Source organism: Wyeomyia smithii, chromosome 3, assembly GCF_029784165.1.
Source record: "Wyeomyia smithii strain HCP4-BCI-WySm-NY-G18 chromosome 3, ASM2978416v1, whole genome shotgun sequence".
Lineage (NCBI taxonomy): Eukaryota > Metazoa > Arthropoda > Insecta > Diptera > Culicidae > Wyeomyia > Wyeomyia smithii.
The window spans coordinates 44,835,296-45,123,653 of record NC_073696.1 but is presented as its reverse complement, the minus strand read 5'-3'; the positions used below and the strand labels follow the sequence as shown (position 1 = coordinate 45,123,653).

Genomic DNA, 288,358 nt, shown 5'->3' with positions numbered 1-288,358 from the left:
TGGATGGACCCCGATTTATAGTTGCTATATCATTTGTGCACTGGGGAGGTTTTATAAACGATGATAGGTGCACCAAATTTTATTCAATCTTGTTTGCGGACGTTTCGTATTTTTCTAATATCTACTGTGTTTTTCCCCAAAACAATATTTAATCACGCTACAATCATGTTGGTACTCTCAAAAAAAAAAAATACCAAAGTTAAGGAATAAAATGCATTTTTTTCGGTTAACCAAGATAACAGCAAGCTTTCGTGCAAATCCAGGAAGCTGTAGTTAAAATAACGTTTCCTGCATTTTGAGCCTTACCAGATCCCACAAAATATTTTTGAAACAATCTTTACTCGTTTTGTAAATCATAAATTGTTTTGAATCTGGGATTGCTCTGACTCCAAACATTTGTATATTATCCATCGGTTAAGTGCACTGCAATGGCAGTGCAGATATTCTGTGATTTTGCTTTCGAATCCACAGAGTCCAATTGTCCAGCTGGCTCTTGAGATGATATTTGCTAGGATTGTAACCAATAAATATATTAGGCTTATCTTTTACCTTTGTTATACTAAACAAAGGTTATAAAATCGGTCGAAAAACGCAAAATAGATCCATGATCCGGAGGGCCGAATCGTATATACCATTCGACTCAGCTCGACGAACTGAGCAATGTCTGTTCGTGTGTATGTGTGTGTATGTGTGTATGTTTGTGTGTATGTATGTTGTCTGTATGTATGTGCTGCAAAATACAAAACGAAAGCTACTGTGCTCCACCAGAATGCTACCGAGTGGATTTTTAATTACTGGCTTAGATTTTAAAATATTGATCAAAGAGTATTTTTTATATAAGAAATTTAACTTTTAAGGCAAAATTAATGGCATGGAGAGCCATGTGTTGTATACCAATTTAATCAGATCGACGAATTGAACAGTTTTTGTATGTTTGTGTATGTGTGCCTGTACGTATGTATGTGTAAATATGTTGTTTATATGTGTAGTATATCAAAATCAACCCAAAAAAGAAAAATAACAAAAAAAAACTCTCTTTACAGAACTCTTTGATGTTCGCATGCTCAAATGAAAGCCCCAGAGATCTTTGAAAATCATACCGAGTGCGATCTTTTATTGGTTGCTTGAACTTTAGAGTTTTAACCAAAGTATACTTTAGACATGGGATATTTCACTTTTTGGATAATTTTTCTCTCTCACTACTTTTTTCTCTTCTCTATCCCTCTTTTTTCGTATCGCTATTTATTTCTCAAAGGAAATCAACAATCATGGACAACTTTTCATAATCTTTACACTCTTCGTAGTGCGTCTTAACTGGTGTAAATAAATTACCCTTAAGCTTTTTCTTGGAAATTTGAACCAGATTTCAGAAGAAACTGCAATGCTTACTTAGCTCCTTTTCTTCTGAAGCTCCCGTCCTCACTTTTTATAAAATATATACTAAATTGTACGTTGAACCAAGATTTGCGAAGAGTAAGAAACATTTACAGCTTTCGGGAGCCAAGCATTGTAGCGAAATCTGATCCCACAGTGTGCACATGTAACATATTGAAAAGCTTTACCAAAGATGTATAACTTTACCAAAGATGTATAGACCTATTTACGTACGAATGTGTTAGTGCCACCCGTTGAGAAAAACACAAATAAATCGCTGTTTTGTTTGCAATGCTAAGTTTTGAACAGCTGGAAAATTTTTCAGTTGAATACCTATTTTATGTTTGAAATTTGTGACCAGGAATCTAAAGAAGTTGGTGAACGTAATCGGCAAAATTAGGAAAAAGTGTTGAAGCAACTCTACATGGCTATACACGTTTATTAATGTGCGCAGGTGAAAAGTCACTTATCTCTATGAATGATACAATAAGCTCATGTAAGATATAAATATTGCTTTCTAATTTAAGACTAAGTGCAAACAGAGTATTCATGTTATTCCACTTCTCGTTATCGCAGCAAGATTTAAAAAAGGATTTATTTCGGATTTTTTCATACAGCCTAGGCCTTCGAAAACAATAATGTTCTCGTCTACACTCTGAAAATCCAAAATTTTCAAAGATCGTGGAGAACCTTCATTTTCAGATAATGCATTTGAGATAGAATTAAATTGACAACTTTTTGCTATATTTTTTTCCTGTATAATTCTAAACTATATTTCGAGAGCAGGTTTGTAAAAGTTTCAATTCGTAAAAAAAACTAGATGCTGATTCAAAAATCTAGGTCCTGCGATTTCTGAAAATAAAGCGAATGAGTAGAACCGCATTAAACTAACATACATGTTTGCTGTTCTAGTATGAAATCAGCATCATTGTTATCTATTACTGTTTCCCCACGTTCTATTGTCTCAAAAAAAATTCAGTTACTTCTAGCCAGCATTTAAAAATTGGTTTGTGATCGAAAAAATAAGACTCATGTACTCCAGTGATAACATTCATATTATTTTCAAAAACCACGTCAAGCTTTAATTCAATGATCGTCTTTGGTTAACTCTCTGAAAACTATCTTTCAAATTCATTTCATTCATAATTGAAATTGGACTTACGATGGTATACGATTTGTAAGTGACTGGCCAAATATGTATAGAGTAATAGTTAGTATAACAAAGGTTTTTGCGCCACTAGATGGATTAATTTTTTTTTACCTTTTTTAAGAAAGAATTTGAAAGAAAACGCTCAACCTGCAAGTCATGTGAATGTGTAAAATTCGCGAAAATAGAACTTGAAAAGAACATGCAGCAGAAGTTTTAGTGGAGGATAGACATGTCATTTGTTGATACAAAGCAGTTTTTCTCTGTTTAGGAGATAAAAGTGTTACAAGTAATTTCGGCTGTCATGAATCACGGTTAGATATGTGAAGTCTCGTTAGAAAAGCTATCATATTGTTGTATACCAACCGCACGACCCCAGAAATACAGTTATACCTCGATAGAAGGCAACCTCGATATAACGTAACGTTTTACCTCGGAATGAAATGAAATTCCATTGTGGAAGCTTCATCAACCCTCTATTGCTTAAGTTATTTTTTCAGACGGATCTCGGTATAATCACTATGAATCTTTATCAACATTTGATAAGAATCTACTAAAGCTTTCTAGAGGTTTACCTGAAGTGTGTCTAAAAGCGGCACTGGGCACTAGAGGGTTAATTAATGTATGCATGTATGTATTTTTGTAAGTATGTATGAGATTGAATGTATGCATACTAGGGTGGGGCAAAGTGATCGATTTTCCAAAACCAAGTTTTTATTGTTTAGGTTGCAAAATGCGTTCATCTAGCGTTTGATAGCCATTTACTGTCTTGGATTTCCATTCTTGAGCTCTACCTGCAGTGCACTTGAGGATACTCAGCAGTATGGCAGTGTAGCTCTGGGTCAATAATACTTGCCTAGTGAAGAATATCGGATTTTTCATTGCATTTTATTCTGCAATGACACAAAAGGTATAGGTTAACAATAGTCTTTTTGCCAGCTGTCTCCATAAAAAGATGCACTCTTATACCAACTTGTTGATATATGAAAAGGCTTCAGTTACTTTACGTGATACTGAACAAAAAGTGGAAAATGATAACCAGAAAAAATATCAATTAATCAAATAACCTATCCTTTTTTTAACAATTCGCCTATTCACACCAAATCTAGCCAAAGAATGACTATAAAAAAAACCAACGCCCGACAATGAAAAAGGAGATTTCTTCCCACTAAAAAAGGGAAACGGTACGGCAACAATTACTGAATGCGACAGAGTGTGTAGCACACAAGAAACAAAAACCATCAAATTTATATTCCGACAGCGTGACTGGGAATTCGATGGTCATAAAAAGACGGGCAAGAAACAGTGGGTATCCGGGAATCCCAACATAAAACATAACTGTTACACGCACAAACCGAAAAGCGATGATGATCATCCCGCGATGAAGATGATGACTACTACCAACTCTGCGTGTTCCCGCCGAAAGCAGCAACCTCATCCTATTGGCTCGGAAAGGTAAGGTACTGCAGCAGCCAAGGTGAAGCTACTTTCTGCGTTGGATTCGAATACGTGCGCTTCCGGGTGGAGGAAAGAAAATACGACCCATCAGGGAACGAGCAAATCGTACCATATCGCAGCCAGTGAAAACGGGATGCTGCACTAGCGTACTACCTTCAGTGGGCTGCTCGGTGAATGGCTCAACGAAATCCGTACGATAGAAGGTAGGTACTGCACATACAGAAAGCCAAAGCTGTGAACTAGCGAAACGATAGAAACACAACCAGCCAGGAAATCAGTACAGCCGAAGTGTTTAACTTTGAATTTACGACACTTTTGGGCCATCCCAAAGGGGGCATGAAATCAATGCGTGCGTTCACACGTGGCGAATCGAAAGGATTTTCGTCCTGGATATATTGGAAAACTCTTACAGCTTGAAAACTGGAGAAAATGTAGCGGATAGCGTCTGAACGGTTGATTTTTGAAGCGTACACCTGGTCGAAATTGATAAAACTTGACTGTGTCGCATCATATCCTAGCAATCAAAGCCAAAATTTGAAACATTTCTGCTGACCCAATTTTTATTAAGGGCAAACCGTGACAGTACGGTTCCAGTCCAGCTCCAATGGAAACAGATGCCATCGCATCATTTCGCATTCCGACTGGGAATGAAGTAATAAAAGGCAAAGACAATTGCACTCATTTGGATTTCTTCGCTCACTTTTCGACTGCCTCCGCTTTTTTGGCTTGTCTTTATTGCGGCTGGTAGGATTTTCACTTGTTCTCCCCAGTAAATTCATTTCAGGAGCGTTAATAGGAGGAATTTGAAAAATTGATTCAACCGTAGCGGCATCCCTGCTACAACACTGACAAATCTCAAGCCACCCTTCAATCTGAACTCTCATTCTCGGAGCTTCAGCAGGCGGTAAAGTCTGAAGCAGTAAAGGCGAAGAAAATCTCCACTCTAAATGTGTGCCAAATCCTCCCTACTGCAGGGAAAGTAAACCCAAGAAGTGACTCCTCCAGAGCCGTTTTTGTAAATCCATGCCAGTGCTACAGTCGAGCACCGATAACCGTTGCCAGGGTGGCATTTCATCACATCATTACCTTCGTTTAATGCTAATACCTTTGAAGCTTTTCCGGGGATTTGGAGCCGTTAAGGAAGAATTTATCCCTGGAGGCAGCGAGAAGTTGATGTGCGTTGGCAACAACAAAATAATCGAAATGCCTCACTCTCGCCAAGAAGTGAAACTTGAATTGGTTCGCGCAATCTTTCTATAAATAATGCTATGACGTCTGCGATTTCAACGATAGCAACCTCCTGCTGTTGCCATTGTTTTTATTCTTTTCTCTAATGAGTAAAAAATAATAACAAGTTCCGTAATCATAATGCTCGTATAGCTGTAACCAAAAGAAGACAATTATTTCAAGGATTACCTCTCCAACTGCCAACGAGAACGGCAAGAAAATCTATTTTTATTTAATAACAATATAAACAACCCAGCCATATATAATATGTCTTCGCTTCCGCCATATGATCCTTCGGTGAGCAGAGGAAGCCTTCGTCTGGCTCTGTGATAAAACATTTGCTCCTTCCACCCCACAACACTGTTTATTGCAGTCTCAGCTAGTGCTGGACTAACATTGTTGCTTCAGCCAGGATGCAGCGTTGACAATAAATAATACACGATATTAACCTTTTATCATTAGAAGCGCGCCATCGTCGTTCCACTCCGATGCAGTCCAGTTCGGGGCTTATAGGATTGCTGCAGCAGCACTGACATGCTGGCTGCCTAGCTACGGCAAAGTAACACTTTAATGAACTTAACCTGGGCGACGTGGCGTGAACAGGACGAGATTTATGCTTCATTTTGCGCTACATGCAGGCGAAGGATAGCGGTTAGATGGAAGTTAATTTTCACCGGCGTTCGGTTTACTTTGGTAAATTTGCTGTTAGTATTTTCTTCGGTTTCGGAATGGCGGCAACGAATGTTGTTGACTAAACTAATTTTCGATTGCAGTCAGCCTGTTAGTCTTTGCGAGTTTTTGGAAGATTTTTTTAACTAATCCAAGTAACAAAACAAAACATATATCTGCCAAAATTCAAAATGCTTCAAACCTAAAGATAAAGAAAACGAATTTTGAAATTCGCACAATAAATATAAGTCTTTACACAAAAATTAAATATCTCAAGTCACAATTTAAAAGTGGTCAATCTAAAATTACAAATCTGCCATGATAAATTAGAAATCACTAATCATAAAAATATGAATCAAAAATAAATAAAATTACAAATCAAAATCCCAGAATTTGATATATCTAAAATCCAATATCTAATACTTAAAATCTAATATTCAATACCCAATATCTTATACCCAATATTTAATATCCAACATGTGCAGTTCGACGGAAAATCGTCCCAAAATTTGTTGAATTTCGTTTTAGTTTTCGTCTAAAGTACACATGACTTTTGACGTGAACTACGTCTTACTGCACTATATCGGGATACATTCTACGGAAACTGTAACCAAGATGTAACGTCGGAATGAAGTATTTCAAATGTTAATCACCTGATTATTGTAATTAATCAATAAAAATGTTGATGAAATTATGAACAATTTTGTGATATTTTAGTTATCATTATTACTTCATTCTTGTAACCGTTTCGGTTAGAAACCGTTGGAGATAACTACTAAAGTTACCACAGGGGGCATAGGAATATCGCACGGCCGTAACACCTAGATTTAGAAAAGCGATGCTATAACCATAACCGATGAAACCCTAAGCAGTGGCGAAGGTCAGCAGATCATCAAGCACATCCGATATTGGCGAGCTATCGTCAGCCATTGCAAATTGATCGCTCGAGAAGACCAGTTAAGTTCAGTGAAGTTGAAAACCCAGAAAAGCCTTGAAAGGGCTAGTGTTAGAGCACGTGAACCTCAAAGAATAAATGAGGATAGTGAATCAGGTAAGCCTTTCTAGCTCCGTATAACCATAGACGGAAGGTTGAGCTAATATTAATTATAAGCGAATAATTGGGCCTTTTGTGTTCAAATCAGGACCCAGAATTTTGAATATCACTTCGTCGCAGGGCCACGTGCAAGCCCTCCGAGCGATCGATCACAAGCTACGCCATCTTCACCATCAACACCAAGCGTAGACAGTACGTCAGTCAGCGAAGGCATTTGAACGCGGACCGATAAGCGAGACGAGCGAACGAGCCGTGGGACGGCGAAGGTTCGCTGAATTCCCCAATGGTTGCGGCCTGGGAGGAGGAGAGTTGCGGAATCAGCCAGTAGACAGCGGTATCGTCGGCGTGACGGCATAGGTTGCCGGGCTACAGAGCAGCCAGCATCGGTAGCACAGTTCTTCCGAGAGATTGTATGTAATAAGCATGTGATTAGACCTATGATAAAAATGTATGTACTTAGATTCAGTTAAGTGTTCCACGTGATATAGGAGAGTCAGGTTAAACTCCCCCCTTTTCCGTGAATATCCAATGCATGTGAAACCCAACTGCTATTTTCGTCCTATCGGCCGACCCTGAGAACCTTGGATAAACTTGGAGGAGGTGTTCGAAAGAAATAGAGAGACATTGCTCACCTGGTTGAGTAGCCGAGGTGACATTCTTCAGCAGTGAGAATTGACGGAAAGCTTCAAGTCCGAAATTTCTATGAACAATTTACCAAACACAAGCAAGCACGCTCAATATTTCCTAGCTGGTCTCGAGGTACGATGCTGGCCTAACAAGCCAGTCATCGTAGGTTCGATTCTCGGCTCGGGAGAGACTGTTAGTGTCAGTAGGATCGTAGCGCTAGCCCCGCAATTGTCCTGTACCCTAAACAGAGGGCTGCGAAGTCTGTGTATAAATGAACAGAAGGTCGAGTTCCGAATCGGAATGTAGCACCTAAGGCTTTATGCAAGCACACTTGTCACAGACTCCATGAGTAGACACCAACCGCCTGCTGTGATGTTCTCTATATCAGTGTCAAAAAAATTGACAGAATATTCCCGTTCCAATAGGTCACTTAATGTTTGCTTCCCTGAACCTAGACTATTTTGATGTCTCAAAGGCAAAGTTTTTTTCGGTTTGTAACAATATCATTTATCAGACAACTCAGCTATTAGAATGCTATTAAAACTGATGTCGCCGTCTAGCAGTGCAGCAAAACTCGATTTCCCTTTGTGTGCAGCTAAGCCAAGTGAAAACTACATTGCCGCTGTCAATTGTCACTGCCGCTATCGCGTAGATACCGTGTTGCAACCTGGCAGATTATCAAATTGCCGTTTGAATTGCCTTCTTCTTTTTGTGTCGTATAAAGGCAAATATCAAAAGGTGCCGCACACTCAGTAGCGCAACTACAATGTTGCGTGTTGCATATTGTAGGTACATATTGCAGTTGTGCGGCCGGGGGACAACAAAATTCTGAACGTATCGGTAGAGGTAATTAGCAGGGGGTGCAGTGCACTCTCAGGCACGCAACAGTATATCACGACGTTTGTTGTTGACCACTAATGTTTAATCGAATGATTCAGTTTTGAAGCAATCACAAACTCGCTTTCTGTAGCTGCAACGGATGTTCGCAAGCCCCTTACATGAGGGTAAAAATAGTAACAGTGAGATATTGCGAAAGATTTTATTACAATAATTAAAATGTCTTGTCAATATTAAACTAATTGAAAGTTGTGTTAAAAATTAAGCACATTCAACCAATCACAAGCTTGCTTCCCCTTTGCTCGCTGATGGCTGCTTGCTGGCCTACTATAATATAGTGAATGCACGAATGTCAACCGCTCATTTCGGCTTGGCAATCGTGACGAGTAGATGACATTTGAACCGCAACCGTAACGGTTTTCATATCAATGATGTAAAAAAATAATAAAAACTTCTTTCCAAATTCTTTAAATTTGAAGCTCCATTGAGTTGCTACATTGTTCAGATGACATTCGTTGTTTGTTTTTAAAATGTACACTCGTTTTTTATATCTATTTGATCGAGATGTATTCATTAAAAGCCCGAGCTGTACTGACGACTAAATATTTCCAGATAAATGAATTTAATTCAGTATGGCAACCCAAGTGGCATCCCGCGGATGCGGTATAGAAAAAAACCAATTTCATTTTATCTTGATATTAGTAAATGCGGTGTTTCGCCAGCTACACTAAAGACGGCAGCTTCGTTGCGATACTAGACATCCACAGGACTAGTAAGGCAGCATGCCGAAATCAAAATACTACGAACAATCAAGAAATGAATACGGACCAGACCAATCTGCAACGACCTAGGCGACGAAATAAGAACGACGATTGGAAGCTCGGTACATGGAACTGTGGATCGCTGAACACCCCGGATGGCGAACGGATTCTGCTGGATCAGCTAGAACCCCGCCACTTCGATATCGTTGCGCTCCAGAAGCTTTGCCAGAAAGGAAAGAAGGTACGGAGAATTTGTGGCCGCAGGACACAGAACTACCAGAGTGGCGGCACAACCAATGAGCTGGGTACCGGCTTTATAGGGCTGGGCAGGATGCAGAGTCGTGTGATCAAGAGGCAGGCGATCAGCGACAGGTTGTGTTTGTTGAGAATAAAAGGCACTGCCCTCACGAAGAAAGACCCGATGTAGAAAAAGAAGTATTCTACGTACAGTTGGAGAAACTCTACTGCTCGCGTAGAGACATCAAGATAGTCATCGGGGACATGCACGCTCAGATCGGTAGGGAAGACATATACAAGCCGGTGATCTGCCCGCAAAGCCTGCACACCGTGACAAACGACAACGGCCAGTGATGCGTCAAATTCGCAGTTTCCCGAAAGGACATCCACAAAACCACCTGGAGATCAACCCACCAAACCAAATTTACCATGTTTTCAACGACGGCCGGTGGAAGCAACCTTCCATAACCCTATATGTAATTGAACAACACTAGGCAAACATCAATCGCTGAGGCTAATATTGTTCATCATTCAAGCCCGCTTTATTTCGGAAGGTAACAGACAGATGACTTTCAAATCGGGCATCTTATTCGTTTTTTGGCATCAAGGTTGCATATTCAATTTTGGAGTGTCATTCCCATTCAATTGGTCGCGTGCCGATAATTCGCTCCACAAGTATAATTTTGAAATATGATGTACGACAAACTTGTTAAGTAATGCAACAAGTTTGTCAAAGAAAGCAGTGCTCTATCTCTTATGCCTAAAGTGTGAGAGCCAATATTCAGTGAGCCATTCAGCCAATATTCGCGGTGAATATCATAATATTCACCGCGAATATTGGCTGAATATTGCGCTGAATATGGGCTTTCACACTTCAGGTTTAAGAGCTATAGCATTGCACTATTCGACAAACTTGTAGTACTACTTATGGACTACAAGTTTGTCATACATTGTTTCTCAAAACTGCACTTGTAGAACGAGCTATCGGCAAGCGGCGAAAAACCACCCCAAAATTGAATATGCAACCTTGTTTGGCATCTTATAACTGTTTAAGAGCAGAGGACAGCTATGCTCATAACGACGTGGCAGAGGACAGCTATGCTATGCTCAAAACGACGTGCAGAGATTCCATAGAACTGTCAACAGAGTCAAAAGCAGGAATTTCCCTGTGCCGGTCATGTGTAATGACAAGGACGGCAACCTGCTTACTGATAAACCGACGGTTGCAGCCAGGTGGAAGGAGCATTTTCAGGCGCTATTGAACGGTGAGGAGCCGGATGAGCAGAGCAGGAACAGGATGACGATTATGAGTGACGAACAAGCTGTGGAGCCACCAACACAGGAGGAGGTGAAAAAGGCGATTAGTGAGCTGAAAAACGGCAAGGCCGCTGGGAAGGACGGTATCCCGGCCGAACTTCTAAAAGCGGGAAGCGAGCGGCTGTACTATGCGATCCTCCAGATAATACTAAGGATCCGGGTGGATGAACAAATGCCGAACGACTGGTTGGCCTATCTATAAGAAGGGCCATCGATTGGATTGTGGCAACTATCGAGGGATAACGTTGCTCAACTCCGCATATAAAGTGCTCTCCCGTATCCTGTTCTTCAGATTGAAACCGCTAACGGAATCCTTTGTTGGCGAATACCAGGCTGGTTTTCGACAAGGGCGTTCCACGACGGATCAAATTTTCACCCTGCGACAGATCCTCGATTAGTTCCGGGAGTACAACTTATCGACTCACCATCTGTTTGTGGACTTCAGGGCGGCATACGACTCAGTGAAAAGAAACGAGCTGTGGCAGATCATGCTGGAACACGGTTTCCCTACGAAACTAATAAAGCTGAGTCGTATGACACTGGAGGGATCAAAATCGTGCGTGCGGATAGCTGGCGAGACATCAGCCGCGTTCGTAACGTTGGATAGATTGAAGCAGGGGGATGCGCTCTCCAACCTACTGTTTAACATCGCTCTTGAGGGTGCAGTACGAAGAGCAAATGTCGAAGGAAACGGTACGATCACCACGAAATCTCACATGCTTCTTGGTTCTGCGGACGACATCGATATCATCGGTATCAACCGTAAGGCCGTGGAGGAGGCCTTCGTACTTTTTTAAAGGGAAGCAGCGAGATTGGAGCTTGTTATTAACTCTGCCAAAACGAAGTACATGGTAGCTGGCAGAGAGCGTGGGAGTCCCCGTGGTGTTGGTGCTGAGGTGGAGATAGATGGGGAACGATTTGAAGTGGTTGACGAATTCGTTTATCTTGGTACGCTTGTGACATGTGACAACGATATGAGCCGTGAAGTGAAACGACGAGTTGCAGCTGCGAACAGGGCTTTCTACGGACTGCGTAACCAGCTAAGGTCCCGTAGTTTGCAAACTCGCACAAAACTAGCGCTGTATAGGACGCTGATACTCCCGGTGGCCCTTTACGGACATGAAGCATGGACACTGAAGGAAGCTGATCGACGAGTGCTCGGAGTTTTTGAGCGTAAAGTTCTGCGATCGATACTTGGCGGTAAATTGGAAGGTGGAATGTGGCGCAGACGCATGAAACACGAGTTGTACCAGGTATACAAACGTGCTGATATAGTGAAGGTAATACAGCGGGGCAGGCTTCAGTGGGCTGGACACGTAGCCAGGATGCCTGACGAGAGAGCCGCCAAAACTATCTTCAGTAGAGAACCAGGAAGAGGCCGTCGACTCCATGGTAGGCCTCGCACGCGGTGGATGTGCGCGGTGGAAGAAGATGCACGATCTGCTGGTGTACGGGGAGACTGGAGAACGGCTGCCCAAGACAAAAGAAGCTGGACATCTCTAATTCGTTCGGCCCTAGACCGGTGAACGGTCCGTTAGCCAACAAAGTAAAGTAAAGTAAGTAACTGTTTAAGATTATTTTCAGATTCTGTATACTGATTAAGTATTTAAATTGACCAGGATTTAATGCAATGAACGTCACATTGTCATATTTACTGCGTATGAAAAAAAATCATCAATGCAAAACAAATAATTATTCTTCGTAAACAGGATGCTGCACATAAATATATCATATTCCTACGTCACTCATGCGGCCGTGTCTTGGACACCACCCTCCTACTATCACAGGTATTTGGACTATTCTGAATAGAGCGTTATGGGTCAGATTTCGTGAAACAGATCACTAAAAATCGCGATGTCTAATTTTTTCAAATAAGTATTAAAAACTTCAAGAGTTTCACTCGGGAAGTTGATTTTCCAATTTTTGTTAAATTTGAGTTAATTTACAAGTTGTTATTGTCATTTGAAATTAAGGTCAAAATTGTTTTCAAATAGACATAGCTTTAAAAATATTGCATCGAATTTGATGAAATTTTCACAGCAGATGCATCCTAAGTTGCAGTTTACGAAAATATTTTTTTTTGGAGAAAAAAATATTTTTTCAATACTAACTATTTAAAACAATATGTTGAAAATCTATGTTCTGGGGCACTGAAAAATCTGAAAAAATATCACAAGTATTTTTGACGAAATTTCGAAACTGCCCTGAAAATTTCGCGGTTGTGATATTTTTTATCAAAAGATATGGGCCTTCAAAGTTGGTGCCAAGCGCATTTTCACGCGAGAAGCGAGTGAGCAGTACTACTATTGACAATCCCAGTTTCAGTTATATGCAAAAATTCTGTAAGGTTTGTAAAATTTGTTTAATAGAAATGGTTTTTAGTCGTAAAATAGTCAAAATATGCTTAGTCTGTTACCCAACTTAATGATGAAGACAGTATATTTTATGCCCCTTACAACTCGCAAGTTTAACTACACATTTTACTAAAAAAAAATGCAAAATTTAGTTAGGGGCCAACCGTACAGAACGCATCAGCGGGTTAAGATCGCCCGTGCTATTACTTTTAGCCATTAAGGTGGACTTTTTGGTATGAGAAGTGAAGAAAACTTGGTTTAAAAGCATTTCTCGCTTGAAAAATGCGTTGCGGCACCAACTTTGAAGGCCCATATCTTTTGATCAAAAAATACCACCACCGCGAAATTTACAGGACAGTTTCGAAATTTTGTCAAAAATACTTGTGATATTTTTCAGATTTTTCAGTGCCCCAGAACATAGATTTTCAACATATTGTTTTAAATAGTTAGTATTGAAAAAATATTTTTTTCTTCAAAAAACATATTTTCGTAAACTACAACTCAGGGTGCATCTGCTGTGAAAATTTCATCAAACTCGATGCAATATTTTTATAGCTATGTCTATTTAAAAACAATTTTGACCTTAATTTCAAATGACAATAACAACTTGTAAATTTACTCAAATTCAATAAAAATTGTAAAATCAACTTCCCGAGTGAAACTCTTGAAGTTTTTAATACTTTTATAAAAAAATTAGACATCGCGATTTTTAGTGATCCGTTTCACGAATTCTGACCCTTATTTACAAAAAGATTTATGTTTTAGTAGGTCGAATTTGCGAAAAATTATATCTCAACAACATTGTCCTTTACTAAAATGTCTATGAACGAGTTGTTAAACATTGATTTCTCGACTTGAAAATTAAAAACAAATTATTAGTTATTTTTTATTAGGGAATATATTCATGTTTTTGGTATGTTAATTATACATTTTGAAAAAAAGAGAGTGTATAGTCACTGCTCACTGCTTGCACTTTTTTGTGCTGTGTTTCTACCGCTCGCAAAGAAAAACTATTAAACTTGCTGCTTACACCACAGCTGAGCAAAACAAGAAGTATACCGCGGTGTGCACTGCTGAGATAAATTCGATAGCTTTAGAAGAGCAAACACGCGTGACGGGTCGCTGGAGTTTTTTTTAGTTCTGACATGCAAAGCAAAAAACGCAATCTACCTTCTTATCTAGATGCTCCCCTCATTTGATATATGCTTAAGAGATACATAACAAAAGCACCGCAGTTAGCTCTGTTGTGCAGTTATTGTGCGTAATGTCCTTTCGTGTGAGAAAGCACCCACCAGTTTATTATCTTTCCGAAGAGAAATTTCAGATTACGCCACGGTGTTTTTTGCAAACTACTCAGATACACACGATTCGCTGCTCTCTTCAAGCAAGGGCGTCGTTTTGCACATAAGTGTGATAGTAGTTGTTTTTGCATTAAAAGATATTCTACTACACGCTAGTGATTCTGTGAGGAGAAATGACAAGCCTGGATGTTGTATATGAAATATGAAAAATAATGTGGTCGGGTGTGTGTATGGGTGTGGGTATGTGGGTGTGGATATGTGGGTGTGGGTATGTGGATTAGGGTGGGGAATCGTTATATGGAAAAAAACGAAACTTGATACCAGAAAGCCAGAACCAAGTTTTTTTTTGTTCTATTTGGAGCCCCAAACCCAAATTTATCGGAAGTCGATTGGTTAAGTCTCCGCTTGGCACATTGCATTTCAAATTAATTTGGAGATTTGTATGGAAAATCCAACATTTTTGCATTTTCCTCTCTAAAGATCTCAAAGTGGCTCAAACCATAGGTGTCATGACTTCAAATGGTAGGTTTTTTGATGCCTAACAACTTGGCCGAAAACATCAAAGAGCTAGGGTGTTCGAAAAAAATACTGGTGCTGTTTAAAGTTGAGTATGTCGAAATTTATATTTCAAATCATTTTTTCTGCCAACACTGCCAGTGTACCGGCGTTAGTCAGATTTCTATCAGAAGTATCATCAGAAACACGTTGTAGATTCTACCTACGCCTAGATTATTGACCTGAATTTGTTTGTTTGATCCAGCTGAGTGTATAAACTCGTTACGACAGGTTATTTCTGATGGGAATCCTACTGGCGCCGGTACATTGGTAATGTTGGCAGAAAACAAGATTTTCTGCATTCAAATCGACATACTCAACTTTGAACAGCTATAGCTCTTCTTAGGGACATCCTAGCTCATTCACCTACCACCTACCACTCGATTTCTGAGACTTTTCTACTCAATATAAGATATAATTTGACTACCACTTTAAGATATTAGCGCATTACCATTAATGCTCAGACATACTCGATATTATTTTGCTTTGTGAAATATACTAAAACTATGCCAAAACCGGTTTCGTAGAATCACCGTATTGAGCTCAGTTTTTGTCCGATTTAACAAACTCTTGAAATTTTGATATTTGGTCTTAAAACAAAATGGCGTCGAAAAAACCTCAAAAATTTCCGGTTTCTCAAAAATTCAAAATGGCGCCATTGTTGCCCCTTAAGTTGAAATATGTTCAAACTCCGGGAAATTTATTTTCGCATCAAACTTCATCAAAAAATCATACATAGAAGTCAAGGCAAAAAAATGTTGCACTGTGTAATTTCATTATGAAATCAGAAAAAAGAGACTAAGACGCTTAATTTGCATCGTGTAATAGTATAGCGAACTTTAAAGTAAAAAAGATTTTGCTCTAGCACAATATTTACCATCAACCTTGCGTCTGCATCATACTTTGCATTTGTTGTGTCTCCACGATTCGCACTCCATTCAGAGTAAACAAACTTCACGAGCGCCGACAATCAACTGTGTAAAAGCTCACTCGCATGATAATGCTTCGGTTGCATTCCGATAGATGTCTCATTGTGTATGCAATCGGGTTCGTGTGTTGAATAGCGTTTAAAGTTTTGGATATCAATCAGCACACTGAATGACTATTGGAACATACTACATTAAAAAAATCAATTTCGTCGAATGATTATTTAAATCTACTTGTATTTACAAAAAATAACTTAATTTTTTACAGGAAGAAAAAGAATTCTATTCGAATCTAAATAGGTAACGCTACTGATACTAGAGCACTCTATCAAAGTTCGCTGGTCTTGCAAACAAAATTTGGCTACAAGTTTCCTCATTTCGTCAGCACATGGTACCTACTATTCAAAATTCAGAATATTAATCTAGGTCAATCTTACAAGAAACAATAATTAAAAATGATTGAATCTCTTTCGTATAGTTTCCGCTTTTGCCTAACACTATCACTAGAACATACAGCACTAGACTAAAGAGCACACCTAAGAGCTTACAACTGGTATGAAGCGTGACTTTGTTCCGAACCAATTTTCTGTCTGCGTTGTTTAGCTTTTCAAGGATTACACCGACACACGCAGCATGAAGGGAACAAGAACCAGTCCATGAATATTCCCTTGCAGTCGTTGTCCGGATCATAGGCCAGCAACCGGTGCCATTTATATTTTTGCTCGCAGCCACAGTCGCCGGAGCAGCGAGATGTTTGAGTTTTCCTAGGAGTGGAAAAGTAAGCACGTTATATAACTTTAATTAATTTTGAAACATATTATACACATACGAGCAAACTTCTTGGTGAATGGCCTGCTCAAAGTGTTGCGTATTCACGATGGCACGAACTTTTCCTGCGGAGTTTGAAGCCCAGTACGGAGTGACTATCTCGATTTTCGATTCGCATGCGTCGACTCTGCAATAGAAACCAAATTAGAACTTCTCCAGTTTGGTGCTAAATTACTTACCTTCCTGTACTCTCGCCACTGCCATCAGTGGCACTTGGCCTCGCCGTGGAACGGTTACCATTATTATTTGAACCGTTCGAACCGCCCCCGTTACCTCCGCTGCCACCTCCACCACGATTCGAACTTTGTCTCTTGTCGCGTAACCTTCCAAAGTATGAGTCCCCTCCGCCGACAGACAATTCCGGCGCATTCGGCGATCCTGGCTCACCATACAGATCCATCAGCTCCGGCAGTAACGTGAAGTGATCATCAACGTCCTGCAGGTGACGTTTCCGCTTCCGGTTCGGCTGCAGTGGCGGACTTCGCGTCATTTCAAAGTCACCATACATTCGTTTCATCAGCGCTTTATTCTCATCGATGAATGTTTCGATTTTGTCTCTGAGCAAATGAAAGAGAGATAAAAAAAACAGTCGTTTCATGATCGTTTTGACCTCTTGAGATTATGTTGGTTTGAGATTATTTTCGATTCACACAGATTGAACGCCAACGACGCAGTAAGTGTCAAACAACGGTAAGCTTTAATCGATGTTGGCAAACGAAGTGAAAGATGGCCTTGTGTTTTAGCACAAATCAACTAAACTTCGTCTGGCGACCACCGTTCTTGGCTCCATTAATTGTTCACTGAATCTAGCGATTATTTATGGAAATGAGCGAAAAATCCACCGCAACGGCGAAAGACAAGTAATAGACAAGTTTATAATAGTCCTTAATTTCTTTATACAATTAAGTAGAGTTTTGAAAAAATTTAAAAAAAAAATAAAAAATCAAAAGAGTAGATTTTGGAAAGTTCAACAGTTTAAAATAATTCTATGTGTTCAATCTGTGTCATATCTGTGTATACCCATTAAATCCCGGAAGAGTCCACAAACTATACTCACATTGGATAACTATTGCCCGCCGTCGGACAGAACAACTGATGGTTTTTCTTAACGCAAGGAACACCTTTGATCACATCTCCTCGCACATTGAGACCAAGCGCTAGCGATAGAGCCGTCCACCAGATCTGAAACGATAAAAAAACGAACCATTAAAATAATACAAAACTGTTTAATAAAACACCTCCTCCTGCAAAGATTTAGCCGGCAGGTTTATAAATGTCTAATCAACCGAATAACCTCCTCCGCACTCGTGCACATAAAACGGCTAGACACACTGATCCTGAGTGAAATGTTAATCGACCGACGCCGAACGGACGTTCGGAACTGAGTTGACTCACCCGCCCCTATGTAGCGAATGAATAGAGCCAGATGATGCTACCCGAGCTAAAATTCTGGTGCTGCAAAATTCTCCCGAAACTCAGAAATAGTCATCTCACGTACCGGTTAGTCGTGACAGTTCGATTGTATATGGGAATAGAAATAAATGCGCTGCGATGGGGTTCGTCGTCTATCACGCGAGAACACGCTCCTGGAACCATGGCCGGCTCATCCAGGTGGCTACCCAAGGCAACCGTTTGTTTATAGCGATCGACGATTTATATTCCGGTCCGGTGCTGGCCATCCGTCGCCGCAGCCTGGATGTCATTGACAAACTGATTTATTTTATAATTTTCGCGAGTCGGCAAAACACGACTTCGATATATCGGAATTAGAACCAGTTTTTTTTTTCCTTAATCTTGATTTTGCCGCAGGCAGCTTGTCGATGTTTGCTTTGGGGAACTCCAAGCTAGCAAAGTCAATGTGTAGGATTGTCATTTCTTCTGTTAACCCAGAGCAGAATCGGTTAGACATGAACGGATCGCGAATCGAGCACCCGGTCGGTACCTGGCCTTGTCCTTAGCGTGCGGTCACTTGATACGTAAATTTATTTGCATTTTTATAACATACCGCTCGAATCACAGGTATTCGAGCGGTGCCTGCCTGATCTACATGTACATGCTGACCGTGTCGGCAGCGGCAGTCGACAAAAGCGAAAGAAGTTGTTTTCGAATTGTTCAAGCTCTGCGCGACAGCTAGGGTGTGGTTTCGTGTACGGGGCTACTCTTTGTTCACACGAACACGGCAGCCTGAAGCGTGGGGAATAGAACTGGTTGGGCAAATTGTAGCAAGATCGCCGCCGTTGTTTGCACTCCATTGTTGAATTAGCTAGTGGAAGGAAACAAGCTTGGTGCCGAGAAAGCTGAGAAGGGTAATATTGTATACAACTCAGCTGAATTGATATTCCAATTTGATCCTTGAAAAAAACTACTTTAAGACACCAGATATAAATAAAAAAAATTACCAAAGTGAAACTAGATACCAAACCAAAAATTTGAAATTCACACTAAGAAAAGGCACTGCCAATGAAAAATAGAATATCGGTTTTCATTTTACTACCGACGGTAATTTAATTTCATCCTATTTAATTTACCGTACAAGTTTTAGCAAAAGTGTCACAGAATTTTGCATTTCTATTAGCAGGCAACAACCTGCGAATAAATAACAATCATGTTAACCAATTTTGCTGGAACATCTTAAATGAGTTTTCCCAACGCAAATTGCGAAAGAAAATCCCAAAAAATATCACCAGACGTTTAAAAAGAATAACCGATAAACCATAACATAAATACCCTCAAACTGTAAAAAACTGTACTCTGGAAAAAAATAAAAATGAAATACAAATCGTACAATTTGATTATTATTAAAGTACATAACGAAAAACATACATTTTTCGAAACACTCTATTTGTCTAGTTTACAGAAATAATAATTCATAGCAAATCTGAAATTTATAAAATATATCGAGAGATAGGGATCACACGAAATAAATCGCATAACATAAAGCATTGAAGCTTCATGTGTAGCTACAAAACAATGTGTCCACAACATTATTGAAAAAATCAAAAATTTCAGAAGTAAAATAGTCCAATCATGATGCAAAACAGGAGTTCACATTCCACTAGTAGTCCCAACCTAAAAAATATTCCACTTAAGAAGTGTTTCCACGTGAGTTTTGAATATATAAGTACTGAAAAATGTAATGCATTCTTTGAACATTTAATTCCCTTATCAATGTTCAAAATCTGCAATAAGGACGAATTGTCCATGATAATGGATCACTTTTTTAAAAAAAATCTATATTTCTATACCAATATTCTGGAGCAAAACTTTCTTCAAAAAAAAACTTCTACAAAAGGGCTACCAAAATTTTTGACTCTCTTATCTTTGAAGATAGAAATAAATATTATCCTACAATATTGTAGTCCCGTCAATTTTGAACAGCTTTGTAAAACACTCTTTCTATATTTAAAAATTACCGTTCTAGATTGAGTAAATATACATCTTTATGTAGAATACGAACCCGCTGAATAAAAAAAAATTATAAATAAATATATCTATAAAAAATAATATAAAAAATAAAAATAAGAAAAAAATAAATGTAAATCCAAGGAAAAAATTAAAAAAAATAATAATAACGAGTACTTTGAACAACAGATCACAGCAATCTAACGGTTAGCAATAGAAGTTTGTTTGCCTAATAGCAAAAGACGAATCAGTTTTTGGAGAGCTGTTGTAGGAAGCGGATGGAAAAGTTGCGCAAATTAAAAATAAATAATAGAGAAGAACTCAAAATGGCTGATAAAAAAAGGATGTGTTTCGTTGGACACGATACTGTTTTGCTCACATTTTTTCTATTTACATTTTTACATCAAAACCGTCTTCGGTGGACTTTTAAAGTTTTTTAAGACATATTGGATTTCTCGGTATGTTTGCTTAAAACAATAAATAGGCCTGGTGGACCTTCTGTTTATGCAGCCTACTGTTTGATGTACAGGACAATTACGGAGCTGGCGCTGCGATTTTACTGACACTAACAGTCTCTCCCGAGCCGAGACTGCCTTCTTAGGCCAGTGTCGTACCTTGAGACCAACAAGGAAGGTTAAAACAAGAAAAAATTACCTTTAATTTGATCATCGAAAATAATCAGACCCATATTTTTTGGTTGAGTCGTTTGGGCGACCAGTTCCGGCTTGAAAAAACGGCCTTATTGAATATACATTATTTAAAAAAAACATAACTTTTGAACTAGTAGATAGTTTTTCGATGTTTTTGGATCAAATTAAAGGTTATTATTTCTATATCTGAGAAAAAATCGAAGCATCAAATATGTATACTGCTAAATGCAAAAAGTATGAAGTTATTATAATTTTATTCATGTTTTCAAATTGAATTTACTCAAATATAAACAAACAACATATTTCAAAAATTTTATTCAAATGAGTGACCACGAAAAGCTTGGGCCAATTATTCATCTAGGTTCACTTCAAAAGAACCCTAATTTCGGTGTCGATTGGAATACCCCCCGCTCTATGAGACTCTTCTCTTTGTTGCAAAATAACGTAATTTTTGTTCAAAATCTCTTTGTTTCTTTCTCACAATTCATAGACTAAGATGTCCGAAAAATACTGAAAAATGATATTAAAACAAAATACACCAATGAATTCAAAATAAATACAATTTTTGACTGGGACTGTTGCCAGATAGAGTCTTTTGGATTTTGATTTTTATAGTTTTATATAAAATTTCAATTTTTTATAAAATGTCATAATTTCATTTTGATCCTTGGAAAATTTCACGTAAGAAACCGCTATCACCCCGAGGTAATATGATTCAATTCCTAGATATACAATTTAAAAAAAACAGTTTTGAATTTCTCCATTTTATTTATTGTTGTATGATACAATCATATTCATTGGAAAATGTCTATTAACTCTCAAAGGATCTTCAAGATTTTTGGGGTTTATCAAATAATCCAATAATATTTTTTTTCGGAGCAGTGTTACCATTTTTCTTTTAATTATTTCCCAACAATTGAATTTTTCCTTTAAAAGATATAGGTTTGTCTCTCTTCCTTTTTTTCTTGCTCTTTTTCTTTTCCTTTTTATATTTTTTGTGTGTTTTTAATATTTCTTCATTACGCTTAGAAATCGTTGATAAAATTATTTGAACGAGGGAAAAAATTGGCAACACAGTTACAAACAGATGTTCTTGCATTCCCCAACAATTAGAAAAATACTTAAACTCATTTGTGTTGTTGTTCCGGCATTTTTCCAATAAATATGATTACATAGGATATGGAAAAAATTAAAACTAGTTTCGTAAAAATTGTATATCTAGAGATTGACTAATATCAGTGATATTTTCTAAGGAATACGATGATTTATGAAATTTAAGATAAAAATGGTTGCATTCGTCGAACAATGTAATTGATTTTAAAATACAAAAATAATCCATCTGGCGACACTTTCGGTCAAAAATCATATTTGTTCTGGATTTTCTTAAAATATCATTTTCATAGTATTTTACGGACAACTTACTTCTATGAATTGTAGGAAAAAAATAAAGAGATTTTGAATGGAAATACGTTATTTTGTCCCACAGAGGGGGAGATATTCAAATCGACATTAAAATTGGGATTTTTCAATAGATGAACAATTCCCCCAACTTTGAGCCAAATTCGTATGGAACGACCCACATGTAGAGTCAATTGTACCCCTTCGAAATGAGGTCAAGAAATATTTTTTATGTTTTCCCCGAAAAGAATGACGAACAACTGAAAAGGACATATATTTTATGAAACGTACCGAATAATCCGGGATCGTAACTTGTATATGTGAGCTTTCTCTCCTCTCAAGGGAAGTAACGTCGACGGAATTTATAATGAGAAATAAATCAATTTTTCAATAGGTAAATCTACTTTTTATGACAGCAGACTTTAGTTGTCACCAGTTGTTTCTTAATTTGGTTTCTGGACTTTTGTGCTTTGGAATTAAGATTTAGATTGGGATTGGGATTGGGATTGGGATTGGGATTGGGATTGGGATTGGGATTGGGATTGGGATTGGGATTGGGATTGGGATTGGGATTGGGATTGGGATTGGGATTGGGATTGGGATTGGGATTGGGATTGGGATTGAGATTGGGATTGAGATTGGGATTGAGATTGGGATTGGGATTGGGATTGGAATTGGGATTGGGATTGGGATTGGGATTGGGATTGGGATTTTGCTTTGGATTTGGATTGGGATTGGGATTGGGATTGGAATTGGGATCGGGATTGAGATTAGGATTGGAATTGGGATTGGGATTGGGATTGCGATAGGGATTGGGATTGGGATTGGAATTGGGATTGGGATTGGGATTGGGATTGGGATTGGGATTGGGATTGGGATTGGGATTGGGATTGGGATTGGGATTGGGATTGGGATTGGGATTGGGATTGGGATTGGGATTGGGATTGGGATTGGGATTGGGATTGGGATTGGGATTGGGATTGGGATTGGGATTGGGATTGGGATTGGGATTGGGATTGGGATTGGGATTGGGATTGGGATTGGGATTGGGATTGGGATTGGGATTGGGATTGGGATTGGGATTGGGATTGGGATTGGGATTGGGATTGGGATTGGGATTGGGATTGGGATTGGGATTGGGATTGGGATTGGGATTGGGATTGGGATTGGGATTGGGATTGGGATTGGGATTGGGATTGGGATTGGGATTGGATTGGGATTGGGATTGGGATTGGGATTGGGATTGGGATTGGGATTGGGATTGGGATTGGGATTGGGATTGGGATTGGGATTGGGATTGGGATTGGGATTGGGATTGGGATTGGGATTGGGATTGGGATTGGGATTGGGATTGGGATTGGGATTGGGATTGGGATTGGGATTGGGATTGGGATTGGGATTGGGATTGGGATTGGGATTGGGATTGGGATTGGGATTGGGATTGGGATTGGGATTGGGATTGGGATTGGGATTGGGATTGGGATTGGGATTGGGATTGGGATTGGGATTGGGATTGGGATTGGGATTGGGATTGGGATTGGGATTGGGATTGGGATTGGGATTGGGATTGGGATTGGGATTGGGATTGGGATTGGGATTGGGATTGGGATTGGGATTGGGATTGGGATAGGGATTGGGATTGGGATTGGGATTGAGATTGGGATTGGGATTGGGATTGGGATTGGGATTGGGATTGGGATTGGGATTGGGATTGGGATTGGGATTGGGATTGGGATTCGGATTGGGATTGGGATTGGGATTGGGATTGGGATTGGGATTGGGGTAGGGTTTTGGGATTGGGGTTGGGATTGGGGTTGGGATTGGGGTTGGGATTGGGGTTGGGATTGGGGTAAAACCTAGTTGCCTGGTCGATTTCATCGACTCGTGTGATTTAAGGGGTGGAAAAAAGATGATAAAGCATAACAAAAAGACGAAAATGAAAACAAAACCATTATTTTCAACTTTATTCGATAAAGTCCGTCTACATTCCAAGTGGATCATATTTTTCTTTTACTTTTTCTGTCCAATCAAAACGTTTTAAACCATTATTTCCATGGTTGGCTTTTTCTAGACATGAAAAACGTTTCGCGACCATTTTGAGCTGAGTGCGGATTTCATTCTTTTTTATTATTTCTAGCCGAAATTTCGAAATATTTTCAGATGTTGTGGGCTACATATTCTTCTTCTAGATTTAAGAAATGCTTTCAGCATAGATTTTTGTATGCTTTTTTTCTTCCGTCAAGAAACTCTAGTTTTTTGAGGATAATTTGGAATAAATTTTTGATTACTATCTTTCTACTAGCTTTCTATCTTTTTCGAAATTTCCTACAACATTCAAAATCATTTTTGTTGTCAGTCTCTTCCAACTTCGGAACCAATTACAGCAAAACTTTGAATCAATGTCTGCTTTGACTGCTGCTATGTATTTAAGGTATTGTTTTCATTTATGGCTTTTCTAGTCTAGGTGGCTTTGGGCTGAACATTTTTTATGACTAATCTTTAAATAAACCCCTTTTACTGTCCACATGGAATATGAATGGCTCATGACATCTTTTTATTCTCAGGAGCTCTTGGACTAGGTCCTTGGTTTAGTTTTATACTAAACTGGTTTAGTCCTGGTTTAGTTTTATACTAACAAATTCTGAAAAGTTTTGCTTAAGGTTTGCAATATTCCCGAAAATTGATTTCACGGGGAACGGCAATGAAAAATCTCATTTCCCGGGAATGGAAAAAAATTCTCAACAAAAAAGAGATTTCAATTAAAGTTCATTAATAAAAGGTATCGAACAATCGTTTACAATTTCATTATCAATTCGCTTGAAAGACGTATTAAAACACAGAATTTATTCAGAAGTTCATGATCAATTTTTGTCGTACATTTTAGCAAAAGATTAGGTTTCAGGGTTTTTATGTCGGCGAACAATCGCTTCAGATCCGCTGACAATTTTTTGTAGAGCCCAAATAATGTGATTTCCTTCTTTAAACATTTGCTTAACATTCGCTGAATTACCGCTGGTGTCTGATTTCTAAAATATTTCTGAAACACCGATTCCAACTCTTGCTACATTTCATCAGAAACTGAGGTTTCCAATACTTTTAGTTTGTTGAACATAAAGCTGAGTATTAGGCAGGAAAGTTTGAGCATTTAAATGCCTACGTAATTGGGGTGAAATCGCGGCCACGACCCAAATTACACTACCTGAGTTTTGTTAATTCATTTATTCCTGGTCGCATTGATTTACGGCTTTTAATTTTTTTTATCAATTTCCAGGTTTCAAAATTTTTGTCAATACACAAAGAAAAAAATCAAGTAACTATCCGTTTAGTAGTGAAATAACTAACAAAAAAAACAAAAACATTTGCTTTTTTTTGTTTGCTGAATAAGACAGAATATATATTTTTGCCGAATATTTTAAGCAAATAATTTGATATTACACGGCAAGCCAATATTGATCGTCATTTCAAGTAAATATTTGTTCTTGTAATGCACACTTTGGAGCTGCTTTACACTTTTAAGACGTAAGTTTCGCGTTTTGATACGTTATTTAATTTTATTACAATATTGTAAAAGAAATTTTTCAAGAAGTTCGGGAATCCCTGGATCCCGGGAATCAATATTTCTATTCCCGGAATCCGGGAATCCCGAGAAATCGAACCCTAGTTTTGCTGCGACCATCTGCGACGAAGCGAATTGGAACGTTTTGAACATTTTTTGTCCCTCTAGGAATTACACAAAATCGAACATATTGTCACCCTATTTTAAGACTGGACACCCTAATAGGAAAATTAAAAATACGAGTCCATTTCTTTAGCTGGTGACCAACCTCTGCAATTTTGAGCAAAATTTAAATACTTGAAACATTTTTTTTATCTTAGAATCGCTACATATTCTATCATATCTACAGAACGCCTTGACCAAAATTCACTAAACTTGACGTACAAGTTTCATTCACATTAGCAATAATCAAAATTGTATGAGGCATCTAGATTGAAAATTATCACTTTAATTTAATGTTTAAAGACCTTCAGCTGTGATTAAAACATATGGTAGAACTGTATGAATAAACAAACATTCACCGTTTATATATTACATCGCCAGAATGAACAAAACATCACCGTCCTTAAACTGATTTTGAACAAATCTGGTGGAAGAAACATTAATACTCCTACATTATTGATTATAGGTATATGATTCTAATGCACACATAACAACGGAATCACTTTTTTGAAAGTTCGTATTCTCACCGCCGCTGTAAATACAACACAAACATTTCACACTCACCAACTTAGCTTCAATCGCATTTTCAGTAGTGCGTGTTCCTTTTACAGGATACAAACTGTTATCGTATTCTGTTGAATGATATACCAAAATAAATAATATTTTTTCTTTATCCACCAAAGAATCCCGTTCGCCGAACTCCACAGACTGGTGGGCGTGAATTATTCGGGAATGAAAAAAGCCATCGAAATTCCGCATTTAATAATAATCGACAGAATTCCACGGCCAAAAACAGACCTAGCCAAACCGGTTCGCTTTCAAAGCATTCTCGTGTTTAAGATTGTAATGTCAACCTCGAAACCGGAACGATAGTGCCAATCCCAATCCGTTCGCAAATTTCCTCTCGTCCCGGCTGCGGGCGGTTTGCGGGTAGGTTTCCGACAATAGGCATTAAAATGTCAATGAACGTCGGAATACCGTGCGACTGCAGGTGAGTTTGATTATTGAGCCTTTCATATGGAAATTTGCTTGGCGGTGTGCAGCTAAGACAGTGTCTGCCAAAGGTCAGTTCGCACGTTATAGGGCGAAGCAGGGTAGAATCATAGCTATTAAATCTATCCGAATACTTGACTTACGATCCCAAATTGCCACTTGCTGGATATATTTCGTTGATCAAAAAACCATCGAAATTGTAAATTATGTTCACCAACCAAACATTACGCTTAGCATACAATCCGGTAACACTGTTTTTTTTTTCAAACGTCGAAAATTGTCTCAACTCTGCGATGACGGAATGCTGGCGCCTATCGTTAATAATGATGGTGATGATGATGAAATCATTACCAAGGAATTCCAATAAAATTCAATCCTGAACCGGGTAGAGCCCGCAAATGCCGGATATTTGTGGAAGACAATACGACACGCGTTAAACTGATCTCCGAGCAGGGATTTTGAAGCATCATCATCGCTGATACTACAAGCTGACGTGTGCCGTGCGAACGAGAAACACCCAACAGTTTAGCTGACCGTACCGTCCAAATCGGGAAGCGAAATCGACCATGTGAGTAAGCTGTGAGGCCAATGCTCCTGTTCGCATTGGTTAATGGTATCCTGAGCGCTTGTGGCTTAAGCATTGCCGTAGCAAGTAAATATTTTTAAGATTAAATTCTGAAAGAAACGACGGAAGCACTTATCCCCCCACCCGAAACGCCACTGATCACTGCTGCACAATGACGATCATTCACGGAGCGGTAGAAGTCGCGTGCCAATCAATATTTAGGCACTATAATGACCTCACTTCTTTGTGTGTCCGTATGTCGAGCAATTTGGTGATTGATTGAGTTCTTCTGATCACCGCGTGAGTATTTAACGAAGTTGACAGCGGAAAAAAAGTTAATTAACTCCATCTGGTTGAACTCTGGTAAAATCTTTTACCTACCACTTATGTGTGTTATTATTCAGGCAGTATATTTTTTGACAGTTAACATGACACTAATCATAGTAAAACTTACCGGTATCTGGACGAACGTTCCGTTACTAACTTGAGGATACGCAAATAATGGCACGACAGGAACTGTTCCATTCTTAAGAAATATTGGACCCTGGATTGGGGTTACCGTTGGCATACGAGAATTTTTACGATTGTCTGAAAAAAAAGAAATACAGACTGATTATTGTTACCTAGTGTGAAAAATCAGACGGACAGTGAATGATTCAGCACGGCCTCATCAATCCTATGGAAAACCAGACGCGATAGAACTGTTGTTTAATTGTTTTCGTCGCGACTCGAGCAATAAGTATAATCAATGGATGTTCGATCACAACTGTGAGCGTTCAACTTCGGTTATTAACATGTATATCTACTTTGAAAATATTATTCACTGTTCAAAGCTCGGAGAACTGCACACAAAGCAGCAGAGCAGATTTGTGCTTCCTCCTCTGCTTTTTTCAGTTGCACGTTGTTCTAGAGAAAACAGGTGCGTTCAGCATCTTTTGATCAACGCATCCATCACATAAGCAAGCAAAACTAGGTTGCATCGAGTTGATTATTTTCCAAGAAGTGGCTGATACTCTATACAGTGTGTTAACCCTTAAATGCGCAATGTTGTTTTAAAACAACACCACTAAAAACATTTTAAAATAAACGTATTTTAGTATTTTTCAGAAATATAATTCATTAGAACAGCTCTCTAGACTCTACCGAAGAAAACTTAACAGCTGGAAGTACTGTATTTGAATGTTTTATTTTTATTTTTGCTGTCAAAATCGCGGAAACGAAAAAAAACATGGCGAGACTCCCGACTGGTGGTGACTGTCTTTGAAAATAAATTTTAAAATAAGGTTAGTGGTTAGTGAACATGTCTGAATTATTAGTAATTATACTAACAAAAGGCCAAGTTTAAAGTTACTGTTAACAAAAGTAATTGTTTAGACTTTATTCTGCGATAAAGTCACAGTGTTGTTTAAAAACAACATGGTAATATTTGCACATTAAAAAGTAAATCTTTCAATTTTTTTATGCATATTGGTTAGTTTTAAGGCAGTAAACCTGTTAAACATAGATTTTATGTTTTCAGATAATTTTTTAACGTCGTGCGCCTTTAAAGGTTAAGTAAATGTAAACTGCGGTCATGCTGTGTTTGAACGTTGTTCCAGATTTAATCTCCAGATAACACGAATGGACTCGCTTTCTTGGTACTGTCAACTCAGTTATGCAGTCAAGCGTTCGATGTTTGATTGTGCGAAACGGCCGCAAATAAATATAACCATTCATACGAGAGAACAATTACAACATAAAATTAAAATACAATGAACGTCGTGCCCCAACCATAACGGCACGTGACAGGCGCTATGATTGTGCACGCCCTAACACGACCGGGAGTGACCACACTAATATGCAATAAACTATACAACTGTCTCGCATGTCAAGTCTCAGCTACTGCTCTACTGCTCCAGACCGGAGAGAGACTGCTACCGGGTAACCAATCTGTGGCACCAGACTATGTTAAATGTGTAACCGATATTTTTGCGGTTTCCAATTAAATCTTAATAGAAGCAAAGTTTACAAGTTGAATATTCTGAATAACTATAAAGCTTTTCCAATTTTGCACGCTGCTTTTGATTTGAAAAAAAAAATTGAAAGTCGTGCACAAATAATAAATATTGGGTTTGGGAATTCCAATAAAAAATATTTGTATGCATGAAAATAAACCAATACGTATCTACAAATACATACACACTTTTCGTTACCGCTTATCTTAAGCGTGCATCACATAATTCAGTTTTGAGCAGTTACCCAATATGTGTTATGCTGTTGTGCAGGATATATCAATCTGCCGATGCAATTTATTTAAGGCCTTAATAATTAGATCAACAAAAGATGAGTTAAAACTGAGATATTGAAATGTTTCACGGTGATCGGAAATTATCACCGCGTGGCTATATATTTAAGATCTTTAAATATTTATAATCGTTCTTCAAAAGGTCCTTTTTAATGAGACGCAGATTAGACTTGATTGATTGCATTTAATCTAATTTTTATATGAATTTTCGGCCAATTTAACGACAGCTTTAAACTTTATTTAGTTTTTTTCTTTGTTTTAGATGAATTCATGTTAAGTTTTATTTCATTTTCTCTTATCGAAGCATTTTTTCATTTACTATATTTCGCTAGATTTTAATTATTTTTTACTTAATTATGTGCTTCAAAAAAAGCACTTTAGCGATTTTACATTTAATTTATGATATCTCTTTGTTCCCAGTTCTTACGTTCAGAAACGTTTTTCGACAAGATTTGGTTTATTGTAAAGATATTCAGCATTTTCCGGCTGTTTTGTGTTAGGTGCGCAACTAAGTTCTCGCTGTTTTTATATTTTTGATTAAAAAATGCAGTTTCAACTAGAACAAATAGTTATCTATAAACAGGCTTGTTATTCTCCTCAATACGTGAAAAGAGCGCAGTTTAAATTCGCCGCGCACTTCTTCTCCAGCATGTGCGCTGCGTGCAGTATTTTTTTGCACCACACTCTTTTCTTCTGCTTCGTGCTGTGTTTCTTATGCTCGCAAAAAAAAATAAGCGGTGAATCATTCTAATCAGTTATTGTGCGTAACGTCTTTTTGTGTGAGAATATTCACATCAGTTTATAATCTTTAAGAAGAGATATTTCAGATTCCACCACAGTGTTGCTCTGCTGCGGCTCTTCAGATACACACAGTTTGCTGCTCTCTTTAAGCAAATGTGTCGATTTTCTCACGCATGTGAAAGCAGTTGTTTTAGCAGTGAAAGATATTCTCTGAGGAAAACCGACAAGCCTGCCTGTGCTAGCTACAACTTTGCCCAATCACAACTCGAATAACGTAACGATGAAAGTTCTTCTCTTTTAAGGTTATCCACGAATAAAGCCATTTTTCTATATCTCCATATGAGCAGAACTGCTGGTCAACCAGACCATGTGCCATCGAACGGAATAAGTAATAATCAGACGACACAATTACTGGGCAATCTGGCAAGTGAAATAGGACTTCCAATTTCACGTTTCTATGTAAGTTTGGCCGACTTTGGAAACATGAAGCGGAGCACTGTCATGCAGTTAAATCACTTTTTCTCGCCTCTGCTCGTATTGTGGCCGTTTTACGCGCAGTTCTAAGCTTAATCGCATCAATTGAAATCGGTACCATTTTCCAGTGATAATTTCGTTTGGCTTCAATAACTCATAATAAATAACACCGACCTGGTCCAGTCAAATATACAACATAACCTTCGCAGCGTGTATTTTCGGTCAAGCCGATGACTTAGAAGCATGACATGATTTTTTTCTTCGTTTTTATTGTTGTTCACAGGCAAAAAAACGACGCTCAACGTTCCTTGGTTTCTAATCATAAGGGACACAAGATCCTTGTTTTTAAGTAATTTTTAAAGCACGCAATCGCTTGGAACTGGCTTGACAGGTAATTCTCAATATCGAAGCAAGCTGTTCCTGCGTTTGATATGGATCCTCATCGAGCCATTCCTCCAATTTAGCGTCTTGGAAGCTGTTTGACCTTCCTTCACGCGATCAATCGAATCGAATTACCGAAATTAGCGATGAAATCAATCACAGCACATTGTTGCACTTAGAGCAACACTTCCGTAACCTTTTTTTAAGTCTCGATGTGCTTCCGCCACCGTTTTCTCTGAATGATATTTAGCACGAAATTAAACATTTTTCACACAACTTTAAGAATGTGACACCACAATAAAATCACTAACGCACAGTGCACAGTGGTCCAATAAGGCAAAAAGTGGAACTTAATTCCTTTGCGTCTTTCACCTTCATCCTGGCTAAATAGTATCTTCGGAACAATTGTTCGTAAGAATGACTCGCATAATCACAAACTGTTAAAAATTATGAAAAGTTTACTATACTAAAAGTAAAATAACTAACTTTTCTCTGTTAAGAGATAGAGGAATAGTTTATTCAAAAAAGTTATAGAAGATCCAATTATATGAAACTTTGTTGAACAAATGAAAATCCTATCTCCATTGGGTACAAATGGGACTTACTTAAAACTTAGTTTTTTGAACTTAACTTTTGTTAGTTGCATTTTACACGAAAGTGTTGTTCGGATGAATTATTAGGGCACATAAAACACACATTTTTGCCAAGGAACAATACCTACTGCTGGCGCCATCTATTGACATTGAATCAGAGCCGGAAACAAGGCCAAATATCAGGCGAAACTCTCAGTATCAGTCTAAATCAAACTAAACAACCAATCACCACCTCTCTTTTCCAGCACAGCCTGGTGATTTAGCTCACCTTCCACAGCACTAGATTTCGGATCTCCCGCCTGTGTGGGAAGCACCGTCATACAGGCATATTCTTTTTGAAAACTAATACCAACCGTTCTTTTGAGGACGACCACATATTTTTAATTGAAGTAGTAAAAATGAGTTTTCCACATCTGAGAACCACAGTAATCGTGAGTTTACTGTCAAGAAAATGATTTGCTGCTAAGAGCTGTAAGCTTCATAGTAAGAAAATACAGCACCCGTGATTTGTTCGCAGTAACTTTACAAAATTTTATTAATTCATTGTTTCGAAAACAGTCGTTGAAAATTGTCTTTTTTTTATACAAGAAAACTCAAGACTTTCAAAACGTATTAACCCTATTTGGGTTTAAGTATTTATTGCCATTTGCATATGATGTGAGATTATTCTCATTCTGTTGTTATCTCGGTAGCATTTTATATTATTTTCAGAATTTTATCAACCACTACGCATTCCACAGCAGCTAGTAGATAGACGAGCGCTCCAGCCTTATAGCAATATTCTTCCTACTGTAGACGATAAACTCGGTCTATCGGCAATCGAAACCCTGCACGAGATGGACGGGATTTTACTTTTCCCTTTTTGTCGTACGTGTGGTACTGTTTTTGGAATAAGAATTAAGCTTAAATTTCTGTTTGCTACCTCCTCTACTAGACTTTGGAGAGAAACTATTAGAGAAGGAGGAGCCCCGTAGACGACAAACTGAGAAAGTGAAGCGAAACATTTGTTTGGCGTTTTCAATAGATTGACCGCAATCGAAAAAAACACTAAGAAGAAACGCTAGAGTACAATGCGCGTGTGGCAGAAAAAATTTGCAATATTGCGCTCTTTTTTCGTTTTTGCAAACCTTCAATATTTTTTTATCTGATATATTCAAACACTTTCACCAACCTTCACGAAGCAATTATTTATTTCGTGTAGCAATTCAAGTACCTTTTGTTTTACCACACTTTGCTATTCTCAAATTAAGACCATTTTTCTAAGATGAATAAATTCACTAATATCCGTGCAGGACATCAATTGAAAGATTCTGTGGCGAGAGGTGTTGAGGATTTTCTGATTTTTACATGCATAAATGACGTAGCTTTTTTGAGGATTTGTTGACCCCCGCCCCTTCCCCCATCGTAGCATTTCGTCTCAAAGTTGCGGATACGCCTCTAGATAATAATGTAGCTTTGTAACAACTCCCCCCATGACACTTTTTTTGCAAATTTTATTTTTAAAACCATATCATAAATGAATAAGATAATACAAGATTCAAATTTTGTCACGAAACTGCAAAAAGCCCCCCCCCCTCGAATGCTACGTCATTTACGAATATTCCCTTAGTGTTTTTCGAAAATTTAGACTCGTTGATGTTTATTCGCGGTTTTCATATTTTATTTTGCTTGTTTTTTTACACGGATTTTCAGTCTACATGTTTTTACGCCGAATCAAGAATTAACGTGGATTCAGGTTTTTGTTATTCATGCATACCTTCTCGTAATTATCAACCTAAATGGTAAAAAATTACTTTTTGAACTACTCGTAAAAGTATTTTTTTTCCTTTCCAATGCTTTTTACAACACAAAACTTCTACTGATAGGTATGTACATTAAAAGTACGAACAACCATAAGTTTTTCCACAGAATCACAATTTTGTTGAAACGCGACACATTGCTAAGCGGGTGTGACACTTTGTATAAACGCAAGACATATTTTAAGGTGAAACTGGACGTTTAGGATACTGGTGATATTTTAAGGTTAGGTTTCTTTTCACTCGACGATTTTGAGCATAATAATTTCAGCTTCCGTTTAATAAGTAGCGCTCGAATTTTTACTCTAAATTAAAATTTTAAAATTATCTTGCAAAATTCGGACGGAATACGACCACGGAGTTTCACCTTCATGCAGCACATTTTGTCAAACGCCAGACTGTCACACGACGTCTTATTGCTTTACACATAACACCGGTCGACAAAAACTCAAAATAATTGCCCCAGAAAGATTATAGCTTTTTATCTATTCCTGTAATTGTTGGTACCTACCCCTAGTATATGCAGGAGTACGTCAAAAGTGCACAGAGACATTGCTCGGCAGGTTTGTCGCTTCAACGTAGCTAACGGGAAAACTCATTTAAATCTCTCAAAAAGTTATCTTAGCTTATAGACTATATGCAGGTATAGAATCTTTATTACCTTTTGAAATTTTAGGCCCAATCCTCAATCGTTTAATCACAAATAATTTCCTCTTTTTACAGCCTCTAGTTTGAACTTCCAGTTCCTAATAAACTTCGGATTTGAAGACTTTGAACTTTTGTAATTATATACATATTTTAAGCTCAACAAACAAATTTGCGTGCTTGTTCTAAATTTAAGAGGCGTTGTTCGATTTTCGAATCCATTTTATCATACTACAATATAAATTACCCCCGTTATTGCCTTCTCTAGCATCTATGCCTAAATTAAATTTACAACAAACGCTTTCATATTTGGAGCAAAAATATTTATTTGAGTTAAAACCCTGATTTGTTTACACCAGTTAACTTTGAAATGCTGTAAAGCAAAACATTTTTACTTTAGACAAATATCAATGACTGCAACAATTTCTTCTTCCATAAATAGGTATAAATATACAATGTAGGTGTATTACCTTTCAAACGAGATCGATAATAGCTAACTCAATAAATTTACTATCAAGGAAATAGGCAGACAAGGCTTCTTGTCTTAAAATCGATTCGACGTAATTCACTAATTTAATCAAGAAGAAAAATTGCCGTAAAATTAATAATTTACACACTTAATTTATCTCGGCAAACTTCCCAACAGCGAAGTTTTTAACAAATGTCAGCGATATATTTCGTCGAACGTTCAGCAAATATATCGATCTACCATAAACCAGCATGTATTGATGTTTTGTTTGCCGAAGTTCTTGAAAATTCTGCCGAAAACTTGTAGAACATATCGCTGAATTTATCAGCTGTTGAGTTCTCGGCAATAAAATCTAAGTGTGTACAGTTTACGTTGAATTCAAATAGTAAAAAAAAAAACATTTGGTAGATTGTTCTTCGAATCGTACGTCGTCACATTGAGAACCTCCACTCGGGGGTGGCTTTCAAAACCGGTTAGAATGAATAAGACACGAGACTTGATGGCAACGCCTCCAGTCTGTGATGCAACTCACCAGCTTCGTCATCGGATGTCTTTATTTGTTCCTAGAATGCAAGCACTAATTCCCGGTAGTAGTTCGAGTTCAAATAAATTTCTCAAACGGATAAAATCGGCTGTTTACGGAATCCCATCGAAGATTAATGGGTGCAAACACCTATTGAATAAATCAGGCTTTGAATTTGATTCGCCGCCGGTGTGTTATCTGGCGGAAAATTCTACGGGTTGATCAGTTCAGATTAGAAAAGCAGTCACACTGCCGCGAATTACTATTTTACCTCATGTTGAATAATTCACCAAAACACTTTGAGAATAATTGATTTGCTTTGGATAGCCATAAATGATTTACTCCACCTTCGCACCAGTCTGAATAATCTTTATAAAAATCTAAATACTGCAGAATAAATTTAAAATACATTCATAACTTCCGCCAGACATGTCGGTATGGCAATCACTCTGAACATATTGCAAAGAAAAAAATGGTGTCAGGTAAATCAAAGTGTAGGCCGGGCTTTGTAAATGTTCGTAAGTTGAGTAGAAGATAAACTTACGAGTCCAAATAATGACAGAAAAATGCACTTGTACCCAATGCCACTGCACAATAGAACACATCCACTTTGTTTCACCTACGGCTCCGAACTAATCTTCGAATCTCTTACTACGAGACACTCGTCCAGATGCAACCCAGTAGGTAGTAATCTCCAGTGTGTTTAGCTGGTAGCTAATGTAGCATTTAATTGCAACGTTCCACTAATTACCGGCAGTGAGTGCAACGTCAATATTGACGACACGATGCGGCTTCTGGGTAAAAAGTGATTCGCGGTAGAAGGTATTCAAACCGCGCTCGCGAGATGGAAAGTGTTCTGTGTAATTGTGATGGTGTAATCATGAGGAAACTACACGCAGACCGGGCTGGCAAAAGTAAACATCATCGGAAGTTCAATGCCGCAAAATAATATTGTTGTGTAGTGTGTTTAGGTACTGATGATTCTGTCTAGTTTGAATATTGATTAAATACAAACTTGTTGGTATTAGAAACTGTAATGCTACAGTGTAAGAATTCTTTGGTCAATATAGTACCTTGTTTTTGATCACAGCTAACTGAAATTATACTACTATAGAAAAAAGCTTTATAATCCAGCTGATATCAATCATCGATACCTTCATGGCGTCAGCATACTAATGATCCGTGGGAACATCCGTTCGGAAGTGATCGGCCAGGCATGAATGAGAGCGGGTATCGACACTTTCCGGGATTCATATGACGTACGTGTACAACATGAACACCGCCGACGTGTAAGCATTCTCGAAGAAGCATCCGCTTCCGTATTGTTCAAGGTACGTCATCCATTGCTCCCATGTAACGAGCCCTTTGTGTCAGTTCGTTTTCGGAATGAATAATAAATCTCAGATTTTATGGCCAATTTTACTCGTTTACTGCGCCATGAAAGTGCCACACTTTGACAGTTTGTGGCACCTGCAACCGAACAATTCGCAATATCCGTGAACAACAATCATCAAATTGAAGGGCCCCGTACATTAGCGCTCATCAGCTCGGAGAACTGCAGGAAAACACTGAAACGTCAACAAACATTAACGCTTCATCCGCCGCAGCAATTGTCGTGACCCTATCGCGTGCAATTACCCATTCAGTCGGATGGCCTGCTCAGGATGGCTTCATCCACAATGGAAGCATATTTGGGCTGTAAATTAAAATGCAGCCAAGCAATTCTGTCGTCTGTCGAAAGAGCAATCCATTGTTTGTTCGTCAGTGAGAAGAACAGATTTTTGAGAAAAAAATAAGTGAATTAATCATAACTATATTGCATAATTTGACTATTCAAAGATGAATGCAATTTTTTTATATTCACGGGGAATCACCAGAGATGGGTTTCGTTCCAACTGGTCTATGAAATTCGCAGTAGCTTTTAAGAAGATAATCAAACTTAGCTGAAAAAGATATTCACATTTAGCTGCAAATTTTCATACTTCGTTTATATCAGAACCAATTTAAAATCGTTTTAAAAGTCGTCGCTTTTTGTACTGTTTTTTTTTTTTTCATAAAATATATATATCTAAAATGCTAAATTTTACAACAATCTGCGACTTTTGACTTAACAGGGACTAGAAAGAACAAGAACAAAACGAAAGACCAAACATGGTCTCTAAATAATATGTTAAACGAGCATAACGAAGCAATAAACATTCTCTGTCCCATTTAAACTTACTTTATTTACTTTCAGCATCATGCGAGCTGAACAGACTCAACCATTTTTAATTGATTTCGAACCGTTTTGTACTATTTTCAACATGACTGGCGCTTCTGGCAGTTTTCGAGATATTTTTAGATTTGCGATACTGGTCGGACTTGATTACCCGGAGTTCTGAAAAATATTTTTAACATTTGTTACATTTTCAACATTTTTAACATTTTTAACATTTTTAACATTAATTAAATTAATAACATATTTAACATTTATAACATTTTTAACATTTTTTACATTTTTAACATTTTTATCATTTTTAACCTTTTTAACATTTTTAACATTTTTACATTTTTAACATTTTTAACATTTTTAACATATTTAACATTTCTAACATTTTTAACATTTTTAACATTTTTAACATTTTTAACATTTTTAACATTTTTAACATTTTTAACATTTTTAACATTTTTAACATTTTTAACATTTTTAACATTTTTAACATTTTTAACATTTTTAACATTTTTAACATTTTTAACATTTTTAACATTTTTAACATTTTTAACATTTTTAACATTTTTAACATTTTTAACATTTTTAACATTTTTAACATTTTTAACATTTTTAACATTTTCAACATTTATAACATTTTAAACATTTTAAACATTTTTAACATTTTTAGCATTTTTAACATTTTTAACATTTTTAACATTTTTAACATTTTTAACATTTTTAACATTTTTAACATTTTTAACATTTTTAACATTTTTAACATTTTTAACATTTTTAACATTTTTAACATTTTCAACATTTTTAATATTTTTAACATTTTTAACATCTTCAACATTTTTAACATTTTTAATATTTTTAACATTTTAAACATTTTCAACATTTTTACCATTTTTAACATATTTTACATTTTTAACATTTTCAACATTTTTAACATTTTTAACATTTATAACATTTTAAACATTTTAAACATTTTTAACATATTTAACATTTTTAATTTATTATTTTTAGCATATTTACCATTTTACGAATCGTCAACATTTTAACATTTTTGACATCTTTGTCAGTTTTGTTATTTTTGATATATTTGACATTCCTGACATTTTTGACATTTATGTTTAACGTTTAAGACAGTTATGACAATTACAGGCCCTGTTCGATTTTTGCAACACGTCCAAATTTTTTATGTTACCAGAATCGAACCATGCCAAAAACAGACGGTTTTTATTCCATCATATATATTTTATTTTATGTGGTTTATGATGACTTAGATGACGGTTTTTAAACTCAAATTTTTTTACAGGAAAAACGAGAAAACCTAAAAATATGATTTAAAAAACCGGTCGTTTTGGCACATCGAGCAGTGCCAAAATTGAACTGTCCTTAAAACGAAAGGTGCCAAAATCAAACAGGGTCTGTATATCATTTATGAGATTTATGACATTTGAGATATTCAAGATATTCAAGACAATTATGACATTTATGAGATTTATGACATTTATGATATTTATGACATTTATGATATTTATGACATTTATTAAATTTATGAAACTTATGATTTTAATGACATTTATGACATTTATGACATTTATGACATTTATGACATTTATGACATTTGTGACATTTATGACATTTATGACATTTATGACAATTATGACATTTATGACATTTATGACATTTATGACATTTATGACATTTATGACATTTGTGACATTTATGACATTTATGACATTTATGATATTTATGACATTTATGACATTTATGACATTTATGACATTTATGACATTCATGACATTTATGACATTTATGACATTTATGACATTTATGACATTTATGACATTTATGACATTTATGACATTTATGACATTTATGACATTTATGACATTTATGACATTTGTGACATTTATGACATTTATGACATTTATGATATTTATGACATTTATGACATTTATGACATTTATGACATTTATGACATTCATGACATTTATGACATTTATGACATTTATGACATTTATGACATTTATGACATTTATGACATTTATGACATTTATGACATTTATGACATTTATGACATTTATGACATTTATGACATTTATGACATATATGACATTTATGACATTTATGACTTTTATGACATTCATGACATTTATGACATTCATGACATTTATGACATTTATGACATTTTTGACATTTACGACATTTATGACATTTATGACATTTTTGACATTTATGACATTTATGACATTTATGACATTTAGGACATTTAGGACATTTCTGACATTCATGACATTTATGACATTTATGACATTTATGACATTTATGACATTTATGACATTTATGACATTTATGACATTTTTGACATTTATGACATTTATGACATTTATGACATTTATGACATTTATGACATTTATGACATTTATGACATTTATGACATTTATGACATTTATGACATTTATGACATTTCTGACATTTATGGCATTTATGACATTTATGATATTTATGATATTCATGACATTTCTGACATTCATGACATTTATGACATTTATGACATTTATGACATTTTTGACATTCATGACATTTATGACATTTATGACAATTATGACATTTCTGACATTCATGACATTTATGACATTTATGACATTTATGGCATTTATGACATTTATGATATTTATGATATTTATGACATTTCTGACATTCATGACATTAATGACATTTATGACATTTATGACATTTCTGACATTCATGACATTTATGACTTTTATGACATTTATGACGATTATGACGTTTATGACATATATAACTCTTATGATATTGGACATTTGACATTTATTGCATTCATAAAATATATTGCGTAATCCATAATTTACGTAAGGACTCTTTTCGGTGTTTTCGATCTACCCTCCCCCCATCATAAGACATCGTAAGATATCACATTCCCTCTCCTCAATATCATGTATGATTCTTTTCTGGTAAATATTGGAAATATTTTGAAAACATGTTCAGTTTTCGAAAAAAAAAACTCTTTTTTATGTTGAATAAATTCAGTTCATATCATGTAAACAAACCGTAGTAAATATTTATTCAGCTGGAGTGGATTTATGCCTTCCCTAAATTTATCAGTTAGAATGTAACGATGTATGTATGAACTAAATTATGATATTTTTTGTTTGAAAATTGTTTATTTTTGTGTTTTTAATCTTACGTAAGATTCTCTCTAATTTTCATCTCATCTTTAGTAAGCATTTGCATACAAACACCCCTTCCCCTAAACCCATACATTTGCAACACCTATAATATCATTGACGTTTTTTGAAATTGTCAACACTTTTGGAAATTTATTCAATTTTTACAGTTACACTTGGAGCAGTTAACATAAAAATTGTCGTTTTTGAGTTAACTAAAACTTTGCATAAATGTTTCTATGAACTAAAGATGTCAATTTGTGTTATTAGTAATGTCTTTTCAATCACGACTAATTTTCAAAGGGCTTATGTAAAAATGGTATTGATGCTAATGCTTATAAATAATTTTAAAGCCATAACGGTTTGTTTGATCGTTGAAGCGTCTTGGGCAAAGTTGTAGATAGTAACATACATCGTTAAAAAATAAGTTTTTTCAATAAAAATTTAAAATATATATCTTAGAACCTTATTTGACAAAAAAATAAAAAAATATAAAAACCACACAAGATTAGCCATACATTCACTGTTGTCTGTTCTTGAAAAAATGAGAAAAAAGGTAAAATTTCCCGAAAAAAAAGAAAAACATTCAAAGTCTGAACGGTTTGTTTGATTGATAGGAATGATACCTTCGGCATAGCTGCAAACAATGGTTTTGTACATCATGAAAAAATAAACTCCGTAAGCCAAAAAAAGTTAAAAAAAAACACAGAAACATAATTATAGATTGAATACTTCAAAAAACCCGTTTTTTGAACTTGGAGAAATAAAATATAAAAAAATTATAATTTCCCCAACCATTTTTTTTGAATGTATAATTTTTCTGGAAGGACAATATTACAAATTTTCCAGGAGGCCAACATTACAACTTTTCCGAAGACACCATTTTTTGTAGTTTTTAAAAAAAAAGTGGATATTCAGCTTTTTGTGATAACTAGCCTTTTTTTTATATGTTGAGACAACTTTCCCGGAGACATCACACTTTTCAAACAAACTGTTTTGTCTCCAAAAATATTTGTAATCATCAATACCATTTTAACATAAAACTTTTCTACATATTAGTCGTAATTTTGAAAAAGTACTAATTGCACAAGATGACATCTTCGTTTCATAGAAACATTTGTGTAGCTGTCCTTTTTCGAAGAATTGCACCTAAGAAAATGGTTCTGTATATAACAGTTTTCACAGGATCTATTTTCTCACCTAAAAGCACTGCAAAGAATCAATCAATAAACGTAGCATCAATCGAATTCTCAAAGCCAATCCATATACCGAAAAAGCACTGTCGTGATTGACCCTGGCCAAAATGACGATCGTCTAGTACACACTTGGTGTTGAACTTCTCCAGAAACGCACATAATTACTTCCCCGTCCGAAAGCCACCCTGAAGCCCATCATCATTCGTTCGTGCACTGCCGTTCAAATATCATCATTATTATTATTCAAGCAAAAACAAACCCAAACAGCTCTGGAGTACCCTCGAGACGCCAAAACTTATCAAGTAGCCCCCGTAGCTATAGAAAGAATGATGTGTAATGCTTGACTGATTGATTGCCACACTTACCAGAAACTCGGCCGGCTGCGTTCGGTGAGCCGTCGTCTCCGTCGTCGTAATACTCTTCCTCGTCATCGTCGTAGTCCAGCACGGCGTGCACTTGAGTCCGCGAACCTTGACCGGCATTCACTTTAACGAAACCGGGTGGTCGCTCCGGAAAGGCACCACCGGTAGAGGTACTGCTAATACCGCGGCCACTACTGACCGGCGGTGGTGGAATTCGGCTGGACGGAGACGTGGGTAACGTTTGTGGTACTTTGGGAGGTACTGGTGGTGGCTGCGGGGGAGGTCCCCCGTTATTTCGATAATTTGTTGGCGGTTGTGACTGTGGAACGTTAAAACCGGTGGGTTGTTGTTTGGGATATTGTTGATTGTACACAGCAGAGTTGTAGTAGCCGGGATTTTGTTGCTGCTGAGGATTACTCCGCGAAGATCCTTGGGAGTACGTTCCTTCCCCGTACGTCCTCGAGGATGTTTGAGGCGGCGATTGCTGATAGCCCTGTTGCTGCTTTGGTGGCGGCTGTGTATAGGATTGGGGAGGAGGGGGTAGATAGTTGTTTCTCGGGGCCTGGCGATACTGTGCGCTCTGCTGAGGAGCATTTTGCTGCTGCTGGCGATGGTGTTGAGAGGGAGGGGCATAAGGGTTATTCTCGTAGAAGCCTTGATCGTTTGGATCGTCCTCTTGGTGACCGGAAGGACCGTACAGCAAATTATTCACGGCCGAAGCATGCTGACTGTGTATTGGGCTGACAGTATTCCAGGCAGGGGCCTGAATGCTGCCAAATGGCAGTGTGTAGTTTGCTATCGCCATGTCGTTGGCTGGATGTCTTCTTGCAACTCACTTATTATATTTTATTCTATTAAATCACTTTCAGATAACAGAAAATATTGCACTCTTCGTATATGAAGCTTCAATAACATCACTTTAGCACTGCATCATTATTCATTGTGCACGATTCGCATTTTGAACTCTGCTGAATTATATCCATGTCAAGCTGGTTACATGTATAACACCTTTCAACAACTTCAAAACCTGAAAACGAATGCTAATTAGCGTTCATGGTAAGGTCCAAAGTCAAATAAGCCGACATATATGTCACTCCGAACAAAAGCTAATCGAGTAGGAGTTATTTGTGCAATTCTAAAACTACCGATTACGAACTGTCACGTCCTCTCAAATTAAAACACTGTCAGCGAAACAAGCAATCCGCAGAAGGAGCATCTCCAAGAAACTGAAACACACATCAACACACGGCTGACGCTGTAGCCGCCGCCGCTGCCGCCACTGAATCCGCACGATGTTACGCAACCTCGCAGATTCAACAGTGTAACCCTCAACACACATCACTGAAGTATGTTAATGTCATACGAAGCACTCGACAGATAGCTGAAAAGGAGAGTTTCAAACCCATCCTAAAAATCATCGCCAAATAGTCATAATAATACGTGTTAAGCATAGCCGCCGTGATGCCAAAACCAGTCTTCGTCCAACAAGCGGCAACTTCTTGATGACTCGTCGCGTCGGCCCAGCTGGATGAATGTTTGTTATGTTTAATACATATATTTTGCCTACTACAAAATGCTAATATCTTCTCACACGCAGACCGCGTCACCGCCGACATCGCAGCTGCCGTGCTAAAAGAAGGTGCCCGCGAAGCCGTCAGCAGAGGCGATGAACTCGTGACGTATTCATAACAACTCAACACGGAACTCTATCAGCACGCCACACCGCCGCTGCGACAGCAACAACTCTAAAAAGCCGCCTTCTGACTCTGAGCATGTTTGTAAGCATCACGTGCCTTATCGCTGCCGATCTATGTTTACATAGCGCAGTGCTGGAGCTGATTCGAGCATGCCTTCCCATCGTAAAAAACCATGCACCGATCTTTGATCTCTTTATTTGCAACCTGCATCAGATCTTTCATCATAAGTAATGCAGTAGAGCCGACTATTTGAAAAAGACACAGACACTATTGCAGCTAAAATCGGATGAATTATGTTTGGGAATCATTCGATTGCGGAATCTTGTAAGCCGATTTTTGTTGTGTCTGTGTGAGATTTGATCACCCGAAACACAACCATTAATCGAGCAGTATATGGCCCCACTGAGCAAACGCCTTTGTGACAGATTTTGAATTCCGCGCCAGGGTGGGAAGTTGTTTACCGAACTGCCTATTCAGTAGAGGAAATGATTCGCTGCTTTGGTTCAATTTGATTCAATTGATTTGAGCTGGGCTAAAAAGCTGAAAGGTAGCTCAGCAGACTTCTTGTGGAGAGAACAGAGAACACGCTGCGCCTGGCCGGGGTAAGGCATAAACTGTGCATTCGAGGAGAACGAAACGCCTCTGCAGCTTTGCTGAAATGTTTCTATCTGGCCTTGATCTCCGATCTATGACCAATTAAATTTGTCGAGCAAAAAAAACGGCACAACCAATCGTTGGACAATCAGTGTAAGTGTGCTGCAAATTTAATGCGTCAATTAAGAGGAAACAGGGGTAATTTCTGGGGGTTGTACCATTGTAATTCGAAAAAATTAGTCCGATCAACATATCCCTCAACCATTGTATGCACATTATTGAACTAAATGAATCATGGGACGCAAACTTTACAATTTTCTTTATGAGTTAGAAAATGCTAACAACTCATGAACAGAGAATGCAAGCCGGTTTTACTTAATCATGCAACGGATGCAGTGATCAGAGATCTTTATGAAACTCAAAATAGTGGGGAAATTTTTTTTTCTTTATCTAGGTTTGATTCAAAAGTAAAAGTTTCGGTGTCTAAATAGGCAATTAGATACTAAACTGATTCTAACATTAGCACTGTGAAAAAGTAGTTATCGCCTGCCAAAAATTGAATAATGCTTTAAAAATAACTTAAGTTTACATAAAACTGCATCTCAAAAACAGAGCAAGAAAAAAGTTAGTCTCATGCAAAGTTGAATATAGTAACGCATTTAGACAGAAGACTTTTTTTATTACTTTATTAAGGTGGCTTTCAGCCACAGGCGGGTTCGCCACCTAGACAGAAGACAAAAAAAATAGCTGAGCTCAAAATAACAAAACCAACCTCTCAGGAATAAGAAATGCTAAAGCACTAAGAAAATAAGGCAAACAAAGAAAAGACAGACAAAAAATAAATCAAATTGTGTTGAAAAAAGAAGGATACTTTCAGAGGCCAACACCGAAATTTATTTCAAATACAGTTGAAAACGACAAAAAAAAATTCAAAAAATATTCAAAATCGAAATCGATGACAGAGATTTCGATTTGTATTTTTATATTATTACTAGCTGACCCGGCAAACTTCGTCCCGCCTATTTTTGTGTTTAATTTAATAATTTTCAACATTCCAAATTCATTGATTTCTTGCGATTTCTTGTTTGAAATTATTGATTTTATCGGAATGACAACATCCTCGTTTTCTGCCTTTAGTACATCACCTCTCCGGAAATACTTATATTGGGTGGTATTCAGTTATTTTCGTTGTTTTTCAAAAACTGAAAGTGGTCATCTTCGAATTCAAGATGGTGTCTAGGGTCAATGCTTGGCTTTATGCATCATTCTGGTTAAAGAAACGCTCATATTGGGTGGTAATTGATCACTTTGGGCTATTTTTCAGATACCGGAAGTCACCATCCTGGATTTTCTGGCCCCTGAGCGTCATTCTGGTTCAAGAAACACCCATAATAAGTATTATTTAGTGATATTCGGCTGTTTTCCAGAAACCGGAAGTCACCATCTTAGAATTCAAAATGGTGTCTGTGGTGGATTCTAGCTCCTGTGTGTCATTCTGGTATCGAAGCATCTCATATTGGATGGAAATCGGCCATTTTTGGCTGTTTTTCAGAGAGCGGAAGTCGCCATCTTGGATTTAAAAATTGTATTTGGAGACAATTTCTGGTCTCTGAGCGTCATTCTGGTTAAAGAAACACTCATATTGGGTGGTATTTGGTCATTTTCGGCTATTTTCCAGAAATCGTAAGTCGCCATCTTGTATTTTAAAATGACATTTTGTGACAATTTCTGGCCTCTGAGCAACATTCTGGTTAAAGAAAGACCCATATTTGGTTATTTTTGGGTCATTTTCGGCAGTTTTCCAGTCACCAAAAGTTGCCATATCACAACTCAAAATGTTGTCTGAGGTCGATTTGTGGTTTCAATGCATCATCACGATTTCGCAAATACCCATATTGGGTGGTATTTGGTCATATCTCGCTGTTTTTCAGAAACCGTAAGTCGCCATCTTGGATTTCAAAATGACATTTGGAGATAATTTCTGGCCTCTGAACGTCATTCTGGTTAAAAAACACAAATATTAGGTGGTATTTGGTCATTTTCGGCAGTTTTCCAGTCACCGGAAGTTGCCATTTTACAACTCTAAATGTTGTCGGAGGTCGATTTGTGGTTTCAGTGTATCATCACGATTTCGAAAATACCCATATTGGGTGGTATTTGGTCATATCCCGCTGTTTTTCAGAAACCGGAAGTCACCATCTTGGATTTGAAAATGATATTTGAAGACATTTTACGGATAGAAACCGGAAGTTTCCATCTTAAATTTAACAATGGCGTCTAGAGTCAAAAATTTTTCTTACTCTCAGAAACCTCAACATATCAAATTTGGTTCCATTTGCTTGATTATTTCTCGAGATGTGCAGAAACCTCGAGTGTGTGTGGAACCCCTCCTTTTAGAAGAAGGAGGGGTGCCGAAAGGTTATGAACATATTTGTTACCTCTAAAAAAAAATTAACATGCCAAATTTGGTTCTATTTGGTGGATTGGTTCTCGAGCTGAGCGAAATTTGTGTTTCTTTTGTATGGGACCCCTCCCTTTTAAAAGGGGGAGGGGCTTCAATCTGTTATGGATATATTTGATACCCCTAAATCATCCACCTGCCCAATTTGGATCCATTTACTTGGTTAGTTTTCGAGATGTGCATGAATTTGTGTTTCATTTGTATGTAGGGGTTACATACAAATGAAACACAAATTCATGCACATCTCGAAAACTAACCAAGTTTTAGTAGAGGGAGGGGTGTCAAACTATTATGGATATATTTTTTACACCTAAAAACATCCACCTGCCAAATTTGGTTCCATTTGCTTGGTTAGTTTTCGAGATGTGCATGAATTTGTGTTTCATTTGTATGGGATCCCTCCCTTCCAGAAGAGGGAGGGGTCTCGAATTACCTTAGTCACCTTTCTCGGCCCCTAAAACCCCTATATACAAAATTTCACGCCGATCGGTTCAGTAGTTTCCAAGCCTATATGGAACAGACAGACAGATAGACAGACAGACAGACAGACAGAGCTGCATTTTTATATGTATAGAAGATTTTAGATTCTAAAATAATAATATTAAAGTACAAATCGAAATCTCTGTCATGTGTTTTATAACAATGGTAGAATCTATACGGGTCATTCCATACGAAGTGTACATGTCGCTTGGACACGACCATCACAGATTTGGCTCAAAGTTGGGGGATTATTCATCTACTGTCTTTTTGGAAAAATCCCAATTTTTGTATCGATTAGAATAACCTTCGCTCTGTAGGACCCCCCTCTTTATTGCAAAGTCACGCAATTTTTGTCAAAAATCTCTTTTTACATATTCTCACAATTCATAGACGTGAGATGTCGGAAAAATACTGATAGACAATTTTTGAAGAAAACAAACTAAGGAATCCTGAAAAAATATAACTTTTGACCAGAAGTGTTGCCAGATAAATTAATTTTGTATCTGAAAACTAAATTAACATTTTTCGGCAAATGCAACCATTTTTATTTTAAATTTAATAATTTCATCGTGTTCCTTGGAAAATTTTACGTAAGAAACAACTATCATCCCCTAGGTAATATGAGCCAATCTCGAGATATAATATTTTTACGAAAATAGTTGTAAGGTTCGTAATTATTTTATTTTTTAATTTATAGACCGAAGACACCCGAAAAACAGTGATAGGTGAATTTTGAAGAAATTAAACCAAGGAATCCGCCTCACCAGTTGGTCTCGAGGTACGATGTTTGGCCAGCAAGCCAGTCATCGTAGGTTCGAGTCATGACTCGGATGAGACTGTTAGTGTCAGTAGGATCGTACCGCTAGCCCCGCAATTATCCTGTATACTTAACGATTGGCTGCGAAGTCTGTGTATAGTAAACAGAAGGTCAAGTTCCGAATCGGAATTTAGCACCAAGGCTTTACTTTAAACCAAGGAATCTAGAAAAAATATTGTTTTGACCGGAAGTGTTACCAGGTTGGTTATTTTTGTATTTTCAAACTAAATTTGCATTTTTTGGTCATTTTATTTCAAATTTGATGATTTCATCATATTTTTTGGAAAATTTTACGTAAGAAACACCTATCACCCCGTGGTGATATGCGCCAATCTCGAGATATGACATTTTTACGAACAATTAATTACGAAATTTAAAACTATTTCCGTAAAAATGCTATACCTCGAGATTAGCTCATATTACCACGGGGCGATAAGGGTTTCTTACGTAAAATTTTCCAAGAAATACGATGAAATCATCAAATTTGAAATAAAATTAACTGCATTGGCCCAAAAATGCAAATTTAGTTTTAAAGTACAAAAATAATCTATCTGGCAGCACTTCCGGTCAAAAATAATATTTTTTCTGGAGTCCTTGGTTATAAATTTTTTTAAAAATTTATTAAGAAGTTTACAACTTTTTACGTGAAAATGTTATATCTCGAGATTGGCTCATATTACCTCGGGATGATAGTTGTTTCTTATGTGAAATTTTCCAAGGAACACGATGAAACTATCAAATTTAAAATAAAAATGGTTGCATTTGCCAAAAAATGTAAATTTAGTTTTCAAATACAAAAAGAATTTATCTGGCAATACTTCCGGTCAAAACTTATATTTTTTCAGGATTCCTTGGTTTATTTTCTTCAAAAATTATCTATCAGTATTTTTCGGACATCTTACGTCTATGAATTGTAGAAAAAGAAAAAATAGATTTTGAACAAAAAATGCGTGATTTTGCAATAAACAACAAAGGGGTCCCACAGAGCCGGGGGTATCACAATCGACACCAAATTTGGGATTTTTCCAAAGTGACAGTAGATGAAGAATTCTCCCAACTTTGAGCAAAATCTGTGATGGTCGTGTCCAAGTTTGTGCTTTTTCATGGTCACTTCGTATGGAATAACTCATACTTATTATCATTTTGTTGAACAATTAAAAAAGTCTAAAACATTAAAAAAATATATGATGGGTAAATGTAATAAGAATATTTTTACACAAAAATTCAATTTCCTCAGCACGACGTACCTCCCGCTTTTGCAAGCCTTCCGAAATCTTGACCACATCGATTTCACCCTACCAAAGGCAGGGGGTAATTGAAAACATCCTTCACCAAATTGCCTCAATGGGCAATTCCAATTAGCACCTTGTTCAATGTGTGCACCTTCAGGTAAATGAATCAATCGATCAAATAAATAGTTGAAAAATACCCTTAAATAGCACCCAGATCATCGAGCGCCAAACTAGTAGAGCAGAAAAAAAGCGAATCCTCATTGAAGCAACAGATATGACGACTGTGTACCGTAAATAAATAATCGAACACACAAGCCGCCCGGAACGTGACGATAAACGTGGTGTCTCATCACCTCGTTAGATCACCGTCGAGTTTGCTGAATAAAATATGAAAATGATGGTGTATTTTTCTGCCTAGGACAATCATATCATTCTCAAATATGGATTCGGCGCATTCTTTACGGGTGTCGAATTCGCAATGACCGGGCAATTCTTCAGGTGAGCTGCGTGAATACGCAATGCCGGCACGTAATAGTGACATTGGCTTCCGAAAAAGCGATTCATTTCGTAATTGTTCGGACAAAAAACAACTTTGCCCTAAAATATTTAAGTGAACCGTTAACGACATTAACGAATTTTTATCACGGGACCATAAATTGCATCTAAAAAAATTGTTCCAAAAATATCGTTAAAAGTAACATATTTCCAAGCAAAACTTCGATCACGCTTACGTTGACAATAAATATCCACATCAACTGGAGCATAATTTACGGACAGCAAACAAATCAGCTTCAACTGTGCACTCACTGCGGCGAGTCACTGATTGCACAGGCAGAAACAATTTGTCACCGGTTCGCTGCTCGAAAGCCGACGTAAATTTATTCGAAAGATACTCACAAAGTGAAAAAGTAAACTTTCTGGATTGAACGATTGACGGCCCGACCCAACAGTCGGAAGCTTTGCAGTTTAGTTGCATAATAATCCGATTGACTGTTGCGTGCTGTGACAGCAACACGAAGACTTGAGCGATCCACTTTTAAGCGATGAACCTCTCAGGTGTACGATGGCTGCGAAGTTCAAAATCATCCGTTTACATTGGAAATCCTGGTGCTAGGAAATACAGCAATGCTTTTTCGCTCATAACTGCAGACTAACGTTTCAAGACAGCGGGACAGCCAGTCACATGTTTCTGTAATTTATTCACCTCATTAAGAAACACGTCTGAGAGGGAGATTGTGCTCCGATTCAATCATATCCACAGATGGACGACAGGAAGATTTATCGCCGCACCATTGAGTGTACATACATTGTTGAGGATCAACAACGTGAGCGCAACTTTAAATGCGGGGAAATGGTAGCTGCACAGAGGAATGCCGCAGCAGCTCAAGGATCGAGAGATCACCGCTTGAGAGATAAAGTGCTTTGTTCTCAGGTGTCTGCAGAATGAGGCCAGCGCAATTATGACTGCCACAGTTTACATATAATTGAACGTCTTGTTGGACCGAAGCTTTCGACAACATATTGCTACGTGTTCACCCGGTGCTGTCGTTCAATTAAGTACAAAAACGTGATCCTGAGCTAGTTTCTAGCTCGGACAAGATCTTGAGCTGCTCGGTGCCAGTGTTTTTTTTTTTTTTTGTTTTAATGAACGAAAAAGGAATAAAACACTCCGCTTAGGAATGGATTGTCATCCAACACTCGTAGCATACCGACTGCATGTCCCCTCAGCCGCGTACGCTCCAACAGCGGAGAGTGCCATGCTGTGGACTTATTATGTATGCAAATTGCAGCAATCCTGAAAATAAACAATTTCAAGGCTAATTTCGTGCGCAAAGAACGCACCACAACCGAGACTGTGCGCAAGCTGGTCGCACCAAAACCAAAGCTACTGCCAGTTTTTGGAGCTCTCGTTTTGATCATCTATGCCAAGCTTTAAATGGTGCGATTGTAATACAGTATTTTTTTTACGGATAAAAAACAGATCTGATTCGTCCGGAAATAAAAATGATTGATTGTTTTGTTTTATCCATTTATTTGGAATTGTCCATGGGCAGAGTAGGCAGTGTGACTTTGCACTCGTATCCAAGTGAGTTTTAGAACTTGCTTGCACATTTATTTTCGGTTTGCACGTGAGTTTGAATCCTGCATAACAACAATTGCATAAAAATCGAATTGCGATGAAATTCGCGCCGCGTCTGCTGCAACAGTTTGTTGCATTGTCCTTTGATAGCATAAATTCGATCTAAAAACAAAACTCATCCCGTCACATCATCGCCTGCATCGTTGGATACATCTTGCACTGCATGATTTGCGCGCATTTAAACTCAATCGATCAGAGTGTGCGAAGCAAAAAAACTCAAACTATCGAGGGATAGCTGATTCAAGTTGGATTCAAATCTGGAAAAGTGTTACTCAGTTTAACTTTACACGAGTTCATGCCATCACTGTCCATGGGTTTACGGGGGAGACGCGTGGTATTTTATACTATACGTTAATTCATTACACAAATATTTTTTTGAGCTTTATTTTTAACTCTTACCGATAACCTCGTAATTATGGCCACAAATCAATCAACACTTTCAACATGCGAAGTTACAAATCAAGGATGTCACACATCAGGTTCGGGTCAACGAATTCGTAAAAACAATCTCTTCCCTTCAGACGAGCCACAAAAAAACGACTAAAGGTTACCGTCCAGTGGGTTCACGAACATGAGTCCATTTTTGAAAACCTGATCTGATCCCAAAATGGTCTCTTTCCATGGAGTGTCCAAACTTTCGAGTTAAACCTATTATTTGAACTTCACTGTTCGGACAACATTCTAGCCGAATAAATCATTTCCAGTTAGGTGAACTTCTGCCCAAAACACAAGAAACCCATGCAATGAGATGAATTCTTCTGCAAAATCTACCGTCTATTCGCTTCAACGGCGTCCGGTCCAAAAAGTACTGCCTGACGCAATACGGGGTTATTCAGTCAAACAAATAAACACAAACACACAGTTCAAACGTTATAATCTCTTCAAACTGTACACATCGAAATTGTTTATTCTACCGTCTATCTTTCTCCATCAGACCCACGGTAAACATGACCACTCGAATGCAGCTCTTTTCAATGTCACATCACAGTATCCATAACGAAAACCAACCAACAACCGCAGCGACGGCGGTGGTGGCTCTGCCTTCCCCCAACAGCGGTAGCGGTACGTCAATATCTTGAAAACCGCTCGGTCACACGGTCGCAGCTTCCAACGTCCAAATTAAGCTGGGGCTTTATCTTTCGGCATCGCCAGTACATCGATTGCATAACGATAGGATGCCTAATTGCACCAAATTGCGCGCTTTTCTGTCTCGCGGCAGTAACCTTTGCGCTATTATTTGCATTCTCATCTCAATGGAAGCACTAAACATTACCCCCAAACTGCAAACTTTAGCTGGCAAGTAACAGTGAAACGCACAAAAAAAACAACAACTAAACTGACGGCGGCTCGGCCTACCGATAGTCGATAATTACTACCACAGATGCGGCGTACGACTTCGGCCCAGGCGACGACGCGAAAACCGTCGACTTTATGATAACGACATTGAACTTCAAGTACAAAGCGACCGAAAAATTCACACCGCAGATTGGCTGAAAATTAGCACCGTGTTATTTTCGCCAAACTTGCTTCTTCACAAACACTCACTAATCTGCCACTACTAAAACGTACTACACACCTCTAACGATACTGGGCGCCTTTCCAGCGGAGGGCCCACTCACCCCCAGCGAACGAAGTGAACTGAACGCAGCTAAGACCGCGAAATACGATTAAATCCAACCTGTCCGGCCGGATACCGCGAGCAGCTGCTGGCTGGTGCGAGCTAATCAACCGACAAGGTTCCGTACTACGAGCGCCCGCTCGCAGCAAAACCAACACAGAGAGCGCGACAGCAGCAGGGAATCCCACTAAGCGGTTGAGAGTATAGGCTCCCGACGTACGAAGCAGACTGTTGCTGCTGAGTGTATGAATGGAATTCATTTGCTAGTAGACCGTCTGAATAGAGCTGGTTCATTTGTGTACCGGCAAGCAGCGAACCTCAATTGTGATTGAAGAACACTTTCTTCGTGTTTTTCTTATAAACCATTACAATTTGTACATGGTAGCTCTAGCTTTTTCACCTTCCCAATGGAGGTAAAAGTTTTAATAAGAAGAGAATAACACATTATGTCAATCCTTCGAAAATATACTTTACTGGTTTACTAGAAAACAGAAGGTGGGTACCATGTCAAATGACCTATCGATCAATTTCGATCGTCCTATTTGAAAGAAACTTTGCACATGTAGGGAAACTGCTCCATTATTCATCTCAGCCCATATATTCATCTCATACAACATGAAACCACAATTGAAAACAGGAAAAAAACGCATATTTTATTCTTAAACCAATCTGCTAATCCATGTGATGGATTCTTCTTAGTTCATTTTGGATTCCTCATAAAGTACAATCCTCAAAAATTCACTTAAAAGCACTAATTTTGATGTTATAGTTGGGCATCTGCACTCGAAAACTCATTTATTTCAATCACCTACCTCAGAAAACAAAATCCGCGCATTGTTCTATACGGTGATTGTATAACAATTACTCGAAAACGATTCCCCAGAAAATAAAACGTCGAAGCTTTTTCCCCAGAAAACAAAATCCCAGAATATACCAATCACCAGAAAACTGCTACCCAGAAAGTACTAATCCCCAAAAAGTTATTATCCGGAATGAATCAATGCCCAGAAAACTATTTCCCAGAAAATACCGTTTTCCAGAAAACTGTTATCCAAAAACGAAGAAATATGCATTTTTATTTTTTTAACATGGAAAATCTGTTAAAACTGAGTTTATGTATATCTGAAATGTATAACGATTCTATCATTTGAATCAACTTATTGTCAACTAATACAATTGTACTTTCATGGAGTAAATAAGTAAGCGCTTGACACCAGGCCATAGTCATAAAATCAGACAACTTTCAGTAATCGTTTTTGGCTGAATGAGCATCACAAGTCGACCACAAAAACACAGTAGCGAATTGATTTCTGAGGCTCCTTAACCAAAAATCTAAAATACCCCTTCTTATCTTAATTCGGTTAATCTAGTGCACATGGGGGGCAGCCCCCCAGCAGAAATTACCTCTGTAGTGGTTCGTTCGTTTACCTGGGTTGATGCAACATCCACTAGTATATATTAAACGAGCGAAAGGGAACCCGGTTACAATTCCGGAGCCTGTTGAGTATACGTTTGCATTGGCGTGCACACCGGAAACGGTAGCGCCTTTGTAATCATGGCAACATGAATCCTTTCCTTCGAGAAGCCAACAAGAGATATCGGAAGAGTTTTCTTTTCTGTTTAACAGTCATACTAGCCATGGAAGTCTTTCTAAGAGAGATATGGTTGGACAAGCTAGTAGAGCATGGTATTAAATTAATGTGTCGATATTCTCTTCTTGGACCTTGAAAATCGAAGCTCTCTCTCAACAGCTTGTACCGAATCCGCAGCAGGTCTCCAAAGTTTAGAGTCTCTAGTCGATAGATCGATGTAGGTAAGGGAAGTCGGCAAATTAGATCCGTAACTTCGGGATAACGATTGGCTCTGAAGACTGGGAGGACTCGGGCTACGGGGCTGCCGGGTCACGGGTCTGCGGTCGTGCTCCCGCTTCGTGCGGGTGTCGCGCCGTAGGCCTGCCGGCGCTTCTGCCTCAACGCACTCCGGGGCGTCCGGCCGTGTGGTGGTGTGGGCCGCCCGTTCGTCCGCTGCGCCCGGGTTCATATAAGTTTCCCGGCTTGGGCTGCAGTCATCGATAAACAGTCAATTCAGAACTGGCACGGCTGAGGGAATCCCACTATCGAATTAAAACAAAATGGCGAAATACCGATCGTTACTAGTGTTGTTTTGCAAAAACCTAAAGCTTGATATGTGGAAGCAAGGTTTCGTTACCGTTTTTAACTTAGCCTGTGTTTCTTGAAGGGTACTTACTCCACCGTTCCCCTCGATAAATCCGGAACAAATGTCCCCTACTGTCCCAAACTATGATAAATTTGTGATCCTTTGAAAAAGGTTCGATCAAATTCGGTTTAGATCTTGCGGAATGGCAGGTAAAAGAATTTTTATATTTTCGGCTCTGGAGGGGTCTGGTACGCAAGTGTTAATTCAAATGTCAAATAATTTAGAATGTTAACAATATAATAACTGAATACTAATGTTTTTTTTCTGGTTACGGTGATGCTGGAGAATAGTTTTCTGGGCATTGGTGTATTCTGGGAAACGGTTTTCTGATAACTAGTACTTTCAGGGGTTTAGATTTCTGGTAACTAGTATATTCTGGGATTTGGTATTCTGGAGAATGGTTCATTCTGGGGAAAATCCTTCGACACTTTATTTTCTGGGGAATGGTTTTCTAGGAAAAGTCGGACAACCCTATACGGTTACAACGGGACTCGTTCAGCAGCCAACCAAAGTTTTTTTCATCACTAGCGGACCACTTTTTATTTCAATTACTAAACAAAATCACTCACTACACTCAGAATACTTTAATCTTTGAAATGTTCACCTCAAATTTCCTAAATCAAGTTTGAATTATCAGAATCTGTTTTCACTGCGTTGAATATAATCAAAAGTTGCCAAATCATTTTTTGTTAATACGAAAAAATCATACTGAAAATGTTGAATTATTCCGACATAATTGACATAAATCTACGGCACTGTAGTGGTTTCCTAGGTTACCAATTTTGCATGTAAACAACTGCAGCGGATATCTAGGTAACCTACTACGACGGGCTGCGGCTACGTCCATTCATGTTAATGTGATTCATTCATGATTAACAGTGTGATGAATATGGGTTGGGGGGGGGGGGGTGGTGTCATGAGATGAATAATTGAGGAGTGACTTAAGTTTTGAGATGGATATGGAAGCGTTGTGAAAAATGGTTTGTCCTACAAAATTCAGGATAAATCTAGCTAAGTTTACTAAATATACAATGCTGAACGATTCCATAAGAGCACGTAAGCATATTTAGTTTATTTGTTCAATGTTTTCGTGAAAATTCGATGTTTTATCCGTGCATTCTGCGTGAATATCGGCTTAATGAGATGAATAAGCAGTTCCCCTATTTGACTCAACTAACTGAGTCAAGAAAAGGTTTTTTAAAAGACGTAGATTTTTCAACATTCATTCTATTCAAGGATATAAGTAAACCTTCAATGAGTTGCAGGAAAGTAATACAGTGCTTTTTCACTTTAATCAACAGTCGTTTTTATCACTACTCGCCAAATTCACGCTCGATTTTCTCACGTTTTTTTTTTCGTTTTTATCAGGCTTTTTTAAAAAAAAAACTTTAAATCGAGAATAATGCACTTCCAGTTGTAGAAAATGTACTCGAAACATCATTTTCACTTGGGCCCTTGTGTCCTTGCATAGTTTCATGAACCGTGAAATACGCATTTCATTGACTTTGAAGCAAAAATTACGTATTATTTCAGCAGTTGAGAGAAAAAATCTGTTAACAACTCAAAAAGCCCTACAGTTTGGTCCTCTGGAAACGAAACGAATATGATGCAATCATCGTTTAATCTCCACATGTACACATCATGAATTGTTACAGACCGCGACTAAACTTGAATCCTCTCAACACATAATGAAGTGATGATATGGTGTGTAGGTTTCTGGGAGAAAATAAACACATGACTAGACTACATTTGCTCTGAGAAGCGATTCGCTCGTTGCGTTTGTCTCTCCGTATGCCGGTCGTTGGGGGAACAAAGAATAGCAGCAGAAGAATATCATGTCGCCTGAGCAGCAGCAGAGGTGTGGTGCGGTGAGATGGAAAGGGTGGGGGAAGGGACTACTTCGGCAGCGGTTGACTTGAGCGAGAGTAGGAGAGCATACATTGTCATTTTCTTTCTTTTTCTGACAAAAAATCTTATTCATGGGTTATAACATAACAAGATCTGATCGCTCTGTGTAACAGAGACGAATAACTTCATATACCGAGTAGTGCACATTGAGAACCATATGTTGTGGTGTACGCTAACGACAAGCAATATATCGTAAAAAGAAAAGCAAAGAGAGTGAACCAACACCGATACTTTGTTATTCGCATACTGACGACGATGTCAACGTATCTTAGGCTTCCTTTATATGTATTCAAAATCGCTAGAGGTGATTTTTTCTCCATCGCTGGTCCTCATAGAGCGTGGATTTAAAAATTGTGAAATCTCGCGGTTTCAAAATTTTTCATAAACAAGCATTAGACTCTACTAGCTATGCTAAAGAATGGGCAGTACAAATCATATTGATATTGCATGTATAATAGCCGTGAGAAAGTCTGAGAAAATGCAATGGACAATTTTTTGTTTATTCATTTGTATCTTGAACTTATATTCCATTCAACTATGAAAGTGCATCATTTTACTCAAAATATCATAAATTTAAATTGAATCCAACACAAAAATAAAATTTTTTATCATTTCGCTGAATTCACGGTTTCACCAAATTCCCGGAAAAATTTTATGACCGTGATAAAATCGAAAAAATGCACTGTAATACCTAAAAATAATATACACATACCGGTGTGGTTCTTACAAACGAAAGAACGATATTAAATTTATCTTTTGATTGACCGGTTTCAGGCACGATGCAGGCCGAATAAACTAAACGTATAACTTATAAAAAAAGTGTGGTTTTGTTGAACCTTAAATTGCTCGAGAATGGATGCATTTAGAAAGTTGATCTTTTAGATTAGCAATTACAACCAATCATCCCAGATAGATTTATCTGAGTTATACAGATTTTTCCAATTTAATCTGCAGTCTTCAAGATTTTCCATAAAAAAATTCAGTCTCGCATAAAGGACATTTGTTACTTTTTTATTGAAAACTAGAAACCCTGATTACAACAACAATCGTTTCCAGATCTCTAAATTCTATGATACTTCAGAGAATACACAAAATTTATAACCCATAAAATTTTAAAAAAATACATAATTTTGTGAATTAGATATCTCATAGGTTAGCAAGTAATTGCAAACCATGATATTTTCTAAAAATTGTCCATCAAAAAATCTTTATTTTCTGAAATTTTGAAAGATGTGTTTTTTGTGTTTTTTTGATATTTCAGTTTGAATATAACGAAGTTACATAAAATTTCCTGTTCTAAAACTTTGTCGAAAGCAGAACTCTAGCGTGTAAGAATAAAAAGTTGGCGTCGAAGTGCCATCTCTGCGGCCAAATTGCGAACTAAACTTAACGTCAAATTGAAGTTCTCATTACACTGAGAAACTTTGATGAAACCTGCAAATAGGTTGGATAGAATATCAGAGTACTGGACCGTGTATTCCATGCCATAAATACAAAGCATACAAAGTAATTGTATTTTTACATGGATCCTATGGTTATATTCAAATTGAAGTACCACAAAAACACATCTTCCAAAATTTCAGAAAATAAAGATTTTTTGATGGACAGTTTTTAGAAAAAATCATGGTTTGCTAATACTTGCTCACCTATGAGATATCTAATTCACAAAATTATGCTTTTTTCAAATTTTGTGTAATATTTTCACTTAAGTACTTCAAAAACTATTGTACTCGGAAAAAACGACGTCACTATTCAATTTCTATCGAGAAAAAAAATTGTAAGAAATTAATTCTAGTGAACACATAAAATTATCACAATAAAACGTGAAATTCAAACAAATTATATAAAAACCCTTAGATCTCTAAAATTTGAAGAGTTCGAAATTTCATACATTCCGTAAAGTTTCATAGAATTTAGAAATCCACAAAGCTCTAGCGTGTAAGGGAAAGAAGTTAGCATCGCAACGCCACCTTCGCGGCTAAATTCCGAACTGATTCAAACATCGAAAATGAAGCCCTAACTTTACCAAGAAACTTTGAAGAAGATTGGAATCCAATTGGTCAAACCCCGAGAACGCTAATAATTCCGTTCCTGGCCCAGCGTGCATGGGCTTTCGCGCAGTTCGGGTGTATATTTTAAAATCGTTTCCAGTTCACATTTCGTGTTTCTCGTGATTACGTTCCTACCACGTTAGGCTGACCAGATTTTCTTGAAACAAAAACGGGACATATGAGTTCGAAAAACGGGACACATGATAAAATTGATTTTTGAAAAATTTCACCAACTAAAGCATGCAAACAATTATTATTTGCTTTGATTAACCTACCCGATTCTGTACGATACTTAGCGTTGATGAAATTTAGCGTAGAAGAGTGTGATTTTTTGCAATGAGTTCCTAAAATTCGTCACATATATGACGAAATTTTGACTAACAATTATCATTATCATATTGTAAAGGCACAAAACGTACTCAGTAATATTAAAAAAAATCCTGGCTGCTTGGAAACATATTTTCCGCTTAGGAAAATTGCAATGCAAAGCTCTATTTAGGAATTTTTCAGGGAGTCTCCGAAAACGGTACAAAATGACAAAAAGACGGGACGGTTTTTTTTTTTTTTTATTCTCGCTTATTTTCCGTCGGTCTAGTTCCGCCACTGTTGTGGCCAATCACCGACGCCCAGGGAGGCGACTCCACACCCAGGACCCTAACTCACGACCCGTTTATTAACGGACCGGCGCCAACGGCTTTACTTCCTCATGCGATGGAAGGCGTGATCCCAGAGATTTTTCGCCTCAGAAAATCTCCCGGTGTCGGCTAGGATTGAATCTAGACCAGTTTGGGTTGGTTGTGAGTGGATCACGCCACCTCACAACCATCGACACCTATGTCGGCGGTGGGATTCGAACCCAGGCGTCGAGCGTGGTTGGCGGAGACGTTACCAACCACACTAGGCCCCCGCTGAAAAGACGGGACGGTTAAAAATAGTCAAAAATAAACGGTACTGTCCCGTTTAAAACGGTACGTCTGGTCAGCCTATACCACGGTGGTAAACGTAGAAGAAGACAAACAGGCAGACCTACGGCTGCTAACGTCACGGCCAGTTTAATACTATGCGGGTTATTAATTATTATCGATTTTGTTTGTTATTTCAATTGTTGCGGGAGTGTTGGCGGGAACGCTGTTAAAGATAATAGAACGAGATCCATCCTGCAGATTGTCTCGCGAATTGTCTCGCAATGACAAGAAACTGAGCGAGCTTCTATCGGGCGTCATTAATTAAAAAAATGTTCTTCCGAATATCCTAGCTGTTCGCCTTCGAAGAAACCAGGAGAAAAAACCATTATTCGAATGATTCTCAGCTTTGTAAAAAGTTACCATCCATATTCTACGTCTGTTATGCGGTCGTGTCTTGGATACAACCTCCTACTAGTTTTGCAAAAAAGAATCTAATTTGGTTTTCTGAGCTGGAACTGGTAGCTGGAATATAAAAGTAGGACTTGCTCTAGACTATCGATATTTCAGTAGTTTCAATTATAAAATTTTTGAAGTTCAATTAGAATTTTCATCATCGCTGAATAAAAATGGAAAATATTTTGATTCATTGCTGCGGCACCCGGTTTAATGTGTTTACGGCGAACCACAAAAACTTCTTTATTGTTGTAGTAGCATGGATATGAAGATTGCACAATCAATACTTTCCTTTTTGTATAACGTTTCTATTTTTGCACGGGTAAAAATTAATTGAATTATGAGCAAAACTTTTTTAGAGTGTAATGTTTGCATGTCCAAAACTTCGCCACAAAATGGGTACGTGGGTGAAAATCCAGGTAAGTCCCACGACCATTCGACCGCAAAATCGTTCGGGGACACCCAAACGATCCAGCGACGAGCTGGCAGCAGAAGACAAGCGAAGATTATTGACCCCGTTAAGGCGAAGATGGTGAGGGTTTACTTCAAGCGCAATCCGAATCTTTTGAATTCTATTCGGAATGTGGCCAAAAAGGTCAATTCTTCCTTTCAGTTCGTCCAGCAGATAATGAAACGGGCCGTTTTCCATGTCTTCGAGGTAAGGAAGACGCCTAAATGACCCGACAAAAAAAATACGGTAGATAAATTCCACACCAAGAAGCCGCCAGTAGAAATGCATCGTGATAGATGACGAGACGTATATTTCTTCTACTTCAAAACTCTGGAAGATCATGAAGGGCTAGCATTACAAAACAGGGGCGACATTGCGCATTTCGTTTCGAGTAACTCGAATAAAACTAAATAAGGGACGATTCATTAATGATGTCACGCAAAATTTGGAAAAAATGTACTCCCCCCCCCTCCCCCTTGTCACAAGCTGTCACAACTTCTTTGCCCCCCCCCCCTTAATTACGTCACGTTTTTATACCTCCCTTCCCTTTCTTTGGTAATAATTGATTGAAAATCGAGAAATTTGTTAGGAATGTATTTTTTCTTAATAAGAACGATTTTACTGAAAGAAAAACTGAAACTAATAGGAAAAGAAGCTTATCGAAGATAACTATAAAAGGCGTTTACTTCTGAGTCCAAGAATGCTGCTGATGGAGTCGCATATTAACGACATAGAAAGCCGAGACAGTAACTGCAGCATCATTACTGATATTTGAAAGACCATCAATATTCAGTTCCCCTTCTTCAATTAATTCGCAATCCAAATCTTCTCCACATGTCACAATAGCCAAGCATTTTTATTTACGTTTTGTCACAATTTTTGTATTGATTGAGAGACACAAAAAATTAATAAAATTGCGCTGTCATTCATAAATGAACATTAGACTGGGACACGGTTATATAGGAAAAAAGCGATGATGTTATTTTTTCGCTCCCATGCACTTTTCGTGTTCCTTATGGGTCCTATAACAACTGTGTAACTTTTCAGATCGATCGGTGAAACGCCCAATTTGCACCCGATTTTTAAAGCTTCCATATGATTTTATATGGGAAAAACCCCTTTTTCAAAACTTTTTCTATAGAGATGTCCAGTTGGCTCTCAAAAATATATCAATACATGATATTTATAGGAAATTTTCCTGGAAAAAAACTCTTCTGAAGACCGCAAGGCGCTACCTTGCTTGTGAAAAATGATATTCACCCCAGACTGATTGAATATCTGACGAACGGCTCACCATTGAATTTTACTAGCAATACTGCTGCAGCATGCTGCTGTTGCAAATTCAACCATGTGATGAGAAATGATATCGCTTAAATTTATCTTGGAGGCTTCCCCGAAGATACTATTAGCAAAAATCACACTTTGCAAATTAATTCCACGCGAAATTATTTCTCATACTTAAGCAAGTTTGCAATAGCAGCGTGCTGTGTCAGTGTTGCTGGAAAATTTCAATGCTGAGCCGTCCGTCAGACATTCAATCAGTTTGGGGTGAATTGCTGTTTCTACAAGCATCGTAGCGCCTTACGGCCTTCAGAAGAGTTTTTCCCAGGAAAATTTCCTACAAATATCATGTATTGATAAAGTTTCAACAACCAACTGGACATCTCTAAAGAAGTATTGAAAAAGTGGATTTTCCCATATAAAATCATATGGAAACTTTAAAAATCGGGCGCAAATCGAGCGTTTCACCGATCGGTCTGAAGAGTTACACAGTTGTTATGGGACCCATAAGAAACATGAAAAGTGCATGGGAGCTAACATTTATTTTTTGTCCCACCCTAATGAACATGCACGGTAAGACAGAATTAACGAACATTATGCTTTTTTAGCGTGAAAAAAATTGTCATTTATTTTATCTCACGCAAATCTCAAGCAAAAAAGGGATCGTAGAACTATAAATGAATGATGCAAATATCGTAATAGTTAGGTATGTGACTTTTTTTTTTATTTTTTTTTTTTGAGTTGAAATGTGATGTCACACTCAAGCTAACCCCCCCTTCCCCGTATGTCACAGAATGTGACAATAATTGAAACCCCCTCCCCCCCCTAAACGCGTGACATCATTAATGAATGGTCCCTAATCGCTGGTGGACGTTATGTTTTGGTTTTTCGTATTTTTGCGACTTTGCGGGTTAGATGAGCCGAAGGACAAATGACAATGACAGCACTTTTTGAGCTTAAAGCAAACCGGCAGTAGGTGACGTGCTTGAAAATAGCGAAAATCGTTTGAATCGAGTTGCACAATGCCACCCCAGGGAAGGTCGACCGAGATGAAAAGGAAGAGTGTATAAGAAAGATCGCGCAAGTGTTATGTTTGATGGATAACGTTAAGTCCAAGGTACGGGAAGTTATAACCTATCTCTGCACTAGCTTTTTTAAGACATTGTTGCGAAAAATAATAAACATTTAACCATTTTTAAGGTAACATAGAGAATACCTACTTCTTAACCATAGAAATACCCGCTTCACGCTTATTTTCAACTTATGAAATCACCTAATTCTAGGTATATCAAGATTCTGTGGTATAAGGGATTATTAATCTAGTCCACTGGGTGCCGTTCATGCGACTGAATAGAACACCGGCTCGCTCAAGTATCGGATACTTTCTCTCCCATTCTAAAGAGAGTATGAGCTCAGTGGTTCTCCGATCGCGTCACATAACGGAACCACGCGCTTCTAACAACGAGCGAAGCCTAGAAGTGGCCGAAAGTGGAATCAAAAAACAACCGTGATGAGCACAGCCGCCATAAACGGATATCGCTAAGCTCCGCCGGATCAAATAAATAAACCCCGGACTTGCAACAACACGACGACGACAACAAATATAGATATGCGCAAATTAGCCCTCTCTTTCCGCGTTGAAGACAGTTGCGCACTAAGGTAAGCAAACAGTTCTATTCTACAAAACAGAACCGCGTGTATCCGTTTCAAATTATGCGGAAAATCAATCTGATCGTGAGTGGAATTAGGGATAGGAGCATTAGTCACATGTAGCCGTTGAAACGGAAGACAGCTTGAGCGTTGTTTCCCTTACTCTCGACAGACTGGGAAATAAAATCCGACTGGAACGAACCTCCAACACCGCACATTTCACGCAAAACTGAAAATGCCATTTAACGTTAATGCGATTGAGAAGCTATTAACCTTTCCCGACTTGGTTGTTACAGTGGGAGACTAAGTTGTAAAACTCTCCGGCTAAGTATTAGTAGCAATGGTGGACAATACAGAGAAAAAATAAGGCGGAATCGAATGAAAAATAAATTAAAAGAACGACGAAACAAGTTGATGTTTTTTTTTTTGTAATTATGTGAGGGTTTAATTGATATGTCAAACTGCCTTTCGTTACATCGAATAATCATAAAGTTGCATTCAGAAAACTTTAACTTGAAATATACTCATCTAATCAAAATATCGATGGAAAATAAGTTGTAGGAAATTGAATGAACTCTCAGAAGAATCAACTTAAAAATCATATAATATTATTCGTTCTGAAAACATCAGTCAGGGCTTGGTACTAGTTTTACAGTCACCAGCAAATAGAAATAAAATCATATAGTAAACTCCCTTGTTCTTTTTGAATTTTATTGTCGTTCAGAAATCGATAAACTTTGCTATAAAAAAACCGAATTCTGTGACAAAACCAAAACGGCAATTAAAATACCCATATAGTAATAAATCAACATTGATTTTTATCTTCGACATGTAACTCATGTTAATTTCATAAACTCCAACACAAACTAAAACTTTTCATGCATGCTGAAAGAACTTTTGCTTTCGATTGGGCACAATTAACAACTGATTTTCACTGGCCGCGAAACGTACTAATTTTCTAATTAATTTCAACAAGCGACAACTATTCTTGAGCCACTTACAATTTTCGATGGCCACTGTCATCTCGCGAAACCTATCGAACACCCTAAAGTGCAATAAATCCGTCCATTGGAAACAGTGAAGGCTAACCTAATTCTGTGGCGGGTACAAATGACTGCATTTACCGACATGTGCTATTGAATAAAGGACAGTCCAATAAGCGAGCATAAATTATTGCAGCAGTTTGCTGCACTCAGAGCGGTGGCATGCAAACTGGAGCTACTGTCAGTAGATTTGTGTGTGTATGCGTGTTTTTGAATGTGATTTATAGTGCATCGTTCGAACTGGAATGGAATCCAAGGTTACTGAATGGAAAGTAGCAATTGGTAAGGTATAATGTCAATTATCCCTATGACAAATAACTGGCGGATTCTGCATTCTATGATTCTGTCGGGTAGAGCACTTCACAAGTGTTACAATTCATCAGAACTCATGGTCCCCACATGAGAATTCGAAATTTGATTGTACAGCCCAATTGTATTACCATGTGATCTAGCAGGATCCGGCAGGACTTGCGACCTGTTCTCCTGATCGAAATTGTGTGATTGCAAAATTCCAGAGAAACATATGCGCTGTACCTAATTAAGCCAAACACTTTAAAAGACCACACCTTCCACACAATGAGGCCCCTATCGATCAGCGACGAATGGTTTAACTAACTCAGCAGGGGGCGGAATGCTGGCAATTTGCCGCGACAGTGTCTGGAGCTATTTAATGTGTATCATTTACGAGGGCATTGTTAGTTAATGACTATCATATTTAATCATATACAACGCTGCCTGTTCTGCCCGTAATCCATTGAACATGTTTCTTTATGCTCCAGCAGTAGCTCATAAGTTTCGCTTCAAAATCTTCACTAGGAAGTCGTGAAGAAACCTTGGGGGAGCAGAACTTATTTCGATATCGTTTTACTCCCGCCGAGATCGCACACCATCGACGAGCGTCGATCTAAGACCAGTTGGAATGCGCCATTCCGCACCAACTGCCGAATGTCAAGTTCTTCTAGCAGACAACAACTTAATCCTACACAAGCAAAAGCTAAACAACTGGATTCCTGCTCTAGTGACTAGCGAACTCGCGACTCTCCACTAATGTTGTGTCACCGTTGGACCCTAATACGGTTACACAGCATGATTGATGCCTATCATGTAGACCGTACCAGGAGCCGGAACGGTCAGTACGGGAGACTTCAGCCACGCTATGTGCAAATTACGGATGCAGTGGCACAACCGTCAAAGTCACAGACTGATTGATTTTCTAGAATTAACCTAGCAGACAAATGTAGCTGATATTCGTACCCTGGACAACCCTGTATCCTGCTCAGATAAATAATTATAATGGTACACCACGATTCTAATAGAGTTAACAACTCAGACTGCTTTCATTAATGGCGACAGAAAAGTGTTTATATTAGAGCAATAAAAGACAGAACATTAAATTGGATCATTTCACATTTACATATCTCAGCGCGTATGGAAAGCTCTGTGCAAGCAGGGCCTGGACAAAACCGTACGGACGTGGTTAAGGTGTTAAGGTGTTGAAAGTATAAAAAGGCACCTCAGCCCATTTGATGGTGGCGGTTGGTCTTCCTTGCATCACCCCTTGGAGGAATAAATGTAGATATGTCGACTACAACAAATAATAAAAATAGGTTTAATCGAGGCACATAAAAGTTAGAGCTCGAGTAGTGAGAATCAACTTTATCAACTGAGCTGAAATTTCAATGTCCCATCATGCTTTCTCAATTCACACGGAAAGGGTTATCATACTTGAAATCGAAAACGTTATCATATTTAAAGACAAAAACAAGTTGATTTATTTTTTGACACATAGCGCGAATGTTTGATTTGATTGATACTTTGATTCCCTTTGATAGTTTCGTAAAACCGGCTGAGCATACAATTAATGACAGTTCCAATAGAAAATCGAAGAGGATTCATGCGCCCTAAATTAATACAGTATAGTCGACTCGACTCGCTCTCGTGTTTCAAATGGGATGAGTTGCTCGTCGAAACTTTTGTGAAACCCTCAAGCTAAGTTCAGCAGGTCGCTATAAAATATTTGGTTCGAATGTAACTTCTAAAATGTTGCTACGCATCCAAAATGTATTACGCATTACGTAACAAAAAAATATTTTGCCTGTCTCTCCGGGAAGGTCGTAATTTTACTCCAAAAACGAGCATTTTTATTGGACGAAGAAGAGCGGTGCGGGGGTGATTGTACCAATCAACTCACTTTTGAAAACTAGGCAATTTAAGTAAACTTGCCATAATTATCGATAGATGACACATTCGATTTTTGGGATATTGTGAACAGAAATGACGCAGATTATCCGATAGCCTTGAGACGGGAAATCTACCGCTTGCAGAACATTACTTTAATTACGTTTATTTCTAAAGTGCATGACTTAAAGAAATGAACGTAAAAACAATCAAATGTGGAATCGCTGCGAAAAATACAACAGGGATCATGAAGGTAGGAGGTAAAGAAGTGTAAGAAGTCAAGAAGCCAGTGGTCTCGTCTTGAGTATATGGCAATCAGGACTGACGAAGACTCTGATACAGACCATCTAGGAAACAAAACGGTGGACAACTTGCTTCCGATAATCATGATTGACGAACATATGGAGCCAGTTCATATAATCTAATGGATAACTTTTTAATACAGAAATGAACTCAACAACATAAGTTACATAACAACGCGAATTTTACCGATTTGGGGAGAGGGGTCTTTTACAGCGTTACGTAAGTTTTCTAGGAAGTAGGTGCTGGCGTTACGTTTTGTTACAAAGGGAGGAGGGGTTAAAAAACTGAGTTTTGCGTTGTCTAATTTATGGATAACGCCTAATACTAATAGCACAAAATGACATCTTTGACCCATAGGATCATGTTCGTAAAGCTTCAGCCAAATCATAATAGTTGAAAAGGTTGTTTATAAGACGAGGTCTTCGTCTTATATCATTGTACTTCTTGCAATAGATTTAAAAATACGATCGATATGTTCTTATGTTGACTGTGTTGAAAAAAACCTAAATTAATCCACCTAGCGGTCAGACTCAGCCTTTCTCATTCAAACTTATTATTTGTAAAAATAGATTTACATAAATGCTTAAATCCAATAAATATTTATCCACTCTTTGGGTTCTAAAATATTGATGTTGTAATTAAAGTATAAAATATGAAATTTGACGTAATGTTAGTACTTAAGAAATAGCGAAATAAAAGCAATGACTCTTAATTTCGAACAATTTAATCACGAGCGATGCCGTGAACGTTCAGATAGTACGATACCACATTTAAATCATGTTGAGGCCATATATATTGATCGAAGCAGGTTAAGTGTTGAATAGTCTTCGAATTTCTGTTCTTTCTAAAACTTTTAAACAGCATATCAAATTGTTATGAAGTTTGTTATTTGTAAGTTTGAGAGATGACTCATTTGTATGACACTAGTTATGCTCAAATTAATCGTGTAGTACTTGAGATAATAGACTTTCGTTGTTTTACAAATTAAAACATAACGCTTGCTTGAGCTTGATTACAATCAAATGAAAAGGTAACGTATGGGGCAGCCAAACTTTGAAACCACGTGTTCAATCATAATTCATCAGTTAACCCTTAACTAGCCCGTTCATCTGATATCAATATTGTTCAAATCGGTTGTGTAGTTTCTAAGATAATGAAGTTTCGTGATTTTCACATTTCGATACATTACAGACGAAGATACAGTCCGATTACTGCAAAATTCAATAGGGGGTTATGAGGTAGGTAGACCTTTCATTTGATACAAATTCTGTGGAAATCGGGTCAACCATCTCTGAGAAATATGAGTGAGTCCAAGTAAGACCTTTCATATGACACTAATTTTATAAAAATCGGGCCAGCCATCTCTGAGAAACATGAGTGAGATTAAATAGTCTCCAGAACACGTTTCTTTCCATAACTCCTGAACCACATGTTCAATCTTCATAAAATTCAAAAGTTAAGGGTTTTTATGGTAGCCCGTTTATTTGAAACTAATTTTAATCAAATCAGATGTGTGGTTTCTGAGATATTGATGTTTCGTGATTTTTACACTCTGATACATAACCTCTAAACTAGAAATAAGATTACAATAAAATTCAATAGGGTCTTATAGGGCAACTAGACCTTTCATTTGCAATTAATTTCATTGAAATCTGTTCGGTCAGACCATCTCTGAGAATAGTGAGTGCGAAAAAAGGTGCACATACACACGTACACACCCACACACAAACATATACACCTATACATGCTTATATGCAGAAAATGCTCGATTCGTCTAACTGAGTCGAGTAGTATATGACATTCGGCCATTTGGATCACTTTTCTACCTTTTAATTAGCCAGTGATCGTTAGGAGGAAGTCAATATGTTAACTTTCATTATGTGATTTCCCATTTTCATGAACAACGGACACAGTTACAATCCGATTGCAATGAAATTCAATAGCAACCTATGGGGCAACTAGGCCTTTCATTTGACACTAATTTTGTGAAAATCGGTTCAGCCATCACTGAGAAAAATGAGTGAGTTTTAACAACCTCAGGATAACTTTTCTTTACATAACTTTTGAACCATATGATACATCAAAACGAAGTTCGAAAGTTAAGGGTTCTGGGGACAGTCCAATCATTTGAAACCAGTTTTATCGAAATCGGTTGTGTGGTTTCTGAGATATTGATGTTTCGTGATTCTTACATTTTGATACATAACCTCCAAACTAAAAATCCGATTACAATGAAATTCCATAGCAACCTATGGCGCAACTGGACTTTTCATTTGCAATTAATTTTATGAAAATCGGTCAAGCGATCTCTGAGAAAAGTGAGTGAGAAAAAAAGTTGCACATACATACACACACACACATACACACATACATACATACATACAGAAAATGCTCAGTTCGTCGAAAGAAGTCGAGTGGTATATGACATTCGGCCATTGGGACCACTTTTATACCTTTGGTTTTTCCAGTGATTGCTATACCTTTCTCGGTTAGTGCATTCTCGGTTAGCTACGGCTAAACGTAGACAAACGCCCAAGCTGAGCTCCTAACTTGTATAAAGTTTTTAGTACTAGATAGCGGTACCAGTGACGCCAGCCTCGTACACCTGCGAAAAATTGTTTATTGTAGCAATAAGGTTACCATGCGGCGCTAGTGAACAGGTGACACATTTTTCTTCGAAAATTTGCAAAGAATTGTCGATCAATGTTGGTCTTGCTTGAACGTTTGTCTAAGGTATAATATTCTGTCGACCGTGATAGAAAAGCAAGTATTAAGCGACCAATCAGAGGTCGAAATCAGCGTTTCAACAAGCCTTGACAATTTTCAATAGTACAGTTACTACTGCCGTTCCAAGCATAATTGTCCCAGCGCATATAAGATTTGTGTAAAACATGGGACAACTATGCTTGGAACGGTAGAGTAGTTTTAATAAACAAACTACAACTTTCACTGACCGCACTCTTCAAGTTAACTATTTGAATAGTAAATCTGATAGATTGCCTGATAGAGCTGGTGTACCTCAAGGAAGTATCTTGGGCCCAGTCTTATATAATATTTTTACTTCGGATCTTCCTGATTTACCACCAGGATGTGAGAAATCTCTGTTTTGACGATACAAGCATTTCCGTTAAAGGAATAAGCCTTCGTGTCATATGCAGTAGGCTGGAAAAAAGTCTAGATATATTTTCTTCCTATTTGCAGATATGGAAGATTTCTACTAATGCATCAAAAACACAATTAATTATCTTTCCCCATAAACCAAGAGTTTCTTTTCTCAAACCCACCAATAATCATGTTGTTAAGATGAACGGTGCAATCTTAAATTGGCCATGTTAAATATCATATTTATGATAAAAATCATACCTTCAAGGAGCACATTGAGAATATCCAAACAAAGTGCAATAAATATATAAAATGTTTGTATCCTCTTATCAACAGAAATTCTAGACTTTGTCTCAAGAATAAACTGTTAATTTACAAACAAATATTTAGACCAGTAATGTTATATGCAGTTCCCATCTGGACAAGTTGTTGTACAACCAGAAAGAAGATGCTCCAAATGATTCTGAACAAACTTCTGAAAATGATATTGAAGCGGTTTAGCACGAATGAACTACACAGGCTTACTAATGTGGAAACATTAGAAAATATGTCAAACCAAATTATCAATAAGTTTCGACAAAAATCGTTGCAATCCACAATTACAACGATTAGCCCACTTTATAGTCAGCAAGATAGGTGTAAGATTAGATTAAGGTTTAATTTTAAACTCCTTTTTTTCTTTTGACTAGTAGGTTTACAATTTTCCTACAATTATATTCACCTAACTGCGGAAGCAATTACAATCTTGTAATAGTGTTGATATGTCACCGTTTGTCGCAGAACACACAATTAAAAGTCTGAATAAATATTAGTAAATAATTAATTCATCACAAAACATCCTCCCAATTAAAAAAACTACAACTTTTGGATTTGGACAGGTGCATACTTAATTTTCTAATCGATTGCTGAATGAAGGAAATCGGTTGGAAACTGGCAGAGTTTTGAACATTTGAATGTGGACAATTTTCGTGACGCTCTTGATGTTTTCGTTTTTTTTTTTTTCAATTTATACCCCTATATAATGTTGCCGTAATTCGTAAGTCGTAATTATACTTCGAAAATGAAATTTAAAAAATTTTTTTTGGACATTTAAAAAAAAATCCTATTCCCGTAGCGCTCCTAGAAATATAAACGGCATTTCTAGGCCAATGCACATAAAAAGAGATACTTTTGTTTCTCTTTAGAAATAACCCTAGAAAAAAGTCTATACAAATATAATTTGTTGATGCAAGTAAAACGTGCTCCAATTACGTACTAACGTACTCTTTCAAATTTACCTGATGCTTTTCTTAAAAAAAAGAAAAAAATGAGGATAATTTTTTCTAGGTCTAAGTCACACCTTTTGTTCTCGTTCATTTTTCGCATTATCGTAAAATTGCATGCATTGCCCGCTTTCCTAAACTTAATAAAATATTTAGCTGAATTCTAGTTATCAATTACCTGCCAATTTTTTCATGTTTGGAAGTTTTAAAAAAGTACTTCAAGTATCTGAAATTGGACAAGTTTCGTTGCATTGCAACGTGTGCAGATTCTCATTTTACACTCCTACGTCAAAATATGCCATTTGAGGATAAATTCCATTAAAATTTTAAATCAGTATACATGAAATTCAAATACATCATACTAATAATCGCTCTAATTGTTCATCGTAGACAAACTTTTAACCCGTATTTTTTTCGTTTGGCATTTGAGTTGACACTTTCTGTTATGCCGTTTTGGGGGGTTTGAGACCCAGACACTTTCGTTGAAAATTGTTTGGATTTCTCAGAAAATCATTTCTACATTCAAAAATCAAATTTACACGGAGATAGGTATTATTTTATTTTAGAGATAGTTTTTTTGTGCCTTCATGTCCACCATAACCACCATGCGTATCCATTGGAAAAAGCTACTGCAATGTAAAAATATCAAACAGTAGGGCATCATGGTTCTTGAACCTACCGAAATAACAAAATACGGTTTGTAGCGTGATACTGCGCTGCAGCAGCTTTTTTCAATGGAGACGCATTGGATTTTATGTAAAATTTTCTGAGAAATTCCGGAAAATATCTCCTGGGTCTCCAATCCTCCAAACGGCAAAAACGGTTTGCATCATAACTATCGCATAGTTAATGTTATTTAAAGTAGGTACAGTTTAATATTTTTCCTTGAAATATTCATTGATTACCTTCAATTTAAAGCCAAAAGATTCAAAATAAGTGAAACGGCTCAGAAGTTACAATTTTATTTTAAATTGTAAATTTTGAAAATGCTCGATTTTTTTAGCAAAGCTATGACAGCAAGTGTCACTCTGAAGGCCAAACAAAAGAATACGGGTAAAAAAAATTTCGATAAAGAACAACGCGCTTTTTTACTATTTCTGTCTCAAATTAGGATCAACCTGTGCTGGTATTTCAGACCGTTTAAGTTCTAAGCTTAATTGGAGATCATTGTCATCGCTCTAAGTATACTGACCTGAATTTTGGATCATCAGTTGGCCTTTTTTATCTTTTTTTCCACTGCTGTTAGCACAATTTGAAATCAGTTTTTGACCATTTCTGTGGATTGTCATCATATCCAAAATAAACAACGGCGAACTATTGAACCCATTTATTACATGATTCTATTTAATGCATACACAATACAGAACTATGGAATCTAAATAGGTGTACCCCAGGTAACGAGAATCGCAACTACGGGTGTGCATTGTGTATTCCGCGCTAGAAGTGGATAATGCCTGTGTATATGTATAATTTTACTGAATGTTAGGGAATAAATATCGACGGTTTGTTGCTTGTTCTCTATCACTCTATTATTGGACTGTTAAAAAGTACTTGTTACTGACCATATCGAAGTGTGGTAAAAAGTATGGTAAAAGAATTCAGTTTGAATAGGTATCACTATTACAAGGTTTGTACTGAACTTATGCTGCTTTGATTCTGCTGTGGGTTGCTCCATCTTCGAGCAATTGACATCGCCACATCAATTACTCGACCATTATCAGTGCACTGGAAATGTAAATGTGTGTGTGACGTGCGTTCGCACAATTGACTATCACTGCGGATAACTAACTTGCTTAAAACTAGTAGATAAATGGCTTGTTCTGCAAATAGGCCTATGTCATTTTGCTGCTAAACTGACAAGGATATACATTGATAACGTTTTTCGTGTTCGACATTGAGAGTTTGTTCTGCTGGCCAACTACTTGATATAACATGTCATTTTTTTATTATAACCCTTAAGTGTATTAACCCTTGACATACTGCTAAATGTTCCTAAGCTAATTTCACCGGAAACGTGAGTGTCAGCCAATAAATGCTTGGTTTATTCCGAGAAAATAAAATGTTTTGATAAAAAGTGTTTGCTAGGAATAATTTTTTTGTGTAAATAGAATAAATAGAATCTAAATAAATATTGAGCAAGTTAGGATCAAACAGATTGCTTCCAATTTTAAGCAGTCTACCAAAGGAATCATGATGAGAAACAGTTTAATGTTTAGGTAAGCCTCGAGTAGAGTAGCAAGTGCAGGATTTAAATAGCTTCAATGTTTTCTTCATTGTCATTTTCGTCATCAGTTATAGATATTTCGCCACCATTCTCGAAATTTGATGATTCTGATGTTTCAAACGAAGATGTGGCCTCCGTCTCCTTCGCAACCTCTCTATTTGTTTCGGGATTTTCGGCTAGTTGTACACACTGGCTGCCGCTGCTGCTTTCCCCGGCTTGTTCTCCTGCGTCGGTAGCGATGGAGTCCATTAGAAAGTTATCCGAGTCTGACGAACATGATGCAGGAGTCTCTTCTTTTTCTTGTTGTACCGGTGATACCGATGTAACTTTATTTTTTGGAGGAGAAGCAGTGTTTGACCGGGATGTAGTGGGTATAGGTGAATCGTCAACTACAACTGCAGGAGAAGCGCTAACGGATGATTCTTTCAAGGATTCTCGAAAGCTCTGCTGAAAATCAGCAGCGCGGAATGTACCGTCAGTAATGCGGCGAATTTCACGCGGCTTTGGAAATCCATTTTGTCCCACTGGGCCATTTTGTCCTGCTGGACGAAAACTGTTATCGTCCATGTTGAAGGCCCAACTGCGAAATGGATCACGGCCGGTTGCTGAGTCTTCCCGCCTGGCACCAGCAGATCGTACTGGACTTTCCGATCGTGCACGGTTAACGTGGCCTAAAACCGCACGGGCAGCAGCATAGTCTAACCTACCCGAGGGCGAATCTACAGGGACATTTTCGTACTCGTGCTCCCGCAATCTTGAAAGCTGAGGAGTATTTCTCAAAACTCGTGGATAACTTCCGTTCATTGTTGGATACTCTCTAGCCGGAGGAATATAATCTCCGTACTCTTGGGAACGCATTTCTCCAAGTCCATCTAAGCGCATAAGTTCCTGATGATTTGTAGTGCTACCGCAGCCATCACAATTTCGCGAAAACATAAAATTAAAGTCGATAAATTTATAATCCGGTGGAGTTTGGCCCACCCATAAGGGAAGCCACTTGTTGACAAGTAACCACTGTAGGGATGGCTTCGAAACGCGACTAGATTGCGAATCAGATTCCGTTTGTTCATGATTCTCTTTTCGAATTTTACTCTTGATCTTTGGAATAGTTCCAGTAACTTTCGTTGCTGTCATCGAAGGATTTGTAGGCAGTACAGGGCTGACGCCAGAACTAGTGTCACCGTTCCCAACTGTTCCGGTGGATGCTGGTTGCAACGTGGTGCCAGTTTTGCTGATATTATTCATAGACTGTGAATTCTCGCCACCCAGGCAGCTGAAAAAGCTTTTAACATTAACCGAAGAAGAATCTTTACAACTTGACGACTGATTATTGGTGGAAGAATTCAATTTCACATCTCCCGGTGTTCCAAGATGGCTATGTCCCAAAACCGCATAGTGTCCTCCCAAGCTGTAGTGGTCAATATTTCCGCACGATGAACTTAAATGACGCTCAATGCGGCCGACTCCGTGACCAATTACATCCAATCTTCCGAAAATTCCTCGATTTCCACTAACACCTGTCCCACCAGACGCTCCAAAAGTGCCTGTGTTCTGGTAAGCAGGTTCTTCTCGGAGTAGTTCGTAAACGTTGTCGTACTTGGTACAGTTGTGTTGATTTTGATGTCGATAGTATTGGTAAGACTCTGTATCATCGAAGCTTCGTTGTCGAGGAGTTCTCATGGTGTTCTGAGAATAACATGGTCGGTTATAGTCTACATGAATGTTTTGATAACGGGGAACCGCACCATTTGCGGACTGGTTCTGATAGTAGTTATTACGTGGACATCCCCGAGGTACATCGTACCCGGCCGTTCGATCGTACAGTTCGTTGCGATAAGCTAGTGGATGATATTGTTGCTGCATTTGCAGCATACTTGGTGGTGGAGGTGGAGGACACGGACCACTTGTTGGGATATTGTTTCTTAGTCCCAGAGCGACCGGCGCAGTGGGCGGTGCAGCTTGAGGTTGTTGATTCAACTGAATTCCGTGTGACGGCGGTGGAATGTTTACTAAAGGGTTACGAACTACTGCAGGGGCAACCGCAGCCACACCAGCATTTGCTGCAGCAGCAAATTGTTCAATTGACTCATAGATGTTTTCGTAGTGTACGTTATTGTTGTTGTTACTGTTGTTGTTATTGTTGTTGTTATTGTTGTTGTTAACGTTATTATTATTGTTTGAGATCTGATTATAACCTACAGCACCAGCTTCTGAGTTCAGCCCTTCAGCCTGACTATTTTCGTCGTCATTGTTTTGGTTATTCTGACTATTGTTATTCGTTGCACTACAATTGATCGAACAATTCGCATACCTTGAACTGTTTGCTGCTGTGGCGGCGGTGGCGCCCTGCTGCTCGCTTCACATGGGCTTATCAATCATGGCTACACCGGCATAACTTCGCCCAATGCTCATCGACGCCGGCAACAGACGCCAAGTGTTAGTCTCCGGTGTGTAAACTTCTACCGATGCCAAGTTTGAGCTACCATCGTCACCACCAACGACAAATAACATGCCTTTATGGGCAACAACGCCCGCATTTCTTCTACAAAATGCCATATCGGCCACTTTGTGCCAGGTATTAGTTTCCGAGTTGTAAGCTTCCACAGATTTTCTAACTAACGGACCATCGTGTCCTCCAACAGCATATAAAATATTATCCAAAACACCTACACCTGCACCACTTCTGCGATCAGACATTTCGGCTATTTGCGTCCAAGTATCGGCTGTTGGATTATAACGTTCGACTGATGCCAAACACTGTCTCGATGCACCATCGTAACCACCTACAGCATAGAGCAAGCCGTGTACAACACCCACTCCGACGGAACTTCGTCTTGTTGACATCGATGCAATCAGTTGCCATTCTTGCGTCCTAGGATCAAACATTTCCGCAGAGCTTAAGCCGGATGAGCCATCAAATCCACCGACGGCGTAAATGCAATTATTCAGAACAGCCACCCCCAATGTTGAGCGTCTTGCTTCCATACCACTGCAGGCACTCCAGTGATCCTGAACTGGGTCGTAAACATCGACTGTTCGTACTCTTAGTGACCCATTAAAACCTCCAATGGCATAAACTTTATCGCCCAACACAGCAAGACCGGCCCGACATCTTCTGGTAGGCATCTCGGCAACCTGGTACCAACGTTCTTCTCTAAGATCATAACATTCAACCGATCTTATAGCTTTTGGTGCTTGGCCACCAATAACAAGCAAAACTTTTGGCAGCCCGACCGGTTGCCGCGGAATGGTTCTAGGTGTTTTGAAGGAAGTCTTCTGCTCTCCCTTAAGTAGATGATATTTGAGTGCCTCAATGATAAAGTCTTTACACTGGATATCCCCCTTTAGCAAATATTCCTTCTCCACTCGCTGAACGAGATATTCTTGTGACAAAAGTGGAAGCCGCACGTGTTCCATCAGATCCGCCAAATATGCCTGACGACCGGCAGTATCGTATTGGATCCAAGCGATTACACATTCATAAACCTGAAAAAAGCGTATCATATGAATGCCTTCTAATCTACGTTAGGAGATGCGTACCTTTTCCTCTGAAGGGACCAACAGTCGATCACTTTTGATCAAATTAACCACTTGTTCACTAGTGAGATTCAAAAATTCATCAAACTGCACTACCTCTCTAAAAGTACAAGTTATAAGAAATTTTTCTCGAACCGCACCACACAAACTTACGAAAAGTGTTGCTCGATGTAGGTTTCGGCGTAATTCAACAAGTCAATGCAGCCGTGGATGTCGGCAAAGTCTCGAATTCCCAGACAGTTGCTTGGATCCAATTGAGTTTGCAAATAATCACAACAAGCATCACGAACGTCAGTCAGCTGCAGTAAATTGGCCGCCGTCAATAGCACCTGAACGTTATCCTCGGTAACTTCCACCACAGATGAGTATACGTATTCAACAAGCAACTGCAACGCGCGAGGATCAACGCCCTGCAACGTGATACGGTCCTGGCGACTCTCCTCGAATCCGGTAAACATGGCGTAAAAGTATGGACTGCACGAGGCCAGTACCATTTTGTGCGCGGGAATTTCGATGCCATCGGCAACGAGAATCACATCACAGAGCAAATTTTGCCTGTCAGAAAAAAGCATACAATAATCTTGAGGGCACCATTGTAAGTTTTCGAAAATCGCACTTACTCTCTCATAGTGTTCATAGCATCGAATGACCGCTGCGTGTGTACATTGTTGCGATAGGCTCCTGTTGCTTTATCTTTTCCATCCTGTCTGGGCAGTTGCTTTTGGGAACTCTCATCCAGCGAATTCTGGCTGGCGTAACGAACTAGAATACAACTGAAACGGAAATATTGATTAATTTCTACGTTGAAAGTAATAGCTTAACAATATTCGTATTATAGTACAAAAATATTTGATTTAAGCATCGATATCAATTTTTGCGAACTAGCAGAATATAAACAATAATATTGTTGCCGATTACTCTTCTTTCCCTACCCACGAACACTCTGCATATGTAAACATCACTAGTGAGATAAAAAGATAAGCAGAGGTCACTGCTCAGCTTTTCTCTCCACAACTCACCTTCCTCTTTCCATTGTGCCCTCAGCAGCTGAATTTTGGCTGCTGCCAGTGTTACTGTTGTGGCTGTTGCTGAAATTACTCATGACGCTTAAGGTATATTGAATGAAAGATATCATACACCGTTAACACTGATTTTCTGATAACAGGCCCCCAGCCGCGTACGGCCAATGCAGAATAATTTCCACGACACCGTTGACGAATTAGAGCTCAGCCCCGACCGATTGTTGTTGCTTTTGTTGGCCGTCTTCCTTCGCACAATGGCGAACAGCCCAACTGAAGTGAAAAACGACTCCACCGGAGCAGCAAACAACGTTTCCCGGTAAACTTCAATCGCAAACAACGACACACACTGTAGCTTACTACTAACGATAGTTTACGTAACGGAAAACCTCCATTACGACGGACAATTTTAACTTTACAACACGGCTACAAACTTTGCAGCCATTACCGATAAAAGTTGGGTTGAGTGAAAACAAACCGGTTCGAAACCGGTGACCTAACCGTGGTGACATCGGGTGATATTGTGAAACGGTTTGTTTCCAATTGGAATCATCGTACACGGTAAAATTTTGCATGTATTAAAATTGTACAATATCGAACTATTTACTTTTGATTATTTGTGATCTATTCTTTGATAGCAAAACAAGTATAATCTTAATATGAGCGCAATCTTAGTACGGATTATTTTAGCCGACAGCGGAAATAGAGAGAAAGTGAAAAAGAAGTCGACATGAACATGAACGAATAAATCATTACCAAAGCACATAAAGCAAAGGTAACTTATACCTAAGGATACCATCCGTCCTGATTTAGCAGGACATGTCTTGATTTTGAGATCCGTTTGAAGCGTCCTTATTTATTTTTCATATTTTAGCATTTATCCTGATTTTTCTGAATGATGCTGGATGCTCAGAAATGTTGAAGATTTTTCAGTACTTTTACTTTGACTCCGGATTGAAACGGACTCATTTCGAACGATTTTTTCTTACTTTAGCTTTTAGCTGGATACCAGTTTTTATATATTATTTGAAAGTGCCGCGTTTTCTGAGCAAAACGTAATTTTTGAAAAATGTTTATCGTGTTCCTTCGATTTTCAAATGAAGAATGAAAAACTGCAGGTACTCTATTTGCAACAACACCTTCAATTATAACTCATGTCGAATTCGTTTCCGCGACGGTGCTACACTTTTCAGCCTGAAAACGAACATCAATACTAAACTACACTCAGCTATCATTTGTTTTTTATGTTGGTGTTTTCCAACCCTGTTACTTTCGGGTGTAGTTAGTTGTTTTCCAACACTGTTACTTTCGGGTGTAGCGGAACAAAAAAGTGTAGTTGTGTAGGTAATGGAAAAAACACCTACAGAGCAAAAGTACAAACCTCGTGTAGCTACGTCGCGAAAAAGAGACATCAGTTTCATAAAATGTTCTATTCGTGAGTTCTAATTCCTAGGGAAACAACGGGCAATACGGACAGAGCGATCAAGATGGACCATCGCTCATTTCTATATTAATATTAATTGATATTTGTACAAAATATTCATACTAGTCACATACCAATAGAATTTGGGCATTGAGATATTATATAGATTGAAACAATAGTTAGTTATTCGAGAAAAAACTCAAAGTAAGTACACTCTCACTAGCAAAGCGATGTGATGTAGTTTTCGCCGTGTCAAATTTAAACTTGGCTGCTGAAAAGCTTTAGAAAACTGTAGTGTTCATTGACATTGGAATAATTTAGCATATTTCAAAAATGTGGGTGAAGATAGTTTAGTGAAAATAACATTTTTTGGAAATCAAAGTGATCCAAAAAATTGTTCGCCTTTTGGACAAAATGGGCAGTCTGAGAAAACGATAATAGCATTATTCTGTTTGCAGCAATCTTAGGATGTGAAACAAGACCCAATGTCATTATCTCTCATTTGAAATAAAAGTCGTCATTCAAAGTACTGGAAAAACCGTTAAATATACAACATGCAAATGATGTGAATGATTCCTTCTGCGGAGCGAACGGTAAGTTTATTTTCGTAAAAACTAATATAAAACCATTATATATAGGCAAGGTTAACATTATTCAATGTAAAGCATAAGTCAATGTCTAATATTATGAATACCGTTGGTTAAAATATTGTGGTTTGAGCAGAATAATGAATGATTTTCTTTGGATGCCCGTCTTGCCCTCATTTGTTATGTCTTGTTCAGACTACGCCGCATATCGCCAGATGATATCGGATATCACTTCGGGTGTTTACACTACAGTGAGATGATATGGTTTGACATTTTCTTTGGTAATTGAAAAGGGAAGAAAACAAAAACAGGTTAAAGCAAAAACAAGACAACAAGAGCAATGCGATTAGGATAGAGATGTCAGCTAGTTGGCCCGCACCGCTCGCACTAAACCAACGCGAACTTTCATAGACAATTGTCAAAATGGGCGAATCGCGAAATCTGTAGGGCTGCGTCAAATGCCTTTTGGCCATGTTGCCAACTGCCGCAAATCTGTTTTTTTTTTTGGTTTTCGAACATTATATCCACGATAACATGTAGCCGAGGTAATATCCGATGACAGCTCGATTGTATGAGATATCAGGTGATGTGGATGGTGATATGGCCTCGATAGCCCGAAGCGCCTGATATCAGGTGATATGCGTTGTAGTGTGAACGGGGTATTGATAGAACCCTAGGCCTCCATTGCAGGTATCATGTAAGTGATGCATTATCATGTGGATGATTTCTAAAGAAAGAGATGTTGAATATTCCTACGTAGAAGCCTGTGCTAACAACCATAACAATTTAAACAAATTTTCGTAAAATCAACGCTCGGATGATACCAGTACTTTATACTTTAGTAACAGTAGTGTTCCAAAAAAGTTGGTACAAAATGAACTACTCCAATGGAACCACCCTCTGAATAAAATCAATGTTTGAGTAGTTTATGAAGTCAGTGTACCTGCGCAGCCCTACATTTGTCTCGTTCCCACTCGAAAAATGCTGCATTGATATTGTAAAGAACTTCTTGACAGTTCCTTGTGGGATTTTCATTGAGGCTCTATAATGCCGAAAAAAAGAAAATTCATTCTGTTCATTATTTGTCGAGTAGTTGGACAGGACGGAGTATGGGGTACTCTGGGGCAACGTGTACCAAAAAAACGCCAGTTTTACGTATGATTTATGTATGTGCTAGGACCATCAGTTGTTGCCAGGCCTATGAAAAGACGCCATCTTTTCGTGACCGAAAAATAACAAGCAACATTATGGAACCACGGTGGGTTCGCAATGGAAATGGAACCGAAAAAATGTCACATAAAACCCAGTGCAAAAGCATAGGCGCGTCTAAGGCCTGGTTGTTGCGTTTATGCTGCGTCTTGTATTTCGACAGCGCTAGCGTACGTGCATTTGTCAATTTGGGAACCAAAAAAATGTATGATTGTGTTGTCGTGCGATGACTGTTATTCGATTAAAAACTTGAAATGTGGCGAGACAGCTAGGTTCCAGCGTTACGTCTGTTATTCTGTTGTAGAAGTATAAACTTGTAGTACACATTAAGACTAAAACCACAGCAAGGCTTGGTAAGGAAGCTAGTGCGTAAGAGAGAAGGAAAAAAACCTAAATTTATCCACCTAGCGGTCAGACCCAGCCTTTCTCATTCAAACTTATTATTTGTAAAAATAGATTTACAACGCTTCAATCCAATAAATGTATATTCACTCTTTAAGTTCTAAAAAATTGATGTTGTAATCTATACATATAAAAATGCAGTCCGGTCTGTCTGTCTGTCTGACTGTCTGATTCATATAGGCTCGAAAACTACCGAACCGATCGACGTGAAAATTTGTATGTAGGGGTTTTTGGTGCCGATAAAGGTTCCTATGATAGTTTGAGACCCCTCCTTCTTCCGGAAGGGAGGGGTCCCATACAAATGAAACAAAAATTTCTGCACATCTCGAGAACTAATCAACTAAATGGAACCAAATTTGGCAGGTAAATGGTTTTAGTGGTAAAAAATATGTCCATAATGTTTTGACACCTCTCCTTTTTTTGAAACACAGATTTCTGCACATCCTGAGAACTAACCAACTGAATGGAACCAAATTCGGCAGGTGAATATTTTGAGAGGTAACAAATATGTGCATAATGGTTTGACACCCCTCCCTTTTCTATGAGGGCCCTCCCATGCAAATGAAACACAATTTTCGCACAGCTCATGAACCAATCAAGAAAATACAACCAAATTTGGTATGAGAATGTTTTTAGAGGTAACAGATATGTCCATAATGGTTCGACGCCCCTCTTTCTTCTGGAAGCACATGTTTCTGTACAAATTTCTGCACAAATTTCTGCACATCTCGCGAACTAAATACCTCCCAAAATGGGTATTTCCGGTGTCATATTGATGCCAAATCTGCTGAAAATGACCGAATACCACCCAATATGAATATATTCAGAATTAAGGCGATGTAAAGAAGCCAAAAGCCGAGGATGCTGTCATTTCGATAAAACCAATCATTCCAAACGATTTGTTATTTGACTTCGATCATATCCTATGGCCGATTCGTCGTGCATTTGCAGACTTTAAACACATCGCAAGGAATCAATGAATTTGGAACGTTCAAATAGTACAACACTACATATAAATTATGTTGAGGCCACATGTATCGATCAAAGCGAGTATAGTTTCAAATAGTCTTTGAATTTCTTTTCTTTCCATAACATTTGAGCCACATATCAAATTGTTATGAAGTTTGTTATTTGTAAGTTTGAGAGATGATTCCTTCGTATGACACTAGTTATTAGGGTGGGGAATCGTTATATGGAAAAAACGAAACTTGATAGTAGAAAGCCAGAACCAAGGTTTTTTTTTGTTCTTTTTGGGGCCCCAAACAACCATAAATTTATCGGAAGTCGATTGGTTTAGTCTCCGCTTGGCGCATTGCATTTCAAACTTATATGGAGATTTGTATGGAAAAACCAACGTTTTTGCATTTTCCATTCTAAAAAGCTCAAAGTGGCTCAAACCATAGTTTTCATGACTTCAAATGGTAGGTTTTTTGATGCCCAACAACTTGGTCGAAGACATCAAAGAGCTAGGGTGTCTCAAAAAAATACTGGAGCTGTTCAAAGTTGAGTATGTCGAAATTTATGTTGCAAATCATTTTTCTGCCAACACTGCCAGTGTACCGGCGTTAGTCAGATTTCCATCAGAAGTTACTTCTGAAACACGTCGTAGATTCTACCTACGCCTAGAATATTGAACTGAATTCGTTTATTTGATCCAGCTGAGTGTATAAACTCGTTACGACAAGTTACTTCTGATGGAAATCCTACTGACGCCGGTACATTGGTAATGTTGGCAGAAAACAAGATTTTTTGCATTTAAATCGACATACTCAACTTTGAAAAGCTATAGCTCTTCTTAGGGTCATCCTAGCCTTTCAGTACCTTCTGCAAAGTTGTTAGACATCTAAAATACTATACTTTTACATAATGTAGTGCATTATTAGATCATTATTGAGCTCTCTAGAAAGGTAAATGCAAAAAAGTAGGGTTTCCCATATAAATTTTCATACAAATTTGAATAGCAATGCGCCAAGCGGAGACAAAACCAATCGACTTCCGGTAGGTTTAGGATTGTTTGGGGCCCCAAAAGGAACCAAAAACTTATAGGTTATGAAAAATCGATCATTTTTCCCCACCCTACTAGTTATTTTCAAATAAGTCATGTAATCTTTGAGATAATAGACTTACGTTGTTTTATTAACAATTTAATACATAACGGTTGCTTAAGTTCGATTATAATCAAATAAAATGGGAACGTATAAGGCAGCCAAATTTTGAAACCACATGTTCAATCATAATTCATCAGTGAACGCTTAACTAGTCCGCTTATCTGATAACAATATTGATCAAATCGGTTGTGTAGTTTCTGAGATAATGAAGTTTCGTGATTTTCACATTTCGGTACATTACAGACGAAGTTACAGTTCGATTACAGTGAAATTCAATAGGGTGTTTTGAGGCAGCTAGACTTTTCATTTGACACTAATTTTGTGGAAATCGGGTCAGCCATCTCTGAGAAAATTGAGTGAGTCCAAGTAGTCTTCGGAATATGCTCCTATTCATAGCGGGATTTCACATTTTCAAACATAACAGGCAAAGTAATAGTCCGATTGCAAAACGAATCAATAGGATCTCATGGGGCAATAAGGCCTTCCATTTGACACTGATTTTATGAAAATCGGTCCAGCCATCTCTGAGAAACATGAGTGAGATTAAACATTTTCAGAACACGTTTCTTTTCATAACTTTTGAACCACAAATTCAATCTTTATAAAACTCAAAAGTTAAGGGTATTTCAGGTAGCCCGTTCATTTGAAATCAATTTTGTTCAAATCGGTTGTGTAGTTTTTGAGATAATGATGTTTCATGATTTTTACATTTTGATACATAACCTCTGAACTAAAAATCCGATTACAATAAAATTTAATAGGGTTCTATGGGACAACAAGACCTTTCATTTGCAATTAATTTCATGAAAATCGGTCCAGCCATCTCTGAGAAAAGTGAGTGAGAATAACAATCTGCACATACACACACATACACACACACACACAAACACACACACACACACACACACACACACACACACACACACACACACATACACACACATACATACAAAAAATGCTCAGCTCGTCGAGCTGAGTCGAGTGATATATGCCATTTGGCCCTTTGGAGCACTTTTATACTCTCGGTTTTGCAAGTGATTGCTATACCTTTCTAGGAGAAAGGCAAAATATTGAAATCCGTCACTTACCGTTGTGACGAATATGTTCCTTTTCCTTTCCGTGACAGTCGTTGGATATGCAGAGGTAAACTGAATTGTTGTGCATTGAAAATGGTGAGTATAAGCATAAATAGCCATCTACGTGGTTCTTCGTGCAACTTTACTAGCTCAGATCCGTCACGGAGGAGCAACTACGAAATGTGCGGTCGTCATTCTTCTACTTGTATGCCTAAAGGGCACTGGGTACTAAAATGCCACAGCGACAGTCTTGCTGATTGTCTTTTGTGGCTGGCCCCGATTTCTGTGCACAGGTTACGGATTGCTCGTACTCATTGATGGAGTAGAACTGTTTTGTTGTAAACCTGTACCCCAATTAGGTACAACATAGTTGATGAAACTAATGACCTGCTTGGGATTAGAGCTCCATACTTGGTATGAAGTTAAAAGGTAACTTCCTAAGAAGTTGTACCTAGAGGAAGCAAGAGCTCCGCAAGTGCAAAGCAAATGCTCTGAACTCTCTGGTTCAGATTTGCAGAATCGGCAGGTGTCGTTCAACACTACACCGTTTTTTTTTTAAATGATAAAAAACGGGACAGTGTCCGGTAAGGAGTCTCGTGATTATCCGTAGTCCATTACGATTTAGACTAAGTAACTTTCTGGCGGTTCCGGGGTTCGGATAGATTAACGTTTTAGCTTGTCTACAACCCTGTACCTGTTGCCATAGGGATGCTATTTCTAGCCTTTCCCAAGTTAGTAGTTCGCTTTTGATAGCGGAATTGGACGTACACAGAAACGGCTCGGGGCCAATAAACCGCTGAGCTGATCCCTGTCTTGCTAGGTAGTCAGCTTGTTCATTACCCTCAACTCCACAATGTCCGGGCACCCAAAACAGAAAACTGAGTTCTGCCGGGAGAGTTCCCGTAGAGTTTCAATGCATTCCCAAACAAGTGTGGAAGCGCATTTGACGGACTTAAGTGCTGGTAGTGTTGCTTGACTGTCCGAGAATATACCGATTTTCGCATGTCTGTAGTTGCGTTTCAGACATATTTTTGCGCAGATATATATGGCATATACCTCTGCTTGAAAAACGGTGGGCCATTTGCCCAGGGAAAATGTTTCCCTGATACCGGGTCCGTATAAACCGGATTCCGTTAGGGATCCCATTTTCGAGCCATCCAGGTGGAATCGACAATGCCAGGTGGAAGATTAGGCCCTCCATTATTCCACATAGAGCGGTTTGTTTTCATCACTCTATACGGAATATCCATGTTGGTCCTAACGTCCATCCAGTCGGAGACTGTAGTTAATAGCGGAGTTAGTTTGAACTCCCTAAGTATGCGAAGGTTGCCGATTTGGTTCCCTTCGAGTATAGTTTTCCTCTTTGCAACCTTAGAGCGGTAAACTCTGCTTCCTTTTTCACATGAAGATGTACGGTCGTCATCCTCAAGCTATAAAACTCTGCACAAACTGAAAAGCTCATCGTAAATATACCAACAGACAATTGGTGCTGGTGGTTGCGATTGTAGAGCTCACGTGACCTCCTGTCAATTTTATTTGGTCTGAGTTCTCAATCCGAGTCGACACCGTTAGGCTTAACTGAATCAAAAAGTTTTTTCACAATCAATGCATAATGTAATTAATTTCGTACTTATCAAAGCCATGCATTAATGCCTACAAGTAATGCCGAATTTTATTCGTGAGAAGCAACTGCTTTATTTTCATTCAAGCTTTCGAATTCGCTTTGTTTTTACTATTCTCCCTCGAAGACAATCCTCCAGTGAGGTTAATGCGTACATTCATTGACGCGATTTGTCGATGCGTAGAAAAGCTACCAGATAAGCAAACAGCCAGTGGTGGGCACCATTCCGCTAATTCCTAATTCGCTAATTAGCGACGCTAAAACTCAGTTAGCGATTTAGCGATTTCGCTAATTTTTGAGCTGGTTAGCGAAACTGTTAGCGTCGCTAACATTTTGGCCTTCGAAACGCTAATCGCTAATTCGCTAAATTTTGTAGAGAAGCGACAATAGAAATATTTAGAAAAACTGTGAATTGCTGATGGCGTACGTAAATTCCTTCGAAAGATGAACATTCTTTGATGCGAAAGTTGCTTTTGTCAGTTTTTACTCTAGAATGGAGTTGCAGTTATCGTACAAGCCACAGGAGCATTTTGAAGGACAAGCACAAGGTCTAGATTGAATTTTCGGCACACCAAGAACTTTGCTGAATTGCAATGCGCTTGAAATTATGACAACTTAGGTTCTACTTTTTCGATTCAGATAATAATTGAATTTTTATGAAAACATTCCTAAGAGTATCTATTTTCAATGCAAGCTAAATAACTTTTGTTATTCTTGTTTTTACAAAATCAAATATGGATTTCGTGAACCTCTTACTGTAAATAGCTGTTAAAAGTAATTGTTTTCGTTTGTTTAACCAAAAAAGATCAAAGTGGTCCAAATCTTACAAAACAGGAGCAATACATATAGCGATATGACTATTTATATATTAAAAAGTTAGCGATTAGCGATTAGCGAAAGTTCCGCTTATGTGGATTTAGCGTTTAGCGATTATCGAGCTAAATTTTCCGGTTAGCGACTTAGCGATTAGCGTCGCTAAATTTTCGATTAGCGGTGCCCACCACTGCAAACAGCACATCTAACTCTAAATATGAATCACATTTTTTCTGTCATGTATTGAAATTTCTCCGTTTCTGAATTAATCACGTCTTAACAAAATAAGTTCATCGGAGGGCATCGCTACAACTAAACGACAAACAACTGATAATAACACCGAAAGTGCAAATTTAGCATTTACTCAGTGCGGAGTAGATTTTCATACCAGAATAGACAAAAAATATGTTCAAGTAGCTAGACGCCACTGATCGGTTGTCGTTTGTCAATTTTGAACACTGCAACTCGAAAAGTATTCGTTGCGATTAGGATCTTTGTTCAGGTTAAAGAATCGATAGAATCGATGAAGCAACTGTAGTTGCTACACATAAGTCGAAAAGTCAATTCAGGAAATTTAATTCTAGTAGTTTGAGTCACTCACTGACTGTCGTTTTAATCTAATATTTTTTATGTGGAGTGCCCAATTAGACTTAGAGCTTGAACAAAAATTTCCAGCAATGATTTTTTTTTTTCATTCTGGTCAGGTTGCTCCATTTGTTGCTCCACTGAAATGTTGGAACACTCACAGCCAGTATTTCAATAAACGTAGTACCGTGCTGGATCGAAGCCCGTACAGTACCGAAATCCGTACACCTTGATGTTTTTCTTCAGTTTTAAGCATTATAAAAGTGAAAATTCATATGATAGTTACATGTACAAATCCGTTGAGTTGTTGACCTTCTGTTAAATTAAACTATGCGCCAGTAGGCCATGAAATAAAAATATTAAAAATGAAAAATCAATCGTGTATCGGTTTCAGTTGTCATTTCGTTGTTTTGTTAGAGAACTTACTAAGGAAACGTTCTTCAGATAAAAACGATTTTCAAGTGGGATATAAGTGTTTTACTCTGTGAATCTTTTTGAAATTGATGGAAAAGGTAAGTCTTTGTTATTTTCGAGCTGTATATTGTCTAATAAATAGTGTAAGTTGTATTTATTCAACAAAAACTGCGCCGTACGGATTTTGATGCTTGTCATTTGCTTGAATCGAAATCCGTACAGCGTGTGTATCATGCATATATTGTTGAACTTTCTTCTTGTTTTCAGCATATAATGAAAGAAAACAAGTATAAATATACGGCAAACAATTTTAAACGAGCTGTGACTGAGGTGCGCAAGGGAAAGTCGTACCGGGAAGCTTCGAGAGGTTCCGGCGTTCCAGTTATTACGAAACGCTACGAAAATTGCACTATTTCAGCTGATATCAAAAATTAGAAAACCGTGTGAAACTTTAGGAGCCAGTTGATCCTCAAAATATACTTATTCGGTAATTTAAAGATAAATTATAAATAAATGATGTTCATTTTTGTACTCCTTCATCTATACGGAGTATAATTTATTATTGTATGGACTTTGATCCAGTCTATATCGCGTGTGTGCGGATTTCGATTCAAAAGTGTACGGGTTTTGATTCAGACAAAAAACTGTGTACGGATTTCGATTCAAAACATGTTCTATTTAAACATGATTTTTTCGAGTTTCGGAGTGATTTTAATCATTTTGCTGGAAAATAGTGATTAAATATAAGTAGACCTATAACTAAACATGTCAGTTTAAAGCAATATGTGATTTCTTGATTTTATATTGACCGTCGAAGATTATCATGTGCTTAGGTGTACGGATTTCGATCCAGCACGGTAACAGCGCCAGCCGTGAATCAACTTGAGCTGTGTAAGCAGGCAAACAATTCTTCTAAACAACTAATTAAGAGTGCCACTTGTCTTGCGATTAAGGTTCCTAGAAATTGATATACATGTAGCATCAGTTATCACAAACCTCAAACTGTGAAATTGGTACAACTGCGACATTGAATGCTTTCTCCTGTTACAAATGTATAATCCCATTTAATTTAATTAATTAGTAGGTGTGAAATGATATCACACCTTCGAGCTTTCTGATAACTTGTTACTGAACAATTTAGTTGACATTTTCGAATTTAACAGTCGAAGGTCTTCAAAAGACGGATATTGAACTGAGAAATTAATGTTCCAATAAGTTGCAGCATTGTGTTTTATTGTTCACGTAGTTCTACGTTTTGTTTATTTGTTGATGACGCTGCTGGCCGCTAGTGGCGTTGGCTGTTCGCGGTGTTTGTCATTGCTATACTGAGCGTGCGTGTGGGGAATATGGTAAATATCGAGATTCGGGGAACTTAGCCAACACACTTGCTACTATAGGTAGCCCAACAGGCGCAGAATGGATATGTGTAAATTTGTTGTCAAAAAGGATACCGATAACGAAAATGTACTTTTAAAGGAAAGCAATCCAAATTCGACAGATTATTTTTCGAGTGCACAGAGAAGTAACTCGAGTGGAAACCTGGCCAAAATTATTTTCGCTACTGTTTAGTAATATGTTGGAAAATATTTGAGTGAGAAGTGGGAGTGGCTGGTTCGAGTATTGTATCAAAGAGTAACTCTAAATATCACGCACATAACTTGATGTTTACATTTACATAGCCTATGTGGCTTCATTAATGTTATTGAATAGATGGAGAAATACGCTGGCATAATTTGTGTTCGCAAAACGGGCAGCGACACAAATCGAAGAATTTACAAGAAAAATGATGTAGCAAAATATCTTCATTTTGAATTTTTAAATTTGTTGCTCACAGATTATATGATGCCTCGTGGAACCTACGTAGGTTAGAAAAAGGCTTTTGGACGGAGTGTTATTTACCTGGATTATAGATTTTGTGCATCGAGTTAATTTTAAGTTAACTTAAATTAGTTGAAGTTCATTCACTTAACTAATCTCATTTAATCTTTGTTGAACTGAAACTCTGTTTGAAGCATGAGGCAGGAATTTGTCAAAATATGTCATGAACAACATTTTTCAAACGGGTCGCAAATGTGAATTTGGACGTTACCGGATGAGATATTTGCGTGGATGTGATGTTATGAACTTCCATTCCCCCGATGATTATATGATCGGATCCCGCGAGATTTGATAATTCTTTCAATAATGAAAACGCTCGAAAATACGTAAAAATCACCAATTTCGAAAACTTCTTAAGAGTAGCTATAAATTTTAACATCAGAATTTTTATCAACCGGTTTATTGGCATTGAACATAAAGAATTCATTAGATGCATAATATTGATCAATTGTTATTTTTTTTTACGCCTGGCACAACTTGGTTCGATTCCCAAAAAATGCTTGAAAATTTGTCAATGTTTACAGCGCTCCCAGCATATGATAATACTGCTTAACGTGAATCGAGTGATGGTATATTGTGAAGCATTTATTTAAGCTGCAGAAAAAAACATAGCGGCACCAAAAAGCAACAAAAATTTTTTTCTTATTTTGGCCAGATTTTTGTTCTATGTACTCCTCTGTGCGACGTTGCCACTAGTAGCTTAACAGACCCGCGGACAGCAGACATCTTCTTTACAACTTTGCTCATAAGTTAGCACATATGCATGAAAAAATAACTGAAGAGCAACATTAAGTTGGATCCCGGCAGTTTATTTGAACATTTGTTTGAATATTTCCGAAACATTTCTCAGACACTAGGTGATGAAAAGGGATAGTTATTGTTTGCCATTCCTACTGGTTCTGAAAAATAATCCGTCGAATTGGATTGCTTTCCTTTGAAAGTACATTTTCGTTACCGGTATCCTTTTTGATAACAAATTTACACATATCCATTCTGCGCCTGTTGGGCTACCTGTAGTAGCAAGTGTGTTGACTAAGTTCCCTGAATCTCGATATTTACCATATTCCCCACACGCACGCTCAGTATAGCAATGACAAACACCGCAAACAGCCAACGCCACTAGCGGCCAGCAGCGTCATCAACAAATAAACAAAACGTAGAACTACGTGAACAATAAAACACAAATTTCTGTACAAACACTAGTAATTATGACCCTAAAATTACATTTTCGTGAACCACAAATGAAGAGCTTTCGATTGATCTTTATATCATCGTTGTCCGATTCAATCGAAGAAAAATCATGTTTCAAGATGGCTTGACTCAGTTTTTTGAAAATTTCTCGGAAACCACTTAACCACAAATTACCACAAATTGGATTTCGAACTCACAAAACAACCACTAAATATTGGTGATAAAAGAATTGAAAAAAAATACTTTGTCAAGCCATCTTGATATATGCCATAGAAAGTACGATTTTGGATTCGTAATCACATCACAGCGCCACTAGCCGTTCACGATGCTTGAATGCGGGCAATGCGGGTCTAGAGATCATTGTTTATTGTTATTGTCAATTAATCAGCACCGTATGTACTGTAGCTATTACTAGCTAGGACTAATTATAATGCTTCATGACGGTCGCTAAGTTATCAAATACCCTGGAATTTAGAAAGTATTACCTCATATTTTATGTTCCTTCGGTTATCAACGTTCCCCGTCGGTAGGTCGGCACTTCTTAGACAGCGCACTTTCATTGAAAAAAATAATGGTCAGATGAATGGATTAAAACTGTACGTTATGTTTGTTATAATTCAGAAGAAAGAGGCTCTATAGGGTTGGCGTCTATTAGCGGAATCGTTAATACGCTCAGAGCCGGATTTACGATTGTGGGGGCCCGGGGCCCAGTTTACAGTGGGGGCCCCAGAATAAAACAAACCCGTTTTTTATCGTACGAGTTAAAAACACTTATTTCTCATTGGAAAGTTACCAAAAATTTGCTAGAATTTTTTCTTACGAGTTTTTTTTTGCAGAGAACTTATTGATTGAATAATCAACATTCAGCTCCTTCAGAATATTGTACTCTCAACTTGACAATGCTAAGTTTGACAGCCTTTCACTCTTCATAGTCGTACGCAACCTATTTTCAATCAGTTTCATCTTCGATAAAGACCTTTCTCCAGTTGCGTTCGAGATCATTAGGCTCAAATAAATAAATGTATGCAACTGCTCGAAATCCGGGATTTTTTTTCTTGATATCTGAAAAATAAAAACCTACCGCAATTCGAAAAAAATGCGATCCGCGAGCAAAAATTTGCACACAATTTGAGAAAGACTGCGCAAATATAAGGCTACGCTGGCAATAATCTACAGAACCTAGGAAAAAACTAGGGGTAAGCGGGGTAAGACCGCCCCCTTAAGCAATTCTGTTTATAGAAAAAAAAGTTGCGGCTGCAATTTCATTTTTTCTTCGCTAAGAGGTTCTTCTATTCAATACCCGCATTTAAGAAATAAGAACTGAAATATTTTTGTTTATTTTCCAGTTTTTTTTTTTTTCAATTTTTAAAAATTCATTGAAAATGTGCAGATCTTTTTCATGCGGGGTAAGCCCGCCCACCAGCGGGGTAAGATCGCCCACCATTTTTTGAGGATAAACAATATTTTTAGGGCCGAAACGGTTGATTTTATCGGTATAGTGTCTCTGACAAAGTTGTGGATGGTATTTTTTTTTCTTTTTAAATAAAATATACACTGTGAAAAATCTGAAAAAAAAATTTCTAAGTTCAACTTACTTTGTTTTCTGATTATTCAAGTTCAGATCAATGTTTAGGTAACTTTTTTGGTTTTCAAAATAAATAGATTTTTCAGAATTGGGGGTTTTCAAGATATTTAATTCATAATATACCTATCTTTAAGCTAAAAATTAAAACTCATTAAACCTGTCTGTATGATTCTTTTGAAGACTTATTATGTATAGAAAAATACTAATAATTATTCTTTCGTTTATTTATATTTTCAATTTTCTATGTTTTTTTTTTGAAGAACAAAATTATCAACGACTCTATACACCAAACAAACCGTCCAAAAAAAAATTCTTCACAAAAATTTAGCTATTAATATTTCTATTACTCCATGATCCAACAACCATAAAATTTTAGCTTACCTTTTGTAGATTTTACAGGCAAAAACATATTTTTTCAAATAAATTTAAAAAAAAATATATTTTTAATTCTATTCTTATATCTTTTCTTTAAATTTTTTTAGAGTGTGTATTTTTTTCGGAAGTAAAAAACTACTATTTTCAATTCTGCCGGAGACGTCATACCAATCAAAAAAACCGTCATGGCTCTAAAATCATTTTGGTTCATTAACACCATTTTCACACAGGTTTACTTTTTTCAAAAATAAGTCTTGTTAAAATATATTACTAGAAAAGCTTCAACCAAATCGAAAATGGTCGATTAACATCGATGTCTTATGTGGCTTGAAGTTGCTTTACTGATCCTGTAAATATTCCTTTGTAGTGTCGAGGCATTTGGGTCTTGAAGTAAAACAACAAGCAGTTGGATACGTGGCGGTTTTACCCCTTGTATAGTGGGCGACTTTACCCCCAGTGGAACATTTTCATATTTGACCGAAAAAGTAGTCAAAATTACAAGATTACTCATGGCCTTCGATATTCCCGAAAGAAGATAGATTCAGGCAAGCGATTAAACGTATATTCACGAACAAAACAATAGATTTTTAGACTGAAAAACCTTAAGTCCCGTTGCCGCAAAACAATAGCGCATTGACTGGTTGCCAGCTGAAAGGTTGTTTTTGATTATTTCTGCGACCGTTCGCGCACTATCAAAACAGAAAAACGTGCAAAATGTTATGAAATTATACTGTGACAGACACGTTAAAGAAATTTTTCAATTATTTTATAACTTGGTAGTAAAACTACAGTGGGCGGTCTTACCCCGCAGGGCGGTCTTACCCTGTTTACCCCTACACACTTCTGCAGGTCAATAAAATCTGCACACGGACTCTGAAAATCTGCATTTTGCAACGCAAATCTAGTATCCCTGATTCGGAAAGGTAAACTTATTTTCGGAATCAACAGCAATGTATTAAAAAAACTTGTGGATTATCTTCTTTCCTGCTTGATTTCCCATGCGCGCTGGTTCGATTCAAATGGTGTGTTAATGTGTGTCATTCCAAGAGAATCGAAGGTGAAATCTTATGGATGTGGTTGTGATATTGGCGCTCGCGAAAAAATAACACTGAAGGAAAGTTTCAGATTGAAATGGTCTGTTCAAATTTTCTTACTGTAAATTGAACTTTTGATTGAATCTCATTTTTGATAGAGAAAAGAACTTTTTCTCGTTTTGTGGGGGCCCCAAAAATGGGGGGCCCGGGGCCCGGGCCCCCTGGGCCCCCCCTTAAATCCGGCTCTGAATACGCTTATTGAAAAATTAGCGTCGCTAATTGGAGAATTAGTGATTTAGCGGAATAGTGCTAACTGCCGCGTAGTTCGTAGTAAAATTACGACGAGTTAATGTCAAACTGTTGATCGCAGGCTGATAATGCCACAGACAAATAGACTGTAGACTTGAAAATATACAAACGATCGTAATAACATATACACGACGAATGTTACTTTACGCTGCACAGTGGTCCAATAAGGCAAAAAGTGGAACTTAATTCCATAGCGCCTTTTACCTTCATCCTAGCTTAAAAGTGTCTTCGGAACAATTGTTTGTATGAATGACCCGCATAATCGCAAATTGTCAAAAAGTATGAAAAGTTTACTATACTACAAATAATAAAATTAACTTTTTTGTGTTAAGAGATAGAAGAATAGTTTGTTCAGCAAAGTTGTAGAAAATTCAAAAATATGAAACTTTGTTGAACAAATAAAAATCCTAAAGTATATTACATGGAACTTACTTAAAAGTTTGTTTTTTATACTTAACTTTTGTTAGTTACATTTTACACGAAAGTATTGTTGGGAGAAATTATTAGTGCACATAAAACACACATTTTTGCCAAAGGTCATATATCTCCAGGACTTTTCCTTACAAAGTTATATCATATTTTAGCTTATTTTTGCGATAACTTCAAGAACGTATAGGGTAAAAAGGGGCAAGTGGAATCATGATGTCAATACATTTCCTTAAAGTTAAGCTGAAGTACTATAAACTCCTTTAGGTTCCACTTGTCCCAATCCACCCATATTAGAGTACGGCGAGCATATGTTACAGTAGGTTTTCATATATCCAAAATACTAACTTTTTTGTGTTAAGAGATAGAGGAATGGTTAATTCGGCGAAGTATTAGAAAGTGCAAAAATATGAATCTTTGCTGAACAAACAAAATTCCTATCTTCATTGGGTACAGAGTTACAGGGTGTTTTCTGTAAAAGTTACTTAAAAGTTAATTTTTTGCAATTAACTTTTGTTAGCTATATTTTACAAGAAAACGTTGTTCTAAAGAAGCATTTGGGCATACAAAACACATGTTTTTGTTGAGGACCACACATCTCCAGGACTTTTTCTTACAAACTTAAAGCATGTTTTAGCTCATTTTTTCGATAACTTTAAGAACGTATAAAGTAAAAAGGGGCAAGTAGAATCATGATGTAAATACTTTTTCTCAAAGCTTAGCTCAGGTGCTCAGAACTGTTATAATATCCATCTGTCCCAATTCACCAAATCTTTATTCTATACGTTGTTAAAGTTATCGAAAAAATATGCTCAAATGTGCTATAACTTTGTAAGGAAAAGTTCTGGATATGTGTGGTCTTCAACAAAAACGTGTGTTTTGTATGTCCAAATGCTTCTTTAGAACAACGTTTTCTTGTAAAATATAGCTAACAAAAGTTAATTGCACAAAATTAACTTTTAAGTAACTTTTACAGAAAATACCATGTAACTCTGTACCCAATGAAGATAGGAATTTTGTTCATTCAACAAAGATTCATATTTTTGTACGTTCTAAAACTTTGCCGAAACAACTATTCCTCTATCTCTTAACACAAAAAAGTTAGTATTTTGGATATATGAAAACCTACTGTAACATATGCTCGCCGTACTCTAATATGGGTGGATTGGGATAAATGGAACCTAAGGGGTTTATAGTACTTCAGCTTAACTTCAAGGAAACGTATTGACATCATGATTCCACTTGCCCCTTTTTAACCTAAACGTTCTTGAAGTTATCGAAAAAATAAGCTAAAATATGATATAATTTCGTGAGGAAAAGTCCTGGAGATATATGACCTTTGGCAAAAATGTGTGTTTTATGTGCCCCAATAATTTTTTCGAACAATACTTTCGTATAAAATGCAACTAACAAAAGTTAAGTACAAAAAACTAACTTTTAAGTAAGTTCCATGTAATATACTTTATAACTTTGTACCGAAAGAAGATAGGATTTTCATTTGTTCAACAAAGTTTCATATTTTTGAATTTTCTACAACTTTTCTGAACAAACTTTTCTTCTATCTCTTAACACAAAAAAGTTAATTCTATTATTTTTGGTATAGTAAACTTTTCATACTTTTTGACAATTTGCGATTATGCGGGTCATTCATACAAACATTTGATCCGAAGACACTTTTAAGGAAGGATGAAGGTAAAAGGCGCTATGGAATTAAGTTCCACTTTTTGCCTTATTGGACCACTGTGCGCTGGTGGGAACGTTTTCTCAGTTATTGAAATCGGAAACTGCTCGAAACATGATTTATTCAGTATGTACATCGTGTATCTGAGATGATGAATCGATTTGAATAGATAACAAAACGAATACCTACTCTGTAGTGCTTCTTAGCATAGTGCCAATTCATGTTCGTGCGTGGCATCTAGAGCGGCGAACCTCGAGATATCAAATATCACTATACCAAGGAATCCATACAATCCTACAAGACGGAAAACATAAATATAGTCACCAACCGTCGTCGCATTGTCGACAACGATCGTATAATTGGATTTACTAATTATTACAATATTATCGTCAGTTGTGTGCTGCCAAAGTCCAAACTATATCGAAGTCGTACCACAATAGAACGAAATGACTCAAGAACAACGACTGGGTCGAACGGCGTGTCAACGAAACCCAATGAACATTTTTCGTTGATTCGTGTCACTCCAAACCACTAGAAAAAAAATCGTTCCGGAGAACGATTTAGAACGAGGACATGAAACACTATCCTGCCGACAGTGGCGCGACGAAACTATTAGAAAGCTCCAACATAGGGTGAAAGTCTATAAATTGGACTTTCAAATCAATCGAGACTGATACATTTCAAAAAGAGCTAAAACATACTTACTTACCCTAGCTACCAACTTCTCATAAGTCTCGCTTTTGCCGCAACAGTTACAGTTACAGTCAGGATGCACTCAAGTGTCATTGACACGTCTATTATAAAAGCATAAGTGAAGTGTGTTGTCATATGGTATTCTACACAACGAGAAAACTATCGTGCAATCAAACGATTTGCGTAATTGTTTGTTGGCGCCCATCAATGCAAGATAATCATTTATAGTCCTTAGGATTAGTGAAAGTGATATGAATAAGCAATTCTTTCCCAAACGCTTGAAGCAATAAAAATAATCCGAGTTAAGTATTACGCCATCTAGTCTTAATACGTAACACTCGGAGTAATCTCCAAAAAGTCATCGCACGCATTCAACGTGCTTCACTGATAGTAAGTGGGTTACCAATGCGAAGCTTCTGCTAGCTGATGTTATCAACGCGCTTTAGTCTTCATTTAGCAACAGACAGTCTCCAATTCATCCGACTAATCCATACGAACTAGGAAATCCTCTTTTTTCGCAATCTAACAGTCGTAATCTGGTTTAAGAGCAACCTACACCGTCCCACTAGTCTAGTCACAACGCGCACCCCGTGCCCTGGTTGCGAATACAGTCAAGAATCTGCCCGACTGCCTTGCCTCGAATACTTACAAACCCCGCACCCGAATCCGTATCAAGTAACAAAAAGTATGTTTATAAAACACCCTGAAAACTCACGCCAACCTATCAGTGTGATTCTACCATCGAAAGAGCTAGCATCCAGCTCAGTTGCTCGGAGCGCTACCTGTCGGTTGAACTCAATTTTAAGGTGAAACACAACAAACTGCAGTGCACAATGTCTACGGTGGACACGCAGATCCCCGTGCGCGTTGAGGTGGAGGATGCAACGAGCGTTCCTGTTGTTAGCGAGCAACAGAATGCTACCAGCTTCCTGCAGCTGGCGATGACGGCGCTAAGGCTCAGTACGACCCCTAGCGGCGATCGTAATAACAACCTACGGTACAGAAAACAAATTACACTGGATGAGGTGTCTTATCACGACACACCCAACGACTGCTGGATTGTGCTGTTTGATCGGGTGTACGACATCACTAGTTTTCTAGAGCTGGTGAGTGACGTGATTTTATTGCGTTTATTGTTCTAGTGGGGACTAATAGTGACGTGAAAAATAAGTTACCTATCAGAGGATGTTTGGGAGCTCGTTCCTTTTGTTGCTCCGGTGCAGTGCAGTGTAATGTTTGTTAATTAACAATCGAAGAACGAGATGAAACACGTCTTTTTGTTCCTAGTGGATTCATAGTCTTCAACCAGGGAACTGTTTGTCTGAAAGTTCTCGAAAATTTTTGATTAGAATCTTCCACAACACAATGTAAAAAAACAGTGATTTGCTAAGATCGAAGGGCAGATAATAATTTTAAACGGCGCAAAATAACTGAATGTTTCAAACAAACAAAAAGTTGGATTAAAGCTTGCAAAACTATTCACTAAATAACCCTCAAGTGCTCAAGTTCGCCATTCGACGGAATACTTACTGAAGATTTAAAGTGAAAAAAGTAAACTTTCGTTTGATGAGTTAGTGTTTACTCTTAGTCAAATATTTATCGATCTTGATCCTGTAATAATCAATACCGAATGGCACCTTAAAGTAAATAAAATTTCATATTTCCGATTTTCGTAAAAGGAATGAATTTTCATTTCGGTTTCAGGAACTATTCGGATAAATACAAAAATCGCTGCGAAAAAAACTGTTTCGAAAATCATTTGACTTTATATGTCCTGAAAAACGTGAATTAAAGTCGTACATGATTTAATATTTTTGAGTCATATTTTCCATTTTGCATGGCTCGAAGGAAATCCTCACACCGTAAAATATAATTTTCTATTACACTGTTTTGAGATTGCGAAGGGTCGACTTAAATTTAATTAATTCTGTGACAAGTGAAGTTTGATTTCAACCAAATGAATTGTAAAAATGGGTCTGACAAAACTCAGATTATAATGAAATGACATGTACTTAATTTTTCCTATCGGACTATTGAACTTATAACATTTATGTGGTTGATTACACTTCACCTAGTAAAAATGTATAAGAAAATTAGCCCAACATAAGGTTCGTATTCCCGGTTGTAGGAGCATTTATCAACTGATTTTGAATCCAGTTTTTTAATTTCATTTGTAAAAGATTTACGGTTTTTTGGAAAAGTGAGAAAACTAAAATATGTTGGTGATGGTGACTGAAAAAGCTGATTTCGCAAAAATTCAAAATGGCGTCACTCTTCCCCTTCAAGGTAAAATTATTCAATACTGAGGAATATTTATTTATGTAAACGATCCCAGAAAAAAACGGCAACCGTGGAAACAAAAAAACTGCATTTCTGGTTATTTTTTCAAGGTCAATCGACCATTTTTGATTTAAATGAAACTTTGCACACGTGTCTGACTTAGCAAACTAAATATTTTCTACAGGAGGAATAATTGTCTAAGCCCAAGTAACAAAACTGAGTTTACCAAAGCTTTATAGCGCTGTTTTGACTGTAATAACCACTAAAAAACTTTGATAAAACCAACATTGTTACTAGGGTAATAACTCAACTATTTTACAATAGGTTTCATTCAAAGTATTGTAGCTTAGAAACCCTTGGATGTACGGAAGAATTGTCAGAGTATGAATTTAAAAAAAAAACTTATAATGCTTTACAAAAATTATACATCGTGAAAAAAAAAATTATTTACCCACATGAATTATAAATAGATACTAAAATTTAATTTAAGAAAAAAGAATCGAATTTTTATTCCTATGCTTTTTTTCATCGATCAAAAATGTAAAACTTTGACGGCTTTGAGAAACGATTGAGATAAAATTTCGCATGTAGATTTTTTTCGAGGAAAAAGGAGTTAGTTCTATCATAGAGCAAGAGAAAATTGGCAAAAAATTGTACGAAAACTTCTGCATTACACCATTCAACGCTCAACGACTAACTCCTCAAATTCGGAGTTGTTACTTCATTGTGAATTGAACAATCGATACTATCTATACAAATTTTTGTTCCCTGTGTTTAAATTATCTTCAAGTTTATAGTCTGGTTTGTGTTGAAAGCATGAACTCAAAAGTATTTCAATTATTGCAACTTTACATTCAATCTTCGGAGGGCAGCTTTTCTTCTCAGAGTTTACTTTTTGAGGAGTTAAAATTTAGTATTCTATTGGTATGTTTTAATAAACTGCAGAAAGTCAACAGAGAAAAATACATCATGTGTGTGATATAAATTGTATGTACATGGACATAAAATCTAATAATAAATTCATTAAATTACCCCTTGATCAGATGACCAAATTAAACCATATGAGTCAGCCGTTTAGGATTCAACCAATGAGAAACAGCGAGTCTTATCAGTTTGGAATTTCGCCAAAGAACAATGTATGATTAACCTGTGACATGCGCGGAGCATTTGATTAATTACCGCTGCAATAATTTGCGATAATGTGCAAACACACGTACTGAGTTGCAAGCTTTCATTACGGTGCAGCTATCAAACATTTTTAGGTGTTATGCAATGATACATTGCACACGCTGCCTAGAACGGTAATGGATTAGATTCGTGTATTATCTCTAAGTGTTTGTAAACAATGCAACTCTGATTGTCTATATTTACTAAAATCCGTTCGTCCTTACAGCATCCAGGTGGCCATGATGTACTGCTAGAGCACGCCGGTCGGGATGCTACGATTGCTTTCAACGGTAGCGGGCACTCGAAGGCAGCCTACGCATCGTTGAAAATGTACGAAATTGGGGAGCTACCACAGAAGGAGTGCATTTATAGATGCCCCGGTAAGCTGACCGCTTCCCTTCTTCCTGACTAAAGAAGACTGATTTTCACAAGCGAAGGAAAACTCAAGGACACTAATTTCACACTTAGCTGCAGACAGGGTCTGTTGGTAACAAAGCTTTAAACTTCTACCAATATGTCGTAACATCAGGAATGCATAATACTATTCTACGACAGAAACGGTGGAATACTTGAGGGTGATTGGCACTCGATGTCCAATAGATTAATGACTCCCTAATTGTAAGACTATTTATACCGTAATTTAATCGTAGTTTTTCTATTACGCTCTGTACTGTTTATTTTGATGCCGAAAAAAACCCTCTGTGATTGACGACGGACCGAGTAGAGTCCGGAACGTCCAACTCGAATTTTAATCCGAACAGAGCATTCTATATACTTATTTTTTCTCGATGAAATTTTAATCTTTCTTGAAGGCTGTAGCGTAAACTGGTATATAACGAGCTTTGCCAGGATTAGGGATGAATGACCAAAATACGGTAAATAAAATCGTATTAGTCTTCTGAATGGGGCATTGGATTTTGCCTCGGTAAATTAAAAAACCTGCGATTTGGAGATTTTTTAACAATTCAAGATTTTTGATTAACATTCATTACCGAACAAAATAAGTGCTGTGTACAATCAACTAAATAATCTACCCAAATTTCTAAAATATTTGTTGTTCGTGTTCTTTCCTAGGGGGACGTTTAACACTTGTTTACCCTACGTGGGACAAAATGAACAAGGAATGCTTTTTAGAAAAAGTACAAATCATTTTGAATGTTTTGAAGTTACGAAGCAGTCTGTAGCCTTCAACTATCTGGCCCCGCTGTTAACGTCCATCGATGTGATGGATGGTAGCGCGAGTAACAGTAACAAAAGTAATTTTGGTGGTGTACAAATTGCCGTTCCTCAAATGTTCCGTAGTTCGATGGGAAATTTAAGCCATTTAGGTCTTTGCTACATCGCTACATCAGAGACGTAGGGGTACTTGGGGTAAGCCCGGCCCCCTAAGGAAAATGATTCTTTAGTAGCACTTGATGGCAAATATTGTTATATTTCTTTCACAAAATCATTGCCCAGATTGTTTTCTACAAGATATGAAGGTTTTCAGTACTTTCAAACTGGTATTTTACAAAGAATAGTCAAGTTTTGAAACTAAGATAAAAACGACGTTTAACAATCAGTGCGGGTGAAACCGGCACCCCTTGGGGGTAACACCGGCACCTAAGTTTGTTAATGAATTAACTCGAATTAACTGAACCAATTTGAATTCGGAAACCGCCGAATGAGAGATCTTGCATTTCTGTGTGTTACTGTTGAATTTGGTTGATGTCGGTTAGCTGGTTCTGGGAAAATTGCCGGAACAAGTTCCGGTGAACATTATGTACAAACAATGAAAGAATTTGATACTCGACAAGCCAATCATGTGGCACTTTAAAACATATTATTAACTAGTTTCATTGAAGCCAGGATCACATTGACCACACGGGAGCATATTTCAAATACCACCGGGAAAGTCTTCAGTTTTGTAACTTGATTCAGTACATTTGGCACCTCTAATAACCCTTGGAATCATTCATAAATCACAGAAGAGCTTGAGTGCATGGTTCTAAGTCGATTAATTAATTTATTTATCAGCGAGACATCGGTAATAGATGAGAAATTTGTGTCAATAACACCCAACTAGCCTCAGACCATGTCGGGCTTACCCCACTCACTGGGTGACGGTGTTACCCACATCCCTGTCACGAACGTCATCCCCATACATTTCGCTTGAAGCCGTTTTTCTCTGGCTCTCTGGCTCGATTATACGTCAAAAGGCTGTCAGTGCTTGCGAAACTGCCGATTAAGCACCGTCCATGCCAGATCAACTGTTGCTGCAAGTGGTGTAAAGAACTGCAGAAAACGAAAAACGATTGTTTTGTTTTGAACGTTTCATGGATTTTGTGCAGGACATAAATGGTCACGTTCAAACATGTTTCAACATGTTCCGGATAGCCCTTTATTCAATATAGTTAGAAGCACGCAAAAAATCTGTACAGTAACACATGCGGCACAATGAACGGAGCTTATGACCATATTTCTAACAGTAGCGCCATCATCATCGGCGGCGGCTTCAGGAAACTGTTGCCATGACATCGGTCTGGTGTTACCCCGACAGCACACATTTTTTTAGAAAGAGTATTTCTACAAATTTATCACTTCAATTTACCTCAGATCGAATTCCTGTGATTGCTAACTATACAGGCAATAAATTGTAGAGCAACGAAAAATTATTTTAGTCTTTTCAAATGAATAAAAGCTAAAGTTCCACTCACGAAAAATTACATCCGTTTACGCATCAGCTGCAGTAGCGTATGTTTCGTCTATTATTTTGACGTTTGACGTTTCACGGTGGCTTCGATGTGTCGTAAAATATCTAAAATATTAAACACCAACACTTCACATATCCCAAAACACAGGTAATTAGCGTTTTCTAGTAAAATACCAGGGGTGACGGTCTTACCCTCAGTGCCGGGCTTTCCCCTAGTACCCCTATCTACTTTGTTTTGTATGTGGGTAACTTTTTTGTAGAGAAAGCGGTTTAATGTTGAAGGATATCAATAACGTTTGCATTCAAAAAATGAACAAAAATTTGCCGATTGACAAAACTACCTATGCAACATCAATCAAAGTAGCCCATTAGTGAGTAGAAAAAATTTGTCAGCTCAGCTCTATCAGTCAAACTCTAACCGTGATGGCGAAAACAATGAGGCTACTCCGCTCAGAAGTACGCCGCGTCGAAAATGGACATCGTGCAGCACTTTTTGGACGCCGGATACGCCCGCTCTGGCATCTACAACACCTTGGCACTTTTGGACAGAGTATCGAAAAAAAGCCCGGTTCCGAACGGCCGACGATCCTGAACGATGAGAAACTCCGAAGAAGACGACCGAGGGAAAAGTAGCTACATCACTGCATGCGCTTGGTCGGAAGGTTGGTGCAACCGGCCAAATACTAAAAAAGTACCTGGCAAACATATGTCAGGAAGCGGCAGTTTCGTCCACTGGTCTTGGAACTCCGCGCAATGACGCAGTTGCCGCGGCTGAATAAGAGGGTCGAGTAGATTTTCCCGGCTAGTCGCGACGTAGCAGTGGTGATGGACAACGAGACCTATCTCATCCTGGATGGTAACGACTGGCAGGGCACTTCACTTCCCCCAGTAAGCTTCGAAATAAAGCTCATTTCACACACCAAGTTCCTCAATAAATTATGTAACGCTCATAGGTAGGAGGGGGGGGGGGGTATACTTGAGCGTTAAGATTTGTTACATAGAGAAGAGGGAGGTAAGATCAGCGTTACGTAACAAAAAATCTTTCCAAAAACGAGCACTATTGTTAGGCTCGTTTTTGGAAAGATTTTACAATTCAATTACAATTCTTACAATTCTTCTACAGCGTTACGTATTTTTAATGAAGGGGTAGGTGTTGGCGTTACTTTTCGTTACATATGGGGGGAGGTCCGAAAATTGGATTTTTGCGTTACGTAATTTACGGATGTCGCCTTATTCACAAAATAAGGTATTTTCTTCAAGTTTTGTGTTATATTTTCACTTAAATACTTCAAAAACTTCTGTACTCGCAAGATAACGACGTAATTATTCAATTTCTGTCGAGAAAAAATTTGTAAGAAACTAATTCTAGTGAACTCATAAAATTATCACAATAAAACTTGAAATTCAGACAAATTTTATGAAAACTCTTCGAAACTTGAAGAGTTAAAAATTTTGTATATTCTGTAAAGTTTTATAGAGTTTAGAGATCTACAACTTTGTCGACAACCGCAAAGCTCTAGCGTGTAGGAGAAAGAAGTTGGCAACGCAACGCCACCTTTGCGGCTGAATTTCGAACTAATTCAAACATCCAAAATGAAGCCCCAACTATACCAAGAAACTTTGTAGAAGATCGGAAACCGATTGGTTAAACCCTGAGAGCGCTAATAGTTTCGTTCCGCTAGATTCCATTCCTGGCCCAGTGTGCACTGGATTCCTTCTTGCGAATACCGATTCGTCCAGTTGAAGTTCATACTGCTGCTGTTGGTGTGACACTAGGGTTTGCAATATTCCCGGGGATTGATATAATATTAACCGTCATTTCAAGCAAATATTTGCTTCGTATAATGCTCTCTTTCGCGTTGTGATTGGATATTTAGTTTTATTGCACTATTGTATGGGAAACTATATTAAATCTTGCGAAATTTTTCGAGGAACTCGGGAATCCCGGGAATCAATATTTCTGTTCCCGGAATCCGAGAACCCCGGGAAAAGGTAATTCCCGGGAAATCGTTCCCAGGATTGCAAACCCTATGTGGCCCCTCTTAACTATCGTCGAATCAACTGTAATGCACTTGCTGAATATCTCCCTTCTCTGGATTGGATAGCATTGTTGGACGAAATGGACGTAGATGATATGACAAATCGGTTTTGTGATGTGTTTTGGAGTTGGCTTGATGTCAATTTATCAAGAATTAGACCTCCCAGGTAAGCATGAGCATTGGAAGATAGCATTTTTTTAGCACTAATTTAGCCTTGGTAATGCCAAATAGCTTTATATCATGTTTTAATAATTAGGGCATTATGCAAAACTCAGGGGAAATCTATCTGTCAAATATCGTGAAACCGCGACCAACACATTTGGCAACAAGGCGTCTGTATGTTTTGGTTTTTGTCGTTTTGATCGATGTAAAATGGAACGTTCTCTTTTAACAAAACTCGAGAAATCGCGGAAAACTTTTATTAATAATGCGTTCCGTAGTGAATTTTTGGGACAGCAACAAGTTTTTAACGAAAATTGGTGATGTTTTATCGTCACATTGGTAATTAATCAAACGTCATGGACCAACAAACTCCATGGACCATAGTTGATCTGCGATAACGCACACATATATGAAATTTGACAGCGGTAAATCCCCCTGGCTAAACTAGCATTACTGAGAGCAAAATATGCGCTTAAAGGGCTACAGTAAGTGCTACGATGTAGTGTTTTAAATGCATTGGATCCAGGATCTACATCTCCTGGGCTCGTGGTTTCTGAACCGTCAATATCAGAAGATGAAAAAAAGTCCCTGTGGAATTCCAAACGATGTTGAGAAAGAACACATGCACAAAATGAACCATTTGTATTACTTCTGAATATTTTTTCGCATTCGTTCCAGACACCAAATTATTAAGGTTCTAAATTTTTTTCGTTTGTTTTCTTAACTCACATGTCAGAAAAGAGAAATCGCATGGGTGTTCCAAATCAGCATTAGTGATGCATATCAATGGTTGCCACCTGAAGCACTTTATCAGCTCGCTATTTTGCCTTTTCAACATTATATCAGATATATACAAGCATTTAGGTCAGAATAAGTTCATACCCAGAACTCTGTAATCAAATATAGTATTGTTATAGGGCAATGATTTAGTGCTTACTGGTTACTTGGGCTTTTTGGTTACAGCTTCGAGTAGAAGCAAACTGCGAAAGCTGAAACGGGATCGAGGTGTTCCTTTCGATGTTGATCTTTATATTTTTGACATTACTCCTGCTATGGTCATTGCTGGAGCCAAGAAATTAAAAAAATCCTTCCTTCCTGGTCTCGATTGTGTTCCTGTCATTATTTAATGTGGCTGTTCTACTGCTCTTGCCGTGCCCGTCAGTCGGATTGTTACTGAATCGTTTGGGCAGAATCGTTCCAGCGCTTTAGAAACAATTCTTCATGTTTGCTGTGTTCAAAAAGGGTTGAAAAACGGGACGTAAGGAACTAAGATCTATGAAATTATCGTTCACAATGTACAGCGCCAGTAATTATATTTCAGTTGATCAGCATGGGTTTGTGCCGGGTCGTTCTGTATCGACTAAATTGATCGAATTTTCAAGGACCTGTATCTTACAGTTGGAAGCTGGATCGAAAATTGATGCTGTGTATGGAAATTAAGGTAACTTTTGACGCAGTAGATCATCGAATACATCAGCTCACTGAACTCGGTGTTTCCGAGACTGACTTCATGGCTAAGCTCGTATCTTTTAGGCTACGCTGGATTCCACAGATTCACGTGCATTCCTTTGCTGTTTGCCTTAAGCTTCAACGATCCTAGTTCCTTTGCTGTTTGCCTTAAGCTTCAACGACATCGCAATTTTGCTGGGTGCCGGGTGCGTATTGGTATATGCCGACGATCTCAAGATCTACCTTGTTGTGAAATCTGTCCAGTATTGCCACCCTCTGCAAACACTGCTGGACCTTTGCTGGTATAACAGACACAAGCCAACAATAAGCATCGCTAAATGTGTGGTTATAATGTTCCTTCGTTGTTATCCCGATCAAACGATTACAACAAACGGGTGACACAAATATATCTGAACTTGATAAAAATAACAAAGCCTGTAATATTCTTGATATGCCAGAATGATAAGAAGTACAGAATTATATTAAATTGTGTTATCATACACTTGAATGTTTAAAAGTGTGTTTTTTAAAGCATATTTATAACGGAATTTGATTGATCTTTTTCTGCAAAAAGCCTCACGAAGCTTGCTATGATTTGTAATAATCAGTAAGTAATTTGGATAGGAATTTCGATATTTTGACAATTAACGAGACCAAGTTTAGAACACAAGTTGATACAAAAAGTTCGTAACAAAATATCAAGTTTTGTTATAATCCTGATAGTTTTGTTTGATCGGGATGTGCCCATTTCTTTCGATTGCCAGATAAATAGCTCTGCTCTTGAACGCATCAATCAGATCAACGATCTTGAAATTCTGTTGGATCACAAGCTCACGTTCAACCAAAATCATATCGCTATAATCTCTAAAGCTTTGAAACAATTTGGTTTCGTCACCAAAATCACCCGAAATTTTACAGATCCACACTGTCAAACAGGCATTTATACTGTACATTAGTTCGACCAAACCTGGAAAACCTTGCATCATCCGGAAGTCTCATGACTTGTGCTGGAAGGACAGAATATAACGCGTTCAACGGAGATTCGTTCGTATCGTTCTGAGACATCTGCCCTGAAGTACTCCTCATCTTTCCCTCATCGCTACGAGGATCGGTGTCAGTTGTTGGATGTAGATACATTGGAGAGTAGTCGGAAGATTCAGCAAGCGACTTTTGTAGTCAAGCTTCTTAACAATGAATGATGTCACGGTTTTGCTTTCTTACATTGATTTTTGAGCTTTATGTAGATTGCTCCGTTCTTCAAATCTATCGATCATCGGACTTTGTACGGCTTTTGAGAAACACTGACTTTAGACATTCGTAAATGCTTCTCCGGGCGTTTTCGAAAGATATTAGTCAGTGGTGGAATAAGATGAAATGTCAATTACGTTGCCTGTCCACGGGTAATGTTATTTTTCAAAAACAGCTAAAATCGTTAGAGTTTTTAAAACATTTTTCGCGAAAAATATCACAAAACCCATGATAATCTAAGATATATTTTCTGTAAAGTGAGTTCAACAAAATAAAATAAAGTGTTCAAAAAGTTTTAGATGCTGCTAGATTTGCAATAACTTTGGATATGTACCAACAGCACAACAATATTTTTGTAAAACCTTATTTTCCAAATATCTATCAAGTTTATTTTACTGTGACGTTTTCGTCATTCAAGTTTTATTTTTATTTTCTGAATATCGACCCCGTTTCAAACATCCGGAACAATCAACAAAATACAAATCAATAGTTCTAGACAAGTTCGATATATAGTATTTATTCCCATCGACTCTTGCTTCAAGAACAAATCGCAACACTCTTCACACCGATTTGATAAAGTAAAAACTTTTGCAAGTCGCTCTTCGGGTTAACATTGTCTCCAGTTACCAAACCATTCACAGAATAATAACCTTCAACAAAGCTGCTGCCACAATAAATGAAACCGCAAGCATTGGGCCAGTTTTCTCCGCTCCATTGACCGTAACCCTTGTACCAGTTTCCTCCTTTGGTGAACGTTGCTTCTGCGAGCGAATCGAGCAAGATTCACCGCAATCTTCATTTTCACAGATATCACACAAGGTAGACCGGGGACCGTCATAGAACTGCCGAGCTATGCGAGCTGCAAAAACATAATTACATTACAACTCGTATCCGAACCAAAATAATATCGACTTACAGTTATCGTAATAATCATAGATAACCACGGGAGCTGGTTTTTGCTTTGCGACTTTATGTGTACGGAATGCGGAAATAGTCGGGCACAGTTCCTTTCGATCCAAGCTGTCGAAGTACAGAACTACGATGGTGTCACCGTCCTTCAATTCAACTTTCTGCAAACAAAATATCATTTTCATACCTTAACTGATTCGATTTTACACAATCTTACCTTGATATAGTCCATATTTTCCAAGGACGGTAACGTATCCGTATCAGCGGTGAACCCGCTGGGGAATCCCACCTCCATCACAGCCATGTTTGAACTGTTTTGACCAGTTGTTGGAACGAAACTGGTACACACCGACAGGTGCAGATAATCCGGGTTAGAGTTCTTGTTAACCTGAGGATCCAGCACGAATCGCGGCCATTCTCCGGTTACGTTCATGTTGTATTTGTACGACAGAGAAACGATTGCAAATCCACGCCCGGTAGCTTTAATGCCGATCTGCCTAACATTGGACGGCAGTTCAAACTTCTGAAGGATCATACCATTCTGCGAGTTAACCTGCATCTCTCGCTGCTGATCATCGTTGAAGGTAGCCACAAAGGTAACGTCGTTATTGGGGGAGGAAATTTTGGCCGCCAATTTTGCCAGTGCTTGCAATCCAACAACCGTATCCTGGGTGGACTGGAAGCCTCCCTTTTCGTTTCGTTGACTAATCAACCATTTCATCACAGGTAATGCGTCCGTATCAAGACCAGCCTCTAGGAATGCCAGCATACCGTATGACGACATCTCTACGTTCACGGAATTCGGTTTGCTGTACCACGGATTTTTGCTGTCACTTTCTGGGATTGGTTTGTGCCACCACTTCGTGTCGCCGTCCATCGTTGCTTTCGTATCCAACTTTGATAGAATGTAACCCTTAGAGCTGTGATCGGCGAGTTGCAGTGCATAAGCTGCTAGTGCTAGAGAATAATTATCGTCCAGACCCTCGGTGTTTCGAACAATGTAGTCCAAAGCCTTATTGATAGTGTTTTGATATTTTGGGATCAAATTCGCGTTCTTCAAGAACGCTATCAACGTATACGCAGTCAGGGCGATTCCCTGTCCAGAGCCACCCTGCATATCCTTATGGGAAACTTGTCCTACCTCAGGGAAACTACCGTTCGCAGCCTGTTTATCACTTAACCATTGCAGGGAACGATCGATGACGCTTTCATCCACGCTTATGTGCTTGGCAGCCTGTTTGAAAGAGCGTGCCACAAATGCAGTCAGCCAGGTACTGCCACTCTTGTCCGAATTTCCAAACGCACTGAACGATCCGTCATCATGTTTGTAAGATAATTCACGCTGATAGCCAGACTCCATAAAACGTTTGGCCTTTGCGGCTATTTGCGAGGTCAATTGGTTGGTGTTCGTAAGATAGTCCAACACAACAATGTTGGGAACAAAATTCAACATGTTCTGTTCGCCGCAGCCGTACGGCATCCGGATGAGAGAATCCAAGTTCTGGATGGTGGATCCCAACACATCACCTGACATGAGAAGAAAGAAATTGTTCGTTTCTCTGTCACTTTAGGGTAAATGCAAAAGACTTACCAATAACAGAGACCTCAATGCGTGTAGAATCGGGAACCGCATTCTTCGGTACTTCGACGGTAAAATTGTGCGTTGCCTCTGGTGAAGCACGCAGATCTACGAAAGTGGCTTTATTAACATACTGAGGCAGTCCTTCCGGTTCCACCAGCAACTGCCGCTCGACACCATCGCCAGCCAGTTTAGTGGTAGCCGTAACCTTAATGGTGATGTGTCCCAGTTTGGTAGGTTTGACCATGAATGAGACCGTTTTACCACTGTTTGCCGGCACATCAATAGTTTTTTTGCGGAATAGTTCTAGCTCTGCAATATAATAATGAATTAGAGTTGACAAAAAAACTGAACACACATAAACTTAACTCACTTGGATTTTCATGAATTTCATTCTCGATATCGGTGAATTCGAACTCCTGTTCCGTATTATGGAATGTTACCTCAGCACTCTGATCCGATTCCATGTAGTTGAAAATCACGATTGGAATAGACACGATTTCGCCACGTTTCACGGAATACGGTAAATTGGTAGACACGAAGAACGGTAGGAACACGTTAAGCTTCCGGGGCACTTGGGTCAGTCCTAGTCCGTGAATCGGATTTACCGAGAAACCAGTGATAATCCAGGACGTAATTGTGTCCGGTACTTTTTTCGTGATTGTTTTCTCACCAGAGAATCTGCTGCGAACAGAACGAAACTGTATAAGTGGAAATCGTTGGTATGAAAACAACGGGTGTGAGATGCTATATACCGTGCATGCAAGTTAGTGACATCAACGACAAATCTCCAACAATTATAGGTGTTAAAAGAAACCAACAACGAACCACCAAAACAACAAGAACAAACCAACAAATGATTTAGGGTATGAGTGTATTATGACCATTTTTAATGATGAATAGAACACACTTTTTTGATTAGTATTGAACGGCAGAATAACGATCAGCGGGAGCGTTTTAGCAGCTGGATGTACTGTCAAACGATTCCATGAATCAACTAGCGGGGGTTCAAGTCCTGACCAACCGTCGCCAGAACAGGGTGCGAATATTAGCGGCAGCATGTTGCGATTACAAAAAAAATTTTGGTATTTGGTTGTTTAAAAAACTTGATTATCACTCCAATTAGTTCGGCAAGTTCGGCAGAAAGGTCGTATTTACCCGGAGTATGCATTCTCGAACAACCACGTGTCGGCGATTTCGTGCGACAGAAAGATTCGCGGAATGTTTCTGTGAGGCTTGGGGATACGGCTGAAGGCATACGGTCCGGCCAATGGTGGCCTGGTATTGGTCTTGAACTCGTGCACCGGAAGCGCACGGGGCGACTTTTCAATCACCGTGAAAAGTGCCGTTCCGTTGGGAGCTCGGTGTACTTTATAGGTAATCGGGGATAGTCTGGAGGAGGTATCATTCGCTAGAAGAAGTGATCACGCAGGGATAGAATTAATATTTCTTCGAACTCAGTTTAGGTCTGCCAGATGTCGTTTTTTTATTCGGATGGTTTTGATATCTGAGGAGCTACTATGTGCTGAAAACTTATCGAAAATATGAGAGTAAAGCACTCATTCGTCATATTTTAAGCAGACATTCGATTTTGGACCATGGGTGCAATAGCTTTTATTTAATTACCATTAAGCAGCATTTAGTCACTAGAAAGAGGTTGATTTTTTCACTCGAAAATAGTTTTGGATAATGAAAATATTGTATTTTACTGATTGATTGGTTAATTTTTACAGTGCACACAGCAACTTCTAATATCAAAATTAAGGGATCCAACACCACTTCTGCACTACGGATCAATCTTACAATAGTCCAAAAAATATACAATTAATGCCCTTCATTAAGAAAAATGGAATTATTCAACGATCGCTGCATTCCAAATGAAAAAAAAACCCTATCCAAAATCAACTCGGTTTTACGTGATATTCTTTGAACCGAATTATAGGCTGCCAAAATTTTGGGCGCTTTGCGGGGCCTGATTTTTCCTCCAAATTAAGTTTTCAAAAGTAGGTACCTAGCCAAATTTATTAATTGTTAAGCAAAATATAAACAGCAAAAACACAAACGATTGAAATGACATTTGAGATAAAATTAAAGTTAGTTGAATGTTGTTTTTGAGAGAAACTGACTAATAGCTAAGTTTTACAAAAGGTAAAGCCTCAGTAATTTGCCATTGAACAATATTTTCAGCATTTAATTCGATGTACTCAACTTTGAACGGCTGAACGGCTGAAAACAAAATACTCATAAAAGCAATCGTTCAAGGACACGGCACACTTCTAAAGTAATGATATTTATTATATTTATTACAAAAGTTCACATCAATGGACAACGTAATTCTTTCTTATTCCCTAACCAAAAAAACTAATGAAATAATACGAGTTTTTTGATTTCGGTTGACCCGCTGAGTCTCTATCAGGATCACCGCGAGCCACTGCAAAAAATAGCGTTTCGGGGGAACGGCCATAACTCCAGTATTAATTGGTATATCTCAAAATCAAACGCATTTTTTTGTTGTTGATAAACTGTACTTTCAGAAAAATACCACTTGGATGCAATGAAAATGGTGCTATGAACTTAAAAACAAATTCAAACTTCCCTCATTTTCCTTGACCAAAAAGGTATATAACCCCTTAATAATAAGTTTAGGATTGTTTGGGACCCCAAATGGAACTGAAAAAAATTGGTTCTAGGAAATCAATCCCTTTTCCCGCCCTAATATATATAGTAGGGATGTTACGGATATCCGCATCTGCATCAGCAAATGCGGAACATCCGCATGCAAACTAACATTCGCATCATACCCTGCAGATATTGAAAAACAAATAGCTTCATACAATTTTTTAGAAAAGTTTTCCTTGGGGTATTTATTGCTCGCTTAATTAATTTTTGCACTGGGGTGGGCCATGATCATGTGAAAAATAAAACACAAGGGATGCTACGGATATCCACAACCGCGAATGCGAAACATCCGTATGAAAATTGACATCCGCATCTACATCTGCATCCGTTATCACATATCCGCATCAGCATCTGCAGATGTCTGAAAAATCACATCTGTAACATCCCTGATATATAGTCTCCGATTTTTTTCCTTCTATATAATCGAATTTGATAAATAATCAAATCACAGAAAAAATGTGTTTTATCTATTTTACATAAATGTTTTGTTGTTTGCGAATCAATAAGAAGAATTTTATTTTTGACTCATCCTCCTAAAAGTAAGAAAACACATTTCTTACAAAAAAATATCTTGCAGTTTTTCCTGATGTAGGTAATTGCAGTAAAATGTAAAGGAAAATTTTGATCAATGTAAATTGATTTGTTAACTCGTTTGTTTTAAATTTTTCTAATTGTTAAAAATTCAAACATTTTTATTATTTTTTTTACTTTTAAATTTTTTTTTGTTAATTTTGAAATTAATTTATTCAGATATTTTTATTTAGGTACGGCATTTGTTCCATAATTAATCTCATTAAACCGATAATCACGAAGAATGCACGGTTCAAACACCAAATTTTCACGAAACCCGTGAACAAATTAACAAAATATGCTAACGTGCTCTTATGGAATCGCCCAGCATTGTATATTTAGTAAACTTAGCTAGATTTATCCTGAATTTTATAAAACAAACCATTTTTCACAATGTTTTCATTTCCATCTCAAAACTTAAATCACTACCCAATAATTCATCTCAAGACGCCCCCATATTCATCACACTGTTAGTCATGAATGAATCACATTTTTATGAATGAACGTAGCCGTCGTAGTAGGTTACCTAGGTATCCGCTACAGTTGTTTACGTGCAAAATTGGTAACCTAGGTAACCTCTGCAGTGCTGTCAATATTAATAATTCAACATTTTCAGTATGATTTTTTCGTATTAACAGAAACTGGTTTGGCAACTTTTGATTTTTTTCAACACAGTGAAAATAGATGAAAATACATACAGCTGAAGTTTATTATTTGTAAAAAATCATCTTACATATTCTTGCTATTTAAAGCTTGATTTTGGAAATTTGAGGTGAACATTCTGAAGAATAAAGTACTCTTAGTGTAGTAAGTGATTTTGTTTAGTGAATAAGAAAAAAATTGGTCCACTAATGATGAAAAAAAACCTCTGGTTGGCTGCTGAACGAGCCGTGTATAATTAATGCGCGATTTTGTTTTCTGAGGTAGGTGATTGAAATAAATGAGTTTTCGAGTTGAGACTTCAAAGGCTGTCTTTAATGTCGTTTTTATCGGATTCAAAAACATTTGAATGTCATTTTATTCATTCAATTGTAATGGCTAGGGACACCAAAATTCACAGGAATGTTCGAATAGCTATTTCTTTTTTTTCCGGTTCCGGCTTTTGGAGTGAACCTGTATTCACTTATGTTATGATCTAATGGTCTAAATATGCTCTATTACAAAATTACTCTTCTGAGAAAAATATAAAGCAGTAATTTAGTTTTTTTAGTCAGATAAGTGTCAATCACGTCTAACCGAACTACTATTTAGAGTAAAAAAACTGAAACACGGTTAAAACTTTCTGAATATCTTAAACTCTAAATAAGCCTTCGAATATAAACAGGTGACTATTCTATTGGTTATTGAATTTAAACAAAACATTTGATGAATTGCACTGGTCGACATGTGCGAAAAAAAGTTCAACTCTAAGACTTAAACTGGGAAAAGGGAAGTTAATGACTTTTTAACCGTTTTAGTAACTTGTTATGCCCTTAGCCTCCTTTGAGGTGCGTCAAGTATTCAGGGACTTCAATAAAGTTCCCCCGTAAGCGAACGAAGAAACGACCAACCCAGCGAGCAATTACTGTGTGGCATATTAACGCCCTTCCTAGGCAGCAAGGGGCATCTAAAATTCACAGGAGCGGGTTGAAATGCTATACTGTTCTTCTATATTCTTCCAGTTTGAGCTCTAAGGGCAAAACCTGTGTTGACCAGTGTTATGTTTTACATTTCGAAACAAATGGTTTATAGTCTGTCCAAGTATGGTTTTCCAAATTTCATGAACTGATATAAAAATTTACTCAGTAATTGAACCAAGAGTATAAATTTTGAGGCTCTAGAAGTTGATATAGGTACATTACTTCGAGAGGGTTACCTTCTATAATAAATAACATAACAATATAGATTACCATATCTCTTTATTACAAAAATTTTCAGCCTCAGACTGGTTTGTATCTTCATGTAGCAAACAAAATTCAGGACAAACACAAAAACTAAGATTAATACATAAAAAACTAACCAAAGAATTGCAACTGGTTTCCGTGCTTAAAAAGCAGGGTGATTTTAATCTGTCTAATTGTCACATTGAGGAAAAGCATACGTTTTTCGAACTTAAAATTTTCAACAAGTGATCCCTGCAAGACTCGATCTAGTCATTCGTTTTAACAAAAGCAATGGGTTTCTGTCGGTAACATTAGCGCATTTAGACTTTGACTCTTTGAAATAATTAGTTATCGTCTGCTGCAGATATCCATATATCTTAGAAAGATTTCAAACTTTCAACCTCATCCTTACTCAAACACTAGGAGGAGCACTCTATCGAATACAAGGAATAAAATTGCTTTGAACTGCAATAGCATTATCAAAAAAAAACACTCTGTAGTGCATCAAATAAAATAATCAGTGCAAAAAATCAAATACGCAAACTTTTTGACAATTGTTAAATTTCAAAAACGCAAACCTAACGCTGTCCCAAATCGATGTCTCTACAAATACCCTCCGAGCCGGAGCAGCACCATCCTCACCAATCTGTGTCAGTAAATAGGGTCCAGCTTTTACTAGCTGTGTCTCATAACCCTTGAGATCATTATCAGCTTCTAGAATAAAATGCACAACCATAAAAATGCAAAGCTTTCAGCCAATACATCATAATAGAAAGACTAATTTTGAAACTTTTTCTCGCTGCAAAAAAAGTTATGTACACTATTACAAATTCCTTTACCGATTTCAGTTGCAATCAAATGAGCGAACAGAGTACGGAAAACAACATCACCAGCTAACCCCACAGACTTAGAACATTAAAGGAAAGCATCGTAAATTACGAACCCTTCATCGTGCATCTCTTCCCAAATCCAAGACTCTGGAAAATCTCTACGCACTTTTACAGCAGCAGCTCCATAACCGCCACCACCAAGACCAGCCGCTCCAAACGAGGCTGCGTACTCTGGAATCGCAGACGCTGTTGTGGAAAGTATTTTGTTACAACAAAGTTTTCAATGTGGCAAAAACCATTTAACCTTTAAGATGTAAAGCTAGATCCACTGTTCGAAAAAAATATTTACGGTGCCTTATTCATACGCATTATTATTCAGAAGTAGAGAAAAACTCACATAAATTAATTGTTCAGTATAACACTCTCATGCAGTCAGCAAATGAATGAGATGCAGCATCTACCACACATGTAGGACTATCAAACAAAACATTAAAAGAAAAAACTAACTCATCAAATGTTCCAACTGTGTCCCAAATCCAGGATTCAGGAAAAGACTTTCTTACAGTGATCGGTAACGGTGCAACCGCTGCGCTGGATCCTTTTCTCATAACTGCCTTCTTCGGAATAGCCAGGGAGAATGGCATTATATTCATTCCTCCCATGAATCGATTTTGGAGCATATACCGGACCTAGTCATTCGAAGCAGATTTGATGAATTAGATTGGTTTTCTGATTTGCAGCCAGGAGGTACTTTTCTAATATCGTTCTTTAGGTATATTACGCATTTCACGCCAAATTGACCAGATGTTGGCAGCACCCTCTTCGAATTCAATGAATCTTTGTGGATGTGTAGGCCTTACTGAACTAAGCAATTTTCACAAAAAAAATCAACAACTCAACTGGGCTAAAATTTGAAAAGGTATGCAGGTTTTAAAACTCTTTTTCCACGAACCGATTTATCCTAATAATGACGAAAAATAGACAACAGTAGTCAATGAATGACTTCAAGAGAATTGTCTGATCTTTTATTTGAAAACTAGATGAGTACCCGATCTTGCTCGGGATTTAATATTAGCTCTTGTTGTTATGATTGTTTAGAAGTTAGTGATGTCTGATTGATTCAGCTCGAGAATTAATATTCTATGTTACTCTTAGGACTGTGATTGCGAACCGGATTGTAAGAAGATCAATAAGAGGCCAATCTCTGATTGCCCATTCTATAACCCTTTTCCTATGTTAAGTAATATATGTTGAGTAATACCTGAGCCAAGTTTGGTAGAGGCATAAATTCAAATACACTTTCACTCTTATATAGCTAGATTTCCGAAGGTCTTATATTGTACGATCGATGTTTTTGACCAAATTTCAATTTAACCTTCAGTTTAACCCAGTCAGTTTTTATATCGAAAAATGACATTCAAACTCTTCTTACTCAACAACCTCATGCAAAATTGGCACAAACTATATTGCATGCTGAAGATCAATCTGTTCTCTAACCGCTTAGATGATTTTCATCGTTAGAAATTTCAAGTATAGTTGTTAAACTGTTATCAAAGTTTATGTCAAGTGATGCCATATGGCATCACCTGCGGAGAATGGCAATAGCCTCAGCAGCCCTTTCTAACTTATTTTGCAGCGCAAGCAGCACATGGATCATACTTGCAGAGCGGCTGTCAAAGATAGTTTTTTTTGTTTTTTGTTTTCTACGGTTCCGTTTTTTGATTTTGATTTGGAGATTTGATTCTCTTGTTCAAAATGGACGGGGGAAAGACTGACACCTGTGATACACAAGAGCTGGTCATCGCGTGAAGCTGTACCCAGAAGGATATCCTGGGCCCTGGGTTGTATATTTCCGGCCGAATGTTAAACATTGCGTACAATGCAAATTAGTAAAGATCTGGTTTTCAGCCATCACAGAAATTACTAAAGTCCACCCTAACAGATTGCGTGTGTTGGTGCCAAACCTCGAGCAAGTAAACCAAATTGCTGTTTATGAGCTTTTCACGCTGGAGTTCCACGTGTACATTCCAGCGCGCGCAGTGGAGATCGACGGCGTGGTCACCGATTCGAGTTTGGCCGTCGACGATCTGCTGAACCCTGGAACTATCCATTTTAAGGATGTTAGCCTTCAGTCGGTAAAGATACTTGATTGCAAGCAATTGCACTCAGTTTCGCTAGACAAGGGTTCGAAAATTTACGCCCAATCACACTCGTTTCGGGTGACTTTCGCCGGGTTAGCTCTGTCGAGTCACGTGCTGGACAAGGTGCGTCTACCCATGCGTTTACTTGCACCACGGGTAATCAACTGCGACAAGTGCAAGCAGTTGGGTCATACGGTCACCCACTGCGGCAAAAAAGAATGATGGTTTGGTTGCCAGTTCTATGTTAATGCAGGTTCTGGACCAAACATGCTGAATTAAATTTGAAATTTTTCCAAAATAAAGCAGAGAGAGAGTTGGTGTCAAAGAACAAAGAACGTAGGGTGCTCAAAAACGTTCAATTTGAGCTAAAAAACAATAATGTTAATCACATCTTTTTGTGAGAAAACATCTAAATACGATTGAAATAGCACTACTTTTGAACATTTTTGCTTACAGAATGTTAATTTTTACAGTGTCAAAGAACGAACTGTAGGGTGCTCAAAAACGTTCAATTTAGCTAAAAAAAAAACAATGTTAATCACGTCTTTTTGTGAGAAAACATCTAAATACGATTAAAATAGCACTACTTCTGAACATTTTTGCTTATAGAATGTTAATTTTTACATTAATTTAGACATATAGAAGCTGTAACTGGTAGAACTTTCTCAGCTTTCAAATGAAATGAATAGAATTGCTCTAAGTGGTATCACCTCAAGGTGTTTTTTTTTGATTTTTAGTTTCCTCAATTTGAATATAGTGAATTGCCTGCAGTGAAAAGTGCCGTTTGTACACCATTTGCAGCACGGGTAAGCATCTGCTGGAACAATAGGCTGCAGATAAGCAGCACACGGATCATCCGCTATTAAAGGTAGTTTTTTTTGTTATTTCTTTTTTCGGCGTTTTTTGATTTTGATTTGGAGATTTGATAATCTTGTCCAAAACCGACGAGGAAGAGACTGACTCCCGTGATACTGGAGGCGTAGTCACTTTCGTTTTCCGCAAGTCAGAAAAGCAGCCCCACAAGAGCTGATCATCGGGTGAAGCTGTACCCAGAAGGATATCCTGGGCCCTGGGTTGTATATTCCCGGCGGAACGTTAAAACATTGCATACAATGCAAAGTAGTAAGGATCTGGTTTTCAGCCATCACAGAAATTACTAAAGTCCGCCCTAACAGATTGCGTGTGTTGGTGCCAAACCTCGAGCAAGTGAACCAGATTGCTGTTTGTGAGCTTTTCACGCTGGAGTTCCACGTGTACATTCCAGCGCGCGCAGTGCACATAAGACGGTCCCTATATAAAAGAGTGGCCAAAATTACCAAAATGCGAATTTCATATTCAGGATGTTTTGAGCACATGATTTTGTAGTGTTTAATCTATATTTTCATAATTTTTGAATGAAATCTTGATACAAAAAACGGTTCATGTTGAAAAATAGTTTTTCTGAATATTTTGGAATATATAAAAACCTACTAAAGCTATCATGGTATATTCACATATGTTTGAAAGCTTATTAAATTAGTTTCCTAAAACAGGATGGGTAATGGATTTCAACCCTACAGAGTCAGTCGCAGGCCACATTGAAAATATGCGTAATTTTCCTAATTTTGACCATCAAAAACATTAAATGTAAGCACGTGTGAGCACAGCACCTGATAGTGTGTCTGAGTGCCCCACTTGTGCCCTTCAAGAATATGTGTTGAAAGTTTGCGGAAAATTTGCGTTTTGGTAGAAAAAGATGATTAAAAATTTTCCATTTTTTTGCAATTTTTGAATTTTTGGGTGATTTATCAACAAAGTTTTTCGTATATTATAGCGATTTGGCTCAAAACACATTAAAAAACGTGAAATTATTAGATTAATTGGTTTATTAGAATATACGTTGTTCATAACATATGTTAAAAGTTTGAGTAAAATTTACGTTTTTGTAGAAAAAGATAATTTAAAATTTTTAATTTTTCATGGAATTTTTTAGAGTTTTATGGAGACTTGATGATTATTTAGTTGTACACACTTAAGTAAAAAATATATTTTCATTTTGTTTGAAAAAAATATGGTTAATATTAGCAATAAATTGATTTTCGCGTGTATCTTTGTTATTTTCAAACGATGTTTCATTTATCAACCCAAAGTTTTTTTTCTGAAATTTATTTTGTTAACCCATTACAACATCGCTAAGAGACTTAGCGATTATTCATGTGAAATCATACTAAACCGAATAAAATAAATAAATTATTATCCCAAAAATGATTCCCAGTGTTTGTTTTATGAAAACACGGCCATGAAACACCACACGCAAACTTCTCTTACCAAACACAAATATCACCGCCAGAGTTAAACAAATGGTTCGAGTTTGCATTTGGGCATTTACTCGTCAGTTACAGCCGAAGTAGAAGCTGTGTACCGGATATATCGGTATACAGCATAAACAAATGGAGGTTCTCATGGTCGAACTTTCCAACATTGCAGGCAGGTTTTTCATACACAAAATTCCATTGAGTTAACCGTCAATCTCACAACTACTCCCACGCGTAAACCCGCAATCTCACACCCCAAGTAACACACGTTGGTATTGAATAGTTGACGTTACCTATTCCATGACATCAATATCACTAGAAAAGCGCAAAACATGAAGGCTAGTAGAACAAGTACCGATAACTGCACGCAAGCAAGCCAACTTGATATAATTAGGTGGCAAAATACATCTCGAGTACTAATACGGCAATGCGCAAATCTGTTGCTATAACAACTGTTAACCAGCACATGCGCAAATGTGTTATGTCTGCGCAGTGCAACTAGATCGGCAATTTCTTTTTTCAGTGGCAGTTTTAATTGATTATAAAATGATGACAAGAAATAATATTCAACCATTCAAAAAGAGTTGTTTCTTTCGCTTGAATATTGAAATTGTTTTCGCATAGTTTCAACGTTATCTGAATATAAAATCTAACAAAACTAGAAAACGTTGTTAGATATACAATAACAAAAATCTGAAGTGATATTGGTTACACTGCAAGGGTTTTGTTTATCTTTTGATGGCAGGTCAAAACCGCTCCGAATAAATATAGAAATCGTTCATATAATTTCAATAATAATTTGATCAAGTAATTTTAAGTTGGGTGTTAAATGCTACGACTACTGTACTAAGGAAAAGCATTTCACAGGTACGTAGTGTTGTTATTAGATTGTGTAATGTTTTACGAAAAGACCAAGTGATAGTGATTGTCATTCTTGAACTCATGTTAATAAAAACATCTCCAAAACCAGATAAAACGAGCTTGTTTTCAAAATGCGGTTGTATTACTGATGAAAAACAACTTCAAACACAATATAATAACACAAGTTTTCAATTGCGCTTGTAGTACACTTATATGACTACTTTCGTTGTTACTTATTTTCTAACATGTTTTGTGTGTTACTTGGGACATATTGTTATGCTCTTGAATCATGCGGCTTATATGTCTTTTATGGCTGACTGATTCTACTTCATACCTTTGAGTCGGTCTGATTGCTTGTGTATGTAGAGGGAACAAAGTTTTATGTGTGCTTTACAGTTCTGAAGTTTTATTCAAGTGTTTTACGAAGAAGCGAGCAATGTCTTACGGGGAAGTTAATAAGATCGATTTAGTGAAATCATACAACCTAGAACAGAAAATGTTATAAATGATTGCGTTGAATTGATCAAGCACCGTTTTAAAACAGTTTTTACAAACAAGACCACAGATAACTGTATCAACATTTGGTGGCTCTAAAATCGGGATTTGCTAAATCGTTTCGTCTTCAGTAGTTTTGTTTGAATTGAATAGCTTTACAACTTTGCTGAAGAAACCATATCTCTTTGATGTTCCTATCAAAAGTTAGATTCGTGCACCATCTACGCGGACAAATCGCGAACTAACTCTCAAAGCTATGAGAAGCGTTTTACTAATATGTGCATCTTTACTGAAAACAGTAATCGTTTATCTCGTTTCACTAACGAGTTATTTACGTCTATTCGAGAACACAAGAGTTTACGTGGTTTATAGACAGCCCCTTGTCAGTACAAAACTTTTCTTACATGTTATAATCATCTGCAGTGGAAAACCAACAATTTAGCACAAAAAAATGAATTTTGGCCGGAAATTTCAATTTTCCGACCATTGTGCAGTGGAGATCGACGGCGTGGTCACCAACATGCTGAATTAAAATTGAAATTTTCCAAAACTAAAGCAAATAGAGAGTTAGTGTCAAAGAATGAGCCTCTTTATGTATCCAAGAAAATTCAAAGTCAAAGAACTCCGAGTAGATTAACGTTAGGACATATGTGTGAAAGGTCTGGGGTGTTCTGTCAGCCCAAGAAATACTCCCAACTAGGACCAATCACCCTTTATATAAACTGGACTGCTCTTCTTTGCCGAGCCTCGTTAATTACCCTGTCAGGTATCGGCAATTATAATTACCTGGAGAGATATCATCAACTGTGTGTGACTTTTTTCTGGAATTAGAGCGTGAAGGAATGTTAAAGATTCAAACTCATTATCAATCACATATCAAAGCGGACTCTATAACCTCTGGAGGCTACGAGCTTGTCTCATTGAAGAGTTATGCTGGACCAGACATACCAAACATTTTTTTATATTAGAAGATATTAAAAAAAATATTTCGAGATGCTACACGGAAAAAATAAATGAAAGTGATTTTAAAAAAATCAGTCAACTCAGATTTATTTATATAGATAACTTAGTTGCCTACTCATAGATTTATCTAGACATCATATCTTGCATGAAAAAAAATGGACTAGTACGGAAAAAACATCACCAGCTAACCCCACAAGCAATAGAACATTAGGAGTAAACATCATGAATTGCGATCCCTTTATTATACATCTCTCACCAGATCTAAGACTTAGGAAAATCTCTACGCACTTTTACAACAACACCGAAATTACCAGCAAGACCAACCACTCCAAACGAGGCTGCGTACTCTGGAATCGCAATCGATTTAACCATCTACTTGTTATTCATATAAAACTGGACGCGTTCTGCAAAAAACATCTACACCCTTTTATTTGGTTAATACGCATTCTTATTCAGCACTGAGAAAAACACTCACAAAAATAATTGTTCGACATAACACTCTCATGCTGTTTAAAAAATAAATGAGTTACGGTAGGACAACTTGTCCATCAAAAAAAATCAACATGAAAACTAACTAACCCATCGGGTGCTCCAACTGTGTCCCATATCCAGGATTCAGGAAATGATTTTCTTACAGTGATCGATAACGGAGCGGCCGCCAAAACGGGTCCTTCTCTCATAACTGCCATCTTGGAGACAGCTGGTGCAGCCATTGCCATCATTGGCATTTCTCCCACTATTCGATGTTCGAACATATAGAACGGATCTAATTATTTGAAGCAGATATGTTGCATTAGATTGATTTTTAGATGTGATTTGTACAACAATACAATATCCAATATCGATTTTTCAAACTTTGCTATTTGGTAACATTTGACGAATTTAAAGAAATTTCTTCACTAAAAGCATAAATAAATGTTCTTCTTTTCTCTTAAAAAAAACAAAGAAACAAATTTGCATTTTACATTTTTAAATGAAATTTTTGCAGTCGTCTTGCTTAGAAAATGCATTCCATTAAAGATTGGATTTTAATACTGTAAAATCATTAGTTTTCGTTTGCAGCATCGCTTAGCTATCATAGATAGATTTGAAACTTTTAACCCCAACCTTACTCAAACATTTCAGAATGAACATCCTTCGAATAAAGGCACTTTGAACTGCAATCAAAATATTCAGTCAATCCGAAAAATCAAAAATAAACACTCTAGTGCAGAAAATAAACAAAAACAGTGCAAAAAAAATCAAATACACAAAACTTATTTGCAAATTGACAAATTTGAATAAACGCAAACCTAACACTGTCCCAAACCGATGTTTCAACAAACACCCTCCGAACTGTAATGGGGATCACGCCGACACCGAACTTTGGATCTGAGCAGAATTCAGATTTCGATTTTGGTGTCTGTCGGATTTGCTTAGGATTTTCCGTAATACCGCTCGTTGGACTAAGTTGTTCCATTACAGGCGTTATAAATTTAAACTTATGATCAACTCCTGGAATAAAATGCACAATCATAAGATTGCAAAATTTTCAAGCAGTACATAAAATTAAATAGACTTATTTTGGAATGATATCTCGCTGGAAGAAAATAGTAGAGTACAGTGTACTCTGTACAGTAGAGTACAGTGTTACAAAGTAGGGGAAATCTATGCGCACTTCTACAGGAGCAGCGTTAAGCAGCGTGTTTTGTTACAAAAAAGTTTTAAATGCAGTAGAACCATTTAATCATCTACCTGTTATAAATATAAAACTGGATACATTCTGCGTAAAATATCTACACTCTTTTATTATTTAACATAACATTCTCATGCAGTTCAGGAAATGAATGAGATGCATCATCTACCACACATGTAGGACACCTTGTCTATCATAGAAAATAAAGTTAAATAAGAAACTAACCCATCGAGTGTTCCAGCTGTGTCCCAAATCCAGGATTCGGGAAAAGATTTTCTTACAGTTACAGTGATCGATAACGGTGCGGCCGCTAAACTGGGTCCTTCATTCATAAATGCCATCGCGGGAAAAGCCCCTAGTGGCATTACAGTATACATTCCTTAAAAGTAGATTTGTCGAATTAGAGTGGTTCATTTTCTGATTCCCGTTTTTATTTTAAACATCGAAGCGGAACGCGGAACGTCTGGTCACGTATTTGTATACTTTAGACAAACACTGGATTAGAAATGTGTATCTCATATTCTTCTTTTTTCTCTGACTATTTCAACCTATTGAAACCATGGGCACAGTATCAGACAAAGAATCACAGTTTAACAGTCGCATTTAAGACAAGACAAATTTAGAGAACTCTTAAAACACCGAGATTACAAGGATTCAGCTTTAACGATCAAATTTTTAGCGATGATTCTTTGAGGATTTTTTGAGAAAATCTCAAAAGCATCCTCAGCACACATAGTTTTTCAATCCGATTACAATCCTAGTGTTCTGAAATTTATAATATTACATAGAATAAAACGATTTTATGTTTATTATTGATTTTTTTCAAATCCGCTATTTTTAGAAAAATATGACGTGATTAGAAACGCAGAAATGACTGTATAAAAGGATATGAATTTCACCATAAAAAAGTATGTGAATATTTAACCACAACAAATTAATAAAAGGGTGATTTTTTAAGAATTTGGCTTTTTTTATAAAAAAAACGCATAAAAATTACAAAGCTGTATGGATTCTTTATTTGAGTCGATAAATTGGTTTATGCCATTTACTATTTAAAGATAATTTCATTCAAATGTTGGCCACGGCTACGTTTTAAATGGTCCATACGAAAAGTCCAATTTTGGGTCACTTTTTCGAGCATTTCGGCTGGTATCTCGCGAATAACGCGAGACGAGAGACTTAACGTAGCCTCACAAAAAATAATCTAGCGGTGTTAAATCGCATGACCTAGGCGGCCAATTCACCGGTCCATTTCGTGAGAGGAATTGCTCACCGAACTCATTTCGCAATATGTCCATTGATTCACGCGATGTGTGGCACGTTGCTCCGTCTTGCTGAAACCACATGTCAACAAGACCCAGCTCTTCCATTTCCGGCAAAAAAAAATCAGAAATCATCGCGCGATAGCGAGCGCCATTGACCGTAACGTTGCGATTTTAATCATCTTTGAAGAAGTACGGACCAATGATGCCTTCAGCGTGTAAACCGCACCAAAGCGTGTATTTTTCTGGGTGCGGCTGCTCTTCGATCCAAATGCGGCAATTTTGCTTATTAACATACCCATTTAACCAGAAATAAGCTTCGTCACTGAACACTTTTTTTTTGGTGAAAAAGTGGTTTTTTTGGCAAGTTGTTCTATGGCCCAAAAATTTGATTATTCGTAAGCGTTGTTCAGGCGAAAGTCTGTTCATGGTGAAATGACAAACCAAACTGAGTACATTAGACTTTGACAGCTGTCAGAATTCCCGCGTGAACTGTCAAATCTGAATACACGAAAAACCAAATAACAAAAAAATCACCCTTTACTAAGCTAAATAAAACGATAATCAACAAATAGGATTAATTCTCTACAAATGTTTGCAGAATCAAACTATTCTGAACGATTCTTACTACACATCTCCAGTTGTGTGGAAAATTCTCACAACATCTCTAATAATGTTGAAGTGGTCACACAAAATAGTACTGAAAATTTATCACAAAATGCCTAAATCACAATGTCATTGAGGACAACAGTCAAATTGTCATTGAGAACAAGAAGGTTTTTTAATTTTCATATACCGTATCGCGAAATTTTCGAGATACCGAAATTTTCGGAACATCTTGTGCAAATTCACTCAAAAGACTGCACTCCGTAGGATAAGAAATAACCATAGCGGGTAACATCTAAAAGTTCAATCTATACAGTAATTGTAAATGAAATGAATCAGGGTTTAGCCTACCGCAAGCAACACTGCTAGATTTTATACAGAAGTAGGAAACTATCATACAAAAGGAAACCATTACCATTTCGAAACATGCATATCTACGATACCTAAAAGATTACAAACCCATCAAAGTCATCCCAAATCCAAGACTCGGGGAAAGTTTTGCGAATACTGACAGCAACTGAAGATTCCGTGGATTGAACGTTGCTATCAACTAGGTCAACAGCCATAGGAACTGCGGGGAGTCTATCGGTGGTTTTTTTAATGGCATATATTAGCGCAGAACCTGCAAAATGATATGTTAAGAATACATCAATGCACCGAGTGACGTCAAATGGTAGATGATTTTAAGACAAAAAAACCTGTCAATAGAATAAATCATTGCCAATGCTTGTTCCACTCAAATTCAATAAAAAGGTTTTCGATAGATTGTTTGCCCGAGAGTACTATTGATGAACATTATTTACAGAAAACGATACACTTAAGTTGAATAATGATTAATAAGCGTTTTATGGTTAAAATGAAATTTACACATGTTCCATTTGTGGCATGAAAGCCCGGTCAGAAGAATCCAGTACAGTTTTATCACGTCCGCTTTTCCGACAGGCTCCAAATGAACATTGAACAAATATCTTCCATGCTGAACTGATTGAACTATCATTTCTCACACGAACCTAACATCGGACAACCAAATCCACGATTCTGGAAATTCTTTTCGTACTACTGGAGAATTTTCGTGTCTAGTCTGTACTACTTCGGAAAAATACAATTGTTCGTTTCCGCCATCTGGATCCTCCATTCTTATGAAGTAAACTTCGTCAAGTGCACGAGGAAAAACAACCTCAACTAAATGGATGATGAATAATTCATAATGATAAATCAAGTGGGCCACAAGAGTTCAAAGGATCATAAACAAATTAGAAACTTTCAATCGGCATACTACAGTTTCAACTTGACATGTTCTTTGCAACACTTATGAAAAAAGAAAGAATTATGCCACTTTATTTTTTTTTTTTTTTTTTGTTAGTAGCTTAAGTATTTATGATAAATATTAGTAAATAATGAGTATGTGTGTCCAATCACAAATGGTGACTTCTCAACACTGTTAGAAATTTGTAATTTTAATTGTTAGGATTTGTTTGCTTTCGCAATTAGGACTTATCATTCGTAGGGATTTAAACCTACTTGTCAGAAAAGGGGAAGTAAACTTACAACTAACTTAATTGCTAACTTATTGGCTATAAAGAGAGCTTATCGTAGCAATTGAGGATCATTTTCAGAATTTTATTCTGAATCCTTTGGAGCGTTTTCTTCCTTGTTGAACAGCAACTTGACCAGATCGGTACAGCATAAAGCATTGCTGGTCTAAAAATTTGTTTGTAAATCAAAAGTTTGTTCTTTAAACAAAGTTTAGAATTCCTGTTAATGAGAGGATATAAACATCTCGTATATTTGATGCACTTGGCTTGTATACTCTCAATGTGCTCTTTGAAAATAAGTTTTTTATCATAAATTAGTCCCAAGTACTTAACCTTGTCGGACCAACTTAAAATAACCCCATTCATCTTGACAACGTGATTATTGTTTGGCTTGAGGAAAGAAGCCCTAGGCTTATGCGGAAAAATTATCATTTGAGTTTTAGAAGCATTGGGAGAGATTTTCCACTTTTGCAAGTAGGAAGAAAACATATCTAAACTTTTCTGCAATCGACTGCATATGACACGAAGACTTTTTCCTTTTACGGAAATGCTTGTGTCTTCGCAGAACAATGACTTTGTGCATCCTGGAGGCAAATCAGGAAGATCTGAAGTGAATATGTTGTACAGGACTGGACCCAAGACTGAACCTTGAGGCACACCTGCTCTGACAGGAAATCTATCAGATTTTGAATTCTGATAGACAACCTGCAGAGTTCGATCAGTAAGATAATTTTTTAAAATTTTGATTAGGAAAATTGGAAAATTAAAAGTTTGCAATTTCGCAATCAAACCTTTATGCCAAACACTGTCGAATGCTTTTTCTATGTCTAAAAGAGCAGCTCCAGTGGAATAACCTTCAGATTTGTTAGCTCGTATCATATTAGTAACTCTGAGCAATTGATGAGTTGTGGAATGCCCATGGCGAAATCCAAACTGTTCATTTGCAAAAATTGAATTTTCGTTGATGTGTGACATCATTCTGTTAAGAATAACTCTCTCAAACAGTTTACTTATTGAAGAAAGCAAACTGATTGGTCGATAACTTGAAACTTCAGCTGGGTTCTTATCCGGTTTTAAAATGGGAGTAATTTTTGCATTTTTCCATAATTTGGGAAAATATGCAATTTTGAAGCAGCAATTGAAAATTTTCACTAAAAAATCCATTGTGCTCTCAGGGAGATGTTTGATTAGTATATTAAAGATTCCATCGTCACCAGGTGCTTTCATATTTTTGAAATTTTTAAAAATTGATTTAATCTCATTCAAGTTAGTTTCAATTATTTCTGCAGGTAAAAAATTCTGGGAAGAAATTAAATCAAATTGACGTGTGACTTCATTTTCAATTGGACTCACAAAATTCAAATTTGAGTTATGAACACTCTCAAACTGCTGAGCAAGTCTTTGAGCCTTTTGTTCATTGGATACAAGAAAACGTTCACCATCTTTTAAAACTGGAATAGGCTTTGAAGGTTTCTTAAGAATCTTCGACAGCTTCCAAAATGGTTTTGAATATGGTTTCAATTTTTCAACTTTAGTCTCAAAATTTTGATTTCTCAGAAGAGTAAATCTATGTTTAATCTCTTTCTGTAAATCTTTATAAATAGTTTTAAAAACAGGGTCACGAGAACGTTGATATTGACGTCTGCGGACATTTTCCAAACGAATTAGAAGTTGAAGATTTTCGTCAATTATTGGTGAATCAAATTTCACTTGAGCCTTTGGAACAGAATAATTCCTGGCATCAACAATTGCACATTTTAATGCTTCCAAAGCGGAATCAATATTCACTTCGTTTTGCAAATCAAGCTCATTATTGAAATTTCTCTCAATATAATTTTTTTATCTTTCCCAATTAGCTTTGTTATAATTAAAAACAGAGCTCATAGGGTTTAAAACTGATTCATGTGATAAAGAAAAAGTTATTAGAAGATGGTCAGAATCAAAGTCAGCATGTGTGATCAAATCACTACATACATGACTTTGATCTGTCAGCACCAAATCAATTGTTGAAGGGTTTCTTACAGAAGAAAAGCATGTAGGACTATTCGGAGACAAAATAGAATAGTATCCTGAAGAACAATCATTGAATAAAATTTTGCCATTGGAATTACTTTGAGAATTATTCCATGAACGATGTTTAGCGTTAAAATCGCCGATTATGAAAAATTTCGAACGATTTCTGGTGAGTTTTTGTAAATCACCTTTAAAATAATTTTTGAGCTCGCGTGTGCATTGAAATGGTAAATATGCTGCGGCAATAAATAAAATCCCAAGTTCAGTTTGAACTTCAATTCCCAAAGTTTCAATAACTTTCGTCTCAAGATGGGGAAGAGCACGATGTTTGATTCGGCGATGAATAACAATTGCAACTCCACCGCCGGAACCCTGAATCCTATCATATCTATGAACCACGTAATTGGGATCATATTTTAATTTTATGTTAGGTTTCAAAAATGTTTCAGTAATAATTGCAATATGCACATTATTTACTGTTGAAAAGTTAAAAAGCTCATTCTCATTGGCCTTCAATGAGCGAGCATTCCAATTTAATATTTTAATTGTTTTATTTAAAATCATTGCTAAATTTTAAATTAGAAACAATTTTAATAGTAAAATTTGTGCCTATTTGAATGGCTTCAAACATTGATTTTGCCTGCAACATGGCGTTCATAAGATCGAACATTGCCTGTTGCAAAAAAGAAAGTTTACCTGCCGTAATAGGCCCCAGGCAGTTGACATTAGAAAAAATATTTTCGGCAGCAATATTAGCTGGAGTAATAGGTGTACAATTATTTTCTAGCGTGTTTTGCTTACCCATATTAACGGTCATTTTCGAACTACCAACACTAGGCGGTATAATGTTCGAACTACCTGTAACCTGTGCATAAGTTAAACGGGTATGCAAAGGAGTAGGTAAACTATGCGTCACTGGTACGCTTGGAGAATTTTGTTTTGAAGTTGGTTTTAATTGAGAAATTGAATTTTGTTTACCTTGCCTTGCCTTAACAATTGCTAAACGGACTGGGCATTGATAAAAATTTGACATATGGTTGCCGTTACAATTCGCACAGCGAAAATTTTTACTCTCTTTCACAGGACATGTGTCCTTTTTGTGAGAAGAGTCTCCACAATTAAGACATTTTTGGTCCATGTCACAGAATTTGGAACCATGGCCATAACGTTGGCAAGTACGGCATTGGGTGATATGCTTTTCACCTCCGCCATACTTCCTATAAGTTTCCCACTTTACACGCACATTATACAAAGCATGTGCTTTTTCAAAAAATTTTAAGTTGTTAACCTCATTGCGGTTAAAATGAATTAAATAATTAACAAGGGAAATTCCAGTTCTCTGACTGTTTTCGCCTCGTGATTTTTGTTTCATTAGAATTACTTGGGTAGGGGCTATGCCAAGTAATTCTGTTAAAGTAAGTTTGATCTCATCAACGGTTTGATCGTTGGTGAGACCTTTCAAGACAACCTTGAACGGCTTGGTGTTCTTGGTGTCATATGTAAAAAATTTGTACATCTTGTCAGTTAAATACTGAACAAGACTATCCTTTACTGAGTCGGCTAATAAGCGGCATTCACCTCTACGGCCAATTTGATAGGTAACTTTAACGTCAGAAACAAACGTTGAAAGTTCCTTTTTGAATATATTAAATTCAGAAGAAATAGTTACCACAATAGGTGTAACTTTCTCCTTTTTTAAAGATTTTATATTTTGTATAGTTTCATTATTGGTAACTTCCATTTCACCAGCTTCTTGCTCAGGCAAAATATCAAAAGGATTGTCACTACAGACACTCGATGTGTCAGAAAGAGATGCCTCTCTTTTCCTCCCCGCAGCGATGCGAGGTTTCTTTTTCCGTCCAGCCATTTCAGGTGATACGAAAAAAGTTAAAACAAATGTTAAATTCAAAAGTAGGTAGTCTTGAGAAAGACTGATGGGAAATAACTTTCAGGTAGTCTTTAAAAGACACACTGACAAAACACAAACTTTGAAGCTATAGGCAGTCAAAGACCAGTCCACAAGCAACCGAAAAAACGTCTGATCTGTAGGACAGTTCAAGACGCACTGATGAATTATGCCACTTATTAACACACATTTCATATCGTGCCGTGTCAAATAAACTATTTTAAACTAAAAAAAAAAACACACATTTCTATTGACTGAAATTTCTAATTGAACTAGGTTACATTCAGTTACTTTTTTCTGTGCCGCATTACGTTTTGTTATAAAACGGAGAATAGCAGTTGCAAATCGATTTTAAAGGTTGCATTATTAATAATTGGAGAATAATTTGCTTAAAACTGTAAACAAGGAAACGTCGCAAGGGTTAATTTTAGAATGATGAATTGCATAAATGCTTATATAGAATCATACATTTATATTATTCAATTAATCTATCAACTGAATTAGAAATCGGGCAATTAAATCATTCAAAAAAATACTTTCTCTAGATAATGCTCAGTCCACGGCAGTACTTCTCTTTAGAGGTGATCGGGTTTGATTTTTTTTGATGAATTATCAGGTTCTAGTTTGGTGAATAAGCAAATCGGGTTTAAGTTAATTTCGGATTTCATTTGAAACGTATAAAACCCGACCACCTCTAATAAATAAGCAATAATCTAGGTATGATGTCTATTATCACGCAACAGAACAATTCTCGCTAAAACCGTTTCACTGGTGATACGAGGTCTCTCAAATAGGGTATTTTTGTGTCTTAATGATTGAAAGTAGTGAAAAAACAAGAAAACCACTTTGGTAAGTTCAATGTGATGGGCCCTCGCGCACCAGGGGGTCAAACGGTGTTTAAAAAAGTTGTATTTTAAGCGATTCTTGATCTTTTTATGGATCTAATTCTTTTGAGTTGGTCATTCAAACCTCTACAAACAGCACGTCGTTTTAGGAGTTTTCATTTGAAATAGCAAAAAATTGCCACCATCTTGGATTACGCCGCTATCTCGAATTTACCTTGTCACTGAGATCACTTTTCGGAATCGAGCTTCGAACAGCTAAACACATGACGCGCGATCAATATCAATTTTTACCCTCGTTACCAGTGTTCACGTTAGCAATAACGAATAATAATAAACAATGAAATTTTACCCTGGTTATTAACGTGAAAATACGTAAAAATGGACTTCATCCAACCACGATATGGAGTTAGTAGACGCTTACTTCTGAGTGATGCACTTTTCGCCCAAAGTAGCATTTTTTATACTCTAACGTGCTAACGATGGATAACAGGGAACGGGGGTATTTTGGCCAGCTTTGGGAAGTGTTCGCACTGTTCATTAAAAAGAAACACAATTTTTCAACATAAATACCTACCCTATTATACCATTGTTAAAAGATAAGTATCTATTTTAATATTCACCGTTCAACAATGCAATATATTGAAAATTATCCTAGAAATATCAAAACTTCTACGAAGTACTAAAAACATATTTTGGTCCACCAAATTTTTACTTTGGCCCACCTTTATACCTACAGACGTGTATGGAAATAGTTCGGACTAATTATATTTAAGATCATCATCGGTATTTTTAGAGCAAAAATAGCGGGTTTGAGGAGAACATCCTTCTGCTGTGAATTTTTTGTAAATTTTAGGCATCTAAAAATGAAATGATTTGGCTTATAGCGGTTTGACAGGCATTCTCATCTAATTTCATATCGTTAAATGTGATAAATTAAGGAGTAATTACCTGTAAATTGTCACAAGCTGCTTCTTTGTTCACGTACAACGGCCGAACGGTAATCAAAGAGATGTCAAAACTCCGCATGGCCAAAATATGTTTGCTTCAAAAGAGGCAAACATATTTCGGCCATGCGTTTAACCACTTTTTAAACTTTTTCCAACATGTTAGAGTATACAAACTGTTTCTATGACATTTTATTGATGTTATTCCAACAACGAATTGTTTCAAAAGCATACATATTTGTTACAATAGCTTCCGGACGTTGACTTGTATATTACCACTTCCTCTTGACTTTGGGTTGACTCAGCCATGACTTTGAATATGTATGAACTAATTCCAAAATAACACTACCTAGAGCCAGTTTTTCGCCGAAAATTATAGTGTAGTATAATTCTTAGGTGTGTTATTCAATGTTGCATGCATAGTTTTCTAATATTCAATGAATTTATCAGATAAAACGCGTAAAATGTTACCGGGTGGGCCAAAATATGCATGTGGGCCAAAATACCCCCGTTACCCTATGCTGTGAAAAAGAAGACGGCGACATAAACCTGCCACTATGTTTTACAAAGTCCAAAAGCCACACCTTCGGGAAACACCTTTCGAATCACAGTTTTACTTCTTAGAAGTACTACTAATATTGTTATTTTACTGGAAAATATTTGACTTCTCCAGTTAGAACAAATATCTACCTAGATAACCGGCGGAACATTTGGAAAATGGTATCGTTTCAATTTTAGAAGAAAGCACATTACCCGAATAGAAACTAATAACAAAACATCTAAACAAACCCGAACGTAGAGTTCTCAATCCATATCCAAGTCTCCACAAAATAACGTCGAATAATTATAGGGATTTTGCTGCCTTCCTTGAATGTGTCGCTGCTTTCCTCGAATATATTCTCACTCTGCATTAGATAACTTATCTCCTCATGCTCTAATGAGTGATGGGTGACAGTAGTCCAAAACACATAAAATTTAATACAGCGATACAAAGATATTTTACATCAGCTAAATAAAGTAAACAAACGCTAGACATCAAGAACGTGTCGAAACATCTGTAAATTGTTGGGAATCCAACGCTGCAAGGGTTTCAAAAAGAATCGATCAAGTTCAAAATATGCAAATCGTAATTATTTTCATTTTGATACTGATAGCAAAATTATTTTTTCTCAACTTTTTCAAAATATTTCCTATAAACAATGACTTACGTATTTCAGTTATAATCTATAACTATCATCAGTGCTTATCATGACAACTCTGAACGTTGACAATAATGAAAGAACAATAAAGCTTTGCACGGGTTGTTAACGTTAAATCAATCACGAATTGACGACTTTATTCAGTCGAACTGGATGCAACACAGAGATGGAATTACTCTAACGTGCAAACGACAGATAATACGAGGCTGTGAAAAAAACGGTGACACAAACCTGCCACTTTGTTCTGCAAGCTCCCAAAGCCACGCTTCAGGAAATACCTTTCGAACCACCGTTATTGGCCCTTTAGTTTTCTTTGTAGTTGAGCCGAAACTGGCTGCAGTGGTAGAAGTTCGGCCAATCATACCAGGAAGCCCATACCCTCGTAGGAATGGTGAGCCTAGCCTCATAGCGTAATGATGTCTAATAATTGGTATAAAACCTACAAATTTTCCATTTCATTATCCGTTGCTTCAGCGTCATCATCGTCTTGTTATATCGTAGGACATCATCACACGTAAAAACATATGTTTTAGACATTGGTAACTCATTTATCCACAACCTTTTTTTTTTTCAGAAGTATTACTATTGTTGTTAATTTTTCTAGGAAAGATTCTACTTCCTCAGTTAGATTAAATATCTACCTAGATAACCAACAGAGCAATAAGAAAAATAGAAAAAAAACCAATTGCCCAAGGAGAAAATAACAACAAAATATCTAAACAAACCCGAACGTCGAATTTTCAATCCATATCCAAGTCTCCACAAAATCTCGTCGAATATTTATAGGGGTTTTGCTGCCTTCTTTAAATGTGTCACCGCTATCCATTAATATCTCCTCACTCTCCAATAGATACAACACCTCCTCATGCTCCGTAACCAGCTCTAATGAGTGATGGGTAAAGGTAGTACAGAACATACAAAATTTATTCCAGCGATACAAAGATTTTTTACATCAGCTAAAGAAAGTAAACAAAGACTAGACATCAACGTGGAACATAACGTATCGAGAAATCAGTAAATTGTTGGGAATCCAACGCTGCAAGGGTTTCAAAAAGCATCGATCATGTTCGAAATATGGAAGTATAGTCTGGCCTTACTAGCCAGTCGTCGTTGGTTCGAGTCTCTGCGAAGTCTGTGTATAAATAAAACAGAAGGTCAGAATGTAGCACTAAGGCTTGACCGAAAGAACAATAAAGCTTTCCGTGGGTTATTAACAACGTTTATGTAAAATTAATCACGAATTGACGACATTATTCAGTCGAACTGGATGCAACAGAGAGGAGGAATTCCTCTAACGTGCATGAACTGTGGATAATAAACTGTCAAAAAAACGGTGACACAAACCTGACACTATGTTCTGCAAGCTCCCAAAGCCAAGCTTCAGGAAATACCTTTCGAACTACCGTTGTTGGCGCTTAAGTTTTCACTCTAGTTGAGGCGAAATTAATTGCACTAGGAGAAGGTCGGCCAATCATACCAGGAAGCCCAACCGCTGGTTGGAGTAGTGAGCTTAACTCAGTAACGGCATGAGGACCCCAAGGATCTTTTAATTATCCATTGAGGTATGCATTGCTTGAACGTTATCATTTGCAACTGCATATGCAAACTGCAAATGATAATTAGATTTTCTAAAAAAAAAAAACTTCTTAAGTTAGACCAAACAAGTACCTTCATAACGGGCGGGCTAATAAGAAAAGTAATATGTATTATTTCCATTTCAGTAGAAGGCGCATTGCCGAAGGAGGAAACAACCAAGTCTCCACAAAAGCAGGTCAAATATTTCTACGGGTTTTACTGGCATCCTTAAATGTGTCGCTCCTTGCCTTGAATATTACTATTAATAAATATATCTTGGAAATTCAAAACTGCAGAGTTTTCAAAAAGAATCAATCATGTTCAAAATGGGGAAATATAAAGTCGTTATTCTTTTTAATATGGTTCTGAGGCAAAAGTTGTTTTTTCCTTTCTACAAAAATCCAATTACTTTATTGATTTCGCTTCGTTAGTGTGCGTCGCAGTAGGCTTTCGCTCGTGAATGTCGAACGACCGTCGGCTCCCGTACAAAGAACAGATGGTCAATTGACATTCTCGCGTCGAAGAGATGCACACTGTCATTCGTTATTTTTGACTACGCAATCCTATTTCTGTTGAGAAATATTTATATAGGTACCTATAGGTAATTTCTAAAATCTCCACCCACAACTTGCGTAATTCTCATTTCTAGAAAAAAGCCAAAATACGTTCGAGGAAAAAACGTCGTGGTGGCGAGTACTCGTCTGATAAGTTTGTGTAAGAACGTATTTAGACAGCGAGCCTTACCAACGTCAGAATAAAAAGAGAACGAATATCGCAGTGAATAATGTTCTACTGTGATCTACTGTGATGTGTTAGTTGATTACACATTCAATAGTTATGCATTTAGTGTTCAATACTTCGAAGCGGTTATGTTTGTGATTTTTAAAGCACGTTATTGTTAAAGGGTCTAAAATAAACAATAACAACGAAGCAAGTTGTTGGTTTGTTATTAAAACATCAAGATGTGTTATTGATATAGTCTTGGAAGAATACGTGGGTTAGGCTGTCCAAAAAAAAATCGATGTTGCAAAAGTCAAGGTTTAGGTTTGCAAACGTCGAGTATAGTTTTTTTTGCAGAACATTTTGAATTCCTAAAAAACTGTTTTCAGGTTGCCCAAACGTGATTAATGAAAAATGATTTTTCAAGCTACGAAACCATTTTTTGCACTTTTTGCAATTCTGTTCGATTCCCACATTTTTCTATATATTTTTTTTATTTTTTGTAGGGTTATTTTTGAATATTTTACATGGTTTGATTCAGCATCGCATTCAGTTGTTTGACTTCACAAAGTCATTTGTTTCCATATCTTTAGATAGAACCCTTCAAAACACATACAAAAAAAAATACAGACAAGAACCGAAAATTTCACTGGAAAGTAGAATTCATGACGACAATTTACATAACAAAAGGTCTTTGATATCTTATTGGGGAGCTAAGATATTGATATTTTTACATGTGATGGAAAACTGAGCACTGTGTGTTATTTTGCCGCTTGTGACATTAATTACCTGATTAAAGCCATAACGAAAAAGTTTCAAAATATTAAAAAATGTATCTTTTAATGTAGAATGATGTGTGATTAATCTACCAATGAATGAGATAGAATTTATTTTTTAATCAGATTGAGATAGACGCATGGTGTCTTCGACAAAATTTTAGGTTACCTTAACCATAAATTTTGCCGAAGACATCATGTTTCTATCTCATATTACGAGCAACATAAAGTTTTCTATGAGGAGGCACTGAAAATCACAATTTTCGTTCTAACTTTTTTCCCAGATTTTTCCGAATCTTTAAACTTTCGACTAAGTTATCAGCCATCTTAAAATGCATTTGTTTTCTGAACCCCATCATTTTCCCCATATGAAAAAGTTATTTGACATATTTGAAAAAATGCTTAGTTTTCCATCACGTATAAAAATGCCAATATCTCAGTCCCCTGATAAAATATCAAGGTTATAAGTTTTTGTCATAAAACCCGCTTTGCAGTAAAAATTTCAGTTCATTAAATCATTACTGAAAAAAAAGTTTGGATGTATTTTGAAATGTTTTATCTAAAAATTCTGGCAAAAATTCACTTTTTGCAATGTTAAATGGGCTCTGTGAGTCAACTAACTGAATGTCATGCATAACTAAACCATGTAAAATATTCAAAAATCACCCAACAAAAATAAAAAAATATATGGAAAAATGCGGGAATCGAACAGAGTTGTAAAATGAGTGGTTTGGTAGCTTAAAAAAGACATACTATCATAAATCACGTTTGGGCAACCTGAAAACATTTTGTTTAGAAAATCGAAATGTTCTACAAAAAACCAAAATAACATTATTTTTCAATTTAGGGTTAAGCATCTTGACTTTTCCAATATCGATTTTTTTTGGGATACCCTAATGTGGGTATTACTTTTGGTTATTTTGCCAATTATGTAAACCATATTAAGATCAAAATGAGGTATTGTATTATCGAGTTTCCAATATAATTTCAGACAAACAACATTTCTACGCTGTATATTTCATTTTTGTTTTCATTCGTCATATTCGTACATTTTTGACGAATTCATTTCGTCGAGCCTAACACAGGATCACATCATGCAGTCAAATGCATTTGCCATTGAAAATAAATACGACCATGCTTTTAGAAAGGAGACATCACCCACAACACACGTAAAAGGACGAAACAAACCTGCGCCTGGCAATTCGAGTCCATATCCATGACTCTGGAAAATCTTTTCTTATTATCGGATTGATGTTAGCTGTGGCAACATTTTCTAGTGCCGGAAGACTTTCAAATGCAAAAGCTTCATCATAATCCATATCCATTGAATGGAAAGTTAGTCTATGTCTTTCACCTGTTAAAAAATAAAATTGTATTTTACCTGTCTAATTTAGGCCGTTACAAATTTTATTTTCATTGTATGTCAACCCCCCCCCCCCCTAAAAATCTTGAATATTGGAAGGGAAAGAAAAAAAAGCTCATACCGTTTAATTCATTTTATTTGTTTTCCGACAGCATTAATGCTTAATTTAGCAATGAACAAGTCCAGTGACAGAGAGAGTGTCGTCAAAAGGCAAGCGAAATAGATAATAATAATAATAATAAAGTGTTATTTTTCAACATTTATTTGAGTGCAAGTTACAAACGTCATAACCTGCACACAAACTTTTATCAAAGATGTTTCTTTTTTTTTTTCGTCTCGGTGTTGTTTATTTTTTGCCACCCCCTTTGCTAAGTTTGATAACCTTGGACATAAAAAGAATTCGAAGTTTGTATCAGCCTTATTAGACATTTTTCAATCATTCAATTTTGAGCACACTTATGCTGGGATTTTCAGTACGGAATATGTAGGGAAAAGTAGGTAAAGACGGACACCCTAAGGGTTATTCTAAATAATTGCTTAGGTATTGCTATTTAGATCGCAGTAGTCATACAAATTGAAACTTAAGGTCATTTGTTTTCATAATCATTTTTGGTATTAGTGAACTTCCTCCAAGTTTTATGTGTTTTGGTTCTTCAAAAATAAGACTACAAATTGCTGTTTTTTGACAAGGTTGGGAAAGACGGACACTTGGGGTGGGTAAGATGTACACTACGAAGGTAAAGGTGGACACTCACAAAAAAGATGTAGTACGTTAAGTATTCTTTTGATTTATGTGTTAAGTGATGGCCATACATTACTCAACGTTATTAGAGTCCATCTATACATCACGTGAACAGTATAAGAGGATGGGTTTCGATGGAGGCGAAAATTCTCCGCCTATATGGCCTGTTCTAACTGCTAAGTGATTAATATCCGCTGGTTTCTCTCGCGGGTGTACTTTGTGAATATCTGTAGTACACAACAGATGCTACATGTGAAAATTCTTGGAAAATCCGTGTGTCCATCTTTCCCTACCTTATTCATTGTTTTACTTACAAATTTGACAGTTTGCTTGCTGAAAACCGATAATGCAACTCAAAAGCATTAACACACTACAAAGAAGGTATTCGCATCACTCAAATATCATAATACATTCTAGTTTGTGAAATATTAAAAGTGTCCATCTTACCCGCAGTGTCCGTCTTTACCTACTTTCCCCTACATCATAAGGGTCCACCACCATTAGTACACGGGTTAATCAGTCAAGACCATTGTGAGCACAAATGATATTCCTGATAGTACTTTCTACCAACAGGCAACAGAGAATTATTTACGGTTTGGAAAGATGAACTACAAGCAAACTTTTTTGTATTTATCACCCCGCTTACTTCGATTCGGTTTCCCAGATCCAGGATTCAGGAAACAGATTTCTAACAGTGTATACCGGTGCTGCCATGGCAGCTGCAGCCGGGGGAGAAGCAAAAGTAGAGGTGATAATGAAATCTCCTACAGGAGGACGATCAAGCGCTTCTGGGTCTGCAAAATGGTGGAAGAGTTCTGCAATTGTGAATGCATAGTAGATTAACCGCTATATTCTTCAAATTTTAAGTTGAATAAAATGTAGTCTGCACAATGCAAATCATCTCGAATGCAAACTTGGTTTCAAATGAATGATAAGAGCTGTCCTCTAACTGCTGTTGTCAGATGTCTTTGAGTCAATTGAGTAAATTTAATGTCATATGAGACAATTGAGTAAATTTAATTTAAAAACAATGTAAAAGCTGCAATTTTATAATCTTTGCGCTTAAGCGTACATATATTAAATTCATCGGTATATTTTTTTTCATTCCGCGTCGAACACTCAACAGAAACGGACGTGCAAAGTGGTCGTTCTATTACAATCCAGTCCGTGTGTACGAATAGCCAAACAAAAGAGTGTATTATTCGCGCTAAAGGCCAACTAGATTGTGAGTTGTGTCGCTACGTTATGAACCCGGCTCGCAACTTTGGCAGTATTGGTGCAAAATACCAGCTGCAGTTTTGATCTGTGCACAGTGAATAGATTTTTCTAATTCAAGGCCATCATTTGACAGTCGAGTCGTGTCGCTGTGCTGAGTGATCTCACACCCGGCTCACTGCTGGTGGCTGTATTGGTGCTGCTGTACTGGTGCTGCTGGCTGCTTTGGGTGCAGCTTCGAACGATCGGACAACCACTGCTGGAAGGAAGAAGTAAATAGGTACGTGTTCTTGTCAGCGCTAGTGCGCTAGTGCGCTACATTTAGCGCGATGGATATAGATCCCTCGCCTCCCGTGCCACCATCCCCGAACCCCCTTAACCCTGACCCTTCTGTTACCCCCTCCCCTGTTCATTCTCCAGTCCCCCCTCGCCCCAGGATTTACCCGGACGGATCTCAACAGGGCAGCTATACTGTTTATTTTCGTCCAAAGGCAGGAGTGAATTCAAAGCGATTAAACATACTGCAAATTTCTAAAGACCTGACGAAGGGGTACAAGGCCGTGACCGAAATTTCCAAGGTCCGACCTAACAAGCTCCGTGTCGTGGTCAGTGATCTGGCACAGGCCAATGCTATCGCTTGCTCTGAGCTCTTCACACGCGAGTATCGCGTTTACATACCCGCACGAGACGTGGAGATCGACGGTGTCATAACCGATTCGAGTCTGTCTGTCGAGTGTATCCTAAAAAGCGCAACCGGTTGCTTCAAAAATACCGAAACACAGGCGAAGATTTTGGATTGTAAGCAATTGCAGTCCATGTCTCTCGTCGGCGGTAAAAAAGTTTACACTCCGTCAGACTCGTTTCGCGTTACGTTTGCCGGATCTGCACTCCCTAGCCACGTCTCGATCGACCGGGTTCGTCTGCCTGTGCGATTGTATGTACCCCGTGTTATGAATTGCACCAATTGCAAGCAGTTAGGCCACACAGCCGCCTACTGCTGCAATAAGGCACGATGTAGCAAGTGTGGGAAGACTCATGCGGAAGATTCTTGCAGTGTTAATGCTGAAAAATGTATTCACTGTGGGGAAAACCAGCATGAGCTCTCCACATGCCCGGTGTACATGCAGCGCAGAGATAAAATCAAGCGGTCACTTAAGGAGCGTTCAAAGCGTTCTTATGCTGAGATGCTGAAGAAGACCGTGACCACTTCTACCATAACATCGAACCCCTTTGATCTGTTGTCCTCTGATGAAACCGATGCTGACGATTCATCAGCGGGAACATCTTATGCCAATCCTGGGGAGTCTAGGAAGAGGAAAAATGTTTCTTCTCCTAAACTTCCCCGTAAAGGTCCTAAGATTTCCCAAAGTGTAATGAAAAGTACGAACAAACCAAACAGTGCTGCGGAAAAACCGAAGCAAACTCCTCCTGGGCTTGCAAATTTAAAGTCCCAGAAGGAGTTCCCAGCACTGCCAGGAACATCTAAAACCCCAGTTGTCCCTTTTGCACATCCAGTTGATGAAACAAATTCTGGATTAGTGAAATTTTCTGACATTGTGGACTGGATTTTTGAAAATTTCAATGTACCCGATCCAATTAAAATTTTTCTTACAGCATTCCTCCCAACAGTTAGATCATTTTTGAAGCAGTTGACTGCCCAATGGCCCCTCCTTGCAGCGATTGTATCCTTCGATGCCTAATACAACTGCGTATATGAAGGATTCTATCTCTGTCTTACAGTGGAATTGTAGAAGTATTTTACCAAAAATTGATTCGTTTAAAGTTTTGATAAATAAAAACAAATGCGATGCATTTTCCCTTTGTGAAACTTGGCTTACTTCAAATATTGATCTCAACTTCCATGATTTTAATATTATTCGCCTTGATCGAGACACCCCATATGGAGGAGTACTTTTAGGGATTAAAAAGTGCTATTCTTTCTATCGTATTAACCTCCCCTCGATTCCAGGCATCGAAGTTGTCGCATGTCAAATGACAATACAAGGTAAAGAGCTTTGTATTGCCTCAATATATATTTCTCCCAGAGCACAGGCAACGGCTGCTCTTTGATTTAATAGAACTTCTTCCCTCGCCACGTTTGATTTTGGGAGACTTCAACTCTCATGGTGTGGCTTGGGGTTCCCCTTACAATGATAACCGCTCCTCTTTGATCTATAACCTTTGCGATGACTTCGACATGACTATTTTAAACAACGGTGAAATGACACGTATCCCGAAACCTCCAGCGCGCCCAAGCGCCCTGGATCTATCCTTATGTTCGACGTCGCTACGGTTGGATTGCACATGGAAGGTAATCCTCGATCCTCACGGTAGCGACCATCTGCCTATTCTTATTTCAATTACAAACGGGTCAACTCGCATGCGACCAATTGACATTCCGTATGACCTCACACGGAATGTCGATTGGAAGTTATACGAGGAAATGATTTCAAAAGCGGTCGAGTCGATTCAACATCACCCACTACTTGAAGAATACAACCTCCTCGCGGGCTTATTACTCGACGCCGCGTTGCAAGCCCAAACGAAGAAATATCCCGGCGTAACGATCAAAGAACGGCCTCCCACTCCGTGGTGGGACAAAGAGTGCTCCGATGTCTACACGCAAAGATCCGACGCGTTTTTGGCCTTCCAGAAGGGAGGTATACCCGACGACTATATACGGTATTCGGAGCTTAATACCAAGCTTAAAAGCCTGCCTAAAGCAAAGAAACGCGGATATTGGCGTCGGTTCGTGAACGAGACGTCGAGGGAGACATCGATGAGCACTCTTTGGAACACAGCCCGAAGAATGCGGAATCGCGTAACGGTCAACGAAAGCGAGGAGTCTTCAAGTCGGTGGATATTTGATTTTGCCAGGAAAGTATGTCCGGACTCTGTTCCTGAGCAAAACATTGTTCGCGATGCGTCTCCGGGCCACGACGCGTTAGAATCACCTTTTACGATGGCAGAATTTTCAGTTGCCCTTCTGTCCTGTAACAATAACGCGCCTGGGTTAGATAGAATCAAATTCAACTTGTTGAAGAATCTACCCGGCAATGCCAAGAGGCGCTTGTTGAACTTGTTCAATAAGTTCCTGGAGCAAAACATTGTACCGCAGGATTGGAGGCAAGTGAAGGTGATCGCCATCCAAAAAACCAGGGAAACCAACTTCTGATCACAACTCTTATAGGCCGATTGCAATGCTATCCTGTATCCGGAAATTGACGGAAAAAAAGATACTCCGTCGGTTAGATCACTGGGTCGAATCAAATGGTCTACTATCAGAAACTCAATTTGGCTTCCGCCGTGCCAAAGGGACGAATGATTGTCTTGCGTTGCTTTCAACAGATATTCAGCTGGCGTATGCTCGCAAAGAACAAATGGCGTCTGCGTTCTTGGACATTAAGGGGGCTTTTGATTCCGTTTCTATTGACATTCTTTCGGGTAAACTTCACCGACAAGGATTTTCTCCAGTTTTGAACAATTTTTTGCACAATTTGTTGTCCGAAAAGCACATGCATTTTACGCACGGCGATTTGGCAACTTTTCGCATTAGCTACATGGGTCTTCCCCAGGGCTCATGTTTAATCCAATTACAACTTCTTCTTTACAACTTTTATGTAAATGACATCGACGAATGTCTGGCAAATTCATGCATGATAAGACAACTTGCAGACGACAGTGCAATCTCTGTTACAGGAGCCAAAGCTGCCGATTTGCAAGGACCATTGCAAGATACCTTGGACAATATGTCTGCTTGGGCTTTACAGCTAGGTATCGAATTCTCTCCGGAGAAGACTGAGATGGTAGTTTTTTCTAGGAAGCATGAACCTGCTCAGCTTCAAACACAATTAATGGGTAAAACGATTTCTCAGGTTTTGGTACACAAATATCTTGGTGTCTGGTTCGACTCTAAAGGCACCTGGAATTGTCACGTGAGGTATCTGATGAAAAAATGTCAACAAAGAGTGAATTTTCTTCGTACAATAACCGGACAATGGTGGGGAGCCCATCCAGGAGACCTTATAAGGCTTTACCAAACAACGATACTGTCTGTTATTGAGTACGGGTGTTTCTGCTTCCGCTCCGCAGCAAACACACATTTGATCAAACTGGAGCGAATACAATATCGTTGTTTGCGTATCGCCTTGGGTTGCATGCAATCGACCCATACGATGAGTTTGGAGATCTTAGCTGGAGTACTACCATTGAAAAACCGCTTCTGGAGCCTGTCTTCTCGTATTCTAATCAAATGTGAGGTCTTGAACCGTCCCGTGATTGAAAATTTTGAAAAGTTAATCGAACTTAATTCTCAAACCCGTTTTATGACATTGTATTTCAATCACATGTCCCAAAATATTACCCCTCCTTCGAATATTCCAAATCGTGTCGACTTATCAAATACTTCTGATTCTACTGTGTTTTTCGATACATCCATGATAGAAGAAACTCGTGGAATCCCGGATCATTTACGCGTGCAGCAGATCCCTAAATTTTTTTCCAATAAATATCGAAACATCAACTGCAACAATATGTACTACACTGACGGATCACTTCTTGATGGGTCCACTGGCTTCGGTATCTTCAATAACAATTTAACCGTCTCCCATAAGCTCGATAATCCTGCTTCTGTTTACGTCGCAGAATTAGCTGCAATTCAGTACACCCTAGGGATTATCGAAAAAATGCCCACGGACCATTATTTCATCTTTACGGACAGTCTCAGTTCCATTGAGGCTCTCCGATCGATGAAAGATGTTAAGCACTCTCCGTATTTCCTGGGGAAAATACGGGAACATCTGAGTGCTTTATCCGAAAAATCGTTTCAGATTACCTTAGCGTGGGTCCCTTCTCACTGCTCGATACCGGGTAATGAGAAAGCGGACTCTTTGGCTAAGGTGGGCGCAACAAACGGTGATATTTATGAAAGACCAATTGCCTTTAATGAATTTTTTGCATTTGTACATCAGAATACGATCATCAGTTGGCAAAATTCTTGGACCAAGGGGGAACTGGGAAGGTGGTTACATTCCATAATCCCCAAGGTATCGACGAACCCGTGGTTCAAGGGGTTGGATGTAAGTCGGGATTTCATTTGCGTGATGTCCCGGCTTATGTCCAATCACTATAGATTTGACGCGCATCTCCGTCGTGTTGGGCTCGGGGAGAGTGGTATCTGTGCCTGTGGTGAAGGTTATCACGACATAGAGCACGTTGTTTGGTCATGCCCTGTACACCGTGACGCCAGGTCTAGATTAATAGCTTCCCTGCAGGCCGAAGGTAGGCAGCCGGCTGTTCCTGTTCGTGATGTGTTGGCGAGCCGTGACCTATCCTACATGTCCCTTATATACGTTTTCCTGAAATCCATCCACGCCCCAGTTTAGTTCTATCCCCTTCCGCCTACATCCAACCAAACGACAAGAACACGTTAAGACCCCGGATCCGGAAACAGCAATCAGACCCGCACGATACTCTCAAGGCCCGATGGAAACAACCCAATATGCCAGTCCGTAATATCTTGGCCCAGCAGCGGAAAAAATTTAATATGCTGCTTACCTATGGCAATGAAAACCATCAAACAGCAAACCTGTGCTTTTAATGCAAAATATTCTAGCTTTAAGTTAGATTTAGTTTCAGCTCGTAGTCGGCAGCGAGGATAAAAAATTTGCTTTTAGTTATTAAGGTACTTTAGAAAGTAAGCTACCAGATATAATTGGCGCCGTTAAACATTGAATTGTCTTTGTGCCGTGTCAAATAAACTATATATGAAGAAAAAAAAATCGGTATATTTTTTTTTTTAAATTTAGAAATAATTACTTTTAATTTGATCCAAAAACATCGGAAATTGATTGATTTTTGGAAAAAAAAATTTATTGAAAAGAGTTAGTTTTTTTTTCTGGCCACCCTATTACGGAACTGGTCACCCTAAGGGCCAACCAAAAATACGGGTTTGAATATGTTCGACTAAGCTAAATCCCTGCAATTTTGAGCCCAATTGAAGCGCTTTGAGTAACCAATTCCGAGATAGAATGAACGAAAAAACGGCCTATTTTGTATATTTTATTTTCAGAATGTCATAACTTTTCAACCAGTGAATAGATTTTCGATCCTTTGGGATCAAATTTAAGGTAAAATTTTAAGTAAAAATACCCAGGAATTAAATATGAGTACTTTTTTTTCTTCATCTTAATATGTGTACTTTTGAGTGCAAAAATTTAAAAAGTATTATTAAGTTTGCTGTGTTTTTCAATTAAATTTACATGAAAAATCAAATGTGCCCTTTGAAAGGAACGACAAAACAAAAACGGCGTATTTTTTTAAAGAAAAACTCCAATAACTTCGAATATCATTTAGATATTTACGATGATATCCGCAAAATGTTTTTCTTAGAAAACTCTTATGGTCGTCTGAAGACTGGTTTAATGTGAAAATGGAAAGAAAAAAATTAGAGTAATAGAAGTAGGTTTTCAATTTAGATCGGTTATTATCGGTCGAAGATAGAAAAAAAATTTTTTTCAAAGCTGCCTAAAATTAACGGGGCAATTGAAGAACAATTTTTATCTTTATCTAAAAAGACAATAAAGCTAGATATTTAATTTCATCGAAAATTTCATCTAAATTCGGTTTCTGAACCATTAGAGTAGGCAATGGTTGTAAAACGAAGATGTTCCTGTAGAATACTTTAATATCCTCTAGATGAGTTTTTTCAAAACCACCCATAAACAATGAAAAGCGACTCTGTTCTGAGTATCCACGACCAGGGTTGGTATTTGTTGACACTCTTGAGTGAAAGTGAAAAAAAGCATCCATAAACGTTACTTTTTTACAATCCTTTCGGAGTTCTCCCTTCCCGCTTTTTTTTTCATGCGATGGAAGCAAGACAAAAAAATCAGTTTATCAGTTAACGAAGATTGTCAAGGCATCGGTCAGTGTCAGTGAAAAAGTGTTTCGGTGAGGTTCATATTGGTTGAGTGGACTGTTTGTTTTTCTTTTTCGCTTTGAAGTGAAGATCATTTGGTTGAATTTGTCGTCAAATTTGATTCCGTAACCGTGAACGATGCGCGCGATCTATTTCATCTGAGTATAACAGCACGTTACTAGGACGAAAATCTAGTGTATCTGAAAGAGTGCTGCGAAAATCTAGTGTATCTGAAAGAGTGCTGCGATCATTGGAAGTGAAAATTGAAAATGATTGGCTGTAATTTTCGAAGAATTTTGCTGGGGAAAATGACTTTTATCAGCACTGTCCACGACCATTAGCACGAAAATTATTCAATCGAAAATATTATGAACATAAATGACATCCCAAACTGTACTTTCTAACAGTAAGTTATAGTAGTGGAAAGAGGCAAACTAGGAATTATTTACGGTTGGGAAAGATAAACTACAGGCAAATATTTTCAATCATCACTAAACCTACGTCGATTCGGTTTCCCAAATCCAGGATTCAGGAAACAAAGTTCTAACAGTGTATATCGGAGCTGTCACGACAGCTTCTTGCGGGGGTGGAGCAGGAGTGGAGGATATAATAATATCTTCTTCAGGATTGCGCTCAAAAGACGCTAGTTGAATTTCTACAGGGTAGTAAAGTTCTGCAAAAATAAATTCATAATAGAGTTGAAATTCTACAGTAAAGTTCTGCAAAAGTGAATTCATAATAGATTAACAACTATCTTCTCTCAATCTTCTGTGTAATACCTCTTCAATCAGGCTTAATGATCGACATCAGACCGAATAACGTTATTTCGGGCCGGATTGGAACGGACTGGGTTATGTTTCCACGGTCAAGCAGAAAATCATAAGGCCACAGTTTGCGATTTTGTTGGACTTCACCTACCTACTTCAAAAATACATCACTCATATATTGTTTACAGTGTACAATCGAATTTAATTTTACGAGTTTGCTTTAAATATTCCATTCTGAAAAATGTATGTAGATTATCAACTAACTTCTACTATGTCCGCTTCTTCAATCGAAGGAAACACATTTGTTACCTTAAGCTGATACGTTTTGACAGTTTCAATTCCAGCTCAAGGCTTGGTCACTTGTTCATTCACCAAAACAACGCTTTCTAATAACTGGTATCTTTTGTTTGCAGTCTTCGAACCAAATCGTGAACAAACTTTGTGGAAATTTTCGTTCCGATATCGATCACTAATCAGGTATTTTCGCTGGAACACTTGAAAACAAAACGAAATCTGTGTTTAAAGGAACAGGAGTACTTACGTGGTGGCTCATTGGCGTTGGTCATTATAATAGCTCCAGCATCCTGAAATATGAATGAAAAAAAAATTGTTAGGCAGAGATCAAATGATGGAAAAATTGGACTTAATTTCATACTCACATTGAAGTCATCGTAGCTTGCACGATACCTCCACGGGGCAAAACGTTTCTTGCGGTAATAACTGTAAGAAGGCTCCTCGTACATTTTCAACTCATCAAATACCTTGGTCTTGGTGATATCGTTACCACTCTTCAGAAGCAGTACGCTCTGGTCGACTCCAAGCAATCCAACGTACGAATCCGGATTAGTAGAGATTAAGATGTCCACATCCTCACCGGGTTTAGATTCGCTTTTCGAGAGCGACACTTTGAGCTGGAGAATGGTTTGTTAAGGTTATTCAAGCCTCTAATGATAGAAAAACTACTTAGACACTTACGAAATTTTGCAGATCGTCGCCGAATTCAATATCCACCTTATCACTAACCAGTTCACCATCATCTTGAATAAAATAAACCACCAAGCGTGCTCTTGGAACCATGGCAAAGCTGGCTGTAAAACGAAAAGTATGCGAGCGCTGCTCAGGAACAGCTATTGTTCCACCAACAATGATGTCACCTCGTCCAAGAACTTGAAAGTTGAAATATTTCATAGGTACCGTGGAAGTTATATCCACCATTACATCTTTGTTTATGGCTGGGCTGTTGGTAAGAATTATTTTCACTACACTATCTTTACCATGAAAGGAATAACTTACACTTCAGTCAGCACTTTCACTCGCATGTAAGCTGCAGTTTTGATCCAACCTTTAGATATTCCTCCCAGATTGTAAACAGTTCCTAAATACTCAGCCCGAAAATCCATATACTCGGTGTCGACATCGGTGTTTACAATCAATTTGGCCATTCCATTCTGATCCAACGAATAGCTATGCCTCGAAATATTTCTCTCTGGCCATCCAGTAACTTGGCTTACTTCAACTTTGTTAACACTATCCTGCACGGGCACGTCATCTTGAAAGCTCGCCTTAAGCCATGCAGTGTAAGGCAATCCGGGTTTGAACCTTTCTGCACTTTTGACTAATTCCATCTTAATTCTTCTGTCATAGATAGTAACCTTCGAACTAGAGTTCTGCTTCCGGCCGGTCAACTCCTCTTCGACGACTGCTTCGATAACAATCTTACGCGTATATTCTCCGTCCAGTTTAATTTCATCGCGCAGATCAAATTCAACAGAACCTTTACCATCAACTGGGACGGTTTTTCTTGTAATCACATCTCGTTCGAAAGGCTGAACGTAATGAAAACCAAAGTCCGGATATGCGGATACTGTGGCTTCTCCTTTAACAGGTTTTCCATACGTATACTTTGCACGAATTATAGCTTTAACCTTGCCATCTTTAAACGTGGTTATTCCCGGTGATTCCACGCTTATCTCAAACTTCGGTAAAACATACTCATCCACTTCGAATTCTTGATTAGTTTTCTGAAAAAAAAGAGTATTTAAAAAATACATTCTATTTACAAATTTCTTTTAGAGTACTTACCGATCCCAAAACCTCAACATGGATCAACCAGCGACCAAGAACAGGAGCATTTGACAATGGTAAATTGGCTTCGAAAACGCCCTTAATCAGCGTAGCGTTGTTCCACTGCTTGATCCGATTGCTCTTGCCATCTGTTATGTGGACCTGCACAGCGTTTACCTTCTGGAGCGGCCTTGTATTGGGGTCTAGAACTAGCACCCGGAATCTGACCGTATCACCCGGCTTATAAATGGCCTTATCAGTTTGTACAAAAACCGAGAAACTTTTTGGTTGAAATCTCAGCTGGGTCTCATTCGTGAATACAAACCCAGATAACCCTTCGGCCACCAAGCTGTAGTCCGATTGTGTAATATCACCGATCTAGTAAATGTAGAAGTAAAACACACATAAGCACTCAAGATTACTCAAAAGCCAACGCGGGCTCAACCTACACTAAACGGAATCAAACGTGATTCTCCTTGCCCCAAGGTGACATCTTCGGAAGCAACGGGTTCGCCGCTGTCGGTGTTGTTTACTGTTATCCGAAATTTGATTGGTGTTTGAACGTTAAAATTGCTTACGGACACATGGTACTCCGAATTCGGTCTCAGGAGTTTCGACGCAACGATGGAATAAAACCTGTATATCAGTAGGAAAAGCAACAGGGAAATTAGAGGAAATGAAATTACTGTAATGGGTGTTTTCAGAGGTTAAAATGAAATGTTTACGATCTTGTTTCTCGATAGTGTTCCTGTAATGGGTGATTCACAGACAACAATGTGCACAACTGCACATTATAGGTATGACGGTTACGCCATCCAACCGTCAGTATGTGTTGATTTTCTGTCGCATCTGCTATTATAATTTCAGTAACCGTGTTTTGAGTTTACGAGTAATGTGATTGGATGGATTAGTGCCACTCGCAGTGTCCGGCATTAATATTCTAATGAGACTTTACACGTGACTCAAGTACTTATTTTGTAGGGCGGTTGAATGATCCCCTCCTACTTTGCAATACCCAACACTGATTTAAAACAGCTTTTGTTAAATATTTCAGCAATGATTGAAAAAAAATATTTTTTTCAATTTGTCGGCTATCGACGAGCATGCTCGAAACCGGTTGACGCTAAAAGGTCAATTTCTCAATTTAACCTTAATATTAAGTAAGAGAAAAGAGTGTTGTTGTCTGGTCCCTTTCTATCAGTGTTATATAACTCTTTTATTTCGATCTTTCTGTAGCAGCCGAAAAGTATAAAATGTAAAGTCTTCAAGTGCTCAAATCACTATCAGATAGTGTTTTTGTTATATTAGGGCAATTTGACCTGTCACTCTTAGTTTTTTACTTTATACATTTCTACTCAGCGCTTGAATGAAACAGACATCGTCATACACATCAACTTTCATTGAAATTAGGGGAACTGCTCCATTATTCATCTCATTAAGCCGATATTCACGAAGAATGATTAAGGATTAAACACCAAATTTTCACGAAATCATTGAACAAATAAACAAAATACGCTTACGTGCTCCTTTATAATTTTTCAGCATTGTATATTTAGTAAACTTAGCTAGATTTATCCTGAATTTTGTAAAACAAACCATTTTTCACAACGCTCCCATATCCATCTCAAAACTCAAATCACTGCTCAATTATTCATCTCACGTTTTCGCGTTTCAAGGCATGGCAAAAGCAAATACTTTCATCAAGTTCATCACTAGAAAGTTTAATAACGGACTGCTCATTGATACAGACATAGTAACTTTAAGGGTGCCAATAATTTTCAACATCAATAGAAAAACATTCAACTAGAAATCTCTCAGCCATTCAAACTAGGGATGTTACGGATATCTGCATGAAAATTTATATCCGCATTCGCATCCGCATCATACCATGCAGATATTGAAAAAAATATCGCTTCACGAAAATTTGTAGAAAAGTTTTCTTTGGTGTAATTTACTGCTCGCTTAAATAGCTTTTGCACTTGGGAGGAACTTGGTCATGGAAATAAGCAAAATAAAACACAAGGGATGCTACGGATATCCACATCCGCATCCGCGAGTGCGGAACATCCGCATGAAAATTGACATCCGCATCTACATCTGCATCCGTAATCATATATCCGCATCCGCATCTGCAGATGTCTGAAAAATCACATCCGTAACATTCCTGGTTTAAGCCTTACACCCGGTGTCTGTTGAAACGATTTTAACTAGTAAGTTAAACTACCTATTTAAAGATTTTCGTTTGAGTTGGAAACCGAATTTCAATACATATCAGACGCGCTATACACAGCACTGCATGCGACACACAGTGGGGCAAATTGGTCCTGTTTCAGTCAAACCTCTAAAAAGCTTCAATAACTACTTAAAAAGTGTTTATAATGATTCATGTTCATGTTTTAATCTATAGCACTTTTTTTATCTAGAAATCTTTCTTTTAATAGAACATAATTTCTATCTTTTTAAATTCAAGTCAAGGAAGTTTGGCGTGCTGGAAAATCTTTCGGTAGTATTTTTTGTACATTCATGTACAACATGTATTGCTCAAGATCATTATTTGATTTAGATCGCTCAATTTCAAAAGTGTAATTCTTTTTGCTACTCAAGTTCAAGTCTGAGCGATTTGATGTCCTTAGATCAGTTGTTAAGATGATTTAATTGTTTGGATCGTGGTTTTTCGTCATGCAAAAAAAAATTTAAGTCACTTTTTTCGCACGTATTCACATACACGTCCACATTCTAAACGTATTGATCATGATTAATGATATATAACAAAAATAATAGAATTTAAATAGATGACAGAAAAGTTTATTCGTCGTCTTCCAAACCATTTTCAACGTGAAGTAGTTTTATGGCAGTTTTTTTTTATTTTGCGGAAATCAGTTGGATCAAAGTTTATTTTTAAACTGGATAAAAAAGGGTCCGATGTGACCAACATATCGTTCAATACATCTTGGTTCAATTCTGCTGGACTTCCGGCTATGCGCTTCACGAATTTGTGAAAATGTGATGTCCTTATAGAGAGCTCCACGAAACTTAAGAATTTCACGTAACAAAATGCTGTACCAAAAATCAAAAAACCTTCAGCGGCAGCTAAAGTTGGGTTTTTTGAAAAGCTGAGATTGAAATCTTTAAATTTGAGAAGAACACAGAGATGGTACTCGCTGGTAAATCACTATAGGGCGATAGGGCGACAAAAATGATCGAAATATTTTTTTCGATTTTATCAAATGTTAAACCCAAACATGCAAATTCTGTACAACCTATGCTTGTTTCTTGATCTGTTAGCATTCTAGTTTCTGCAAAAAAATCGATTGCGAATATTATTCCGGAAAATAATTTTTAGGTTTTGTCTAAGCTTTTTTATGGGGCTGCCTCAGTGTACGACATTAGGTACGATGGAGAAAATCGATTGTCGTTAGTCAAAATATTCAATTTTTAAACTCGAGCAACAATGAATTTCATTTGAAAAAATATGTACACAAAAACGTTGCACGTATGCGGCTGGTACTGCACGAATGTTATGAAACGGCACTCTCGCTTTACCAGTATCGGAACAAAACGAAAAATTCTCTCGACGAAAGAGCGACGAGAGCTCGCACCATCTTTTTGCTTTTTGGTTTTGTATGAGGACAAGAGAGACCGATGTAATTCTTCACGACAAACAGGTGTGAATGGTATAATTGTAATGCAATTTTGAGTGTAAAATGCGGCCCTTCAACGAAAACATTCACTTTAATCTAAAATTGCATTCAGTAACCAAATTTCATTGATACTTATAGCGCAATCGCATTCTAATGCCACCATAACAAACGCGAGATAAACAGCTGATCGAAGCCAAGTCATTGTAAATAACAATTCATACGAATAAAATAGACTCTATCAATGAGCGATAGCCCACTGCCGGTAGTCAGGCTTAATGCCAAGGTCATTGTAGTGCCACACCAACGTAACGTAACGAAAATATTGATATTATTGTTCTATAGAGCCAATTGACTGCGACCAATAGTGACTAACGCTGCAATTCGTAACTTATCCACAGCGTATCAAGGCATCAAGGCGTAGGAGATTGGAAGTAATTTACATACTGTTGTGACGTGACAAACTCAAATGAACTCGAACACAAAGTGAGTAGGTACCGCCTAACCTGTGCGAGGACTGATTCACACACGCTATATGAATTCGATCGAGTAACGCCGACGCATCTTACCAGACGCTTCGGTCAACGGAATTCGTAAGATCACCGCTTGACATCGAACTTTTTTACTGCGTTTTTTTTTCGTTTTGTTTTCCTACCACTGCCGAAGATCAAACGAGGAAACACGTTCTGACCATAACTGGCAAATCAACTTTGTCAAGTATACCTGTATACGATCAAGTCAGAGGTTTCGTCATCGCTATATTCACTCAAAAGACACCAGGTGAGTGAAATGATCGCTATTCACAGTATTTCACACTTAGCATTTCACCATGTTCAATGAATACTTTTGTCATATCGCAAAACAACAGGATACGAACCCTTCACAGTCGCCAGCCGTAATGAAGCACATGTATATCACAGCCACCGGTAAAACCCATCCATGGGCCAAACTTTTGAATTTCATTCTGAACCACCGACCTTGCGCCGATGTGTTTCCCTAAACACTAGCCTAATGTCGTTGCGTCACGAGATAATGCACAGGCTAACTATCAATCTTTTATTACTCCACAGAACTGAGCACTGGAAACCCCCCAAATTAACCCACCAAAGGGGCTTTTTTCGCTTAATGTGTCACACTCGCACTGTATTCAACTGATCACTGATTATTACTAGTAAAATCACAAATCCATCCTGCGTTAAGTAACGGATGTTAAAGCACATACGCGGTCCCACTTAATTTCTTGTGATCCACTGGTCGCAACGACTGCTTAATATGAACTGATCATTGAACGAGTTGATCACTCAATTTTATTCGCAGCCCGATCTGGTTGTTCTCTCGCAGACGATTTTTGGGCTGGTGTTGGTGAACGCGTTTCGACGTTGCCAGTAGTGTGAAAATTTAACCTGAGCTGAATACTATACTGATGGAATAGTTTTTTATGAAAAGTTACCTTTTAAACATTGAATTTAAATTTTTAGTGTTTTGATTAAGCCCAATTAAGAGAGCTTCGTAGCCTCAAGGTTACAGAGTCCGCTTTAATAAGCGAGTGGTCGTGGGTTCGAATCTTAGTAGAATCAGGCCATTTGGTTGTCAAAGGACTTTAACATGGGTTCATTCTCAGACCCTCTACTACATACCCTTCCTTCAAGCTGAATTCTATAGTACCCTTGCTGACTTTCATCCTAACAAAAAAGTCCCTCTTATAATAAAACTGTTCTGAGTAACGTATAATAGTTCTCTTCAGGGAATTGTAATTATGACGCGGTCTTGGCTGGAGGAACGAGGTTTCGATACGACTCCTTCCTCTTGACAAAAAATATAAGTCCTACTTATAATAAACCTGACCAGAGGTGAAGCATTGAGTGCCTTTCAGGGAATTGTGATTGTGACGCGGTGTTGGTAGGAGGAACGAGGTTCGATAAGACTCCTTCCTCTTGACAAAATAAGTCCTTCTTATAATAAAACTGATTTCAGAAATATTTACCCTCTACAGGGAATTGTAATTGGCGATATTGGCACGAGGAACGAGGTTTCGATAAGACTCCTTCCTCTTGACATAATAATTCCTCTTAGAATAAACCTGGCCAGAGAGGAACGTTAGGTGTAGCCTCAGCTCAGGCAATTGTAATTTGGCGATATTGGTAGGATAGAAAAGAGGCTCGGTATAGTAGACCAGTAAGCTTGAAATGTAAGGGTAAACTCTCACACATGACTTGAGCTAAAAATGCAGATAATTTGATCACGATAATGTTCTAAAAGAGAATGTTTATAGAGACCGTTCATTCCTGTCAAGCTCTCATATAGTGGCCATCCCTATATTATTATCATTTGTTGGCGGCACCAATCCATTCAGAAAACCGGCAGGCTAATGGGAAAATAAATATAACCGGTGTCTCTCGAAATGTTTTCATTCTGCAAAAAAACATAGTTCTGTTCTGTGGATACCAGTAAAGCAAGATATTAAATTCTAAAGTGTATACAAACTGAGGAAGAAGAAAAAACACAAAGTCAAATGTTTGCAACTAATCTCTACAAAAAAAATAGCAACTGCATCAAAACATCACTGGAGCTGATAGGTTTTCATTGATCTTCCGAAAAATCCCCCCGAAATAAAAGCGTCTCAAGATGACTATGGAAAAACCCGAGAAAATGAGTGAAAGAGGAATTGTTTGTTAGCAAACAAGTAGAAAGCTGGGCGTCATTTTTCACACTCATTCCAGTTAGTAAGGTTATCGGAGGGTCAGCAACCCGACAACACTCCGTCTAACGCAACGCAATGTTAAAAAATACTTCTTGGAACAGGTTACAGGTTTGTTTTACTTGTTTTCATAGAGATACAGGTAGAAGTATGATGGAATGACCATAATTCTGATTCAGCGATGCAACATAGAACTTGTCCCATAAAAAGTTAGATTTATCGAGGAACGGCGAACGAAGGAAGGACATGCTTCGATTATTATAGGTTTTTTTACCAGTGTTAAACCAGGAATCGACTTGGTAGCAGAAAATGAAGTGAGATGTCATAGTAAACCCTCAGGCTAAAATTGATTTGCTTAGAACGATACATATTGTTTATCACCTAGCTAATATAATAAATTTAACATCATCATCTCAACTTTTTTCTTCGAGTTTTTTATTGCTAAACAAGGGGGGCTTCATAGTCGCAAGGACAAAAAAGTCCCTCTTAACGGGTGATAACTGAAAAATTTAGAACTTTCAGGGGCTCTCTTAATCCAGAACAAACACGCATGAGAGTATGTATAAGAGCGCTCTCTTTCTCCTCTTTATGCCAGTTTTTTTTTTGTTTTGTTTATACATGCTCAGTTTTGTTCAAAATGGTGTCGAAACAAAGAGTAGCGCATTGTAAAGTTCGCTATAAACTGCACAACAATTTTGGAAAAAAGTTCACGCTAAACCATTTTGAAAGCAAAATTTTCCCGATTTCGATTGTGTATGATTTTCCCCAAACCACAACAATAATTCTCCAGGAAGGTAGGAGAAGACCGGCCAGAGTAGTAGATGGAAAAGGATTTTTTCTTATTTGTCTAAATCATGGTTTGAGCCTAGTGGCTTGACTTTGATTGAAATGTATACCAGAACGAATGTTTGAACAAAACTATGATTTTTTTCTTTCAAAACACCATACCAATGAAGAGCATGTGTTTTAGCCATTGAAAATCATTACTTTACGTCAAAAATACACAAACGTTCCTGAGAAACCACCCGACTTCATTTGTACCCTAAATACGCAAAGCAACGAATCTATACTTCAGTGTTGTTGAATCGGAGATTTCTTTGGGATTTTGAGTTCTTTCGGTGCAAAAATAATTGGAGATCAACGAACTGCAAACAGTTGATTGGTAGAATCAAGAGATGCATTCGAAAAGCTGACTTGAAGGCCGTACAACGCTCTTGTTCCGGCATCATAAAAAAGCTTTGTCAGAAGGCCTGTAACGGACCTTTCTCAAATTTTCAATATTTGTTGTTAGTTCATAATGAATGTATCTGCTCGTTACAATAAAACTATAGCTTCAGTCGAAACCCGTTGATTAACGGACCAGCACCAACGGCCTTACTTCCTCATGCGATGGAAGGCGTGATCCCAGAGATTTTTCGCCTAAGAAAATCTCCCGGTGTCGGCTAGGATTGAATCTAGACCAGTTTGGTTGGTTCTGAATTGATCACGCCACCACACAACCATCGACACCTATATCGGCGGTGGAATTCGAACCCAGGCATCGAGCGTGGTTGGCGGAGACGTTACCAACCACGCTAGGCCCCCGCCCCTATAGCAACAGTTCGCTCCAACAGTTTGAACATACAACAAAAATCTATTTTTTCGCTTCTATGATCAGACAGAAAGGTGATCTTAAATCTATCTAAATCAAGTTGAGACAGGACCGCATTCAAGGAAATCTTTTAAGAGGAAATTCAGTTTTAATTCACAATCAACATCAGTAGAAAAGCATTCAACTAAAAATCTCTCAACCATTCAAACTAGGGATGTTACGGATATCCGCATGAAAATTTATATCCGCATTCGCATCCGCATCATACCATGCAGATATTGAAAAAGAATATCGCTTCACGAAAATTTGTAGAACAATTTTCTTTGGTGTAATTTACTGCTCGCTTAAATAACTTTTGCACTGGGGAGGGACTTGGTCATGTGAAATAAGCAACATAAAACACAAGGGATGCTACGGATATCCGCATCCGCATCCGCGAGTACGAAACATTCGCCTGAAAATTGACATCCGCATCTACATCTGCATCCGTAATCACATATCCGCATCCGCACCTGCAGATGTCTGAAAATCACATCCGTAACATCCTTGGTTCAAACCTTACACCATGTGACTGTTGAAATGATTTTAACCAGTAAGTTAAATTATTTAAAGATTTTCGTTTGAGTTAGAAGCCGAACTTCAATACATATCAAACGCGCTATACACAGCACTGCATGCGACACACAGTGGGGCAAATTGGTCCGTTGGTGCGACGGTTGTTTCCACAGTGCTCATATTATTGGCAATGTTGTTCAGCATAAAAATATCTTTATGAAAAAATGTATTCAGATAGTTTCAATTTTCAAAATGGTGCTGACATCTATCTTCGGAATAAATAGTACTAGCTATTTTGTTTCTTCAGAAAAACTTGTTTAGATCATCAATTGACATGATGTTTTCGAAAACATTAAAATTGTAGGACCGTTTAATTTATATTTATAATTTCCATTATTCATATACCCAAAATTTCAGTTATTAAATATAACTGGGAATTAAGTACGTATGATTCACTTTGGATATATTTACACTTTCGAGTCGTCATAAAACGAATCATTAACAATTTGTAATTTATATTGTATCCATCTCTGACGTCCGGGGAAGTGACTTCACCAAGGATAAGACCCAAACTTACGACCCGTTGATTAACGGACCCGCACACACTGGGGCTGATCATGAAAACTGATAAACAAAACCCGATAGCTTCTCAAATTCGAGTCATGAAATATTGCTTTCTTCAGCTTTTTTTTGTCTTTAACCCTCTAGTGCCTAATGCCGCCTTTTGCCGGGCTTCAGTCAAACCTCTAAAGAGCTTCAATAAATACTTAAAAAGTGTTTACAATGATTCATAGTGGTTTTACCGAAGCCCGTCTAGAAATTAATATGGGCACTAGAGCGTTGATGATTGGTCTAGTTCAGTTCATAATGATCTAAATCACTTTGTACCGGAAAAAATGCCCAGTAACTTTCTAAGTTCATGTTATAGAGGTCTCAAGCGTCACGCGAAGTTGATCAACTGTATACGATTTACCATTTTGCACATCATGTATTCAAGTCAAAGAAGTTTAGTGTAATAGAAAATATTTCGGTACCTTGTACATTCATGTACAACATGTATTGCTCTAGATTACTATTTGATTTAGATCGCTCAATTTCGAAAGTGAAATTCTTTTTGCTACTCAAGTTCAAGTCTGAGCGATTTGATGTCCTTAGATCAGTTGTTAGGATGATTTAATTGTTTGGATCGTGGTTTATCGTCATGCAAAAAAAAATTTAGGTCACTTTTTTCGCACGCATTCTCATACACGTACACATTCTAAACGTATTGATCATGATTCATGATATATAACAAAAATTATAGAATTTAAATAGATGACGCTTATTCGTCCTATTCCAAACCATTTTCAACGTGAAGTAATTTCATGACAGTTTTTTTTTTATTTTGCGGATATCAGTTGAATCAAAGTTTATTTTTAAATTGGATAAAAAAGGGTCCGATGTGACCAATATATCGTTCAATACATCTTGCATGGGCACAATTCTGCTGGACTTTCGGCTGTACGCTTCACGAATTTGTGAAAATGTGATGTCCTCATTGAGAGCTCCGCGGAACTTAAGATTTTTACGTAAAAACATGCTGTACCTTTAATTTAAAAAACCTTTAAAGCGGCAGCTAAAGTTGGGTATTTTGAATAGCTGACACGGTGCTCCCACAGACCGTTATTATAAAAAAATGCACCAAAGAATCTGAGTACACCATTCGATTCGTTATGACGTCCAAAATCTGTCGAAAAAAGTTCAAAATCATCGTACGGTACATTTTTGAGTAATGCGTTTTTGAAGGTCGTAAAGTACAAAAAAGTGATATTAAAACGATAATACTTATTGTAAAGCACGTTTTTCAACCACCATTTTATGAAATAACTTCCAAAACAGTTTCTACACATTCCAAGGGTTATATTTCAAGACATTAACAATTGGTAGAAAGATTTATTGAAAAACCCACAGTGCACAGTGGTCTAAACCCGAAAAATCGTGATCGCCCTGGATTTGACTGAGAAAAATATCTTCAGCAAAATTGTTTCATAGAACAGGGCCTTACTTTTGGCGTTTTTAGTTTTTCAATCAATCCACCTAACAGTTAGATAGAAATAATATTTTTTCTAATTTTCAATATACCAGATTGCTTTCTTTAGCAAAGTTGTGGAAAATTTTAAAAGAAAAACAATTGCTGAATACTGCGATGTCCTATCTGTACGTTGGACAAGACAAAATAGAGTTTTTTGTGGAACACCACTCCTTAAAATCACTTTTTTGTCTATAATTTTGTCTGTGATGGTCAAAACAATGCAAAATGTTCTAGGATTTTATTCATTCAACTAAGATTCTCTCAAGACATTATAAAATTTATTGTTTTGACAGGAAAAGGCACTCTCGCTTTACCAGTATGAGAACAAAAAGAAAAATTCTCTCGACGAAAGAGCGACAAGAGCTCGCACCAACTTTTTGCTTTTTGGTTTTGTATGAGGACAAGAGAGACCGATGTAATTCTTCACCACAAGCAGGTATGAATGGTATAATTGTAATGAAATTTTGAGTGTAAAATGCGGCCCTTCCACCGCTAGATGTCGATACTTGAATTGAAGAGATGTGGTCTCGTTTTTGGTACTTTAGTTGCATATTTGTTCTGTGTCTACAGTCCACAGGGAAACCCAAGCTCTTTCAGTTTTTTCTCCCAATCCCTCTAAATCGTAAAAAAAGATAAATATCGAAAATCAAAATAACGGCATATATCCTATTACAAACCAAAAAGCAACTTATCAGCAACTTATCGCTTTTTGTTTTAAATTCAAGGGTTTAAACCTGGTGTGCAAATTGTATATGTCGAAAATGCACTACACCTGCATAGCAGATGTTCCGAGATTTAACCTTCCATGCTACAAAAGCGATGTGTCATGCTGAACTCGACCAATGTTCTTTAAATGATACTTACTCCGCCAGTGCCTAGTTATTAATCCTGTGTAGGTATAAATAGCCCTCTCGTTAAGTTCTAAGAGCTTTTTAGTGTTGTTTGCCTTTGACGTTATAACCCCTTTCAACTGGTGACATCCTCTGACAACTATCCAGTTGATTGTCACCTGTTGTTCTTTCTAGTATTTAAGTTCCATATATTGTACAATTCAAGATACCGCAAAAAAAAATGCTTGTCATTCAACATGAATGTTGCAATCACAATATAGTTTACGATCCTTCATGAGACTATTTACTGACGAAAACGCAAATACAACGTGAACGTATTTTCTATTGTTATTCATTTCCAAAAGTTAAACTACACAAATTTACAGTCAACGAAAACATTCACTTTAATCTAAAATTGCATTCAGTTACCAAATTTCATTGATATTTATAGCGCAATCGCATTCTAATGCCACCTTAACTCGTGACCCCAGCAAAAACATATGTAAACAAACGCGAGATAAACAGCTGATCGAAGCCAAGTCATTGCAAATAACAATTCATACGAATAAAATAGACTCTATCAATGAGCGATAGCCCGCTACCGGTAGTCAGGCTTAATGCCAAGGTCATTGTAGTGCCACACCAACGTAACGTAACGAAAATATTCATATTATTGTTCTATAGAACCAATTGACTGCGACCAATAGTGACTAACGCTGCAATTCGTAACTTATCCACAGCGTATCAAGGCATCAAGGCGTAGGAGATTGGAAGTAATTTACATACTGTTGTGACGTGACAAACTCAAATGAACTCGAACACAAAGAGAGTAGGTACCGCCTAACCTGTGCGAAGGGTTGCCAATGTTCCAGTTTAAACTGGATTCCTCCAGATTTTTTCAAGTGATCCAGTCAAACAGTTTATTCCCAAAATCTTCCAGTTTTTTCAGATATTTGCCAGTTTTATCCAGTTTTTTATTCACTCAAGCTCCGATTGGTTTCCGGAAGTATTTTTACGTAAGTTTTGCAGATTGATAAATTATTTTGACAATTTCTAACAGCTTTTTCAGTATTCTATCTTCTCGCACGAAACACGATCTAATTAAAGACTGCATGACATGGTTGAGATAAAACCAAACAAATTTATCACACCGTGAAAAAAATCTTCTATTTATTTTCTGTGGCGTAGCAGATAAAAACTTGTTAGAAGAATTAAATACCAAAAGATAGCGAAGTCAGAAATAATTGAAATTTAAACTTCACTGATGTAACGGAAGAAAATGCTGCGTCAATACTTTTGTTGAAGAAAAAAGTAAATGAAAAAGCTCTATTTTCTTAATTTTGAGGTAGATTGATAGCGTAATTTTAAATTTTGCTGCTGTTAGAGGAAATTTTCCAGTCCATAATTTAAAAAAATGTAAGCCCGAAACAAAACAGTTCTGATTAAAATGAGTAATTTTGTGCGAAGAGTTATTTCGTTAGTTGCTGTATTCGAAACTGACACTGGATTTAGTCTCCATAACAAAAAAGCTTTCTCAAAATCATTTTATTGCTTTTTTACAAATTTATTTGGAATCCAGTTTTTTCTTCAGCCTTTTTCCAGTTAAATTTAAAATTTTATTGGCAACTCTGCCTGTGCGAGGACTGATTCACACACGCTATATGAATTCGATCGAGTAACGCCGACGCATTTTACCAGACGCTACGGTCAACGGAATTCGTAAGATCACCGCTTGACATCGAACCTTTTTATTGCGTTTTTTTTTTCGTTTTGTTTTCCTACCACTGCCGAAGATCAAACGAGGAAACACGTTCTGACCATAACTGGCAAATCAACTTTGTCAAGTATACCTGTATACGATCAAGTCAGAGGTTTCGTCATCGCTATATTCACTCAAAAGACACCAGGTGAGTGAAATGATCGCTATTCACAGTATTTCACACTTAGCATTTCACCATGTTCAATGAATACTTTTGTCATATCGCAAAACAACAGGATACGAACCCTTCACAGTTGCCAACCGTTATGAAGCACAGGTATATCACAGCCACCGGTAGAACCCATCCATGGGCCAAGCTTTTGAATTTCATTCTGAACCACCGACCTTGCGCCGATGTGTTTCCCTAAACACTAGCCTAATGTCGTTGCGTCACGAGATAATGCACAGGCTAACTATCAATCTTTTATTACTCCACAGAACTGAGCACTGGAAAACCCCCAAATTAACCCACCAAAGGGGCTTTTTTCGCTTAATGTGTCACACTCGCACTGTATTCAACTGATCACTGATTATTACTAGTAAAATCACAAATCCATCCTGCGTTAAGTAACGGATGTTAAGGCACATACGCGGTCCCACTTAATTTCTTGTGATCCACTGGTCGCAACGACTGCCTAATATGAACTGATCATTGAACGAGTTGATCACTCAATTTTATTCGCAGCCCGATCTGGTTGTTCTCTCGCAGACGATTTTTGGGCTGGTGTTGGTGAACGCGTTTCGACGTTGCCAGTAGTGTGAAAATTTAACCTGAGCTGAATACTATACTGATAGACTTTTTGCCTTTCTCCTAGAAAGGTATAGCAATCACTGGAAAAACCGAAGGTATAAAAGTGGTCCCAATGGCCGAATGTCATATACCACTCGACTTCTTTCGACGAACTGAGCATTTTCTGTATGTATTATGTATGTGTGTAAGTGTGTATGTGTGTGTGTGTGTGTATGTGCAACTTTTTTTCTCACTCACTTTTCTCAGAGATCGCTTGACCGATTTTCATAAAATTAATTGCAAATGAAAAGTCCAGTTGCGCCATAGGTTGCTATGGAATTTCATTGTAATCGGATTTTTAGTTTGGAGGTTATGTATCAAAATGTAAGAATCACGAAACATCAATATCTCAGAAACCACACAACCGATTTCGATAAAACTGGTTTCAAATGATTGGACTGTCCCCAGAACCCTTAACTTTCGAACTTCGTTTTGATGTATCATATGGTTCAAAAGTTATGTAAAGAAAAGTTATCCTGAGGTTGTTAAAACTCACTCATTTTTCTCAGTGATGGCTGAACCGATTTTCACAAAATTAGTGTCAAATGAAAGGCCTAGTTGCCCCATAGGTTGCTATTGAATTTCATTGCAATCGGATTGTAACTGTGTCCGTTGTTCATAAAAATGTGAAATCACATAATGAAAGTAAACATATTGACTTTCTCCTAACGATTACTGGCTAAGTAAAAGGTAGAAAAATGATTGAAATGGCCGAATGTCATATACTACTGAGCTCAGTTCGACGAATCGAGCATTTTCTGCATATATGCATGTATAGGTGTATATGTTTGTGTGTGGGTGTGCACGTGTGTATGTGCACCTTTCTTTCGCATTCACTTTTCTCAGAGATGGTCTGACCGATTCTTTCTATCTTGGTGTCAAATGAAGGGTCTATTTGCCGCTTAGGTTGCTATTGAATTTCATTGTAATCAAACTTTTAGTTTTGGCGCTGCGTCAGAATGTGAAAAACGTTCTTATATCTCAGAAGCTATGAACATAGTTGAATTCAAATAAATGGGCATATTCCATACATATTCCGAAGACCACACAAATTCACTAACTTTTCTCAGAGATGGTTGACCCGATTTCCACAGAATTAGTATCAAATGAAATGTCTAGCTGCCTCATAACACCCTATTGAATTTGGCTGTAATCAGAATGTAACTTCGTCTGCAATGTATCGAAATGTGAAAATCACTAAACTTCATTATCTTAGAAACTACATAACAGATTTGAACAATATTGATATCGAATGAACGGGATGGTTAAGGGTTAACTGATGAATTATGATCATATTTTATACTTTAATTACAACATCAATATTTTAGAACCCAAAGAGTGAATATATCTTTTTGGATATAAGCATTCATGTAAATCTCTTTTTACAAATAATAAGTTTGAATGAGAAAGGCTGAGTCTGACCGCTAGGTGGATTAATTTAGGTTTTTTATGAAAAGTTAACTTTTAAACATTAAATTAAAATTTTTAGTGTTTTGATTAAGCCCGATTAAGCCCAAGATTAAGTCATGTGTGACTTGAGCTAAAAATGCAGATAATTTGATCACGATAATGTTCTAAAAGAGAATGTTAATAGAGACCGTTCATTCCTGTCAAGCTCTCATATAGTGGCCATCCCTATATTATTATCATTTGTTGGCGGCACCAATCCATTCAGAAAACCGGCAGGCTAATGGGAAAATAAATATAACCGGTGTCTCTCGAAATGTTTTCATTCTGCAAAAAAAAACATAGTTCTGTTCTGTGGATACCAGTAAAGCAGGATATTAAATTCTAAAGTGTGTACAAACTGAGGAAGAAAAAAAAACTCAAAGTCAAATGTTTGCAACTACTCTCTACAAAAAAAAAGCAACTGCATCAAAACATCACTGGAGCTGATATGTTCTCATTGATCTTCCGAAAAATCCCCCCGAAACAAGAGCGTCTCAAGATGATTAGGGAAAAACCCGAGAAAATGAGTGAAAGAGGAATTGTTTGTTAGCAAACAAGTTGAAAGCTGGGCGTCATTTTTCACACTCATTCCAGTTAGTAAGGTTATCGGAGGGTCAGCAACCCGGCCACACTCCGTCTAACGCAACGCAATGTTGAAAACTACTTCTTGGAACAGGTTACAGGCTTGTTTTACTTGTTTTCATAGAGATACAGGTAGAAGTATGATGGAATGATCATAATTCTAATTCAGCGATGCAACATAGAACTTGTCCCATAAAAAGTTAGATTTATCGAGGAACGACGAACGAAGGAAGGACATGCTTCGATTATTATAGGTTTTTCTACCAGTGTTAAACCAGGAATCGACTTGGTAGCAGAAAATGAAAATGGGATGTCATAGTAAACCCTCAGGCTAAAATTGATTTGCTTAGAACGATACATATTGTTTATCACCTAACTCATACAATAAATTTAACATCATCATCTCAATCAAGCTGAATATCAAATGCATTTTATTTTTCTTCGTGAATAGCAAGGTGAGTTTTTTTTTTTTTTTTTTAAGGGGGGATTTGTTAGTAGCTTAAGTATTTATGATAAATATTAGTAAATAATGAGTATGTGTGTCCAATCACAAATGGTGACTTCTCAACACTGTTAGAAATTTGTAATTTTAATTGTTAGGATTTGTTTGCTTTCGCAATTAGGACTTATCATTCGTAGGGATTTAAACCTACTTGTCAGAAAAGGGGAAGTAAACTTACAACTAACTTAATTGCTAACTTATTGGCTATAAAGAGAGCTTATCGTAGCAATTGAGGATTGCAACGATTTTTGTCGAAAATTGTTAATAATTTTATTTGACATAGCTTCTAATGGTTCAACACCAGTAAGTCTATGTAATTCGAGTGTACCAAACCAAGGAGGACGCTTCAAAATCATTTTCAGAATTTTATTCTGAATCCTTTGGAGCGTTTTCTTCCTTGTTGAACAGCAACTTGACCAGATCGGTACAGCATAAAGCATTGCTGGTCTAAAAATTTGTTTGTAAATCAAAAGTTTGTTCTTTAAACAAAGTTTAGAATTCCTGTTAATGAGAGGATATAAACATCTCGTATATTTGATGCACTTGGCTTGTATACTCTCAATGTGCTCTTTGAAAATAAGTTTTTTATCATAAATTAGTCCCAAGTACTTAACCTTATCGGACCAACTTAAAATAACCCCATTCATCTTGACAACGTGATTATTGTTTGGCTTGAGAAAAGAAGCCCTAGGCTTATGCGGAAAAATTATCATTTGAGTTTTAGAAGCATTGGGCGAGATTTTCCACTTTTGCAAGTAGGAAGAAAAAATATCTAAACTTTTCTGCAATCGACTGCATATGACACGAAGACTTTTTCCTTTTACGGAAATGCTTGTGTCATCGCAGAACAATGACTTTGTGCATCCTGGAGGCAAATCAGGAAGATCTGAAGTGAATATGTTGTACAGGACTGGACCCAAGACTGAACCTTGAGGCACACCTGCTCTGACAGGAAATCTATCAGATTTTGAATTCTGATAGACAACCTGCAGAGTTCGATCAGTAAGATAATTTTTTAAAATTTTGATTAGGAAAATTGGAAAATTAAAAGTTTGCAATTTCGCAATCAAACCTTTATGCCAAACACTGTCGAATGCTTTTTCTATGTCTAAAAGAGCAGCTCCAGTGGAATAACCTTCAGATTTGTTAGCTCGTATCATATTAGTAACTCTGAGCAATTGATGAGTAGTGGAATGCCCATGGTGAAATCCAAACTGTTCATTTGCAAAAATTGAATTTTCGTTGATGTGTGACATCAATCTGTTAAGAATAACTCTCTCAAACAGTTTACTTATTGAAGAAAGCAAACTGATTGGTCGATAACTTGAAACTTCAGCTGGGTTCTTATCCGGTTTTAAAATGGGAGTAATTTTTGCATTTTTCCATAATTTGGGAAAATATGCAATTTTGAAGCAGCAATTGAAAATTTTCACTAAAAAATCCATTGTGCTCTCAGGGAGATGTTTGATTAGTATATTAAAGATTCCATCGTCACCAGGTGCTTCCATATTTTTGAAATTTTTAATAATTGATTTAATCTCATTCAAGTTAGATTCAATTATTTCTGCAGGTAAAAAATTCTGGGAAGAAATTAAATCAAATTGACGTGTGACTTCATTTTCAATTGGACTCACAAAATTCAAATTTGAGTTATGAACACTCTCAAACTGCTGAGCAAGTCTTTGAGCCTTTTGTTCATTGGATACAAGAAAACGTTCAACATCTTTTAAAACTGGAATAGGCTTTGAAGGTTTCTTAAGAATCTTCGACAGCTTCCAAAATGGTTTTGAATATGGTTTCAATTTTTCAACTTTAGTCTCAAAATTTTGATTTCTCAGAAGAGTAAATCTATGTTTAATCTCTTTCTGTAAATCTTTATAAATAGTTTTAAAAACAGGGTCACGAGAACGTTGATATTGACGTCTGCGGACATTTTTCAAACGAATTAGAAGTTGAAGATTTTCGTCAATTATTGGTGAATCAAATTTCACTTGAGCCTTTGGAACAGAATAATTCCTGGCATCAACAATTGCACATTTTAATGCTTCCAAAGCGGAATCAATATTCACTTCGTTTTGCAAATCAAGCTCATTATTGAAATTTCTCTCAATATAATTTTTGTATCTTTCCCAATTAGCTTTGTTATAATTAAAAACAGAGCTCATAGGGTTTAAAATTGATTCATGTGATAAAGAAAAAGTTATTGGAAGATGGTCAGAATCAAAGTCAGCATGTGTGATCAAATCACTACATACATGACTTTGATCTGTCAGCACCAAATCAATTGTTGAAGGGTTTCTTACAGAAGAAAAGCATGTAGGACTATTCGGAGACAAAATAGAATAGTATCCTGAAGAACAATCATTGAATAAAATTTTGCCATTGGAATTACTTTGAGAATTATTCCATGAACGATGTTTAGCGTTAAAATCGCCGATTATGAAAAATTTCGAACGATTTCTGGTGAGTTTTTGTAAATCACCTTTAAAATAATTTTTGAGCTCGCGTGTGCATTGAAATGGTAAATATGCTGCGGCAATAAATAAAATCCCAAGTTCAGTTTGAACTTCAATTCCCAAAGTTTCAATAACTTTCGTCTCAAGATGGGGAAGAGCACGATGTTTGATTCGGCGATGAATAACAATTGCAACTCCACCGCCGGAACCCTGAATCCTATCATATCTATGAACCACGTAATTGGGATCATATTTTAATTTTATGTTAGGTTTCAAAAATGTTTCAGTAATAATTGCAATATGCACATTATTTACTGTTAAAAAATTAAAGAGCTCATTCTCATTGGCCTTCAATGAGCGAGCATTCCAATTTAATATTTTAATTGTTTTATTTAAAATCATTGCTAAATTTTAAATTAGAAACAATTTTAATAGTAAAATTTGTGCCTATTTGAATGGCTTCAAACATTGATTTTGCCTGCAACATGGCGTTCATAAGATCGAACATTGCCTGTTGCAAAAAAGAAAGTTTACCTGCCGTAATAGGCCCCAGGCAGTTGACATTAGAAAAAATATTTTCGGCAGCAATATTAGCTGGAGTAATAGGTGTACAATTATTTTCTAGCGTGTTTTGCTTACCCATATTAACGGTCATTTTCGAACTACCAACACTAGGCGGTATAATGTTCGAACTACCTGTAACCTGTGCATATGTTAAACGGGTATGCAAAGGAGTGGGTAAACTATGCGTCACTGGTACGCTTGGAGAATTTTGTTTTGAAGTTGGTTTTAATTGAGAAATTGAATTTTGTTTACCTTGCCTTGCCTTAACAATTGCTAAACGGACTGGGCATTGATAAAAATTTGACATATGGTTGCCGTTACAATTCGCACAGCGAAAATTTTTACTCTCTTTCACAGGACATGTGTCCTTTTTGTGAGAAGAGTCTCCACAATTAAGACATTTTTGGTCCATGTTACAGAATTTGGAACCATGGCCATAACGTTGGCAAGTACGACATTGGGTGATATGCTTTTCACCTCCGCCATACTTCCTAAAAGTTTCCCACTTTACACGCACATTATACAAAGCATGTGCTTTTTCAAAAAATTTCAAGTTGTTAACCTCACTGCGGTCAAAATGAATTAAATAATTAACAAGGGAAATTCCAGTTCTCTGACTGTTTTCGCCTCGTGATTTTTGTTTCATTAGAATTACTTGGGTAGGGGCTATGCCAAGTAATTCTGTTAAAGTAAGTTTGATCTCATCAACGGTTTGATCGTTGGTGAGACCCTTCAAGACAACCTTGAACGGCTTGGCGTTCTTGGTGTCATATGTAAAAAATTTGTACATCTCGTCAGTTAAATACTGAACAAGACGATCACGACCCTTTACTGAGTCGGCTAATAAGCGGCATTCACCTCTACGGCCAATTTGATAGGTAACTTTAACGTCAGAAACAAACGTTGAAAGTTCCTTTTTGAATATATTAAATTCAGAAGAAATAGTTACCACAATAGGTGGAACTTTCTCCTTTTTTAAAGATTTTATATTTTGTATAGTTTCATTATTGGTAACTTCCATTTCACCAGCTTCTTGCTCAGGCAAAATATCAAAAGGATTGTCACTACAGACACTCGATGTGTCAGAAAGAGATGCCTCTCTTTTCCTCCCCGCAGCGATGCGAGGTTTCTTTTTCCGTCCAGCCATTTCAGGTGATACGAAAAAAGTTAAAACAAATGTTAAATTCAAAAGTAGGTAGTCTTGAGAAAGACTGATGGGAAATAACTTTCAGGTAGTCTTTAAAAGACACACTGACAAAACACAAACTTTGAAGCTATAGGCAGTCAAAGACCAGTCCACAAGCAACCGAAAAAACGTCTGATCTGTAGGACAGTTCAAGACGCACTGGAGCAAGGTGAGTTTTTTATTGCTAAACAAGGGGGGCTTCATAGTCGCAAGGACAAAAAAGTCCCTCTTATACTCTCTTGCTTATACATGCTTTGTTTTGTTCAAAATGGCGTCGAAACAAAGAGTAGCGCATTGTACAGTTCGCTATGAATTACACAATAATTTTTGAAAAAAGTTCACTCTAAACCATTTTGAAAGCGAAAATTTTCCGATTTCGATTGTGTATGATTTTCTGCAAACCACAACAATAATTCGCCAGGCAGGTAAGAGAAGACCGGCCAGAGTAGTAGATGGAAAGGGATTTTTTCTTTTTTGTCTAAATCATGGTTTGAGCCTAGTGGCTTGACTTTCAATCAAAATGTATACCAGAACGAATGTTTGAACAAAACTTTGACTTTTTTCTTCCAAAACACCACACCAATGAAAAGCATGTGTTTTAGCCAGTGAAAATATCATTACGTCAAGAATACACTAACGTTCCTAAGCAACCACCAACTTCATTTGTACCCTATATACGCAACCCAACGAATCTATACTTCAGTGTTGTTGAATTGGAGATTTCTTGATTTTGAATTCTTTCGGTGCAAAAATAATTGGAAATCAACGAACTGCAAACAGTTGATTTGTAGAATCAAGAGATGCATTCAAAAAACCTGACTTGAAGGCCGTACAACGCTCTTGTTCCGGCATCATAAAAAAGCTTCGTCAGAAGGCCTGTAACGGACCTTTCTCAAATTTTCAATATTTGTTGTTAGTTCATAATGAATGTATCTGCTCGTTACGATAAAACTGTAGCTTCAGTCGAAACCTCTCCAGAGAATTGTTATTGGCGGTAATCTTAACAAGAGGCAGTGAGGTTCGGAGTAAGCAAAGCAAATCCTTGGTGCTACATTCCGATTGTTTTAGTGCACAGGACAATTGCGGGGCTAGTGCTACGATCCTACTGACACTAACAGTCTCTCCCGAGCCGAGACTCGAACTTACGACGACTGGCTTGTTAGGCCAGCATACCTCGAGACCATCTGGGGGATCGAGGTTCGAAGTAGTGACCGTAAAAAGAAAGGGTGAATATACATTAGGGTGTCCCAAAAAAATCTATGTTGCAAAAGTCAAGGTGCTCAACCCCTAATTAAAAGATAATGTTATTTATAGTATTTTTGTAGTACGTTTCGATTTTCTCAGAAATTGTTTACAGGTTGCGTAACGTAATTCATGAAAATCTTAAAACTTATACATTACACTGTTGATCTACTTCACTTTTTGATTCTATCACTTTTCCTTATCACTTGCAATAACGTATTTCAGATGGACTAAGCACTGATGAAGGCTCTCTCTCTCTCTCTATCTCTCTCTATCTTTCTCTCTATCTCTCTCTATCTTTCTCTCTATCTCTCTCTCTCTATCTCTCTCTCTAATCAGAACTGTGATTGAAAGCTCGGTCCATGGAACTGCAGATTTTAATGCGTTCACGTCTGCAACAGAATCAGATATGATAACCTCAACTCACGCAACTTCGACATCGTAGGGCTGCACTTTGCTGGTCGGGATGATAGGTATGGAGCGGACATTAAGAGGTTACCATTTACTAAAGCTGTGGCACGCAGTGGAGAGCTACCGACGCGCACGGAACAGACAAAACTCGGTCTTTTAAAAAAAGAAGCGCCAGCAGAAAGATCGGACTCGCGAGGCGTTGGAGGAACTGTACCGTACAAATGACGCATGAAAGTTCTACGAGGAGCTGAACAGGTCCCGCAAAGGACATGCGTAGGAGCCTGACGGCAACCTTCTTACGAACAATTGTGAGGTGATTGCGATGGAATTCGTGGGGCAATACAGGCAGGTATGGCAGGTCCTGCTGAAAGGCCGTGAATACAATGTACTCACACACCATCTATCGACTTTGAACCGGCATACGACACAATCGAACGAGATCAGCTATGGCAGATTATGAACGATTACGGTTTCCCGGAAAAACTGACACGGTTGGTGATGTGCGTAACTCGAGTTTCAAAGAAACTCTAGAGTCCATTCGAATCTCGAAAAGGGTTACGGCAAGGTATCCTGCTTGCTATTTAACATCGCTTTGCACGGTATCGTAGCACGAGCCCTCGAGAAGATCACGAAGACGGGCTGACCATAAACTCGTCGAAGATTAAGTAAGTATATAAGAGGAAGAGGTTCCAGAGAAGACAGAATCAACCTTCCACCATGAACTAAGATTACCGGAGATGTCATCGAGCTGGTAAATAAGTTCGTGTACCTGATGACAACTGACAACGACAATTGAATTAATTGAAAATGCAATCTAATGTTGTAATCAATGTATGAGTAAAGTTTTATTCAAATTTGCGAAGATTAGCGTTAAAAACTACTTCTCAGTACACATTTGGTTTATACAACTTCGAAATATTCCAGCTCACGAGCCTTCGCTAGGAATGCCACCAATGAATCCAGTACTTCCTCGGAATTTGGAATTATTTGCTCCTCAGGTAACAAGAATCCATAGTCTCCCGTATCACGAAACTCGTATGATGCCGCTATCGAGACGTTATATTCTCCAAGAGCCCAGTCCCGTGTTGATCCGGATGCAATATCTATAATCGTAAAGCAAAATTAATTTCAAACTCGATCAATCCTATCAAGATGTGTACATAAGACTTCAGCGGTATTTCCGACTGTATACGAGGTGCCATAGCGTTTCGCTAAAGCAATAGCTGCAGCCTCTGCCATTTCCATCCAATCATAGAAGTTGGCTGTTTTCGGTGCGTCCTGGTAACCGAATGGGAGCAGTATTAGCTGGCCGTATGAGTGGAAAGACAAATAGAAATGAATCCGGTCTTTGTTTATAACGAAATAATCGATGATATTTTGCGATTCTACTTCGGAAGCAGGTTTGGGCCCAGCATATGTATCCGAGCAAGGATTCGCTGATGACCCCCCATCTGAAAGAAAACATTCATAAATCATGTCGCGCACGCTGATGTACACATCATCTACCCATCCAATGATACGGGAAGTTTCGATTCATATCAACTCCACTGCACAGTATACTGTGAGGATAACGTGTTTTTCGCCACATTCGATTGACTTCCTGTGTGTAATTTAACCCATCAGGATTAACAACCGGTAAAATGTACCAATCGTAGTTTCTAGCCAATTCCTGAACCTGTTCATCAGATGAGCTCAGAAGCTCATTCAATATCCATGTAGCAGTGGCCGATGTGATCCACTCACGGGCATGAATGTGGGACTCTAGGAAGATTCCTGGGTTGCCCTCTTTATGTGAAAGTTTGATAGCTCTCACTTCACGGCCTTCATAGGAGTGACCCACAAGCTCCACAGTAACAATGCCCTGGTATTCGGAAGCTAAGCCATCCATCCAGTCATACATTTCGTCCAATGTGTGGTATTCAGTCCATCCAAAACCATCACGTCTCGTTCGTTTCGGTTGCTGGCTGTCTATCAATCGCTGAACATTCTCGATTTTCATTCTAACACGCATTTCCAGCCGAGAAGCTAACTCATCAAAGTCGGAGAATTTATGGGGAGGGACCATCACATCTATCTTCTTTCCTGTGCGAATAGGTGATTCCCAGAATGAGTACTAGTCGAGGAGAATAAGTTATAACATAAAAGTTATTGGTTAAAATGTTCGAACGATGACTTACCGCATCGGAAAACTGCTCCAGGTATTGTAAGGCATCAAGTTGAACTTGGTTGTTGATAAATATTTCGTAGACTCTGTAGTTATCAAACCTAACTTGGGCGCACCATACGAAGGTAATTGATATTACAAGTGGAAAAAGTGTCTTTAGCAGAGACATCTTCTCAAACACTACCGAACAGCACGAGCTAATGCGCTGAACTAGACCAAAAAGGACCATAAAATATCATATATTATCTCCATCAGCGCCATCGAAGGTGCTGATAAGATGCATCGACGTCAATAAAAAAAAGTAGGTTCAGGTAGCGGATAGCACAAAACTCATAAAATCAGACACTCGAAACAGCCATCTGAATTGTTTTATTTTGGTTCACATTATCAAAATTATTTCCCATTTACAAGTCCAGCAGAAGTTAGGTAATCTTTTATCTCATATTTTTTACTGTCACTTATGAACACGATCAACTATCTAATCGATAAGTACTTATACATACGTGAAGACACTACGATTGAGTCTTTTCTTTGAAGTACCCCAAATCCCTAGCTTTCGCGACGAACGTGACTAGCGAATCTAGCACCTCCTCTGCGTTAGGAACAATCTGTTCGGCGGGCAGAATAAAACCGTTTGTTCCTTGATCGCGGAACTCGTACGTCACTGCAATAGGTACGCCATGAGCTGTGTGCGCCCAATCGATTGACAGCCCAGAAGCAATATCTGCGGGAATTAAACTAAGGTCGTAAATTATGTTTCAATTATGCAAACTTACACTTACACAACACATCCGCTGTCGTTCCCAGCTGGTAAGAAGTACCATACCGCTTCGAAAGGCTTACTGCTGCGGCCTCTGCAATTTCCATCCAATCGTAGTAATTTTCTGCCTTCTCGGCGTTTTCGTAACCATATGGAAACAGCATGTATTGTCCGTACGAGTGGAACGACAGGTAAAGGTCGATGTTTTCTCTATACTTCCCGAAAAGTTCGATTATGTTTTTTGTTTCAACTTCGGAGGCCCCTTCAGGCCCTGCATACGTGTCCGAACATGGAACACTGGATGCTCCTCCCTCTGTGATATAGGAATTCATTAAACGTGCACTAGTAAAACAAACTGTTATAGAACTAACGCATCCAATGCTCCGGAAAATTACGATTTAGGTCCACACCATAACATAGAAGGTTGTATGAATCCACACGGTTCTTCCTCCACATACGATTAACTTCTCTCGAATAGCGGTGACCGTCCGGATTAACAACAGGCAGAATGTACCAGTCCACGTTGTTTGCCAGATCCTGGATGTCTGGGTCAACTGAAGTTAAAAGTTGATTCAAAATCCAAGTAGCAGTCGCTGAAGTTATCCACTCGCGTGCGTGTATGTTTGATTCCAAGAAGATTCCGGGATTACCAGATTTTTTAGACAAAATTATGGCCTTCATTTCTATACCCTCAAATGAAGTGCCATAAGGCTCAATTCTTAAATAATCTGAATGATCCTCCATTAACTCATCAAACCATTTGTACATCTCATCTAAGCTGTAATAATCTTCCCAGTCGAATACTTCACTTCGCCTATGCTTGGGTCGTTCCTTATCAATTACCCTGCATTGAACAAGTTTTTAATATGAAGCCCCCGAGAAAAAAAATCTTAACTTACTCCTGCAGATTGTCAATAACCACGGGACTTTTAAGCTCCATCCGCAGAGTGATTTCTTCAAAGTCAGCAAATTTATGCGGCGGAACGACGATGCGTAACTTCATATTCGTTTGGACCGGAGATTCCCAAAAGATGTACTGCAAATTTCATTACTGTTTTAGAACAATTAGTTGCATTTGCATTTGGCCAAGTTCTTACACTATCCGAGCCCATCTCTAAAAACTTCAACGCCTCGAGTTGCACATCGTTTGCCACGAACACTTCGTAGACGCGATAGTTATCGAACCGAACTTTTTCACCAACTACACTAGCCGCGATGACCAGCAAAAGCAGTGCACCACAGGAGAACTTCATTGTCGCTGATAGGCGATCCGAGTTACGATACAAAATGAATTGATCCGTTTACAAATCCTTCGTTTTATATAACACGATGATAGATTCAGATTGTCTAACCACATACACGACAGATTACGAACACAATACACGTACAGCATTGACAACCTAGTTATGTGTAACGCCGGGAAAAAGCCCAGCAGCACTGCAATATCCTCTTATCAGAACGCGACTAGAAGTTATGGATTGCGCGCTGTAAACTTCAGACTATATAAGTAGATAATTGCCATATTGCTTCCAATCAGACGCTCAGTAGACATGAAACCGATTGAGATAATAGTCGTATTTTACATCGGCACCTTAGCCTGTTACGCCGAGCAGCTTCGTTTCGACAAACACCGGGTGTACTCTGTCAAGGTTCAAAATGAAGAACAATTGTTCACGCTTAAAGAGCTGGAAACCGTCCCACAGAAGGTACTTTTTTTGATTTCTGCTGGTTTCTGCTCATGAATATAATCTTAACAAATTGCAGTACACGTTCCTGGATGTCCCGGTGGCGATTAACACTACGGTCCAAGTAGTAGTTCCTCCAGCCTTACAGCAGCAATTCGAACAGCTCTCAACTCATTTGAATCTAAACGTCCACCTAGATTGTTCTGATTTACAGAGGTAATATCAATTCAATTAAAATGGCATGGCATGTGACCAAATCAGTTACTTTCAATTGTAGCGTCATAGATAAGGAAAGACCGAATCGACACAAACGTGCAGACTTCGATTGGTCCGATTATAACACTTTAGAGGAAATATACGCCTGGGTAGACAATCTTGTACAGCAAGAAGAGGAACTGACTGTCGAAACAATCGGACAATCGTATGAGGGACGTGACCTGAAAGTCATAAAATTATCCTATAAGGAGGGAAATCCTGGTATATTCGTCGATGCTAATATCCATGCCCGGGAATGGATAACCTCTGCTACCGTGACGTGGATTTTGAACGAACTGGTGCACTCCGAAGATGAAGCCGTCCGAGAGCTAGCGGAAAGTTATGACTGGTACATCTTACCGGTGGCGAACCCTGATGGATTCGTCTACACGCACACAACAGTTTGTTAGACTAACTCAAACATAATTTATGACTCTGATTCAATGTTTTTTCACCAGAACCGACTTTGGAGGAAAACTAGATACCCATACACAATTCTTTGTCAAGGTGCGGACCCTAACCGAAACTTTGACTTCCAATGGAATAGTAAGTCCTTCTAAGATTTGAGACAAATCGATAAATTTCAAACGTTCAAACCAACAGACGGTGGCGCCTCCTTGAATCCTTGCTCAGATACCTTCGCCGGAGAGTACCCTGAATCTGAGATAGAAGTCAAAACAATATCAGATTACGTACGATCGATTGCCGAAAATATTACACTGTATTTGACAATCCATTCCAGGGGGCAATATATCTTGCTTCCATACGGCTACAATGATGCTCCTTACCCATCCAATTATGATGATTTATTACAGATAGGAAAACGAGCTACCGTTGATTTATATGAAGTTCATCAGAAGCCCTACCGAGTCGGTACCACGGCCGATGTTCTTTGTAAGCTTCACTATACTCACTCCAAGGGATTTTATACACCCTCAATTCAATTGCAGATATCGCCTCTGGTATTTCGGTAGATTGGGCCCACGGTGCAGTTGGTATTCCGTTATCATACACGTTTGAACTTCGAGACCAAGGTGAATTTGGTTTCATTCTACCGGCCGATCAGATTGTGCCAAACGCAGAGGAGGTTTTGGCAGCCTTCATTGGACTTATTGACGAGGCTCGAGTTCTTGGATATTTTTAATATACAAAAAGCTACCTTTATCGACTTGCGTAGTCTGTTCAATAAATCATTGGGTATAAATTGAGAAATCGTTCGAAAGAATCGAGATAATGGTCTCAAAAAAATAGCTTCAATTTTCTTTCAAAGCAATCTTGTTATCATAAAAGGCATCACCTACGCCTTTTTTTAATTGTGCATGTCCCAGACTGCTGTCTGTCTCATGAGATTAAATTCCTACAAAGATCACTTGACGTTTATGAATTATTCTACTATCTACTTTCGGGCACTCGACTGTTGAACTTGCTAACTTCGCTTTGCGATTGTGTACTCCACTCAAACGAAAAAATGTATTATTAGGCAGCATAAGTTCTATTAAAATTTGAAAAAAATATCAGAAAGTTCGCGTTAACATCCCACAAACCTAAATCTATTAAACCCTATAATCTTAAAACCCTTAAGTTTTGATAACCAGAAATCATTCAAATATAAAATTCTCTTTTTATCATAAAATCGGGTTCGAGATGTTTTAGTTTCTCAAATGCTTGAAATCTTAATCCTTAAGTGCTTATATTCGTAAATCCTAAAATCCCTAGATCTTCAAATTCCCAAATCTACAAATCCATGGAACCATAAATCCATAAATCCTTAAGTCCCTAAATCCTTAAATCCTAAAATCCTCAATTAATTTCTGAATTCTTAAGCCCTCAAATCATTGAGTCCATTCATTCTCAAATCTTTAAACCGTAAATCCTTAAATACCTAAATCTTTTAATCCTCTTATCCTTGAATTTTTAAATCCTTAAATCCTTAAGTCCCTAAATCCTCAAATTCTTAAATCCTTAAATCCTTAAATCCTTAAATCCTTAAATCCTTAAATCCTTAAATCCTTAAATCTTTAAACCCTTCAATCCTTAAATCCTTAAATCCTTAAATCCTTAAATCCTTAAATCCTTAAATCCTTAAATCCTTAAATCCTTAAATCCTTAAATCCTTAAATCCTTAAATCCTTGAATCCTTGAATCCTTAAATCCTTAAATTCTTAAGTTATTAAATCCTTAAATCCCCAAATCCTTAAATCCTCTAATCCTTAAATCCTTAAATCATTAAATACTTTAATCCTTAAATGCTTGAATCCTTAAATACTTAAATACTCAAACTTTTAAGTCCTTAAATCCCTTAATACTTCAATAAGTAAATTATTGAGTTCTCAATTCCCTGAATCCTTGAATTCCTTAATTTTCAGATTCTTCATGCTTCAATGCTTCAATTCTTGAATCCTAGAATCTTGAAATCCTGAAATCACACAGGCCCATGATCCAAAAATCCTGAAAACCTACTTACTTTGTTGGCTAACGGACCATTCACCGGTCTAGGGCCGAACGAATTAGAGATGCCCAGGTTCTTCTGTCTTGGGCAGCCGTTCTCCAGTCTCCTCGTACACCAGCAGATCGTACATCTTCTGCCACCGCGCATATCCACCGCGTGCGAAACCTACCACGGAGTCGACGGCCTCTTCCAGGTTCTCTACTGAAGATAGTTTTGGCGGCTCTCTCGTCAGGCATTCATGTCCAGCCCACTGAAGCCTGTCCCGCTGTATTACCTTCACTATATCAGCATGTTTGTAAACCTGGTACAACCCGTGGTTCGTGCGTCTGCGCCACAATCCATCTTTTACTTTCTTCTGAAATCCTAAGGTTCTAAAATCCTAAAAGCACCAGAAAATGTAAGAAGAAAAAAAATGTAAGAAGAAAAAAAAACCGTGAAAATGTATCATATACACAAAAATCGTAATTTCACGGTAAACTTCGGTTCTGGGCGAGCGATTAGTTTCAAGGCGCTCAAAAAACTGTTTTTTACTTTCGCGAGCCGGTGCGTATCAACGGCTCGTGCATCCTTAAAAATCTTCAGCAACTGAAACAGTCAATAGCGAGCCTTCTTGCCGCAGAAGTTGATGACGCTGGTGCCAGTAACGCGAAACCGAATGCATGTGAGTAAAACCAGAGTCATAATCAAATGCAAAATGTTTTGGACAAATCCAATGTTTTTGTTTATTGTTAATGATTGAATGAAAACATCAATAAATCATCATCATCATGACCTGATTCATGAAAGTGAATCGATCAGACAATAATTTCTTTAATTTAGTTAATACCCATTTATCAGTATTGATAGCTGGTTGCACTGCACACTGGGCCAGAAATGGAATCTAGCGGAACGAAATTAATAGCGCTCTTAGGGTTCGACCAATCGGTTTCCGATCTTCTACAAAGTTTCTTGGTATAGTTAGGGCGGCATTTTGGATGTTTGAATTAGTTCGGAATTTAGCCGCAAAGGTGGCGTTGCGATGCCAACTTCTTTCCCTTACACGCTAGAGCTTTGCGGTTCTCGACAAAGTTGTAGATCTCTAAATTCTATGAAACTTTACAGAGTATATGAAATTTCTAACTCTTCAAGTTTCAGAGATCTACGAGTTTTTATAAATTTTGTCTGAATTTCACGTTTTATTGTGATAATTTTATGAATTCACTCGAAATTATTGCTTACAATTTATTTCTCGATATAAATTGAATAATTACGTCGTTTTCTTCCGAGTACAGAAGTTTCTGAAGTACTTAAGTAAAAATAATACACACAATTTGAAAAAATACATCATTTTGTGAAGTAGATATCTCAGCGGGTAGCAAGTATTAGCAAACCATGATTTTTTCTAAAAATTGTCCATCAAAAAATCTTTATTTTCTGAAAATTTGAAAGAAGTGTTTTTTGGTGTTTTTGTGATATTTCAGTTTGAATATAACCATAGGTTTCATATAAAAATTCAATTGCTACTCATTGAATTCTATGCTTTAAAAACCTAAATCCTTAGAGCCCATAATTTTACAAATTAAACGAATTAAACATTCGCAAAATCAATTTATCATAAGCAAATTAAGTGTTCCAAAATTTTGTAATTATCCACCAATAAAACGCATGACTATTTATACAAGAAAGCAATAATAAGTGCACTCATAATAGCATTGACCTTAAATTGATTCACATCACATTATCACATACAAGTCCCGAACAAGGAAGGATCCTAAATGTCTGTAAGTTTGATATTGAAGCTAAAGTAAGAACTGAGCAAAAGAGTGCTTAGGTTGTTTTTATTGCAACGGTGTGTGATTTTTTCGCAAATCACGAGATGAATAACGCCGGTTATAAGTAATGTCCAAATCTTTCTCCATGTTGTTTCGCTCTTATCTGCTTTTAATATAATTTACAACGAAGATAATTCACTTGAGATCTTGTTGATAAACTGTCAAACACCGAATTATCTGCTGACGTATTTGGATTTTACATTTTTGAAGCCCAGCCTATAAAAGCCACCATTGGAAAGCAATTATTTCCAGTACCGTTACCGATAATGAAACTCGCGGGGGTCTTACTGTTAATTACTGCTGTAGCCTTTTCGGCGAGAGCCGAACAAGCTCGGTTCGATAACTACCGGGTATACGAGCTAAGTATCGTCACCATGGAACAGTTGGAAGTGCTACAGTATCTGGAGAACTATCCCGATGGATACATTTTCTGGGAATCGCCGGTGCAGACCAACATGGAGCTCAGTCTGGTTGTTCCTCCACACAAATATGCAGACTTCGCGGCATTTACAGCCAAGTTGGGAATGACACCGCGTTTGAAAATCAAGAACTTCCAAGAGTTAGTATTGCGTTCACTTTAGTTCATTAGAGAACTCCATCAGCGTATACTTTCAGAGTTATCGATAACGAACGACCGAACAAGAACAGACGTGATGGATTCGGTTGGACGGATTACTACTCTGTGGCGGAGATCTACGCTTGGTTAGATTCGATGGTTGCGCAATATCCATCTATTTTGACCAAAAAAGTTTACGGTCAATCATACGAGGGACGCGATCTGGTAGCTGTGGAACTGTCACACAAAACCGGTAATCCGGGAATTTTCATCGAAGCACATATACACGCCCGAGAATGGATTTCATCCGCAACGGCAACGTGGCTGCTAAATGAACTGTTAACGTCCACTAACAGCGCGGTTGTCGATTTGGCTCAAAATTACGATTGGTATTTCATTATGGTCTCCAACCCAGATGGATTGGAATTTACCCGAAGCGATGTATGTTGGAGAGTATTGATGTGCGTGAACATATTAACTGGAGGTTTAAATTTTTTTTTTTTCAGAACCGAATGTGGAGAAAAACACGCCAGCCGTCCAGTATTCTGTGTTTTGGAACGGATGGCAACCGCAACTTTGACTATTACTGGAGAAGTGAGTAATGTGTTTTATATACATCCGTAAAGCTCTGTTTATCCGTTTTATATACATCCGTAATCATTTTCTAAATCCCAGACGGCGGATCTTCGACGAATGCTTGCTCAGATACGTACTCTGGACCGACTGCATTTTCCGAACCAGAGACTGAAAAAATGGCCGAATATTATGGAACGATCGCTAGTAGAATCAACGTCCAGTTTTCTTTCCATTCTTACGGTCAATATCTACTAACTCCGTACGGTTTCACCGGTGCTCCCGCACCAGACAACAATGCGGACTTGCAGCAAATCGCACAAATAACAGCAGCCGCGATAAGAGAAACACACGGAACAGTTTACACGTACGGAAACAGTGCTCAAGTTCTATGTAAGAGTAGTCAGACAATAAGTGAAATTTCCTGAAATAATCCTTTTTTTTTCATTTGTCCAGATGTGACCTCGGGTAGCACCAATGACTATTTCATGGGTGTTCATGGAACTAAACTGGCCTTCACTTTCGAATTCCGAGATACCGGTAGCTCAGGATTCGCCCTGCCAGCCAATCAAATCATTCCCAATGCCCAAGAAACGCTTAACGGGTTGATTGCGTTTGTCGCAGAAGCAAAAGCATTAGGTTATATGTGAAAATAAACGTTTTTTAAAACTGACAATAATGTTATATTATTACATTTGCAAGTATATATTTGGGAAACATGTTAATCACGTTGAGCTTGTGTTCTAAAATAACGAATGTAGGAAGTCAGTAAATCGTCCATTTTATATCCTTGCTTTGTCTCCAGCAAAAGTTTTGATGATCCCATCATATTTCCAAACTTAACATGGAAATATGTGTTACCAGAGCTCCAGAAGTTCAGTTCCATGAAACTATACTGAGCCAAAGCATCCTAGAACAAAATGCGCGTACAAAAAAAAATCGAATTAACAAATATCATCCTAACAATACATACCTTTGTTCGTGGATCTATCAGATTAAAACCATGTCTGTTGATTGCCACCAGCAACGTTTCTGGAAGATTCTGGTCAGTTGCTTGTTTCACGACAAAGAACGTAGATCCAAACATAGCGAATTTATGTACTATTTTCAAGAACTCCATCTTTGCTTCGGACGACCCTATACCAGCTAGAGAACGAACTTTGGAAATTATATCTTTTTTCCACTGTTCAGATTTCTGCATTTTAGCAACATCCTCAGATATCAGTAATGGCATCATATCGGCGAAAGATTTCTGCAACAATTGGACATCCTGTTCATCGTACTGAGCCCAAAACATATATGCTGCCAGATCCACCGCCTCTGCTTTCGACACTTTATAGTATCCTTGCAACAATTTAGGGACTTCCTGATGGAAGTAGAACATCTCATCAGCAATGATGTCTTTTCCTGGAGCAATGTTGATCCACAATTTCTTCATGAAAAATAGCTGGTACTCGCACTGAATGCGATGTTCATTTGTTCTAGATGGGTGCGCTTCACGCATCCATTCCATCAACTCGTAAATAAAGTCGAAGAGGAAGTACTCCTCTGGTACAGAAAATACCTTATCCCCTATTTTAATAAACAAACTGAAACCTTCACTCGACTTCAGCTCTAACCTTTTTGTGATTGTTTGAACCAAGTCCTTAGTTTTGGTGAAGGACTCAACTTGGAAAGCTTCATCAGTGTCATCCGGGAAGTACACCTTGTGGTAAATCTCAACAGTACGGTAGCGAATCGCTTCCACTTCCACAATATACGGTGGGAATTTCCTCTGGCCGACCTTCAAAGTTTTCTGCGTTCTCTGTAAACATTCCGTTGCGATCGGGTGCTTTCGAGTTTTGAGGAACTCAAATAGCTCCCTTAACACTGGCTGGCTAGGAACCATGACACCGGTTGCAAGCCAAAGCAGATCCCAGCCGCGTTCCTCGCTGACCTGAATCTGGTTATCGGTCAGTTGGCGCATTATTTGACAAAATACCTCATCACGTATAATGTCATCGTTGAGAGCATGGACGAAAATCCTATCCGTATCGATGAACTCGCGGCCTCTGGGCAGATCACCCATATACTAAAAATAAATGATTGAAAATTAGTGGTAGGGCAGATAGAAGCAGAAACGGGCAGAAATTTCGAAGTGTCATAAGCGCAAAACCTAACTATATGTACTAGTGATAATTATAAATTTACAAACTTAAAAACAAATTGAATCATGATGAATGAAACAATTTCAATCCATGCTTCAATCAGTCAGTGTGTTCTTAAAAATATGCTATTTTTTATATTTGGGTAACTTCTATTTGAAAACATGACATAAATTTTAAAATTATATATTTTTGCATTTAAAAGCACACAGATTCTATTTCTCGGTATTTTTTCTTTAAACTATAAATAATTACCTTAAATTTGATCCAAAAAGGTCGAAAATCTATCAAGTGGTTCTAAAGTTATGAAGTTTTGAAAATAATGTATCTATACATACAAAAATGCAGTCCTGTCTGTCTGTCTGTCTATGATCCATATAGACTTGCAAACTACTGAACCAATCGACGTGAAAAAGTTAATGCAGGAGTTTCTGAGGCCGGGAAAGGTTTTTATGATAGTTTGAGACCCCTCCCTCCTCTGGAAGGAAGGGGTCTCATTCAATTGAAACACAAATTTCTGCATAACTCAATAACTAATCAATCAAATAGAACCAAATTTGGCATGTGGAAATTTTCAGAAGCAAAAAATATTTCTGTTGTATTTTGACACCCATCCCTTTCCCTGGAAGGGAGGGCTGCCATACAAATGGAACACAAATTTCAGCGTAACTCAACAACTTACCAAGCAAATGAAACCAAATTTGGCAGCTAGAGGTTTTGAGAAGCAAGAAATATGTTTGACACCCTTCCTCTGCTAGAAAAGAGGGTTCTCGTACAAATTAAACACAAATTTCTACATAGCTCGAGAACTGATCAAGCAAATGGATCAAACTTGGCAGTTGGAGGTTTTTGGGAACAAAAAATATTTCTGTGGTAGACTGATAACCTTCCCTTCTCTGGGAGGGAGGGTTCACGTACATATGAAACACAAATTTCTGCATAACTCGAGAACTAATCAAGCAAATATAACCAAATTTGATATGTGGATGGTTTTAAGGGTACTTTTACATGATGGCTTGACACCTCTTCTTCCTCTTGAAGGGAGGGGTCTTATACAAATGAAATACAAACTTTTGCAAAACTCGAGAGCTAATCAAGCAAATAGAGCCAAATATGGCACGAGCAGGTTTAAAAAGGCAAACAATATTTTCATAGAGGCTCGATACTCCTCCTTCCTCTGGAATGGAGGGCTCTCATACAAATGACACACAAATTTCTGTACAACTTAAGAACAATACAAGCATAAGAATCCAAATTTGGCATGAGAAGGTTTTTGGGGACAAAACAGCCCAAAATGACCGATTTCCACCTCATTTTAATACTTTCAGAACCAGAATGATACACGGGAGTTAAAAAATCGACCACAGACACAATTCTGAATTCTGAGATGGCGACTTCCGGTACCTGGAAAACAGCCGAAAATGACCAAAAATTATCCAATGTGAATATTTCCGGAGCCAGAATGACGCTCAGAGGCCAGAAATAGACTTCACTAATTTTATCCAATGTGGAAAACAGCCGGAAGTGATCAAATTCTGAAATTCAAGATAACGACTTCCAGTTTCTGGAAAATAGCTGAAAATGATCGAATACCTCCCAATATGGGTATTTCCCAAATCAAGGTAATGAACGGAAACTATGAGGCGAGGATGTTTCCATTCCGAAGGAACCAATCATTTCAATGGATTTGTCTTTTGAGTGTAACCGTTATGTGCTCGACCGTGTACCCGGGTACCTTGTTAGGTTTCATAAGACGAAATTTCGTACTATTTACATTATGCAGCGTTTGTTTGTACGATTGATTGTGTTCATTTCTTGAACCTTTCGTTACGTATACGAATAGAGATCTGCAACCATTTTGACAGTTCTGACGAAAGTATGTACCTTCATATTTAATACTCATTAAAGATATACCACATTGCAAATATTTTTTCGTTATTCCACTCACGCACAATCCGTAAACATGGATTTCGTAGAGTGTACAGCACTTTTGTTGATTTTATAGAACATTCGAATTGCAAGTTATCGAATAGAATTGCAACTTACGCATAATTTGTCCAATTCACGAATGTACTTTCGTATGAACGTGGATAACAACGAGTAATTACTTGAAGGTGTTCTGTGATTTTTGATTTCGTATAAACAGAGCTGGTAGCCACATGGTTACAGAGTCCGCTTTGATAAGCAGATGGTCGTGAGTTCCACTCCTTCTCTCTCACACTTGGTCCGAATCCGTTGCTTTTCCACGATGAGGTAGAGAACATTTATACGTTTCTGAAACAACTTCACTTTCGCATCGATAGAACCGCCGCGATACATATAACCTCCGCTCAGCTCAGGTTTCGTATTGAAATAACTTTCGTGAACATTTGTGTACGTCTCTGGGGTTAAGTTGGGAAGGCGCGCGTCGTCGCTCTCTCGCAATCGATAGAACTTGAATCGCGTTGTGGCAAAAACCGGTGATGATCAATCTTTCTCTCTTTTATTTTTGATTTCGTATAATACTAATTTTTCGTACTATTTACATTATGCAGCGTTCTGTGTACGAATTATTTGCGTGAGCTTACTAATTTTTCGTACTATTTACATTATGCAGCGTTCTTTGTACGAATTATTTGCGTAAACTTATTAATTTTTCGTACTATTTACATAATGCGGCGTTCTTAGTACGAATTACTTGCGTGAGCTTACTAATTTTTCGTACTATTTACATTATGCAGCCTTTGTTTGTACGATTGATTGCGTTTATTTTTAAAACCTTTCGTTACGTATACGAATATAAATCTGTAATAGTTTTGACAGTTCTGACGAAAGTACCTTCATATTTATTACGCATTGGTTTCGTTGCAGAAAATAACAAAAGGTTTTGTATATAAAACATACGTTTTCGTGGAATAAACTAAAATATATTTTCAGTGTAGTTCACAGTTCATTTCCGGAATCGAGATGATGCCCAAAGATCGGAAACCAACTCCAGGCGCCATTTTGAAATCTAAGGTGGTTGCTGAAATGGACCAAATATATATGAGTACTTTCGGAATCAAAATGATGTCCAGAGCTGACAACGACCGTAGCGGCCATTTTGAGTATCAAAAAATGGCGACTTCCGGTTTCTGCAAAAGATTGAAAAAGGGCCGAACACCACCCAAGATGGGTATTTTCGTAATCGGGATGCTACCCAGAAACCCCAAAACGAAACAAGACGAACCGGAAGTTACCATCATGAATTTCGAAATGGCGTGTGAAACTAATTTCCGATCTATAGGAATCATCTCGATCCCGGAAATACCCATTTTGGGTGGTGTTCGGCCATTTTTCATTTTTCCCAGAAACCGGAAGTCACTATTTTGATATACGTTCTCAGGTCTTTGTACATCATCCCGATTCCGAAAGTACTCATATAAGATAATATTTAGTCAATTTGTGCTGTTTTCCAGAAATTGGAAGTCACCATCTTGAAGGTTAAAATGGTTTCCGGTCTCTCGACATCATCCTGATTCCGGAAATACCCATATTTGGTGGTATTTGGTCATATTTACGTTCATTTGTAGAAACTGGAAGTTGTTATTTTTGAATTCAAAATTGCCTGTTTTGATTCCGGAACTACTTATATGAGGTGGTGTTTGGTCATTTTTAGCTGTTTTCCAAAAACCGGAGGCTGCTATCTTGAATTTCAAAATGGCGTCTGGAGTTGCTTTCGGGTTTCTGGGTCTAATCCTGATCCCGGAAATACCCATATTCGATAGCATTCGGCCAACTTTGATTCTTTTCCAGAGCGGCCATTTCCTAGTCGCCATTTCGAAATTCAAAATGGCTAATAAGGTTGTTTGCAAGACTCTGGACATCATCCCGATTCCGGAAGTACTCATATGAGGTATCGATTGTAATTATGCCAATGAAAATTCATAAAAATCCTCTGTTCCGGAACATATCTCGGAAAAAAACCGGATTTTCGGGAATGAGAAAATTCTTTCGGGGCACCGCTGTCACTAATTTCAAAGTAGAAAATATTAGAATCAGATGAAAATTGTCAAAGTTACGAGTGTTTCAATTTGTGGGTACTCGGGTACCCCGTCGGGCTAGTAAGAGTGTTTTTTTGTCGAACACGTTAAACGTATGCAATATCCCATTCGTCATGTTTTTGCAAACCTAAACAAATCGCAATGTCAATCTTTGGAAATTATTTAAATAAAGAAAAATGGGCGGAACGAAGTTTGCTGTGTCAGCTAGTATCGAATAATGTCGCGTTTTTTGGTTACCCTATCATGGATTGATCTACGTCGAAAATATTCAAATCCGTGTTTTTCCGTTGGTTTGTTAAAACGACCAACTCCAAGACAGGGTTACCATAAAAACGACTTTATTCGATATCTTATTTTCAAAAATTCGTAACTCTTGAACCTGTTGAGCGATGTTCGATATTTTCGGATCAACTTAAACGTAATTATTTCGAGCTTTAAAAAAAATACCCAAAAATCGAATCTGCGCACGTTTATATGCATAAATTGTAAAAATTTTATAATTTTTTTCATATTTCCAAATTCAATTTACTCAAATTTCTCAAAAAACCTTAAAAGTAGTTCAAATGATGTGAAATTTTACATAAAAAATAGATTAAAAAAGCTTTTTTTTAATTTAACTTTTTCATATAGAACAACTTTGAAGAAAAAAAATTTCTATGCAAAATTGGTATCGAGCTCTAGATCAAAATTTACCCCTATATTTGGTTACTGAACCATTGTGCAGTGTGCACAAAATAAATTAAGACACTTACTGCCGGTACCCGCATAACTGTCCCATACTGATTTTGGTCACTTTTGAGTTATCATCGGGAATCGACTTAATTGTTATCATATTTTCTGGAAAAAAATTAAAATTGATACTTTTGTATGGAAAAACATGAAAAAAATACCAAGTTGTTTTTGTCCCATATTGAAAGTACCCGCATTACAGTCCCACTGCATAGTGGTACAAACTGCAAACATATAATTTTGCTCCAGATTGGTGTATATCGTCTTTTTTTCTCAACGATTAACCTGTGGTGCCATGAAACTGTTATGGTCATTGGTTCTGGATGTATTTGCTGGAAATCCGAAAATTCACGGATAATATTAGATCGCCGTTTTCTCAACATGTTGTTTTTTATTATTGGACAGTTATCCGGGTACCGGCAGTTTAGACGACTGTAAAAGCAAATACTAACAGACGAACACTGAAATTTCTAGTCATCGCGCGACAACTCCGTCTGGGGTGCTGCAAACAATCTCACACAAGTTTTGTAGTTCCCAATTTGACACATGCACGTACGCTAGCGCTGATATCTGTGGTACCCATTTCGCCCCGTGTGCTTAGTATGCCCTTAATCGCTTTGCTAATAATAATGTAGGTTATGGAAAACGATTGGAAAAAGTTTAATCATTCACCGGGGAAAAAATCTCTACATATCTTTTTGAACTTGTGAAAATTAGTTTTTGAAATTTGAGAAGCAGATAATGGGATAAAAAACTGCGATGCTAATATTGACAAAAAGCAGACAGCATGAAACTTGAAAATAAGTTATAAAACAATCAGGATACAGCAAACAAAATTATATCCAACTTGAAATCATGAAAAAATACAAATGCTTATGAATAGCATCTCAAAACGAAATGATCAACTAGAAATTTACCTTCAAGATGACAGTGAAGATCATGACAGCACTATCGGCTCTTTCTTTGTCATGTTGCAGCTTCTGCAACAGTGGAGCCTTCATAGGTTCTCTTGTGTGTTTCCAAAGCTGTTCGGGTATCGATTTCTTTACACTGGATAACGTAGATGAAGTCGATGAGACACTAAAAATAGAAAATATTATTTTAGTATAATGAATAGAATTCTCATTGATTCATGGTTTATATACCTTATGGGTGTTCTGAAGTGCTCACAGCTGAATTTCTGTAAAGTGTGCATTTTCTTCCGCTGAATCGTATTATAATTAGTAGCAGTATGCTTTCTAGCTTTCAGAATCCCTTCTTTCTGCAACGACATAGGAAGTGAACAAGGATTTTTTTTCCCAGAACAAAACATGTTTTCATTACCCTATACACATTCATGACCGCTGCCGTTGGAAGCATGATCGTCGGCAGCACGTAGATGATTTCAGTAGGAAAATAACCCGACTTTCCATTCGACTCTCCATATCCCCAAGTAGCATCTTCGGCAAGTATAGATTCCCCGGTGAATCCTTGACCTAATGTTATAAGATCTCCTTTCAAAAGATTCAACATCGAATCCATTTCACTGTCACTCGTGTAGGTTTTGATTGCCACGGCATAAATACTCTTGTTGCGCAATTCCCGCAGAATATAGTTGATCAAGTCGGAAACAGCTTTGGACTCAAATGATTTAAACACAAATTCTTCCTTTTGAATCGTACTCACGAACAGCGTACCAACCTCACCCTCTTCCATATTTTCGCATTCAACGTGGATAATTTCCGGATAGGATAATTCAAGCAGGACTTGCTCCTGATCATCCACAAAGTAAACACCAGACCAGTTGATCGCGATAATAACGCTACTTGTCGGAAGCTTCGTTCCGTCGATTTGAACAGCTTCGTAAAATCTTGAAAACATCATACCCCACGTTAATTTTGCAAACAATACTATATCCTCCTTGGCTGTAATTCGCTGCAGACCATCTTTAACGCATCGACTTCTCTTAAAAGCAGACTCGATCAATTGAACCCACCGAGCTGTTGTCTCGGATCTCACAAGATTTCTCGGAATATATTCCTTCAACTTCTCTTGCAAAACTTTGCTGTTCATTTCTGGACCGTATTCGGCGTAATACTGCAATGCAGCCAACATGGCAATGTCCTTATCCGAAGTGCTAACCAATTCCCCAAGATTTACTCCTCGCACTACCTGTGTATATATCAAATTAGTTGCTATGGGATCCACTGTAGGATCATGCCATGGGGCAAACATTTCCTTGCGGAAAAATACCCTCCATGAGGCATCCCGTTCATTCAATCCTTGTTCCTTAGCATACTGTTCGCAGTTCGAAATCGCATCCATGATGAATTCTGGTCCGCTATGAAGCGACAGAACCTTTTCAAGCAACATAACAAATATCGAGAACCCAAAGACGTCCTTCAAACCCAAACTGTAGGCCAGCTTTTCACACATTTCTTCTGCTGTTGTGGCAGAATCGATTTCTACATTCTTGCTAGATCCGTCCATCAGTGTAACCTGAAGTAAGATTGGTTTCTTAGTTTTTGTAGTTTGTAATTCTAGCCAGGAAGGAGGTTGTCTTCTGGTACCATTCTTTAACGTACGATCAAGCCGGCTCTCGCAATACGGAGCGTATCGCTCCGGTCCGTCTCGCATGAACGATCTCAAATATTTTTCAAATTTTTCCGAAGGAGGAAAACATCCCACGCACAGGGAAAGTAATATCCAACCCTTCGCATGAGAAGTGGAGTTGGGATTATTGGTTAATTGTTTACAAATCTGGCAATAGATTTCATCCCTAAGCCGCTTGTTCAGTATACCGTGACCAATGATGAAATGTAATTTGTCCAAATTAGTGCTCCGATTGTTAAGAAATTCTTGGTAATCTGCTATTTCATCTGTACTTTCTACTATCGCTTTCAACTCTGCCGGAATCTTGGATTTTCGCTTTAAGGTTCGATGAATCAGTTTCCGTTCATGCTCCGATAAGTTCTGCTGAAAAGTTTGGAAGTCTTTAGTCTTTGCAAAGCTTTTACCTAGCGTGGCTGTCAACTTCTGCATGACCGGTTTGCGCTTCCCTGTCTCGCTATCGTCCTCATAACGTGCCTCGGCCATATCACCCATGAATCGTAAAATTGTAATCCACAAAGCCTAGAAGCCGAAACGAGAATAAATAAATCAATAAAAGGGCATATTCGTACTCGCACACAAAAGCCGGTGCGGGTTGCTAATTTTATTTGAGCCGAACCTGAGCCGAGATAACGTCAGCCGGACTGGTTAAATCTAGGAGCGAGGATTTGAGCTTGCGCTTGCTGAACTGATAAGACACATTATTCGCAAAGTATGTGGCCGCATACTTGGCAAAGTTATAATCGGATAAATCCTCGCGGTAAGAAAAATTTGCTCCATATTGGGCTGCGAGTGCAGCGACCGATGCCTCCGCCGCTTCGGAATCGTCCTCCTGGGTTAAAATGGAAAACTATTAGAAAACCTATGATGTTAATGCGAGTTGGACCAGCATGACATGCAACGAATGTTATTTACAGTGATGTGATTCATTGTGATGTGATTCATTGTAATGAGCAATAATTGAACACTATAAACGCGATGACAGTGATAATAATTGAAACGTTTCCTCATTCGACAGGTTGATGACGGGTGAGAGTGCAATTATTCAATAGAATGTTATTAAAAACTTTATTGGACCAAAACGACACAAAACACCACAGGAACTAGGATAAAGTTTGGTCGAATCGGCTTCGCGAATATTCAATTTTTTCGAAATGAAGATGGGCAGGCTCAAGCCTCAAACCAATGATGTACACAAACCGTAAATGTCACTAAAAACTCCAATCGTAGGTTTTGCATTTATTCAAAAGTATTATAGCTGTTGCTAAGCTTTGAGGTGCTTCGGTAACAATGAATGAATGAATGCAGCGAGGCGATTTTCAAAACTCCTGTTTCTACATTATTTTATTCACACAATTTGGTGACTTTTTGAGCTCTCATACCGTATGTACTGTATATTCCGTAACTCTGACGTCACCATATTGGGTTTCAAAATGGCGTCTGGAGTAGGTTTCCGGACTCTGGGTATAATTCTGGTTTCGGAGATTCCCTTCCTGGGTGGAATTCGACCTTTTTCGGTAGTTTACCGAAAGCTGTCACCTTCAATTTTGAGATGATACAAGGGGTAGAAAAAATGATTGAGACATTTTACTGAAATTTATTCTAGTTTCCTAATATTACTTAAGAACTTAAATTACTCGTATTTCGATGGTTCTTTGATGGATTTTCTATTTTTGGGTACCAATGAACTCGGAGTTAATTCCAGTTTATTAGCAACATACGATTCTAAAAGAAACAAGATGTCAGTTCTACGCGTTCGAAAGTGTGCATTTCGACACACACTCATAAAATATGAAACATATCCAATGTAGGTTGTTCACGTAAAATTTTCAAGTAACACTAAAAAACTAGTAGAAAGAAACTGTTTCATCAAAATTGATTCATTTTTCGTCAAGTTCTGGCCATTTGAATATTGACAAAATTTTGCCTGTCTCAATCATTTGTCTGCCTCCTGTATGTGGGGTCGATTTTTAACCGCTGAACATAATCCCGGTCATGGAAAAAAACCCTTATTGGGCGAAATGTGGTCAGATTAAGCTGTTTTCTAGACACCGGAAGTAACCATCTTAAATTTCTAAATGGTGTTTGGAGTAAAAATTACTGAAAAATTCACGCACACTAGTAACACGTTGTAGCAGAATTGCAAACTAAACTTTTGACTAACCAGTAACTTTTGACCTCCTAAACATCTTAACTGAAGACGGCAATTTTTTGAATGGTCGAATTCACGACACACTTTAATTCCAACGTTTCTCGGTAATACGGAAAAATATGACAGCTTTCATTTTTTATAACGAACACTCAGTGGTGCCGTTCACGGTAATAAATTATCTACATTCGGCAGTTCTGAACCATATTATCCGCCGATCACGAGCCATTGACCACCTGAATTATCTTACTCAAGAACACAACTCCCTAGGTTGTGATGGTTGTGAATCAAGTGATAGAGCAACATAAACTTGCCCATTTTAAATGATTCCCTTTTCGGGGTGCCGCAATATTCAAACTGGATATTGCAATGCTTCTTGGATATAAAGTTTTATTTAGATGACGAAATCAAAAAGCTCTCTTCGGGCTAATGTTTTATTCATTAGTCATTTCTGAACGATAGACCTTTTTTGCAGACGTGAAAATGATTCCACAAAAGATCAAAATGATGGTCGCAGTGGTCCAAATCTTACAAAAAATACAGACATAAATTCAACTTCGCTGCGAGGACATTGTTAGCTTCAAACTATTATTGCATCCATATTTAACCAGTCGTTGTAATTCAGCTTTTTTGATAACCCTTCCCATCCTGTTTTCATAAGAGGATATTATGAATTATACAATAACGTGACGTCTCCTATTGTAACTGATTTAAATTCCCGCATCGCCTCTATCCGATTTTTACTGAAAATTTGAAGTTCCCACACTACAAGAACTTATTGTCCAAATACAAGAGAAAGTAGTCACTTTGATCACACACTCATCACATTTTGTAATATTTTCTCAATACCTCGGTTCAAGTTGATTTTTCCCGAAACAATGAATAAAAATGAGTACTGGTATGTATCGACGAAAACTTCTATGGCTATGAGAGAAATTTCTATCGTTAACTTTATGGAAAAAATCCGAGAACTCTCTTAAGACAACAACAATATCGCACGCTAGCCTGTGGGGTTAGTAGCGGTTATCGACATTGATGTTGGCACATTTTGCATGTTGTAGGATAAGTGCAACGATACACCGTGCCCCAGTGCTGAGCCGAGAAAATTTTCGAACCCGAACCCGGGGAACACTCGTTTTGGACCTATAACATAATTCGGGGTGAAATTGATCACCCATGAATCCATGGACTCAATTGGAAATGTGCCTGAATTTTGGACTGAAAAATATCAGTCACAGCATCAACTTTATTTAAACGAAAATAACGATGGTTTAGGTTCAGTTTTATTCATGGGCGCAACTAAGGAAAATTTCTAGGGGGCGGCTAGTTTTCATGTATGTAATTTGAAAAAACGGAAAAAGGAGTTTTAATATGCTTATTTAATAACGCTTAAAATAGTGACGTAACAGCAGAAAAAATCCCTTCGGGACAGAATCTCCGAAGATGTACTGAATATCTTGAACACAGCGTCAATGCCAACCTCTTTCAGCAACACTGATTTGATATTGAGGAGAGCCAGGTTTGGTAAATGGCTGGGCAGTGCTTTTTAACAGCACACCCCAAGAACAGCACAAGAATCAAGAATTCAAAACGAACCGGACAATAGGCAATGACCCAGCCGACGAAATAAGGACGACGATTAGAAGCTCGGTACATGTAACAGTAGATCTCTCAACGCCCCGGATGTCGACTGGATTCCGCTGGATCAGCTAGAATCCCGCCACTTCGACATCGTCCAGGAGCTTTGCCTGAAAGGAGAGAAGGTACGGTAGATTTGTGACCGCAAGGCACAGTACCACCAAAGCGGTGACACGACCAATGAGCTTGGTAGCGGTTTTATAGTGCTGTGCAGGATGCAGAGGTCGTGTGATGAAGTGGCAGGTAATCAGCGACAGGTTGTGTTTGTTGAGAATAAAAGGCTGGTTCTACAACTACACTATTCCCAATGTGCACTGCCCTCACGAAGGAAGATCTGATGCAGAAAAATAAACGTTCTACGCACAGCTGGAGAAACTTTACGATAGCTGCTCGCGTAGAGACATCAAGATCGTCATTGGGGACATGAACGGAAGGAAAGACTTATATAAGCCGGTGATCGGCCCGCACAGCCTGTACACCGTGACGAACGACAACGGCCAGCTTTGCACCAACTTCGTAGCTTCCCACGGGCTGGCAGTCCAAAGTCCCTTCTTTCCTCGACCAACGTACAGCAGAACAATTGACCACGTTCTCATCGACGGCCCGTTCTTCACAGACATTACATACGTACGCACCAATCACAGTGCTGATCGGACATGACTACTTCAATACAAAAAACTACAAAACCCTGATATAACCGGTAGTCCTCTACGGAAGTCCTCTTGGTGTTTTCGAACGGAAGGTGCTGTGGACTATCTACGGTGGAGTACAGACGGACGACGGATAACGGCGACAGCGCATGAACCATTAGCTAGAAGCGCTGCTTGGAGAGAACCCCATTGCGCACCTGGCGAAAGACAATAGGTTGCGGTGGGCCGGTCACGTCGTAAGGATGCCGGACGACAACCCTGTGAAATCACTTCTCTTCAGCAAACCCTACCGGCACCAAAAAGTAAGGGGCGCAGGAACTGGTGAAACACAGCCCAAAACCGAGTCAAATGGCGACAACTTCTTGATACAGCACGAGTTACTACAGCTCTTGTCTGACTGGTAAGATGAGTAAGAGAGCTAGGCTTGAGAAACGATCCTGGGTGCAGAACTAGTTCTTAGCCAATGAATGACGACATCTCAATTTGTGTTGATTTTGATGCTCTGATAAGTAGTATGGGATGTATTAATATTGAACACAATCATTCTCTGGAAAATTCTAGGGGAGCTAAACACTTTCTAGAAGGGGCTGAAGCCCCCCCCCCCCCCCTAGCCCCCCCGTAGGTGCGCCCATGGTTTTATTTATTGTAACTCAAAAAAAGCAAAGCCCTGGTGCTACACATTCCGTATCGGAACTCGACCTTCTGTTTTTATTATACACAGACTTCACAGCCAACTGTGGAAGTGTACAGGACAACTGCGAGGCTAGCGCTACGATCTTACTGACACTAACAGTCCCTCCCGAGCCGGGACTCTAACATACGACGACTGGCTTGTTAGGCCAGCACCGTACCTCGAGACCAGCTGGGAGGTTTATGACTCACAAGATAAAATTTACAAATTTTGCGTCATTTGATCATCGTTCGACTGATTTGAAATTTTCTGATAAGTCATCAGTATTACATCACTGTTATCATCGTTGAGCATTATATTTTTCGAGCTTCTATTAAACATCACTCAGATTTCCAGACTTAACGTAATTTATCCCAAATTGGGTTGGAAGGACCACGGCATAAATTTTTTTTAAATCACGTTTTGCTTAGAAAACGCAGCTCTTGCATATGGTGTATATCATCTGATAGAGCTAAACAACCCATTTGAGTTCAATTCAAGTCAATTAAATATTGCTTTGGCATTTTGAAACTTGTTCGATAAAATTTGATTGAATTTTGATAAAGTTGTAGAAAGTTCACGAAAATGTTTAAAATTGTCTGCGACTTTCAACAGGTACGTCAACTTCGTAAAAGGTGGATTTAAGAATACGCAAACATTATCTAGTGTTGTAAAATAAGTATCTTTTTATCAGTACTTATTATCGTGAATTTTCAATTTCACCCCATTCCGTATTGAAAAGCGATAAAATAAGTGAGAAAATCAAGTGACAAAAATAAAACGCAGTTCAGCAAAATTAATTGGATTCTACGCTTTTAGTATCGGCTATTAAAGTGCTTATCAGCGTCACTGGAATGTCGTCGTTTTAGGGTAGATCATTGAAATTGGGCTATCACTTTGGGAGAGATTAAATAATTCATGATTTGGGGCAAAATATCGGAAAGTCAAACTATGTGCTATTGCTGAGGGTGGGGACATGAAAATTGCACTGATTAAATTTAAACAGTGGATTTTTCGATAAAAGATATAACAAAGGTAAAACAGACACCGAAAAATGTCTTACAGCAACATTCTGGAAGAGATAAAAATAAATTAAAATATCGACAAAATCAAAAGCATCACAAAAATTGTCCAATTTCAAATACTAATGACTCAGTCAATTTTGATTCGGTCAATCGATTGGAAAATTAGCTCAGCGTCCACTAAAATGCGGATTACGACCAGACTTAATGGAAAACACGGTCAAATATAATTCATTATTGGTATTTTCGGAATTAGAATGACATTCAGAGACCGGAAATCGACCCCAGACGTCATTTCGAAATTCAAGATGGTGGACACCCGATTTCTGGAAACCGGTCCAAAATAGCTTGAAAAAACCCTTGTTATTCTCCTCAATTTGTGGAAGAACCGAGTGAACATTCACCGCTCATTTCTTGTCCTGCATAAGCGTTGCGTGTAATAAGTATTTATAACACACTTTTTTCTGCGTTGTGCTGTGTTTCTACCGCTCCCAGAAAAAATAACATGCTTGCTGCTTACAGTTTTAGTTGATTGATTTCCTGCACGATGAAAAAAAATCAATGCTCACACCGATTCATACAAGAAGGGGACAATTGTGACATGACCAGCTATCGAGGAATCATGTCATTATGTGCTTGTTCTAAAGTTTTCTAGATAGTGGTCAAAACAATGCTGTTTGAATCGTGTAAAAAATACACGCAAAAGTTCAAGCTTTAATCATCCAATGTGTTCTTTAATTCGCACAAAATTTGCTCTGACTTTGCACTACAAATGCGTGAAACGCATAACGCAAAAGTTGTACAAGGAATACATTGACAGAGATCAAAATCAGAATATGTATCATATACACGATCAGTTTCAAGGCGCTCAAAAAACCGCTATTTACTTCCGCGAGCCGGTGCGTATCAACGGCTCGTGCTTCCCTAAAAATTATCAGCAACCGAAACAGCCAATAGCGAGCCTTGTTGTCGTAGAAGTTATTGACGCTGGTGCCAGGAACACGAAACCGAATGCATGTGAATAAAACCAGAGTCATAGTTAAATGCAAAATAGTTTGAACAAATCTAATGTTCTTGTTTATTGGTAATGATTGAATAATGTTTTCAATGACCTGATTCATGAAAGTGAATCGATCAGACAATAATTGCTTTATTTTGTCAGTACCCAACTTATCAGTATTGATTGCTGGTTGCACTATTTTAACGATGCCAGCCTTCTGAACATCGGTTGATGCTTTATGAGTGTAGTGGTTTGGAGCCGCCTCATACATTTAAAATATGCTATAGCATCAAATGCGTTATGCCCAACGCACATGCGTTGAACTGATTCCAAATTTAATGAGTAAGTGCGCTAATTTCGCTCATAAATGATCTAGCTACGCACACTCATACTTTTGCGTGTACATTTCTTGTGATCAACATGAATTTCACCCCAAAAAAAATCCATCGTAACCAATCAGTCACAGTTCTCTTTGTTGTGTACTCGCTCAATGGATGCGAGCTTGCAAGTGGATGCTGTGTACACAGGCTTCAAGGCAGCGTTCGATCGTGTAAATCGTGACATCCTTTCCCGAAAGCTGGAGAAACTAGAGGGTTCTCTGCCATGTTTGTGAGATGATTTTGATCATACCTGACTAACAGAGTATGTGTTGACATTGAGTCACCACATTCTGAGCCATTCACTACTTCTTTTAGAGTGCCGCAAGGAAGCAATATGGGCCCACTTTTGTTCTCACTCTTTATCAACGTTATATAGCAGTAAATATTGCCGTGAGGCACACGGCTCCTTTTTGTGGACGATGTACAAATTTTCATGACTATAGCCTGCCTTAATGACTGTCTGGAACTACAAAAGTTGCCTGATGCCTTCGGTGATTGGCGTTACCAAAATCTTCTTACCGTGTGCGTAGATAAATGTAGAACCTTCAGTAGAAAGCTACAACCAATCAACATTTCATACAGCTTGTCCGGGCAAGGACACCAGCGCGTGTTCCAAGTCAGAAATCTTGGCGAAACATTGGATAGCCAGCTTACATATTAAACACACTACGAGGATGTCATGTCAAAAGCCAACAGGCAGCTGGGATTCAGCTTTATAAATGCCGATGGTTCCCGAGATCCGGTGTACATAAATTAATTGTACTTTGGTGTGATCTCATTAAAGCTGCCCACCAAAGATTCGTGCGTATGGCACAATGCTACGAACCTGCCTCCCTATAATTACCCAAACTTAGACGTTGGAAAACCAACGCAGAACTTTTGTTGCGAAGGTCCAGATCAACGAAATTCATTCGGCTGCTATTCTTGCAGAATTGAGCGTGTCCGGAAAGGAATATGCGAAGACGTCAGATTATGAACATAGAGACAAGGTATAGTCAGTATGGCCAGCATGATGTGATCAGGTTATAACATAACATTACACCACCGCTGAGCGACACAAGAGTTATGAATCACTCTTCTAGTGAGAATACACAGGAGTCTGCAACGATGCACACTGCTGACATAAATTCGAAAATAATCTAAGAGCAAACATGCGAGACGAATGGCTAGATTTATTGTCATTATTAAATTTCGATGCAAAGTAAACAACGCAATCTACTTTCCTACCTAGATCAGTTGATAAATGCTTATGATACACACAGTAAAAGTACCACAGTGAGCTCTGTTGTGTAGTTATTGTGCGTGAAAAAGCTCACGCCAGTTTAATCACTCTCTGGAGATATTTTTCACATTCAACCACGGCTTGCTCCTCAGATACGATTCGCTGCTCTCTCAAGCAAGTGCCTATCTTTGCACAATGGCCACCAGTGCGAGAGCAGTTGTTTTTGCAGCGAAAGATTTTCTCATACACCCTCGTGATTCTCTCAAGAGAAACGACAAGCTTTATCTTAATTGTACCCCAAAGACGATGTTCAAACTTGCAACGAGTGCACTGTGGAAAATTTTCGAATTCGGGTTGTTGGCACACAGTGCATATCTACTTGCTGAAGTTTTGGATTTACTTTGTCGGTATCATTCTATGTAAAAGTCAATATCGCTCGAAGCCACTGTGATAAGATTGATCCTATGGTTTTTTTGTGAAATTATATTTTATGCTGTTGACCATTCTTATCAATTGTGGTCAATAGAAAGATGTTTTACTCTAGCTATTCGAAAGTAATGTGAAGGCTGTATCAACAGTTTTCATTATGTTCGTATTATTTCAACGAAAAAAGATTAGTACTATTCCTGCAAATCCAGAGATGGTGAGGAGTCGACAAAATTGAAGTAAAACGTTCCTTTTTCGATCAAAACTAGATGCGTGTCATATTCATTCCACCAGAATCCTTGCTAGAATCGATTGTTTAGCATCCGAAAATTTCATTCAATAAGATATCAAGATAATCAATTTTGTTTTTTTTTTTAAGGTGATATCCCGAGCTAAAGAATGTTACATTCAATGGTATTAAACATTGTTTGGGTATAAACTAGATGCGTACTGACTCTGGACTAGACCAAAAACCTCAGTTTTTTAGACCTGCATCGTGAATCGAAGCCACTCAGGAGGCATCCAGAACAAATCTCCGACGAATAAAAACTCATACTTGGCGGATATTGGTCATACAATAACTTGCGCTTGTAGCCTAAGCTTTTCCAATGATAAATTTCACGAAAAAAAAACTTTTTTTTCATGTGATTTAGAGCTGTTCTTTGATGTGATATCTGTTAACATTAAATGCGAATGAAACACGGATATGAAAACAAACAACATTAAAAATTTACAATTGAATGACTAGTACAATGCAGGCAAAACAGCGAATTTTATTTACATTTGCCTTAATAAAACACAACACTGTTACTTTCTCGCTCGATGACTGCTGAAACACTGAACGGTCAAAAGCACACAAAACGATGATTGTGAAATTGGTGCCCTATGTTTCGGCACCCCCCTTACATATCAGTAATGGTTACGACGGATAAGAAAATGGTCAAACGATAATATTACTATGAAGAAAAAAAAAATTGAAACACTTTTACAACACCCACCACCGCTCCGCTGCGTACTATCAATCGCTCGTTTTTGCCGGAAATTCCGATCTGTCTCGTTTATACTGGCTACATGAAACGATTGACACATACCGCAGCGGTGATTACTCGCGATAAGTAATCAGCACACTACTATACTTGTCAACGCATCGCATCGATTAGTAACCGAAGTCAGCTAGGAATGTTGTTTGCGGTGATTTATTAAATGTCATTTGGGGGTAGGGTGGAGCATAATATGACCATTTCCTCAAAGCAGATGAAATAAATATCAATTTTGGTGACAAATTCCGATTTTAGTGTATTTATTTACAAGGTAATTCTATTTTAGTTTCGATCCTATTGCATTTGGTGTCGTATTTGTTTGCAGAGACTGCGTGTAAAAGTGTAACATGTAAAAGACTGAGATTTGTATTCGAAAATGCTTGTCATAGATTCACAACCGCGATGATTCGTAATAATTTACAGGACGAGACAACAGTTTGGTGGGAATGATTTTTTTGTTGCGACTTTTCTCCTCGAAATAGAGTAACATTTTGCTTACGGCAAATGAGGCCTTTCGTTTCGGCACCGGCTCCGGGCTCATGGGGCTGTCCAGAAAGCCGAATACATCGTCAACTATTTTGTTGTCCTCTTCGGTGTTAATCGGTTGCTGCGGTTTAATGATAGCTGCCCTTCTAGCTTCTTCCGCTTCCTGCGCCAACTCCCGGTTGAGTTCGTCCACTCTTAGCCAATAATTGTGCTCGGCGTCCTCCCGCCACCGTTTGTTGCCCGATTGTTTGAATTGCATCTCCTCTTTGCGCTTCAAAGCACGCAGGTCAGTCATTCGCTTCGCTTTGTAGGTAATTCTGTCTCTAAGGTTCTTTCGGGTCAAATAACCCCGACAATTAGCTTGAAGGTGAATAATAACATCCCGGATTCTTGTGAACCTGTAGGACAACTCGCGAGACTGTATTACCGCTTGAAGTCTTCGGAAACCATTTCTCATGACTAGATAATTGGACCGATAGCCACGTGCACGCCAATGTTTCTGAATCGTAATGGCTGCCATACGGTATCTTCGAATATACTTGAAGAACAGTACCCGCCGGAACGCCCTCTGAATCAGCACGATGTAATACAGATAAACACGGGATCGTTCGGCTTCCAATACCATATCATGACTTTCTTTCATAAAAATTTTTGTCTTTCCAAATTGGTAATCATCAGGAATATCGGCCAGAACACGTTCGCAAATCTGTCTAGATGCGGATACACAATCGACTTTGTGGGCAGGGCCAATGTTTTTACCTAAATGCCGATATCGTTGTACGAACTGAGTATAGGTGTGCCGAATCGCATAACCCGCTTTTCGGATCTTCGCAGTCTCCATCATACCGGAATATCGCAGTTGTCGAACACACAGAGCTTTGTCTATAATCTGTTAAAAAATGAAACATTACAGAATAACTCACCATTTGTTTTTCAATCTACGAACCTTCGGTTTCTTAAAATCATTCGGCTTGATGCACCTTATAAAGTACGGATGGCACGAGGACAATGTTCTCATTAAAGTGTCAAGCGAGTTCCGGAACTGCAACGAGAGAGTAATCGACCGCTTCGAAGTATCCAACGAATCGTCCGACCCAAACAACTTGATCAAAAACTCGTTGCTGCTTTTGGTAACCAGTTCCTTCAAATCGGAACTAAAAGTATCGCGGTTCTTTTCCAGAAATCCGTTCACCGTATAAAAAACTGTTCCGGCGAAATGCTGAACGCCAAAAGAAGGAACGTTATCGTACTTTGGTTTCAAATAGATTGTTTTCTGACCGTGGGTGGAGTGCAATTTCGAAAGCATGGTCTGATCGGTACCCTTCGGAAAACGAGTTTCCTCATCGATCAGTGCCATGATATGAAGCGATTTCATTCCAATCATATCTAACACATCCTGGTTGTCGATGAACTCGATGTTCGTCCAGTTAATGCCTTCGCGAGTGTATTCGGCCTGCTCCATCTGTAGGAAAATTCAAGGTTATTTCACCATTTGTCGCCATAGTCTAGTCACTAAAACAGATTTGCCTCACCTTAAAAATGTGTTTAACAAAAAATTGCTGCAGATTTTCGTTAGCGAAATTAATGCACAACTGTTCGAAACTGTTCGTATCAAACTGTTCAAAGCCAAAAATATCCAAAACACCAATAGATATACGAGACTTGGGCGAATGTTTGTAGATGGCACTGTTGACCTTATCCACAATCATGATGAATATTTTTCCATAGATTGCCTTCACGAAGGCATCCCGCGCCTCCAGCGCTTGCTCCTTGGAGATGTGCGATATTACACGTTCCCCCTGAGCAAATATGGTTCTTCTGGTCAGAGCATTGATCAGTATATTTTTCTGTACTCCAAGCAAAGAGCACACTCTAGTCACGTTCGTGTTGTCGTTCACTTCAACGGCATCGAGGTTTTGTACGGTGGTAGCTTTGTATTTTATATTTCCAAGGTGTAGAATAGCGGCAAGCAAACTCAGCACCGACCAAATCTCGGAATCGGAAAATGCCAGCACTTTCATCGCCGATCGGACATCTGCAAATTCCTACAACATAAAATACTAATAATAAAAATTTCACCTACATCACAGTAATTTTACCTTAGCATCATTCCGTCCTTCGCAGTTCAAAGTTTGTCCACCAGTCAGGTATTGATACTTGGAGGCATCCTCTAATTCCAGTAATTTTCTTTCTTCCTTACTCATCCCAGCGAGCATCGAATAGAAGATATGATAATTCCGTTCCCCCTTGTTCTGATGAACTATCCTCGATTTCTCCAGTAAATACTGATCGATCTTCGCACTACCAATAACGCCTTCCTTGTTGAAGTGCACATCGATATACTTGCCGAAGCGAGAAGAGTTATCATTCCGTACAGTTTTCGCGTTCCCAAAAGCTTCCAAAATAGGATTCGATTCGATAATCTGTTGTTCAATCCACGAGTGCTTTCCACTAGTTGCGGCCAGATATTGCAGAATTAGTTTAGTACTCTCAGTTTTCCCGGCACCTGATTCACCACTTATAACTATACATTGATCTCGTGCATTTCGGCGCATCTCTTGGTATGCACTGTCTCCAATGGCGAAAATGTGCGGTGGCAAATCTCCGATTTTCCTATCGCGGTACAAGTTGATCTCGTTGTACGTGTAAATAGGTAATATTTCATATGGATTTATGGCCACCAGCATACTACCGGTGTATGTCTGTGAAAAAAGAAAGCCTCAGGCCAATATCTACAAAACCATAATCATACCTACATAGATTTGTTTTTGACGATATCGAACAATCAAATTACGTAAAATAGCATACTCCTGAAGGTCGCCAAGCGTTATCATATCGTTGACCGTATTCTGTGATGTGACATGCATCGGTTTAATAACCTGTTTAGAGAAGGATGTATTTAAAAATGAGCGGATTAGACAATGATCGCCACTAAATCTAGCACAGCATTTACCTTATTATCGTTGATCCACTCTTCCTTACCGTCATCGTCCACGATAAGGGTCTTTCCGGAATGGGTACGAAGCACCCGGCCTGCGTAAGGAATCTCAAACTCATCGCTGAGCTTCGGTGCAAGCCAAACCCATTCGCCCTGGTGCAAATATAAAAATAAACGGAAACGAAATAAAATCAAAATTAGCTGCGTTATCGTTATCGGCTGCATTATGATGATTTTAAATAAAAAAAACTTCATTGGATCGCAAAAACGGCATTCACAGCACAGATGAAAAAACTCAAAACAATACAGAGTAATTCGCTCATAATTTGTTGGTAATGGTCTATACCTTGGCATTCCGGAGTGCATTACTCTATCGTTTTCAATTCATCATTTTCTGTACTGCAAATGATAACCGAACCGAAAAATTTATTATTTTAACCACACCGCTGATTTTTTTTTTTTTCATACGAATCAGCAGATGTTTCAGCTTTATATTGAAACATTGTTTCTAAAACATTATAAGGATTTTATTTAATATTGCAGTCCACTATTTATAATTCCTGGGTAATTTTGATGATCCTGAACTAAATCGAATTAATATAGGATTGAGTTTGTTGTTATTGTTCAAGTTTATCAACGACAAAATAATCGATGAATTAAAGGTTGCCTTTTTAAGATAGACTCTTGACACCCGCAATCTCTCCTACAGTAAAGATTGGCGCAGTGGTGGATTTTGTGGAACAATACCTGTGCACTCAGTTTTATGATTCATATACAGGTCGGACTCGATTATACGGAGACTCGATTATACGGAGACTCGATTATCCGGGGGCCCGATTATCCGGGGCTCGATTATCCGGAGAAAATGGCTCGATTATCCGGAGTATTTTTGAAGTAGAATACTTCTCTCAGGAAGTTCGGCTACATAGGGATGTGAAATGAAAATCTAAAACCGAAAAAAGTGAAAAATATGTCCAAATTCAAATGCTAATAAATCGGTTAGTATTCGATGGATTTTCTTTGTTTTTATAGCAATAGATTGGAAAATCTTCTAAAATTCTTCCCAAAATAAGATAATTGTAATTTTATTATTCACACTACTGTACTATTGAAAATAGTCAAGCCTTGTCAAAACGAAAAATTCGACCTCTGATTGGTTGTTATATGCTTGCTTCCCAAGCACGGTCGACAGGATCATATACCTTGCAATTGAAAACATGCTATTTGGCCTATATAAGAGCCTGTTTCAGCCGGAGCCGCTCATAATAGTTCTACACAGCGACAACAGCAGTCGTCCTTCCTTAGCAGCAGCACTAGCCCTGTGGTTGGTCACCACGTCTCAGGAGCAGCGCGGTTTTTCTCAGCCTGTGTCGCCAGACAGCCTTTATTCCCCCCGTGTTGGGGCAGCATGATGATTGCCATCAGGAAATCCAATTTCGGAAATCAAAATGCCTTTTTTAAGGCAAATAAACAAGTCATTGAAAGTTAATAATTTTTGTCAACGCAAGCAAGCATTCTGTGTTGCATCCTAGCAATTCAAATTTGTCGCACCCGTCTAATTTGTGAAATAGCTTCCACAGTGCATGTTGTCCGTGTATCTTAATTCCCCCAATGCTAGGGCAGCTCAAAGGTTGTAATTAGCAACCGATTTTGAACCGCAACATGCTTTTTTCAACGCAAATAAAAAAATAATTGAAGGTTAATAATTTTCTGTCATCAACACAAGCAGACATTCTGTGCGGTATGCAATCAAATTCTGTTGTAGTTGTCTAATTTTCACTTTATTTAGTAAACCCCCCACTGTAGGGGCAGCGCAAAGGCTGCGATCAGCATAACCGACTTTGAATAATTAACTGCCCTGTTAGTACGCATTCACAAAAGCAGTTAGTTCGACTATGCAGAGCTAATATGAAGTCGATTCAATCAATCAGCATAAACAGAATTTCGTCGTCTCCCAGCTGCCTAGTTGCAACATGATGCAACACGCAACAGCAAGCAAACGAAATCGCTTGATGTTACAAACCGCAATAAGATACGGGTTAAAACCGTTGCGTGTGTGAGAGCACCATCGGTGTTTATTCGCTGTATACACTATCTACTGTTTACTGAACGCAATAATCTGCTTACATGCGACATTTTCGACGGGAACATTTTCTTCAACCAAGCTGCACAACACGACGCAAAACATGTTATTTTGTTGCTTCAATGAGAGTGCTATCGGTCCGGCTCGACAAGAAATCATTTTTGTGCATCCGTGCTACGAAACTGAGGAAAAACTTTAGAAACTGAAAAAAGAGGTGGAGCTTATCAAATGATCGCTCTGAGCCGGAATGAAGTCACACATATTTTTCAAGTTATATCATTCCACCACGTACGATAAATAATTCATTCCTATTTTCATCCCTATATAAGAGCCTGTTTTAGTCGAAGCCGCTCATAATAGTTCTGAACAGCGACGACAGCAGTCCCTTAGCAGCAGCGGGAGCGAGCAGTGGGTACCATCGATAGCGGATAGCGGCCACAACTGTGGCATAACTGCGGATAAGCGTAGCAGTTTCAGCGGATCTCACCATCGATAGCAGCAGGGCCAGCAGATGCAGGTACAGCGGATACCAATGGCGGCCACAACTGTGGCATGGCTACGGATAGCGTTGCAGTTGCTCAGCAGTTGGGCCAGCGTATAGCGGCCACAAGTGTGGCATGGCTATGCATAGCGTAGCTGTTGCAACGGGTATATCAGCATCGATAGTAGCAGGGTCAGCTGATGCAACGACACTCCCTTCACTTATGCTGTTTCAGTGTGGTAGCGGGAAGCATCAGCAGCAGGCTTGCATGAAGTGAATACATCAGCCAGCAACTTTCTCTAAGGCCTCTGCCATAGAAGACGCGAAAAGCGGCGCGAACCGATTCGCTCGGCCGTAGGTTAATGTACAGCTCTACTGATGGCTGTACATTAACCTACAGCCGAGCGAATCGGTTCGCGTCGCTTTTCGCGTCTATTATGGCAGAGGCCTAATAGGAAAGTTGTATCATTTTGTTCAGAAGAAAATTATTGTCGGTAATATTACAGAGATGCGATTGCATGAATCCGATTTTGAATTGAACAATTGTTCTTTCGAGAACAAATAAAACACTTATTTGAAGAGTTTATAGCTTTTGGTACCAATAGCAGTATAGTGACAGCCTCAGCGGTAGATGCAGATGCAGCCGGTACTTCCCTGAGGCCGATGTAAAGGTATGCTTAGACGCGCGTCATTTTTCGTTGTTGATATTCCCCACATGGAACGACGCGCTTTCGTATGATAGCGGTAGTATTAGCGGTAGATGCATTTGCCAACACTTCCTCCAGTAAAGCCGTGTCTAGTTTTCAATGTGAAAACACCTTTCTAATTGTGTTGACCGTGCGCCTTAGTCCTCACTATCAAGGTAACACAGAGACGTAAGAGAAACACTACATCCTATGATAAATTGAATGTTATGTTATGTTGTTGTTATGTTATGACCTAGTAAATTGGGAATGCATCATTTGGCCTATATAAGAGCTACATCAGATAATTAACAAACATTTCATCGGATATTAAATTGAACAACTGAAATTTGGAGAACACAAATGATTATTTGAAGAGTTAATATTTTCTCGTTTTGCGCTATAATCCAAAGTTAATTATCTTCATCTACATGCATACTCAGATTATTATTACGTGTTTGCGTCGCTTTGTGTTTGGCTACGGTCATGCAGAACGCAAATAACGGCGCGATGCGATTCGGCAAGACGAAATCTGTTGAAATGTATAGCTCTACTTCGCCTTAAAAAGAGCTGTACATTTCACCACGATAAGGCGAATCGTATCGCGCCGGCATTCGCGTTCTGCATAACCGTAGCCTTTGTTCCGTTCCCGTTTAATTATGTCGTATTAAATGTGCATATTACAATTCGGGAGCACTTCAACTTCTCATTTGCACAAAATTAAAAATATCCAATGAACTTCATTCAAAATATCAGACAAAAAGAAATTACAATACTGCCAATGGACGGTCAACGTTTATTTACTAGAAGAAAAGACTGACACGCAAGCAGCCGGGTTATCTTTCTTGAAGAAGTATTCTACTTCAACCTTGCGGTCGTGGCTTTGCATACAACCTTCTTGTGATTTTTTTTTCTTCTGTATTTCTATAATGTACTTTTGTCTTCCGGGTCATTGAGTGTTTTGGGGTTGTTCAAAATTGTAACAACAATGCCCCGTTCTGTTTAGGTAGTTCGTTTTTAGCAGTTTTCTCGTCGTTCCCACAACCAATTTTTACTCAACAACATCCAAAAGCAAGGTATTATGGTTTTTAGTTGCCGATTAGAACAACCACTATTGGTCAACCGGTTTCGAATTTATCGCCGAAACATATTTCTGTAATATAATGTCCATGATCAATGCAGTACTTAGAACCACAAGCTGGCCTGTTTTGGTGGTGTTACGGATAGGATACTTCTAGATCGTTATAGGTCACTTAGGAAATAGAAAAAAAGTCATAAGTGTTGTCAAAATCGAACAGGGTCTGTATATGTAACACCTCAATTCTTCTTAATATTTAAGATAATAAAACAGATAAATACCTAAATCAAATCAAATTCTATTATTTTTTCTGGAAAACATTTCCTTTAATCTCTCTAAGAAAAAGCTGTCTTTCTAATGGTAGTTTCGATTTATTTTATTTGGTTTTTACATTTTCGAGATAATCAATATAACATGATTTATTATTACGTATATATGTATAAAAGACGCCGACAAACAGTCTAAAGACAATTTTTAATTTATTTCGTCGGCACATGTATTGTGTACAACATACTATAATGGAAAACTCACTGTTCTAAATGAGAGAAACTAAAAATTAAAAAATTGAAAATGGCTCGATTATCCGGAGGATTCGATTATCTGGAGTGAAACGTTTTTCAAAACTCCGGATAATCGAGTCCGACCTGTCTAGATTGCACTTATCGAGAACTGCACCGCTGTTGATAGGTTTTTATCACTAGCATAAGAAATATCGCTGCGTTTATTGTTTTTATGATACTATTTTCAATTATTAAAACTTGAAGGAGACATCCAGACGTATTGTTATCAGACCCATGTCATGGCAACTGTTTCCTGGAGCCGCCGCTGACGATGATGGCGCTAGTGTTGAAAATATGGTCTTAAGATCCGTTCATTGTGCCGTATCAGTAACACATGGTTTTTTGAGTGCTTCTAATTACTTTGAATGTAGGGTTATCCGGAACGTATTAGAACATGTTTGAACGTGACCATTTGTGTCCTGCACAAAATCCATAAAACTTTCGAAACGAAACAAACGTTCTTGACGCTTCGCATTTCTACATACCACTTGCAGCACCAGTTGATCTCGCATGAATGGAACTTATCTGACTGTTTCGCGAGCACCGACAGCCTTTTGACGAATAATCGAGCCAGAGAGCCAGAGAAAAACGGTTTCAAGCAGAATGTATGGGAATGACGTTCGTGACAGGGATGTGATTGTTATATAGTAGCTTTCTGGCAGTAAGCATAATAAACAATAAGCCCAGCTTAATCCTCCATAATGATAAATACTGTTTTAATTCAAACTTCGAACAGTCTCAAACTTCGTATAGAAAAAAAATCAAATTATCATTATTATACTAGTATTTATATGAGCAGTGCTAACGTAAGAGCTTCACAATACAACACTGATAGAACGGACACGTAAACGGGACCAGACAACAACACTTATTGCTCTTACTTAATATTAAGGGTAATATTAAGTCTTTATGAGCGATCTTGAAGTGAATGCACAAAAAGACATTGCTTTTTCACGCATTTGGAAGCGTTATGTGGACGACGTTTTCGCTGTGACAAAAGCACGCTTATTGCCAAAACACTTGAATTGATAAACGCACAACATACCTCGATCAAATTCACAGTGGAAAAAGAAAAGGATGGTAAATTGCCATTTTTAGATCTCCTCGTTTCAAGGAAAGAAGATAACACTCTGAAATTTGGCATATATAGAAAACCCACTTCAACAGACCGCTACATAACTTCGGATTCAAACCATTTTGGCGCACAAAAACAATCAGCTTTTCACTCGATGGCCCATCGACTTTTTAACATTCCGTTGGAAAAAGAGGAGTTCAGTTTGGAAAAAGAAAAAATTAGAAAAACTGCTGAATTGAATGGATTTGACCGGAGGTTTGTAGACAAAATCCTTCGTAAGCACGAACGTAAAAACCATCGCCAGAATGCAACTACCCTGCAACCGGAGAGAGAAGAGACGAGACGAAGAATTAGCTTGCCGTGCTACCCGGCTATCACTAACCTTATGAGAAACGCACTGGAACAGCATAGGTTGGCGGTTGTACACAAAAGCAGGAACACTTTGCGAGAACTGCTGTGCAACCTAAAAGACAAGGTCCCCCAGATGAACGATCCGGGATCTACAAAATAAACTGCAAAAATTGCACAGCAGTTCACTTAGGACAAACACGCCGAAAATTCAAAACCCGTTTAAGAGAGCATAAACATGCAGTTAAAAACAATAAAATCAACGTTTCAAGTGTAGCCGCACACACGTCCAGTCTACACCATGATATCGACTGGGAGAGTGCGAAGCTAATTAAAACCGTCCAGAAGGTTTCTCTGCTGAATGCATGGGAATCAATGTACATTGCTAACGCGGAGGAGCCTACAATGAACGAAGATGACGCACCAATTATTTCACCTCTCTTCAACCTAGCTAGAAAGAGAGTGTTCGGGTTGTAGAAATATAAGTTTTTGAAATCAGCCACTTCTTCTGGAGCTGATCAAAGAATTATAGTGTACAAACCCAAATTTGCCTTTCCTCCTGCAGATAGATAATGCCGTTACAGATCCGTAGCGCCAATGCAACTTGTATCCTATTTTAAAATAGATTGAATACCGATTTAATCTATCAAAGATTTTCCAAGACTACTTTTAGTCTATTTATGCTTATTTCGAGTTTTATTAGATTAGAACTACTTAATGTAATGAAAATGAATGTAAATTGTGCTATCTTATTAGCCTGTATAAATTTCGCTGCAAATCACTGCGCTACAATCACCACTTCTGATCTTGCACCGTCACCTTCTCTATTGTTCTCGCGGTCGCTCTGCTGGCTGGTGCGCCACTGGTGATAACGTCAGCGCTGGTGATTTTTTCGCCTGATCCCGGGCAGCCAACTGTGTGCTGGTGATTGTTTTGCCTGATCCCGGAGAGCGAACTGTATGCCCTGTGGTATCGTTCACAACAGAGAGTACGGAGCTCCCCATCTCTCTGAGACTGGGAAGCTGTAGCAAAAAACATTTGTTATCAGTCGGACATAGGGGCAGGGTATCAGCAGGAGTTGAGAAAAGTGACAGTCAGTATTTAGACGAATTGCCTATCTATCTCTTAGCGATTACGTTGAAGTGTTCGGAATTTGAACCAAAGCAGAATTTTTAATTCTCGTTCTTTTCATACACAAACATGTTTTAATCTAATCTATTCTAATCTAATTGCAACAGAATAAAATAACCAGCATGCCAAACATTTGAGATCGGTGAGAAAATTCATTTATCGTTGATTTTTGTTGCAAAAAAGATGACATTAAAATCTGACCACTATAATAATAATGGTCTTTATTGATATATAGGATTTGCCCGTTATCAGGCTTTAAAAAGAAAAGGTATTACACATTACTGTTAAAATATTGCCGAAGGTTAGTTTTCAACTGTTCCGTTGACATCTCCAGTTTTACATATGGCCAAAGATTATTGTAGGCAGCCATCATTCTATATAACGGCTCATTCCTGGCATAATTTTGAACCATGTTCGACAAGTGGAACGGCCTTACCCTCCTTAGATCGGCTCTACCTTCGTACCTCGTCAATTGGCTGCATAAGTACGGTGCACTATATTTCCCTGAGTCCAGATCCTTTAGAAATAGGACGTCGATCTGCATTCTACGGTCTCCAAGGCTATTGATTCCCACTAGCATGCATAAAGACCGATAGTCAGGCATTTCGTCTCTCCATCCAAGATTGCGCAGCGCAACTCGTACAAACTGTTTCTGTACTCGTTCAATCCGGTTAACATGTACATTATAGTACGGCCGCCATACCACGCTAGCATACTCAATCTTTGTGCGGACCAGTCCGTTGTATATTGCAACAATTGTATAGGGATCACTCAGTTCACGGCCAAAACGTTTTACCATACCAAATTGTGAGTTTGCTTTCGTCACTACCTTCTCAATGTGTCTTCTAAAGGTTAACTCGCTGTCCAATTCTACACCTAAGTCACAATGGCAGGTCGTTCTTTTAACTACATCTGTACCTAAGCTGTAGTCGTAAGCGATTTTGTTGGTTTTACGACCAAATGACACTACGCAACATTTAGAGACGTTGACGTTTAGACCAAACATTTGACAAAAAACAAGAAAGCGGCATAAATTGTTCTGAAGCGTCACGCAATCCTTCGGGCATCGTATTGGCATGAAAATCTTTACATCATCCGCATATATTAGTATGAAAACGTCAGTAAGCAGACCCGGGAGTTCATTCATGACAATAATGAACAGCACTATCTCCTGATGGTCAAAACGCATCAAAGACTTTCGGTTGTCAACAACATCCGCTTCCATCGCCCGTTACGGTATAATCTGGAGCGACTTAAACTTCCCGAAGTCGTCACTGAGTACGTGCAAAGCCTTGAAGCAACGGATGAGACAGAGCTTATCGAAGTTCCTCTTCAGAACTGCAGCTGGAGTTATGTAAAGGCAGTCAATAACAGCGCAGCGAAAGGTGCTATTGGTTCGTCGAGAGAAATCGTCGACGTTTAACGAAGCGTTGAACGATTCTAGACTTCTTTTCGCAGCGTGGGCATTAATGCTGCAGCAAAGGACCCTCAAAACGTGATGCGAAATAAACAGCAACGAAGACAGCAGACCCATCTTTTCCGGGACAAAAAGCGCCTCCTGGAAAAGCTGGATTGTAAGGAAATTTACCTAGCAGCTGTACCGCGAGCCGGAATGTGTTGGTAATAGCATGTAGAAATCTTGACAGATCGACAGGGGGAAGCAGCATCAGGCTCGGATTTAAGGGTGACCCGGGGCAGAAATTTTTGTGGAGCCTTGTTTTCCTAAACATTTAGAAGTAAGAAAATATCAAATTGTGAAATGACAACGTTTCACTGGAAAGTGACGAGCGAAAAAAAAAAGGTCTTTACTCTGTCTTCACGTCTACCCCAGGACTAGGGGGCCCTCGAATCGGGAGACCCGGGGCATTTGCCCCCTTTGCCACCCTTTAAATCTGGCCTGCTTATGGGCTAAGTATTATGTGTATTTTTCAATCATATCGAAAAATTTTGTTGAATACCCAATGTCTTAGAATTGCATGAATCGTCGAGATCTTATGTTATCTAAAAAATCTCCTTTTAATATAAGACTTCCTGGCACTCTAAACATTTTTGAGCTTAGAGTCAATAGAATATACGGGAAAAAATTTAACTTTCGAATTTCGTTTAGAGGTAGAGCCCCATAGTTTTACATCTCGAAAATAGCGCAATCGGACTTCGGCAAGCCGCGGTCAAGTTTCCACTTTCGTGGCTGATGAACAAAAGCCCAGTAAAAGTTTGATATCTTTTTTATGCCGAATGACTTGAAAATGCATGAACATCGAGATCTGTTTTAATCTCGATGTTTCTTTAATCGACCTTTTGAAACTCGGTATTCTCCTTAATATGTGGTAATAGCAAAATAAATATGATTTGATGAATAAAATTTTAGATATCGAATATTTCATGTACTTTGTTTCAATAATCGAAAAAGTGAAAATTTGACTGCTTTGAGGAACCACTTCCCGAAGTCCAATTGAGTTGAAATTTTGAAAGCATTTTTTTTTTTCATTTGTTAAAATTTGACCGCTTTGGGACACGTGGACCTTTTTATCCATGACTTTATAAACAAAACAAATCTCCGGTTTTGAGTTTCTCATGCTCTATCGCACGTGTTTAGGTTTGCACGTTTTTCTAGTTTTTAAGTTATGAGTTTTAGTGGTAAACAGAGTGTGGAGGAAGCCGCTACTCCGAGTTATCATAGGGTAGTATATAAGCTCTTTTGTTGAGCTCTTGAAGCTTTTTTAAATGATTTACGTTTGGTGTTAAAAATCTTCTAGATTGAGAACACTTTTTGACATCCAACCAATTGGTTATCACCTTTTGTTCCTCCTCCTCATTTTCACTGCACAGTTTGATATACCGCAGAAAGGTTCTGGGCCGATAAACTGTCAGTTAGATCCTTGTCTTGCAAGCTCGTCTGCCCTTTGATTTCCACCAATACACCAATACCAATACTGAATTTGTTTGACACAGCTCTCGCAATGTGAGAATGCATTCCCAAACAATCTTGATAAAAATTTCTTTTTGTGTATGGAAAATGTATGGGAACAGCGAATTTTGTCCAACTTGGTTGAATGTCAGGTTAACTTCTTACTGATTTACTACTAGAAGATGCCAAAAATCATTGGTGAATAGAATCCGTTTCATGGTATTAAGATTATATGCTCTTCCACATTATGCCATCCTACTAAAATAAAACGTAGTCCAATGTCGAAAATTTAAGATTTGCACGGAAATAACCCAAGCAGCTGCAACTAAGAAATGTTTCATTTCTGTTATTGAAAGATGTTTATTTTTTTGTTGTTTTTATTCTCCATTCCATTAGTTTTTCTTCATTCTTACAATAGTACAACAAATTACAATAGCATTCTGTGCCGAACACGCATCAGTATCGGACGTGTTTGGTGATCGCTCCGATAGAATATAAAACAAAAGACGTGTGAACAAGTGTTGGCATTGTTTGCCTGGTCGAGTGAAATAAATCCGGGTTCAAGGTCGCGCCTTTGTGCAACTGTTTCGCATCGTGACTGCCAGCTGGTGCGTAAGCCGATTTGGCTGCTGGCTGAATTGTGTTACAGCAGTGGACGAGACACAAATAAGGAAAAAGAAGAAGCCATCGGTTGACAGTTGAGTTATATTGCTGTGTGGAGTGATCTCACACCTGGCTCGCTGCTGGTGGCTGTTTGGTGCTGCTGTATTGGTGCTGCTGGCTGTAACGGCTGCAACTTCGAACGATCGGACAACCAACCTTACTGGAAGGGAGAAGTAAAAAGGTACGTGCTCTTGTCGGCGCTAGTGCGCTAGACTTAGCGGGATGGATGTAGATCCCTCGCCTCCCGCGCCACCTTCCCCGAACCCCTCTGACCCTGACCCTTCTGTTACCCCCTCCCCTGTTCATTCTTGAGTCCCCCCTCGCCCCAGGCTTTACCCAGTCGGAGCCCAGGGCAGCTATACTGTCTATTTTCGGCCAAAGGCGGGACCGAAATCGAAACAGTTGAACATCTTGCAGATTTCTAAAGACCTGACGGAGGAGTACAAAGGCGTGACCGAAATTTCCAGGGTCCGGCCTAACAAGCTCCGTGTCGTGGTCAGTAACCAGAAAGAGGCCAACGATATAGCTTGCTCTGAGCTCTTCACACGCGAGTATCGCGTTTACATACCCGCACGAGACGTGGAGATCGACGGTGTCATAACCGATTCGAGTCTGTCCGTCGAGTGTATATTGCAAAATGCCAAAGGGTGCTTTAATTACAACACATGTCCCGATGTAAAGGTGCTCGACTGCAAGCAACTGCGGTCAGCATCGATCATCGGTGGCAAAACAGTATACACTCCGTCAGACTCGTTTCGAGTTACGTTCGCCGGGTCAGCACTACCAAGCCACGTCTCGATCCACCGGGTTAGTCAGGTTAGTAATGAACTGCCTGAATTGTAAGCAGTTAGGCCACACCGCCGCCTACTGCTGCAATAAGGCACGTTGTGGCAAGTGTGGGGAGAATCATGCGGATGATTCCTGCAGTAAAAATGCTGAAAAATGCATTCACTGTGGGGAGAGTCAGCATGAGCTCTCGACATGTGCGGTGTACATGCAGCGCAGGGATAAAATAAAGAGGTCTCTCAAAGAGCGTTCGAAGCGTTCTTACGCTGAGATGCTGAAGAAGACCGTTACCACTTCTCCCATTACATCAAACCCTTTTGATCTGTTGTCCTCTGATGAAACCGATTCTGACGATTCATCAGCGGGAACATCTTACGCCAATCCTGGGGAGTCTAGAAAGAGGAAAATATTTCCTCTCCTAAACTTTCCATAAAAAGGTCCTAAGATTTCTCAAAGTGAAATGAAAGTTACAAACAAACCAAACAGTGCTGCGGAAAAACCGAAGCAAACTCCTCCTAGGCTTGCAAATTTAAAGTCTCAGAAGGAGTTCCCAGCACTGCCAGGAACATCAAAAACCCCAGTTGTTCCTTTTGCACTCCCAGTTGATGAAACAAACTCTGGATTAGTGAAATTTTCTGACATTGTGGACTGGATTTTTGAAACTTTCAATGTACCCGATCCAATTGAAATTTTTCTTACAGCATTCCTCCCAACAGTTAGATCATTTTTGAAGCAGTTGACTGCCCAATGGCCCCTCCTTGCAGCGATTGTATCCTTCGATGCCTAATTCAACTGCGTATATGAAGGATTCTATCTCTGTCTTACAGTGGAATTGTAGAAGTATTTTACCAAAAATTGATTCGTTTAAAGTTTTGATAAATAAAAACAAATGCGATGCATTTTCCCTTTGTGAAACTTGGCTTACTTCAAATATTGATCTCAACTTCCATGATTTTAATATTATTCGCCTTGATCGAGACACCCCACATGGAGGAGTACTTTTAGGGATTAAAAAGTGCTATTCTTTCTATCGTATTAACCTCCCCTCGATTCCAGGTATCGAAGTTGTCGCATGTCAAATGACAATACATGGTAAAGAGCTTTGTATTGCCTCAATATATATTCCTCCCAGAGCACAGGTTGGGCAACGGCTGCTCTTTGATTTAATAGAACTTCTTCCCTCGCCACGTTTGATTTTGGGGGACTTCAACTCTCATGGCGTGGCTTGGGGTTCCTCTTACAATGATAACCGCTCCTTTTTAATCTATAACCTTTGCGATGACTTCGACATGACTATTTTAAACAACGGTGAAATGACACGTATCCCGAAACCTCCAGCGTGCCGAAGCGCTTTGGATCTATCCTTATGTTCGACGTCGCTACGGTTGGATTGCACATGGAAGGTAATCCTCGATCCTCACGGTAGCGACCATTTGCCTATTCTTATTTCAATTAATAACGGGTCAACTCGCATGCGACCAATTGACATTCCGTATGACCTCACACGGAATGTCGATTGGAAGTTATACGAGGAAATGATTTCAAAAGCGGTCGAGTCAATTCAACATCATCCACCACTTGAAGAATACAACCTCCTCGCGGGCTTGATTCTCGACGCCGCGTTGCAAGCCCAAACGAAGAAATATCCCGGCGTAACGATCAAAGAACGGCCTCCCACTCCGTGGTGGGACCAAGAGTGCTCCGATGTTTACACGCAAAGATCCAACGCGTTTTTGGCCTTCCAGAAGGGAGGTATACCTGGCGACTATTTACGGTATTCGGAGCTTGATACCAAGCTTAAAAGTTTGGCTAAAGCAAAGAAACGCGGATATTGGCGTCGGTTCGTGAACGAGACGTCGAGGGAGACATCGATGAGCACTCTTTGGAACACAGCCCGAAGAATGCGGAATCGCGTAACGGTCAACGAAAGCGAGGAGTCTTCAAGTCGGTGGATATTTGATTTTGCCAGGAAAGTATGTCCGGACTCTGTTCCTAAGCAAAACATTGTTCGCGATGCGTCTCCGGGCCACGACGCGATAGAATCACCTTTTACGATGGCAGAATTTTCAGTTGCCCTCCTATCCTGTAACAATAACGCGCCTGGGTTAGATAGAATCAAATTCAACTTGTTGAAGAATCTACCCGGCAATGCCAAGAGGCGCTTGTTGAACTTGTTCAATAAGTTCCTGGAGCAAAACATTGTACCGCAGGATTGGAGGCAAGTGATGGTGATCGCCATCCAAAAACCAGGGAAACCAGCTTCTGATCACAACTCTTATAGGCCGATTGCAATGCTATCCTGTATCCGGAAATTGATGGAAAAAATGATACTCCGTCGTCCACTGGGTCGAATCAAATGGTCTACTATCAGAAACTCAATTTGGCTTCCGCCGTGCCAAAGGGACGAATGATTGTCTTGCGTTGCTTTCAACAGATATTCAGCTGGCGTATGCTCGCAAAGAACAAATGGCGTCTGCGTTCTTGGACATTAAGGGGGCTTTTGATTCCGTTTCTATTGACATTCTTTCGGGTAAACTTCACCGGCAAGGATTTTCTCCAATTTTAAACAATTTTTTGCACAATTTGTTGTCCGAAAAGCACATGCATTTTACGCATGGCGATTTGGCAACTTTTCGCATTACCTACATGGGTCTTCCCCAGGGCTCATGTTTAAGCCCCCTTCTTTACAACTTTTAGTAAATGACATCGACGAATGTCTGGCAAATTCATGCACGATAAGACAACTTGCAGACGACAGTGTAATCTCTGTTACAGGTGCCAAAGCTGCCGATTTGCAAGGACCATTGCAAGATACCTTGGACAATTTGTCTGCTTGGGCTTTACAGCTAGGTATCGAATTCTCTCCGGAGAAGACTGAGATAGTAGTTTTTTCTAGGAGGCATGAACCTGCTCAGCTTCAAACACAATTAATGGGTAAAACGATTTCTCAGGTTTTGGTACACAAATATCTTGGTGTCTGGTTCGACTCTAAAGGCACCTGGGGTTGTCACGAGAGGTATCTGATGAAAAAATGTCAACAAAGAGTGAATTTTCTTCGCACAATAACCGGACAATGGTGGGGAGCCCATCCAGGAGACCTTATAAGGCTTTACCAAAAAACGATATTGTCTGTTATTGAATACGGGTGTTTCTGCTTCCGCTCCGCAGCAAACACACATTTGATCAAACTGGAGCGAATACGATATCGTTGTTTGCGTATCGCCTTAGGTTGCATGCAGTCGACCCATACGATGAGTTTGGAGGTCTTAGCTGGAGTACTACCATTGAAAACCCGCTTCTGGAGCCTGTCTTCTCGTATTCTTATCAAATGTGAGGTCTTGAACCGTCCCGTGATTGAAAATTTCGAAAGGTTAATCGAACTTAATTCTCAAACCCGTTTTATGACATTGTATTTCAATCACATGTTCCACAATATTAACCCTTCTTCGAATATTCCAAATCGTGTCGACTTATCAAATACTTCTGATTCTACTATGTTTTTTGATACATCCATGATAGAAGAAACTCGTGGAATCCCGGATCATTTACGCGTGCAGCAGATCCCCAAAATTTTTTCCAATAAATATCGAAACATCAACTGCAACAATATGTTCTACACTGACGGATCACTTCTTGATGGGTCCACTGGCTTCGGTATTTTCAATAACAATTTAACCGTCTCCCATAAGCTCGATAATCCTGCTTCTGTTTACGTCGCAGAATTAGCTGCAATTCAGTACACCCTAGGGATTATCGAAAAAATGCCCACGGACCATTATTTCATCTTTACGGACAGTCTCAGTTCCATTGAGGCTCTCCGATCGATGAAAGATGTTAAGCACTCTCCGTATTTTCTGGGGAAAATACGGGAACATCTGAGTGCTTTATCCGAAAAATCGTTTCAGATTACCTTAGCGTGGGTCCCTTCTCACTGCTCGATACCGGGCAATGAGAAAGCGGACTCTTTGGCTAAGGTGGGCGCAACAAACGGTGATATTTATGAAAGACCAATTGCTTTTAATGAATTTTTCGCACTTGTACGTCAGAATACGATCATCATTTGGCAAAATGCTTGGACCAGAGGGGAATTGGGAAGGTGGTTACATTCCATAATACCCAAAGTATCGACGAACCCGTGGTTCAAGGGGTTGGATGTAGGTCGGGATTTCATTTGCGTGATGTCACGGCTTATGTCCAATCACTATAGATTTGACACGCATCTCCGTCGTGTTGGGCTCGGGGAGAGTGGTATCTGTGCCTGTGGTGAAGGTTATCACGACATAGAGCACGTTGTTTGGTCATGCCCTGTACACCGTGACGCCAGGTCTAAATTAATAGCTTCCCTGCAGGCCGAAGGTAGGCAGCCGGCTGTTCCTGTTCGTGATGTCTTGGCGAGCCGTGACCTATCCTACCTGTCCTTTATATACGTTTTCCTGAAATCCATCCACGCCCCAGTTTAATCCTATTCCCTTCCGCCTACATCCAACCAAACGACAAGAACACGTTAAGACCCCGGATCCGGAAACAGCAACTAAACCCGCACGATACTCTCAGGCCCCGAGGGAGACAACCCAATATGCCAGTCCGTAATATCTTGGCCCAGCAGCGGAACATATTCAATATGCTACTCACCTATGGCGATGGAAAACCATCAAACAACAAATCAGTGCTTTTAATGCAAAACATTCTAGCTTTAAGTTAGATTTAGTTTCAGCTCGTAGTCGGCAGCGAGGATAAAAAATTTGCTTTTAGTTATTAAGATACTTTAGAAAGTAAGCTACCAGATATAATTGGCGCCGTTAAACATCGAATTGTGTTTGTGCCGTGTCAAATAAATTATAGATGAAGAAAAAAAAAATCACAATAGTAAAATAAATGCAATAAAAACAACAATGAACGAATCGTCATGGTCTGGGATATAATTCCATGTGAGTGTGAACGGAAAACGGATGTAGAATCCGTTTCTAAACTATAGGTACTGAAAATTCGCCTAATTTAGGTAATTTGTGTTAAATTCGTACAACAAACTCTGCGGAAAATGAACAGTTATCATTAGAAAACGCACACACACGCTAACTTTTTTTCTCGATTTGCTTGTTTTAATTCCGCAATTACGTTAATTGCTGTTGTGTTTCATATTTTACAATTTATATTCTTTCACTTTTCGATTGAACTGTTTTATTCGTTTACCTTGTTTACAATAAAAGCTGTCAGTGTACAGGACTGTTGCGAATTTAGCACTACGATTCTACTGAATCTAACTTTCTTTCTCAACGGTGATGCGAACATACGACGACTGGTTTGATTACCCAGCATCGTATCTCAATACCAAAAAGAATATATTCTTCAGCTTCTGTTAAAAAAAACCGGCGAAAAATCATCAGAAAATCCGATTTCACTAATCACACAGACGAAAAGAATACCGGAGACAATTTCACGAAACAAATTTAATGCATCTTTTCACTTACTTACATCATGTTGTCTACGTACTAATGATCTAGATATGTGGCAAAACTGAGCTATAATTGCGATAAACCGCCGAACATTGAATAGAGTGGTTGCACCTGTTCTGTCGCAAATGATAATCTTTTTTTCACATCAAATGATATTCGACAAAGTTTATACATAACCAATGAAAGGTATGCGAAATTCATTACTAGAACCTCCATTTATAGGTATATCAAGTTAAAAGTTTGTTTGCGAATAACTACTTTAGAGCGAATATAGCATCAGCCACTCTAGCCCGAACAGTGATTGCCCCCCAACACGGAGAGGTCTTTCGAATTCGATCTTCATCGATCAACGCGTGTGAGAGCTGACACACCTGTTGCGAATCATCTCCATTCGATTATCATCATCGAAATGATGCAGAACATTTGCGTCCAAATGCATGTAAGGTCGTTACAGTCATATCGTTATGTGTCTCACTCGCATGATGAACATGCTAATTGAGGTCACAGTTTCGTACGAAACGCGTATCGGAGTTTGACATTGCTGACTGAGCGCCATAAGAAAGCATAATGAAAACTGAAGATCATTTCCTTCTGGTGCTGGGTGCCAGCGCCGCAGCGGTCTTGAAGATGTGATTTCGACCGCTACAATTGATGGATGGGTCAGTGGTTCGCTTGTGTGTAAACTGTTCTCGAAACAGAGGAAGAAAAGGTGATTCGACAGGTTCAATGCTTGCGCTCTCGAGCCGTTATTGCGTAATTATGGTATCCGTTGATCCGTGAAGTCTATACGACCATTCTGATAGATTTTAATTGGGAGTATTGCTTTGAAAAAATTTTATTGCACCGATTCTTTTCAAACCTGATGAGCTTTTCTGTATACTTTACACAGTAACACTGGCTAGTTTATTTTAATTTGTTTAAATTTATTTTTCAATAGTAAATCTGCTGCTCAAATTTACTTCTGGATTTCACTATGGGCATTCGAATAGTCGGTAACGGTTGTAAGACTCTGTTTTTTTTCTATTTTTCCTTTATACTAAAAATACTACTTTTTTCTATTTTTTCTGCAGTGCGAGAAAGAATTATACCGTACAAAACTATCATGTATTATTACAATAATGCACAAGGTTATTTCAATCAACATTTTATGGTGTTCGGTACAGTAGTGCATTGCGCGAATAACAAACAATAGCAATGTTTGTTTACATGTTGTACTTGGTGAATTTTAAGGTGAATTGAAACAATTTTAATTTGTAGAAGGAAATAAACATACCGTACATGTGCTTTAATCATCTTTAACCCATACAAAGTATAAAAGTAAGTATTTTTGGATGGTATATAATGATAGCCTTTAAAAATGATAAATGAAAAAATGAATGATAAAAAATGAATAAATGATAGTCTTTAAAATTAATCTTTCTCATCTATGGGAAATAGTTTTCGTAAATTCCTGTATCGCTGTTCGTTTTTTACAGGAAATGCCGAGAGAAAAATCACTATCTTTGGAAGAGCGAGCGAAATTCACGGCTTTCAGAGAATGTGGACTAAATATTCGCAAAATAGCTCAGAAATTGAACCGTGATAAAGATACAGTAGTAAATTTTCTCAAGAATCCTGGAAACTATGGTGTCAACAAACGATCCGGGCGTCCATCTACTTCGAGAAAAGAGACAAATATCTCGCCTGACTGTTGATAAAAACCTTCAGTTTAGGTCAGATTAAGGCTCAAATGTCTTGTTACGGCATTAGATTTAAGTTACATGTTAAGTTAGTATACACGTACAAAATTTAAACGCATTACCCTATGTGAATACCAGAATCTTCCTATCACAAAAACGACTAGTCTAAGCTAGGCTGAACAGGAAACGTTCCTCGTTATCGCTTTCTTTACCAGTCTCTTTAACGAGATCAATAGATCTCTCCTTGCGCTACGTTAAGCAGCTATGGAGTAGAAGGAAGTTATAGGAGTAGGGTATAGAGTCAGTCGCAATTAACTTTCTAGTGCCCAAATTAATTTTTAAACGGACTTCGATAAATACATTATAAACCATTATAAACACTTTTTAAATATTTATTAAAGCTTTTCGGAACTTCGACTGAAGCCCGCCAAATGGCGGCATTGGGCACTAGAGGGTTAAACGCTCTAAGATAAAATACATACATTTTGCAACTACGAAATCTCGCCTTTCGTGTATCGTGGTCAGTCATACTGAACAATAAACTGAACTTCGGAAAGACCAACTCGTGGTCTATTAAACATTGTTTTTGAATAACGGACCCTCGGACGAATCAGCACAAATTCCAGAACATGTCTCTTTCAGTGTCTAAGAGAAGAATACTACAGATTTTGAGAGAAAATACTCACATTCAATACCAGCAACGTTTGAAAACACCGAAGCTTCTACCCCGACACTGAACTGCGAGACTTGAGTTTGCGGGATATTTTTTGGGAGGATGAGTGGAAATCCGTCATCTTCTCCGATGAGAAGAAGTTTAACCTAGATGGTCCTGCTGGTTGCCAAATGTATTGGAGGGATATTCGCCGAGAACACGAAACTCGTCATTCCAGAAACTTTCAGGAAGGTTCAGTTAAGGTGTGGGCCGCATTCGGACATTTCGGAAAGACACCAATTCGTTCTATTTCTGATAAAATGAATTCGGAGAAGCATGTTGATCTGCTAGGCAACGTTTTGATCAATTTTGGTGATAGTTTGTGGGGTGAAAATTGGATTTTCCAGCAGTACAACGCGGCGATCCACTGTCTAAAACTTATAACATCATCTCTAACATCACGAAACATTACTGTTTTGAAATGGCCTGCTATAAGCCACGATTTAAACCCGATCGAGAATCTTTAGGGGATCTTGTCACAGTGAGCTTATGCACATGGACGTCAGTATGAATCACTTGGACAATTGAAGACTGCTATTCAAGAAGAATGGGCAATATCGATATTACTTCTCTTCAATGATTGATTGTTTCTATGCCCCGACGTTTGACAGATGTTGTTAAAGTCAGAGGTGGACGTACAAAATATTACCGCTTGTTTCACGAACGAGTAGTAGAGGAAACGCAGTCAAATAGAATTTTTTTTTCTTCACAAAAGTCAAATTGAATTGTACGGTTTATCTATTTCGTATGGATTGATTACGAAAAGCTCAAATTAAATAGCAAAATGAAATTGGAATAGCATAAAATAAATTTCTGTGCTTGTATTTTATTATGTTTATTATGTGTTGTATTATTATGTTTGTTTATGCTATTATGTTTTGTATGGTTTTACTCCAAAAGTGAAAATATTTAAAATTTTCACATGTACGGTATATTTATTTCGCGGACTGTATATACGAATAAGCGTCGAATATTCTCTACGAATCGCAGCAAACCCCTACAAACCTGCTTTCATCAAATTATAGTTCAGAATTATACAGTGATTCGATAAAACCTTTGTTGCCGTATAAATGTAGCTTGAATCATTCGTGTAATTTTACGAACTTTCAAGAAATCAACAAAAATCTTCAACATATCTGGATCGCCAATTGTGTTACATTTGCACGCAGTTGGGTCAAATTTTGTTACCATGCTTTACTCCCGGAAGCTGTAAATGTTTCTTATTCTTCGCAAATCTGAATTCAACGTTTGCAAATCTGAATTCAACGTGCAGTTTGCTCTGAAATCTATTTCAAAATGTTAATAGAAAGGTATTAAAAACGAAAGGTGCATTTATTAACACCAGTTAAGACCCACTACACAGATCATCATAAACTATGCAAAGTAGTTTATGATACTTAGTTTCCTTTGAGAAGTTAATAGTTATAAAAAAAGAGCTAGAATTAGAGAGAGAGACAGAAAAAGGGAGAAAAATAGAGAGAGAGAAAAAAAGAGGGAAAGAGAGGAGGAAAAGAAAAAAGAAGAAAGAAAAAGAGTGAAAGAGAAAGATAGACAGCGAAAGAGAAAGAAAGTTGAAGCGAGAAATAATCCAAACAGTAAAGTTTCTCGTGTCCAAAATATTCCAAAGAAACTCACTCAGCATGATTTTTAAGCAGCCCGATTGTGCTTTCTGTTAGAAAATTAGTTATTTTTGTTATTTTTGATATATTACCCACATAAACAATAAAAATTAAACAAACCGTTCTGGCTTCAAAAATATATTTAATCATCAGTATGTACCTGTTCTATACAAGCCCTTTTCAAAAGTCGTGAATAAAAAAAATATTATTTAGCACAAAATAACATCTTTATCCCATACAAACATCTATGCAAACAATTTCATCTCCTATTGAAATGACTTCACTACGTTTTTTGAACAAAGGAAATATATCCATCACTGCATCTTATATGAAATAATATATTAATATCTTTCAAGGAATATTTTTAATGTTTCCAATAAGAGCAGTCAATTTAAATTCTTTCACTGGAATGCTATATATTCAATTTTGAATACATATCAACAAAACCGCTGATTGAAGTAACCGATCTAATAATCTTTTTTTAATCAGCGCACGATGGTCCGGAAACCGAAATTAGGGGAAAATTTGGATCTAACTTTTTTATCATTGTTTATAGAAAAAAAATCTATAATGTTGTAGTCCCGTTAATACTAAGCAACTTTGTAGATAAAAGTTTTTCTCTATCTTTGAAAATAACCGATATAGATGGAAAAAACACCTGTTTTGTTCTTATTTTTTCATTTCGATTTTTATATCAAAATTCAAAACTGCCTTCGAACGACTTCTAGGTCTTTTTAAGGCAAACATTTTACAATGCTGCTGACTTCGTGAATATTCCAATTCAACTCAAAGTTATTGATGTTTCTCGTAAAAATATGCCTTTCCAATCGTTTATCGTTTTTTGGGGGGACAAACATAAAACAATATTTCTTGGTCCCAACTTGAAGGGTACATTTGACTCTATATATGGATTTTTTTTTTCGTGAATTCGTGAATATTTCAATTATACTCAAAGTTATTGATGTTTTTCATAAAAATATGCCTTTCCAATCGTTTATCGTTTTTTTTGGGGACAAACATGAAAAAATATTTCTTGGTCCCAACTTGAAGGGCATATTTGACTCTATATATGGATTTTTTTTATTAAGTTATTTTTGTTGTTAATAAGTTATTTACTCATATAGTAAATGCTTAGTAGGAAGCTTCGTAGCATGAAGGTTACAGAGTCCGCCTTGGTAAGCGGGTGGTCGTGGGTTCAATGCTTAGTAGAATCAGGCCATTAGGTTGTCAAAGGACTTTAGCATGGGTTTATTCTCAGGCTCCCCACCATATACCCTTCTTTCAAGCTGAATTCTATAGTACCCCTGCTGACTTGTATCCTATCAAAAATAAGGCCCTCTTATAATATAACTGGTTTGAGTAACGTCAGGGAATTGTAATTATGGTGCGGTCTTGGCTGGAGGAACGATGTTTCGATAAGACTCCTTCCTCTTGACAAAATAACTCCTTCTTATAAAAAAACTGATCTAAGGAATATTTATCCTCTCTAGGGAATTGTAGTTGGCACGAGGATCGAGGTTTCGAGAAGACTCCTTCCTCTTGAAATAATAAGTGCCTCTTAGAACTAACCTGGCCAGAGAGGAACGTTATGTGTAATTTCACTTTGGGGAATTGTAATTTAGCGATATTGGTAAGATAGAAAGAGGCTCGGTATAGTAGAGCAGTAAGCTTGGAACGAAAGGGTAAAAAACTCTCACTCACAAGCACGGATATAATTGTATAGTATCAATCACTTCAATAGTGATACTGCCAATAATATGAAGTGCGGAGTACAGAAAACATCTGGGCAATATTACAATAGATCAAATGTCTCTGGCCGCAGTGAGTCCACACAGAGAAAAAAATGCTGAGTAAAACATGACAAAAGCTATAATAATTTGATGTTTTTCGCATTCAAAATCACACAGATTTGGCTTCTCGGTATTTTTACTAAAAAGATCGGAAATCGATCTACTGATTCAAAAGTAATAATATAAAACATACCGAAAAAAGGCATTTCTGATGGGCACCCTATTGCGGAACTGGTCGCCAAAAGTACTTCAATTGTGTTCAAAATTACGGAGATTGATCTCCAACGAAAATAAGCAAATTTTTTTTTGTTGGGTCGTTAGGGCGACTAGCTCCGAAATAGGGTAATCATAAAAAAGTATAATCGATATATTTTATTTTCAACAATTCATAACTTTTGAACCAGTTGATCGATTTTCGATCTTTTCATTTAAAATTAAAGATAATTATTAAAGGTTTTGAGAAAAAATAACGATGAATCGAATCTGTGTCGTTTAAAATGCGAAAAAAATTGAATTTTTATACTTTTTGTCATATACTCTAGGTACAAAAAAATACCTATTTCTAAATAAAAATCGTACTTCGAAATGAAACCAAGAGATATTTTCTATGTTTGCTTCTCAAAAGACCGATAAACAAATGAGAAAGGCATTTTTTTATTAAATTTTATTTTAATGAACATGAACTTTGAGTAGACTTGAGATATTTACGATGTCAGAACTGCATATTGTTGTCTTGAAAACTTCTTGAAATCGTACAAAGACAGTTTTGATATAAAAATTTTAATTAAAAATCACAGAAAAAAGATGATTTTTTTAATTTAAATCGGTTATTTTTAGAGATAGAAAGAAACATTTTTCTTCAAAGTTGCTTTAAATTAACCGTGCTACAATATTGTAGAAGAATTTGTTTTCTATCTTTAAAGATAAAAAAGTTAGATACTTGATTGCATATGAAATTTATTATACCCTAATTTTTTATAATTTATAAAAAATCACACTAACGAAAATAGCTTTAAAATGTTGATAAATAAAAACCCTTTGTCGTCCGTAAGAAAGAGATTCGAGATAGAGTCAATGGATTTGAAAGATTCTTTTTGTGATTGTTGTGTATTGTTCTGTGTCATCATACCATAAAAATAACGAAATTCAACCGAAAAAGATGAAAAATCATTCAAACAATTTTCATGTTTCCCCATTTTTTTGTTGCAAGAAAAACGCCATCAGATTACTATGTTTGTAGGATCTGTGCGGTAGCTGTTGTATTTAGCGTCGTTGTGAAGGCGGTTGTTAAGTAAACAGATGCGTTTCTATGACTTCATATAATGTGGATTTCGGTACTGCACAAAAAAAGTGTAGTTCCGATGTAGCTCGAAAGCAAAGTTTCGTTCTTTTCTTTCAAGCTACACCGGAACTACACTTTAAAAGTAAAAGTGCTATAGCGTTTCAGGGCTACTATACAAACGAACTCAACATACGTTTGAATATTCACACCGTGAATATATTTTGAATGCGGACATATGTTCGATAATGCCCAGCGAAATTTGTACACTTGACTTTATTTTTCAGCTAGTTATGAATAATTAATGATTAACTCATAAAAGTACGTTATCAGAAAGTTTATCACCAAAAAAAAAATTGTTTTGAAATTACCAAAAGAAACATATTATATCATTAAAATATGATAATTCCTTAAATATTGAAAGAGAAACAGTGCTCCCGAAACCTAACCTTCGACAAAAAATTGTCTCACTTTCTTCCATCCCATACTTTTTACCAAATATTTCAAAAAACTTCAGCTCTCGCCAAACATGTGAAAAGGGCCCATGTGCCATTTGTAAACAAGCCAAATTTTCTCATTTTGTGTATAATACAAGCGTAATATATCCCTACAAATAAGATTTGTTGATAAAAGAAGTTTTGTTTAATCAACAAATCTTATTTGTATGGGCAGATTAAGCTTGTATTCGTCAAAAAATGTTAAATTATAGCTTGATTACATATGGCACATGGGCCCTTTTCACATGTTTGGCGAGAGTTTTCAATTTTCAAATTCTTTTTTTTTCAATTCAATTTTGATGTTCGCAATTTTTTTTTCAAGATAAAAGTTTTCTGTTAATTACAAAGCATTATTAGTTCACTAAAACTTGTTCTTAGACAGTTTTTCTATACACACAATGAAAGGATTCTTGGCTATAATGCTCAAAATAAAGTGCTTGGTAATATGCTCCTGAATCATTTATCCAATTTTTCATTATGATTTTATGATCGTTGCAGGAAGTCCCGGGAAACCTCAAGGAAACGGTGAATTTTCAAAAAAATAATTAAAATTTTCTAATTTCAAATTCAAAATAACTCGAAACTGAATGCTCTTGAAGTATCTATTTCCCTCATTTATTTTTTACAAAAAAAAATATCTCTGTAGTTCCATACAACTTGTAATTGGACAGTTTTTCTGAGCTACACTTATGGAAATTGCCCTCAAATCTCAAATATTTCTCCACAGGTGGAAAGTCCCTAGATTGCTAAGCCAAATACGTGTAAAAGAGCATTTCGTTCTCCAAAATTTTTTACTACTTTTGCCGTCAAAATATAAACCGAAATCCACCAAAATATAAATTCAAATGAAGGATTATAATACGGTGAGTTTGCTTTTTGCACCAATTATCTGCGCCACAAAGACAAGTTTTATCAGCTTAAACTCGACAACTTTACAAAGTAAACGATTGTTAAAAAAGACCATGGGTAGCGGCGTCTTCTAGGGCACTGCTGATTGGCAAAAAGGGGCCAAAGCAATATCAAATACTTCACATCCAAGAATAACCTTCGAATTATAAATACCGAATTACTTATTAGATTAATGTTTTAAACCCAATCGTCCACAGTCTTAAGCTTCCGAAGTAATTTGTTATGTTTCTTCAATTTAAAACATAAACTCAACCGTTATTTTGAGTTTTTGAAAGTAACCAAAACAAAAAAAAATCCTGTTTAGTAAACAACGACTAAACTCTTCCCAACTTAACCAACATTCACCAGAAAATTACTTCAATCACTTTGCTTAATCAGAAAACCCACCAAATTTCTAATCCACCGTAATCTAGCGCTTGAAAGTGATAAGTGAGGAATTTAGATACGATGATTCTAATCTTTGGCAAACTTCGCTATGAACCCAACTTCAATATTGATTGATTTCATAACCATAATGCCGAACCCTGCTGGACGAGAATAGATCAGAACCAGGATGAGTAATTGACCATGGAAAACCTTCGTTTATTGGACACCTCACCGACGACCGACCGGTCATTCATTTCCCTTATCGCAAAAAACACGACACCACCTACAAGTATGATAAGCGCACTATGTCTTCGTCATCGAGTTACAATTTATGGGACAGAAATTGAACGGCGGATTGCACCTGTCCAAAATTGAAACGTATAATCAAGTCCATTCTCATCACTTCCAAAGCCGTCCCAAATTCATGTAATCTGTTTACACTACTTTCGCTCACTTACAAGTTCTGTGTTTTGATCCATTTTCTTCTACTAAACGGTGCTGAACCGGTACATATCCCAAGAAATTATCCTAAGACTGAGCACCAGCTTCACTCATCACAATACTGAAATTATCGGCAAGAATAAATCTGCTAAAATTCCTATTGCGTGAATCACTCGGAAAATTGTACTCTCCAGTAGCTACTTTTTTGTAACACTCTTCCAATATCGCGCACTGAGAAGAAAAAGCGTGCTGCTCGGTCGCGACAGCGGGTGGAACTGCGTAAGCCACCAGAAGCAGCGGTATCGTTTGGATTGGAGAGAAAAAAAAATAACAGTTCGATAGCGACGGGTTGATAATATGGTGGGCTACCTTATCAGTTCGATTCAACGTCGTTATCTGTGCTGGCAGAACGGAAAGACATGCCATTTCCCCTGTACCTGTTGGTCCCGGAATAAAATCAATGAAACTTTCATTGATTGCTCGCAGATGCGCTGTGCATCGATCGCCACTGACCTATAACCGTTAACAGCGGAACAACCAATTTAAAATATTCTACATTATTTCTTTCGTAATATTTCTTTTATCTCAGATTTAAAATAATTTGAATGCTTTTATCATGATTTCTTATTTGCAGATTCCATTTGTTATCGATGGGATTTCCATTTAAAACAGGCGATGATTTTTTCATCGCTTCAATATTGTTTTTCAACACTTGAGAATGTTTGGATAGTTTCTACAATGCGCTGAAGGCCGTTGGCAGCTTACAACTGCACAAAGCAATTCGTGAGTTTTGAGACGGCCAACCGAGGTAAATCTGCGACTTTCAGTTCGGGTGCGTCTTGGGTATACGAACCGACACGCACAGGCACAATAAAAATTGAAATTTAGCAACATTTTTTTCAATTCAAAGACCGTGAGATACTTTTATTTTTTGTTTCAATAGCGTGAGAAATATTATGAAAATGACAAATGATTTGATAAGTAGGTAACGGTTTTATTGGTTGTAATGTTGACAAAATGATTTATGTATAGAGGATTCTGAATTAATGATCAGTGATACATTTCATAGTGTTCCGGTGGAACATTGTCAAACCAAATTTTAAGAGTATATGAGAGCTTTTCCTTGTTACTTCACGGATCGATCCGGACTAAGACAAGACGCGACAGCTGGCTTCTTATTTTTCTTTTCGTAACGGCCGTCATCCCCGTAGAAATTTTTTTGAACGTTCCATACCGTTGATGCCAGAGTGATTATTTTTAACAACTTCTGCAGGTCAATGAAAATAAAACAGATTAAAATTGCAATATATAGGCGAATAACACTCAATTCTTATTTATTATTTTATGTTCAATAAAGCATACTTCTACTATCAAATTTTTTCTTCCTAATTTTCTTGGTACCCAAATTTTTTCTTTCTAAGTTTCTTGGACTTCAACCGAAATAGTAATAAACGATTAATCAATGCATTTTTAAAGTTATAACAGTGAAATACATTACTCGGTAATATCATGTACCTTGCATACTTTTGCATCATTATTTATGAACAATTATAATAGCTAAATTATCTCTCTCCAGCATCACTGCTTTACAGTGAAAAGTAACCTCGTTGTATTTTCTACGTGACGATTGCGTTATCGAATTCAGCCAATCAGCAGCCGGTTCAAATTGGTTGAATGTAACGGTGACCAGCTGTCACGTCTTGTCTTAGGATGCGGATTGGTTGAGTTGTCACAGTTGTTTTGTTGTGATAAAAAATTTAATTTAAGGTTCTTAACTAATTTATAATAATTAAGGATCTGGGCGGATGAACAAATGCCGAACGACTGGTTGGAAGGCCTCATATGCCCTATCTATAAGAAGGGTCATCGATTGGATTGTGGTAACTATCGAGGTATAACGTTGCTCAACTCCGCATATAAAGTGCTCTTCCGTATCCTGTTCTTCAGATTGAGACCGTTGACGGAATCCTTTGCTGGCGAATACCACGCTGGTTTTCGACAGGGGCGTTCCACGACGGATCAAATCTTCACCCTGCGACAGATCCTCGATAAATTCTGGGAGTACAACCAGAGATGCCAGATATTTTTGAAAAAGTAGGAGGGTGGTATTCAAGACACGACCGCATGACGTTGGACTACGGTATTCTTATATTCCATTAAAACAAATAATAGAGAGAATTGCAACTCTAGTATTTGCTGCAATTTTATCTTACAGTGCATTTCTGGATGCTGAGACGTTAAAACGTTATAAATAATAATATATACTAAAAGAATGGATATCTTTTATTAATTCGCTGTCATTTCATACATATTCGAATCAACCCTTTGTTTGCTGCACTACCAAGACAATCATTTAATTGAGCGAATTGGTAAAATTTTCCTATCTAAGCGAAAAGCAAACTTTACGAAACTATCTGAAATTGGAGCCCAGAACGATTCAACCGAAAATTTTAAATTTGAATATTGTTTGACATTTAATCGATAAAACTCATGCTAGGTTAGTTCCCAGCATATAACTTCATGTATTTAAAAAAAAAACGTTTGGTTCAATAACTCAATATAGCAAGAGCTCAATCACACGTTTTTCGGTACTTGTTATCAAGGTTTGGGCGAGTGACAGGAAAATATCTTAACTTCTTCAGTTGTGATTTAGAGCATTTCTAATTGTTTTGTTATTTTTCACGATAGCGACAAGTTTGTTTCTTTCTCTGTGTGCGAGAAACAAAATCAAAACCGCGCACCGAGAAACAAAAACGAAAATTTAATGAATGCTCGTTGAGAAAACTTGCAACTCTTTTTACCAATAACTTATGATACTCAAAAGAACCCGTTTTGATCTAAATCAAATTTCTAGTAAATAAGTGTTGATCATTCATAGGTAGTAATTTTTCCTCGATGAATAAAGACTGGCTGAAGAAGTTAAAATCGCTGCTGTAAAATCAAATTCACAACTGTGTTCGTTAAGACGTTTTAATATTTTCAATGACAATAATAATCTTCGATAAACACCCGCTATAGTTATTCACACACATGCTATAACTATCTAAACACGCGTTAAAACTATTCATACACACGCTGTAGCTATAGCTATCCATACACACGCTATTCCTTTCCATACATCCGATACAACTATCTATACACACGCATAAGCTATCCAACCATGTGCTATTACTATCCATACATACGCTATAACTAATCATTACACACGCAGCAGCTATCCACACACAAGCTATAACTATCCGTACACACGCTGAAGATATACACGCAATAGCCATAATATGCTACACATGCTAGTGTCTTACACACGCTATAGCTAGCCATACACACGCAACAGCGCCATCCCTATCATCGCAAATGTCATAGCAATACAGATGCACATACGCTATATGTGCACACTGCACACACACCCAACGTTTTCACCCAACGATATCTGAATTGGATTACCGCTGGTGGGGTCCAACTCAGATCGAAGGAGAACCGAACTGAATGAAGAAATGCAGCTGCCCACTACCTCCGCCGCTGCTGCCTGATACCACCGCTCTGGTTCTGCTGCAGCTCAGTTTGGCCGCTGGAATCAGCCACCGCTGCTGATTATACAAGACCGGCCTGGTGGCCTTTCACTTGTTAACTGATGACTGCAATGAGACGACACAGGCTATTATATAGCCCAAAGCAAAAATCCATCCGCGAGCAAACAAGAAGCGAGCTTGTGATTGGTTGAATGTGCACGACTTTTAACACAACTTTTAACTAGTTTAGTATCGAAAACATATTTAAATTATTATTTGACAATCTTGCGCAATATTTCCCCTATCAATCAAGCCATTGGTGTTTAGAATCTGTTCAGTGGTAATGATAAAAGAAGCATTTTAAAACGGTGTTGAAACACCTGTTGCAGCTACCGAAAGCGAGCTCGTTATTGGTTGAAAGCTGTGAGACTGTTTACAAAGTCAGATCGGTTGTATCCGTTAGTGTCGACTGTTGTGAAGAGAGGTGGTGATTGGTTGCTCGGTATGATTTAGACAATCGATGTGATTTATCAATTTTTCAATAGTGTATCTCGAACAATAGGTTATTTTTGTTACATAAATTCAACCATAAAAGAATTTCTGATCGGTTGATGCCAAAACCTCGAAATTCTGAAAAGAAATGACTGATATATAAGCGCTCAAAACCTGACCACTTTTCCCTGGTTTTCCCCGGTTGAATTACTAGATTTTCAAATTCAGGTGCCTAACTTCGATATAGACGTTAGTCCAACGTCAAAAAGTCTGTAACTGCTCGAAAAACCGGAAAACCCTACTTGAAATCTGAAAAATATTTATCCGTGATTCAAAAAAAATTCGCTCGCGCAGGCAAAAGTCTGCAAAATCTGCGCAAATAAAAGAAGACTCTGACAAAAATCTGCAGAAACTATTGAAAATCTGCAAATATCTGCGAATCAATAAAAATCTGCACACGAACTCTAAAAATCTGCGTTTTGCAGACAAATCTGCACATTTGGTTTCCCTGGCTGGAACACAATTTCCCTACGAAACTAATTAAGGGGTTATATACCTTTTTGGTCGAGAAAAATGAGGGAAGTTTGAATTTATTTTTAAGTACATAGCACCATTTTTATTGAATCAAAGTGGTATTTTTCTGAAAGTACAGTTTATCAACAACAAAAAAAGACGTTTGATTTTGAGATATACCAATTATTACTGGAGTAAACGAAAACGCTTTATTTTCGCAGAGGCTTGCGGTGATCCTGATAGAGTGGGTCAACTGAATTCAAAAAACTCATATTATTTCATTAGTTTAGAAGTGTGTCGTGTCCTTGAACGATCGCTTTCATGAGTATTTTGTTTTCAGTGCAAACGGGAACGTTTTTCCCAAAAAAATGCAGGTTTCGAGCGCTAAAAATTGCATTCAAAATTTTTTTGCGGCAAAATGTAACTGTATGTTTCAAAAAGCGATCGTTCAAGGACCGGCGAATTTAATAACGAAAATTTAAAAAAAAAGATGAAGGAAATCGGTTCAGTAGTTTTCCCGTAATCAGGATCACGGCAAAGTCATTTTTCGAAAATTACTATTCCGAGATAATCATGTTTAAAGTTTCAAGTTAGGTTATGCGGCCGTAGCGAGACGTGTTGCAAATCGCTCTAACTTTCTCCCTATTGCTCATATCTTTATGAAAATTTGTAAAAATGTTCTTAAGATGTTGTAGTTCTTAAGATGTTGTAGTTCCATGTTATAAAAAATTTCGATTTTTTGAAAACTAAAAAGGTCAAGATGAGTAGTATAACGCTGGAGAGATCGAAATCGTACGTGCGGATAGCTGGCGAGACATCAGCCGCGTTCGTAACGTAGGATGGACTGAAGCAGGGGGATGCACTCTCTAACTTATAGCAAATTTCTTTATTCCACTGCGTCCCGGCAAATCTGCCGACAAATAAAAAAACGGCATCGCGATTTACGACGCAAGTAAGAAAGAGATGCCAGATAATAATTTACAAACTAAGCACGTGCGGTAGTGGGTCGAAGCTGACAAATTTTACAGTGCGTTCAAAACTGGGTCAGAATCGAGCGAATAAAGAAGGGTTTTGACAGCAGTTAGTGCGCTCCCAGGTCAAAACGAGGTGAGCTGGTGAAATCAAGAAATCCGCTATTACTACTGCTATTACATCGCTCTTGAAGGTGCAGTACGGAGAGCAAACGTGGAAAGAAACGGTACGATCATCACGAAATCTGCTTCTTGGTTTTGCGGACGACATCGATATCATCGGTATCAACCGTAAGGCCGTGGAGAAGGCCTTCGTACCTTTTAAGAGGGAAGCAGCGAGATTGGGACTTGTCAATTAACTCTGCCATAAGGGCCATCCACATACCACGTGGACAGATTTTTAACGATTTTGACACCCCCCTCCCCCTCCGTGGACAACTGTTCATATAAATTCCAAAAAAATTGTATGGACCGTGGACATTAACCAAAAAATTACACTGGTTGACATAAGCGAAAAAACGTTGCTTCAAAGCTCAAAATAGTTGTCCTAGAGAGATTATAGAATTTTAACCATTCCTTTGCTTTTTGGTGCCCTTAGTTTGGATAAAAGTGCGTCAAAAGGCCTTAGAATACTACTCACCGGACTTGTCAGCTGGCTTACGAAAAAACTTATTTAACGCTAGGGGCACCCAAATTCACATGAAAAATTAAAAAGCTATAATCTTTTATTTTTTCCAGTTTGAGCTCTAGAGCAAAGCCTGTGTTTAGGATTTGATAACAAATGTGATTTTACTTGTTCAAAAAAGAGAGAAAAAGACAAACCTGGCAGAAACGTTTTTCACGTACTTCACTTATGTCCCCTTAAAGGCATCCATATTCCCAAAGCGATTCAAGCTTTTGTTTGACATCCTGTTCAAGGTTTTTAAGACCCGTCCCCAACCCTCGGTACAGGTAGATAATCACGCTGTCAGTTCAACATTAGCCACTTTTTATTATTATTTAAAAAGGAATTCGCTACAAAAGATTTATTATCTACTTCTGGTCGCCTGCGCATGGCGTCATTTTATATATTAATTGCTCGTCACCTTAACCAAATAGCTGCTATACCACCTACAGACTATTGAAAATTGAAACGACATCTAAATCACAAACTGAACAATGAGTAGTTCTAACGTTGCTACATATTCAACTAGTCTGCTTTTGTACTCATGCTAATCGGAATAATTGTTAGGTCGTTTTCCTGTCTTTTGTAACTGCAATGCAACTGTTGTCTAAGTTTAATCAGTTTTCTTGGCCTTAGCCTTGGTGGCTTTCTTCGGAACACTAGTTTTACTGAAAGTTTTCTTGCTCTTGTCCGCATTCCAATAATACAGCAGCTGTAGCACGATGACCGCATTCGCAAACGACGAGCATCCATATGTTATGACCATCATTTGATCTCCCGTTTCCTGAATTGAGGTGAAGATTCTGGCGAGGGATCCAGCCAGTAGCATGAAGCACGTAACGGCTGATAGCTGACCGGTGCTTCCGTTGCGATAGTTAGTGTACGCTTGAGACAACTTTCCCAGCAATAGAATCGGAACGTTCAATCCCTGAGCAATGAGAAGGTAGTTCAACGGAGTAAAACCTCCCATTAAACTATAGGTAATCGCTGTATATGCACCAGTGAATGCCAGTGCTTTGGTTGGTGCTCCGCCATACAGTAAAACTAGAAAAGCGATAATCGCCGTCTGCAACGCAAGAAAAGAAGTGTCGCCCCAGGAACTGAACGGAAATCCGCTCACAAAGCTATACGACATGTGAATTGTTATGGCAAAGAGATCTAGGCAGACACTAAACAAATTAATCCCTTCTGCTGATTTATTTGCAAGGATCTTGGTTATTTGAGGAACTTTGACGAGCACTGATCCAGCAATTATTCCCAAGCCTAAGCCTTTGCTAAGTAGTGATCTGAAACAATCCGCTGCAATTGTTGAGATAAAATACCGATTAGCGTAAGTTTTTAAGCTAAAAATAGAATTCAAATTACCGTCGAAGAAATCGAAATCTACGAAATACTTATCGTAGCATTTTTCATTCATCAGGAGCAGCATAAACTCCTTTCCATAGTCTGTCATTTTACTTCAAACACACGTTGAATACGCAAGCAGGAATTAGAGAGATAAAATATCAAATAACCGTAATTGATTTTATAGCCAAAATTGTCCCTGTTATCGATAATATCTTCTGCACAAGACTAGCACAAGCACATAATATAGCGGCCGCTTGACTGACTACCAGGGTTGCCACATTTAAATCTGTGTTTTCCCTTGAAAAAATCTGAGCATCTGTATCTGGAACAGAAATATCTGTAAAATAAAATCCGTATTGTTTAAACATAAAGAACTTTGTATTTTTCAAGTTTTTATGGTACATAAACGAAATGTTTAGTTTAAAATGTGTGAGGAGTTGAAAATATGTTCAATTTGCTTAATATTTAATGAAATAAAATTTGGATTGTTTTTAAAAATTGATGTCAATTTCGAAAAATCTGTAAATCTGTACTTTTCGACGAAAATCTGTATATCCAGATTCTGTACCGTTACTTCGGCCAAAAACCTGTAAAATACAGATTAATCTGTACATGTGGCATCCCTGCTGACTACCACGAACAACACGAAAGTTAAGACGTGTTCGTTTTGTTTAAGATTAAACGTCAAACCGGCACTTATGGAAATCTAGCCAAAGTTGCCAGATGTTGCACGAAATTCGAAAAAAAAACCACTCAAAGAATAACATTACCAGGGGTTACTAAAATATTCAAAAGTGTGTACAAACGAAAAACTGCAGATTAAAAGAACACCAAAGGCCTGCATTTTGTAAATGAATTTTCAATAGTCGAAAACGCAACATATGCGTAGCAAATGCCAGGAGTTAAATTTTCAATTTTTTGTGCAGTGAAGGCTTATCTGCGAAACTGGCACCTTTGATACATACAGATATTTTGTGTTGCAGGGTGCGTTCACGTTAATGATCTCTTTGAAGCCTTTGAAGGCTTTGAAGCGCCAAACCCAACCCACTGCTAATCGCTTCATTTTAATTGTTCAAAATTGGCTGTAACATATTTTTGTAAAAACAATTATACAATTACATAAATTACATTTCATAATTGAGTTCTGAGAACAGTTTGCTTACCTTATTTTCTCAGGTTTGTCCTATTTGTTTCCAAAAGCCTAACGAAGTCGTAGAGAACTTATCTTTTACAGGAAAAAGCTCCGCAACATGAAGGACCATCATGCAGAAAACTATCGCTCTAGGACATCTTTTACTCCCCTGACCTGACGATAATAGAAACGTTACCCTACATCATGTAAAATGCTATGCATCTATTCAAATCGATCTTTTCGCACGAATGTTGGAAACCTCAAGTCACATCTTATTATACTCATGAAGCTAATTTGTTTTACTGATAAAAATTTGGTCGATTTATGTTACAAGGAATGATACTCTATGTATTACTAATCTTGAGAATAATTAAGTTATTTTATTACAATGTAAAGATTATCTAAGTCAAACAGCCGCGTAGTTGCCGCTAAAAGATCTAATTAGGTGCTGATATTGAGATATATTTAAAAAGAACTACATATTTGCAATTTGGGTTTAACCCAGTCAAATTTCCTTAAAATTGATAAAATTCCCATTCTACGAGTCTCAGTTATTTGTACAGTAATATGAATTTAACTATCTAAGCTATTCTTTAGACTGCATTTCGAAATAATCTCTAACTTTATCTAAGGCTCTAAACCTGTGTGAGATTGTATTCTTTTTTTCCTTTGGTAGTTCAGCATATGTTTGTTTAAAGCCTATCGGTTGGAAAATAGGATCCCATCCGAAATCGCGACAACCACGGGGGAACACTATTTCCCCATCGGTGCGTCCTTGGAAAAGGATCACTTCTCCATTCTCATCTGGGGCGTAAGCGAAAGTGCATACTGCTTGCGCAGATTTATCCTCCCATCCGTCCAACAGCTTATGCAGTCCCTCTGGTTCTAACTTGTCCAAAAACCATTTAATGTATGGCCCTGAATCAACAAATAACTATTAATTTAATTACTGAGATATGAGAAAAAAGTACCTACCGGGAAGTCCTTTTAGGGCACTAAAGCACAGGCTGGTGTCTTCTACCAGTACTGGTCCTTTAACAAGTCTTGCAGCTTCCATACATTTCTTTCTACATATGTCATCGATTTTCCCTTGCAGCTCCGGCAAGTCTAACTTCACTGCTATGATTTCTCGACAGAACTTGCTTCCCAAAATAGATCTTACTTCCTCTAGTTTTTTAGCATTGCCAGTAACGAAAGAGATTGGTCGGGACATTTTACAATTCAATTCGATTCTTTTTTCTGTCGTTACAAAACAATCGAGCATTTGCATGTTAACAAATAAATACAACTGAATGTGAACGGAATCTGTTGTCGAGTATAATTTTCTGAAGGGCGTGTCGTGTTCTTCTTTCGCTTCTTCTCATGATTATATTTTTCTTGTCATTTCATTGTCAAATCTATCAAGTCAATGCGATCAACAGCAATATTTTTATCCTCAACGCGAAAGATAGCTGTTGTTCATTAAATCACGTAGCAAATTTTGGGAAAAACTGCTTGTAAACACGACTCTTACATAATTTGATCACGAAGTTCCAATGGCATCAGCCACTCCGCAGGTAACATGCACCTTAAAATATACACCAGAAATCTTTTTTTTTTTTCTTGTTTCATCATCCTATTGCAAATGTTCATTTTCTACTAACATTAGCATGTGTCGGTCACTTCAGAAATTATTATCATTCTTTTTCACAGGGTGCAAATTTGCTCTTTGGATTACGCAAATCAAAAAAATTTACGGAAGGTTTAGGAGCTCAACTGCCACTTGCGTACAAAAAATTTTGGGACGAATGGAAAAATCGCCAACCAGCAGCTGTTCATTATGTTCCTAAGGATGGTAGGATATAATAATGTGAATGAAATGTGAAATGCGAACTAATACATTTACTTTCAACAGGAATGTTTCAGCGTGAAGATGCCACCGGACTTGTCACGCCGATTCAGAACATACCACTGCCTTTGCTTTACCCATTGGAAGCCCACAAAGGCATTTGGGGTGGAGAAGCAATTGTAAAAGGTTTCCAAAAACGAAACCCTTACAAGCGTCGTGTTCCGCACTTCTGGGTTCCTGTATTGAAGCGCTCGGTTCTGCATAGTCAGATACTAGACGAGTATATGGCTGTAACGGTAACAGATCGAACATTAGAACAGATCCACGATAACCATGGTTTCGATCACTATTTACTGAAAACGCCAGCGTGCGACCTTCGTTCCATGTTAGCCATCAAATTGAAGAAGAAGGTGTTATTAGATCTTCAGGCGGGATGTCCCAAATATGCTGACCAACCAGAAAAACAACAGGCAATCATTACAGAGTACTCCTGCTATCTATCCCAATACACAGCGGAAGAAATCGAATGGTACGGTCTAACGTACGTTGAAGCGATTAAAAAAATCCAACTTCAGCTCAACGCACAAGAAGACAAACGACCACACAAAGTGATTTTTCGGCAGAAGTTAATCGAGCAACTAAAGGAAGCTGGCATCAAAGAAGCACAAGCTTCCGAACTAAAAGGAATTGAAGATTCCAGCTCATCATCCTGGCTTTCCAAGCTGAGCTTCAAGCCTAAAAATTGGTAGCAGCGAAATGAGCCGGTAAGTAGCGAGATACATTGTTCAAAACATTAAATCTTGATAGTCGTTCTTGTCAAAAACAGAAGAAAAATAGAGACTTGATTGTTTAAAACTTGTAGATAGCTCTGGCACATGATTATTTAATAGATGGAACTTGAAGGAAACATATACCGAAATTGTGATTTCTGTTTAAATCATCTAGATTACGATTCGACTTTGAACTTAGGCGCAGTAGCAATCTAAAAATTTATTGAAAAGTTAAGCAACAACGACAAAAAAAGAAGAAAAAACAAAAGTTCGCTAGTTAAACTATTTTTAATTTTATTTCTAATCACACTATATAGTTGCGACAAAATGTATTACGATCAGAGATCACGTATTTTTATTAATATTAATGATTCTTGCTAATTCAACTATTAATTGATACTAACATAAACCAGGTGGTTCATTACTAATAGTTCGTCTATTTTCATTACTGGCAAAATCATTCAAACAATTGCACCATTGTTTCCCACAAACCTCTTCTTTTAATCATTTTCAAGCATGAAAATGTTTCGCAGCACTCAGTCTCGCGACAGTGTCAGCTGTATCAAGGGTAGCACCTTAACGGAAGACAGGTCCGACAAAATAGCTTCGATGTTCTCCAAGGTCACCACCTGCATTAGGCTTTCTCTGCGAAAGCTCATTATTATAAGGGACAGAAGCGACAGAATCTCTAAACTGTCGTAGCCAAGAATAAGATCCCATAGAATGAGTAATTGCTCCGGTGGCAAGTGGCCACTGAAAGCACGCATAAGCCATTTGAAAACAACGCGTATTCTAAAAGTATATAAGCACAACAAAGAAATCAACTCCCCCACGAATCTCATGAAACCTAATCACTTACGGTTGAATCTGCAACTCACGGAAATGTGACCATAATTGTGGCTCATGAGTCTGCAAGAGTTTCTCGAACAACAAGCACAGACTGACAATACCTTGTGGATGAGTATTAATAGTTGTTAACCGATAACAATAGCGTACATAAAAAATGCGAAACGTGAAATACAGAGACACTGGATTATCGTATAAGTAGCAGAACGGAGCTGCCAGCATACAAATCCCGTGAAATGGGACAAAACCACAAGCCGGTCCCTCATATTGCTTAAACTTAGCTGAGCTAGTGAATTCCGTTTGGATCATCTGGCTGATTTCTGCATCCCGGCTGAAGCATAGCATAATCTGTGCGGAGATATCAATGATGAAGGAAAATACGAAATTTAACCGTAAACTATCATTACCTGATACAAAATATCTTCGAACACAAAATAACGATCGTCATTAGTAGCCGTTAATTGAACGTCCTTGAACACGAGCTTATCGACGATGGACTCAGTTGTAAGTACCTGCTGTTTCAAATTTTCCCAATGCTCGACGTTCTAAATTAAATAAAAACAAGTACCAAACAGATTAGTAGCTTTGAACCATATGTATCCTACCCTTGGTCCATAACGACCTGAACATGCACTAGGCTTACATGTGCTTCCACTTGACTTCCAAGCACGTAGGCCCACAGTGGTCCTCGTAATGGAGGCGGTGTAATCCCTTTCTTCAGTGCCTGCTGACATAGCGGTGCATGTCGTGTCTTTAAGATCTTCTGACACGTGACGGACCAATCAACGGTACTGCCACTGTTGTCGTTACGCAGCAGTTCCGAAAAATGTACACGCAGCTCGAAAAGATTTTTAACCGGAAGGGAAATGTGCGAAAATTCCCACTTTGGCAAGAAGCTGAAAAACGATTGAATTAGTTTAAGCTTGTTGGCGATTTGCTGCGACGAGAAGCGAAAGTATCGTTTGTACTCTGTTTCGTCCTGCTTGACGGGGCCTTTCAAGGAGAGAAGCACATCGAGTAAATCCTTCGGTGCGTAAACTGGACGGTAGTTTGTCAGATCAATCTGGTAGTTGCCTAATTCATCCCATTTGGCTAGAATCTCTTCCCGGTCGGTAACAATTCGCATTTGGCCCTGCAGTTGCGCCTTCGATTCGGAACACATGGAATTTAATGACTTACGAACGCGACGCTCCCACTGAATTCCCGCTCGTTTCAAGTAGTTAAGCGGATCGCTGGACGGCAGCGTTGGTTTTGATTCAGGCTTCAGTGAGTTTCGAATCAGATGGTAAATGACGTTACGAATTTCGGTTTCAAGTCCATTCGCTTTGATCGCAGCCTCCAGCGTGTGTCGCATGTCATCTTTATCCACCTCAGGCGAACAGGCAAGCTTCTGAAATTTCACATCGAATCGAATCCAGTTTTGTCAAAATTGAACACTCGACGGGTCTCAGAAGCAAAATGGAACGTGAATTTATACCTACTGAAAATGGTTCACACAAAGCTCAAATGTTTACTGAGTGGAAAAGGATGGTATGAAATTAAAGAAAAAATGAGACTGACTCGCGCACACTGAGCAACCTTTAAATGACCGATACTTTGTTGGCTTTTGAATGTTCGTTCTCGAACCAGACATCACAAAAATAAAAAACCAATTTTTTTAGAGATGCCAATGTATCGATCCATTAATCAATAATATAAATAAAAAATCAGTAAAATAGATACAAATAGTTCCAACATAATATTTGCAAAAATTATGTTATTTGTTTGAATGTAAAATCTTCTGGAAAGTTTATGTTCTCTGTAAACTAATAACCACAAAAGATATAAATAACACGCACAAAGTTACCTGCTTGAGAGTTGAATATGTATGAACTCTATTAGGCTAAGGCCCGCAAAACACACATTCAACAGAATTTCATTATTCTGACAAAAGCAACAATTTTTCAGCATTATATGAAGAAAAAAAAGCAACAATTTTTCAGCACTTAGCAAAATAGACGAATTGTAAAATTCACTAACCTAAGTCATCGCAACCTCTACAGCTAAATTAAAAACCCCTTTAAATAAATTCACTAATGCCAAGCTATACAATAAATCGAATATTGATGACTACATAACTATAGTATTTAAGCAGAATATAAGACATGAGTATAAATACATATATACATACAAAACAAGCCTTTCTTCGCCTGTAGTATTACCTGAACCATTGTATACAGACTACCGTAGATTTTCATTGCCTTAATATCCTCGGCGAGTTTGAGTGCGGTATGGTGGATGCTGGCATCCTTTAATTCCTCCATGCGAGGTGGATTACCAGAAGAGGTCTTAATGCTCTTGGATGGTGACGAATCACCAGAGGAACTGGGCTGCTCTGTGTCGTCCTGTTCGGCTTCCAAAGCTGCCTCGACTGCTGCCGCTGTGGCTGGTTCGATCACGAGCTGTAATGACACTGGTTTGCCCTGAAAGTATTTCCTTCTTGGTTACCAACATCAATCAACTCACCTTGTTTTCCCGCTTTGCTTCTGCCCATTCTGGCATTCTGGTGCGTTGCTTTGGTAGCGTGACGGTTTTTTTTATTCAAAACCCTCAAAAATGTGGAGGAAAACACGAAGATAAATTTTTCAAAAGAAGGGGGTCACTGCGAATAGAAATCAACTTCACAGGAATTTTCCCTTCTTCCTTTCAATTTCTCAGACAGGTTAATTACTCGTGACACTCCCTCCAATTTTCACGTTCTCTAAACACATATCTTGAATGGCGAGGAATGAGTTTATTTATATTTTAGGCGCATCGAATTGTCGATAAAAGTTTGTTTTAGGTGATTTTAAGCCAGCTCATGGAATAAATGCGAAAGAGAAGCGAAGAAAACTTTAATAAATCATTTCTAGTAAATAAACAACTAAACGTTGCTGTGGAAACATGTCTGCTGGAAATTCAATTCCTTTATTCGGTTTATTCGTTTGATTTACTATTAATGGCATGAAAGACATGCGAGCTTATCGAGTCCAAAGCGAAATCAATGTCGTGTAAATGTTCCTATTGCTTCAACATACAAGGATAAAGTTGATAATAGCTTCCGTTTGGTTTTAAACTGTTCAATATGAAATCGTTATAAGGTTAAATTGCCAAAACATTATGTTTGTTGCTAAGGATTGATAAAAAAATCCAAATATACCTTCATACTAAATTACATAATTAAAAACTACTTATTTGGAATGACTCACAATTCCCAGCTAGTTTGTGTATGCATGATATGTTTTAGATTTAATCTCAAATATAATCAAAATATAATATAATAAGAATTCGCTAACCATTGGAGTAACAGTGTTGAGGGGGTTCTAATTCCTTCTATCAAACTTGAATTTGAAAATTTTCCGGACTTTTGAAAAAAAAAAAAAACGTTTACATTTTGTGTAAAATTCAAGCTAGTTTTTTTTTTGTTTTTTTTTGAGAGCGGTACATTAGTAATTCCAGAAATTTTCCAAGTTTTCAATATTATTTCGGTCATTAATCTCAAAATATAGCCTCCCAAGTTGGTCTCGAGGTACGATACTGGCCTAACAAACCAGTCTCGACTCGAGAGAGACTGTTAGTGTCAGTAGGATCGTAGCGCCTAGTCCCGCAATTGTCCTGTACACTTAACGGTTGGCTGAGAAGTCTGTGTATAGCAAACAGAAGGTCAAGCTCAGAATCGGAATGTAGCACCATGGCTTTGCTTTGCTTTGTCTCAAAATAACATCCTAATGCAGTGATTACTTCTACATCAGTGGTCTTTCCAGTGAGCATCGTCTTAAAATTTGAGAAAAAAAATAGGCCAAACAAAAAAAAAGGATGGTTTGGAAAATGTATGAATCGAATGTCGATCAGGGCCGGTGTCACACTATTTTCCTGAGTGGGTAGTAAGAAATAGGGAAGGTTCAAAGGTGGTCTTCCAGCAGTTAATCGGAACAATCACAAGGGCGGACGAAAACATGCGTGTAGGCATGTTTTTAGGTTCTTTCTTCGTTTTATTTATCAGTTTGCGCGACAAAATTGTTGGAGTAGATCTTACGCTTCAGTTTTGCCCAGGAACACTCTCGATGGAGCCAGCTAGGGGACGCTTCATCTCCTCCAACGATTGCTTCGAGTAGTGGGCCAACGGCAGATCCCTCCAGTAAACCACGTTTTCACCCTTACGGTATTTCTTGATGATCGACGCAGCTTTCGGAAGACATTTCTTACTATAAATTTCCCCGTTCACGGCCAGTCCGGAGCGAAAGAAGAACGGCTTTAACATCCCCTTCTCGCTGATTGTCAGCTACAGCAGCACCTTCTTGGCAAACTTGGTGTGTCAAATGAACTTCACCTCGGAGCTCCCTTCATTGGTGGAGGAGGTAAAATACGAAGTGCCCTGCCAGTCGTTGCCATCCATGTTGGCCAGGTAATTTTCATAGTTTGGCCGATGGCACCAACCTCCTGACCAAGCGCACGCAGCGATGTAGACACTTTTCTCTCGGTTTTCCTCTTCAGCATCCTCAGGGTCATCGGCTTCTTATCGCTCAGGGTCATCGGCCGTTTGGAACCGTTTTTTTTCGATGCTCTGATTCTTATTCAACAGTGCCAAGATATTGTAGATGCCGAAACGGGCGTATCCGGCGTCCACAAAGTGACGCACGATATTCGTTTTTGACGCGGCGGGGTACCGTTCTTTGAACTCGCACACTTCTGTATTTTTTCTGTTTTCGCCATCACGGTTAGAGTTCGAGTTATTTTTTTTCTGCTGACTCATGGGTTACTATGATTGATGCTGCGTGGATTATTTAGTTAGTGCGTGTAAAAGTAAACCCATGAAAAATACACAATTTTTATGAATTTTTGATGCAAACTCAAGGCTCAACAGTTTTGTCTCCTCGAAAAAAATCCCCATCCAAGATTTAAACTTGAGCGGACTTCTGGCAAGGCTTCACTTACTGCAGTAAAAGTCTTACTTTTTTGACCAATGAAAAAAATGCACAAGAGTTGCTCTTGAAGATTTCGAAATCGAAAGATTGTTTGATTGCAAATTGCTTAGAACGATATCCATTAAAAAGCGGTCGCTCTCACATGGGCGCGGCAATTTTGCGTTTCGAACATAGAAATCATTACATTTTTTGTGGTTTTGTCTGATAATTCCATGTGGGTAAGTACCCACAAGGATATTTTCCGAGTGGGTACTACTACCCATACTACCCACATCAACCGCCGGCTCTGATGTCGATTCATACATTTTTACCATCATCGTGTTTATCGATTTGCGCAACAGCGGTATTTTTTCTAGATTACAGGGCAATCTTTGGTTCTTGTCGATCCTTTTTTTCATCGAAAAGCAAAGTCTTATCAACACATGGAACTCAATTTTTCCCATTATTTCGTGTATAATTAAGTAGCTTCACTCAAAATGCTATAACTTGCGAACCATTGTTCGATTGCAATCATATTTGAACACATATCATTTGACTCTCAAGAAGGTTCTGTGCTTCCTCTCCTCTATACACCCTAGTTGCGCAATTGATGCTTACTAGGGTGTCCCAAGACAACGTTTTGTCAGATAGTCTGGCGGCTCAACCGAAAAATGATTGGGTATGGTTTAACAAAAAAAAAACATTTGTGTGGCGACAACTGGAAAATGTTTGGTCGACGTGCTAATTTGAGTTTTAAGAAAAAAATCAATTTCTCACGTTTATTTTATTTTAAATTTTTATTACTTAAAAATCCTGTTAAACCGAACCCAAATATATTTTTTGCGCATCCCTCGGAGTTCCAACCAAGAGAAAAAAAATTGTTACGCCTTGTTGTGGCTCAAATTTCGTTGTTACAAATTTTTTTAGCACTTCTGAAAATTCCTAATTTTGATGTTTTCATAATTGAACCTTTAAAAAACGTACTAAACTTTATGATAGCAACCTTCCTTCACCACAAAAAGATGGGGAATTATATGAGGAAAACCTTTTTTAAAACATAAAAATCCTATCTTGAATCGTTGCTGAGCTATTCGAGTTATATTATAAAAAGCATATTGTAAAATGTGATAATCTTCAGTGTGTGCAATATTGAGTTAACCATTCTTGACTACGGTTTTTTTTATATGGACCCCACTGCGACCAGTAGTTTTTTCATCTTCTGTGGCATTGTCCGCACGTTTTTGCTGTTCGCACATTCTTGCTTTTTTACCTTTTTGCAGTGTTACTTATTGAGAAGTAACCTGCTCCGTGTCATAGTGCTTTTGTCTTCTGGGCGTGCTGTCTCCTAATTGTTGGATTTATTCTATTTGCATGATTTTGAATTTGCGTTAGGAGCCTTATTCTTTTTTGGTTTGTTTTCCTATGCAAACGACAGGCTATGAAAAATTACTGCGGTGTGACACTATACTGACGACTAGGCTCTCTTTTTGCTAACATACTAAGCCTGGGTAAGCTAAAGCTTACACAGGTAACGAATAAATTTCGAATTCAGCTGAAAATGGTTGAAAATCGTCAACAGACAAAACTGGTTTCGAATTGAGCTTGAAAGTGTCCAGAAAGGTTATGAAAAATGATTTTGAATTAGCTTAAAAACTATAGAGTATATCTGCTAACGAAAAAAAGATAATATCTTGTTTTACTTGAAATTCCTGAAAGGCTCTCACCATGTCTGAAAAATCTTTTCAAGAAGGAAAAAGGCCTTAGAAAAAATGATTTCAAATTAATCTCAAATTTAGCTGACAACGATCCTATAACCAAAATTTTTGAGCCAATATATTTTTTCAGTAGATTGCCATGCTTTTGGAAAAAATATCGTGTCCTCATATACATCATCATTACTCCCTTCCCCTACGCTAGCGTCACATCTTTTCAACTGAAGAACCAAAAATGAGACAAAATCTCTTTATTGTAAGTATCTACATCTAGCGGTGGAGAGGACGCATTTTACACTCGAAACTTTATTACGCTTATATTCTATTCATCCAATAAAAGGACTGTATGAGTTCTCGCCGCTTTTTCGCCGAGAGAATCCTTTGTTCTCCCCGGTACTGGTATAGCGAGGGTGCCTTTTCATGATAATCGTACAGTACCACCCGCATACGTGCAACGGTTTTTACGTAGATTTATTTTTAATGAATTTCATTGTTGCCCAAGTTGAAAACTGAATATCTTGACTAACGACAATCATGTTTTACATTGTACCTAATGTCGTAAGCAGTGCTGTGTATAGCGCGTGATATGCATTACTTGCAATGTTAGGTATAAAAAACGGTACGAGAAAAAATATTGTCGTTGGTCGTGAAATTCGGGTTCCAAGTCAAACGAAGATATTCAAGAAAATCAACTAACAGGTTAAAATAGTTTCAACGGTCGCGAGGTGTACGATCCAAGAAAATGTGTTAAACAATATTTGAATGGTTGAAAGATTTTTAGTTTAATTTGTTCTATTGACGTTGATTGTGAATTGTTAATGAATTTCCGCTTTAAATATCTCTTGAATGCGGTCCTGTTTTAACTTGATTTTGATAGATTCAAGATCACCTTTTTGCAAAAAAAAATAGTTTTTTGGTGCATGTTCAAACTATTAGAGCGAACTATTCGAACGATGCACTGTAAAATCAATGTAGGATGAAACAGCAAAAAATGAATGCGAAAGCTTGGGCACTGATTTGCTGCAGAGTTTTGTTCGAAGTTGCATATCTGTTCTGTGGTTATATCCAGGATTATTTTCTTTTCGACTTTTTCTGGATTTTAGAAATGTTTTCCAGCATAATCTTTTGTATGCTTTCTTCCTGCTTTTTTGAAACCTTTTAAATTCTCAGAGGTTAATTTAAAATAAATTTTTGACTAATTTTTTCATTTTTTTTTTTCGGTTTCATATGTTTCCAGTCAGCTTGCTAATTTTGTTTTTGGTCTCTTGTTTAACTTCTTCGAGCGGTTTACAACTATTTCAGAAACCAATTTTTCGTTTTCAGAAACCAATTTTCGTTTTTTTATTTCAGAAACCAATTTTCGAATTTCTGCAAAAAATCGATCTTTTTATGCCAAAAATTTCACAAATGCATGAAAGGTCGATATCTAGTATCTGAGATGACAGATGATACCACGCATTTCGATTTCGAAAAGTTCATTAACTACCCCCTGTGCATTTGTTTTAGGGAGCTTCGCCGCTGCAAGGTTACAAAATCCGCTTTGACATGCGGGTGGTCGTGGGTTCGAATCTTAATAGAATCAGGTCCTTTCGAAGTCGACGAACTTAAGCAGGGGGTTTATTCCCCATTAACCCTTCCTTCACGTTGTTTGAATTTAACAACCCCGACAAATAACTCCTGATAAAAATGAATCCCTCTCACAATAAAACTGGTCGAAGGGCCATTTAGTTGAAACCTTTCCAAGGAATTGTAATTGGCGATATGGGCCGGAGAAAGCGAAGCTCGGAATAATAAGCGCAAAAAGAAGGACATACCCACAAGCACGAATAATAATAATCATGATATTACTCTCAATAATGATGTTTGTAATAAGAGAAGTGTGGAATACAGCAAACACCCAGGCGATATCGCAAAAGACTAATGTTTCTGGTCGCAATGATGAGTTCATACAGCAAAAAGTGTTTGTTTCATCGGTTAAAAAAGAGAAGCTTGGGCCGCACCAAGGCTCCACTTCCCGAAGTTCAATTGAGCTCAAATTTTGCATGGCATTAAAATAAAATTCTACATTAAGGCTATGAATCTAGGGGGGTTCCGCCAATATTTTTGTAGTAGTTGAACGATTTCCGTGCTTTATGCTCTTGGAACTTTACTGAAATTGGGGCTAACTTAGTGATAGGCCGTGATATTCCAACATAAACATTTTTATTACCCATCAAGGACAAAGATTTTTATTTGACATTGTTTCAATGATTGTAATGGTAAATATATGAATCTGATAAATCTTTTTCAACATCCGTTAAACGTAGACCTTTTTATTGACTTTATTATGTATTCCATTAATAGCTCGACATAAATCTCAGTTAACAAAACCCTTGTCATATTTTTCTGATTCGGTAAACGCAACCGCTTACTACTAGACGTATAGGTTTTTGTTTCTCTCGAATATTTTAAAACACAATTAATACAAAGCTAACTATCAACGGTTCATATTTGAGCTGACCGTAAGGAATTCAGTGCTACTGATATAACGAACTCCAAGAATATATTCTGTTCCTATGCACGTGAATTGAGTCTATCTTTTTTAGTTCATGAAGCACTTAGTAGACATAAAAATTTCAAACTAAACAAAGGCTAGCTTTGGAGGAATTTGAAAGCCTTTCAAGTGAAACATGCTTAGCATCAATTTATAACGCTTTGTCTATGGAACCATACTTTTTTTGCTACTATAGTCTCTAGCTGCTGTTTACAATTCGATCGTTCACCTTCATTCAACGGAAAACAATTAAATTTAATATCACAAGAAATGACTATTGGCTACTACAATGCATAAAAGGAATTGATTCACCATAAACGGGGTGCATAGTGCTTTTTGATTTCATAGAAGTCTAATGGCTCAGTGCGTTTTTTAGAGATTTACAAGAAAGAAGGAATGTTGAGAGATAAAAGAACATCTGAAAAAGTTTGCATGTTACAATGTTTAAAGTATTTATTTATGTTTATGATATATGGAAACATAACTAATACCACGCAATGTTTGAACTGATAGATGTTTATTCGTGAATTCAATGTACCTTTTTTTAATTTTTTACATGTATTTACCCATGAAGCGCATATGAAAACGAAACTGCAAATATGTACAGTGTAACATAAATTTTTTTTATTCAAGTACACCTGACAAAGCCGGGTTACGTGGTTATTCAAACCAAAAACATACAAAAGAACATATGACGAACCAATTATAAGTCTTGTTTTTTTTCTCACATTGTAAGAATCAACTGATGATAACCATAATTATGAGCAGAGTAATTACGAAATAGTAGTAACACTTTGCTCGTCGTATTTGCTGACTGCTTACTCATACAGGCTAACGGTGGGTGATGTATTCAGTTTATGTTTGTCGGTGTTTTAACTGTATTTCCAAACGGTTAAATATGTTTCTTGTAGTTAGTAGTGGTTGTTTGATCACTCAGGATAATCCTGTCATTTCAGAGCGTATAAACTCCAAGCCGAAATTAAATTTGAATGGAAGGCATACAAAGAAAGGAATCGTTCAATTTAGGAAAGGATTTTCGAATACCCGACATGATAACATGAATTCTACTCGCCCACCCATTCAGCTGGCTTAACCATTAGAAGGGATTATCACCACAGCACTGTATGCAGTCCATACAGTTGTGCTATCTCTTTCCATCTGTGGCATTCATGTGTACATCGCTTAACGCTGTCAGTTGATTCTGCAGCGAACGTATTGTGTCCATTAATGTACGATTCTCGTCTATTAACGTTCTTACATCGTCTTGGGTTTCATTTAAGTACGATTGAAGCGTTTCAAATTCCTGTCGTGTTTTTGTTCTGCCAATTTTTTTATACACATAAATTAAAAGAATCAAGATTCAATGGAACATCACTTACTTATTCGATTCAGCTTCCCTCTCAACGTTTGTTAACTGTTTACGTAAACTATCGTTGTCCTTTTTAAGCTGATGCATCACCAGTTGCAAAGACACTACCTCCCGATCACGATCTCTTTTCGAAGCCATTTCCGGCCTTTGAGGACCCCCTGAACTTTCGTCGTGTTTCTCTATAGGCTGCAGGTAGAAGACCCCTGCAGCATCTCGCGTAACGAGCATCCGTCCTATAGATAAATTTATGGGCAGCGTTCCCGGTGAGGTAATATTCACCGGAGGACGATCTTCGATCAGATTAATTTTCACATTTTGCAGTACGACTTCCATCGGTATGGGGGTTGGTATCACTTCATCTTCTGCCAAATCGCCAAGGCCCACAACGGTGCTCATGGAGAGCTGAAGATTGATGTTCTTTACTTCCACATTTAGTTTGCGTTGAAACCAGCTGGCGAAATAATTTGCAAAGCATTTATAAAGTCATGTGTGGATTCGAAACAATGCTATTTACCTTTGTATAGACTTCTTGTCGGTGATGTTTAGTGAATCGGCCGGCAGTGTCAACTCTTCTTCTAACCTAACAGCAATACAAGGGGGTGCTTCCGGATTGTGTGGTGCAATGTTCCATGCTCTACATCTAGCTCCAAACTTCGTCTATGTAACATCGATTGTTTGATTGGGTTTATTAAAGGTTTTATTGGTTAGGTTTTTTAGTTTATTATTTGTCTATAGAAGGTGTGTAAGGCACGTGTTTTGTTCGATATATGAAGTTTCCCGAAAATGCTAAACAGCTATTACTTTCGGCGTTCCGATGAAGGAAATTCATACAAAATAAGCAGTAGCATTCGAAGACGAAGTAAAAAAATAACAGAAGAGAATCATGGAAAGACTTCAACAAAAATCTATTATCTGCAAAGACTTTCGAAGCAGTAATAAGTAAATTCCCGTTCCGCTATATCGTAGATTTAATTTACAAATCAAAACAGAAAGCGTAGCTTGCGCAAGTAATATAAATGATAACATTTGTATTTATCTTCATCCAAATCTAACATGAAACATTTAGATTGTGCTGGAAGGTTAAAGTGGAGACATCTTTAGACGTACTTCCATGCTTTAAGTGCAATAAAAACTTAGCAAGTGTTCATTGAATTCGTATGTACATGTTTTCTCGCTAATTTTGTGTGCTGTGTGTGCTTTTGCAACAACTGTGTAAATCCTACAAAAAAAAAAACAATTCGCTTCAGGAGCGAAAAAAAATTAAATTTGGGAGAAAACGATTAGGCATTTTTATTTATTGATAAGCAACTATTTTAATTTTTCCACAGCACTAATAAGCACCAACGTTATGCAGAAGGTACTTAATTGGTTTCAAGCTAAACCGTCGACGACGACGACGAAGTTTAGTGCTGTGAGGATTAAATCTTTTGAGTGGAGTTCTATGAAACCGTTTCATATTTTACATTTCGATTAAAATATAAAGCGCCTCCACCAAGCGCTAAGTAATGGATTAGCATTATAGTTTGAAATATTTCATACGATGTGGCGCTTCTACTGAATAATCTGCAGTAAGTCTGCCCTGTTAAATTTTAAAATGAGTAGGGTTGTAGTGAAAAAATAAACGCCAAGTTTAATGATGAAAATCTATAGAAAAAAAAAGGATTTGCATCGTTCGGGGAAAAAAAGGAATACCAATATTAACTAAACAATATAACAATTAATAACTAGAAAGACTAGGTGTAAATACTAAACAGCAAACATTTACGGCAGAAGTCTTTGTATGTACAACGGTTTTGCCCAAATCTCAAATCAATTCGAGGGTGAATAGAAAACGCAGAACCGCTCAGTAACAACAATGTTTACAAAACACTTTTCTCTGCGGTCTAAAAAACGATGCTAGATATAGAGTGTGTGTACATGCAGGTCAGAAGACCCAGTTTTGTCTGTTTCCAATTCTTTATATCTATCATCTTTCTCGCAGCTCAGTTACTTATAATATTTGCAAATACAGTCTGGTAGAAATATACTGAAAAGAAGTAAATACCTTTGTTTTTTGTTGACCACTCTGCAAATAAGTAGTTACGCAGGTCAAGCAACGGGTAACCATTTTTAAGCAACGTTTTTCATGTGTACGTTCCATTCACGATTGCGCCAAACGATTCACAAACACAAAATAAAATCGCCCCAGTTGGATATTGTTTCGAAGCAAACATTTGCGATAGCCATTGTGATTCCAGCGTTGACAATTGTTCACGAACACGACATTTACATTTATGATAATATAGACACGACAAGTACACGAATAAAAAGATTTAGTCATTCGGTAGGTTTTATCGGGTGTTCGTTGTTTGAATAGTTTGTTAGTTGTAGTTTAACCGACGGGTGGACGCAGTGTTGTAGCCGTTACAGATAAATGTTTTGTTCGTTTAAAAGGGCAATTTTAAAATGTTGAGTTTAAGTAGAAGATAGAGAAAGCATGCAAAAAAGAATAAAACAAGTTTGCAATACATTAACACTTTATGTGAAAAGATTATTATGATATATGTCTATATAGTAATGTTGGGAAAATTAAACAATATAATATCGATAGAGATGAAAATTTGATCAAAAGATAGGTAAGATCTTATGTAAGTATAAAGCATGCCCGATCGGTCATTATTCGTTTTTTTTTTCTTCCAAGTTACGAAAAAGTATAGCGATACTATGTCAATATGTGTAATCAAAACTCTCTCTTTCCGTCACCTGCAATAACATTTCGCTGAGACGATCTCTATAGAATGTCTACCTAAAAACTATAAATTTTATAAATATCAAAATCTTGATTTCGTTCAAACATTAGAAAGTTGAATTGACGATTAATTTTGGGTGTCTTTAATTTTTAATATCTTCCATCCTAAAGCTATGAGTTAGTCTTGTATTTTTGGATTGAAGTCTAGTAACTAGATTTCAAATTATGTTGTATCTAGGATTTCTAGAAAAATGTACTTTTGAATCTATGAGTGCTCAAGTTTACGAACATGTGGTGTCGCAATGTTGATTTGTTTTATTTTCTGAAGTCTTGCATGCTAGATTTTTTTTTGTTTTAGATTTCTCGTGTCTTAAACTTCTAGACTGTAAAATTAAAGATTGTTAATCATATTTTGTCCTGAATGTTGTAATTTTGTTTTCCTGTTAAGAAGGTTTTCATCATTCTCATAGTAAAGAAGGACAGGTGTCTGATCGAAAGTGTAGTAAGAAACCATTGATAGTGCATTATTCGGTAGAAAACCTTTGGATAACTTAAAAGCAATATTTCGTAATTTAGTTCTTCTTTGCGTCGTTATTACAGAGAGAGCATCGATTACAATTTGATTATCTATATTAGAATATTAGACGAGGAGAATAACAAAGTATACGAGGATTATTTACATGGGCGAAAACAAGTAATTGGTCATGGTTGACCCTGCAATGCAACTTTTCTATGCTTCATCTACCGCTCATGTTAGCAGCTGTTTTGGTGTAACATATGAAACCACATTTCCTATTCATTAATGTTTCACAAAATAATTGCACCAAATCGCTGATATCTATTATTATTATTATTGTTATGAAAAAGTGATTCTCAACCCTAATTAAGCATTGAAGCGAATCACATTGAGATAGTTCGAAATTGAATGAGTAAAAACATAAAAAAAACAACGCAAAAACTTAAAGTCAAAACAGGAAATAAGGCATATACGAACCTGAAACTCATCCCACGGTATTGCTCCACATTCGTCACAACTAACTGCCGAAACCTGTAGTCTGATTGCCGAAATGTTGCAAATATTTTGACGAATCACTTCAACTGTTGTTAACCTGCAACCATTAGGCAACATGTGAGCGAATAAATGTTCCTGATAATTACTAGATACCTACCTAAATGTAACCATAGAAACTAGATCTCGCCTTCGCAAACTGCTGGCCTCGGACGGTTCAGACGGCGATGACATATTAGTCAAAAATGGATCTTCGCACACTTCGCTGGCAACTTCAATAGGGGCAACCTTAATGCTACTATCGGTGTTGAAGGGATTTAGCTTAAACATTACATCCATACAGTCTGCAGTTTTCTCCGAATCACCCAGCATGGGCAGGTAGTTCTCTAGGTCGGAGCTTATATCCGATTGAACCGAAAGAGTATCGCTCACATCATCGGACATGTTGGTCTTCAGCTTAGAATCTATAGAAGTCATAAACTGGGAAAATCCCTTCTTCATGGAGGCATACCCAGAATGAATTTCCTTTGAAAACGAGGACGAATCTGCAGTCGAATTACGACTTTTGAACACTGTCGGTTGTATCTTTTCTTCTTCCCTATCTACCGGTGATGAGGAACGATTTTCAACGGACACCACTCCAGACGAGGAAGATGTTGTGGGGGCACTTTGAATTTGAACGTTGTGACTGAAAAAATGACAGTATCAGTTGTGTACTTTCTAAAGTTTGTATCATGTTAACTTACCCATGAGCATTAGGTACAGGATGGTGTTCAATTTCAACGGGCACCTCCACAGCAACGGGTGAAGGACATTCAGTACTACTGAAAATATTCGAATTCCTTGTTTGATCCATTGAGTTTGGCCAGCCAGAACCTACAGGAATCCAACAGAAAAAAAAGCATTTAGACATAAACTTAATAAAACCAACGATCTACTGTAGAATCATTCCATGCGCCACTACAATACCATTAGTAAGCAGATCGTCACCTAAACTCGCCGAGTCAGGTAGTACACTTTCGCCGTCGCCGCCGCTCGACTCCTTGCCTGGCGTTTGCGAAGGCATTACAAGCGAAATTTCCACTTGTGGAATAACACAGCCAACAATGATGGACTTTTCGACGTTCGCCTGTAGGGAAATATTGAAAAATATTTTAGGACTTGTACCTGAAATTGCTAAAGAATATCTAACCGCTTGCAGAATCCGTTTTGAGTCCAGTGATAGGAAAGTTGCTAACTCCGTCAGTTCCTCGGCCAAACGTAACAGAAACAAATATTGGTAATGGTCAATTTGAATACTAACTAAATTAGAAACATGCGCTATCACGTGCAGATCGGCCGACACGGTCGCCTCTGCTTCACTATCTACGGGTTGGCAGGGAACAGTCGGACGATTGTTAACATCGGCTGGTTTCTTCTTAACATTGTCACTGATCAACGGCAGATGGTTTAGATTTTTACTCAGCGGATCTAAATCTTGCGATTGCATTAGACTATTAACTGAAAGCACCAGACTCGACTCGCTCGACTTTGTTGAGTTGGATATATTGCTGTACCTTTTGCAGTTGGGCTCGTTGTTGCCGCTAAACTGCCATTGCTCGTTGTCAAATTCATTAGCAAGTATGTCGAAATCCGATCGACCATGTAACCAAATCGTCACAGGAACCGCATCAACAAATGGAATTGCCCGGTTCGCTCCCACCGATCTTGCTCCATAGAAATCAACCCAAACGGGATCTAACTTAATGCACCATACATCACGCGGCTCAGCCCACATAGCATAACGCGTCAAGTGACTGAATGCGGACTGCTGTGTCCCTTGTGGCATGGGTTCAGGAGTGATCACGTCCTTCGCTGCAATGTGCGACAATATTCTGTCTGTCACAATACACAGATCTCCCGGCATAGACGGAAAGCCGGAACCAAACACAAGACTACCCTCTTGCAAGGATGAAACCGCCTGAGCTAAGTCCGCCCGTGAGGCACCCATTTCGCGAATATTGGTCAGTGTTAAACGTGTAATTTGTACCGTCATCGTTTTTGGTCGATCTCGCTGTTGGGGTGCATTTGCACTGGCTTCGAAAACGATCCTCGGCATTATGACTTCAACCTTCACGTCCATATACATCAGATTAGGCTGCGGTTCCGAGTGACTCCCGGAGGACGGTGTGGAGGGAGAATTCAGACTGCTAGTCACATTTGTTGTTCTCAGCAGACTTTCATGTAAGTTAAGCACAAAAGAACTAAACCACAAACAGCTGTCCAGATCGAAGCTGACCTGTACTGGGTTGATATGGACAAAGGCTTTGGATGGCGGCACTGGAATATTGAGGCAAAATCATTAATGAAATAAATCCACAAGAGATAACAATAGATATTTACATGGAAACACGAAATCTCCAGGATAGTAAAAATACGTAAACTCGGCGTGGAGCGTAGGCATTTCCGGAGGCAGCTTATATCGATCCCGGTCGCCTATAGATGAAGGAAGAATTGAGAAATGTGTAGTCGTTTGTTAAACTGATGATACTTCACATGCAGAGTTATTGTAATAACGGGGTGATGGACGAATAAAGAGTAACGTAGAATTAGTATTTGGGTTCATAATGTACATTAGTTCATTTAAAATCAATTAAATAAATTAACTTTCCTTTCATTTTTTATACTTGAAAATATGCCATATTTTTCTTATTTTTCAAAAAATTCTGACGAAACCCCATAGACATAAAACCGTTAACAGAATGTGTGAGTACATATCCTGACAAAAAACAAAATAAAATTAAAACTTTTTCATGCCGTTTTTTTTTAACGTTTATTAAGTTGATTGATATGAGTTACATTTTTTAGTTCATGTAAATTACAAAAACTAAATTGTCTTGCTCAATTCGCCTATAAATACAAATAACACGAAAAAGCGTATTGCAAATGATTACAAATTATTTTATTTCTGGGATGAATTCCTATTTAATATACGTTTCCGAATCAACTATTAAACAGGACAAGATTTTATTTCAATTTCTATCGTAAACTGCGACGTAAAAAACTATCTACGTCTAAAATAAATTCAAATTAGATTAAATCAGAAACAGTTCACAGTAATACACGTCGCAAAAACTATGTTCGTGTCGTGTATCACAAGTGTAAAAATAATGAGGTGTAAATTATATATAAACGCGACTACAAGAGTCATACTCAAACGCAAACACAGCACCGCGACGCTGGCATACCTAAAGTGGATAGAACATAAATGAATTTAAAATGAGATACTCTAACGGAATGTAGATACAACCTGGTGACAAGCAAAATTGTAATTAATCATGGTATCATTTTCACAATCTCCTATGAAACCCGCTTTAAAACGCTGTTAAATCTGCCATCGGCAGATATTTGAATTTTGCGCCTCAGCACAAAATGAAGTTCAAGAAAACCTTCAAATTATGGTTTAAAATATTCGTAGAATACTGTGACAATTGTTCGTTGGCAGGATTCTGCTACATTGCGGACAAAAAGTACCATTATACCGAACGTCTATTCTGGTTGGGATGTGTACTACTTTCCTGGACTGGATCATATTTTCTGGTGAAAAGTTATATGGATAACTTCCACAGAAACGCCGTCAGTCTGGTAGTTGAAAATGTTCACGTACGAGAAATTAGCACCTTTCCATCGGTGGCGATTTGCGAGATTGGATATGCCAAACAAGTGTACGAAAGTTTGGAAAATATCATAGAAGGTTTGAAGACCGATGGAGACATGGAGTACAACTACGATGTCGAAGATTTTATGTTGCGGATCATTTTTCATAATCTGTACAATTATGGTTCGATTATGTCGTATTGTGCGCCGTACAAAGAATGTACCGATTGTGTAAAATGCCCGGAAACTGGATACGAGAAGTTCGCTGCCAAGGTACGAGCCAACTGTACCCAACTGTTCGTGGCATGCGTTTGGAACGGTCGCCCTTTCGACTGCTGCCGGTATTTTAAACCTCTGCAAACCTCGATGGGAACATGTTATTTGATGAATTCCATACAGCTGGGCAAGAGGTGAGTAGTTTGATTTTGAATGTTTTCCTTTACTCTCAGCTTACTTCCTATTTAAATCCGCAGAGAGGGGAAAGATTGGTTTAGCATGGAAGTAGGACGCGGAACACATTCCACTGGTGAGCTAATGTTGAATGTAACGAGAGCTAGTTCGGTAAGTAACTCAAACATTATTCATTCAATTCTGTAACCATTAGAGGCGAACCAGCCAAAGGCTGAAAGCCTCTCTTATAAAGAAAAAAAAATTCTGTAACCAACCACTTCCTTATAGTCTTACATTATGAATGAGGAAGATATACCCCACATGTTGCTGACTACCCTACAGTTCACACAAATCCCCGAAGGTTATAGTGACACCATTTTTTTCACCATGCAAAATGTGATCAACGACCCACTAGTACGCACGGTAGACCCGGAAGTACGACGGTGCGTTTTTCCCGACGAAGAAACCGACACACTTTATCCCAAGTATAGTTACAGTGTTTGTGTGACAGAATGTCTTAAGCAAGCACAGATTTCCGCATGCAATTGCTGTCACCATAATATGATCCTGAATGGTGAGTAACCAAAATCATTTTTTGATCTAAATAATCGTAGGTAATATTCTCAATCGATTTCAGAGAAAGACAAATGTCCGATCTGCGGTTACGAGGGCCTATTCTGTTTGGATCATAAGGATTTGATGTTTCCGCAAACTACAATTATGCAACCATGGCGGACAAACGGTTTAGTTTGTCAGTGCCTTCCGTCCTGCACCGAGCATGAGATTCAAATCATCGGCAAGCAATCGGTGGTTGAGGATCGACTTGATAGGTCGGTACAGTTCAAACTTCTGACGCTGCCAACACAACGCTATCGTAGGCAAATTGTTCGTGAAAATTTGGATATTGTCGTGTCAGTTGGCGGTATTCTGGGCCTTTTCATGGGTGCCAGTATCTTAAGCCTAGTGGAAATCATCTATTTTTTTACGATACGTCTTATGTCAACCTGCATGGACAAAAATATTCATGACGATGACGATGATGATGATAATGAAGACGATAATGACGAAGAAGACGATGATGATGAGGAATATGGTTAGAAAGAAGTTATAGTTAGGGTAAAAGTTAACGTCATATGATAAAGCACAGCTTATCAATAAATCCATAAATAGAATCTTGTGTACCTTTTCTCCTTTTGCATTGTGCTTTTGAGTATATGGGATTTATAGCGTGCAAATGAGAAAAGCATTGGACATTTTTGTTGGTAAATGAGAAATTACAATAAATTATTCCGAAAAAATATAACAAATTGCACAAATACCTACCAGCGATAAATTCTTTGGGCATCTGTTTATTCCCCGAAGTCGTCACGCGATATAAGGTGAATTCCTCGATCTTTATTATCACACACACGCACATCAGTTTAGCTATATTATCTAGGACATGTTTTCTCATTGGCGATGCACCAGCTGATTGTGATCCGGAGATGTTCGGTGAGTTTGTGGTAGTTTGGGCTCCTCCCGTTGCTGAATTTCTTGGTATATGTGATTGTTGCTGGCCAAGGTTAGTCGTCCTGCAACATAAGTCAATAGAAATGTCTAGACACATGTGACAAACAAGACCGTCGATACCTTTCTAAGCTTGGATGCGTTGGTGGTCTATTCGGTTGACTTAGATTCAATATAGCTTCACGGAAGGCATTTAAAGATTGTTCAAGCCACAAGGCCGGTGGAACGCTTGCTTCTTTATATCTAATATAATAAGTTTAAAGTTATCATACAAAACAACCATCAAAAAAACAATGAAAGCACTTACTTTGGCCAGTGCGAGCGGTCTGCTTTCGCCAAATGATATGGATAATAATCAATTTGAAACCCTTGCAGAGAAATTTGCAACGCTCCGCCATCTTTCAAACTAGGATAGCTGGAGCGGCCAACACCAGCGTCATCGCAAAGATGCAAATCAATTCGTTGACTAAAGAAATGGTACGAGGTCTCCCTTACATCGTAGATGTTGAATAGACGCTGGACTGCGTTTAGCTGCTGCGCATCCGGTGCTCTTGACGATTGAGCTAGCTGAGCTTGGTACTCCGGTAACGTTTCCAGCTTTTTCTGCGCTTTCACTCTCTGTACTACGTTGGTGGATGCCTTGATTAGCCCGGAAAGTGAATCAACAAAGTGTAAAGCGGCTTTGAGTTGCGAGTCAGTCAATACCCACAACAAATCATCTAATATTAAAACCAATCTACTAGCTAATATGCTACAGTCGGATAGCTTTTTCTTAATCGTTATTCTACAGCGGGCCTGGTTTGTTAGCAGCCGCAATGGAGTCAGACTTTTGTCTTGCGTTGAACTTGCTTCGATACGGATGGTTTGCCAAGACAGCTCTTTGAATATCAGAATCAGTCCCCGGGCGGGATCCTTTATTTTCGTTACCCGTAGATCACCGAGCAGCCATTTGGGTGTGCGTGATTCGACTCTTATTTTGGAAATTTGAGCCGAAGCGGTAAAGGCCGGACTTATCAGATTCACGTTCACCGTATTCACCAGTACTGTAATGCCATCGACGATTTTGTGAATGAAACTATACTTTCCCTGTGGTACAGAGAGACTCGAAAGTCCCGGTGTCTGGGCACCGCTGCGGGTTATCTCGCATGTTTCAACCGTTATTTTTACCTCGTCAAGTGTCTGCACAACGAGAGCGAAGGAATATTGACAAAGTAATAATTAATTACCCTTTTTCTCGCTGCAATTGTTTGCCTCAAGCATAATGTAAAATGAGCCATTCCGAGGGCTGAGTGTTTAAATTTTTTTTTGTTTACTCACCAGTGTGATCGGTGTACTTTTCAGCTTGGTCCAGGATATTCGAAACGACACGTGGTTACACCATGCGGACGTAAGACGCAGCCATGATGGCAATTCCAACAGTTCCGTTAGTACATTCTCGTCTAGCTGCAAATTGGAAAGCTCCCCTTCGCCCCGAAATGTGCTTAAATTTACCTTATCTGGCGACAAATTTTTGGTATATCTGCAAATAAAACAATACAAACAATAAATTATTATGCTATAAAAAAAAAATATTTACCGCTCAAGTGAAATTACGACCAAGCAAAGATCCTACGCGAGATTTATCTTATCAATGAAACATTCTTGCTGTATGGAAAAGAATCATGAACGAAGTTAAATATCCGTATACTGGCGCGTTTATTTCAATACGCAAGAAGAAATGGTAAATCTAAACATTGCGGTACTTTACACACGTTCACCTTGAGAAACATGTACAGTGAATATAAAAATACGCAGACCGTGTTTAATGTTGTCACTATAGCAGCTTACAGCAACGGAAATTCAATATCGCACAGGATGGCGGTGTGAAATGCGTGCGAAAAGTTGAAGGTGTTTCGCATCTCACTTGTACCCACCACTACTACATCCCATAGAGAATGATTAATAAAAATACATGTGACTTTCTTCGAGTTTCACAAAATCTTTCTTTATACACATTGGAGCGGCTTAACAAGCAAAATTCTATCTAATTCGTATATCATTTATGAAGCTAAAAAGAAATACGAAAAACGACACAGAGTGAAAATTTAAATAAAAAAATCCTTGAGAACTTTTTTGTGACGTATCCGTTTTTACTGTCGTATATCGCCTGTTTATCACCGCGTAGTATATTTTATAGCCGAATCATTGAAGAGAGTAGACGATGGGCTTTTTTATTAAAACATTATGCCTACCTTAAATATCTTCACCCGGAAAGATCAATTTTTCCATTTCAAAACTTATAACTCAGTGAAGTGATTGAATTAAGCCAAGCATATCGAATTTATTATTTATGCGAACGGGGAATATTGAATTGTGCACACATTCGCAACGGAGTACGGCGCAGGTACCGGTTTGAATTTTCTTTAGAAAGAGTTTTATTTGGAAATATAACAGTCGGTCAACATTTATGATTGATGTTGTTTGGCTGTAGTCGAATACATATATTTCAAATTTTTTGATCAGCAAAAGAATGAGTATCCAAAGCGGAAAAGGGTGAAAGAAGCAAATAACAATTTCCTAGAAACGAACCATCTTAACGACCAATTTTAGACACTTTTAAGGAGTATTTGTGAGCAAATTTATTTGAACAAAGGTTAAGAAACAGTAGGGAAGCAGAAACTGTTCAGTGCTTTTTTTTTAATTGACTATTGATAAAAAATAGGTACTATTTTTTACCGAAAGTTAAAATTGAAAAACGCAAAAAACGATTAGACAGCAGATATGTAAAATAATACAACCACTCTAATTAATCATTACCCAAAAGTAGAGTTAGCAAAACTTGTTTTTGCAATATTTAAAAAATGAGGTTACTTTACAATTTACGAAACAAATGCACTTGCCCCATGTTTCTCTTTTACTATGGATACACGGTGCAGCCAAAATTCCTGTGCATGCAGAGATTGGCTTTCTCAGCTACTCATCAAATTCAAGCTGACCTGATGTTCATCAAAGTTAATTTATGTTTATGCGTTGCTGAACCTGATTCAATTACACATAGACATTTTTTGCTTCATTTATCTTTTGTCCCAGTTTTGAACGTCATTGATAGGATGTTAAAATATGTCAATAAATTTCGAAAAAAGAAAACCATTGATTTGAGGTGTTCGTAAACACTTGCTAGTGTAACGGAGTTTAAGTTGGATTAGTTTCCCCCCAAGATAACAGATTGCTAATCGAATAATCTTTTAAAAATGAGATTAGGTGTGCGCTTCCAGCTGGTAGTAGCCTTACGTGACGCGTTTTACGACAGAAAATTATTGACATGCTCTAATTTACAGGTGTTAACTCCTACGTATAGGTACATACTTTCATTCATAAAACATATTCTTACCGTGAAAGATGCTTAAGCAGCTGGTTTTTTAAAATCGACACCATTATTCCACAAGAACCATCTAAACGAACTAATTCTTTCACTGATAACAACGAACGACACTTTCGTCAGGCATCCAGAGGACCCTTCACCTTCACCTTCCGCAAATATTAGTCACGACACGACTGATTTGCTATGACAGACGTCCACCCGGGCACAATCTCACTATCATCATGCACGTTATAACACACGCCTTGTATCAATTTTAAATTAGGGAGACAATCTTTGCTTGTAGTCAGTAACTTGGATTCATCAATCAATGAAAGTAAGAATTTAATTTTTTTTAAACGCAGCGTATCGCGTACACACGTCTTGTACGGAGAAGATGTGAACAAGTTTTGGAAGAAAATTTCTGACATTTGATTCTTTGTTTTGAACCTTCTATTTGACATTTCGTGTCGCTCTTTTGTTCGTGTCGTGCAGTCGTTGCTGATTGTAAAAAGAAATCTTGCAAACAAGCTTGAGAGCAAGTGCACCAGCATGTTACCCTCTGGGAACTTTTGCAATATAGAGTCTGTTGGGCAGATTTTCGTTTTCATTGGAAAATAACACCGCAACGAATATTGCAACTTCCTCCAAAAGCATAAATGACCCAGATTTAAGGAATCGACTTTAGCTCCAGATATTTTTTTTAAGACAAAGGAATAATCCCTATTTAAAATTAATCAGCATCAGCCTCAAATCAGCTGGAATTTTTGATGGTTGCTTTATAAGCTATAAATCAACAAAATTGTTCTTTGGGAAGTAAGTATAGAGTTTACTACGGAGTCAGTAAACTATGTCTGGCTTGCATCTGAATATTATGTTTTCTGACTGTCGCTCCGTCACGTGTCCAGCTATAAGGAATGTGCACTATAGAATATGAGTTTTTGTAGAGACCTGCGTTGCCAATCTCAGCTGGTTTCAAAAACTGCAAAATTTTACCCAAAATCAACCTAATGATGCCATATGGCATTATTTGACGCATTGAACACTTGCTGACTTAAAATGAAATTCAGCGGCATTTTCATCATTTGACAATACTTCTATGAACATTAATGGATACCACTTGGCAGAGAATCAATTTAAAAAAAAACGCTAGTGGATACCTGGAATTTTCACGATTCAACCTTTGTCGTATACTTACACTCTTCGGCAATCGTTATAGTAACCTAATCAATAAATACTCAGAGTTCAATCAGTTATTAGAAATTTGCACTGGGTAGTCATCGGAAGTAGGTGTTACTCTCATTGCTTTCCAACCGATTATTTCACGCATTCCGACGTGGTTTTATTCCGTAGCAATCTGTTTACAATCTTGTAGAGCCGTATAGCGCAACACTTTCCCGCAAAGCAATATTACCGTAAACTGTGCACACCTACGCTATCGAACCAGCGTTCGACGCGATACGGGGCCACAAATCAGCGCACTCTTTTGCCACTGGTCCAGTGATAGCGGAACCTTTCATTTCACCTTTATTGTTTACTATCACTCCCGCGTTATCCTCGAAATAAAGAAACACTCCGTCTCGCCTGCGGAAAGGTTTTCGCTGCCGAATAACCACCGCCGGCATAACCTTTTTACGGAGTTCTGGTTTACCCTTCTTCACGGTAGCAACGAACATGTCACCGACACCAGCGGCAGGCAGACGATTCAGGCGACCTCGGATTCCATGAACAGCAATGACGTACAGGTTCTTCGCACCTAGAATCAAGAAAAGAAACGTTATAGTTGATCATGTTTACAATTTACACATGAACATTCTAAATTTGGTATGTATCGATGATCTATACACAAAGATACTTTATCACCGTAGTTTAACTTTTAAATATTTTATCTTTGGCCACTCACCTGTATTATCAGCGCAGTTAATGACGGCTCCCACTGGTAGACCAAGTGAGATGCGAAATTTTCCTCCCGCGGAACCTCCACGTCCTATGAAACGAAACAAAAATTCGCTGTTACAAAAGCTGTCACGATCTTACCGTTCTGGAACAGAATCACGATTTTTTCAAGTCATATCCGTGAACAATCAAAAGAACAGCTAAATAGTGGCTACATTTGCACAAAATCGTGGGAAAAATACCTCTTTTAGACATTGTTTAGGTTGCAGCAAAGTATAATGTGTGCTCGACACAAGCAAAGATGCCGGAAAAAGAATGAAAGACAGTAAAGATTGACAGCAGAGCAACTTCCGCTTGTGAAAAATGTCAGAAAATTAAAAATATACGCGATAACAGCAAGCCAATTGCCAGCCCAGCGGAGTTTACTGAAAGCAAAAATATGAAATTATTGATACACTGAAAGAATTCCCACGCTCAATTTTACCCTTACACCCACACGGTAAGAGTCAAAAACCCATTAATGGGTATTGTTGTACCCATTTTTTTCTGTCATATGCGGCTGTCAAAAGAATGGGTAAATTTAAAAATGTGAAATGGGTAAAATTGTACGCATTAGAAAGACATGTGCTTAGAAAAAAATGGGTCATTTGTTTACCCGTTAATAGGTGAAAAAATACTTCAAGCATCGTTTTAGTTTGCTCTGTCGATTTGTTCGCACGCGTTACTTCTACGATCTGTTTTGTTTATTATTTGTCAACAATTGCCATGGAAGGACTTCGATGCTGCGTTGTTTAAGAAGTTGCAAGGTAAACAGTATGTTATATCAAGTATTGAATTTTACAATGTGAGATTTTTTTTATATTAGGTCTAGAATGTTCACTATCCGTCTGGTATTGGCTTTGTTGCAGAGAATAGCGATTCTGACAATTGATGATAGCAGATAAAATACTCCTGTTCTCGTAAATAAGATTCAATTTTGCAAATAATTAAAAATAATTGATTTCACTTCTCGCTAAACATGTGAAAAGGGCCAATGTGCTATATGTAAACAAGCCACAATTTCACGTTTTTCAATGAATACAAGCCTAATCTACCCGTACAATTAAGATTGTTTGATTAAGAGTAAATTCTTTTATCAATAAAGCTCATTGAGAAGGGCAGATTTCACTTGTATTAATCAAAAAACGAGAAAATTTAGCTTGTTTACATATGGCACATGGGCCCTTTTCACATGTTTGGCGAGACTTTCACTTCTCTGCATTTTTTTGAGTGATAATCACAAAGTTTCCGTTTATTTAATAATGGGTAAAATTTCACCCATTTCCTTGAGAAAATTCATTTCTCAAAATGAGTGATTTTGTACCCAGTTTTTAACGTTTAATCGGTTTACCCGTTAATGGGTAAATCGAGTTTACCCACTTAATGGGTTGGCTCACTTTTTGGCGAAATGGTTGAAAAAGTACCCATTAATGGGTTTTCGACTCTTACCGTGCACTGATCACTTTAAATTCACTGGCTACTCTACGCACATTGCTCATAAACTCCACTTGAATCACAAATGTTTTGATAGTAAACATATAATTTTAGTGACAGTCTATTGATTTTTATATGTACGACATCGAATAGGAATAAAAACTTTAGTCACATTAGGTAATAAAATAACTAGATGAGCTAGTCATTTTTATCTTGAGATGAACCCAAAAAAAACATCATTTAAGATTTTGGTGTCATACTGAACCATACACTGAAAATAAAATCACGCTCATACCGAATGCTCTTTAAACATGAATACCAATAAACCAACCCAATCGTTTCAACAGGTCGACCTATATCGATTTTTAATAGAATTTAAGGTATTTTGACGTGTTTTGGCATTTGACGCGTTCTACCATTGAAATCTGAGTGTGAAAAGATTGATTTTGGTATGCATGACATGGCAAACCGAAGTGTAAGACACTTGATTTTGTGCTGCGAAGTGAAACGCAAGTGTATTCCACTTAGATATAAAATGTTTCATCTATTAGCACAGAAGTAAATGGAATCCACTTGGCAGTAACGTGTCGATTTTTTATAGTGTAAGTATTGTATTATTCGTATTTTACCTCTGGCTCTTCCAGTGTCAACAGCACCACAAAAAATTTTAAAACACAGAAAAATAAAACTACCCAAATATGCGCATTTTTGACGCAAATCAGCCTTTCTGTTCGAGAAGATACTTTTAGGTAAACGTGATTCACCTACCTGCACGGAATTCAGATATAGTTCGGCTGAACTACAGCTTAACAAGCTTGTTTATTGGATTTTCATTGTGTGTAGGACGACAGGACGTGACAAGTGGCTTCCAGTTATGTTTATTTTCGTTCAAAGTTGCCCATTGTGATTTTTCGGCACGACGCTTGCCAGAGTTTCCAAAAATATTTAGTAAAGAAAATAACAATATCTAGGGTTTTCCAAGTTCTGGATTTCATTTTTGATTAATTCATTTGATAATGCTTGCTCATTGAATCTTCAATTGATTTGAAGATATATTTTGAATTTATTGGACTAGTCATAAATTTAACTCATTTAGAATTCGTTTTTCGCTTTTCATGAAATCAATTTGCTATTTTTCATCATACGTAGTTTTAAAATCATGAATAATATTTCGAATGTTGAATTTTCTAGACATTACACAGTCTATGTGTATGAAAAAGTTTCGATTTTTTTTTAACAAAACGCTGTTCATTTACTTGGTAAGCAGAAACAGTATAAACAAAAAAATCGATAGTTTTCGCAGCACGGCCAACCGTACCGACTAATAAAAAAAAAATGAACAGTGTGCTACATAAAATCGACCAATCAGAGAGGGCTTTCACTTTGACAGAACTTTGGGTGATTTTTGGTCTCTATCGTCACGTCCTGTGCTTAGCGTGAATCGCATTAAGGCAATCCACATGTGACGTTTCACTGCTTGTACGTTTGTTATTGTTGCTCTTTTTCAAGCTGCAAAACCAAAAAACGACCAAAATCGAAATCTTTTAATGTCAGCAATAATAGCAAAAGTAATTTGTTTTGTTGTATTTAGGATTGACATTCGCGATATTAGAGCTACCGATCGGATAACATTCATTTTTCACGCTTCTGGATCCGGATTGCATCCAAGTTGCGACTGATTGAACATACATAAAGCTGTCATAAGTTGAAAAAAGACTGAAATCAGCTGATCGCAACTGTGAGAGATTGCCTTTTTACGTGTCGTCATGTGTATCTAATAGCGAATTTTTTTATTCCACTGTGTGCGGGCAAAACTGCCGAGGAATAATGAAACGTCATCGCCATTTAAGACGCAAGTAAGAAAGAGATGCAAGATAATTGTTTAAGAACTTAGCACGTGCTGTGGTGGGTTGAAGCTGACAAATTTTACAGTGCGTTTCGGGCAGCACGCCAGGTCAAAACTGGGTCAATATCAAGCGAATAAAGACAGGAGGATGACATCTACTAGAAATCATGTATCGAACATCGTTAGCAATATGGCGGCATTTGTGTACATGTGTACATGTATGTAGAACAAAAGTTATTACACATTATTTGTGTTTATACTACAGCCTGTGAATTAAAAATGAACAGTATAAATAACAGTTCACTTATTTAATACCGTTCCATACACATTACGTGATCAAATTGATAAATTTGATCGCTTTTAGTTTTGTTTTGTCATCAATAGATAGGGCCAACATATGAGCAGTTGCCCGAAAATTCTTCTCTTTAGAGTAAACTGCCCATTTTCCGGGTACCGCTAGTGTCAGCGGACCATTGAGATGTTGAGTACACTGCAAATATATGAGATTTGACAGCGACAGCATAGTCCTGAAGGAACCATTCAAATATTACATAACGCGGAATTTGACAATTTTCAATACCCACCCACCCCCATGTAACGCAATTTTACATGTTTGCCACATGCAATATAATGCTCCGCTAAATACACCCCCCTCCCCCCTAGAGCGTTATGTATTATTTAAATGATCCCGAATAAAGAAAGGTTTTGACAGCGCTTCCAGGTCAAAACTAGAGATCCTCAGAGGGAGAGATAAGCGATGAAAAAAACCGCTGATTTGGCAACTAGGTTTCACATATCAGAGGTGCCAGATCTCTTCTAAAAGTTCAATGTTCACTATCTTTTTTATTCGGCTCGTATAACTGATGGAGACGGTGGAAGTCCTGGGGAATAATAAAGTGCATTACAAAAACCGTGAAGGTGTTAAATTTTATGTTTTTGTTTATTTTTATATACTTTCATCATTATTCTGTAAACCATACAAAGGGTTTGTGAACCACCAGTTAAAAATCACTATGATAAAGCAACTTTGGAGCATTTTCTATTCATGTTTTAGCAATAAAACATGAAAAACGTGTAAAAATAAATATATTTTTTATTGAACCTTATTGCAATACCTTTCAATGTGTTACCTTTCTTGTTCGTTTGGCTCGAATTTTGACATGTTCGTTTGGCTCACAACACTCTCTTCGCATATCTCTCCCTCTGAGTATTGCTAGTCAAAACGAGGTGAGCTGGTGGAATAAAGAAATTCGCTATAACATAGACCTTCCTATCTGCGCTAGTCTTAGTGGTCGATTTCACTAATACAAGTTTAATTTTGGTTGCAAATAACCAACACGCTGGTAGTAACAAAAAATTTCCTCCTGCCCCGAGCTTTTATTCAAGTTGTAAGCCGATTTTTAGTTTTATTTCATCTGGTTTCCCACTAAAACAAAGTTTGTTAAAACAGGTAACACTAATGAACTAGGATTCATAAGTGCAATATTTTTCGAAATTGAATATCAGCTGATTTTTTGGTTGAAAACAAATCGATTTTATTAGGATACAGACTAAGCCTGTATTGGTGAGATCTGGCGTAGAAAGCTCTCTGCTCTTGTTCCTGTTATTTGAAACCACCTGGGCAGCCCTAACTTACACCCAGTGGGCTTAACTGCTGTTTCATGGATTATGACAGAATTTGTTAGACGTGTCACGAAACAAGAAGAAGACGGGAGCAGTAAAAATCGGATCCATTTTTTCACAACAGAGCCGAAAATTGTGAAAATTGGATTCAAATAACTAAAGACAGTTCAAGTAGTGTCGTTAAAAGTGCTTTGTGTGATTAGATTACTGATTCTTCGAATAAAACCGTACCGAAGGAACAGCTATGTTGACTAATTTTGAAACAAAATCAGCCCGGGTGAAGGGCCTCTCGTTTCATCCGAAGCGCCCATGGATTTTAGCAAGGTATAAATGCGTTGAAAAAAAAACTATTAAAAACTAATTATTTTGATGTGGCTCCATAGTTTACATAGCGGCGTAATCCAGCTTTGGGATTACCGTATTAGCACTCTGATTGAGAAATTTGACGAACATGATGGGCCAGTACGTGGCATCGCGTTTCACAGCCAGCAGCCATTGTTTGTGTCCGGTGGAGATGACTTCAAGATAAAAGTATGGAACTACAAACAGCGCCGTTGTATCTTTTCGCTTCTCGGTCACTTGGACTACGTCCGAACGACGGTTTTCCATCATGAATACCCCTGGATTCTGAGTGCTTCTGATGACCAAACCATTCGCATATGGAACTGGCAATCTCGGTCCTGTATTTGCGTATTAACAGGACACAACCACTACGTTATGTGTGCTCAGTTTCATCCGACGGACGATATTATCGTTTCGGCTTCATTAGATCAGACGGTAAGAATTTGGGACATTTCGGGACTGAGGAAGAAAAATGTAGCCCCGGGACCAACCGGGCTGGATGATCACTTGAAGAATCCGACGGCAACGGATTTATTTGGCCAAGCAGACGCAGTGGTGAAACATGTGTTGGAAGGACACGACCGAGGAGTAAATTGGGCTAGTTTCCATCCGACGCTGCCGTTGATTGTATCTGGAGCAGACGATCGGCAAATCAAGCTGTGGAGGATGAACGAATATAAGGCTTGGGAGGTGGACACCTGTCGAGGACACTATTACAATGTGTCTTGTGTGCTGTTCCATCCAAGAGCCGAACTGATTGTCTCCAATAGCGAAGATAAAAGTATTCGCGTTTGGGATATGACCAAGCGGCAGTGTATTCACACTTTTAGGAGAGAGCATGAACGGTTCTGGATTTTGGCAGCGCACCCGAATTTGAACTTATTTGCTGCAGGACATGATTCTGGCATGATTGTATTCAAACTTGAACGTGAGCGACCAGCTTATGCTGTATACGGAAACTGCTTGTATTATGTAAAGGAACGATTCCTGCGCGAACTTGATTTCAACACTAAATCCGATACAGTTTTAATGACTATTCGTGGTGGAGGAAAAACGCCTGTATACAGTATGTCGTATAATCCAGCATTGAATGCTGTTCTGTTGTGTACCAGAACTTCAAATTTAGAAAACAGCACCTATGACTTGTATAGCATTCCGCAGAAAGACAGTGGTTCACAAAATACCGAGACTGACAGCAAGCGGTCATCAGGCGTTACAGCTGTTTGGGTTGCACGCAATCGGTTTGCCGTTTTGGATCGGTCCAATCAACTCGTTATTAAAAACTTCAAGAATGAAGTTACCAAGAAAATTCAAACTCCAGTGTCGGACGAAATATTCTACGCTGGAACGGGAATGCTGTTGCTTCGAGAACCGGAACACGTTACATTATTTGATGTACAGCAACTTCGTACTTTAGCGCAGGTCAAGATTGCCAAGTGCAAGTACGTCGTTTGGTCCACCGACATGAGCCACGTTGCTCTTCTCGCAAAGCACACTCTGAACATTTGCAATCGGCGCTTAGATTTGCTGTGTTCAATACACGAAAGCGCTCGTATAAAAAGCGGGGCTTGGGATGATTCTGGGGTGTTCATTTATACCACCTCGAATCACATCAAATACGCGATAATCAACGGTGATCACGGAATAATACGCACTTTAGATTTACCGATTTATATTGCGCGTGTTAAAAACAGTCAAGTGTTCTGTCTGGATCGAGAATGTAGAACGCGCGTCCTGAATATTGACACAACCGAGTACAAGTTCAAACTTGCGCTGATCAACCGAAAGTACGAAGAGGTGCTGCACATGGTGCGTAACGCACGCTTAGTTGGGCAGAGTATTATCGCCTATTTACAGCAGAAAGGTTACCCCGAGGTGGCCTTGCACTTCGTTAAAGATGAAAAGACTCGCTTCGGTTTGGCACTGGAATGCGGCAATATCGAGGTTGCTCTGGAAGCAGCTAAAGCTTTGGACGATAAACAGTGCTGGGAAAGACTGGCTCAGGTAGGTGATAAAAACATGACATCACAAGAAGTTAAATATAATTTTATGTCGATACTTTCAGACGGCCCTGATGCAAGGCAATCATCAGGTAGTGGAAATGTGCTATCAGCGTACCAAGAATTTCGACAAGTTATCTTTCCTTTACTTGATTACTGGAAACCTGGAGAAACTGAAAAAGATGAACAAGATTGCAGAAATTCGTAAAGACGTGTCCGCTCAGTACCAGGGCGCTTTGCTACTGGGAGACGTCAAAGAGCGTGTCTCCATACTGAAAAATTGCAACCAAACGTCGTTGGCTTATCTGACTGCCAAGACGCACGGACTAGAAGAAGATGCCAACCAACTGGCTGAAACTGTTACAGCCGCCGGGAAAGATTTGCCCGAGGTTCCGTTGAATGCCAAATTTTTACGGCCCCCGGTACCTATCCAGCAGGCTGAGAGCAATTGGCCACTGCTGACGGTTTCTAAAGGATTCTTTGAAGGAACAATGATGTCTCGTGGAGCAGCAACCGTTCATCAGGCCCTAGCAGCCACTGAAACCGTTGTCGAAGCAGCAGATGAAGACGGTTGGGGTGTCGATGAAGATTTACGTGATGATGATAAATTTGAAGATGCTAAGGATGATAGTGACAATAAGGTTGAAGGGGGAGAAGGTGCCGGCTGGGATGTAGGTGATGACGACCTAGAACTTCCGGAGGAACTCATGTCGAAGATCTCTGCGAGCACTGCAGGAGAAAAAGGCTTTTATGCGGTTCCACCAAAAGGTTTGCCACCTTCACACTTCTGGACAATGAACTCGCAGCTCGCTGCCGATCACGTACGAGCAGGGTCGTTTGAAACAGCTTTTCGATTACTGCATGATCAGATTGGTGTCGTTAACTTTGCTCCGTATAAGGACATTTTCATGGAATCCCATATCGGTTCTAAGACTTCCTATACTTGTCTTCCAAGTATTGGTCCTTTAACAGCTTATCCGAACCGAAATTGGAAAGAACTGAACGTTAAAAATTGTCATCCTACTTTGGCATTTAAATTAAATGATTTAGTACAGATGTTACAGACGTGCTATCAACTAACTACCACTGGAAAGTTTACTGAGGCGATTGAAAAACTGCAACATATAATGCTATGCATTCCATTATTGGTGGTCGAATCTCGACAGGAAATTGCTGAAGCCCAACAGTTGTTAACCATATGTCGCGAGTACGTTGTTGGTTTGCAAATGGAGACTCTTCGTAAAGGGTTGCCAAAAAATACACTGGATGAGCAAAAGCGAATCTGCGAGCTGGCGGCTTACTTTACCCACGTTAACTTACAGCCAGTACATCAAATTTTGACTTTAAGAACAGCACTCAACCTATTCTTCAAGCTGAAAAACTATAAAACCGCCGCCTCCTTCGCACGTCGGCTTATCGATTTGGGCCCCCGACCAGAGGTTGCAAATCAAGCACGAAAGATACTGTCTGCCTGCGAAGTAAACGAAGCTGATGAACACATCCTGCAGTACGACGAGCACAATCCATTCACACTATGTGCGGTCACTTACAAACCGATTTATCGAGGCAAACCAGAAGAAAAATGTTCCCTCTGTTCAGCTTCGTACCAGCCAGCATACAAAGGGGTTACCTGTGTCGTCTGTCAGGTGTCCGAGGTAGGCAAGGATGTGATCGGTTTGAGGATTAGTGCTTCGCAATTCAAATAAATTTAGTAATCTGATGCGCATTTTACAACATAATGCATATAAACTTTTATTAAGTATTCAAAATAATCTACACACGTACATTTATTCCATTTCGATTGTGTTGTTGAAACAGACGCCCCGAGAGTACTGTAACGTGGAATGATTAAAAATCAATAAACATTACTAGTTCATTAGTGTTACTTTTAGGCATGATTCTGCGGTATTCATTTTGCTACTTGAGAAAACCCACCTTGTCTAGGAATTTTGAGTTTAGTTTACCACTAAGCCACTTCGAGTCGCCAAAAGCCGTTGCATCTGAAAATAAAAAAGAGAACTGTGGTAATGGTATCTTTGATAACCATTTGCGTTACTTTTTTGCTTTAGGAAAAATTATTTCCTTAGCTAGAAAGGATAATGCTTGGATTGTTTAAGCCATCCTAAAGTTACAGATCGCCGCTGCTCAATGAGAGTTTCCAAAATTTCAACATCACTTTGTTCAAGTCGAAAATTTAGAACATCTAAATTTTCGCGCATTCTGCTTGGATTGGATGATTTAGGGATCGGCACCGTATTTATTTCAATCTAGAAAATCAATTTTTGATTAAGGCTTAAACATTGAATTTAGGTAAATTTACCAAATATCTCAAAGCAATTTGTGCGGAAGATTTACCATACTTTGATGCGATAGTTTTCAATTGTATTGATTCTAGGAAACTTTCATTTTTTATAGTTGCGTTTGGTTTTCCCAGTGGTCTATAAGCCATTACAATAATTTGTTCTTGATCGCAAAAGTGTCTCATATCTTTTTGATTAAAGGCCAACGAACATTCAACTTGATTGACAGCGGGGCGTATCGTACATTTTTTTAACAATTCTTCAAGTTGATTCACATTAAAGTTAGAAACACCGATTGCTCGAACAAACCCTTTTCGATAGCACTGTTCTAGTGCTAGCCATGTTTCTATTGGTTCTACATCGTCATCAATATTAACCATTATTTCAGTTGTAGAATCGTTATTATGGCTGGTCTGTTTAGTGTCGATTTGCGCTACCGGAGAATGCATCAGATACAAATCGATGTAATCCAATCCGAAGCGCTCTAAAGATTGTCGACAACACTTTTCCACCAGCTGTGCCCGGTGATGACAAGGGTCTAGCTTGGAAATGATGAATAGATCATCGCGATTGATTTTACCCTCGGACATCGCACCTTGAATAGCCTGACCAACCGACAGTTCATTCCCATAAACCACAGCGGTATCAAACATACGGTATCCTAGGTCAATGGCCGACTTTATAACAGTTACTCCTTCATCACCATTGACTTTGTAAGTTCCAAGACCGATGGCAGGTATTTTTGTTATGGCGTTCATTGTAGCTTAATATTTCAAAAACAGAAGTGAAATATTAATTGATTTTAACGTTAACTACGTCCGCACAAATCTAAGGTTAGGTACAAAAATCGATACTATGATCGATTACTCTATAAATATTCTATATCGATTATCGATATTAAACAGAATATACGAAGAAAATACCTTATGGAAATAAGCTATAACCCTAATTAATAATCGTAGAATATGAAAACCATTTCGTTGCAAAAATCAAACAAAATCAAATAAAAATAAAAAGGGATATGCTTTGTTCCTCAATAAGATTGAGATCTTCACCCGATAATGAAAACAAGACTTCAGAATTTACCTGCACTTATCAATCCAGCGCTGTTCCCATGCTTTCATGGCAGCTGTTTTCGCAACACTAATCACACTACTGCATGATCCACAGCGAGTGCACCGTCGTAACGACGGTGGCCTTCTACCTAGCTGAAGGTACATTACGGAATCTATCACGTTATCATTCGATAACCCTCCTTCCACAATAGGCACTTCAGGGCAGAACTTGAGTGCTTCGTTTTCTACTCCGTAGTCGCACTAAAATGTATTCACAACCGAATTTAGAGTGTCATAGACAATACCTGAGAAAATACTTACCATCACAGGCAAACTAATGTGGGGCAACAATGGTGAAGCAATCATCGTCCGCGATGGAACGAATTGCAGTTGTGGAATGAGAACCTGATTTGGAAGGAGGCAACACTCATCTAATAATAAATCGTCCGGTTCATTTGGATTCAGAGATAGCTTAGTAAGCAACCGGAAGAGAGTCAGCAAAATATCAAGATTATCCGCCGAACGCGAAAAAACAGGAAGACATTGTGGGTTCAATAAACCCCAGATACGAATCATGACTAAAAGCTCGCGAATGCTATTGAGCGCTACAATATCTTTGCTGATATCATACTGGAAAAAAAATTATAAATAACCTTGGTTACGTTCTAGTTCTACAAAATTTTTGATACTCACTCCCTGAGATTTAGACATAAAAGCTCGATTCTCCGGCAATTTTGCTAGAATATTCAGCGCCAAATCTGCCACCCATTGAATTAACTGTTGCAAACTTTGAAGCGTCGATCGCTCCATCGTAAAATCCTTCGCTTCCAAATTTAGTAAAACTTTGTCCACGTCCGGAACGGACTCCGATAAAACCACTAAAACAAAACCTGTTGAAAAAATTGGACGACAGAAAAATATTTGCTCAACTAACTTGCCAAATTTTCTGCTGGTCCCTTTTCATGCGATGTTAAATCCGACGGTCTTAGTAAACTCTTGAAAGCTATCAGAATCGAATGCAATATTAGCAAGTTTGAGAGATCATGAGCTTTCTGTTGTCCAGAAATAGAAAGTCTGTACAGTGCGATTTTCATCGTGAGAAAATTTACATAATAATACTGCTGCACATTAGAGGGCTGCCGATGAAAATTTTCTGTTAAACGTTCTAACACATTGTCAAGAATTTGTATTTTGAGCGTTAGTAAAATGTCCAAACAATCGAAACCAGTCACTAAGCAGTATTCCAAAAGATTCACTGTCTGCACAATTAGCGCCGGTGTACCGAGTTGATCCTGGCACATAAAATTGCAGCGATGAACATAAAGTTGACCAAACGTGTCCAATGCTATGAAAAGATGTCCCAAATGAGAAATGTCGATTGCTCCGATTTTTACACCGAGTCGTATTTGTTTATTCGAATGGTCATTGGGATCGCGAATCGAAACAATGTTAGCACAAGTCAGGCGTTTGAAGGTATCTCTCTGGAGACAGTGAATACTGTTGTCACTCATCGCCAAATATATGAAAGAACAGTTCAAAAAATTTAACCTAGTAGTGCAGATCTTCATCACCCTAGTATTGTAACGGTATTGGTTTTTGCTAATCCAGAGTAAAGTTTTGAAGACTTCATTCTTATTACTTTGCAGTAATTTGTGTATGGGCGTCGATTCTTCCGTCAGTTCCCACTGTTCAACGAAACTTCCCCCGCCAGCATGATTCGATGCTACAATCAACGAGTCGGCATCTTCCGTAAAAACCCACTTAACATGCATTACTCGCAGATCCTTTAAATCTTTGCCTAAGCCTTCTGCTAAGAAAAAACTCGGTAAGGCAGTGCTATTGATCTCCAATTTGTCTGTATTTTTCTTTATTGTAATACGAAAGCATTGTATCATACTAGAGTTAGCAGACTTGGTATCTCCGTTTCCAACAGCCACCATCAAACTTCCATCTAAAATCATTATAGTGTTAAAATTGTATTGATAAACTTTATTTGGAAACTTACTCCTAGAATAACATATACTAGCAGTCGTATAGAAGTTTCTCGTTACTCCCAAACTTTCTGTCACCGGAGTCAGCTGAATCGGTTCCTGTATTTTTTGAATGTTAGCATTCGATTCTGCAGGGATAATGAACGCACCCAGCATTCCAGTCGCAGAAACTACTAACACACCTTCCACTGGAACACCGCCAAACTGCCGAACGCTCGCAATAAACTTAGCCTTGTGGAACTTTTCTAGATACAAATACTGATCTTTTTTATCCGTCTGTAGAGCCATCCTTCGACCGTTGTGAAAGAATGCAGCGGCAATGATATTCTCCCCCGGAAACCGCACACTATACAATGGCTTCCATTCCGAGAGTAGATTATCTTTCTGTGTGAACAGTTGGACATTTCCATTACGATCACCCACCAGCAGAAACCGACCAAGTACGTCCCACTCTAGTGTTGATATGGGATATTTGCTCGATGTTACTTTGTACGGAAACCATGGAGTATTGAGGTCCACTACATAGATATGAAATCCCCAGCTTTGAATAGGAGACTGCTCTGTTAACTCGCTAGCTGTGGTAAATGCTAGCACATTGCACGATGAAGCGGCACAAAATAGCTCAAAATTTTGACTAACCGAACGAATATAATTATTTCAAATACAAGCCGGTAAAATATATGGACTTACTGTGTTTCAGCCAATGTATGAGTGACGAAGTTGCTTTTTCGATGCGTCGTATAAAGTAAATCCATTCTTGGTGAAATATCTTTTTTTCCTTTAATTAGGGGCAATTATATTTTCAATTGCATGACACGAACTGTACGAAGAATGTAATTTCCACTTTTGTTTATTAAACAACGAAAATAACTGAACAAATAGCGTAAAAAGCAGAATCGACTACACAAAATAACAGTTTACAGTCGCTGTCTGTCTTCCCTGTCTTCAACATAGCATTGGCCGATATCGTATCGATACTTGGGGTATCGAAACCATAGGGGCCTGGATATCTTTGTTTTTAATCGATACAAGCGACCACGATATCAAGCTGGATCGATACTTTCGCCCCGATATTTTTTTTCGATACTAGGGGAAACTTTAAAATCGGAAATATTGTTGATTGCTACAAATTGTCTAACGGAAAATCCTTGTAGAAGTGCGCGGATACGATCCATTGCGTTAATGTCTTCTATGAACAGTGCAGAAATTTGATTTGCGCTCTTTTTGTAAAAGACACCAACAGGATTGAATATACCCGCTCATTTCTAATGCGGTTTTTCATGCCTCTTGCGAGAAAAATTCTCCCTCATTTGATGATACCGTCTGTGCAGAGTGAAATCGGAAGCGCCGAGTTTTGTAAAAAGGCAGACAATAAAGAATAAGGAGCCAGATTTTCCGTGCTGCCCTTAATTTCAAATTAGGCCACAACGCGGCTATGCTATTGAACTGATTTGTGTGTGTGACATATAATTCTGTTCCACCGTGGTCCCATTGAGTCTATTGACCGCAGGGATACAAAAATTGCAGATTTGTCGCCAAAACGCAGATTTTTATTGATTATATATAATTATATTTGCCCATAGTTTCTGCAGATTTTTGTCAGTCTCTTTCTTTTTACGCAGACTTTTTCAACATCTGTGCAAATTTTCTGCAAACTTTTGCCTGCGCGAACGCAATTTTTTTATATTACAGACAAATTTTTTTCAAACTTTAGGCTGATTTTGTCGGTTTTTCGAGTAGTTGCATGCATTTTTCAAAAATAGCTGACATCTCTGATTGCCCTTATTAAAGATGAAAAAATAATAGCTTTTCATAGAGATAAGTGACTTTTCACCTACGCACACTAATGAACGTGTAAACTCATGTAAAGTTGATTTGTTTCCTCCAAACTGTAAATCATCGCATCTCGTTGCTCCAACTTTTTATCACTTTTTACCATTTTTAGTCGATAATTTTCAGCAGCTTCCCCCGATTCATGATCACGAATGAAAAATTCATTCAGAAACGAGTTTAGAACTTATAATAAGTATTCAACTGAATATTTGTCCAGCTGCCAAAAACATAGCATAGCAAACAAAAAGGCGATTTGTAAATACTTTCCTCAACTAGGTGCACTAATACATTCGTACGTGAAAAGGTCTATAGAACTGTTTCGAGTAGCAGGCAGAGTATTGATACAGCTGGTATCGATGCTCCTCCCTCAATATCAAACTGGTATCGATACTGCTAGGGAAAAATTATCGATACTCGAGCATCAATAGTTGTGCAAATTTTGGCCAATGCTACTTCAACAGTGTCACAACAAATTAGGAAATTGAAAACACTCAATAAGACGGTAAAAAATACCCAAAATATTACACTTTTTGACACACCAAAAATTAGGTTAATACAAGTCAGAGTCTATGTGTATATAGAGTCGCGCGAAGAGAAAATCTATCGTTTCCGCAACACAGTTTTTGTGCCGTTTGTTGCCAAGAACTATACAGTTCTGTTTTTCAACACGCATAAGCGAATATCATTCTTTGGAATTCTTCACAAAATACACAGTTTTGAAAGATTAAACCGGTGATGTTTTGTTAAATTTAAGTGAACCAGTGTACAGGTTTAATGTTGGATTAAAATGTGTAAGTAAAACTTCGGAAAAACACATATTATTTATTACGCTCAATTACAACACTTTTCATCCACTCCTAATATTATCACCTTGTTTATTTACATTGCTCGATTGGTACCCTCGTTTGACACTGATTTGGTTCCTTTAGTTTCATCTTTGCGGGACTCTTATTATAAACATAGACTCTGATACAAGTAAAAGGTGCCCTCCAATATATTCAGGATCAGCGATGCCAGATTGGATGTCTCAATCGGGTCCTAAAGTTTTACACGGATTTCTGATTTTTAAATATCAGCTGAAAGAGGGCAATTTTCTGAGCAAAACGTGATTTTAAAAAAATGTTTATCGTTTTCCTTCGATTTTTAAATGAAGAATAAAAAACTGCTCGAAATGCCTTAAATGACAGTTCTCCCATATACCGTACATGGGCGAAATGTCAATTAAGACCTTTCAAGCAGTTTTTGCATTCTTCATTTAAAAATCGAAGGAAAACGATAAACATTTTTTAAAAATTACGTTTTGCTCAGAAATCATGGCTTTTTCAAATGATATATAAAAACTGGTATAGCTTTAGGACCCAATTGTAAGACATTTAAATAACATTCTTTTATGTGAAGATATTGAAAAATATGTGACCCGCGTTTTGCTTTAGCGGCTAGTTTTCGATTTGCCAGTAATTTTTCGGCGGTTTTCACCGGCGCACATAGGGGTATTTTGAGTGAAAAGTTGGAAACAATTATTTTCATGCACAATTACGCTGAAATTTTCGTATTTAGCAGTTTCTATGTCTTTAATATGAAAATTATAATTGAAATATAAATAATATCTACGTAGCAGTGATAATTAACTTTTCTTATACAAGTTGTTTGAAATTATATATATCGGCTGTTAGCATCAAAAGAATCGTATTACTAGCCTCGCAATTGACCTGTACACCAAACAGTATACCGCGAAGTAATGATTACTAATAACAAACAAAAATTCGAGATCAGAATCAGAATGTAGTTTTGAATCTTTGCTTTTATGCAGACAGCTTTAATACAAATTGCACAAAAATAAACGATTGCACAGAAACAGTTTTAGCTGGATATATATTCTTATTTAGGGTATCGAACGTCTTCGTCAGTGGTTTTCTTCGGCAGTTTTTCTGCA

General features: G+C 38.0%; 18 protein-coding genes across 49 annotated transcripts; 6 read left to right on the top strand and 12 right to left on the bottom strand.

The window, feature by feature from the left end:
* Positions 1-16,061: 16,061 nt before the first annotated feature.
* On the bottom strand, positions 16,062-53,301 carry LOC129726908 (protein spaetzle 3). The gene is made up of 7 exons (XM_055684157.1): positions 53,248-53,301; positions 42,254-43,277; positions 27,853-27,986; positions 17,730-17,854; positions 16,852-17,229; positions 16,674-16,799; positions 16,062-16,608 (listed from the first exon to the last, which is right to left on the bottom strand). The coding sequence occupies exons 2-7, from the start codon at positions 43,053-43,055 to the stop codon at positions 16,452-16,454; spliced, it is 1,722 nt and encodes a 573-aa protein (XP_055540132.1). The 5' UTR covers positions 43,056-43,277; positions 53,248-53,301; the 3' UTR covers positions 16,062-16,451.
* A 20,104-nt stretch (positions 53,302-73,405) lies between these two features.
* Positions 73,406-79,348, bottom strand: LOC129726907 (ring canal kelch homolog). Of its 2 annotated transcripts, none has more exons than XM_055684155.1 (5): positions 78,874-79,348; positions 78,475-78,627; positions 78,008-78,409; positions 77,858-77,954; positions 73,406-77,803 (listed from the first exon to the last, which is right to left on the bottom strand). In XM_055684155.1, exons 1-5 carry the CDS (start codon positions 78,987-78,989, stop codon positions 74,342-74,344), a joined length of 4,230 nt encoding a protein of 1,409 aa, XP_055540130.1. In that variant the 5' UTR covers positions 78,990-79,348; the 3' UTR covers positions 73,406-74,341. The 2 variants fall into 2 exon arrangements, with proteins under 2 accessions (XP_055540130.1, XP_055540131.1); XM_055684156.1 differs by having other exon boundaries at positions 76,676-77,803.
* Positions 79,349-98,370: 19,022 nt separating this feature from the next.
* LOC129726906 (uncharacterized) lies at positions 98,371-102,391 on the top strand. The gene is made up of 2 exons (XM_055684154.1): positions 98,371-99,389; positions 101,957-102,391. The coding sequence occupies exons 1-2, from the start codon at positions 99,117-99,119 to the stop codon at positions 102,140-102,142; spliced, it is 459 nt and encodes a 152-aa protein (XP_055540129.1). The 5' UTR covers positions 98,371-99,116; the 3' UTR covers positions 102,143-102,391.
* Positions 102,392-109,821: 7,430 nt separating this feature from the next.
* Positions 109,822-166,424, bottom strand: LOC129726904 (thioester-containing protein 1 allele R1-like). Of its 23 annotated transcripts, none has more exons than XM_055684130.1 (13): positions 166,017-166,424; positions 153,079-153,265; positions 152,648-153,007; positions 151,859-152,586; positions 151,541-151,802; positions 151,225-151,476; positions 151,107-151,149; positions 112,967-113,219; positions 112,182-112,492; positions 111,821-112,120; positions 110,447-111,756; positions 110,237-110,390; positions 109,822-110,179 (listed from the first exon to the last, which is right to left on the bottom strand). In XM_055684130.1, the coding sequence occupies exons 1-13, from the start codon at positions 166,100-166,102 to the stop codon at positions 109,956-109,958; spliced, it is 4,470 nt and encodes a 1,489-aa protein (XP_055540105.1). In that variant the 5' UTR covers positions 166,103-166,424; the 3' UTR covers positions 109,822-109,955. The 23 variants fall into 23 exon arrangements, with proteins under 23 accessions (XP_055540105.1, XP_055540112.1, XP_055540113.1 ...); XM_055684137.1 differs by lacking the exons at positions 112,967-113,219; positions 166,017-166,424 and adding exons at positions 150,300-150,471; positions 157,145-157,548; XM_055684138.1 differs by lacking the exons at positions 112,967-113,219; positions 166,017-166,424 and adding exons at positions 150,300-150,471; positions 157,145-157,548 and having other exon boundaries at positions 112,182-112,489.
* A 9,349-nt stretch (positions 166,425-175,773) lies between these two features.
* LOC129729334 (zinc carboxypeptidase-like) lies at positions 175,774-177,319 on the bottom strand. The gene is made up of 4 exons (XM_055687846.1): positions 177,131-177,319; positions 176,460-177,066; positions 176,114-176,404; positions 175,774-176,056 (listed from the first exon to the last, which is right to left on the bottom strand). Exons 1-4 carry the CDS (start codon positions 177,284-177,286, stop codon positions 175,854-175,856), a joined length of 1,257 nt encoding a protein of 418 aa, XP_055543821.1. The 5' UTR covers positions 177,287-177,319; the 3' UTR covers positions 175,774-175,853.
* A 143-nt stretch (positions 177,320-177,462) lies between these two features.
* On the bottom strand, positions 177,463-179,196 carry LOC129729333 (zinc carboxypeptidase-like). Its single transcript, XM_055687845.1, has 5 exons — positions 178,975-179,196; positions 178,777-178,913; positions 178,249-178,721; positions 177,900-178,190; positions 177,463-177,841 (listed from the first exon to the last, which is right to left on the bottom strand). Exons 1-5 carry the CDS (start codon positions 179,128-179,130, stop codon positions 177,630-177,632), a joined length of 1,269 nt encoding a protein of 422 aa, XP_055543820.1. The 5' UTR covers positions 179,131-179,196; the 3' UTR covers positions 177,463-177,629.
* Positions 179,197-179,344: 148 nt separating this feature from the next.
* LOC129730159 (zinc carboxypeptidase-like) lies at positions 179,345-181,295 on the top strand. The gene is made up of 6 exons (XM_055689265.1): positions 179,345-179,583; positions 179,642-179,778; positions 179,840-180,218; positions 180,276-180,363; positions 180,421-180,711; positions 180,768-181,295. The coding sequence occupies exons 1-6, from the start codon at positions 179,428-179,430 to the stop codon at positions 180,959-180,961; spliced, it is 1,245 nt and encodes a 414-aa protein (XP_055545240.1). The 5' UTR covers positions 179,345-179,427; the 3' UTR covers positions 180,962-181,295.
* Positions 181,296-184,338: 3,043 nt separating this feature from the next.
* Positions 184,339-185,874, top strand: LOC129731347 (zinc carboxypeptidase-like). The gene is made up of 5 exons (XM_055691247.1): positions 184,339-184,636; positions 184,693-185,074; positions 185,140-185,227; positions 185,309-185,599; positions 185,663-185,874. The coding sequence occupies exons 1-5, from the start codon at positions 184,344-184,346 to the stop codon at positions 185,854-185,856; spliced, it is 1,248 nt and encodes a 415-aa protein (XP_055547222.1). The 5' UTR covers positions 184,339-184,343; the 3' UTR covers positions 185,857-185,874.
* Positions 185,875-185,888: 14 nt separating this feature from the next.
* On the bottom strand, positions 185,889-235,115 carry LOC129731346 (unconventional myosin-VIIa-like). 2 transcript variants are annotated; one of them, XM_055691245.1, is made up of 13 exons: positions 234,870-235,115; positions 208,327-208,464; positions 208,130-208,252; positions 207,473-208,075; positions 206,906-207,418; positions 206,320-206,835; positions 205,387-206,262; positions 195,310-195,522; positions 193,425-195,212; positions 193,247-193,362; positions 193,019-193,181; positions 186,180-187,277; positions 185,889-186,116 (listed from the first exon to the last, which is right to left on the bottom strand). In XM_055691245.1, exons 1-13 carry the CDS (start codon positions 234,888-234,890, stop codon positions 185,928-185,930), a joined length of 6,357 nt encoding a protein of 2,118 aa, XP_055547220.1. In that variant the 5' UTR covers positions 234,891-235,115; the 3' UTR covers positions 185,889-185,927. The 2 variants fall into 2 exon arrangements, with proteins under 2 accessions (XP_055547220.1, XP_055547221.1); XM_055691246.1 differs by lacking the exons at positions 185,889-186,116; positions 186,180-187,277; positions 193,019-193,181; ... (1 more) ...; positions 193,425-195,212; positions 195,310-195,522 and having other exon boundaries at positions 205,138-206,262.
* Positions 235,116-241,308: 6,193 nt separating this feature from the next.
* Positions 241,309-242,627, bottom strand: LOC129730082 (mannose-P-dolichol utilization defect 1 protein homolog). Its single transcript, XM_055689111.1, has 2 exons — positions 242,367-242,627; positions 241,309-242,300 (listed from the first exon to the last, which is right to left on the bottom strand). The coding sequence occupies exons 1-2, from the start codon at positions 242,452-242,454 to the stop codon at positions 241,615-241,617; spliced, it is 774 nt and encodes a 257-aa protein (XP_055545086.1). The 5' UTR covers positions 242,455-242,627; the 3' UTR covers positions 241,309-241,614.
* A 1,213-nt stretch (positions 242,628-243,840) lies between these two features.
* Positions 243,841-244,825, bottom strand: LOC129730083 (inosine triphosphate pyrophosphatase). The gene is made up of 2 exons (XM_055689112.1): positions 244,456-244,825; positions 243,841-244,398 (listed from the first exon to the last, which is right to left on the bottom strand). The coding sequence occupies exons 1-2, from the start codon at positions 244,748-244,750 to the stop codon at positions 244,067-244,069; spliced, it is 627 nt and encodes a 208-aa protein (XP_055545087.1). The 5' UTR covers positions 244,751-244,825; the 3' UTR covers positions 243,841-244,066.
* Positions 244,826-244,865: 40 nt separating this feature from the next.
* On the top strand, positions 244,866-246,169 carry LOC129730081 (39S ribosomal protein L28, mitochondrial). The gene is made up of 3 exons (XM_055689110.1): positions 244,866-245,036; positions 245,173-245,314; positions 245,375-246,169. Exons 1-3 carry the CDS (start codon positions 245,016-245,018, stop codon positions 246,055-246,057), a joined length of 846 nt encoding a protein of 281 aa, XP_055545085.1. The 5' UTR covers positions 244,866-245,015; the 3' UTR covers positions 246,058-246,169.
* A 190-nt stretch (positions 246,170-246,359) lies between these two features.
* LOC129730080 (TBC1 domain family member 19) lies at positions 246,360-250,019 on the bottom strand. Of its 4 annotated transcripts, XM_055689106.1 has the most exons (7): positions 249,430-250,017; positions 249,126-249,365; positions 247,893-248,314; positions 247,568-247,820; positions 247,332-247,469; positions 246,938-247,272; positions 246,362-246,870 (listed from the first exon to the last, which is right to left on the bottom strand). In XM_055689106.1, the coding sequence occupies exons 1-7, from the start codon at positions 249,463-249,465 to the stop codon at positions 246,615-246,617; spliced, it is 1,680 nt and encodes a 559-aa protein (XP_055545081.1). In that variant the 5' UTR covers positions 249,466-250,017; the 3' UTR covers positions 246,362-246,614. The 4 variants fall into 4 exon arrangements, with proteins under 4 accessions (XP_055545080.1, XP_055545082.1, XP_055545084.1 ...); XM_055689105.1 differs by having other exon boundaries at positions 246,360-246,870; positions 247,568-248,314; positions 249,430-250,019; XM_055689107.1 differs by lacking the exons at positions 249,126-249,365; positions 249,430-250,017 and adding exons at positions 248,771-248,847; positions 248,944-249,107 and having other exon boundaries at positions 246,360-246,870; positions 247,568-248,314.
* Positions 250,020-255,757: 5,738 nt separating this feature from the next.
* LOC129727488 (bridge-like lipid transfer protein family member 3A) lies at positions 255,758-270,490 on the bottom strand. 4 transcript variants are annotated; one of them, XM_055685352.1, is made up of 16 exons: positions 270,100-270,490; positions 268,047-268,248; positions 267,037-267,908; positions 266,853-266,972; positions 266,547-266,794; positions 266,406-266,426; positions 263,580-263,672; positions 262,390-263,516; positions 262,167-262,326; positions 261,944-262,073; positions 261,358-261,885; positions 261,183-261,297; positions 259,505-259,525; positions 257,975-258,117; positions 257,471-257,911; positions 255,758-257,410 (listed from the first exon to the last, which is right to left on the bottom strand). In XM_055685352.1, exons 1-16 carry the CDS (start codon positions 270,141-270,143, stop codon positions 257,236-257,238), a joined length of 4,440 nt encoding a protein of 1,479 aa, XP_055541327.1. In that variant the 5' UTR covers positions 270,144-270,490; the 3' UTR covers positions 255,758-257,235. The 4 variants fall into 4 exon arrangements, with proteins under 4 accessions (XP_055541327.1, XP_055541331.1, XP_055541330.1 ...); XM_055685356.1 differs by having other exon boundaries at positions 262,188-262,326; XM_055685355.1 differs by lacking the exon at positions 259,505-259,525.
* Positions 263,897-266,544, top strand: LOC129727489 (sodium channel protein Nach). The gene is made up of 4 exons (XM_055685357.1): positions 263,897-265,243; positions 265,307-265,394; positions 265,512-265,797; positions 265,861-266,544. The coding sequence occupies exons 1-4, from the start codon at positions 264,609-264,611 to the stop codon at positions 266,319-266,321; spliced, it is 1,470 nt and encodes a 489-aa protein (XP_055541332.1). The 5' UTR covers positions 263,897-264,608; the 3' UTR covers positions 266,322-266,544.
* Positions 270,491-271,372: 882 nt separating the features above from the next.
* On the bottom strand, positions 271,373-272,287 carry LOC129729360 (60S ribosomal protein L23). The gene is made up of 3 exons (XM_055687884.1): positions 272,205-272,287; positions 271,970-272,053; positions 271,373-271,822 (listed from the first exon to the last, which is right to left on the bottom strand). The coding sequence occupies exons 1-3, from the start codon at positions 272,215-272,217 to the stop codon at positions 271,497-271,499; spliced, it is 423 nt and encodes a 140-aa protein (XP_055543859.1). The 5' UTR covers positions 272,218-272,287; the 3' UTR covers positions 271,373-271,496.
* Positions 272,288-276,947: 4,660 nt separating this feature from the next.
* Positions 276,948-281,141, top strand: LOC129729487 (coatomer subunit alpha). Its single transcript, XM_055688095.1, has 3 exons — positions 276,948-277,228; positions 277,288-279,250; positions 279,312-281,141. Exons 1-3 carry the CDS (start codon positions 277,149-277,151, stop codon positions 280,950-280,952), a joined length of 3,684 nt encoding a protein of 1,227 aa, XP_055544070.1. The 5' UTR covers positions 276,948-277,148; the 3' UTR covers positions 280,953-281,141.
* LOC129729488 (mediator of RNA polymerase II transcription subunit 16) lies at positions 280,950-285,536 on the bottom strand. Of its 2 annotated transcripts, none has more exons than XR_008728679.1 (8): positions 285,283-285,536; positions 284,607-285,226; positions 283,536-284,552; positions 283,295-283,479; positions 282,923-283,231; positions 282,633-282,862; positions 281,133-281,246; positions 280,950-281,078 (listed from the first exon to the last, which is right to left on the bottom strand). XR_008728679.1 is itself a non-coding variant. In XM_055688096.1 (8 exons), exons 1-7 carry the CDS (start codon positions 285,345-285,347, stop codon positions 281,213-281,215), a joined length of 2,460 nt encoding a protein of 819 aa, XP_055544071.1. In that variant the 5' UTR covers positions 285,348-285,536; the 3' UTR covers positions 280,961-281,078; positions 281,182-281,212. The 2 variants fall into 2 exon arrangements, 1 of the variants encoding a protein (XP_055544071.1); XM_055688096.1 differs by having other exon boundaries at positions 280,961-281,078; positions 281,182-281,246.
* Positions 285,537-288,358: the final 2,822 nt, after the last annotated feature.

Coding starts and splice junctions, on each gene's coding strand:
- LOC129726908 (XM_055684157.1), bottom strand. CDS start 43,055: ATGGCGATAGCAAACTACACACTGCCATTTGGCAGCATTCAGGCCCCT. Junction 17,855..27,852: donor GAACGTTCGTCCAGATACCG/GTAAGTTTTACT, acceptor TTATCGTTTCAG/ATCTGGTGGACGGCTCTATC. Junction 17,230..17,729: donor GCGGGCAATAGTTATCCAAT/GTGAGTATAGTT, acceptor TCATTTGCTCAG/AGACAAAATCGAAACATTCA.
- LOC129726907 (XM_055684156.1), bottom strand. CDS start 78,989: ATGATATCTTTCATTCAATATACCTTAAGCGTCATGAGTAATTTCAGC. Junction 78,628..78,873: donor GGCACAATGGAAAGAGGAAG/GTGAGTTGTGGA, acceptor TTTCCGTTTCAG/TTGTATTCTAGTTCGTTACG. Junction 77,804..77,857: donor TGGTCCCTTCAGAGGAAAAG/GTACGCATCTCC, acceptor CGCTTTTTTCAG/GTTTATGAATGTGTAATCGC.
- LOC129726906 (XM_055684154.1), top strand. CDS start 99,117: ATGTCTACGGTGGACACGCAGATCCCCGTGCGCGTTGAGGTGGAGGAT. Junction 99,390..101,956: donor TCACTAGTTTTCTAGAGCTG/GTGAGTGACGTG, acceptor TCGTCCTTACAG/CATCCAGGTGGCCATGATGT.
- LOC129726904 (XM_055684130.1), bottom strand. CDS start 166,102: ATGAAATTCAAAAGCTTGGCCCATGGATGGGTTCTACCGGTGGCTGTG. Junction 153,008..153,078: donor CACGTTTGATTCCGTTTAGT/GTAGGTTGAGCC, acceptor TACATTTACTAG/ATCGGTGATATTACACAATC. Junction 111,757..111,820: donor CATTGAGGTCTCTGTTATTG/GTAAGTCTTTTG, acceptor TTCTCATGTCAG/GTGATGTGTTGGGATCCACC.
- LOC129729334 (XM_055687846.1), bottom strand. CDS start 177,286: ATGTCTCTGCTAAAGACACTTTTTCCACTTGTAATATCAATTACCTTC. Junction 177,067..177,130: donor TGGAGCAGTTTTCCGATGCG/GTAAGTCATCGT, acceptor CTCCTCGACTAG/TACTCATTCTGGGAATCACC. Junction 176,057..176,113: donor AAATACCGCTGAAGTCTTAT/GTACACATCTTG, acceptor TTACGATTATAG/ATATTGCATCCGGATCAACA.
- LOC129729333 (XM_055687845.1), bottom strand. CDS start 179,130: ATGAAGTTCTCCTGTGGTGCACTGCTTTTGCTGGTCATCGCGGCTAGT. Junction 178,722..178,776: donor GTTATTGACAATCTGCAGGA/GTAAGTTAAGAT, acceptor TGTTCAATGCAG/GGTAATTGATAAGGAACGAC. Junction 178,191..178,248: donor TTTTCCGGAGCATTGGATGC/GTTAGTTCTATA, acceptor CCTATATCACAG/AGGGAGGAGCATCCAGTGTT.
- LOC129730159 (XM_055689265.1), top strand. CDS start 179,428: ATGAAACCGATTGAGATAATAGTCGTATTTTACATCGGCACCTTAGCC. Junction 179,779..179,839: donor GATTGTTCTGATTTACAGAG/GTAATATCAATT, acceptor TTTCAATTGTAG/CGTCATAGATAAGGAAAGAC. Junction 180,364..180,420: donor CTTTGACTTCCAATGGAATA/GTAAGTCCTTCT, acceptor TCAAACCAACAG/ACGGTGGCGCCTCCTTGAAT.
- LOC129731347 (XM_055691247.1), top strand. CDS start 184,344: ATGAAACTCGCGGGGGTCTTACTGTTAATTACTGCTGTAGCCTTTTCG. Junction 185,228..185,308: donor CTTTGACTATTACTGGAGAA/GTGAGTAATGTG, acceptor TCTAAATCCCAG/ACGGCGGATCTTCGACGAAT. Junction 185,600..185,662: donor AAACAGTGCTCAAGTTCTAT/GTAAGAGTAGTC, acceptor TCATTTGTCCAG/ATGTGACCTCGGGTAGCACC.
- LOC129731346 (XM_055691245.1), bottom strand. CDS start 234,890: ATGGATCAAAACACAGAACTT. Junction 206,836..206,905: donor TTGTTAAACACATTTTTAAG/GTGAGGCAAATC, acceptor ATTTTCCTACAG/ATGGAGCAGGCCGAATACAC. Junction 187,278..193,018: donor TCTTCACTGTCATCTTGAAG/GTAAATTTCTAG, acceptor ATTTATTTTTAG/TATATGGGTGATCTGCCCAG.
- LOC129730082 (XM_055689111.1), bottom strand. CDS start 242,454: ATGACAGACTATGGAAAGGAGTTTATGCTGCTCCTGATGAATGAAAAA. Junction 242,301..242,366: donor AGATTTCGATTTCTTCGACG/GTAATTTGAATT, acceptor CAACAATTGCAG/CGGATTGTTTCAGATCACTA.
- LOC129730083 (XM_055689112.1), bottom strand. CDS start 244,750: ATGCAAATGCTCGATTGTTTTGTAACGACAGAAAAAAGAATCGAATTG. Junction 244,399..244,455: donor TGCCCTAAAAGGACTTCCCG/GTAGGTACTTTT, acceptor TTGTTGATTCAG/GGCCATACATTAAATGGTTT.
- LOC129730081 (XM_055689110.1), top strand. CDS start 245,016: ATGGCATCAGCCACTCCGCAG. Junction 245,037..245,172: donor TGGCATCAGCCACTCCGCAG/GTAACATGCACC, acceptor TCTTTTTCACAG/GGTGCAAATTTGCTCTTTGG. Junction 245,315..245,374: donor TCATTATGTTCCTAAGGATG/GTAGGATATAAT, acceptor TACTTTCAACAG/GAATGTTTCAGCGTGAAGAT.
- LOC129730080 (XM_055689105.1), bottom strand. CDS start 249,465: ATGCCAGAATGGGCAGAAGCAAAGCGGGAAAACAAG. Junction 249,366..249,429: donor AAGCAAAGCGGGAAAACAAG/GTGAGTTGATTG, acceptor GTGTCATTACAG/CTCGTGATCGAACCAGCCAC. Junction 248,315..249,125: donor GTCTGTATACAATGGTTCAG/GTAATACTACAG, acceptor GTGAAATTTCAG/AAGCTTGCCTGTTCGCCTGA.
- LOC129727489 (XM_055685357.1), top strand. CDS start 264,609: ATGAAGTTCAAGAAAACCTTCAAATTATGGTTTAAAATATTCGTAGAA. Junction 265,395..265,511: donor ATGTAACGAGAGCTAGTTCG/GTAAGTAACTCA, acceptor ACTTCCTTATAG/TCTTACATTATGAATGAGGA. Junction 265,798..265,860: donor CCATAATATGATCCTGAATG/GTGAGTAACCAA, acceptor AATCGATTTCAG/AGAAAGACAAATGTCCGATC.
- LOC129727488 (XM_055685352.1), bottom strand. CDS start 270,143: ATGGTGTCGATTTTAAAAAACCAGCTGCTTAAGCATCTTTCACG. Junction 268,249..270,099: donor CTGCTTAAGCATCTTTCACG/GTAAGAATATGT, acceptor TTTTATTTGCAG/ATATACCAAAAATTTGTCGC. Junction 262,327..262,389: donor CAAAACGGATTCTGCAAGCG/GTTAGATATTCT, acceptor ATTTCCCTACAG/GCGAACGTCGAAAAGTCCAT.
- LOC129729360 (XM_055687884.1), bottom strand. Junction 271,823..271,969: donor TAACTGCGCTGATAATACAG/GTGAGTGGCCAA, acceptor TCTTGATTCTAG/GTGCGAAGAACCTGTACGTC.
- LOC129729487 (XM_055688095.1), top strand. CDS start 277,149: ATGTTGACTAATTTTGAAACAAAATCAGCCCGGGTGAAGGGCCTCTCG. Junction 277,229..277,287: donor CGCCCATGGATTTTAGCAAG/GTATAAATGCGT, acceptor GTGGCTCCATAG/TTTACATAGCGGCGTAATCC. Junction 279,251..279,311: donor GCTGGGAAAGACTGGCTCAG/GTAGGTGATAAA, acceptor CGATACTTTCAG/ACGGCCCTGATGCAAGGCAA.
- LOC129729488 (XM_055688096.1), bottom strand. CDS start 285,347: ATGGATTTACTTTATACGACGCATCGAAAAAGCAACTTCGTCACTCAT. Junction 284,553..284,606: donor TAGTATATGTTATTCTAGGA/GTAAGTTTCCAA, acceptor TAATGATTTTAG/ATGGAAGTTTGATGGTGGCT. Junction 281,247..282,632: donor CGCTGGATTGATAAGTGCAG/GTAAATTCTGAA, acceptor TTTTATTTTCAG/ATGCAACGGCTTTTGGCGAC.